This window comes from Lissotriton helveticus, chromosome 7 (genome assembly GCF_964261635.1).
Source record: "Lissotriton helveticus chromosome 7, aLisHel1.1, whole genome shotgun sequence".
Taxonomy (NCBI): Eukaryota; Metazoa; Chordata; class Amphibia; order Caudata; family Salamandridae; genus Lissotriton; species Lissotriton helveticus.
The window spans coordinates 183,075,689-183,364,046 of NC_136068.1; the positions used below are offsets into that span (position 1 = coordinate 183,075,689).

At 46.4% G+C, this 288,358-nt stretch overlaps 2 protein-coding genes across 2 annotated transcripts; both read left to right on the plus strand.

The window, feature by feature from the left end:
* Positions 1-23,064: 23,064 nt before the first annotated feature.
* PCIF1 (phosphorylated CTD interacting factor 1) lies at positions 23,065-148,226 on the plus strand. The gene is made up of 16 exons (XM_078651906.1): positions 23,065-23,270; positions 54,915-55,053; positions 56,229-56,353; positions 59,888-60,025; positions 60,346-60,509; positions 66,337-66,491; positions 67,079-67,226; positions 67,735-67,818; positions 77,670-77,769; positions 96,605-96,767; positions 97,219-97,391; positions 131,742-131,828; positions 132,720-132,904; positions 133,909-134,002; positions 136,420-136,595; positions 146,559-148,226. The coding sequence occupies exons 1-16, from the start codon at positions 23,088-23,090 to the stop codon at positions 146,812-146,814; spliced, it is 2,370 nt and encodes a 789-aa protein (XP_078508032.1). The 5' UTR covers positions 23,065-23,087; the 3' UTR covers positions 146,815-148,226.
* Positions 148,227-234,162: 85,936 nt separating this feature from the next.
* LOC144766693 (E3 ubiquitin-protein ligase RNF182-like) lies at positions 234,163-275,284 on the plus strand. The gene is made up of 2 exons (XM_078650461.1): positions 234,163-234,246; positions 273,464-275,284. The coding sequence occupies exon 2, from the start codon at positions 273,530-273,532 to the stop codon at positions 274,271-274,273; it is 744 nt and encodes a 247-aa protein (XP_078506587.1). The 5' UTR covers positions 234,163-234,246; positions 273,464-273,529; the 3' UTR covers positions 274,274-275,284.
* Positions 275,285-288,358: the final 13,074 nt, after the last annotated feature.

Sequence of the window (288,358 nt, forward strand, 5' to 3'; positions counted from 1 at the left end):
CGCTTCACGGGCGCAATGTTTTTAGGGCTCGGGCCTACGTCACCACGAAGTGGGGCGGGGCTTCCGAGCTCTTATGTTAGGAGAAAAAAAAAATTCAGAAAGGGGTCCGGGCTGCCACATTCCAGAAAGCGCGCGTTTTTTGCGTGTGGTATTTTGCCATGTGCATGGTAATTGGTCCAGGCAAGGCTGTGTTTAAGTAAGGCAGCAAACCATAGGGCTTTGGAATTTTTTCAATGTCCACTTCCTGCATAAAGTGTTCGGACACGCGCAGAAAAATACATAAATCCTCAATTACCAGCTGTCCGAGGTGCCGGTAATTGAAGGCAGATGGTGCTGGGAGCGTGTGCACTGCTGTGTTTTTTTTCCCTTGAGCTCTGTGTGCGCGCCGGCCAGCAATGTAGAGAATGACATGCATCAGATCTTGTTTTTTTAAACAATTGCGATCGCGAAAGTGATCTCTTTCTGTGCTGCTTGTTTAAACAATTGCGATCGCAAAAGTGATGCTTTCTGTGCTGCTTGTTTAAACAATTGCGATTGCGAAAGTGATGCTTTCTGTGCTGCTTGTTTTTCGTATGTAATCTTGTTCTTCTAGGAACTCGATGGTAGCGGAGTATCCCATCCTCACCCTCTAGGTCACTTCATTAATTTTCCACGAGTCCGCCGTGTCTGGTGGCGAGTGAAGAGTGGTAGTGCAGAGTGCAGAGTGGTAGTGCAGAGCGGTAGTGCAGAGTGGTAGTGCAGAGTGGTAGTGCGGTAGTGCAGAGTGGTAGTGCGGTAGTTTGGTAGTGCGGTAGTGCAGTTTGGTAGTGCAAAGTGCAGTTTGAGAGTGGTAGTGCAGAGTGGTAGTGCAGAGTGCAGAGTGGTAGTGCAGAGTGCAGAGTGGTAGTGCAGAGTGCAGAGTGGTAGTGCAGAGTGGTAGTGCGGTAGTGCAGAGTGGTAGTGCGGTAGTGCAGAGTGGTAGTGCGGTAGTGCAGAGTGGTAGTGAGGTAGTGCAGAGTGGTAGTGCAGAGTGCAGAGTGGTAGTGCAGAGTGCGAGTGGTAGTGCAGAGTGCGAGTGGTAGTGCAGAGTGCAGAGTGGTAGTGCAGAGTGCGAGTGGTAGTGCAGAGTGCAGTTTGGTAGTGCAGAGTGGTAGTGCAGAGTGCAGAGAGGTAGTGCAGAGTAAAAGTTCAGTTTGAGAGTGCGAGTGGTAGTGCAGAGTAAAAGTGCAGTTTGAGAGTGCGAGTGGTAGTGCAGAGTGGTAGTGCAGAGTGGTAGTGCAGAGTGCAGAGTGGTAGTGCAGAGTGCAGAGTGGTGGTGCAGAGTGCAGAGTAAAAGTGCAGTTTGAGAGTGCGAGTGGTAGTGCAGAGTGCAGAGTAAAAGTACAGTTTGAGAGTGCGAGTGGTAGTGCAGAGTGCAGAGTAAAAGTGCAGTTTGAGAGTGCGAGTGGTAGTGCAGAGTGCAGAGTGGTAGTGCGGTAGTGCAGAGTGGTAGTGCAGAGTGCAGAGTAAAAGTGCAGTTTGAGAGTGCGAGTGGTAGTGCAGAGTAAAAGTGCAGTTTGAGAGTGCGAGTGGTAGTGCAGAGTAAAAGTGCAGTTTGAGAGTGCGAGTGGTAGTGCAGAGTGGTAGTGCAGAGTGGTAGGGCAGAGTGGTAGGGCAGAGTGGCAGGGCAGAGTGGCAGGGCAGAGTGGCAGGGCAGAGTGGCAGGGCAGAGTGGTAGTGGAGAGTGGTAGTGCAGAGTGGTAGTGCAGAGTGCAGAGTGGTAGTGCAGAGTGCAGAGTGGTAGTGCAGAGTAAAAGTGCAGTTTGAGAGTGGTAGTGCAGAGTGCAGAGTAAAAGTACAGTTTGAGAGTGCGAGTGGTAGTGCAGAGTGCAGAGTAAAAGTGCAGTTTGAGAGTGCGAGTGGTAGTGCAGAGTGGTAGTGCGGTAGTGCAGAGTGGTAGTGCAGAGTGGTAGTGCAGAGTGGAAGTGCAGAGTGGAAGTGCAGAGTGGAAGTGCAGAGTGCCGAGTGGTAGTGCAGAGTAAAAGTGCAGTTTGAGAGTGAGAGTGGTAGTGCAGAGTAAAAGTGCAGTTTGAGAGTGCGAGTGGTAGTGCAGAGTAAAAGTGCAGTTTGAGAGTGCGAGTGGTAGTGCAGAGTGGTAGTGCGGTAGTGCAGAGTGGTAGTGCAGAGTGGTAGTGCAGAGTGGTAGGGCAGAGTGGCAGTGCCGAGTGGCAGTGCAGAGTGGCAGTGCAGAGTGGTAGTGCAGAGTGCAGAGTGGTAGTGCAGAGTGGTAGTGCAGAGTGGTAGTGCAGAGCGGTAGTGCAGAGTGGTAGTGCAGAGTGCAGATTGGTAGTGCAGAGTGCAGAGTGGTAGTGCAGAGTGCAGAGTGGTAGTGCAGAGTGCAGAGTGCAGATTGGTAGTGCAGAGTGCAGAGTGGTAGTGCAGAGTGCAGAGTGGTAGTGCAGGGTGCAGAGTGGTAGTGCAGAGTGGTAGTGCAGATTGAGAGTGCAGAGTGGTAGTGCAGAGTGCAGATTGGTAGTGCAGAGTGCAGATTGGTAGTGCAGAGTGCAGATTGGTAGTGCAGAGTGCAGAGTGGTAGTGCAGAGTGCAGATTGGTAGTGCAGAGTGCAGAGTGGTAGTGCAGAGTGCCTAAAACACATTGCCATTTACAATGCCATTATCTCTAACTTAAAACAAACCCGAGCCCTAATGCATTCCTAGTGCTTGTTATAATTTATGCACCCACTTTGCGCAATATATATATTTTTTCACTTAATCTTTTTGGTGATGCTTAGTGCAGTGCCTGCTTCAAGCAGCTGCTCGTGTTAACTTTAAAGGCTTACCTTATTTGTCATAGCCTCATAAACTCTTCGCCGCAAGGCTATTGGTGTATTCGACGTGCACGCTGTGTGCTACATTTTACTGTTTCATTTCTCTCATCAGGGGCGGTTTCTTCACTTTGGCGAGGGGTCGCCCTCCCCCGCCAGCGGCGCAGAAAATAAAATGGCAATGAAAAAATGTAATTGCCTTTTTATTTTTTACCAAGGTGCATGCTGTAGCAGTCAGCCTGCCTTGAGCCCAGAGACATATAAGGGAGTCCTAGGCTGCTAATTGGCAGCAGAGGACAGTGGCAGCCTGAATGCTCCACAGTGCATGTATCATTTTGGACGGATGTCTTGTGCTGTCCAAAGTGATATGCGCATTTTGAAGCTCTCCGTCTAGCTGGGTGGAGACCAAGCACAGGCCTGAAAGAGCGTCCAGCCAGGACGCTCCATCCAATCCTGGTGCTGCAGAGCAGCGCCAAGATTGGTTAAGCAAGTCAGCTGGTCAAGTGCTGCAGGAAAGAGAATAATCAGGCCTAGAGTGAGGAGCGGGGACCCTGGGCGCGTTTCAGGGACGAGTCATGCACAACGCAGCTAGTTTAATTACAGGCAACAGCATATTGAAGAAATGCTTTACTGCGGACAGCCACCTTTAACTATGGAAACAGTTAAGGGAAAAACATTCGAGGAATGCGAGTAACCCGCCCATGTGGGAAATTTCGCTTACAAAGTTAATTTGTTCATTTTCCACAAATGTATTGAGCTGGGTAGTTTTGAGGAATTTTGCAGTGTTCACAGTTTTGAGGGTTCCTCAAACGCCTCTCCCCCGTGCAAACCACCTTGGGGAAACAAGCGCTCCGCCTTTCCCTCGCTTTGGGATGTTCCCTCTCTCGCATCTGCCCCTCCTTATCTACCACAGAGACGTGGGATATTTTATTGTATGCTTGCCCCTCTTCCCTCCCTCCTTCTCTTCAGTGTCTCTTTGCCCTCTCAGACCTCATGCATTTCTCTGCCTTTACCTCTCTTTTTCGGCTCACATTCAGTGGTTCTTTCTTTCTCTTCTCTGTTTCATGTCTAGCGGTATACTGAAAACGCAAATAAAATGAATCCAGGTCCCATCGGGTATAAACACTGTGTTCACTTCTGTATCTTTCTGCTTTCTCCTTCCCTTGCCCTTCAATAATATGTTTTTTGTTTTAGATGCTTTTTTCTTTATAACCAATTTTATTGATTTTAATAAATAAAAGCGTACATACAGAAGACCAGCAGCAAGCAAAGACATCAATACTCGGCAGGTACACAATATCATTACAAAATCGGGTATGCCCTGGATAGTCATAGAGCATGAAGGAGAACCTAGCAACACCCACCACGGGCCTCCAACCGCTCCAGGGGAGTTTCAGTTCTCTATCACCCCAACCCATTTACCCCACATTTTACGATATTTCTTTGGGCATCCCCTGGCCTTGTACAAGGCTTTTTCCTGCGCCACACGCCAATCCACCCCCCTGCGCCATCGTGTCATGGTTGGTATGGTCAAATTCAGCCAGTTTGCCGCAATGTCTCTCTTGGCCAGCATCAGGGCTGTGTTCAGAAAGAGTTTGTCTGTTCTGGAGCCATCCAGCCCATCTGCGACTCCCAGGAGAACATCACTCAGGTTAAGAGTAACCTCCCAGCCTAGGACCTCAGCGAGTTCCCCAACCACCAAGTCCCAAAAGCGTGCAATTACAGAGTAAAGCCATACCTTGTGGAAAAAAAGTCAACCTGCAAGTGGGTACATCGGGGGCAGGACGCATCAGTTCTGGGCCCTGCATGGTGGAGACGCAGCGGTGTAAGGTATGCGTTGTGGAGGTAGTATATTTGGACTAAACAGAGCTGCGCCGAGGCTGTGATTGTTTTGGGTGTCATTAGCGCATCCCGCCAGTCTTCATCTTCCACGGTCCCTAGCCATCCCTCCTATCGGTCTCTGAGTCGGTATAGTGTTTTAAGAGTGTTGTTCGTGAGGGAGCGAAAGATGCAGGAAAGTCCCCCTTCCCCAAGTTTCTGGTCATGGTTTGGGCTTCAGTTGGCTGTATTCAGGTAAGGAAGTGCCCTCTGAAAGATGGGAATGGAGGGCGTGACGCAGCTGCAGGTAGCGGTAAAACTGTGAAGGATGCAGGGAATACCAGGTTTGTAGGTCTTGAAAATTGCGCAGATGATCCCCTACCCATACGTCCCCCAGCTGCAAGACCCCAATGAGATCCCAAGCTTTAAAGCCAGATGCACAAGTTACTTACCTTCAGTAACGATATATCTGTAAGAAACAGCAGTTAGTATTAGATTCCTTACCTTAGAATATCCCCCAGGCATCAGACTGGATCAGGAAACTTTTGCGTAGCAGCACCCTTGCGCGTCGGTAGGCGTCGTCTGCGGCTCCGCGTCCGTCGTCAGCGCCGGGATGACGTCGCCAGAGTACTTATACGCCGCCCTCGCGCGCTGACGTCAGTTCTTATACACAGCTTTTCCGCGCCAGAAAAGCAGAGCCAAGATAAAAACCAACACTGGTGCCATGAAACTAGGGACCTGAAAGGGGATGCCCGTAACCCTAGATATCGGTTCGCAGAACGGGGAGGATGGTTGGGGCGGTAAGGAATCTAATACTAACTACTGTTTCTTACAGATATATCGTTACCGAAGGTAAGTTACTTGTGCATCTGAAAGAAACAGGTTAGTATTAGATTCCTTACCTTAGAATAGATACCCCAGCAATACCAACCACGGTGGTGGGTCTGCGAACTAATGATCACACCAGAAAGTCCTGGAGGACGGACGGCCAAAGAAGCCATCCCTCCGGACTTGGCTGTCTAGGCAGTAGTGTCTTGCAAACGTGTGCGAGGCCTACGTAGCTGACTGACAGATATCCTGCAAGGGGACTCCCCGGCCCAGGGCAGTAGTAGCCGCCGTGGCCCGAGTGGAATGGGCCCTCAGCCCAACAGGAGGCTCCTTCTTAGCCAAAGAGTAGCATGCCTTGATGCACAACACGACCCACCGAGAGATGGTCCGTTTGTGCACCGCCCGCCCTTTCTTAGCGCCCACGTAACCAACAAAGAGTTGGTCATCCACCCGGAACTGCCGTGTGCAATCCAGATAGTAGGAGAGCGCATGTTTTGGGTCCAGACCGTGGAGCCACTCTTCCTCTTTAGAGGGATGCGGTGGCGGAAAGAAGGTGGCAAGGTGATGGACTGCCCTATGTGGAAGGCCATGACTACCTTGGGCAGGAAAGAGGGTCTTGTCCGCAACACAACCTTGTCCGGATGGACAGAAAGGAAAGGAGGTTTAGAGGAAAGGGCCTGGAGCTCACTCACTCTCCTGGCAGAGGTGATGGAAAGCAGTCTTAAGCGTAAGAAAACGGAGAGAACAGTTATGAAGCGGCTCAAAGGGAGCGCACATCAGGTAAGTTAGAATCAGGTTCAAGTCTCACTCGGGCATCACGAAAGGAACAGGGGGGAACATAAGAGTGATGCCCTTCAAGAATCTGTTAACAATCGGGGACTTGAACAATGAAGGCTGATCAGGTAGCCTCAAGAAGGCGGAAAGGGCAGAAAGGTAACCCTTGATAGTGCTCAGAGCAGAGCCCTGCTGGGCAGGAGAAAGAAGGAAGAGGAGAACCTCAGAAAGGGGGCAGAGAGTGGATCCACAGCCTTTACTGTGCACCATGCCACAAATCTGTTCCACCTGCAGGCGTATACCGACTTTGTGGAGGGACGCCTGGCTGCCAGAATCACATTACAAACTTCAGGAGGCAAGTCAAATGGCCTCAACTGTCGCCGCTCAATCTCCAAGCATGGAGTTGGAGACTGGACAGGTTCGGGCGGAGGACCGTCCCCTGCTGTTGAGACAGAAGGTCCTCCTGAAGAGGCAGACGAATCGGGAGATCGACAGACATGCTGAGTAGCTCTGGATACCAATATCTTTGTGCCCAGTCGCGCCTGATCTTCTTCAGCACTCTGGGCAGAAGTGGTATAGGCGGAAAGGCATACAACAGACTGCAGCTCCACTCGCGATCAAAAGCGTCTCCGAGCGAGTGCTGCCTTGGAAATTCCAACGCGCAGAACTGATGACATTGCGCAATCTCCTCTGTGGCGAATAGATTTAACCAAGGCTTTCCCCACTGCTGAAAGAGGGCGTGCGCCAAGTCCGAGTTCAGACGCCATTCGTGATCCATCATGCACCGACGACTGAGTTCTTCCGCCCTGGCGTTCAGGGAACCCGCCAGGTGTTGAACCACCAGGGTCACGCCCTGATGTTCCAGCTACTGCCAGAGGCGCGGAGCCTCCTGGCATAGGGTCCACGACCCCACCCCGCCCTGTTTGTTGCAGTACCACATGGCGGTGGTGTTGTCCGTGAACACCTGCACTACACCCCCCCCACCCCCCGGACAGTGGGGAGGAATGCCTTCAGTGCAAGCCGGATCGCCCGCAGCTCCAGAAGGTTGATATGGAGCTGGGACTCCGCTAGAGACCAGAGGCCTCTGATCTCCGCCTCTCCCATGTGGCCTCCCCAGCCCTGGAGGGACGCGTCCGTCACAACTACGTGCTCCGGTTGGGGTAGGGAGAGGGATCTGCCGCTGACCCAATCGCGGTCAGTGAGCCACCACTGCAACTGTCTTGCAGTGCCCTACGAGATCAAGACATGGTCGGACAAGTTGCCCTGATGCTGGGCCCACTGAAACTTCAGGTCCCACTGCAGAGCCCGCATCCGCCACCGGGCGTGATACACCAGAAGGATGCAGGAGGCCATCTGCCCCAGAAGCCGCAGCGTCAACCTGACCGAGACGGGATAACGGTGAAAGATCGGAATCAGGGCCTGAATATCCCGAACCCGCTGTTTGGGAGGATAAACCCGAAACTGCGCCGAGTCTAGAACCGCTCCGATGAAGAGGAGCTTCTGAGAGGGACACAGGTGTGACTTCGGCACATTGATGGAGAACCCCAGCAGGTGCAGGAGGTTTGCTGTAGTCTGGAGTTGGCTGACGACTGTCTGGGGCGAGCCCGCCTTTAACAACCAGTTGTCGAGGTAGGGGAAGACTGAAACCCCTAACCTGCGCAGATGAGCTGCGACCAACTCCATCACTTTAGTGAACACCCGTAGGGCGCTGGTAAGGCCGAAGGGGAGCAAGGTAAACTTAAAGTGCTCGTGGCCTACCGTGAACCGCAGGGAACGACGGTAGGCCGGCAGGAGGGGGATGTGGAAATCCGCGTCCTGCAAGTCCAACGCTACCATCCAGTCTCCTGGGTCTAGGGCAGCTAAGACCTCAGCCAAAGTCAGCATCTTGAACTTCTCCTTCCGGGGGCGACGTCATCCCGGCGCCAATGACGCAGACGACGGACGCGGAGCCACAGACGACGCCCACCGACGCGCAAGGGTACTGCTACGCAAAAGTTTCTGGATCCAGTCTGCCGCCTGGGGATATTCTAAGGTAAGGAATCTAAAACTAACCTGTTTCTTTCAGATAAGTTGGTGACCTCTCAGAGCCAGGTGCCCTGCCAAAGCTCGGTATGTGGAGTCAGTTTGCCCAACCAGTGGGTGTGGCTCAGAGCGGCCCGCCAGGCCAGAAGGACCAGAGTGACTGCGGACAGGGTTTGGGGGTTGGGGCTCCCGTACAGCATCCCCTGGATACTAGATAGGCCCAGGACATGTAGTTCCACCCTGTATGCAGGATCAGACCAGCCGCCGTTGACCCAATCGTGAATAATGAGGAGTTGGGGTGCTAAATAGTAGAGGTAAAAGTTTGTCATCCCTAGACCATCATCGAGGGGCGGGAATCCGGCACTGGATGAGGGCCAGTCGGGGCCTCCGACCTCCCCAAAGGAACTTGGTGGTTAGACTATCTCTCTGAACCACGTCCGTGAGAGGAGTAAGGGTATATTCTGGAGTACACAGAGGAACCTGGGTAAAATCATCATTTTAAATAAGGCTATTCTGCCCATAGGGTTCAGCAGCAGCGCTTGCCATCTGAGATGGTCCGCTCGGGCCTTCTTCATAAGCAGGGTAACATTGAGCACCAAAGTGAAGTCTGGGAGGAGAGCAACCCAGATCCCAAGGTACTTGAAGGACTGTCTCCGGAGAGGGATTGTGGCCTTCCAGTCGAAGCACTCTCTTGAGAGATGAAGGGGGACCAGGACGGATTTAGCGGAGTTCAGTCGGAGGCCGGATGCCCGCTCAAAGAAACCTAATGCACAAAGACACTGGAGTCCCGACTGTGCTGACGCAGCTATAAAGAGCAGAACGTCGTCTGCATAGAGAGCGATTTTGTATTCTCCCAGCCCGGGCCATTTCCATCTCGTAATTCGCTCATTCGACTTTGAGGTAAGCAAAGGGCTCTATTGCCAAGGCGAAGAGGAGGGGCGAGAGGGGGCATCCCTGCTTCGTGCCTCTCCTGATGGGGGAAGGGCTGCGACAGCACTCCGTTGACCAGCACACAGGCCTGTGGCCTACTGAATAGTCTCTCTCTAAAACCCATTTCCGTCAACACCTCGAGGTACCACCAATCCACAGAATGGAAAGCTTTCTCAAAGTCAACGAGTAGGAGTGACAAGTATGCGGTAAATCGATGGCGATTTGCTAGGGCGAGGAGGAGACATCTGAGGCAGTGTCCTGGTGCCCCTTGAGGGCATGAAGCTGCACTGGTCGGGATGGACCAGCTTGGTCAGATATGGCCGGATATGGTTGGCTAGGACAGAGGCAAATGCCTTGAGCTCCGAATTAATGCGATGGGGCGGTAGTCGGAGCAGCGCTTAGAGGCGGTCTGAGACTTAGGAATCACCACAATAGTGGCAGTATCTGTTTCTGTGCAGAATGAGCCCTAGTCAGCTGCCTCGGCGTACATCTCCAGAAGGTGAGGTACTAGCGGGTCTCAGTAGGCCGCTTAGAACTCCTGCGGGAGTCCATCCGGTCCCGGGATCTTACCAGAGGCCATGTGAGATATGGCTTCATTTACCTCCTCTAGAAAGATCGGGAGGTCCAGCGCCTCAGGCTCGCGGAAGAGAGATCTGCTCCAGACGAAGCAGCTCTCGGAGTAAAAGATTGGGAGGTTGAGCTGAATAGAGGGTGGCAAAGTAGGGGCGATTATCACTGAGCCACCGACCCCGGGGAGGGTGGATCGTGTCATCCGGAGCTATCACCTCCCGAAATATGCGGTTGGACATTGGATACATGAATGAGCTTTTCATTTTTGTCTCCCCAGCCATAGACTCTTGCTATAGGACCTCCACAGCAGTTTAGCAGCCTCCAAGTAAATCTGCTTAATTTCGTCTCTCAGAAATGCCAATCTTCTAAGTTGAAGAATGTATATATGCTATGGGTGACGTACTGCAGGTCAAACAGCTATAGCACCCAGCGCACCCCATATTCTCATGATGGTGGCGAGAACCTTTTTAGGAAAGTGTAGCTCCTGGGTCAAAGCAAGCAGATGACGATCAAGGTAGAATCGAGAGGAATAGAACACACTCATTTTGAACTATATAACTCAAGCCGCATGGAGACTCTGCAAGACCGGCGTAGATTATTGCCTATCCTGCAGATTTATGACAGGCACTTTCTCCATTTCTGATAGTGCACTCCACTTGCAGGGCTGAGACCTCAACATGCACAACAAACCCTCCCAAGTAATGGGAACATAGATGGCGTTGGGCTGTCCAAATGGGCCGTCCTAAAAGTGGACAAGGCGGAAACCCAAAAGCCTGAATGCCAATCAAACGCCAGCTTTTAACATAAACGCGGACGCACGCCAATTAAAAAGAAGGGTGTGGCCTAAAGTCCCCTTCTCAAACCGTATTGATTCCAAAAGCCCTCACATGGCGAGAGCAAACACCAGGCGCGACCTAAAAAGCAGTACAAACAGACTGTAGTGGTCTCTCAGAATGTGTTTAAGGGAGGACATCACTTCAGTTGCCCCTAAACAACAATCCCTGGGTCTAATGCACTGTCAGAAACAGAAGAGTCTCACTTTTCCAATAGTATTTCTTCTGTTGAGATCAGTGCTCAGGGGACTGAGCTGTTGACCTCAGCACCAATCAAATTGACTGCTGCCAGAGTAGTTAAGCTTAAACTGGATAATTTTGAGTAATCTCGGGCTGCAAGAGAAGCACTTCTTGTGCAGCTCAAGGTGGTAATATGAAAGAGGAGTTCAAATGGTCAACACCAGGGATTCCAAGGCCTTGATGGTGATGCAGAGGTGCAAGTTCTGCACACTATGTGGGAAGCAAGAAAATAAATGTCACTTCATCCACACTAAAGGAGTTAAGGAATTAAGGTTCTAGATGAGCGATGATCAAATTATACCAAAAAAAAAAAAATAACCTGCCGGATACAAGTGTCAATTTGTTTAGTGGTTTGCACATAGGTTACAAGGAAGTTATATTGCTTGTTTTGTTATTATATCGGTTATTGTAATGTGAAGGATATATGTTCTGTTCCTGGTAAGATATTCCAAATTAACGAAAATGCTAGTGGTGGGTGTGTTTGTGTATATATATATATAGGTATATTATAGGTAAGTTACCTTTTTGCATGGTTACCACCCCCCACGTTTTGCCTGACACATGATGTATTCTTTGGCTTGGGTCCCTGCCAATCAAGTTCCCAGGGCCTGTGTTCTTTCCCAAAGATGTACCTTTGTACCCCCAACTGGCACATCTCAGGCCATAGGTACGTTTGTTTAAGCTACCATGGTTACCAAGGGCACTGTGACCAGGGAAGAGCTGTCGCCCCTATTGTGCCACCCTTAGAGGTCCTGCTCCCTAACACCCACTAACTGCCATTGCAGGCTGTGTGACCTGGTGCAGAGAAAGTCAACATGGCACACATCCCTATGAGCCATGCCTACAAACCACTGCCTGTGGCCTAGGTAAGCAAGCCCGCTAGCAGGGTACACTAGACTGCAGGTAAGGGTAAAGTTGCATGCACACTGTACCCCTACAGTGCCTAAGTCCATTCTTGGACACTGCAAGTGCAGTGAAGACATAAAAAGTATATGGTCTGGGAGTAGGTCATTACAAACTCCACAGCTTCATAATGGCTTCACTGGAAACTAGGAAATGTTAGCAAACTTATCAGCACATTAAACCCACGCTGATGTCAGTGTGGGATTTATTGTAAAATGCACATTAAACCCACGCTGATGTCCGTGTGGGATTTATTGTAAAATACACATTAAACCCACGCTGATGTCAGTGTGGGATTTATTGTAAAATGCAAAAAGAGGGAATCTTAGAGATGCCCCCTGAAAAATGACTAACCCTGGTGTGGTTCCTGAATGGCTGGCTGGCTGCCTGCCATTTTCCACCGCCAGATGGGTTTCTGGACCCATGGGGAGAGAGATTCTGCTTTCTGGGTCTCGAGACGCAGCCCATCCTGGTCAGAGGTGTATGACCTCCTCCCCCAGGATGGGCTGGGCCCAAGAAGGGGAAGCTTCAATGGGCTGCTGCTCCCAGCAACTGGCTCCCACAGGTTCTGACCCCCACTTTGGGCGGGAGAATCAGAGGTGGGCCCACCTTTGCCAATCCCACCCCTCAGGTGGGCGAGGTGAAGCACACATCTCAGCCCCCACCATCTTGGACATGAGGGGATCCAACCAATTAGGAAGAGGCTAATGCCCCTTCCCATTGGAGAGTTGCATAATAGATAATGTACTCACCCCTAGGAAGTGACCCATTGGTCCTGACCTGCACACTCTTTGAACGCCCCTAAATGTAGCCTCCCTGACCGAGCCTGTAGCATATTTAACAAACCAGAGATCTCCATTGAAATCCACAGGGTCCCTGGTGTCTCCTTGGCACTCTGCATCCAGCCGTCTCTGTATCACTGGGGGTGCAGCTCCTGTGCTGATTGATGGACCCTGCAGTGCAGATCCTTACCCCAGGAGCTTTGCTCCCACAGTGAAGTGGCCTGTTCGCAAGGAGTCCCTGAACAAAGCTTCCCTTATCCCCATTGGCTAACATTGGGTTCCTGCACTCTGCCGCCCCAGTGCCACTGGTGGATTAATTAAGAATGCCTAACTGGAGCGTGGGGAACCTTGGTTTCTAACCCCCAAAAGCCATACTTGTAAGTCTTTTATTTAACTGTAAACTGTTAACACTCTTTTTCCCATAGGAACCAATGTTACGAGTTTTGTTCCAAAAAATGTGTTGGCCTGCCGTTTAGTATGGAAAGTATGTTTTTTTTATTATATATTTTTATTGTTTTCTTTAACTGTCGTACTTACCTGTACGTGACCAACTCTAGCGAATATCTCAGCATATCACCTCAATTGTCATATAAATTGAAAAGTAATCAAAGAGTAAATTAAAAGTAATTGTTCTGTATTTTGAACTGTTTTTTAAAGCAATACAAACCTATACACTATTCCAATACAATCCACAATTGCATTTGTGTATAGCTTTCTATTTGAAAGTATTTCTTGCTTGCCTTGTGCCAAGTCCTGCTTGGTTCTACAAAATAAATTATTCATATACCTTTTTATACTTACCCAATTGGTTAGGATTCTGTCTCCGAGTGTGCACCATCAGCCTTGATTGAGTCAATACAATAAGTGCTTAACACACCCTCTTGTTCGCCCACACTACCACAAAGAGAGCTGTTAGTACCAGTCTAATTTAGCCTTCGAAATACCTTTAGGGACCCCCTGGACTCTGCACACTATACCTTACTTTGGTATAGTAAATATAGAGCCAGCTTCCTATATATATATATATATATATATATATATATATTAATAACCAGTGTGATGAGCTTTTCTATGCCAGTGAAACCAATACCCAGGGTTATGCATGGACTACAGAGGCTGAAGCATGAAGGTGGTTTATTCCAATCCAAGTAAAATTGCTTTACGGGTTAATTTGCCAGCTAGAGAAGCATATAATCTAGAGCTGGTTACATGACCACCACCAAAATAAAATATGTCCTATTATTGTTTCAACAGGTTAATGAGACTACTATATGATGGATTTGTAAACTTCAAGTAATTTTTAACGTGAATTTAACGCACATGCAGGGTGGAAAAAAGATACCAAGTACTGGTCGGAATTGGGAAGGGTTATGGGCCATGGTACTATTTCCGGAGGGGTTCACTTCACTCCCCTCTGCAAAATTGGTGCGGCCACAATGCTCAGGCAGGATGGAAGTAAGATACCAAATACTGCTCGGGATTGGGAACGGTTATGGGCCATGGTACCATATTCAGAGTTTCATGCCCCTCCGCAAAATTGGTGCAATAACAAAGTGTGCTGAGGGACAAATGATGGGGTAGTTGAACAGTGCTTCTAAAGATTTATGGGAAGCATTACCTCGTTTGGCTTGTTTCAAGGCAGTCTTCTTACAGATATCATTCAGTGATGAAAGGAAATGCCATTTCACCAGTACCCATCAAAAGGGTGGATGCTCACAGCACAGACTTCTGTGGGCCTAGGAGTGATGACCGAGGGTGGGTAATGCAGACTCACTGTGACCACAAAGAGCAACCCTGTATACCCAAGAACCTGGGATAATAGCAACGTTTTTTTTCTTATTGCCTAAATAAATATTCGTGAAATTATCATGCAGCCCATCAAGCCAACTTGCTGCGATAGGGAAAAGGCAGGCATGCACCATAATTAACACTAGACTGCACATTCCTGAAATTTCCCACCGCTGGTACACAATGTACTGCCTAGTGGCAATGCAGGCACCCTTGCACCATGGTGCAAAAATACTGGTGTTGTAAGCTGGATAGTTTTTATGCAGGGTATCTTACTTCCATCCTGCTCGAGCTTTGTGGTTGCACCAGTTTTGGGCAGGAAGGGTAATGCAGCACACATAGAAAGAGGAAATAAAAATATTCTTCGCGTTACACTTCAGCTGGGGAAGTATAGCATTTTGGCGCAATCCCAGGTTTACCAACGTTGGTAAATTTGGGAACGCGCCAAAATATATGGAAACACTTCCCCAGGTTAGAGTAACACAAGCAGCGATTTGTGCGGCATTTCTCTGGATTTATCAAGCTATGCAGACCACTGCAAGGTGGCGTAGCATGGCTTGATAAATTTCCATGCCCCTTGTGTGGTGCAAGGGCGACACAAAACTTACATAAATATGCCAGTAGCCTTTCATATTGCAGGCACCTCCTTCTAGAGCTCATGAACCCATTTATCAACAAGCATTTGCAATGCAATAGGTCTCGCATTAGGAAAGTTGAGGTATTGGTATTGTAAATGGCAAAGTTTTTATTTATGTTTCTTTTTTTTTAAATAGCTAAATTAATAGCTTTGTCATTTACAATGCCAATAGTTCTAACTTTCGCAAATGTGATACCTATAGCATTTGTAATGCAATATGTTTTGTATTTACAAACCGCGAGAGGACAAAAAAAAGCTCCGGACCACCGCCTCCTCCCAGGCCTTCAAAAGGGACCTCAAAGTTCTCCTCCAGAGACACCTCCAAAAGTAATTCACGTCCTCTTGCTATTTGTAAGGAAGACTTCCCACTACTGATAATTTCTACTTTCCATGACCATGGAAGTGCCTTCCCAGTGTATGCCTGTGATTGGAGGGTCTGCCTTTTTGCAGTATTTTCCATGTACTGGTGTTCGGTGCCCTTTTGTAACATGCACACACCACTCTGCCCTTGCAACACACGGCTGCTACCTCTCACATGTCTTTGCCTTTGATACTTGCACAAGTGCCACCTTGCCCATGTAACGCTTGTTCCTGAGCCTGAGTGTCTAGCACTTATTGCAGGACTATACCTCTAATCATACTCTGTTTTCTCTTATAACTGCACACTTGTCACTTTCATTTCCTCTTGTGCACTTTTGACTACCTCATGTATTTTGGTTGCTCACAATTTTTACTCAAGTATTTTGTTTGCTCACGATTGTCACTATTACCTTTACTACCTCATGTATTTTTGGTTGCTCATAGTTTTTACTACCTCATGTATTTTGTTTGCCCACAACTGTCACTATTACCTTATGTAAGTAACGTATGTTTTTGCAACCTGTTCTTTTGTAATGTTTCTCATTATGTTTCATTTCTGTTCCTGTTGTGAAGCCTCCGACGCCTTCGGGTAAAGTCCGCGCTATATAAAAATGCATAAATACATGAATAAATAAATACCGCCTTCGGGTAAAGTCCACGCTATATAAAAATGCATAAATACATGAATAAATAAATACCGCCTTCGGGTAAAGTCTGCGCTATATAAAAATGCATAAATAACTAAATAAATAAATACCGCAAATCAAACACCCTCGTCACTCTGCCGGCCTGCGACCAGGAAGTCAGGCAGGCCGGCGCGACAACCGGAAACAGGAAGTAGGAGGGCGGGAGCCTACCCCGCCTCCCACGGAAGAGCCGCGATTGGAGCCGTGTTTGGAGCACCAGAGCAGGCAGGAGCCTACCCTGCGCCCCAGTGCCGAAAGAGGGAAGAAGAGTCCTGCTGCCGGGCCCTGCAGCTGAGGAGAGCCGCCGCACGAAGGAAGCCGGTGAGTGGGTTGCTGAGCTGCGGGGGGGGGGCGAGCATGTGTGTGCGTGCGGGGGGCGCTGGCTATGTGTGTGTGTGTATGTATGTGTCTTGGAGTGCGTGTGTGTGACTGTGGGGGAGGGGGTGTGTGTGTGAGCGAGTGTCTGTCTGCACGCGCATGTGTACGGCGCGGGATGTGACGTGCGCGTTCGCGCACACGAATCCAGGAGAAAAAGCTCGTACACCCTCTTGTCCTCCTTCCCCCCAGACTGATCGCTATTGGTCTCCAGCTGGACAAATGCATCCTTGCGGATGCATTGCCAGCGAGACCCAAAAAGAGAAAGGTTAGAAAAAATTGGAGGTAAGGTGAGAAGGGATTCAAAGAAAGAGCCCGAAGGAATTTGCAGACAGCTGAGGGGCAGAGAGCTGAAGTTCTACCAATTGATGAGTGCACGTAATTCACCTAGTTTTCCTTTGCATTCTGGTATTTGTAGTATTCATTTGTAAACAGAAAATGACAAGTATCCGAATGTAAACAGAATATGAATAGATGAACTGATTGCACCTCACACGTGGCCATTTGAAAGCACTAAAGTGAGAGATCTAATGGAAAAGGGCAGAGGATTGTTGACAAGGGTAAGTAACTGAGTGGAAGAGGTACTAAGTGAAGGGAGAGAAAGATTGAGATGAAGTGGGACAAGGAGGATAAGGGAATACAGAGGATGTACTGAAGGTCAGAAAGAAGGGAGGCAGAGGTAGGGATCAGAAGTTTTGTCAAATCTGGTGCGAGGAATTAAATTGCTACAATTTTTGTCTTTGCATTTTGGCATTTGTGTTTTTGCATTCTAAACTAAAATTCACTGCTGACGTAGGATAACTTGAAATTTTTAAGAAAAAGGATTGGAAAAATTGCAAGTAAAGGCAAGGGAGTGGGTGTGGGAGGAAACATACTGGGCAAGTAAAATGGAGGGATGTGAGAGTCATGTGAATTAAGAGGAAAAGGAATGGAATTAAATAGTAGGGAGATGCATGGGAATATACAGAAAGAGAGGTATAGAGGAAAGGAAGGAACACAGAAGAGGGAGTGTGGCCCTGTCTCCTAAACCCTTTTCAATCACACAAGCATCAATCCCATAAATCCTTTCTCCTTCTATACCATACCCCATGTCCATTTGTACCCGTCTGCTAATACCAGCCACTGAGAAGCATGGCAGAGGAAGGGTCACTGCACTACACACGGGCCACAATATGGGCACTGCACGTATGACCCAGGCATGGCCCCTCAAAAAGAAAGGACATTGCGGGGATTTATGATAAATACATTTCAGACATTATGGTAAAATATGCACTACTTTACTCCATTTTTTTTAAAAAAACTATTCTCAGCCGGAGATTTCCCATGAACGTCCCTTGCGGCAGTCGTGCTCACTTTCTCCACTTCCTCACACAGTATAATTCAGGACTTGGTGAAAGCTGGAGCTGTTCCTGCGAGGGCCTGGAACGTAATGCATCTTAACTTAAAGAGGACCCTTTCTCTGATAGGGAGCCAATGGAGGGATCTTAGGAGGGGAGTAGTGTGGTTTGATTTGGGTAAGCCATAGGCCAGGCGGGCAGCTTGGTTCTGCACCAGTTGGAGCCGCCGGATGGCGTACGCGGGGGCACCATTGTACAGGACATTCCCGTAATCTAAACGGGAAAGAACCATAGCCATCAGGATCAGTTTAAGAGCAGGAAAAAAACTGTGAGATCTTTCGGATAGTGCGCAGAGTAAAGAAACAGGAGGAAACCACCGTGCTGATCTCAGAATGTAAGGTGAGTTGAGGGTGATTCCCAATGTCTTAACAGAGGGAGAAGGGGAGGGACCAAAAGAGGGGGGCCAAAAAATAGGAGACCAAGGGTTGAGTTTACCACCAGTGAGGAGAAGCTCGGTCTTATCAGGGTTGAGCTTGAGATGGTTAAAGCTCATCCAATCCCTGATAAAGACCATCACCGACTGAAAATTATAAATAGAGTTAGAAGAATTAGAGAGGTTAAAGATGAGCTGGAGGTCATCGGCGTAATTAAACACTGACCTCCATCCTCTGCAAGGCAGAAATGAGCGGAAAGATATATAAATTAAAAAGAAGAGGGGAAAGAGAAGATCCCTGAGGGACGCCACATTGCACTTTGCGGGCTTGGGAGGAGAAATTCGCCAGATGGACTGCCTGTGAACGATCGCTCAAAAATGAGCTGAGCCAGGCCAGGGCAGAGCCTCCAATGCCTGCCGCCTCGACACGGGAGAGGAGGATGGTGTGGTCCACCGCGTCATTTGTGGCAAGGAGGGACGGTTCCTGACTTAAGGGTCTCGTTGAGAAAGGTAAGGGCAGGTTAGAAAAATGTCGCGCAAGATGTAGGCCGGGCAGATGTCAGAAGGAGAACCAGACTTGATGCACGGGAGCAAGGAGAGAAAGGTTTCTTTAGACGGGGGGCTATATGATCAAGGTGATAGGTGTTGGGTGGCGAGTAGGGGTTTAAGAAAACTGGGGACGGAGGAGGGATGTTGGCCTTAATATCTGCGATTTTATTGATAAAAAAGTTGTTCAGCGAGTCACACAGGGACTGGGAGGGTACCGGCTTGGAGGTGGTCCTCTCCGAAGAGGCCAATTCAAAGACTGTGGTGAAAATTTCTCTGGGTTGGTTCTCTGCCCGGAGGATTTTATTCGAAAAATAGCAGGTTTTAGCATCTAGGATGGCTTTCTTGTACTCAGCCTGGGTGGAGGAGTACGATGATTTGGAGGCGGTGCAGTAGGTGCGTCTCCAAGCACGTTCTGCACGACGGACAGCTAGTTTTTTCTCCTTAAGCTCAGGACTAAACCATTTGTTGACGTTGTGGGCGCGTCTTACCCTAGTACGTCTCAGGGGGGGCCACCTGATCACAGGCGTTGGACAGCCATTTGTTTAGAGTTTCTGCTTCTAACAGTGTGGCTTGATCCTCTGTGGCTGGACAAGAGGTTAATAATGAGGAGCAGAGTGATGGAATGTCAACTTTGCCCCAATTACGAGCCCAGGTGTTTTTGGGCAATGAGGGTTTGTGGTCAGACTTAGATCCAAGGAAAAGGAAATCCAGTGATGGTCGGACCACAAACAGGGGGTAACAGTAGGAGCAAGGATAGGGATATTGAGGGACCAAACTTGATCCAAAGTATGACCCTGGACGTGGTTTGGGGTGTGAATATGAGATATAAAGCTCAAACTATGAAGTGATTCCGTGAAATCTCTGGAGGGGGCGTCTTCATGAATATACAAATACTATCTTAGTGAAGGAGTTGTCTTCGTCCAGCGATCAATCAGTTGGAAATATGCTCAGGAATGCCACAGTAAGTGAACAGTTTATTTAGTGGTTCTGAAATAACCAACTGTTGCTGATACTATGCTTTTACATGATAGGTAGGAGTACTCCTGCTTGAGGGCTAAGGGCAATTGCCTATGATAGAGGGAGCAAGGAAGGTCTTACTTACACAGCCTTAACGTTATTTGAAAATCCTCCCTCCCTCCCATTTACCTCACCGTAACGTTTTAAAGGGAACACAGGTTAAAAAAAAAATGATTTTGTTTCAGAGGCAGCAGCACTAAAGTTTAAAGACGTCTGGCCTTCAGTAGCCACATCGTGCTCAGTTGCACCAACATGTGCATGAGCTCACCGCCTGTCTAATTGCTGTTATCTAATTAAACCCCCCCCCCCCCGACAGTTACATTTCAGAAAAGGAGCCCAATTAAAATAAATACATCTTTACAGGGACATAACTGCCTAGTTTCATTCACACTAGTACCTAGGGTTGCCACCTTTATCTAATGGAACCGTATGATATAATGTACAGATTCAGTCATGAACTACTACGTCTCAAAGAGCTAGTGCAAGAGGGGGGAGCAGACAGTGGGAGCACTCTGTTCGATTGAGATATCAGGACCCGAATTAAGCGCACCTAGTCCTCTCCATCATCAGACGGTAGCGGAAGACAGCAAAACAAGGTTTTGACTCATGCCGAATCTTAAAATACGAAGAGCCTCAAAAAAATTTTAATCCCTAAATTTCGGCATATTGGGAGTATCCATTTTTTCCCTCTCCTTCACATAGGCTGGGCAGAACAAAGCATGCTCCAGTTTCCTTGCAGGCATCACAGAAGGGGCATACTAGCCTATCCATTCATGGCGCCGAGCCCAACTTAACATGTAGGAGAGCAAGTAAAGGGTGCCATAACAAAACTGGAAGTATAGTGTCCTAGCTGCCGCAGGTTTGATCTGGTCAAGGAACCGCTCTGTCTTAAACTCATCCTTCACCAAGAGAAAAGCATTGGTTAGGGGGCCGAGGTAGGGATGTGAATGCATTAGGTTCATTGTGCACTGGCCAGAATAGGCTTTGATGGCATTCTTGCTAATAGACCACGGTGTTATCATGTCTTCCCACAAAATCCCATCACCGACTTTCTTAGTGTGACTTTGATGTATCTAATCAATGGGATTTTGTCAGAACCTGGGGGGGGGCCCAGATTTCTTCCAAGCCCAGGTGATATGAGCTTGGGAGTGGGCAAGAGCCTCCTCCAATAAAGGATTGGTCTCATCCCTATCCCTTTTAAGATCGACTGAATACCCATATTTAACCTGATTGGAAGCAATTGGGTGCTGATAGGGAGGCCCGTCAGCTGGCGCAGCAGTCCATTTTCCACTAGAATAAGAGCCAATAAATCCTAGTGGTCCCAGAGCTCCACTCTGTGAAGGGAAGCTTCCATTGCCCATCGTTTATGAATTTACAGCACCTGGGAAACTGGTTGGAATTTGGTACTTCTCTGTACTTAAATCAATGCTGACCACGTTTAAGTCTGTACCTATCAATATGACGAAAACAGTCCAGCTGCTCAGCAAGGATCAATCCTAGGTACTGAAAGGTGTGCACACCCTCCAGAGAGGAAGCTTTAAACGTTGGGTTGGGTCTAGTGGCGTTACAAGGACAAAAGTACAGTGGATTTTGTTTTTGTGACGTTAATAATGTGTTGTCCGCGAGCCTTGGAGAATCCCCACCCATTTAGGTTGTCAATTAGGTCATTAACCTAGATTGCAAAAAAGGGAAGTGCTAAAACCCAACCTTTCCTGACCCCTCTTGCGACAGTAAAGTGCTCTGTCAGCTTGTCTAACTGACCACACCTCACCGGTGCAGAACTGTGCTCACGATGTCTTACGATATTGGCCAGGAAGTATTTAAAAATATCCATATCGCCAGCCCCTGTCAGTGTGGGCCTTGGAACCAGGTCAAAGGTAGAACAAAGATCTACAAAGACTACATACATACACACTCTCCCATAACCACCCTCTTCCAGAAAAGCATTTAGAGGCAGTGCAGAACCAGCTTGCTGGTACTATTCCTAAAGCCAGCCTCTAGGGGGTGACCACTTACTTCGCATCTAGCCGTTCTTGTAACCTTCCTAGAATTCTGCTGAATAACTTCTGGGAACAGTCAATATGGCTTATTGGCCTATAATTAGATAATGATGGGCAGCCTTTTTATATAAGGGAATGATTTCTGCCCCCCAGCCAAGTAGGCAGAATGGAAGCCCCCATTCAATTTAACGTTAAAACGAACGGTAAAATAGGGACCCAAAACGTTGAATCTCAATGTAGGAGGTCACCCGGAATTTTATTGAGACCTACAGCTAGAAAAGTGCGGGGCCTTATTAGCTGAAGAGACACTGGTCTCCACAATGTGGAAACCCCGTAGAACCTGTTGACACCAGGTTCCAAAATTACCACGATGTCCCTTTCGCACAGCATATAGAAGTCCTACCCACTTCTCAGCCTCCCACTCCTGCTGGGTGTGGCACACAGTCTTTTTACACCCAACCCTCCTAATGGTAATCTCATTTCGGTTGTCTTGCTTGATGGCTTGTATTAGAGCAAGCCAAATCCGCCTGCAGAAAGAGTTAAAGCATGCTGGAGGAGTTGTCTTCCATGCAGCTTTATTGGATTCAACAAAGATTCTACTCAGCTCTTCAAACATTTGATTGTGTCCTGTGCTACTTTTCTCCTGTGCATCGCAAGTGTGCCAACCCTGGCGAGAACAGTAGGCCTTCCAGATGGTCTATGATTATGTAAACTGCCACCACAAGCTCTTCAGAGTGAATCATCTGACAATTTCACTCGGCGCATGTTGTTAACCACTTGGGTGCTAAGGCTATCTCGCAATTGATAACGGTGGACTACCATGTTAATTAAATAGGGCCACACCTACCAAAAAGTAACCAATCAGACTAGTGCAAGACGGACCATTAAAAGTATGTTAACATTCCCCATCGGATGTGGTTCTGCAATTACAGACTCGTTGCAAAATCAGCCAACTGGTACCTGCCCATTAATTAGCAATACGCTCCTTGCAGACAGAGTGTACAAAAAAAAAAAACACACACCACTCATTTGAACAGCAATAAAATGTTTTGCTATTCACAAATGAATAAAAGGACGCCACCCAATGTTCACAGTAAATTTCTTGATATCGATACTATCCAGCGCCCCCGTCACTGAAGCGAAAAAGCCCCGCCCTGAACTTCAATTCTGATATATTATTTCGACCCCCAGAAAGCAAAACCATAAGTGGACTTAACTTTACACGGTCGAGCATGAAAGGTTCTCTACCCATTCCAATTTTATAAGAGCTGACGGTTTTCAGAATTTGCTAGATCAACTTCCCTTCGATTATTGGCAAATACGCGCTTTATTGTTTAAGCCACTTTTACCGATTCATCCTCTGGGTATCTCGGAACTAGCAGCGATATGGACCAACGTCCGCACCAGGAAACTACTCTTAGCATGCGCCACTCCCAATATGGCGTACATCGCCTGACAGATCGTTGCTCAGGGCTGCGCGTGCGCACTTGGCAGGGCCGGGTCCGGAATACAAGATGGCGGCGGCGGTGGGGAGGGAGAGGCGGAGGCGGGACAGCAGTACGCAGAGTGGAGCCTATTCCCGAGTCCCCGCTAATCCAGCCCCAGGTAAGGCTAGCGGCCACTCCGCGCACTGTCGATATGACCGCCCTATAGCGGAATACCTCAGGCTTCCGAATCTGTTACCGGCAATAAGAACTTCGTCTTATTTAACAGAAAATCCACCAGAAAACGTAACAGTCGCCGGCGCCCGCCATTTTGCTGCTTCCCCTTCTTATTGTGGGCGGGAGACGCGGGCACGCGCATTGCCAAAAGAACAAAGAAATAAAAAGTAAATAAAATTCAATCCGCGGTCAACTGAAGGAAAAAGGATGCGTAGAAGCCGTCTTCAGAGGCTTACGGGCCACCGTCGTCCGGAGGGAAGAATACGACCGGAGACTGCCGAGCTCACGTCCGTCCCCCACGGCTCCCGTTCTCCTTCTGATACTCGTCGCCCTGCTGCCTTTTGTTGGCTCACTCAGTCAGCCCAGCGGGCCGGGCGCGCGCGCGCAGGGGGAGGGATATGGCACGAGCGGCAATGGCGAGCGCGTGCGGGGCGGGGAGTGCGCCTGCGTATACACTCAACCACAAGAAACCTACCTTAGGGCTACACGATGGTGTAGGAGCTGATCAGACTGTCGTTGATGCTATGGCTGCCAGCGGAACGTGGTGCCTTGCTCGCCTTCTGAAGGCACGCGCGGCTGCGGTGACAATGTGAAGCAGACCGGGCGCGAGATCATCATTTTAACTGACAGTTGACAGCTCGTGATTTTTTGGGACATTTAGGCTTTGAAGGTTCCGGAACAAAACGAATGCCGTTCATTAATGGCGGCCACCTCATTTCGAGTGACGAATGTGGTGGACGTGGCCATCGTTCATGGTCGTTTCAATGAACCTTTGGACTAATAACACATGCACTAAACACGTAAAAGAAAATGCAGCTATGAAGCATTTAAACACATTATCTTAGTATTTGGGCAGTTTTTTTTTTGGTATACGACGTGTAAATAAGCCCGTTTTGGTTGGCTTGGTCGACGGGCTCCTCAAAAAAGCTAAAGTAGCATTTGTTCACAGGAGCATGATAAGTGATCCATAACCGATGTATATTTTACTTGTAACACTTTAGATAAATAATAAATTACGTTGGCTTGATATTTTAAAATACAAAAAGGCATCTTAGACTGAGACTTAAAAGAGAACGTCGAATAAGAGTTGCAATTCTACCACATGTTATACAATACTACCAACTGACATGTAAACATACTATTGCTTTTGAAGTAAATTAAAAACATGTATTTTTTTAGCCAGTCTCCTGGTACATTTATTAAAAACAGTTGTTGCACAATAAACAGTATATCTCTCATACACTCTCCGGTACAATAAATCATTCCTTGAGTGTACTCGTTATTTCACAATAAAAGTTATCATAAAAGCATTCTATGACATCAATATTTACAAAACAAATTATTTCTTCCTAGTACATTGATTATGACCTGCATAATCCAAACATTGAGACAACATAAAACAAAAGACCTCAACCGTGTCTAATTATTTGGCACATTGATATGCATAGCCTGTGGTCAAAATATCACATTTATTCTTGTACCCTCCTTTTGGCTAATATTCAATTGTGCTCGCTTTGCGTCGACGCGTTTCGGTGGTTGTCACATCTATTATTGCCGCCTTTTTCAAGACCAGAATTTGTTGTCTCTCAATCTTGTCAGAATTCAAGCCTATAAACAAAGTTTAGATACATCAGTTAGTTCCCCTTGTTACATAGAAGTTCATAGGTTCAAACTACTACCTGTGCTTAAACTTTAGGCATTTCTATGTTTTATGCTTGCTTAGTTCTCACTATCCTATGGACCTTTCTTCTTATACTGCTTGTTAATTCAGTATTCGTTTCTATGCCTCTTTGTTATAATATTTTATCGCCTGTTGGGGGCCTCTCTCCCTATGTTGCCCATTGGTCACATTATCGTGTGGCTTCTCAAGTATACAACCATAGAACTTATTTTCATTTAGCTTCTCTATTTAGAGCCCCTCGCGCTTTTGGGTGGTATCCAGTTTATTAATCTAGTCCTATGCGCTCACCTTTCCTATCTTGACGTATGGACCCTGTGTCTCTCATGGAGTGGATCGCTTTCTGTTCCTTCAGTGAAACGGTTCAATGTCTTTAAAATTCTATAAACTTGTTTTGATCCTATTGGGGCAGGATGTCATCAGTGATGTCACTGACCATGTCATGAATGATGTAATATGCGACATCATCATCAGCAGTGGATTGCGGGCGCGCGAGTTATAGTGAGTCCAACTAACAATAACGTGGGAATTTCAATGGTTTTGTATGAGTAAAATATTCAGCTAACTATAACTGGTGTGAAACCTATGTTTTTTTCTGTGAATTTCAAAGGTTTTTTAAATGCTAATTCCTAACTATAACGAGTGTGAAACCTATGGTTTTTTCAGTGAATATATATATATATATATATATATATATATATATATATATATATATATATATATATCTTTGTACATACACACAAGGGGCACACTGTTGTAGCAAATGGCAATGCAATAGGGCTGGCTTGTGAATTCACTGTCATGCAGGAATACAAATCAAGGTAAGCTAGTGAATTCCCTCTCATTTTGGTCTGCTGCCTGAGATAGACGCCGTATACAACCTAGTTTTATAACACACTTTAATAGTGGGTCACTGGCTAAAGCCCAGGCAGCTGAACTAAACAAAATGATCAGTGCTGTGTGGGGGACAAGCACTGTTTTGTAGAAGCACACAACCGTTTGCCCAATTATAACATGTTCTTGCTCCCAACATGTGGGTGGAGCCAAAGCCCTCTCCTATGATTCTCACATAATTGGCAACCGCTCCACTGTCAAGCCAGACCACAATGAAATTGCTGATATCAATGCAACAGCGGGCACACCCAAAATATAGTAGATTGGCTTAAACATAACATGTATTTGTAAAGTGCACGTATCACCCAAGGGTATCAATGTGCTGAATAACGGTTGTTTTATTGTTGCCCAACTCAGTGGTACTCATTTTGTCAACCTCAGATGGATGAAAGGCTTAGTGGACCTGCGGGGATATGAACCTGTGACCTTAAGGTCAAACACACTTCTACAGTGGCACGCATTAGTCCACTGAGCCACCAGACCAGGCACTTTCAGTGGTCAAGGCATAGAAAAATACTTTTATTTTTTTAGAAAAATATTTTTATTTGATTTGTTAAAATCATAAAAGGGTGGAACTTACCACCATGTGGTAAACAACGTCATATAGGGCAACATTGCACAATGTACATAATGAGTAAAAACAGGAAAAGCAATTAATAAAGGCGAGACATGCCCCGTGTGCTTTGCAACATTACGCAGGTGGACATGCTATATGAAACCAGAAAAACAATTTTAAAAAGGGGAAGGATAGCCCTCACATTAGAAGATTGTAGCCAACAAGTGATTGTTATTACAAGGATGCAGCACATGTTAGAGCTTGCGCTTGATTAAGCGTGTCTGTCCCCCTGTCTCAAATAAAGTGCTTAAAGTGACATAGAATAAAAGGGTAAAGGGAGGAGAGGAAGCTGCAAAGAGCATCAAGTAAGATCTGGGTCTGGCTGCAATATGTCCATATTTCACAGTTCCTGTTTTGCTGCAGCCTTCTTTTCAAGCTCTTGAGCTGCAAATGAAAGGAATTTAATTGTTTTGCAGCAAAGTTGGTTCGAAGAGCCACTGATGCATTTTATCACAGCCGCTGTGCAGGTCCTGTCTTATGTTTCTCTTAGCATTGGCCTCCGAAGGATCTTCCTTAAATTGTGTAGGGCTGGGCAGATACATAATAGATGTCACAGAGGCGACAGTCCAAAGATGGCCAAGTCCGTAACCATTTTGGGGTGAGGTCTTTGATCGGAAACCACCCCAATCTCAGTAAACCTAGTTTCCTCTTATAGTGATCTCTGAAGCATTCTTGTAGATAATGTTGTTGTTTCAAGTGTTTGTACTTTGGCATCATCGTCCAAGCGTGACAACAATATTTGTTTAATAGCTCTGTTAGTAATTTGTTTAAAAGCGAGGTATGACATTGGTGAATTCCAAGCTTCCTCCAGATTTAGCGATATAAGCGTTTGCCTAAGAGTCTTACATGTGGAATTGATCTGCCTAGCCTGTTTTATCACCTCCTCCCAACAGTGTTAGGCTAGCCTGTTGTCTTCTGCTGCCCTCATTCGCCAGTAATATTTGGCCAGGGCACCTTGTCTGGCCTGTATTTTGTTTGTTAGACCGTATTCCAGACGTATTTGCGCTTGGGAAATATGGCCTGGAATTAAGAATAGTTTTTTGAACAATCTGGATTGGGCGACATTTAGCATTTTAGAGTACTTGGTGTCCATTGTTTCCGAGCCATATGTAATAGAGGGCTGAAATGTTGCTGCTACCACCTTTAGTAGGTGATTGGCTGAGCTTCCGCTTATATTTTTCTGTATGGTTTAGAAAGAAAAGTGTAGTTGTTTTGATTTAGTTTTACCGAGATCTAAGTGATGTTTGTAGTTTAATTGGCGATCTAGTAGGACACCCAAGTATTTATATTCATCCACATGTTTTAGGGTACAGGAATTTATCCTCCAAACAAATTTTGATCGTTTTTAGGTCTCGTCCTATTCCATTCCGCAAGGAATGAATAGGACAAGACTATTGGGGCTAAACTAAGAGCTAAACTAAGCTCTGAAAAATGCGGATTTCCAGAAGTGCATGTGGTCTCGTGAATGCGCTTCTATCCGCCTGCCTTGCATCACCACATGAAAGCCATTTGTTGCTTAGCCTGCTCCTGTCTGACACCAACCCCGCCTCCTCACACATCACAGTTTGCCCCCTCCTTGCTATTTGGAACAGCTGCTCTTCGCTCCCTCTCCTGGGCTGCAGATGTCTCCTCCTCCCTACCCCGCCTCACCCCCCCTTAGACGCTTTTATAACAACAAGATGAAGGAGCTGCCACCTATCCCTTTGGCTTGAAATCAAACATAATACAACAGTTTAAAAAAATTTTGGAAGCCCTTACCACCAAGTTGGTATATCTAACCCCCGCATGATCTTTCTATTTAGATGTACCTGTGATTTAGTTTTGCTGTGACTGTTTGCTGGATGCATTTTCTCAGCGTACTCTCTCTAATGCGTGTGTTAATAGGGCTCCTCGAACCTTCCTCCCCCCACATGAGTGTGACTTTAACTCGAACTTGTGCTTAGTTTAAGTGCTCCTACACCTTAGGGTAGAGTCTGTGCAAAATCCAGTCCTTACATTTTTTTTTTAACTCGTACCACCAAGTTCGTATATCTAACCCCCACCAGAAATGTCGATTTTCACGCGCCCGTATTTTAATTGTGTTGTGTCTCTTTAAATGTATGCATTTCCTCGGATACTCTTTCTAGTCCAATCCTTCCTCTCCCCTTCCTCAATCCTTCCTCTTCCCGCAGGAATGTGAGGTTAACTCATGCTTAGTTTATACACACACAACGCAGTAGGCTCTAAGCCTGGTTATCCAAAATAGTCTCCAGCCCGGGCTGCGTCATCAAGAACGGTTCTTCCAAATCGCAATGCGAATATGATGATTGAAAACGGTGGTAGCTGTGTACGCATATGGCCAGAAAACTGTTTTTTATCATCCTCCATATTTGTTAGTTTTAAAATTAGTTTTAATATTAAAAATATGTGATGTGCATTCAATCCTTGTTTTGTTTGTTTTCTATTGTTTCTGTAACTTTTTGCCTTCCGTCTGCTGTTCTATCCCTAGCTGTTCTGCAAATAACATCCTTTGTTTCTAACACCCACGGCTTAAAAACCGAAGCTCCGCCCAGTAAAAAGCAAACCAGCATCCCACCGGAGTTACAAACAATCTTTTCCTCAGCTCCTAAGCACGTAGTTTAACGAAGCTGAAATAGCGTGCTGAACGTCTCCATCTCTGTTTGTGCCACATTAATTTAACTGAAACACAAGACATGTAAGCACTTAAACTATGTACTTTCAGAGATCTAAATTTTTTAGGCGCTATTTACTCAGCTAAATGTTTCACAGCCTCTCTAAGCAGCCACAAAAAGTCAATAAAACCTTCTGATATCGTCATTTTTGAGGAGGAATGTTTGCATTATATTACCAGACGATCGTTTGCAGCTCTCTAGAAGTTATTTCAACTTGCCATAAAAAGTGGGTGATGGGGGCTTATGTGAAAAACAAGTAATGGAAAAAATAAAAAAATATCATAAAACAGGGATTAAGCACAAATGCTTTCAAACAGTGCGAAGTATTCAGAGCTGTAATGAAATCTTATGTGTTGCAAAGTTGTGGAATACTAATGGTCTCTGTTAAAAGCCAGCACCATCCCATAAACTATAATTTTTTGGTAAATGGCTAATAAGTGCCCTCTTCTCTACTACATAATACCTTACTGGTTGGTTTATACCAGTTTATGCGCTACTAAGGGTCATGTTTTTTAACTTGTGGCCTTCGTCCCCTATCGTATTTAGTTTTCATTGTGCCACCCTTACAGTCCCATTAACCAGAAATTCTGTTGCTTCGACCCAACTTTCACATTTTTGGCAAGCCTAGCTTGTTGCAAGACTTTATTTAGCCATTGAAGGTCGCCTTCTGCTTCTGCCTCACTAACGCTGCCAAATAAGCTCCACCACGCCTTCTCCTTAGACCATCTAGAGTATTTACAGTCCTGTGCGTTCTCACTGTGAAATGCTGCTCGTTCACACTCAATCACTGCGTGCTCCTTTGCTGCGAAATAACATGGCTTGCTTGGACACAGTGCCTGTGAGGCTTTGAACAAGTGAGGCGCATAGCTCCTTTTACAACTGTCGCCTTGCTTACCACTGGTTTTCTCCCGTGCTGATCTGCTGTTCCCTTCCACCGCCTACTTCTCTAACTCCCTGTTCTCTTATAATATGCTGATCTGCTGATCTCTTCCACATACATCCTTCTGTAACTGCACACACACATACATACAACCACGCACACACACACATACAACACACATACAACCACACACATCTATCGCCCTCACTCTATCTATCTTTCCCCCTCCCTCTAGCTATCTATCGCCCTCACTCTATCTATCTATCGCACAACAACAGCATCACTCAGGGGCACCACAGCCTCACTCAGGGGCACCGCAACATCACTATGCGCTACCACAGCATCACTGAACGCCACAGCATCACTTGTCGCCACCACAACATCTCTCAGCGCCACCACAGTATCAATCTGTACAAACATTCAACAACAACTGGTTCAAATATGTTCTCTCAATGTTTCAAGCTTTATTACAAATGTCACAAAAAATGTTGATATTTCCCTTCTGTTCTTATATTTTAGTCACAATAAAATACACTGAACATAATCTTCACAAAAGTTAATTACAAAAGTTTAAGCTATTGCCATTATAAATTACAATAACTTTTATTTAAGTATTACTTATTTTTTTTAAAAAACATTATTTGTAAAATCAATACTTCTAAGTCACATAAATACAAAACATGTTGCATTAAAAATGCTATAGGTGTCACATTGTCAAAAAATAAAAGTATTAGCATTGTAAATGACAAAGCTATTAATTTCACAATTTTCAAAAAGAACACACAAATAACAAATTTGTCACGTACAAGACAAATAACTCAAACTTCCCTAATGCGAGACCTATTGCATTGCAAATGCTTGTTTACCAGTGCTGGAAAAGCATAGGACGTGCGTTTTGAGATTCACAGCGCGAGTTGTGAGATCAGCCATTGCAAGCCAAGTGGAGTTTGAGAAAGAAGCACAATATCATCCGCATATTGCAGGCTCGCTACAGATGTTTTTCCCAGTTTTCGGTGGGTCACCCTAGATTATATGATGGTTGCTCTCTAGGTCTGCAGTATAGATGTTAAATAGGCTGGGAGCGAACACGCATCCCTGCTTTAGCCCATTTGTTGTTAGAAATTTCTTTGTTCGGCGCTGCTCAAGGAGAGGGCCTCTTGGAATCACTTCAGACTTCCAAAAGACTCCTCTGTGTGGGTCGGCCTCACATTCCATTTGCCTTTGCGTGTGGCTTTCAATAATGAAAACCCGCAAATGGCCAAAGACAGGTATATGTCCCGCCTTCCCCCTAAACTTTCACTCCTATGGCCTAGGGGTCTCGGGAGCGGCGCGCATTGTGCCAGCTAAATTCCTCCCTTATCTTGTTTACTTTGTTTTTATTAGGGGTTCCGTGCGTGGCACTGTGTTTCCCCATTGACTTAGTGTAAATGCAATTTAGTATGCGTTGGGCGCAGGACGTCAGCCTTTCAAAATTACAAATACCAGTAAGCTGAACAAAAAGTTGCGCACTTTTATCGTCTCTCTTTCAGTGCACGTGCCGTTTTAGCAATCTAGATGCAGTAACCAACGAGAACACGCACACGTTACAAGGGGGCAGCAGTTCAGAAGGGCGTTGCCAACTGAACCTTACCTAAGAGTGGCAGCAGGCGTTTCTGCTATTTGTAGCGCCTCGTGAATGTGAACAATATTTGAGGCGCTGGAGTATCAGTATGTAAACATTTCGGCTTGTTAGAGCTTGTGGCTCTTGTCGAGGCCATTGCCCCCCCCCCCCCCCCACCCCCTGCCCTGCTCTCTTCGGCAGGTTTGCTTTGCCCCACCAGTGCTTTCACAGCAGAGATGGAAAGGGGCCGTGCTGTCTGCTCTAGAGCATCAGCTTTTCGAACCAAGGCCACAGCTCTACTGCTGGCAGCTGGCTTGCATCTGTTGGAATTCACTTTAAACCGTGGTGTAAAGCATTTCAGGCTCAGCAATTAAACGGCAAAGGGGATAAACAAGCAAACTCTGGAGTCAATCAAACCCACATACATGGCAAGCAAACCCCAAGTTCGGAGATTCATTACTTTGCTTCATAAAACCGCGAGCCTTCAGTCAGGCGTTGGCGGGAGGGGCACCAGCACAGCTTGCACCAGGAGAGGTGTTGTGACAAGGCCAGGCAGTTGTGCAGGTATTCATGCTTTTATATTGATTCACATGCTACTCTGGGGTTTGTCTGAATATCAGTGGTTCTTTTTATAGCGCCGCATTCCACATTGAGCTCATCTCAGAGCGCTGCAGAGTGCATGCTTACACTGCAAGGTTACAGTTTTAGGGCTATTGCCATCAGATGAATCACAAGATTACTCAAGGTATAATGGTGTACGCTCAAATGTTCTTTGTATTAACTGTGGTGGGAGGGTCCCTCGCAGAGGGTCACTGCTTTTAAATTATATATAATATGACATACAAATTAATGTTCAGGATCTATTAATGCAAATTCTTTTATTCATATTTTTCGCATTAAATGTGATATTCATATAAATGAATCTGGATGACCTCACGTACCTTTGAATATGTAATATGTTTGGTTATATTCAATATCACATAGTGAAAAGTAATTGAAGTCATATACTTGAATAGAATGTAATTAGGTTGCCAAGCTTTGGAAAAGTAAACATGAATGATGTAAGTAAAACAATTTACTGTTCCTTTCAGATTTATATTGCTAGTGATGGCTCTCCTTGGCCGTGCTTTAACTAGAGGCCCTGGCTGTGTGTGTGCCCTTCTGCACTTGCTCTTCCATTTCAAACCCCTACTCCCACCACCAACCACCCTTGGTGCCCAATTGACATAAACCAGAGAGAAAAAAGATTGACATCTATCTTTACGGAGCAATGTCTAGCCTAAAAATGATTCAGGTTCAGATCATACATTTGTTGGCTCTGGCTAAACACTTATATGGTCAAAAAGGGGAGACTTATTGGCTATGTCAATGCTTGTTTTATTTGGACCCAGGTATGCGAATATAAGTTGATTGCTCCCAATAGGTTAGGGGGGGGGCACCCCGAGCTTTCATTTTGGCCCATAGTTTGGCTCTTGGCACAGTGGTCAAGGCAGTTGCTTCATGGGGGAATGTTTGGAGGGTGACACCCCCAAGTAAATTAATTCTTGGCAGTTGGTTTTGGTGGCCCTGCATTGGGCCTGCCATGTCTGGTTTTTCTCGGTGTTCATCAAGAGTAAAAGTCAAAACTGACCTTTGATGTAAAACAGGAGAGAGAGTGAGATATACACCTAGTGGCTGATTTTCCAAATGTGAAACCAAATATCCTGTAATTAATAAGGACTCCCTTCTAGTTCAAATTAATGATTCTAGGCAAGCATTTTATTCCCCAGAGCCTCCTTTTTTATTATCACATATGATAGTACTTTTAATTACTTGAGCTCCGGATGTAACCTGTACAAGCGCCTCTTAGGTTTGACTTTATAGACTATAACGTTGCTCCATCTATAATAAGATTCGGGGCCACTCTTAGGGTTTACATGACTACTGACTTGCCTCTTAGTTCACTGATGGCATTTTCGTGGGGGATGGCATGCCATCACTTTTTATAAATGTCAGTCTATTAACACTATACATGCCCAACATTTTTCTGGCTTGGAATGTGAATGGGCTCTTAGAGCCAACCCAGGTCCATGGCTCAACTCACAACATCAATTTGCTGGTGCACCCACCTCTATTTGAAACTTGGTTTAGTACATGGGGCCTTCAGTCGTTTGAAAAAACTATTTTTGAAAGTCGAGGATTGGAAACATGGAACCCTGCTTACATGCACCGATTTGGCAACTCTACAACTGAGTCTTTTCATAGAGATGAAGAATTGTGCATGTGGTGAAAACAGTGAAAATAAATGATCGATGCCATTGTGTTGTACATAACCGTAGTCATAAGTTTCCATCAAGAACTGCCAGGCCCAAGTGGGACCATCAGGAATGTAGCTTTGGGGAGGGGGTGTTTGGATGTGACACCTCCAAATGTATTCTTGGCTTGTTAGTTGTGTCTGGGGGGGGGGAGGGTTGCCTTGAATCAGGTTTTCTATGTCTTTTTTTCGTGTTCTCATTTCACTAAGAGCGTTTAACTTTTCCATTTTTTGTAGCAGAATGTTAAATGTATAATGTGAAAGGTTTATGAAAAAAAGACTATTTATACACTTGAAGTACTCTTTGAATGGGGAATTCATAAATATTGGCAGTAGTAGGCTTGGAAAGCTGTGCCATTCTCGAGTTTCCAGGCATACTACTAGCAACTAAACACCCAAAAGGTGATGGGAAGAATGCTTGCAAATAGTCTCCATTAACAATAGCTCTAGATAGCAATGCACCCCGTCATTTATGCCACTCTAGAGAGATGCCTCCAAATCAGTACTGACACCAAACATCATTTAAAAAAAAATAATATATATATATATATATATTTTTTTCAATAATTTAATTTTTGGGGAAAATTGAGATTTACACACAGAATCTCACCGACTATGCTACACCGCTAAGTCAAGAGAGAGATATTCCATAATTATTGGTGAGGCTTGTGTGATAGGTGTAGCTCCATCCCACTCGATAAAAATTCTAAAATTATACTGATCTTAAATTTCTTATTTACGCACCACTTTAAAATTAATATAACTAGCTTACCTTCGTACAGTGTTTTCAAGTCGCTAGCCAAACTTCATAAACTATAACTGGTGTCATTTAAGTTGTCATAAGTATTGGTATGAATGGTATAATCTCACTTAGTATAAGTCATGTAATATTAAAGGGTATATATACAGTGCAACGTAAAGGCACAAGTTTTATGTAGTATGGTTAGCGAGTTGCTAAAGTTGTATAGAGGTGCGCTAGTTATATTAATTTAATGGTGTTGCTCAAATTATACATTTTAGGTATACATATAGTTTAAGGAGTTCTAAAGTTTATGTACTTTAGTTAGAACAGAAGAAATAATTAAAGTTCTAGTAATTTGAAGGTGGTGTGTAAATTATAAATGTAATGCATAAGTATAGTTTTAGAATTTCTAATGTTCGTGAAGTTTATGTTTGGTTTGTATTGAAAGAATATAAACGCTTTAATAATTACAGCTAAGCTTTGACCTTTGTTTTTTTAATAGTTGAGTTCTGATCTCGTTTCTTCATAATGGGCAACTGAGTGCGTCACTAGTCGCTGATTATGAAGAAATTTGAGATATGCATTTTTATAGGGATTACAGAACCTCATGTATTGTGAAGTAAGATGATATGACAATTTTATGTCAGGACTGGAGGCGAGCATTCTACTTTTACTTCCGTTGCTTTTTATTGCAGCAGCCATCTTTTAAAAATCTCCACCTTATAAAAAGCAAAAAAAACCTAGCAGACCCAAGAACCCCAGAGAATGGTTCAAACCCAAAAGCCAATCAAATAACAATAAAGGCCCCAAGGGGTGTCCAATCAGGTTGAATGTATGTTGCATATAGTCCTTCTACGTTGCGACATCCTTTATCTTCGCTGCTCGCAACAAAAGTGCTCCGGCTAGTGGATTAAAAGAAAATCAAGTTCAAATGGGCAATAAGCGAGTCAGTGGCAGAAGAACAGGAATCCTACAAGTGCCTAGGAGTAACTCTCGGACAAGGCCACTCAAAAAAGGAGCACACCTTGGCAATAAAAGCGAAATCACAAACACTAATTTTTGCGTACAGACAATTACAATTCAAAATGGCCTGCCCGAACTACACGCACATCTTAAAGGTAATGGCTGCACAAATTTTACCAACACTGTCATACGGCCTACTAACGTGGCTTGGAAGTGAGGCTAAAATACTTAAACGAATTACAAAACAAGATATATAAAGCAGTGTTTAAACTGCCACAGTCCGCCTCTCCAGCACAAATCCGCCTAGAATTTGGCCTACAAAACCAAAAATTTTGATCAATGACGAGCTTTGTTAAATTATGTCATAAACTCCGCTCAGCCCCAACTGAGTCAATGTATAACATCTGCTGGAAAGAAATAAAGTACCAGGAAAGCCAGCCACCCTCAAACTCATGGGGAAGCTACTTGAGCACTTGTCTGTCCGAATTGGAACTATTAGAAGAATGGAAAAAAAGAAACTGATCAAGCATACTTTAGCAAAGTAGCTAATGTTGCAGCAAAAACGTAATCATTGATAGAGGACAAAAAACATTAACTAAACGTCGACACGCATGGACCGTAATCACCTCTTACCATTAACAGAAGCCACAGGAATATTTAGTTACGCATTTTAGTCAGCATTTAGAAAAGATTTACATCGACTATCGATTGGGGCAGCATTACTCTAAGGCAGTGGTTCCCAAACTTTTTTGACCTGCTGCTCCCTTGACCTATTGGCCGCGGCTCCCCATATGTCACTTTTTTTCGAGTGAGGGATGTGAGCCCGGACTCAGAAGTACTTTAATTTTTTTCTATGAAAATACTTGGGAAGAAGCCGATGAACATATTATAATTATATTTGTAACAAAATAAAAAATGAAAGCAGTTGTTTATAATAAACTTTAAGTGTTAAGTGACTGTAAGTGCATAGAAACATTCCTGTGTTAATCTCACTGGGCCTGTGGCGTGATCTTCTTGACTCTGTTAGTGCTTCTATTCACCTCCTTTTCCCTCCATCTGTTTTGGGGCATCTCTCTGTTTGTACGTATGTGTTGGTATTTTTGGAGCAGAGACCTAGCTGGAGCACAATGGAGCTCTGAAGTGTGGACATACCCTCGTGCCTAAGATTTTTTGATTCAGCTCAATGTCCCTGAACATGCTTAGGGGCCCATCACTCTTGTAAAGCCGCCTAGATGCTCAGTTTTATCCCTAAAGATGCTTAGATGCACACCCATGGCCCATAAGAAAATGGTCAAAGGTACTCACTGTCTTTGATTTGAAATGGCTTGAATGCACAGCTACTCTGTCCCAGAAGGTGCTTTGATGCACATCCTAGTCCTAGTCCCTGAAGGTGCTCAAATGCACCCTTATCCTTGTAGTCAGAGGTACCCTTCCTCTCTGTGTCACTACCAGCTGTGACAACCCCCCCCGTGCACTACTTCTACATTTGGGATATCCCTCTCCTGTATGCTCCTTTCATATGCGAGACCCTCTCTCCAATGGCTACTGGAAATGTGAGCAAAACAACATATATCACACATCAGGGCATAAATATGAAGCAGTTGGGTAATGCATAACACAGAAGAATTACCCAAAGCATAACCATATCTACATAATCATAAGTCCCCTGTATCTCAGAAATCACGAAGCCATGCCATAAACGTACAAGTAGCAGCAACCTGCACTACAAATATATGGTGCTGTGCACAACACGAAGGTGACAGGGACATCTGCACTCCAACCACAGTGAATTTGGTAATTTAGCAACTTTGTTTCTTAATTACACTGGGCCTCCGTCGAGAACTCTCTCTGGCATTGCTATCACTGCCAAGCAAATGCCCCCAACGTAGGAGCTAACATGGGGGGATGGCTGACATGGCACAGAAGAGGGGAGAACTCACTAGGTCCCTCAAGTGAAGTTTCAGAGACGGCAGGGGCTCCCAAACACATGGCTCAGCTGTAGCCGCTCTGACACTTTAATCTGGCCCGCCGCAGCTAGGGGGCCTGGGGAGAACACAGGGGGCCTCAGGCCTGGAAGTGCAGGGGAGGTTTCAGACTGTGGTGCACTTCTCTGGGGCAGAAAGTATACGGCATTCAAGAGCATTGTGGCTCGCATAGGATAATTTGCGAGGCGGGTCCTGGGGGCACTAGTCGGAGCTCCTCATGGTAAAGCACTTCAATAGTGAATGCAGGCCCATCCATGCTTGCCGCTCACCACTGATAACTGCCAATAGTCACTGATGTTTTTAGGTCTAGGTACTATCCGGTTCGTCAGAACCGGAAGTAGCGAGATCTTATGTTTCTTAGAGGGGCTCTTTATCCCGCCTCTAATTTTGGCTCTCTCCCATTGGCTGGCTTCCTAAATGGAGGCCAGCCATTGGAGGAGAGAGCCGTCACTCCAAATAGGCTCCGTCCTTTTCGGATTTGGAGGTGTGTTCGGTGTTCTTCTTTCCACTTTTTAGGCACGCCTACTTTTGAACACCGAACACGCCCCCAATCCGAAAATTCTTCAACGTTGTGTCCGCCATTATTTCGTTTGTCTCCCTATGAGGATGGTTTCGCTTTCTCCGTGATGCAAGGATCGGCAGGTAAGCCATTGCCATTTTATATTTGTTTGCTTATATATTTTTTTGTTTGTCCTGTGTTATCGTCACCATTGCGTCGTCTATGTTCCCCTTTTCCTGGTGTGCCCGTGTCCTGTGCGCTCCGATTGCAGTAGTGACTGTTCCGCTTTTTTTTCCTGCTCGTGTTATTGTCACCATTGCGTCGTCTATGTTCCCCTTTTCCTGGTGTGCCCGTGTCCTGTGCGCTCCGATTGCAGTAGTGACTGTTCAGCTTTTTTTTGCTTTTATTTTAGGTTTGTCCCGTCCCATTTGTTATCGTCACCATCCCGTTGTGTATGTCTCCCTCCGATTGCAGTAGTGGCTGTCCCGCTTTTTTTTGCTTAAATTTTTTGTTTGTCCCGTGTTATCGTCGCCATCCCGTCGTGTATGTTCCCCTTTTCCCGGTGTGTCCGTGTCCTGTGCGCTCTGATTGCAGTAGTGGCTGTCCCGCTTTCTCCCTGATGCAAGGTCCGGCATGTAAGCTATTTTTTTCTTTCTATGTTTCCCTGTGTTCCCGGTGTGCCCGTGTCCTGTGAGCTGTGTTTGCAGTTGTGGCTGTCCGTCTTTCTCCGTGTTATTGTCACCACCCCGTCGTGTATGGCCCCCTTTTTCCGGTGTGCCCGTGTCCTGTGCGCTCCGATTGCAGTAGTGGCTGTCCCTCTATTTTTGTACACAATAGTTCATCTACAATATTTACATTGATATTTGCCCACTATTTCTGTAGCATACCCCTGTCGCACAGAAACAGCTCTGCCAGCATGACTTTTGCATTGTGCCATTGTAGTGTGCAAGATGATTATGTCCAGAATCTACTAAAGATATTCAAGCCGTGTAAGTGGCTTATGTTGTGGGTCACTCTGTGCACATTGTGTACTGAAGCACGTCATCACAGGTTACTCACAGCTGATCTCAAGTGGTACGAACTTGAGACTTGCAAGCGTTTTAAAATCTCAGTTATCTTGAAAATACAAAAAAGTGCTCAAGTGACACAGGTCTGCAAATACTTTCACTGAAGAGTAGAACTTCAAGTTAGTAATTTACAGATCATGAAGCTGAACTCGTAAACGGATTTAACCATGCTTCAATGTACACATTACGGTGCCATTGTAGTGTGCAAGATGATTATGTCCAGAATCTACTAAAGATATTCAAGCCGTGAAAAACGTTTTTTAATGCAGATTTACCGATATGCTGCATTTACACACGACGTGCTATATTTCTGTATGCATAAATATTTACTCATGGAAGTACTCATGGGACTCTTGACAGTCGTAGCACCTTGGAAGAATACATTATTCTTTATGCATTTCAAGAAAGATGAAAGTGTCTGTAAAACATGGGCATAAATTGGCGAATGTCCTACTTTCCTTGTGAAACTAGACAGAAAGAGGGAAGGGCCGAACCACTCTCTTCCCACACACCACTCTCTACTCCCACACACCACTCTCTACTCCCACACACCACTCTCTTCCCCCACACCGCTCTCTTCCCCCACACCGCTCTCTTCCCCCACACCGCTCTCTTCCCCCACACCGCTCTCTTCCCCCACACCGCTCTCTTCCCCCACACCGCTCTCTTCCCCCACACCGCTCTCCGCCCACACACCACTCTCTTCCCCCACACCGCTCTCTTCCCCCACACCGCTCTCTTCCCCCACACCGCTCTCTTCCCCCACACCGCTCTCTTCCCCCACACCGCTCTCTTCCCCCACACCACTCTCCGCCCACACCACTCTCTTCCCCCACACCGCTCTCTTCCCCCACACCGCTCTCTTCCCCCACACCACTCTCACTTTACTACTCGATCACTAACTCTATAACTCACTATTAAACTATCTCTCACAGCAACACAATATAACTACAACAGTAACTATCTCTCACTCTAACACAATACTCAAAATTCAATCTCTATCTCACTATCTCTATCAGTACATCACTATCTATTTCGGTATCACTCCCTCACTATATCACCACACACTCTCAAAAAATAACTACATCACTCTCACTAACTCACAAATTCACTCTCTTTCTAAATTACTAATTTACTCACTCACTACCTCACTCTCAAATACACTAAGTCACTAACACGCTCTCTTTCACTACCTCACTATCTAACTCTGTTTCTATCTTAATACCTCACAACATCACTAACACTCACTACTTCACTCTCTTTCAATACATCAATCTTTCTCTATCTCACTACCTCACAACATCACTCTCCATAACTACCTCACTATCTATCAACATCACTCTCTCACATCAATCACACTCTATTTCAATACCTCACTATCTCAATACATCACTCTCTCTGCTAATGCAATACATATAATTCAATATATCACACATACACAAACACTTAAGCTATTAACAACAAAAAACACAAATCCATTTAATTAAGGGAAAAAAAACCAACAAAAAAACTAATAGCTCTACCTGTAATATTGCCGAGACCATTGCATTGTAAATGCTTGTTCTCTCTGGCCACTCCTCACGGGGGAACAATGCTGCACTCCCTGCGAGTTCGGCCGACGTTTGGAAGTTCAACTCTCCACGTGTTTTCTTTCAACAGTGAGCAGCGCTCACCAAAAGCTGTATATGAGGAAATCAGTAGTGCTTACCCCGGTGGTTCCCAAACTGTGCCAGTGAGACTCTCTCTCCCTGTGTGCTCCTGCCTTCTGTGAGGTCCTTCCCATTTATTTATTTAATGCTATTTTCTTTAGCGCAAACATTACCCGAAGGTGTCAGAGCGCTTTACAAAAGAACCAATTGCGATACATAAAGACTCAGGATTACATGAGTTACACAAAAGATACAAACAGGAAACAAAATTGCCAATGTACAAGTTGTAAAGTCACACAGGGAAGAGATATAAATATATATATATTTTGTAGTGCATATAACTTGCATCCTTGATAATTCAAATGTGTAAAAATACACACTGTCGTCCACACATGACATTTTACTTTCCCTGCCATAGGTGCACTTATTCTATATAAGACAACATGGTAACACCACTAGACCTCAGGGAGAAAAGTGTCCAAATCATGTGACTGACGTGTCATGGTATTGAATTAATTTAGCTTTAAATGCGAGACTCATTCTTTCAGAAATAAAATTAATTTAAAGCCTGGCTTCTGTCTCGTCAGGTCCTACTGATTCAGACTATACTGGACTGCTTTTTCGGCAATTCCCTTTAGATTAATTCCCCTCCTAGTTGGTCCATTTTTTTGTTCCTTTGCACAATTAGACACTCAGCAATTGTCTGCCCCGACCTCAACTGCAATAGTCTGTTTGGGGAAATCCTTTAACCTTCCATCCTAATTAGACTACTTTCCTCCATTACATCAGTGAAAGAATTTAAGCTCTGCTGCTTCCTTAACCTTGTTTCTCATCCTGAAGGTGACCCATGAATAAAGCCTGGTCGAGACATATTTTACATTTTCCTATACATGATTCCGGGGCCACGTTTACTTCGAGCCCCTTATGTTCACCTCTCTGACAACGAGCACTTTCTGACTATAAAAAACTTCTGAAATATTGCTAAATATATGTATTTGGTATACGTAGCGGTTGTTTTTTTGGGACTATTTTGTGGCTGACTTTATGGGAAACACCATGAATGAAACATTGGCCTTAAAGACTGTCACCTCAGTGCGAATGTTGTTGCTTCTTTTATAGGCTGCCACCACTTGTGATAAATACACACTTCAGTGTGAAGCTGCCAACGGTGAGAACGCCTCCCTGTGTGCTTCTGCTGTTCGGCCTCTCTGGTGCTCCAGCTCTTGTCCATGGGCAGCTATGTTATATTATCAGAGGGCTGGGGAGGTTGGGTGGTGCAGTGTAAGCCTGCTGGGCGGCAGCCACCGTGGAGCAGCAGTGATTGTTTGTGAATGGGACACGGTGCTGTGCTTTTCACACTCATTCATGGCTCATTAGTGCCTGCTGGGAGGCGGGCGCACCAGAGCTGTGTGTGCTGCCTTTTACACTTTCCCAAGCTGTGCGTGGGGCGCGGCGCACCAGGGTGCCGCGGCGCACAGTTTGGGAACCACCACACTAAGGACTTAAGACCATCCTGGAAACATCAAAAAGAGAGCCCCGATTGCAGACTGTGCGGATATCATGGAGAAACCTTAACGCACCTGTTATGCGTATGCCCGGCACTTATGGCTTTAAGAAGACAGTACTTAAGAGACATCTTCATTACAGTGAACATACATTCATGTCGGCAAGGAGTAATAAGTTGGCTGGGAGGCACCTCTTCCATCTTGGTCTGTCGGGGGCTCAAACTCATGCCGAGGTAAAAAAAACGGCTACAAGAATCTTAATGGAAAAAAGTAACTGAGGTTGGAAGAACATTGAGGTATATATAACTTTATTAAAGCGTTGACCAAGAATGTGAACATTAATCCGCTTTGCACAGGGGGAAACTAAGAACTGTTTAAAAAAAAAAATAACTGCATAAGGATGTTTAATTGTAGTGTAGTTCCTATATTCCCAATAGGCTCTGCGCATTGGAATAACATAAACAATAGTTTAGACGTAGGACTTAGGTCGACTAGGTCTCTATTGAATATGTTAGACTTAATTATGAATGCCAGCTAGCTCAGAGGTCACTAGAAACGTTCTCGAAATTCACAAGAAGGGATTAGTTTCTGACAACTGCATAAGCATGACAACTTTGCTCCCCCAAGAATAAGTATATCTCCAGAGTCGCGGAAACAATAGATAGCTATTTTACTCAGTCAATCGTGCATGCTTAGTTTCACCAGAAGTGCAGAGAAACAGAGAGACGGGCGTTTTCAATAAAGAGGTTATTTATTGAACAGTCTTCTTTCTCATGCAAGAGAAGTGAATCGCTACAATCGCAATACTTGTCATAAAGTAAAGTGCGTACAGTAAAAGGAGTATTATAAAATAATACTGTAAAAGCATGGTATGGTTTCTAAGCCATACGGTGTTTAAAACAGATAAAATACATACAATGATAAAATAATGACTAAACGTACTCAACTGGTGCTTCTAAGATACGCCTACCCCGGTGTACCTAACCTAAGCCTAGTACATGGGAAGGAGTAAGTGAGATGTAGTTTGAGTTAAGATAGTTTCTGCCAAGAATCTAAATAAATAATTCTCTACGGGTCTAATCAGCTCCGTACCTTGGTTTATAGAATGAAGGAGTTCTTGTATCTCTCTCTCAGGACTCGATCTCCCAGCAACCCGCAAGGGTGACAGGGAAACACTTGAGCTGGATTTCTCGGCAGGAGAAAAGACAGCGTCTCTCTCAGTGCGTCAGCGGGAGGGTCGGCTTCCTTCGGCACTTGCTACAGCAGGGCGTCGGGCAAGTAGATAGTCGATCTGCTCCAAACCGCCGTGTGTTTTGCTAGGGCAGATGCTGGTATATTTATACCTGGAAGGTGCCGAGTTTGGCGTAAGGTTGGACATAAGACGTCACTAAGAACTCGCAGTTCTTTCAGGACTCCAGGAGTTCTAGGACAAATCAATACAGAAGCAGGGGGAATTCCCGGGCTGCTGGAGGCTTGGTTTATCTAAGAACGTGTTGTGCTTTCTAGGAGTCTATGGGAGTAGCCTTGCCGTATTTGGACTGCATTGGCTATGTCTTAATATGGGTATGATTCTTATGCCTATATTAGGATATGGTTTGATATAACCACATAAGGGCATACATCGGGAATATTAAATAGAGTTCTAGATTCGTCTACAACACCCACTCCACGTATAATGTTCATCATTACTAAATACTAAGCAATTCGAAACCTATATATGCATGTGTTTTCCATCCCACCCCAAAATACATAAATTGCATTTGAAATGGTATAAACACGAAAAATGAGTATTATACTGTACTGTTTTCAAGCAGTGGTATCATTCAGATAGTACATTGGAATATTGACTGAATGAAGCACGAAATTTCTATTTATGAAATGTCTCTTAATACAGAAGAGAGGGTCGAGACCATTTCATCACATATTCATACAAGACTGTACATGTGCTAGAGGCTAAGTCAAAATATTGTCTCTAGAGTTTAAAAAAAATAGAAATCTTGTTCTCTAAGAATAGTTCTACTTTAAGCAGATTATCATGTGCCATAAGGTAAATTTTGTGGGAACGTGAAAAAATATAATTTCGCTTTCAGGGAAAAAAATAGTTCCAGAGTTTTTAGAAGTTCTGTTTATCAAAACTGAAGGCCGAATTCAGAGTTCAGGGAACGCTGTGTGCTTGTGTTTTCCAAAGTTATTCTCGTTGTTAGGAGAGAACATTAACTCAGATAGGCTGGCAAAGAATTTGTCTACAACATTAGGTGAAAGTTGGACCATGTCCGAAAAAGTAGAAATAGTGCATATGTGAGATGCATTGCCGTCATCGGTGTCTAGATCAGCAATGGTCACAGAAGGTTGTACCTGTGTGCCGCTTTCATCTCGTACCTCACCGCCACCTAGTCGTAATGGTGAGGTCTCCACGAATGACGTCATCAGAATAGGTAGCCACTGGGGACAACACGTTGCATGAGCGGTTACCGAACCAAGCAAAGTATCGATATCCATAGGTACTGCTGATGGGAGTCTAACACGCATTCTTCTTCACATAGCAGGCATCGTAGAACAGGTAGGATGCAATCTTGCCAGATTGGTCTGAACGAAAGAAACCAGGTAGTATTCAGATCTCTTAGCCAAGCCAAGCCGAGGACTTTAGTAATCCGATCTCGGTATCGCATTGCTAGGTGCGTTTCTTCCATTGTAGCCTGAGTTTTGTCTGTGACTTGGCTTGCCATAACGAAGCAGAAGGAACAAAAATAAGATTCCTGCTACGAGTCCCAGGATGAGAGGCAGGCCGCCGAACACAGAGTGCACGAAATTTGGGAAGATGCTCAGGACTGCTTCAAAGGGTGCTAACAGTCCCGAAAAAATTGTCATGTGTGATGCCACTGGTATCAGACATGTTTAAAATTTGACTTAACATTTCTACGAAATGCACGGGGCAATTTGTTGATAATAATGTACGTATCTCTGCTGCTGTCCATGCGACTTGCAGATCATACGTTTCTCTAGACGAGGTTAAAGGCACAGTTGTTTGTAAAAGAATGGACTTCATTCTGCTTAAAGTATCAATTCAAATAGAAGAGATATTCAATAAAGGCCCTATTGTTGCCTCCTTGTCTGGTTTGCTGTTTGGATACAATACTTGCATACAGCAAGTGACCCTGGATGTAACACTGACGAGATAGGCCGTTCCTGGCAACATGCCACAACAGCTGCGGTCACTTAACATAACGTAACTGCCGTTGGAAAGTTGTCTGAAAACAGGCTCTATTTGTGAGGCAGGGGTGCCGTGCAGGTGGCATGAAAGGTTATTTGATGAACCATCGCAGGCTCCATGCAAGTTAATTCCTTGACACAGAAGTGTACCGCTCAGTGAATTTTTACAGTTGTTACCACTAAGAAATACCTCTTTTTTCCCCCACTCCAACATCTATGTGTGTAAGGTAAATTCCAGGTTGACTTGATGTCCCCTTTACCCAACCTTTCATACAGGCCCGCTGGTATGTGCTTTTGGCTATATTGAAACTGAAAAGTCGTTATCGGAATTGTAATGGTGCCATGTATTATCCATTCAATGACAGGTTTTTCGGAAACTGTCAATGGTAATCTTTCTAGTTTTTCAATGCTCAGCACCGTATAGTCTGCCCCTCTTTGTGCCAAAGAGATTTGTTTATCTGTAAGGTTAAAGACAGAAAACAATGACGTTGTGTTGATTTAGACGCCATGGCACGTAGCCTGAACGGAGATTTTGTAACGTCCAGCCTAACTGTATAATAGAACGTAATTGGGACTGGCCATGTTGTAGCATTAGCATATCCTGTTCTATTATATCAATAGCAGATGACACAATGCTGTCCAGTGAATAAATTCTGGAGGACAGAGTCGTTAACCCATTGTCCACTACAGACAGGGTTTTTTCCTAATTAATACGATCAATTTCTCGTATTTTTTCAGCAGTTTCAATTTGCGTCACTTTCCAAGCTTCGTTGTAAGCATCATATATACCGGCGTATATGAAACATTTTTGACGCTGTTTGCGAGGCCCCAATAAGAAATCTCGCAAGTCAGCACCTTCTTTAAGTAAGGTCAAGTGTTGCTTAATTTCAGGTAGTGTGGATTTCTGTAGCCATTCGAGGCATAGTTTTCCTACACTGTATGTTGTTATTATCCCTGGATGTTGTCTCTGGGAATATCTTGGGTCTGGCCTGTTCTGTTTGAACCCCTGTGTTTTGTTCAGGAATCTATTTTGATAGTTATTAGTGTCTGTGGGCCAGATCAACCATTTTCTCCAATCAGGATTAGTTCTATTTTGGTGTAAAATATGGGATACGTCTATCTCCACATCTGTAGTGCTATTACTATCAGGTATGGGCTTTGGTATAGACGGTTTGTTTAAGGCCTTTATCCTGGCTAGGCCAAGACAGGTTGTTTGTTGAATGGTGTCATTCAGGAACATTATTTGTTCTGGGATCATGCAGGCTCTGAATAATGATTCTAAACCTTGTACCTGCCAGTCTTTTGTACCCCAGACAGTTTTTGTCTCAATGTTGTTTTTCCAAAAATTCAAAACCAAATGTAGACAATTGTTCATAAAATTTTGCAGAATAAATCAGTTTAGTATTTGTCAACATGTTTTTCATTCCTGTCTTATTTATAATCTTAAAATAAAACGTTTCTGGATCAGTGTTATCTGAGAAGTATGGGAATTTCTCATGAAATGTTTTCGAGCTGCCTTTTGGCGGTGTTGGACAATGTTCCCATTGATTATAAGCAAAAACATTTCTAGGATTAGCAGATGTATGCAAATAGTGGTGCCCAAAATGATTAAAGCAATACATTTCTTCATAATCTGATGAGCCTTCTAAATAATCATGTTCTGTAAATTTTGCTGACATTTCTAAATCTGACATCATATTATTAATATTTTCAAAGTCCCAATCATCAGAGAAAGTACCAGGTGATACAAAGTCACTTAAAGAAACCTTGAACTGGTGTGGATATTTCAAGAGTTCAACCGGGCCATATATGTCGTAATCAGTAGCGTCCCAGGTTACACCACCAGGTATAGGAATGGCTGTGATGTTTACTGATGATAGTTCTCTTTTTTCAATGTGAGAAGATCTGTGAGGCTTTAGAACCAAGTTGATGTTCTGACTTGCTGTGTCCATTGTACTGTATTTTCCATCAATCATTCTTCCCAAGTTTAAAACCAAAATGAGCCAGAGTAGGAGGAAAAGTACACCTAACACAATCCACAATTCAATCCATGGTGAAATCAGATATGTTTCTCCAAGTCGATGAAAGAGTTCAGTTCTTTTTTCTTTGAAAGTTTTATTTGCTGGCTTTTCTTCATGTTCACTTGGATCTTCAGAAAAGTCATCGAAATTGATGAAGTAGCCATATGCAGTTCTGTCAATTGTTGGAATTTCTTCCGGATTTTCATTAATCTTTAGATTTGTATGGTCAGAGGCTACATCATTGTAGACAGGTACTTCTTGACGAGCTGTTGCAATTTGGGTTTCAAGAGGCACAAGTTCCATGGCTTTGTTGCATAGTCCTTCTTTATTCACTGCAGGTTTATCAAATGTGATTAGTCTCTCAGTTTGAACCTCTTGAATTGTAGCAAGGTTTGGTCTTCTGCTACATCTTGGGAGTCCACTGGGCCTACTACTTATTATTGGCCACATGATTGTGGTTTTATCAGGTCGATTGATACAACTCTGTTCTCCTTTTTACCAGCAAGGGGCGGTAGTACTACTGATCTTGTTCCGTTGATTGCTAAGACAGGTACTGCTTTCCTGTAAAGAAGGCCCAAATTCCTTCTTCACCGCGATCTTTTCTCTGACCAGATCCCCAATCTTTGGAATCCAGACAGGTCTTGCTGGGACAGGTGGTTTTTCTTTAGTGGGCGTTGGCTTTAGCTTTGTGTTACTTAGACTTCTTCTTGTCTCATTTAAGTCCTGTAAAACAGCCAAACGATCTTTGATATCAAAGGTTTTTTGTTCCACCACTGAAGTCTGACTATCGAGGTCTTCGATTATCATTCTTGTCCCAAACAAAAGTTCATACGGAGTGATTCCACCCAGAGAATTTCTTGGCAGATTATTAAGACTACGTTGGACACTTATTAGATGTTTGACCCCCCATCACCCGAACCTAATACCCTCGCTGTTATAGATTGCTTTATGTCACGGTTTTTTCTCTCCACTACCGCATTTCCCTCAGGATGGAATGGACTAGAGTACCGCAATGCAATGCCCAAGGTGGCCATGGCCTCCTTGTAAGCTCGAGAGCTAAACACAGGACCCTGGTCAGAATGTAGCATGCCAATTGCGTATGTGCCGATAAAGACTCGCAAATCTTTTATTACAGTTCTGGCGTCAGCCGAGCGCTGGGGCCACATCCAAATGAATCTCGTCTTAATATTTATGGGATCGCTTCTTTCCGTGTGGACGTCTGCGTGTAGATAGCCTAATGCTGTCTAATAGAGGTGTCTGGGCTGGTCTTACTGTGCCTGAGTCAGGTATCTGGTCCGGCTCACAACTGCGATCTTTGTTGCAGTCCTGACAATCTAATGCAAAGTTATAAACATGCACGCTCATCCCCGGCCACCAGTATTTTGATTGCAATTCTATTAGAGATTTCAAGATCTCTTGGTGCCTCAGACCCATTCCCATGTGTGCTTCTTGAATCAAGTAACCCCTCCGGTTCGTGTTTGGAATTACTCTGTCCCCCACTCCAGGGATTTGAGCAAAAGGAACGGAGTTCGCATCAATTATGTATGTATTATTGAGTGGATAATTTAGAGGTAATGCCGCATAGTCGCCTTGTAATGAGGCTTTTACTGCCAGCATAGTTTCTCCATCTATTTGTTTTTTTTAACGCTTTTTTGTAGCTACGGAAGCCGGTTGAACAGCTGCCGTTGTGGCTTTGTTAGCCAATGAATTCCCTGCAACGTGAACGCCATCACGTCGAAGACTCTGCCTATGTATCACGTGAGTCTTTTGTAGTTCTTTCTGTAAAAGAACTACTTGTTCCCAAAGTATTTTATGCTTGATTGTGCCACCTTTTGCATCTTTGAAACCGTTTTGAACCCAGTTCTGCAAGTATTCATTGTAAGACTGGACGCAATAATACGAATCGCGCACTATTAGTGTGGGGAATTCGCGATCGGTATTTTCAAGCGCCATCTTAAAAGCCTGTAGTTCAGCTCGCTGAGCTGTACAGTCTCCGAGTGATTGAGTTTTAGTGACATGGGGTCTAAATTTTCCTTCGTGCCAACGACCTTTAACAATCGCCCACGCAGCACTATATGCTTGTTTACCCCCAACTGCGGATTGTGCTGAACGGTCTGTATATATTATACAGCCGTAATGTTCCAGATGCAGGATCTTAGTCGGCAGAGGACATTCATATTCGTATTGGAGAAATTCTTGCGTTTTTAAGTTAGGATCAAATTCGTATACTACGTCTGATGCAGCAAGAGAATTAACCCATTGTATCTATCTTGGATGTAAAGCTTTAGCATGTGGAATGCTGGCTCTTGTTACTGCCTCTAGGGCAGGTACCGGTGTAACGATTATTATACGTTTACCTTCGTGGGACAGCTCAAATCCAGCTCCTGGTCGTCATCCACACCTCCTGGTCCTCGTGGCTGCAGAGACAAGCTTCACCTCTTCACCTGAGATCATTGCGACATCGCCTGGTTCCTTCCTGGTTCCTTCCTGGTCACTGGCTAGTGACCCAAATTCTGTCCCCTCTGCTTTCAGGTTCTTCACTTCTTCGATCCACCCTTGGATCCAGCCGGACACTCTTCCTTTGGCCGCCTGCAGCACTTCTTTTGCAGATCTCCATTGAAAGCATCGACGAAACCCGACACGAAAAGACACCTATGCACCCGGCTTCCCTGGGTGAGGTAACTCGAGTACTCCGGTGCTCCCGTGGGTATTGACTCTCCAAGTGTCCAAGTTTAATGGGGTTTTCTCGTAGTCCATCCGGAAGTGCCCTAAAACAGTAACTTTGTAACTTCTTCGTTCTCCATTATAAGTCAATGGTAACTTGCAACTGTGTTTAGACACTGCACGCGTCTCCCGTGGGTCTCCTACTTCCTAACCTTTGGTTGTCTAGTGTAGCCCCAGCGGTGCCCTAGGCCTATTCCCTATTCCTGAGTGGTTCTTATACCACTTACTTACTAAGTATATGGTTTGTGAGGCCCCCAGGGCATAACTGTATTTGTGCAACTTATCGTATGCTAATTGAGTAACTTGTGATGTACTTCGATCTCTGACCTCATAAAGAGTGCAGAGGGGTTGTGTTAGAAATAAATAAATATATATTTTATATTTACCTTGTGTGGTGTCCTTTCATTTGGTATTCAAGGGATTATAATTGGTAAAAAAGCTTGCTTTACATGGTCTCTGAAGTCTTAGCCTATGACTGCTGGTCCATGCTACCACTAGGATAGCTTGTCTATAAGGTTGACTTTACAACCACCATCAATAAGGGTCGTTTAGAATGATGCAAGGTGCCCACTAGAATAGTGGACATCATATGCCAGGCTAACTTCTCACAGACACTATTGAGGACCCTCAGCAAACCAGTGCCCGGCATCCGGCACTTGCTCCCAGATATTTCATCACAGTAGTCCGCCTGTTGAAATGTTGAGCAAGCAAGTAATGAGTGGGTTGTCTCAAAGGTTTGTGGCCGAATCTTTTCCAAAAACTCCTTCGCCATGACTGAAAAGTCAAAATGTGAAAACCTTCCTTTCAAATATATATATGGAAAACTACAGGGGAATGTATTTCGTTTGATGAATCAGTACAAGACATTTGACGCTTTTCCACTGATTTCCCCTTTCCTAAAAGTGATCATAAAATACAAACAGACCAGTACAAGAATGATCTTAATTGTTCCAGAGTGGTTTCACTGGTTGTGCTTGACCGATCTGCTTCACTTCTTAGAACACCACATTGGAGATTGATGTACAATCATAATGTGTTGTCCAGGGTTCAAGGCTGTGTCTTCCACCACAACATGCAGTCTCGCAACTTGGTAGCCTGGCTCTTGAATTTCTCTAATACAACCATTTAAACCTTCCACCTCATTGTATGAATATCTTAAAAGACGGCAGGAGGTCTTTCATGAGATCATTATATTTTTTCAATTGGTATAGATGAAAAGATTCTGGAACTCCATGACAATACACAGTATTACAATTTCTTCAACATTCATTAAAGCTTGATCTTCAGTTCTCTGCCATAAAGGTTCACTTGGCAGTCACCGTGTGCATGTAAACAAATAACCATACTCAATCTTCCTCTGTTTCTGTTTCAATGAATAAGGACTTCCTCAAAGGGCTTGGCTAGTTCCTGCACTCTCCTGTAAGAATCCCTTTTCCTGTTTGGTAGTTGATCATTGTACTATTTTTAGGTCGAGCGACCTATCTCAATGCGCATGCGCATTGAGCGGGAGCTCGATATAAAGGGGCTTAAACAGAGCTTACCGAGATCCGGCGATTCCATGCAGTGCCTGTGAAAGCTCGCTCAATGCGCATGCGCATTGCCATAAAAGGCGCGTGCAAAGACACCAGCCCCCCTCCCACAGTCATCCCCCAGCGTGCGCTGTGCCAACAAGCCTTTGAAGTGAAGCTTAGCTTCACTTCAAAGGTATCCGCTACCCCCGCCCCCTGCTTCACACGTTTTTTAGTCAGTTTCATTCTGTCTCCTCTGCTCCTCGCATTCCCCCCTCCCTTCTCGCCCAGCCCTTCTTGTCACCTCTGCTCGCATCTCCCTCCTCCCTTCTCCCCCTCTGTTTTTGTCTGTTTTATTTTTTCTGTACTTCTCACTAGACATTGTACATTTTTTTGGGGCTCTGCTCGCATCTCCTTCCTCCTCCCCCCTCTGTTTTCATCAGTTTCATTAGCCTGTACTTCTCAGTAGTCTTTTTTTTTGGGCTCTGCTCACATCTCCCCCTCCCTTCTCCCCCTTCCTTTTCGTTAGTTTCATTTGCCTGTACTTCTCACTAGACACTTATTCCGAATCGCTATGACTCATGCTGCTCTGCTTATTTTCTGGTAGTAGCCTGACACGGGCATTAACATACAATACAATTCTGAATTCAGCCGGCGCACACGTATAATTTGAGACCAGACACGCAATGAGCCGCTATGCTGCAGTCAGCCCTTGTAAATCATAAAACTCGTCAACCACAGATCACTCCCAACCTGCAAAGTGGCCAGCCACCCTCATAACCGTATTACTCAGAACATTGTCATTGAAAAAACGCTTCAGTGCATGATATCTGGTGAAATGCTACTTTCTTTTGTGACCAAAAGAGGGTTCCCAGGAAAAAATTATAAACATTCATTTTGATGTGAAAAGGCCTCTGCAATTGAATATTTCTTAGTTATTTATACGAAGGGAATGACTTTTTGAAGCAGTTTTTTTTGTACATTCGTCACATATTTTAAACATTACACAGTCTACTAGCTAAATGTCTCTCTCCTTCTCGGTCTTTTTCCTCTTTAATTCTCGCAGTAAACAGACAACAGGCGCCACTGGGCCTGTGGGCAGACAGAGCCATCCTGCTTGATTAATGGCTTTGCATTTCCATGTGTTCGCAGTAAACATGCCCGAGGCGCCAGCCGAGCACAAGGCACACTGTGACATCCTCCTTAATTGTTGTTTCCCCTCTGAGCTGAGTCACTTTATGCTCAACTGCATAAAACAAGCATTGGCATAGCCAATAGGTCTCGCCTTTGGGACCTTATTAGTATTTAGTTATGCAGCAGGTCACAAAGGCGAGACCTATTGGCTATGCCAATGCTTGTTATGTATATATGTATTGAACATTTGTAACATGTTGAGGCAAAATAAATACATTGAATCAGAGTAAAGAAAAATGAATGGGCCCTCCGTATGAGCCCTAGATGCTGGAAAGGTGCTCCGCTAATGGCAGTTGCGTTTAGAGCATGGGCTTAGTGAGATTCAAAGAACCTTAAACAATATTTCGTAGGAGCAAAGTGTTTTACCAATCCATTCATTTTCTGTTCCCAAAAAAATCAGATTTCCTTATAAAAAGGATTGTATATATCTTCATTCTTCCCAAACCTCTCTCTTTTGCAATAATAATACTATTCAGACCTAAGTATGAAAAATGCTCAACAGTATTGCTTAGACAAAACAAGTGATGGGCAACTCCATGAGGACATTGTCAGCCAATGAGTACAGGAATGGTGACTCCAAAGAGTCTGCTGCCTGTTTGTCTGTACCCTATGTAGCACAGTGATGCTGAAAGGCTAGCTTTTTCCTTCCAATAAGACCAAGGGCTCATTATGCCATCCAAAATTGAGTAATATAGCTATTCTTATTATTCTCCCTACTACGGAGTGTGTTCTCCACATGCATTAGGCCTGCCTAAATTCTGACTCCGGAATAGTTGTTTGTCTGTTAAGCCTACTTTGTTAGCTGAAATTGATCTAATGACTGTCTTCTGTCCACTCACTGGATTGTTCCTGCTTCTTGTGATGAGAATGATCTTGGTTGTCGACTGCGTTTTAATTAATTATGTGATGGTTCCAATTATTAAAAAATATGAATGTGAATTATAGCTTTTCCTCTGATGTGCTTAGCATGTGTGGTGCTCCCATAATAAACAGTGGGATTAGCCTATGTTCTAAATATTTCTAAAGAAGTCAGGAATGGGGGTCACATGGTTCCCACTCCTGAGTGTTTTTGTGCCCAGAGGTTTAAATCTTTGGTTCCCATCCAAATATTGTGTTATGGAGCCAGAGGTCACAAAATCGTTAGAGGTTGAGATAAGGGGCGTTTAAAAACTGAAAGACTTGCAGGAAGCATTGTTCTCTCTGGGCACTGGAAGTGTATCTTCAGTGATACCCGTGGATTAGAGAGGAGAATTTTCATATTTCAGTTGTTGCCATTCGTGCAAAAAAAGAGAGATGATTTTCACCCATACTGTGCCTTAGAGTCTGGAAAGGTTGTGGAAATCAGACTGCACTCTAGCCCAGACATAGTGGTTGATGGCAGGGCAGTGAGTATATGCACTCTATCTGCTCAGCACCCCCAGGAACAAAGTTCTTTACAAATGCGTAATAGACACCACTTCCATCGCCCGCACTGCAGAGAATCCGTGAATGGGAGATTGTGTTGTAAATTGGAAAGAGGAAATGTTCTGCAAGATGCCAGACCAATGTTTTACTTACTTGCAGTTCCATCTGTTGGGGAGGAAAAGTGCAATTAGTTATATGTTCTCTACAATGCAAGGTATGGGCATCTACACGTACAACAAACCAACTTAAATGTTACTTTTGCAGAGTGCAGGGCAGAGACCTTGCATTGCTGTCTGCAGTTTGTCAAATGTGTTCTCGCTGTGTACCCCTTTCTCTAATTATACAAGCTTGGTAATCCTTCACTGCCTTTTACAATGTTATGCAAGTATAATACTCCCTCGCTACCTTGCATTGGTCAGTGGCTTAACAGAAGGCTGAGATGAGTGCTGTGATATTAATCTTCCTTGGTTTGTATTGCATACAGGTTGAATGCAGAGACATGGCTAATGAAAATCACGGAAGCCCAATAGATGAGACCTCTCTAATGATTCACTCTCCTGGCACCTCAAACCAGAACCAGCCAACCTCACCCAAGCCCAATAGACTGGTGCAGGACCTACCAGGTAATGCATGCTAAAACTGATCTCCGAATGAGTTGATGGTTAGGAGTGCTTTTGTCAGGGAACAAAGATCTCGAAAGAAATTGACCTGAGAGTAGGTTCTCAAAATATAAAGAAGAGCTGGCATGTCTCTGATGTTGGAGAGTGTGAAGCAGGCATAATGTCCTAGCTACTACTCTATTTCAACTACAGTAAGTGGTAGTAACAGTCTTGCTCAGAGATGTGACCCGTGCCTGTCCCCACTCTCTAAACTAGTGAGTTAGGTAAAAGCTGGTGGTGTAGGTTTCTGATCGAACTGACAAAGGGTAGCTTACTTTTTTGTCCATGTTGCCAGTCTGCTGATTTCTTTTTTTTAAATTTATTTTATTAGTATTTTTTTTTTATATACTGTATACAATCCCAAATACTGTTGCGGGGTTAGCCACAGCTGGCATATAGCGATTAGTACATTGTCGTATAAGTGGTTACCCTCTTGCTGGTTAGATTTTGATAGTGAAGGAGATGTAAGGAGGAAAGGACAGAAAAGTTAGAAATTCAAGGATAGTATTTGGAGATTTTGTTTAAGTGGTATTCTGCTCCTGTGATGCACTTACCCATGCCCATGTGTGCAGTGGTATGTATTGGTTGATGTGTTGCCTTTCTCTTTACAGCGGTGTCATTTGAGTCTAAGGCATACTAGCCCAAATTGTATCCCTACCAATGTGGTCAGTGTGGGGTTGTTGATGCGTTACGTATTTGCAGATATATTTCCCTGGTGATCAGGTTTCTTCACATGGTTGCCTGAGGAGTGTTGATCAATGCCCCAATTAGATATGCATATGTATGGGAAGTGTTGTGGATTACTTGGGGTACTGAAGTGTGCATAGAGGGATTCTTGTGGTTGGTTGTTCAAACCAAAGAAACAAATCTACAGTAACAAAGGTAACCAACTTCTTATGTTCCACCATATTTTCCTAGGCAGGTGTGATTATTTCAGTGTTTCAAATTTAGAAAGAGATGGCTTTAGGTGCTAATGGTCCCCTAAGATGCATTTTTCCGACTTTTCATGTCGCAAGTTCACAGGAACATTCTTGATTGTTTTGTTTTTTTTAGCTATTTCTTATAGTTGTTAATTGGTTACATCGTGAATGTGTGTCATACATTCCTGCCCTGATATGTGTTTTTTTCATGCATTTCAGATGAGCTGGTCCAGGCAGGCTGGGAGAAATGCTGGAGCAAGCGAGAGAATCGACCCTATTATTTCAATCGATTTACGAATCAGTCCCTATGGGAGATGCCAGTCCTTGGGCAGCATGATGTCATTGTGAGTAACATACTCTTTTGTACCACCAAGTCCCAGGCTCTCTCGACCGCAAATGGTTTTGATGCATTAATGCATTGAAAGTGGGTGGGAAGAAACAATGCTCAAAAATCTTACAGCATTGATTGGAGGCTCCACAGCAGAAGCTCATATGTGGTTGACAACAGATTCCACAGAGAATGTCAGTTTTAAAGCACCTGATCCCAGAATTGAGGCTCCCATAATAGAGGTTCATGATCCTATTAGAGGTTCAACCATGATGTTCATGAAACAAGAGCCCTTTTGTAATGTAGTCCCACAGCCCGCAATGAGACTTTGGTCCTCTACAGGGCCCATAGTAATTTTCCATTACAAGAGCAGCAATCGAGAAGCAGAATCCTCAGTATAAGCACCTGTTATGACATTCTCATATATTAGCTCTCTTGCTCCCACAACAACTTTGTAATACTTGAGCTGCGTGACCTTTACAATGTGACCTGTGTACATAACCTTCTTGGTGGCTGATGTGCGCCCTTTGATTATACAGTTTAGGAATGACTATGAGGGCCCAGTACTGGAGCTCAAAGCCCGCTTGCAAGACAGAGACACATGAGGTACAGTGTTCACAGTGACACCACAGCACCAATGGTACAGGGCTCTAAATGCCATCCACCACTGGAGCCAAAGAGCCTTACAGTGCACACCCTTATTCAAGCTGCAGTGCCTCATAGTGGCACCCAATACTCCTGCTACAGGATCTAATGACTTTCTATAGAAAAGCTCTGGATTTTGTTTGCCGCAGTGCATCAATATTAGAGTCACAGCTTGCAGTAAACAACAACTAAAAGGGAAAGTCTTTGACCAAGGTTGTTGGTCCTAAATGTGAGACCCACAAAAGCTTGCAGTGACCCCCTCGGTACTATAGCTCCAGTGCATAGCAGTGGGGCCGTAATCCTCTATTATGTTCATTGGGGTAATCTGCGATATCTCTTGTTATAGATGAAATCAAATTTCTTGGGTTTTGAGACCTGTTAGAAATTGAGTTACGGGTTGACTTGGATTGTGAGCCCTGGTCCACCAGTAATCATAATCCTTGTCAGGGTAAGGCATAAGCAAATCCAAAATTAATGTGCTCACCCCCCTTGGTACCCTGGCACAGAGCAGTCCGGTTTAACTTGGAGGCAATGTGTAAAGTATGTGTGCAACACTTCATACAGTAAAACTGTGAAAATACCACCACACAAATATCCCACACTGGGTTAGAAAAATAGGTCTTAATTTAATAAATAAAACAAGACCAGAACGACTAACTTCCAATCAGTACTTATGAACGTTTGTTTAAGGGATTGAGTCAAAGATGTCACATAAAAGCAGAAAGCGCCAGCCCGGTGCTTGGGGCGGCTCGTACTGAATTTTGGTGCGAGCGGTGTGGTGTCAGTGCGAACGGGCCCCCTGGCAGAGTATCAATAGGTCCAGAAGTCTACTGAAGAGTTGGTGCATGAGGTACTTCTTGTATACACTGGTACGCTGGTTTTGGAAGATGGGAGAAGCTTCTATACAGTGGCTTTGAAGTGCATGGAATTGCCTCTGTCCCTTGCCCTGGCTTCAAGCTGGCTTAAGTGACAATGCAGGGTCGTTAGGCCCTTTGTGTGAAGTCAGAGCTAGGCCGTTGCAGTGTTGTTCAAAATTAGAAAGTTGTCTTGTTAATACCATTAGTGTTTGTTTTCCTCTTATGCTTCCATAGTAAAACTGTAGTCAACTGAGGCATAGGATTTGGGAAAGATAGGACTTGGTCCTTGTTTGATTGTAGTCTAGTATAGGAGAGTGGTAATTCTTGTCTTTTGATGACAAATAAATGCATATTTTTAAACTAGGTTAATAAAGATGTATAAAGAACGGGCCCATTGAAAGACATCGCCTCTAATTGGATCTCCTTAAAGATTAACCAGATAGTTTTTTTTTTTAAACATCTGAGTTTTGATAAGTTTATTCTTTACATCTAGACTTAAAATCTTTTCATTTTGTGGTCCCTTACGGTTAAATATTGTTCTGAGTTGTGTTGCATTTTGTGTCTTTAATTGAATCAGTCTCTTTTTACACTAGTACTGATTGCTGTGAAATCGCGTGCCTTCACAGTTAGATCTTATCTTGCTGTATCATATTTTAGTGCACACACATTTTTTCTCAGACTATTTCCTCTGTTAGGCTGACATTTTTCTCAACTTGTGCCACTTACCAAGCCTCTTAATTTGAGAAATGGTTGTTTTGGAAAAAAATGTTTCATAGTGCCGGGATTAGTTAGTCAAGCTTGTTCTATTGTCATGGTGTTGCCTTTAGGATGAACCAAGGTGGTTGTGTCATTTTGATACTTCTCAGCCAGAGTTTGGTTGTTATTAGGGATGGGCTGTACACTCCGCTCCTCCGGCAGAGTTTGCTGAGTTTTGTCCACTCCGTGCTCGGCAAAAAAGCTGTAAACCGCTGCGTGGCTGAGTTTTTCTTTTGCACAGCTCGCCATCATTAAGTTGGCAAGTGCAAGCGAGAAAAAAGGAGTGCTAGACTGCCTCCCGGTGAGATTTCTCAACGATGATAGTCACGGCAGGTCTCTACCACTCACCTCGAGAGTTGCCATTCGTGTTGCAAAAGCTGCTGCTTGAGTAGAAGATCTACTGGAGCCGTAGAAAGAAGCAGCACCCTCTGCTGTGTCGCGTGGTGCTGTTAGTGCAGATTTTATAGCGCGGGACAAGCTCCTGGTGCTAAAAATCAGCTCAAACAGCTTGACGAATCGGAATTCTGCCCCTCTTGGAACTTTGCAAAATCTTGCTGAGTTTTTAGGTAACTCTGCTGAAATCCGCACAGTAAAACTCCGACTTCCACCCTCCCACCCTCCCCTAGTTATGTTAGTTTCACTGTACCTAGAATAAGACTGTTGCTATATTCTTGCATCCCACTTAGACCTCTTATTTCCACATAAGGGATTCCGACTGTCAGACTGACTTTGAAGTCTTTTAAAGGCTAAAGTTGTCATTGATACCAGGAACCATCACTAACCATTCAACATTCTGATTTCCTTATGAAACTCAGTGCTGCTCCTTTGCGTTTTTGTAGTATGACCAAGATTATTCCACAATATTTTTTTACCCAGTTAAGGAAATGCAGTTATGAATTTGTTTTCTTTCTCTGCGCAATGTTCAATCGTTTTCTCTTAGCATTTGATCTTTACACTGTTTTCTCTCAGCTGAGTTACTGTCACATATGTATTTCCTTAGTCATAAATCTGACTGTCCCTCGTTCCACTAAGCAAACCACTTTCTGTTTGCTCACATTCAGGCTCGATCTGGATTTTCTAAATATTTCCACTCATTTGAACTCATGTAATGCTTCATTTCTTCTTTGTCAAAGTTAGAATTTCATGACATATTGCTTCCTGTCGGTCATATTCTGATGTAACATTGCCTTTCCTCCAATCAGCCTTGGGGATTACTTCCATGTTGCATTTGCTCTGTTTTTTTGTTCATGCTTGTGGGACGTTGATTTATTGCACATAATATCTCATTACAGTCGGATCCCTTGGGGTTGAATGCTGCTCCAATGCCCACCGAGGGAGCTGTTGTTGAGAGTCCTGTGGACCCGAAACAACGGAAGAGGAAGCTGTCTGAGGAGCTCCCACCAAGTGGGAATAGTGTGAAGAAGATTAAGGTAAGTTTAGACTTGCTCCATACTAGAACTTCTTACATTGCCCATGCTTCCAATCCTTCCAAACTGCTGCCAGTCTTATCCTCCCACCCACAAATTTAAGCAATTGATTCTTGAGGCTCACTTTTATCTATGCCTTCTTCTGAATAGCCTTCTATGTCTAGCTCCACCTTTTAACACTTTAAGTTAAGACAAATTCCCTCCAGCTTGGACTAACCTTTTTATGTACTTCACACTTTTATTCTTCTTCATGCCACCTCTACTCTCTACTCACCACACCAAACCTTTGCCTCTGTGGTGATCGCTATTCTGTTTCTCATCAGGTTGATGTGACTCCAACAACGCCTACCGTCTCCTCTCCGACTCCTACAACGCCAACATCTCAGACTGTCCCCAGCTCTCCAAGTGTCCCTGGGGCTCCAGTCTTTAAGGTTTGGGGAGCTTCCCAAGAAGATAAGCAACAAGCGGCCCTCTTGCGACCTTCAGAGTAAGTATTTGTACTCCTGCAGTGAAGCACCATGTTGTGAGTCCTTTAAGCCTCTCATAAGAGGGGTCTGAGTTAACCTCTTCTTGTACCTGCCTGTTAAAAAATGTTTCAATGTCTGTTAGAAAGGAAGGAGGTCTTGGGTAGCTCTGGCTACTGATTGTGCACCTGTTTTCACCCAAGGTTCTTGATCACAATGCTAGTAACAACGGAGAGAGGGAGAGCCACAGTGTTGCCTCTTTTAGTTGCTATTAAGATTTTTGCTCTGTGAGTCGTGAGGCAGTCAGTGGCTGTTACACTGATTTAATGTAGACTATGGCCTACTGTTTCTTCCTCCCTGACAATTATGTCCCAACAATCTAGTTATTGTTTCTGACCCTAATGATGACTCCCAAAATAATCATACTTCTGCCAATAATACTTCTCATTTAAACCTTGTGAATCTGATTGTTTTCTGATACCTATATCACAAATCATAGTTAACCACACACCATACACTATTATCTGTAGCCTGCAAACTTGCAATTGAAGCACTTAGTGTATCTTTATTTTTATTGTAATTGTCTTATCTTTAGTGTCCGTTCCTCTTTCTTTGGAGGGAGTATGCTGTGTTTTATAAACTTATTTAAACACTTGGCAGACAGTAGCAGGAACGAATGTTTGCTGGTATACATTTGTCAGTAGTTACTTGGAAGGGTCTTATGGAAAGCGGGGCACCACTGTTTAGCGCTATAATAGGTAGTAGTTACTGGCTGATATCTTAAATGAGTACTGTTGTTTACCATTTGATTTGTGAACTACTAATAATGTTCTCCTCCAACTGGATAACTAGTTAGCCCATTTTGGAATCAGACTACAGGAGTAACGAAGTTGAGAATATATCTTTTATTCTATGAGGTGGTAGGGGATAGAGACTCGGATACCACATGATACAGGAAATAATACACACTAAACTGAAGTTCTGTTACTGCTGTAACATCTAAAAATGACCTTATTAATATATAATTAAATATGGCCAGTGTAAAGGTACCTTAAAAACTAGATGGTGCCAGCAACGTATAGGGTTGAGATACAACCGCAAATGATTTACATGCCAGATACTAGAACATAAATTACGTAGGAGCCTTTGGCAACATTGGTCTGTTGGTGAACTCTTAAATTGTTGTATGGCTTGATTTCCAGGCATTTTAGGTACCGTGCTTGTAAACCAATGTAAAGTGTCCGGCTCGTTATGAACGATCTTCCCTCTGATCAGGTATCTCTAGCTATGGATAGTAGATGAAATGTCTGGTAAAATAATAAAAACAGTCCAAAAAGTCCCTTTTCCTAAAACCCACTCCACTAAACAGGAATGCATGTCCCACCCAGGTTACGAAGATCGTAGTCCAGTGTTCCAAGGCCTGTTCTCCAGATTTACGTCCTTAATAGGGCTTCATGAGGGGGGCAGTCAATGTTTCTAGCAGGGCTGAGATAAGTGAACAGCCAGCTAAGGTCCCATTTGGTATCTCAGTCTTCTGAGCTTCAGTGGGAGACAAAATGTGGAGCAGATTAACATCCAGGAAGATGTCTGCCAGGTGTACCAAGTTTTAGGGGCCTTACTCTGATATGGGTACTGTCTGTGCCTTCCTTTTCTCTCTGCGCCCCACTTGATTTTATCTGTGGTCTTCCAGCGCTGCACTGACTACCTCAGTGATCGCCCAGCGAAAGCAGCTTGGAATTCCTTTAAGACATAGCAACGATGGGTTACAGCTTTTGTTAACCACTGTTGCTACATCATAGCAATGAGTTACCAGATTTGGAATCTGGCATTCACACGAGTAGGGCTCGGTGAGAACTATGAATAACAATTAAAATTATAGATGGGTAACAGTGAGTAACAGGCTTGTTTTTTTATTGACGGGTGCCAAGCGACATAAATAGACATGGAGAGTGAAGCGCAAGTTGATTATTTCACTCGGAACCATATGGTGAAAAACCTACTTAATTTGATCAATCTATAATTTTATGTGGCGTACTGCCCCCTAAAATGATATGCTCTTGCTTTCAACTGCTAAGCTAACATGATCTTTCTTTCCTGTCCCAAATGTAAAAAATAAAAACCTTGCCTCCTGCCACACACCTCCACCCCGCTTTGTCCCTTCCCTATTCTTCCTCAACGCTTTGCTCTGTTCTCCATCTGAGCAGAGAGCCAGCGCTGGACTAACATGCTCTCAGATAAATGCCTTTATGACATAAATCAGAAACAACTGTTGCTACGTTGAGCAGTGAGTAATCAGATTTACAATTGGGTATTCATGATGGTGGCGGTTAGCGAGAGCCGTACATAAGAAGATCTTTGATTCTAGTCAGGCTTGATCCTTCCCATATATGGAACACACTGGTGCTTGTGGCAGCATGAATTATCTGCACATGGTGTTGGACAAGGGTGGCTTACCCCCTCCTACCATTCATGGTTTGTTACTACCTTTCTATAGCATCTCACTCCGCTCTTTTACATAGGCTCATTTGTATTTGGTTGAAAGGCAGTGCTCATGCTTTGTAATAATCCTCACAAAACCGTGCATTTTTTGTTACTCACACAATACCCTGCTTCTCATTATTTTGATTGATGAAACACTTACTAGCCAGGGACATTTTATGAAACGTTGTGCCTCTGAGCTGACAGCATGGGTGTAAATCACTGAAGCTTTACTGGCACCTGGCTGAGATCTTGGCTATTGATTGTTTAATTCTTGTTGTTCATATAGTTGATAGCCATCAGAGATTGGGGGTGGGTGGTGCAATGCTCCTTCCTTTATTTGCAAAGTCTAGATGGCTGGTATTGTTTTCCACCACCATGTCTCTTTAGGGCCCTATATCACTAAAGCTAAAAATCTGACTTCATTTTGATCACTCTGCTTGAGATTCTACTAAAGGTCCTTACTGTACTCCCCGTGCTTTGTTGGAGAACAGTTGTCTAAGCAGATGTTGCATCCTCTCTGGATGACGCTATTTCCCTTTATCTTAGTTTGTCCATGGTGCTGATGGTAAAACTTAAAATTATTTAAAGCATGGCTGCCTACCTCATTTTGGGAATTCTGCCTTAGGGAAGTGTATCTTGAGGGCCTTCATTGGCATCCTTCACCAAAACATCTATTGTTAAGTGTCTTCGCGTTTGCCATGAGGCGATCTACAAGCCTGCACCTGTATTCTTGCAGGTCCACTTTCATTGTTATAAACCACTCTAGGCTCTATAATCATATTCCCTGTTTCTGTTAATCACAGTTTGTATTTGCAAAGCTAAACGGAGAGGCAGGTTTTGTTCTTACCCGTTCCCCCAAGGTTTGAAGCAAGCTGCCTGTAGCTCTTCATAGCCAACCTATTTTGCAACTGTTGCGCAACCGCATACATACCTTTTTACACCTAATACTATTTAACCAATTGAAGGTTTTCAGGTCTGTCAGGAAGCGTTTCAGGATCGCCAAACGCCATATAACTTTCATTACTACTCAATGATCATGAGATAGTTACTCCCAAAGTTAGGCACCAGCCCAGCAATGCCTGATGAACAGAAAGTGTTGCTGAAGTGGCTGGTTCATACGTGGATCCACTGCCATTGATCAGAGAGGCTTTTTGAGCAAAAGTAAGTGACTGGTTGTGCTAGATCTGCCACACATAGATTTCGGCCCAGGTAATAAAAGAAACTACTTGTTGCATGATTTCTCATTTGCATCTAGTACATGGGTTCTACTGAGTTCACAGCTGTGCCAGAGCATTTTATATTGTAGATTGGTTTTGGGCTCTTCTCTGAGGTACCAGAATTGTTCAGGTGAAAAATCTAGCTCAAATAAGATTTTGTGTTTGGAGTTGAGCATCCATGGCCCACCTCTTGAAGCATTTCCTCTGAAATGTAAATTAGGGATTAACGTTTTCTTCAAAAACCCGTAGAAAATGATCCTGGTACAGATGTCTTTTACTTACCACCTCACCCAGTGCACGTGCTCGAAAACTGCTGTGTAAGACAGTCTTTCTGTATAGAAAGCTCTTTGGGGTGGAATAGGCACTCGATCTTTGCTATGAAAGAGCTTGATATTACAATCACAGATATACACTTGTTCAGGTGTCTAATCAAGAAGATAGAAAGCTGAAATTCAATGGACGGATCCCTGCTTCCTCGTGGATACAATGCCCTCCTGAACAGGCATCATCAAAGACTCCTTAGCTTCACACAAAAAGCTTTTGAGCCCCTCATTTAGAACTAGGCCACCAAGATAGGCGCAGACAACCTGCTCTTTATTTACAGCATAAAGAAGAAATGGAGCAATAATATAATTCCTTCATAGGGCTTAATGGGACTGTGATCTCTAGATAAAATGTGGAAACTGGTTTTCTGCGCGAGTTCGTCCACTGACTGACTGCAAGCGTGTACTGTGCATTCTCAGCTCCAAAAGGAGGTTTCAGGCATGTGATCTATTACAGGTCCCTGTGGCAAACAACTCTATTTCAAGGTAAGTAATTTCTTTTCCTGATCCCTATCTAGAAGAACATAAAACTGAGCAGAGCTTCGAGTAATCCCAATCCTCTCCAGAGCACTGAAAGGTTGTGCTTTATTTAAAGAAATCTCAGGATGAGATGACATCCAATATCTTCACAATATAAAGGCAATATGAGGACCTGGTACCTTCTTGTTGTTGAGCTATTTCCGAGCTGCCATCATGGCCACATAGGGTTTCCAAAATGCCTTTGTGCCTCTGTGTGAGCTCTGAGAGAGAATAACTACTGTAGAAAATTGTGAGTTCTTCACTGGTTCGTTTCGTTTGAAAAGCTTTATTCGGTTTTGTAAACATAACCATATAAGCAAACATAAAAATACAATAATTCATTGAATTCGCTGGTTCAAATGGCAGAAGGAATAACTCTGCCTTTCATCCTTTTGAGGTTAATTGAATTAAAGCCATAGAGTTTGGTAATAATAATTGATTTTTAAACACCAAGTGACTATCCAGTTTATAATATGGGCTATTCTTTGTTTACATATAACATTTACTCGGTGGAATACCTGTATTGCTTTAATGATCCAACATTCTGAAGCTCCCATGTGCCTCCATTTTGGAGTTTATTACAAATGTAAAAACAAAAGTGTTTAGGTAGCACTTATACTGATGTATAACTTGTTTCTAAGAGCCTACATTTGTACAGATCTGGTATCTTAATCAAAGCGACACCCAGAGATATAATAAGAACACACAATGTAGTCCCGTGGCAACCTGAAGTAGAGGACAGTCAGCCTCCAGATCACACCTTAGAGTGGTGAGAATAATATATTTCATAGCCACTTTACTATCTCTGTTATGAGAAAATTCAGAGCCCCTCAGTGCTATTGGATTATAAGCCGAAACTACCTCAGCGCCTCAATATCAAGATATTTCAAAACCAGCCACTGTGCTTTAGTGCTGAGATTCAAAAGCTGCCTCGTTACATCAGTGTGAATATGTGACCATAGCTGGAGGGTGCAATACTCTGCAGCGGAGGCAGCTTCTGAATATTAAGACACCTGTGCTGGCTCAGCAGTGAGAGATTTCATTGTGACCCAGTGCTTTGTCTTCGGATATTCTAAAACTGAGCAGGTCCTCAGTTTTAGGAAGTCCTACAGGTTGTCATGTGCTTTGAATACAGGAAAAATTCAACCCTGCCTCTGCGGTGTTAGAGGGATTTCTCACAATCGTATATGTGCTTTGCGTTCTGAATAGGCAGCATTTCCTCATATTCCTGGAGTACGATATACAACATATTAGAGTTGTACATGTTGCCGCATCATCTTATGTATGTGTCCTGGATGCTTTTCCTGCAGAGTGTACTGGGACCTGGATATTCAGACAAACGCAGTTATAAAACAAAAGGGACCATCTGAAGTACTGACTGCACACCCAGAAGTAGAGCTTCTCCGATCCCAGCTCATCCTGAAACTGAGGCAGCATTACCGGGAGCTGTGCCAGCAGAGAGAGGGTGAGCCAAGCCCTACACTGTCCTCCTCACTTTCTTGCCACCAGGATGACTCCCCATTTTTCCTACCTTTTTTTTTCCCCTTCTTATTCCATTTGTCTCTGCAATGCCTTTCTCTTCACTCTCCATTCTCTCATCGTTTTCCACTTCTCTTCCTTCACCGCTCTTCTCACCTAGATGAAACCACTTCCTTTACATGTCATTCTTCAGTCTCTAACCACTGGGGCAGAGTTCTTCTAAAAAGGCTACTCAAAATTTTAGAAATGGTGCACTCTCTCCCTTCTGGTGGTAATAGTCTTTCCTAGAGTGATTCATTTTTAATCCTATGTTTTTCCACTGCTCCCCACTTACTGGGCAGACAAATTAGCAAACTCTTGCGTCCCAATTCCTGCCCCATGGTGAAGTGTTCCTGTATGTTTGGAGGGCTCTCCTGTCCTATCACAAGATGATGAGTATTGTGAATGGTTTCTCACTGCTGTATTTGGATTTCTCCTTTCCTCTCTCGCATCTCTATGGATAGCTCATTGAAAACTTTTCATGTTCCGCATTTCATCCCTTTTAATATCCTTTCATTTTGTTTGTTTCTCTAGGAATTGAGCCACCGCGGGAATCTTTTAACCGTTGGTTATTGGAGCGTAAAGTGGAGGATAAAGGCCCAGACCCTCTTCTACCTAGTGAATGTGACCCTGTAGTTTCTCCATCTATGTTTCGTGAGATCATGAATGACATTCCAATAAGGTACTGATGACATAGTTGTGGGTATTGGGCCTTCACTATCTCCCCTGTTGGACATCACAACCATAGAGCCTTCAAAGGCAACGCGTTTCATTACCACAATTATATGCAGGTGTTTTTGATGCTTAAGCTGGCACTGAGGCTATGTTCAAGAACTAAATATGCACAAGTGGGTCCCTTAAATATGTAGGCTGTATCTCCCACTTAACATTGCCAGACTTTACAGCGCTCATAAATGCATGATCACTATGCACAAGGTGGTCTAGTAAGTGATTTCAAGAGGGACTTCTATTGGTCTTTCTTCGAATGTGGGTGTTAATATCTTAAGGAAAACTTGTGTTAATGCTTGTTTGGCTTTGTAACTCTGCTTCTCCCCTTTCTTGTCACTTTACTCTTCTCTCTTCCTATTCCTTCCCATATGCCCAGGTTTGTCACCTGGTCTTTTAAGCATAGGGATAACGTACAATTTCCATTTCTCTTTGCAGAGTCTAACTATTAACATCTCTTGTAGGTTGTCTCGTATTAAATACAGGGAGGAGGCGAAGCGACTACTTTTCAAGTACGCAGAAGCGGCAAAAAGGCTGATTGAATCCAGGTAGGAACTAGTTCTTTTTCAGTTGTAATGTGTATCAAGATTTAAATCAGAAAAGTCAAGTTGCTTGATATCTGTAGGAAGCTGGCTTTCTTTATGGTGTATCAAAAAAAAGGTACACTGTGCAGAGAGTCCAGGTGACCCTTACTGGTTTACAGGGGTTAAAATAGTAATCCCAATTGCTCTCTTTTGTGGTAGTGTGGGCGAGCAGTTTAGGCTTATCAGAGAGTGAGAAATCCGATACCAATTTATAAAAGTAACACAGATTTTTTCATGAATTTAGACACCAAGATCATCGTAATCGGGTAAGTACTTTTCGAGATAGTGATGCACTATATTTGTATCTTTAAAGCGGAAATGTTATCCCATGGAGAAAAACATATACTGCATACGATCACTTGTCAACGACTTACAGGACTGTTCTTCTGGACTTAAGGTAAGAATAAAGCAAGGTCCAAGGCAGCACCAACAGGCCATCTCGATCAGCTCTGGGGCATCCGGGTGCAGAGGTGCTTTTCTGCGTTGGGTGCCCTGTTTAAGTCAATGTGTAACTGTACCTGTCAAAAGAGGCTGCAAGCGTGGATTGGGTGGCCAGTCCACTAGAACCCACAGGGGGGTCTCGGGGGTCCTCGGCACACAGGGACACTTTCGGTCCACTCAGGCTGGGGGAACTTGTGTGCAGTGGTGCTTTGTCCGGCGGGATCACGCTGCTGAAGACTCTCGCGGTTCTCGTTTCCTTCAGAAAGAGACTTCAGGCGCCAACTGGGTTACCAGTCTGGCCAAATCCATGGGTGGGCTCAGCTCCTGAGGGTCTCAGGACTATGTTGGGACCATTGCCTCCCCCGGACTTGGGCTGTGGAGCATGGGTGCTGGGTGCTTTGAGGCGTAGGGTAGCGGTCAGTCGAAGGCTCACTCTGTGTCTTGGTGACCTGGTGAGGAGGGAAAATGGGCAGCAGGTCCAATGTCCGTGCTGGCCTGGTGGATCCGGACGCCCTTCGACAGTAGGTCTTGCTTTGTTCTGTTGGGAGTTAGGACTTGACCGCCAACAAGCCTTATGTGCTGCAACTGTTATAACACCCAGAGTATTGGTGTTCTGGGTGGCTCCTGGGGGTCCTGGAGCCTCCAAACTTGGCAAGGATCTGAACTCCTGGAGCCCGAAGATCTTTCTCCTGTTGCGGTGCTCCTTCGGTGAGTCCGATGGATAGCAACACAGTGTACCCCCAGATGCCTTGTGATGCCTGCAGATGCAGGGGAGCACCACCCCTACTCCAAGGAAGATCATTCCCTGTTGTTGAGGTGCTGGGCAGTCCTCCAAGGGTTTTGAGGAGGATGACAAGTTCTTGGTGAAGTCGGTCCCAGCGATAGTCTTAAGTGCAGGCAGCTGGCAGGGTTTTGCGTAAGTCTTTGGTGCAGGTCATCATTTCTCACTCTCTTCAGTCCTTCTTCCTCTTTTGCCAGTAGTCGAATCTAAGTTCCTGGTGTCAATGGGCCACCTAAATACTCAATTTAGGTTTGTTAAGGTGCGTGAGGGGTAGTAACCAATGAGCTACTGACCCCTGGAGTCACTACACTCCGTAGATGACCACTTCCTGTTGGAAGTGGGTATCGCCCTGTCCCAGAGTTCCTAAATCCACCACACACAAAATAGGGAAATCTTGTTTTTCTAAAAGTCGTGGAAGTTTGACTCACAACTTCATCTTGCCAGTAACATCTCCCTTTGAGCAGGGGAGCTGCTTCCCTGCATGTTTGCGGGTACACAAAGGACTGGCGCGAAAGCCTCTACCAGCACGACCCTGCCGAACAAAGCTTCACTACACACGAGCCCCCAAGCCAGAGTTGCTGTGAACCGGCGGTGCCCTTGAGGCACAGATAGCTCCAAAAGTAGAGACCCCCCTTGAGCTTCACCAGCCTGGGCCCCCAGTCCCCGCCTGCAGCCTCTTTCTGCAGGCATGCAAAAAGAACAATTGATGGACAGAATGCAGACCAATGTCATACATTCACCCCAGTACAGAGATCTGGGCCTAAATCCATCGTTTTTTTGCTCACCATGCCATTCCAGTTTGGACCCAGCCATATGCAAATCAGTGTTGACCCTGCGCCCAATGGGAACAGTTCAGCCCGAACTGCCAGGCCAGGTCCTCCCTGGACTGGAAACAAGCATTCTAGGACCGGTTTCGGGCTTTCAGGCCACATCAGCCAGGATACTTTGACTCCAGTGGCATGGAGGGCACGGGACCCACGTCTGGGCATTCCCGTTTTCCTCTTGGGGTGACATATGCGAAACGTTGGCAGGGTATGCCTAGACGTGGGTCCCTTGTTCACTTAGCCACTGGATTCAAGCTAGCCTGGCGGATGAAGGGTGTTACCCGGAAACCGGTCCCAGGATGCTTGTTTCCGGTTCAGGCAGTCCGGGCTGGACTGTTCCCATGAGGCACAGGGTCAAGACTGATTTGCGTATAGCTGGGTCTGAACTGAGGTGGCGAAGTGAGCTTGTGAATGATGATTGATTCAACCCAGATCTTTGACTGAGGGTGAGTGTCTCAAAAGTGTCAGCGCTCCGTCCATCTCCTTGTGTTTGCTTCTTTCTGCAGGAAAGCAGGCACCGCAAGAGCCTCTGGGCTGCCACGACCCAATGACTGAAAACACCACTGTACCCAAGCCCCTCAGCATGAAGTGAAGTGGACCAACAGTGCCCACGGGGTCCTGAGACCCTCCACAGCTGAACCCACCTTTAGGTTTGGCCGGGTTGGTCCCCCAGTCCCTACCTGTAGCCTGGTTTTGCAGGCAACCAAAAACTGCAAGTGCCTCCCTCAGTGCGACTCCGCTGGAGAAAGCACCACTGAACACAAGCCCCCTCCCCCCACACCACCCAGCCCAAGTTCCAGTGGACCAACGGTGTCTCTGCGTGCCGGAGACACTGCTATGTACCTGGGTCCAGTATGTTTCTTTACCATAGGAACATTACTGCTTTACCGATGCAAGTGCCAGTGTATTTCTGTATGCTGAAAAAAAGTGATAACTCACCAGATGGAAGTGTATTCCTGTATACTTTCAACACAGTGACATCTCAAAACAAAGTACTTACCCAATTACAAAGTTCTTGGTGTTAAAAATATATATCAAAAGAAGTGTATTTTTCTAAATTCGTGTGGATCTCTTATTTGCGTGTGTGCATAATTTATTGACTGTGTGTGTGTGTGTGTGTAACAAATGTCTAACACTCCTCTCTGATAAGCCTAAGGCTGCTCGACCGCACTACCCTAGATGGAGCCCCTTGGGATTGCTAGAGCAAACCCCTTCCCACTCATACCTGGGCTCTTTACACAGCATACCTCTTTTGGTATGCTATAAAAATAGCCAGCTTCCAGCAGTCACAAAAGTTTTATTTTAAAAGGGAATAAGAACAATCCATCATGTTATTGATTAGTTTCCCTGATCTTTAAAAAGTTTTTCGAAGCTTGTTTTAAACAGATCGAGGTCCTGGTTAGAGAATTTGAAATGAATTCCTGTAGAGTAAGCTGACGTTGAGACCTACAGCTCTTTGATGGACCAATGCTCTATTTTATGGAAAGTCGCTATAAGTTTTTTATGTAAAACTCGCTCTTTTCAACAACAAAAAAATATATATATATTTTAACGTTTTTAGAAAGTGAAGTCGCCTTCCTTTGGCTTCACTGATCACATCCTTTTATGGGATATTTTAAGAGCTTTAAAGGTACCCATGAGGTTATTGGGTGCAATCCATAGGTTACATGATGAGACTTGGATGAGGTTGTTAGACTACTGTCTAAATGGACAGTTAATATATTTTGGCATTGATCAGTGCTGTCTCCTACCGCCTTTTTAGGTCTCGTGACCTACAATGCGCGCAAGCGCATTGAGGGAGCGAGAATTCAAGTGCTCGAAATCCTCGTCAAACCAAGGGCTTCTTGCGCTGCGGTTTTCTTAGAGTTCACGTGAATCACGTGAGCAAACAAGCACGCGCATTCCCGGCCGCACAGCACATCAAAGGGCTTCTCCTCCCCTAATTATTCATGGCCGGCCGCAGGCCGGCCGTACTTTCAGTTTCCCGGGCGCTCTGCATTCCCCCTTGTTTCAGATAGTGTGTATTTGGTAACCGAGCTAGTAAAAGATGAAGATGCGTTCATTTCTTAGTTTGATTGACGTGCTTGTTTATTTTCTCTCCCGGCCTTGTTTTTTTCAGCTTGCCCGAGCCTTCTGCCTGCCTCCTGCCTTGAAGGCAATCTACTTCTCCGCCCCCCTGGCAGCCAAACGCTCTTTAAAGGGTTTGCTCCACGCTCCCCCCCCCCCCCCCCCCGCACCACTCTCCATACTTCTCCTCCCACCTCCCACGGCCGTCCTTTCTGCCCGCCTCATTTTTTTTTTGTTCTCATTCCCGCCACCCTTTTAAATTCAACTGCTTTCAATCCAACAGAAAGCTTTTACCAAGGCAGCACTGTAATCGCGTTCAGAGGCCTTACATGTCATCACGTGATTGAGTAATCTCATTCAATGCATTGAAAGGAATTCTGAGGACATTGTAAACCTCAGCTCGGTTTTATTTTATTTCAACTTCAAGAATGCTTTCTGCCGTAGCTGTTTGTTTATAGGACACTTTCGGTGAATCTTATAAACATCCTCTGCCTCTGCCTTTCCTTTGTTGTCGCGCCTCTCACAACAGCCCCTGACCCTCCCACTCCCCCACTACAGAGCGTGTCTCAAGTCCGCACTTTCACGGCCGTGTCTCTTTCACGGCCAATGCTTGTCTTGACATTTTTCGTAGAACATTGAAATATTGCTGTTGGACATTTTTTATTAAAGCATGTGTAAAAATGATAGCAAGACATCTGCATTCATGTAATTTAACCTTAAAAAGCATGGGTCGGCAGGGCCTTGGAAAACGTGCATTATGTGCTCGCTGCATAATATACCGAAAATACAAAAATATATATGGACACATCTACAGATAAATAGACATAAACATACAAGGAGCGTGTCTCTCGGCCGCACTTTCACTTTCACGGCCGTGTCTCTTTCACGGCCAATGCTTGTCTTGACATTTTTCGTAGAACATTGAAATATTGCTGCGACACATTTTCAGCAGAAATGATGGTACACTGCAAGGATCTTATTTCAAAAGACAGCCAGGAGCATGTGATGTGGAGAGAATATCAATTCATATATTTTTAATGTTTGCATCGAAGCGTCATTTAACTGGCATTTTAAGTTTCCTCTTTGTTTATGACAAGAACGGGTTGGAAGTCTGTCTTTGGGAAATCCTCGCTAATGGCAAATTCAGAAATTCAGTTCCTGCAAATATGCAGCCAGCTTCTGTTCACTATCCCACTTCTCATTTTAACACATAATTTTATTTTCTGCAAAAACATATGACAGTATACATTTAATTTCTTCAAAAACGTTTTTAATAACTTTCATTTTTTTATTACAAGTGCACTCGCTCTACACCGCGCCCGTGTGATCTCTCCAGCTGGTGCACAGCAGTGCATTCAAGCCGCTTTCAAGTCATGCAAACATGGGTGGGCCCTGGCAGAAGACAGTGTGAAGGACGAAATATAACCCTAGCCCTTTCTGCTGAGTCACAACACACTGCTGGAACAGTTGGCAGCATTACCTATCTCTGCAAACACACTCTGTATGTGACTAGCGTTCGTGGCCAAATAATCCTAATTTTTTTTACTTTCATGCAAGAAGGGTGTCCAACGAGGGTTGGGATCCATGACATCTTTTAAGGATAACCACTATGTAAATCATTAGCATTTATATCAATTAAATGCATATTTCTCATATGTGTATGGCTTGTTTAATTAGCGAGGCCGCGCTGGACTCCCACGCAGTTTCTCTCCCCCCCCCCCCCCCTGCAGCATCTCCCTCATTGACTCGAACCGCTTCGTCTTTCCCCTCATTAACAGCCTTGTTCTTTGACCGGCTGTAATGAATGGTTTGTCACACGTGCACAGTGTCTATGGTGTCGCTGCCCCTTCTTGCCGGGGCTCACACTCTTATAAAACGGTCCATGCCGCCCCCCGTAAACTTCAGTGCTCATTGCTTTTCACCGTAGAATGGCAGCTTTAATTTTGTGAGTGTTTTTGTGCGTGTCGTGTTTACTGCAGGCGATTTCCAAGAGTTAGGCCATTTTTAAACCCCTCGGGGACTCGTATGCAAAATGTAGGTTGTCAGAGCTGCTCCTCCACCCTCTCGCTCCACCCTGAGCAAACCGCGTCAACCATCTGCGAGATGGAGTGTTGCACCCTGCTAGTATGAAAGCTCCCGAATGCCCTGGTAGTTGGTGACTGTTGCTGCTCCTGCACGGTCGCCGTGTACACTGTCACAACAGACGATAACAGTTTATTTCAGGAAGTGCTCACGCATTCACCAACTTTGAACAGCTCAACCCACGACAGACTCACTTTAGATGATGATTGTGATAAAACATGGTAGAGTTCTATGCCAGGCTTCACCTCAGGGACAGTTTGTGTGCTCCTCTGCAATTCTGGTTTTGGTCTTTCCTCGCCATCTGCTGCTTGCCCATTCACATCCCTGCCCCCCCCTTCTCTATGTTACTCTTCCAACCAAATGCTTTTTTCCACCATTTGCTTACATCCCCAACACCCACCTCCTCCATCGCTGCTTCCTCTGAGCCTCTTCCCACTGCAAACAAAACAAGCATTGGCATAGCCCACCAGGTCTCGCTTTTGGGACCTTCTAAGTATTTTCTGATGGAGAGAGAGTCATTTTTTAGACCCCCCCTCTATTCTTTCTCACCCTCTCTCTCTCTTGCTCCTTCTCCCACTCCCATTCCCGCCCCTCCTTCCCTCACTCTCTCACTCTCTTCCTTCTCTCTCTTTCTTTCTCCCCCTCTCTCCTCCCTCCCATCTCTCTCTCTTTCTCTCCCTCCTTCTTACCTCCCCTCTCTCCACCCTCTCTTGCCCCTTCCTTCTCTCTCTCTTGCTCCCTCTCCCCTTCCCTCTTCCCTCCCTCCATCTCTCGGCCCTTCTTTCTCTCTCTCCCTCTTCCCTCCCTCTCCTCTCTTTCTCTCTCCCCTTCCTTCTCTCTCTCACCCTCTTGCCTCCCATCCCTACCTCACTTTCCCTCCCCCTTCCTTCTCTTTCTCTCTCCCTCACCCTTCTCCCTTTCCTTCTCTCTGTCTCTCGTATATTCAGTGCTTTTCAGGTACATTTGCAAAATATACTTTTGTGACCTCTGTCACATGAAACTAGGGTTAATTTTTCTCTTGTAGTTGCATTCTTGATCTAACACGGTTGTTTTCTGTAGTGAGAAGATAAGAGCGCACGTTCCCCGAATGTCTGAGCTGGGTTCCGGGTCTTCCCGGCTGTGATTGGTTGTAAGGTGGAACACAAACAAAGGCAGAAGTTACACAGTGATGTTTCCCATATGCCGTTAAATGAGAAGGGGATGTTGATGAATAAACACGTTACAAATCTGCCCCACTCCACGCAAATATTCGACAAACACATCGTTTAAATACATAGGGTGAACTTGGGGAGATACTAAAAAAATACACTATTAGGTAGAATTGCGAGAGTTATAACTATTGACATTGTAAATGACAAAGCTATTAATTTCGCTATTTTCAAAAACAAAACCTAAATAAAAAATGTGTCATTTACAATACCAATAGCTCTAACTTTCCTAATACGAGACCTATTGCATTGCAAATGCTTGATTACTTTATTTCTTATCTCACAAGTGCAATTTAATATCCAGTGTTTTTATCCAGAAGTTAATGTTTTATATGTGCATTGCCTTCTATATGTGAATAACTGTATTCTGTTAGACTTGAAACTCTTAGCCGTCCATAGAAAAATGATGGCACTCCAGAATTACTGCACTACTAATAAGCTTATAATTAGTCTATCCAAAGCCAAATGAAGGTACATACTTTGAGTGTTTTTTTAAAGGAAATATACAGGAATTCACATTGTATTACAGTGCCAATGGCTTCTGCCTCTACAAATAAATTATGTGCGCCTTATTTTTTTTAAATGAGGTGTAGAAATTGTACAGATGCCTTGCTTTTCATATGTCAGTCAGTCAAAACTCTTTATTTCGATTACTTAAAATCATAAAAGAAACAGCAATACTAACATACAATTTGTCATAAAAATAAGAGTAGGTACAGATAAAATGCATACAATTGCAAAATTTCATATATATACAATCGTAATCAATCATGAGTTTAAAAAATAATTAAACAACTAGTTTCACCCTCTGGCATTAAAACCCCTGTGTATGATACAAATATAAAAAAGTAGGATCATTTTTCAAATTTCCATAATTAAAAAGGACAAAGATACCACCCTCTCACCCTGCCGTACTTAAGTCATGCATATACTTCTCTTATTCTTCACTCTAGCTGCGGCCACTAAAAAGCTTGCTACACTGTAGGTGACCCGTACACTGTTCAACAATTGCAGATATAAGAGTGCGGGCCTAACCTGCACAAATCCTGCTTCTCGTAATATAGGGTGTAGAAATTGTTTGCGTGCTTCAGAGAAATGTTCGCAAAACATAATCAGATGGAGGGTGTCTTGTGTTGAGAAGTTGTCACATGAGCATGCTGTGGAATCAGCAGGTTTACCCCATTGCTGCAAATCACCTAAAATGAAGTGGATTGAGTTGAATCTAAATCTTATCAGCAGAAAGCGATGGAACGGCTTAGTGACAAACTTCAGATAAGGCTCAATAGATGGCGAAGTTTGTAAGGCATAAATGCCTCTTACTCCGGATTTTTTTAGCTCCACCTCCTCCCTTTCTGCCTCAAGCATGGCCCTAAAGTTATATTTGATCCATGCCACGTCCTCTTTTTTAATTCTATGTGGGGCTACATACAATTCAGGACGATCCAATCTGGCACACGCCGCTCTAACGTATGCCAGCCATGGAATTCTGTCTGCCTTGTCGAGGCCCAGCCAGTCTTTTAGAATAAGGTGGTTGAGCGTAATATCCTCGTTGAGCCACGTCTTTGCCCAACAAATCAATGGGGCTGCTTTTAGCTGGTCTGTGATGTAACCCATACCCAACTCACAATGTATAGCCAGGGTCGACGTCGACTGGGGTACCCCCAACAGGGCTCTAAGGAACCTGTTTTCTGCTAGTTGTATTTTGCCCACAGGTCCGTAGCCCCATATTGATGCCCCATAAGAAGCGATCGCGCAACACTTGGACTTGTAGATTTTAAGCATAGCTTCCAAGGGTTTAGCTCCCAACCTTTTTGCAAAACTGAGGAGGGCTGTGGTGGATCTAGCAACAGCATTGCTTTTATGTTTCTGCTGAGGGCCCCAGTTGCCCTTCTCGTCGAATAATACGCCCAGATAAGTAAATACTGGGACCCTGGAGACTTCCGCACCCAGGCATTTGAAAGTTTTGACCTTATTGATCTTCCTACGTGCCCCCACGACCATTATATGGGATTTATTGCTGTTTACTTTTAAATCAAGGGATTCCATAAATGCACCAAAATTGTCCAACAGCCTCTGTAATCCGAGGCCTGTTCGCGCAATAAGTACAGCATCATCCGCGTACAGGAGGACCGGGATAACCTTACCTCCTGCACGCGGAATATCCGCACTGGCCCCGTCCAAAGATTTTTCCAGGCCATTAATTTCATATGTCAATTACTCTTGCTTGGCGTCGCAGGAGAATTTTTATTTAATATTGAATGTGAGTTTGTATTCATTTAATGCCCATTCTAAATCTGGTATGTAAAACATTTGAATTATGTGTGACTGTATAAAATGTTAATAACCATTCTATTTTGCTTTTTCTAATGCCACCACCTAGATACTAATCGTTTTGTAATCTGTTCCCTGTAGGAGTGCCACTCCAGATAGTAGAAAAGTGGTGAAATGGAATGTGGAAGACACTTTCAGCTGGCTAAGGCGAGACCACCTGGCCACGAAGGAGGACTACATGGTCTGTGCTATTCTGTCCCCCCTAACACCAGCCAATGTGTGACTCCTCTCTATTACTCTCTCCCACTCACCATTCTTCTTGTTCTACATGCCAAATAGCGAATCTATTTGATTCCTTGGCTTACAACGTCACATGCTTTTACTCTCTTCCGCAACTATACTTCTAACCTTTGTATCTCCGTCAGTACAGTATATCACCCATGTACCTTTTTAGTTGTCTCTACCAGTCCCTTTGTCTGTATTTCTTGTCTTTATCTTATATTTACTTCTGTATTGACTCGCTATTCTCAATCTGTCCGTTCATCTTCAAATTTTTTCATTTTCATTCTCCGATTTATTTTCCTATTTAACCTCCTGAATATCCTCTTTGAGTGTCTTATTTCAATTGGTGGAGTAATATGGGCTGTATCAAGTGTGCCAAGTTTTCACTGTATTAATTTTGTTTACATTTGTTTCTGTGTTTATCTGTAGGTATTTTTTGCTCATCTTTTATGCTTCCAAGCTTATATGGTGTTCTTTAAAAATTAAGTTGATATTAGTATATTTCTATTTTTTTAAAAAACATTTTATTTATTGTTTTCCACTTGCAAATACAAGAGGTCGAGGTGAACCCTGCCTTTTACAACAAATTAACAGTCCTGGAGAATTTGTACATTTACTCAACAGACAATTATACACTCATGCTTGGGTTCCTCTGGGGTTCTTGTACTTTTAGTGTGTTTGTATGTTTGTGTGTGTGTATATGTATGTATATATATATATATCCACGCTCCAAAACACCAAGTGCATGAGTCACTCTCAGGGCGGGTGCCGAGTAACGCGGTGGTGTCCGCGTAAAATATAAAGGCTCCAATTTCCAAAAATACCCAGCCGGGTTTACAGGAAAGCACAGCACTCACACGGGCAGCAGCAGTAAATTAGCAGATCGGTTTATTCAGAAAAATGAAGCAGACGCGTTTTGGGAGTAAAATCCCTTCGTCAGTGTTATTGTCAGAACGCCAACAATTACACCCTTATCTATGTTCATGCCAAATACCGACATCAACAAAGGACTAATGCATTTAGGAAAAGGTAGCGCGCCATCTTTGAACGCCTTTGATATTTACATTTCGTCAGCATGGGATATTGCAACACAAAATATTTACATTGTATTCAAAAACATCAATAAAGACATTGGTGTGTAATTATTTCAAAATCTCGCCGTGTATCGGCAACAGTTATAATGGACACTGAAGTCCCAACAAGGCACGAACCTGAGAAACAAAGCATTACATGTAATGCATATTTCAAGCGAAAAAACGCTACCATTAAAAATGAACGCTATACTTTAGCATGATCTTGCCGTGGATCGGCAGTTGCAACCCAGTATCAGGTTGCTAAATTCTCAGGTCGGTGAAGAAAAAAACCACACCACAAATAAATCCCATTATGACCAAAAAACAAAAAATACATTCACTATATACATCTTCAGAATAATATCCAGTCAAATCATCACCGATATTGCAAACAGTTTCATAAGATTACTCATATGTTGTACAACAAATTCTTAGCCAAGGTGAGTGGCAAGTTCTTCCCCCATATTCAATCCCTTGGGAGCCTTGGTCTCGAGATCTATAATAAATCTAGATTCTAGTCTTCTCAGGACCTGTAATCGATTGCCTCCTCTAGGGTTTTCGTCCACTTGATCTAAACAGAAGTAGCGCAGCAGAGTTCTATCACTCTTATGTTTAATGGCAAAATGCCGTGCCACAGGATAGCTGAAATCTTTATTGGCAATTGCCCGCATATGCTCCAGTATTCGGAGTTTAACTGGGTTGATGGTACTACCCACATACCTCAACGAGCATGGACAGACTAAGCAGTAAACTGCATGGTCAGTGTGACAAGACATAAATTTGGTAATTTTCTTGCCACCGAGGCAGCCTGGCACCTCGTATGTCAGAGTTCTTTTACTTGCCGAGCAGGCTTTACATTTCCCGCACGGGAAGAAGCCTTTTGCATCTTTCAGCGTCCCTAGACGTTTTTTCTCCACTGGAAGATAACTGTGAACCAATTCATCTCGTAACGATCTTGCCCTCCTAAAGGTGATCGAAGGCACAGCTGGAATATCTGGACCGATGATTGGGTCCGCTTTAAGAATGTGCCAATGTTTGGACAAGATTGATCTTAATCTAAATGAATTTGCAGCAAACGGTGTGATCATGCGGAATTGAACCGCTTGTGATTGAATACTCTCTTTCTTTTCAAACAGTTTGCTGCGAGGTATCTTTCTGACTTGTTTCAACTTTTCTTGAAGCTGGTTACCATTATAGCCTCTATTCTGGAATCTCTCTATGCTATCAGTAGCAGCTAGTTCGAAGTCTTCATTGTCTGTGCAGTTACGCTTTAATCGTAATAATTCACCATAGGGAATATTAGAAATAAGCTTGCGGGAATGGCTACTCGAGGCGTGTAAAACGCTGTTCCCCGCCGTCGGTTTACGATAAAGTTGGGTACTGATTTTACCATCCCGCACACTCACTTGTAAGTCAAGGTAATTAACCTTTTCTTTACTGATTTCCCCTGTGAATTTGAGGTTGCACTCGTTGTTATTAAGCACAGAGATATACTCATTCGCCTCTTCTATAGACCCATTCCACACAAGGAACAGGTCATCGATGTACCTGCTCCAAGCCACTACTTTGTTGCTCCAGGCAACATTCCCAGGGGCCCAGGCTACCTGCTCCTCCCACCAGCCCACGAATAAATTCGCGTAGCTGGGGGCGAAGCAGGAACCCATCGCCGTCCCAGAACACTGTTGGTATATAGTATCCTGAAAGAGAAAAATGTTGTTATAGAGACAAAATCTGATAAGTTCTAACAACATCTTGTTATGTAGTGCAAATCTCATATCTCTCTGATTCAGGAAAAATTCCACAGCGATAAGTCCTTGTTCGTGGTCTATACAAGTATAAAGACTTGTTATGTCCAGGGTGATGAGTACGAATGAGGATTGCCAAGTAATAGACTCTATTTTTTCAATGAAATCTGTGGAGTCTCTTATGTATGATTTCAAAGACAGTACAAAGCCAAAAAGAAAATGATCTAAGAATTTAGATAGGTTCTCAGTAAGTCCTCCTATGGAGGAAATAATAGGTCTTCCAGGGGGGTTGCAAATACTCTTATGAACCTTGGGCAGGTGGTAGAAACAGGGTAAAATGGGGTTCACAGTTTTCAGGAAGAGATATTCCTCAAGCTCAATCATCTGTCGATCATGCCACTTTTTAAGCAATTGGTACAATTCCTCAATGCTGGTCAGATAATCCTTCTTTGTGATGACTCTGTAGCATGTTCGATCGTCAAGCTGTCGTTTTGCCTCTGTGACATATTGTAGTCTGGACATGATGACTATGTTGCCTCCTTTGTCGGGGGGTTTGCAAACAATCTTTTCATCCTCCATCAGGCACTGCACAGCATGCTGTTGTTCCTTAGTAATGTTGTGATGCTTCTTCCGAGGTTTAGATTCCATCCTCATGGCAGCCAGATCCCTGGTTACCACTTCTGCAAAGACGTCGATTGCATCCATTGCAGTCTGAGGGACAAATCTTGAGGCAAGTTTGAAAGTACTTTTCGGTGCTTCTTGCTCTACGTTAACATTATCCAGTCTTTGTGTTAACGTATTGGTTGCTGCACTAATCTCCATGTCACCATCTCGTCTCAGATTTTGCAAAACTTCACAGGCCGTGAGATCATTTACCGTTAGAAGATCGGTGTCTTTACTCTTTCTCAGATACTTTGATTCAAGCTTGGTTGGTTTGACCTTAAAAAACTTATGCAGCTTAATTTTCCGAGTAAATTTGTAAAGGTCTATGCGTGTCTGTGTGTATTCCATGTTCTTATTCGGGCAAAAGGTGAGTCCTAATTTCAACACGGACTCTTCCATTGATGTTAGAGGTCTGTCTGATAGATTCACGATGGTGAGTTGGTCTGAGTCATTCACCATCTGCCTCTTCTTTGACTCCTGGTTACACGTGTTGTTGATTTTGCTTGTCCTCTGCCTTTTGCCTTTCCAACCTCCTCGCCTTGTTTGCCTGCGTCTTCTGGGGGCTTGTTCTTGCCGCCCCGCAGCCAACTCTCCTGTATGACTTTGAACTCGTGTTGAAAAGGAGTTTTGGTGGTTATTGTCGCAGGCATTGTGGTTTGGTTAGACGTTTCATCTCCCGAGGTCTCACTTAGATTGACATCAGAGTCTGAAGTTTCAACTCTTGTTTCCGGTGATGTCCTCGGCATCAGATTTTTTCTGGCCACTTCCTTGCGTGGTTGGTCATATTTTTTATGGAAGGTCAACACCCTTCCCATTGCATAGTCCCGTTCGTCCCGGTCAAATTTCTCTTGTTTCCTGAGTTTGATTTTCATTTCCTATTTCTGAAGTCGCTTCTTCATATTCGCCCTAAGTTGTTCCTGTTCCTCTTTGTTCGCATTTTTCATAATCAGTTCTTCCAACTCTTCAATTTCTTTAACGACCTTATCACGGTCGCTCCACGCAAATTGAATCAAAATCTCCAGCATACCTTTGCAGGAGTTGGCTATGTGTGACGCCCATGTTTCCAATAGTTGGGGGTCCGGGTTCTCGTATGCGGGTACTGTAAAGATCCGAAGACCTCGAGGCACTCTCTGTACCTCTACGTATCCCTGCAGTGATGTACCCTCCCACCATTTGCGTAACTCTCGCTCGTATAATTTCTCGAGTTTTTGGAACTGCGTTGATAAAGTGTTGGAAACAGTCACATTTGTAACTTGTAACGGTTTTGAAATGTCTGGGTTCTTATTCTTGAACATGTCTCCTGCTGCATCACAGCGCTCTGACATGTTAAACATTATTCTTTATTGCCAAAATCTTTGGTCTCCCGGTCCCGGGGACCAAAACCTGAAACCGTCTGCTTCCTGCTGCCTGCCCCTTCGCCCAACCGTCAACAAATGCAAAATAACACGAAAAAAGTGCTTCAACGAGCAGGCTTACCGTGTACCAGGTCCGCCTGCTCATGCACTTTCCGTTAAGCTCCGGACCTTCGTTGCTTCACACGAAAAAGGCAGTGAAAGTTCTCCTGTTTTCCAAGGGTCCGTTGACGGTGGTGCACTCACTTCAATAAACCCACGCTCCAAAACACCAAGTGCATGAGTCACTCTCAGGGCGGGTGCCGAGTAACGCGGTGGTGTCCGCGTAAAATATAAAGGCTCCAATTTCCAAAAATACCCAGCCGGGTTTACAGGAAAGCACAGCACTCACACGGGCAGCAGCAGTAAATTAGCAGATCGGTTTATTCAGAAAAATGAAGCAGACGCGTTTCGGGAGTAAAATCCCTTCGTCAGTGTTATCGTCAGAACGCCAACAATTACACCCTTATCTATGTTCATGCCAAATACCGACATCAACAAAGGACTAATGCATTTAGGAAAAGGTAGCGCGCCATCTTTGAACGCCTTTGATATTTACATTTCGTCAGCATGGGATATTGCAACACAAAATATTTACATTGTATTCAAAAACATCAATAAAGACATTGGTGTGTAATTATTTCAAAATCTCGCCGTGTATCGGCAACAGTTATAATGGACACTGAAGTCCCAACAAGGCACGAACCTGAGAAACAAAGCATTACATGTAATGCATATTTCAAGCGAAAAAACGCTACCATTAAAAATGAACGCTATACTTTATCATGATCATCGGTCCAGATATTCCAGCTGTGCCTTCGATCACCTTTAGGAGGGCAAGATCGTTACGAGATGAATTGGTTCACAGTTATCTTCCAGTGGAGAAAAAACGTCTAGGGACGCTGAAAGATGCAAAAGGCTTCTTCCCGTGCGGGAAATGTAAAGCCTGCTCGGCAAGTAAAAGAACTCTGACATACGAGGTGCCAGGCTGCCTCGTGGCAAGAAAATTACCAAATTTATGTCTTGTCACACTGACCATGCAGTTTACTGCTTAGTCTGTCCATGCTCGTTGAGGTATGTGGGTAGTACCATCAACCCAGTTAAACTCCGAATACTGGAGCATATGCGGGCAATTGCCAATAAAGATTTCAGCTATCCTGTGGCACGGCATTTTGCCATTAAACATAAGAGTGATAGAACTCTGCTGCGCTACTTCTGTTTAGATCAAGTGGACGAAAACCCTAGAGGAGGCAATCGATTACAGGTCCTGAGAAGACTAGAATCTAGATTTATTATAGATCTCGAGACCAAGGCTCCCAAGGGATTGAATATGGGGGAAGAACTTGCCACTCACCTTGGCTAAGAATTTGTTGTACAACATATGAGTAATCTTATGAAACTGTTTGCAATATCGGTGATGATTTGACTGGATATTATTCTGAAGATGTATATAGTGAATGTATTTTTTGTTTTTTGGTCATAATGGGATTTATTTGTGGTGTGGTTTTTTTCTTCACCGACCTGAGAATTTAGCAACCTGATACTGGGTTGCAACTGCCGATCCACGGCAAGATCATGCTAAAGTATAGCGTTCATTTTTAATGGTAGCGTTTTTTCGCTTGAAATATGCATTACATGTAATGCTTTGTTTCTCAGGTTCGTGCCTTGTTGGGACTTCAGTGTCCATTATAACTGTTGCCGATACACGGCGAGATTTTGAAATAATTACACACCAATGTCTTTATTGATGTTTTTGAATACAATGTAAATATTTTGTGTTGCAATATCCCATGCTGACGAACTGTAAATATCAAAGGCGTTCAAAGATGGCGCGCTACCTTTTCCTAAATGCATTAGTCCTTTGTTGATGTCGGTATTTGGCATGAACATAGATAAGGGTGTAATTGTTGGCGTTCTGACGATAACACTGACGAAGGGATTTTACTCCCGAAACGCGTCTGCTTCATTTTTCTGAATAAACCGATCTGCTAATTTACTGCTGCTGCCCGTGTGAGTGCTGTGCTTTCCTGTAAACCCGGCTGGGTATTTTTGGAAATTGGAGCCTTTATATATATATATATATATATATAATATATTTGTGTGTATATATATATATGTGTGTGTGTGTATATATATATATACACGTATATGTGTGTGTGTGTGTGTATGTATGTGCACAAAATTCTCTCACATGGAACAAAAAACTCAGGCGCTCCTGTGTGCTAAATTCTCAATGTAATGACTTTTCAACGCATTTCGGCATGACGCCTTGCTCACGGTCATTGGTTTTAATACATATAATTCCCGTTCAGCATTGTAGTATAAGGATATGTTTACATCCATAGCTATTTCAATAGGACATATATATATATATATATTTTTTTTTTGCAACTATTTTTATATTTTCCAAAGCACAAGGTCAAATCTTACAAATAGAAAAATCTATTACATAGTGAATAAAGAACATGCAGGAAGATGGTGGAATGGAATATAGCATTCATCCTTCTGACATTCTTAATTTGGCACCTGTTAGTTTATTCTAGATATTCGTTTAGTGTAGAATGGCAATCAAATGGATCCCACAATATAAACATTTAAGACCGACCGCAACTGCGCCTGTGCATGGCACACCATCTTCTTATAAATATGTAGAGTGTACTGTGCATACATTTGCAATAAGTAGTCTTGCTGGCCGAATTATAGGCCCACTACTCGTGACCATTTAACAACTCCTGTGTTTTTTATTTTCATTTCTGTCTCGATCTGAGGCCATGAGCACCATTGCGCACACGTTGCAGGCTTTAGCCCACCGCCATGATATGGTAGGGGGATCTGAAGCTTTCTAATTTGGTGCTGTTGTGATGTGGAATGTTCGAAGTAGTCATGTAATCGACCTACTCACAGTGATGGAATAAACACTATTGTTGTCTATGCTCCTGAGCATAATTGTAGGAAAGTGGATTATTATATGATGGGGTTTAAAGATCTCACCATGCAATAATGACACAATCTTCATCAGGCACAGTTAGGTTTCTTTAATAAAACCATTTGCTTAGTCGTAGGTAGCTGTGGCACAGTTAAGTTAGTCTTAATAGTAGGAAAAAGTGTAAAGCATTGAGGTAAGTAAGAAACTTAACACCATACAAATCTAACACCAATTTATAAAAATAGTGTTTTTTAATTTTAAACAGACACAAAATTAGCAAAAATCTATCAAGAGGAACCAGAGATGATTTTTCAATGGTAAGTAAAAATGACTTGTTCTTAGACATAATAAATTGTTGCAAGTGGTCAGTAGTCAACGGCTAAAGTGGCTGTTAGAAATTTCTTGAACTAGCCTAAGTGGTTTGGGAGCCAGTCACAGGGCCACTCGAGTTCAGGGAGGCAGTTAACTGGTGCTTTCTACGGTATTAGGGTCCTCTGTTCATGTTTATCCTTTAATGCTGTCCAGCCAAGAAGTGGTCCTGATGCTGAGAATGAAAGATGCTGAAGAGTCCACAAACCTCAGGGGTCGTCTTAGGCCTCAGAACTCAATGTTCCATCATGCAGCAGGGGATTCCACTGCAGGTCCAGTCACCACTGGTCAGCTAGTCTCCTAATTGCGTAGTCTCAGTGGTTCTTTACAAGTGAGTAAATCTTCTACCCTGGGAGACCAATTTCCACTCTTATTTCGGTCACTGGCCCAGTTGATGTGGGGGCACCTCGTGAGGGCGAAGACTCTTTCTCCCAGCGGGAAGTTCATCATCCAGTGGCTAGCAGGCGTTCCTGGGTACATGGGCTCTCGAAGGATGCAGGTTTCTTTAGACATTGCTGGTCCTGAAGCGTAACGGGGGGTAGCCACCGAGCCCTTGGAATCATTTCTTCTGTCCTGGCACAAGGGGAGCTCTTCCACGAGTGGGCAGACCAGGCAAAGTCCTAAGTCCTCTTTCCAGGTTCCTCGGGTGCAGCAGGTGCAGTTCAATCTTTGGTACAGCCTCTTTTTGCTGTGTCAGATGAGAAGCAGGGCAGTCCTTCTGTCTTCTTTCCAGTCATGCAGTGATATGACTATTGAGTGCCAGGAGTGTCCCTTTTGTATCATCTTTAGGTTTGTGGTAGTGGAGGATTCACTAGTCAGTGGGTCAACAGTTCACATGGGGTTAGCCCTCCCACTTTACATCACTTCCTTGAGGGTTGGCTAAAACAAATCCCAGGGTACATTTCTCTGCGTGAATCCAAGATGACTTAAGAGGTCTTCCTCTGTGAGGAGATCTTGGCACACCACTGAGGTGTACCCAGCAAGGGCGAGATGCCAGTCTGTCTGCTTAGACAAAGGAGCGGGCAGGCTTTGGTGTAGTTGACATTTGCTTTACTGCTGCAGTATCCTGTTCGAAGTTGGGCCATCTGTGTCCACCTCCCGGTTGTCTTCCAGCTGGAGGAGTTCCCACTGTTGCCTGTTCCTTGGCGCGCTTCACACTTCCTAGCATTTGGGCAGCCTATTGTCTTGGATGACAATAGCTGCAGTCATTCAGGAAAGGCTACCAGGGATTGGACAACAAAGTGGTGACTTTCTAGAGTCACTTTCTTATTACAAGTTACTTTAAAGCCAACTTCAGCAATGAATTTGGTTCAGTGTAATTATTAATTAGATAACTTGGAGGACTGTCTTTGGTAGTCACAAATGGAAGTTAGTATCTATCTTGGTATCTAGTGTAACACCAGGTTAGGCAATGGGGTTACCAACCTTTGATAAAAAGAAAACTGTCATTTTGGGGTTTCACTGTCGGGGCTTGTCAAACACAAAATGAAAGAAAATGCTTCTTATTAATATTTAGCAGCCATGGCTACCAGCACCCTTTTCCTCAGGGGCATTTTAGTAATATTAAAAAGGAAGGTTCTGACTTTGCAAATGGGTTTATTTTGCCATGTCGAGTTGGCAGTTTGAACGCTGCCCGACTAGGCTGCATTGGCAGGCCTAGAGTCCTGTTTTACTTTGTCACTGTAAGGTGGCACGATTGAGCGCTGCAGTCCACAAGTGACATTTAACTTACTAGCCCTGGTTACCTTTGGTGAAACACACTAGGGACTTATCAGTCCAGTTAGGCATTAGCCAATTGTATACATACTCTGGGGGTCAGAAACATGCACTGGGGCCTGGAGAGCTGGGCCCAGTGCACTACAGAGATGCATAAAAAGCAGCATCAGTCCAAACGTTTGGAGGGTGATCATACAAAAAGAACTACTTGCTCACAAATACCATGTGGTATATAAATACTGGTAATTTCTTGAATATATATGAGAACTTCTTTCCAGAAGATTTGTATTGGCAGACAGGTCAGATGCATGTGATACGTTATGCCACTTGCACCACAAACCTTCCAACAGATGACTCAGTCCCCAAACCAAGTTGGGTGCCACAGGAAATCTAGATCATATGCATTCTCTAAATATTGGCTGCATAAGAATACTGTTGCTGATATTTTCCAGATGACATCACACGCTACTCAAGAGGTGAGAACACTCATATAAGCTATTGCAAGGCTTTACGTGGACTTAAAAAAAAATTGGGATCTCTAAAAGGGGTTTGTCCAAAGAGTTGTTTCTAAAAGTCCTTTACAATGGGCGAGGCCTGTGTAAATAAGGACATGACTTCAAGTAAATAAGTCTAGAATACTGATAATTCATGAAGTCAATCAACAAACGATAACTGAAATGAGCAAGCAACAACATATTTATTTATCATAATTTGGGCCATACTCCCAGCTCATAGGCTAGTGTTTCCACAAAATGATGGTAATTTATACACCATAGTTTAAGTCATTTTTGGCATCAGGATCCGTTCCTTCCAATCACTGCACACACAGACGTCCGTTAAACAACAATTAAATCAAGATTACCACAAATCCGATTTTAGGGCCATTTCAGGGGTGTTAAGTGCTATGGAAATACAATGTAATCCACTTTCGGAGCTGGACTTGAATTTCACCAGAGCTGAAACGCTCAACAAAAAGTGGCATCGAGGTTAAAATAATATACGGCCAGGGGGGCAGAGGAGAAAGCTAGCTTTTCCTCATTTCAGAAAAAAAGGCAGGTTTACATGTTGCTCTTTCTACTCGATCCAAGTCCTGCTGCAGATCATGATAATTCACGAAATCATGCAAACAAAAAAATACACACTCCACTTCAATTTCTGCATTTCCCTATTGCCATTCTGATGAGCAGACCCCCCCCACCCCCCCTGCAGCTGTATACAAAAATTTATAAACAAGTCCAACAGCTGATTGTTGGTGTAGTAGCCATGCCACTGCGCAACAGCAAAAGTAGACCTAATCCATTGTGAAATGCTAAGAACCCAAGAGGTGAGTCCTCCGGTAGTGTTGTGCTGTGTGAAGAGTAACAGAATAGAAAGCATGGTAGGCCTGGAATAGCTACCATGCTTTTCTGCCCCCCCCTTCCAGTGGTTGTTAAGGCTCCTGGTGAAGGCTGAGTGTTAATGCCAGGAATTGCTGTGAAGCACCAGGTTGCTGCCTACCTCTGTCATTAAAACTTTTTGTTTGTCCGACCTGCTGCTAGTGTGTTTTTTTAGTCCAGTAATTAAGAGGATCAATACAGAGCTCAAAGCTGACCCGTCTCAATCTTTCTTTTTAAAAACGAGTGGTGCTCAGAGCTGACAAAAATTGGCCCACTTAAAGCCCGAGCTATTGTATCACGGTTTGGGAGAATCGTTGGCAGAGAAGTGAGTTCCTGAGTTATTCAGTTTGTGCATCAGAATAACAACCCTGTGCTAAATACAGGCACAAGTTGTAATCCCACAAACCTTACCATAGAATACCCGTTTGGTCTCTTCTTTCGTGGAGACAATTACTGTGCATGTCATTCTTTTGTGTACGTTAGGAATTTGTCTGCAATTTCCCCTGTCATAGTAGAGCTGTTTTTTCTGAACGATATATGTGCTGCAGCTGTTAAGCAGAGCCTCCAATTGCCCCTTACCCTTCTTAATTTCCAATTCGTTTCCCATATCAGGATGGACTCCCAACTGTTCAATCAGCATCTGTAGGTCTACCACTTCCACTTTACAAGCTTAACAAATGGTATTGGGTGGGCTATTCATTCTCTTGTTATATCTTTAGTGGCTTCATTTCTTGTACTCTAAGCCATACCATTCTTAACATTCATAACATAGTAGTGAGTAAATGATTCCCGAATATTTCTCTTAACACTGAATTGCTACGAGACATCATGCTCTTACCCTAGCTCTACTGGTACAGTAATGGTGGCATGGTCCGAAAGGATCTGTGTAAGAAAGTTCCCCTTTTTGACATAGGCACCCCCACTTTTTGCCTTGTATTTAATGCCATTTCGTCTGGAAGTACACTGGGTTTCTGCCAACTGGATCCCCAGTGCCAGATCTCTTTCCATAAAACTATGCAGTTGTTCCCCAATTGGCAATACCGTTAGCACCTACTGTAAGTGCCTAGTAAATGGTACCCCGGTTACCTAGGGCATGGGGTACTAAAGAGGGTCCCTAAGGGCTGGAGAATGAATTGTGCCACCGTAAGGGACCCCACCCTAAACACATACGGATACCTCTGTAGACTGCGTGTCTTGGTGCAGATCAAAGTGAAAATATGACATTGCATACAACCTGTGTGCCATGCCTGGAGACACTGCATGCAGTATAGGGAAGTCACTCCTACAGCAGGCCTGACAGTCCTAAGGCAAGATGCACTATACTACATGTGTGGACCAATCTGCTTGAGAAGATATGCCCCTGTGCTGGTCAGTTCAGTTGCTGCGAGTGCTGGTGATCAGGCAAGCCATTTAAAAGTGCATGTGCTGGACAAACGAGTTCCCCAGATAAATGATGGCTTCACTGAACCCAAAGATGTTCGAATCAAACATCTTGTATTAATAAAGAGGGCTTCTTAGATGTGCCTCCTGCCAACTACTACGGTGCTGACTGACTGGTCCTAGCCAGCCCGCCACCACAGCGAGTTTCTGACCCCAGTGGTGAGGGCCTTTGCTCTCAGGAGGTCAGGAACAAATCCCCTCCCACAAAAAGACTCGTGAATTAGCATTCCAAGGCTGGGAGCTTCTCTTGGGAAGGGAATCCGGCTTCCCTCACAGGAGAGGATGCTGACTCACCAGGTCCAGGACCCATTTGGCACCTGGAAAGGCAGGAACATAAGTAGTCAGAGAGGCATTTTCACCTTCAGGCTAGTTCCACCCCTAAGGTGGACTACCTGAAGTGAATACGAAAATCAAGTCTACTGTCTTTGTGCTAGCAAACCTAGGAACTCTGCGACAGGGTTATGCCCACTTCTGGATGGCCAGCAAGCACTACCCGGTTTTAATAAGTGAGAATTCTAAAATTCCTTTTTTGAGTTTTCACTGGGGTTCTGAGAGCACAACAATGGCTAGTGTAGTGGACACACTTGATGATGTTCTTTCTTGTCTTCACTATATGAGTTGTGTTTAAAAGGGAGCACGTTGATTTCCTTTTTAGTATATAATTACATTCTTGCACAAAAAGAGAGAGTGGCCAATGATCAGAAGTGGGTAGACTGGCAATTATTGGTCAGTAACCCCCTCGGGTGTTGCTACCGTGAGGTACTCTCTCTTCACACACACATTTTTTCTCATATATATAATTTTTCACGAGCTAGTACAAGATTTGTGATGACATTTTGTTGAATTTTAAAAGGGCACCATGATATTGCATAGTAGTGGAAATTAACACACTAAGAGGATAAGGCGGAAATATTAGTGTCAGATCCTACGTAAGAATTCAGATAGGTGCAATTCAGGTGAGGCCTTCTATTGTTGGAATTATGCCCACTTCTCACAGGAAGTGGTCATATAGGGGGCGTAGTGGCCCCAGGGTTAAGTAGCCCATTGGCTACTACCTTACACTCCCCTAACGCCCCTAAATCTATTATTTAGGGGAGGCCATGGCACCAGAATATCAGATCCTGCTAACCTAAAAGCATATCGAAGAGCCACGAAAAGTAAGAACTGTGGAAGAAGCACCTGACTTGGTGCCAACATTGGTTGCCAGTTCCTTATTCCTTTCAATTGCGCTTAAGTCGATTCATACTGCAAGCTGCTGTACCTCCAAAAGCCTGGGAGGATTGACAGCACTTCTGCCAAGACACAGGAACTCAGTGGAGCAGCACAGCTGCCCCCCCTGCACCTTACAGGTACCATAAAAAGAACTAAGGACTGCAGACCACGTAAACTTGACATTGGCTAGCACTAGTGCACCCGTCGCTCCAAGCCCGTGCTGACATGGACCAACAATGCTAGCTTGGTCCCCCAGCCCTCCAGAGATGAAGCCCACCTTTGGTTTGCCAGGAGGGGACTCTTCTACGCCACCCATAGTCTGTCTGCAGCCCCCCCCCTGACCGCAGGTGACTCTGCCATGAGAAACCGGATGCCTCAAGACCTCTCTGCACCCTTTGCTCCTGGCCAGAGTGGAAGTGGACTGCAGGTGTCCCCACGTCCCCGAGCATCTTGAGTCCTGAGCCCCTCTGGTGGTTCCGCCCGACTGGCCTCCCAGTGCAAACCTGCAGCCTCTTTGTGACCGGACCGATCCCCATTGACTAACATTGGGAACCTGACACTATTGCACCACTGCATCCATCTCCCGTATTGCCCCTGGAGGTGATCTGCTGGAGCTGCCTTGGACCTTGCCCTGTATTTACCTCAAGACCTTCGGATTGGTCTTGTAAGTCGCTGTAAAGAACCTGTATGCAGTATTTGTTTTTCCTCCATGGGGTAACATTGCCGCCTATGAAAATGTCACTGTCGACTCTTGAAACAAAAATGTATTTCTTTCTCGAAACCTACTTAACTGATTGTATTGATCTGATGTGTGTGTGTGTGTGTGTGTGTGTGTGTGTATATATATATATATATATATATATAGAGAGAGAGAGATAGGTAGATAGATACATGTTATTTTTATAAATTGGTGTGGATCTCCTTATTGAGTTGTGTGTACCGTATATTGTGTAGTTGAAGATGTCTAACACTCCTCTCTGATGAACCTAAGGTTGCTCGACCACACTACCCCCTAAAAGAGCACCTTCAGATTGCTAGAGCAAGCCTTTGTCCACTAATAAGGGAATTACCTAGACTCTTTGCACAGTATACCTCCTTTTAGTATATTATATAAAGAGCCAGCTTCCTACAATATGTGGTTGTTGGAAAGAGGAGCACGCAGCTTGGCTTACAATTGTGCCAAGAAAAGGTAATCTGTGCTGGTATGCTTGCAGTGAACATTGGAATCAAATTTGTAATCACTTTCTTGTGGACAATGGGATATTCAGATATCAGTAAAGTTAATTCTGCTATCTCAGTGCTTCCTTAGGTTTTATCATTCTATTTGTGTTTTATCTCCTTCATACACATTCTGTCTTCCTTTTGTCTCACTATTTCTTCCCTTCTTTCTCTCCTCTCTTTTCTGTTGCTGTCATCACTGCATGTTCACATATTTGGCTTTCCTTGTTCTCTCTCTTTATTTCCCTCCTTTTATTTCACTGAAGGATATCCTCTCTATCCTACTTGCTTCCTCAAGCACCCTATCTTTGTACTGCCTGATCACTTGTGCTCTCTTACTTTCCTTCCCTCATTTCTTTCTCTGTTGGCCATTCAGTGTCACTCTGGCTTAGTCGCTCTCTGTATCCCCTCTCCTCTGATGTCTTCCTGCTCTCCCATCCATCTTCTAATTCTTACACTGCTTGTTACTTTCAAGCAAGCTCTTCCTGCTATTTGTTTCCTTATCTGCTTATCTCATTCTTCTGTATTCATGTTTACCTTCACCATGTTCCTCCTGATCTTTTCCTTTTTTTAACTCTCCTGTTTACCTCTACCTGTTTGTCACTTTTGCTAGTATCGTGCATACTGCAAATTTCAATTTCTTTTAGTCTCTGACGCATGAAATGCAAGCAAAAAAAGGTTACATTCGAATCTTGCTGCACCGTTCAGAATTTCAGCTTTCCCTGGCCTCCTTATAAGTGTTGGTCATAGTTTTGTTTGCATCTGGTTAGCGGTATGACCTGGAGACCTTTTCTGCTGGATGTTAGTTGCATGTAGAAGTTACTGCACATTTTATTTCTTGTACCTATTTTGCCACTCTTCAGTTTACTTGCATGGGTTGTAGAGACTCTTCATAGTGACTCTGGGCCAGATGTACGACTGTTTTGTGCTGTCGCAAACGGGAAATCGGCTGGTCTGCGACTGCAAAAAAGGGTGGTGGTATGTACAAATGCTATTTTGCGAGTCGCTGACTTGTTAAATAGTGTTTGCAAGTCACTACTAGGAAGGGGCATGCCAAGGGTGTCACTTCCTAATAGCAAGTCAGAATGGTATATATCATTGTTTTGCAACCGCATTTGCAAAACACTAGCAGTTTACCACCTGCTTCAAGTAGGTGGTAATCCATTCGCCAACGGGAAGAAGTCCCCAGGGGACCCCTTCCCCTTTGTGAATGGGTGTGAAAATATTTTTTAAGGGCAGGCAGTGGTCTCTCGGGCTGCATTTAAGGGAAAAATGTTGCTTTATTGAAAAATCAAACAGACATGGGGGTCTGCTATCCCCCAGCAGGCCTGTCTGCAGGCTAGTCCCAATTGCAAATTGCGACCTGCCTTATGAATATTAATGAGGCAGGTTCCTTGCGACCCATTTGAGTTTCGCAAACAGACTCTCATACACTGTTGTACATCCCGTTTCACGAGTCGCAAAACACCGCAATTTGCGACTCACAAAATGGAATGGTCGTGCATTTGGCCCTCTATTTTTTATTAGCATCCTGGGTAGCTTTATCAGGAAGAGTAGAATGTTGTAGGCTTATGGGTTCTAAGCCAAAGTTCGGCTGTTGTTTAGCACCTTTTAATTTCTCTTAATATGGTAGGCGGTTAGTCCAATGTAGAAGGCGTTAAAATAATCTAGTCTCGAGTTAAAGAGGATTCCCACCACCATGGGATGAGTAGTTTGGTATAGTAGGGACAGGAAAGAGAGGGTTTTACCCAGGAGTTTGCTTTGGTGGGTAAAACCTTTAAGTGCTGCTCATACGTTTGAATTGCGTTGTTCCTTCTCACTGAAGACAGTAGGCGGTAGGTTTAGAAGGCCTGTTTGTTAGCAAGTATGATGTGCTTAGGATGCATTTCTGTTTTGAACGGTTTATATTGAAGCTGTTTCATCCCATGTTTACCACAATGCATTTGATTCCTTTTCGTGTGGCTTCAAATTGGTTTAGAGGGACTGTGGCCTTGGGGTACAATTGACTGTTGTCCGCATAGGAGTGGAAGTGAAACTAATGGGTGCAGAGCTGGTCTGTTTGGGTATTTAAGGTAGATGTTGAAGAGCAGCGGAGACAGAGGTGGGTTATTGGAACTCCACCGGCGACTTCATGAGTAGCAGAGATGAGTTCTCCGATTCTCACACTTTGTGTGCATTCTTCAATGAATGACTTAGATCATCTGGTTGTGTGACGTATTGGCCACTGTTTGGAGTGAGTGGCCTATGATATTTTAGACCGTGTTGACTGCGACAGAGATGTTTAGTAGTGTCAGTATACTGCTAACTCGACTAGACCATCAAACCCTTTTACCGGTGCTTTTATTGTGGGTTTCTTAGCTTTGAACGGGTGTGTTTCAAGAATGTCATGCAACTTGCTGCATTTTTCAAGTTTGCTAGTGACTTTATTTTTACTTGTAGTAGTTTTGCCTACCATGGCAACATATGCATAAGTTTCTCATCTCCCTCTTAACCACCACCCATTATGCCCCATCTTCCACTCTTGTTGTCTCTCTTTGGGCCTCTCTCGGGTTCTCTTAGTCCTCTCTAGTATGGTCTATGCATCCTTTCTCCTCCTATCCTACTTGACTCCTTTCTACCTCTTTCTGTTTGCCGCATGCTCTCTTCCTGTTCTACATCTTGCTAACCTTCTATAACGCTTCTGTTTCTCTGGGAGGCTTTTCTCTTCTCATCTTGTACACATGTTCAACCTCCAGAATTCCACCTCATTGGGTTTGTCATCTGCCGCTCTCTTTTTCCCCATCTGTTATCTCATGTTCTCGTGCTTGCTGTGTCTCCCACTACTCAATTTCCCCCATTTTATTTTTCTTCATTGTTTTCTTACTTTCCCTTATTGGTCCCTACTTGTTTATTATATTTATCGTTAAGACTGTTCCGTGATTTTCTTCCTTTTTTTGTGTGCACTTTCTTACTTCTAAATGCTTTCCTGCATGTTTTACTCTTCATTATATTTTTTGTTGTTTCCCTGTCTAATTCCTTCCCGCTTTATACCATCTACTTGTTTTAGTTCTCATTCTGTCTTTTTCAACACCTTGTTTCTTTTTTCTCTTATTATCATTGTATTTTATTGTCTTCTCCGTGGTAATCTCCACAATTCTGAGTCCTTGTTGCTGTGTGCCTTTCTTTGTATTTTAATTTGAGCATATATGGCAGCAATCATTCTTTGGAATTGTCTCACACTTGATTAACTGCCAATCTGTATTTCGATTTTTACATAAAGTTTTGATAAAAGAATAATATGGGTGTGCAAATACATGCCCGACTGGAATAGGGACCCGTCTGTAAAGCAACAAAGTGCAGTAAGTAATAGCAATTCAGGGAATAAATCAGAATCAGGTTAATAAAAATAGAAGTGGAGAAATTGTGGGAGTAGCTATCACAACAGTTCAGCTTCAAGGGGATGAGGTGTCAGAAAAATTATGTGTGTGTAATGGGGTAAACACTGAAGTTCTACATAAATAGAGAAAAAAATAAAAATGTCTTGAAACCACTCGCCATAACTCATAAATCTGGATTACCAGGCTGAACCATCACCAAGATGATTCCTGTATATCTGTCTGTCCTGTTCGTTCAAGTGTACCAGACTCTACCTAAAGACTTCTTCTGACTCCCTTACCCCTTTGCAGGATCGGCTGGAACATCTACGCAAACAGTGTGGGCCTCACATGACCGCTGTTGCCAAGGATTCAGTGGAAGGAATTTGCAGCAAGATCTTCCACATATCTTGCGAATATGTGAAGCGGATCCGTGAGAAACATCTAGCTTTGTTGAAGGAACACAATATATCAGGTATAGGCTGAATGAAACTGACAGCACTAAGTCCAACTTAAGACAGAGTAGGAGGAGTCAATTGGGAGAGGTATAGAAGGTGATGCATGGATAGAACCTTGAGATATTTGCAAGGAGTTTGTCTTGAAGGGGAAAGTGTACTGGAAGAAGGGACTAGGTTTGAGGAAACTAAGATAATCAGAAAGTGGAATGATAGAGATTTGAGAGGCAAGTTTGGGTAGTGAACAGGAAAGCTGCAGGAATAGAAGAGTGAAGTTATGGGTAGGTGTGTAGGATTATAAAGTACTGGGGAGAGTTGCCTTGGTTAGTAAGATGGTAAGGTGTGAGAGGTGAGTTGATTACCGAGGGATTGCTCCATGTATGTGGGTTAAGAGGCAGACTTTGATTTTGGCTCTCTGTTGAGGTCAACAGAAGGGACTTGGTTGTGACTGCTCAATATTGTTTCTCACAGACGAAGTGGAAGCTCCTGAGGTTCAAGGTCGCCTTGTGTATTGTTATCCAATAAGGCTGGCTGTACCCTCTCCGCCGATGCCATGTGTGGAAATGCACGTGGACACCAATGTCGTCTGTGTGCGATACAAAGGCGAGGTGGTGAAAGTGAGCCGCAGCTACTTCAGCAAGCTGGTAAGTGTGATGTCATAAAGAAAAAGCTTAAATCTAAGGAACTAGAGTGGTGGGTCAAAAGAATTGAAGAGCCTAATGATACATGCAGATGCTCCCCCGCCAAGTCTTATTTTGCAGAAAGTACATCTCAGAAACAGTTAGCAAGGTTTGCCTCTTTCTGTTTTTTTAGCTTTTCTGCCTGAAAATGCATTAACTCAGAGAAATATTGTGATTAATAGTGTCACTTTACCTTCTCAAGGCACATAAAACAGGCATCCTTCTCTGTCATGCGCCACAAAAGTTAATTCATGATTGGGTCCCTGAGTTTTATTTGTGCTTAATGTTTTTCATTAGTGTCAGTTCTGTTTTTAACCGGTTTTAGGTCTGGGTTTGGACAGCATAGCTGTAAGAGTTGAGTGAGCTTTGGGTCCGCCACTTTCAACCCCTGGCTTTGTTCCCCAGTCTCTTTCAGTCATTTACTTGAGACTTTGTTGATAATATTTTTTATTCAGACCGGAGGCGTGTTCATCTCTCACCTAACTGTTGGCTGTTTGAATTTATCTTTCTGCAACCACCTAGTTTCTTGCTTTGAACTGCATTAGGGACTACTTTCCAAGTAATGCCCTCTCTGCCTTCTTCTGGCTTCCTCCTGTGTGACTCATTTTGTTCCTCTTTGGTTCCCTCCGAACCCTCCCTCCATAACATGTGTACTCCTCTACTCCCATGACTTACTGCATCATTTTCCCACATCTTCCTCCTTCATTTGTGTGTTCCTGTCCACTCACCTGACAACCTCTTGTATATCCCTCCCGCCTTCCTTATTTCTCCTGTGCACTTCTTTCCCCCACCACACATCTTTATATCACTTCTGTGCCTTCCTCCCCTGTGCACACCATGTTCCCAGTGCCCGGCTTTCCCTCCAAGTGGCTTTTCTTAAGTGTCACTGAGACCCAGTATTTTTATTTTGTTTCCTATACTGATAACTCCCATGCCTTCAGTACCCTCCTTGTTTCTTTCCTATGTCAGAACGAGATTTGGTTGCAAGGAAGCCACTTCTAGTCCTTTTTTTCCTACGCTATAGAAACTAAATAAGTACTATAGTGAATGCTCCCTTGTTATGCAACGTTTATCTGAAAGAAACAGATTAGTATTAGATTCCTTACCTTAGAATATCCCCAGGCGTCAGTCTGGATCCGGAAACTTTTGCGTAGCAGTACCCCTGCGCGTCGGTAGGTGTCGTCTGCAGGCGTCACCTGCGGCTCCGCGTCCGTCGTTGGCGTCGTGCGCCGTGATGACGTCGCTGGAGTATATAGACGCCGCCTCCGCGCGCTGACGTCAGTTCTTCTTTTTTCCGCGCCAGTTAGCGCAGATCTGAGAAGTGCAGTACTTCGGTCTTTTGACCAAAGTTTTTTGTGAATCCTTGATTCTTCTTACGGTGCCGGTAGGATGCCCGGTTTTAAGAACTGTGACGACTGTGACCGCACGATGTCGGTCACGGATCATCACCGACTCTGCCTCCGGTGCCTGGGCCCCGACCACGCCGTGGACGACTGTGTCGACTGCCGGGCCCTGACGAGTAAAGCTAGGCGGGAGCGTTCCCGCAAGCTACTCGAGCTGCGGGTGTCGGCCCCGCGTCGAGAGCGGTCCCGGTCCGGCCGGAGGTCGAGGGAGCGGTCGCGGAGCCGCCACGAGCGCTCCGGAAGTCGTCACCATTCCTCTGGTTCCTCAGGTAGGAAACACAAGAAGTCGCGGCGTCGTCATCGTACCCCCGACTCCCCCCGACGCGGCCGGGGGTTCGGGTGGCCCCGCGTGAGTCGCCAGCGCGGCCTGCTCCATACCCTAAGGTCCCTGGGCAAGGCGCGACGCCCGGGGAGATAGAGGAGTTCCTCATGGCCATGAGGGCACTGTCTCCTCCGACGGGGCCTACGGCGCCTTCGGGCCCTGTGCTTCCGTCCGGGGGCCCTAGCGGTTCGGGTGCTCCTGCCTCGACGCCGTCGGGTGCTCCGGCCCCGGTGCCGCCGACGGCTCCGACCCCGGCGCCGCAGGGACCCTCAGGGTCGACGCCGGCTGGTCTACCAGCCTCTCCGGCACCGATTCCATCGGGGTTGCCCCCGACGCCGCCCCCGGAGCACCGGCTCCGGGCGGCGCCGCCCCCATACCCTCTCCGACTCCGGACGCGGAGTCGGACCGGCGTCGCCCGAAACCGAGTCCGACGCCGATGGGGCCTGTGGACCCAGGGGAGCCGGTCTACATTGTTGATTCCGAATATGGTGAATATGTAGATTACGGAGAGGGTTGGGAGGGGTCTGAGGACCCTCTGTCACGCGAGTGTCAGTACAATGTGGACTGGACAGGTGATTTGGGTGACGCCAGTGGTCTGGACGACTCTCCTAACCCTGGCTTTGTCTCGCCTCCTACCGTGGCTTCGGAGGAGGGGGCTGCTTATTCAGTGGTGCTGATGAGGGCTGCCAAGGCCTTACACCTTGAGCTCCCCGTCGCGGCCGTGAGGCCTAACATCCTCACTGAGGTCTTCAAACCGCAGGAGCCACTGCTGCCGTTCAACGAAGCCTTGTCTGACGTTCTTTTGGGCACGTGGTACAGGCCCGCTTCAGGTTCGCCTGTTGATAGGAACGTGGCCAGACGCCACCGTCCGTGTAAGGATGACCCCAAGTTCCTGTCCACCCATCCCACCCCTGAGAGTCTGGTGATCCAGGCCTCGACTTCCCAGACCGCATTCCCGTCGGCCCCGCCCGACCGGGAATCCAAGAGGTACGACCAGTATGGAAAAAAGGTCTTCTCGTCCCTGAGTTTGGGACTGCGGTCTTGCAACACCGCATGCCTCTTGGGCCGCTACTCACACTCTCTGTGGGATACGGTCGCGGACCTGCTGCCAGAATGCCCGCAGGAGGTACGGGCAAAGCTCGGCAAGGCTATGATTGAAGGCCGAGACGCAGCAAAATACTCCATCAGGTGTGGTCTTGATACGACCGACTCGCTGGGCAGAGCGATGTCCACGACGGTGGCGATTCGTCGCCACGCCTGGCTGAGGTCCGCCAACTTTTCGGCAGATGTCCAGAATGCCTTGATGGTCATGCCGTTCGATGGCAGTCGCCTGTTTGGCGACAAAGCGGACCACGCGCTGCAGCGCTTCAAGGACTCCAGGGTCACGGCCAAGTCCTTGGGTCTCTCGACCCAGCGCCAGCAAACGGGTTCGTTTCGCTCCTTTCGTGGCCAAGGAAGGGGCGGTCCCACACGTGCTGCCAGCCACGCGCCGCAACACATTTCTCAACGCAGTGGCGGCCGTGGAGTCCGCCGTGGAGGCGGTCGGGGACAACGGCGAGGTCAGACCACACCTCCCCCCGCAGCATCGGCCTCCAAATCCTCCTAGTCCGTGCTTTCAGGCCCATGTGACGCCAGTGGGTGGCAGGGTTCGCCATCACCACTCCCGCTGGCGCGCAATCACATCGGACAGGTGGGTGCTGCAGCTCGTCCGAAGGGGCTACTCCCTCCCCTTCGAGACCACTCCTCCAGCCATGCCACCGCAGAACCACCGTGTGTCGGGGGACCACTTGACACTTCTGCAGGAGGAAGTTACGGCCCTCTTGGCCAAGGGGGCCGTCGAGCACGTTCCTGGGCCAGAAGTAGGGCGTGGTTGCTACTCCCACTACTTTCTGGTACCCAAGAAGGACAAAGGGGGCCTACGTCCCATCTTGGATCTACGGAACGTCAACGGCTTCCTCCGGAAGGAGAAGTTCAAGATGTTGACTTTGGCTCAGGTCTTGGCTGCTCTAGACCCGCTAGACTGGATGGTAGCGTTGGACTTGCAGGATGCGTATTTTCACATCCCCGTCCTGCCGGCCCACCGGCGTTACCTGCGGTTCACGGTAGGCCACGAGCACTTTCAGTTTATCGTGCTCCCATTCGGCCTTGCCAGCGCCCCACGGGTGTTCACAAAGGTGATGGCGGTGGTCGCAGCCCATCTGCGCCGGTTGGGGGTTTCAGTCTTCCCCCTACCTGGACGACTGGTTGTTGAAGGCGGGCTCGCCCCAGACAATCGTCCACCACCTTCAGATGACGGCAGACCTCCTGCACGAGCTGGGGTTTTCCATCAATGTGCCGAAATCACACCTGTGTCCCTCTCAAAAGCTCCTTTTCATCGGAGCGGTTCTCGACTCGGCGCAGTTTCGGGTTTATCCTCCGGAACGGCGAGTCCGGGATATACAGGCTTTGATTCCCATCTTTCAGCCGTTATCCCGGGTTTCGGTCAGGTTGACGCTGCGGCTGCTGGGGCTGATGGCTTCCTGCATCCTTCTGGTGCATCACGCCCGGTGGCGGATGCAGGCTTTGCAGTGGGACCTGAAGTTTCAGTGGGCCCAGCATCAGGGCAACTTGTCCGACCATGTCTTGATCTCGGAGGGCACTGCGAGACAACTGCAGTGGTGGCTTACGGACCGCGATTGGGTCAGAGGCAGATCCCTCTCCCTTCCCCAACCGGAGCACGTGGTTGTGACGGACGCGTCCCTCCAGGGCTGGGGAGGCCACTTGGGAGAGGCGGAGATCAGAGGCATCTGGTCTCCGGCGGAGTCCCGGCTCCATATAAACCTGTTGGAGCTGCAGGCGATCCGTCTAGCACTGAAGGCATTCCTCCCCTTTGTCAACGGGAGTGTGGTGCAGGTGTTCACGGACAACACCACCGCCATGTGGTACTGCAACAAGCAGGGCGGAGTGGGGTCGTGGACCCTTTGCCAGGAGGCTCTGCGTCTCTGGCAATGGCTGGAACGTCAGAGCGTGACTCTGACGGTTCAACACCTGGCAGGTTCTCTGAACGCCAGGGCGGACGAACTCAGCCGTCGGTGCTCGTGGATCACGAATGGCGTCTGAACTCGGACGTGGCGAAAGGCCTCTTTCTGCAATGGGGAGAGCCTTGGTTAGATCTATTCGCCACAGAAGAGAACGCGCAATGTCATCAGTTCTGCGCGTTGGAGTTTCCAAGACGGCACTCGCACGGCGACGCCTTTCGGCGCGCGTGGAGTTGCGGTCTATTGTACGCCTTTCCGCCTATACCACTTCTGCCCAGAGTGCTGAAGAAGATCAGGCGCTACCGGGCCCAAGTTATCCTTGTGGCTCCGGACTGGGCTCGAAGGTACTGGTATCCCGAGCTACTCAGCATGTCAGTCGGTCCCTCGATCCGCCTGCCCCTTCGGGAGGACCTTCTGTCGCAGCAGCAGGGGACGGTCCTCCACCCGAACCTGTCCAGTCTCCACCTCCATGCGTGGAGATTGAGCGGCGACAGTTGAGGCCATTTGACTTGCCTCCTGAAGTTTGTGATGTGGTTCTGGCAGCCAGGCGTCCCTCCACAAAGTCGGTATACGCCTGCCGGTGGAACAGATTTGTGGCATGGTGCACAGCAAAGGCTGTGGACCCTCTTTCTGCCCCTCTCTCCGAGGTTCTCCTCTTTCTTCTCTCTCTTGCCCAGCAGGGCTCTGCTCTGGGCACTATCAAGGGCTACCTTTCTGCCCTTTCGGCCTTTCTAAGGCTGCCTGAACAACCTTCTTTGTTCAAGTCCCCTATTGTAACGAGATTCTTGAAAGGCATCACGCACATGTATCCACCTGTTCCATTTGTGATGCCTCAGTGGGACTTGAACCTGGTTCTGACCTTCTTGATGTGTGCTCCCTTTGAGCCACTTCATTCCTGTCCTCTCCGTCTCCTGACTTTAAAGACGGCCTTCCTGGTTGCCATCACCTCTGCCAGGAGAGTGAGTGAGCTCCAGGCTCTTTCTGTCAAACCTCCTTTCATGTCCATTCATCCAGACAAGGTGGTTCTGAGAACTAGACCTTCTTTCCTGCCCAAAGTAGTCTCTGCTTTTCACATCGGGCAGTCCATCACCTTACCCTCCTTCTTCCCGCCTCCGCATCCTTCAAAGGATGAAGAGCGGCTCCATCGTCTGGACCCAAAACGTGCGCTTTCATTTTATATGGATCGCACTCGCCAGTTCCGGGTGGATGACCAACTGTTTGTTGGCTACGTGGGTGCGAAGAAGGGACGGGCGGTGCATAAACGGACCATCTCTCGGTGGGTCGTCCTGTGCATCAAAGCGTGCTACTCTTTGGCTCGGAAGGAGCCTCCTGTTGGGCTGAGGGCCCATTCCACTCGGGCCACGGCGGCTACTACTGCCCTGGGCCGGGGAGTCCCCTTGCAGGACATTTGTCAGGCGGCTACGTGGGCCTCGCTGCACACGTTTGCAAGGCACTACTGCCTGGACAGTCAAGTCCGGAGGGATGGCTTCTGTGGCCGTTCTGTCCTCCAGGACTTTCTGGTGTAAGCTGTATTGGTTCGCAGACCCACCACCGGGGTTGGTATTGCTGGGGTATCTATTCTAAGGTAAGGAATCTAATACTAACCTGTTTCTTTCAGATGAACAAGTTACTTACCTTCGGTAACGATATATCTGTAAGAAACAGTAGTTAGTATTAGATTCCTTACCGCCCCACCCATCCTCCCCGTTCTGCGAACTGATACATAGGGTTAAGGTCATCCCCTTCAGGGCCCTAGTTTCGCATGGCACCAGTGTTGGTTCTTACATGGCTCTGCGTGTTCTGGCGCGGAAAAGCTGTGTGCAAAGAACTGACGTCAGCGCGCGGAGGCGGCGTCTATATACTCCAGCGACGTCATCACGGCGCACGACGCCAACGACGGACGCGGAGCCGCAGGGGACGCCTGCAGACGACGCCTACCGACGCGCAGGGGTACTGCTACGCAAAAGTTTCCGGATCCAGACTGACGCCTGGGGATATTCTAAGGTAAGGAATCTAATACTAACTACTGTTTCTTACAGATATATCATTACCGAAGGTAAGTAACTTGTTCATTTGGAATAGAAAAAAAGGATATCATTGAGGGCAAGGGAGGCTTGAATTCAGCATGACTTTCGTTTCTTGTATGACTTACGCTGCCAACGTTGGTATATAAAACACAGACCCTTAGGCTTTGCCAAGGCTTGTTTCTATTTATATTGATTTGATCTTCTTTGTGATTTTCCATGACACCAATTATTTGATATTTTTATACTAGCTTTAGTATGATCTGTGCATCATTGACGTAGTTGTAGCACCCTAGGTTGAAGGACTTCATACTGTCCTGAAGTGGGCTGAGGTACGTTAAGTAGGACATAAGAAATGATCTAGCCTTCAAGCGCATCAAAGTTCTGACAGTAGCAGGAGTGAACAAGCATGTGCAATGCATAGGTCTCGTATTTACACTAGTTTGAGCTATTGACATTGTAAATGGGAGAGCTTACCTGACGAGTACCCGTGAGGCTTGTGTGCTGTACAGAGACATGGGCTGCCCTTTATCCCTCACTCCCGAGGGATGCCGCTACTCCCGCTACTCCTCGCCGCACCCGCATCGCGGGCAGAAGCGAGGGGCTTTGGTGTTGCTCCTGCGGCGAACCAGGGAGGAGGAACACTCGGCGACTAAGAGAAGGGCGGTGCGAGGCAGGGACTCGCTTGACCAGGAGTCCCTGCAAAGCCTCGGAGATCTTGGCCGCGCCCCCTCGCAACCACGCCCCCCGCCCGGCTGAGAACGAAAGGCGCATGAAGTCAGGACACAGGTGGGAGAGCTTACCTGACGAGGACCCGTGAGGCTTGTGTGCTGTACAGAGACCTGGGCTGCTCTTTATCCCTCACTCCCGAGGGATACCGCTACTCCCGCTACTCCTCGCCGCACCCGCTTCGCGGGTGCCGCATCGCGGGCAGAAGTGAGGGGCTTTGGTGTTGCTCCTGCGGCGAACCAGGGAGGAGGAACACTCGGCGACTACGAGAAGGGCGGTGCGAGGCAGGGACTCGCTTGACCAGGAGTCCCTGCAAAGCCTCGGAGATCTTGGCCGCGCCCCCTCGAAACCACGCCCCCCGCCAGCAATGCTTTCTACTTAACAGCACGACCGGCGCGTAGCGGAACGCGAGCGAAGCCCGGGCAAAGGGCGGGCAGTCTGTGGCAGTCAGGGGCTGTCTGAGGCTGGGCTGGGCCACCCCTCTGATATCGCAATTCGTTACACCAGACCCGGTTGACATTCTTACGCTAATAAGGGTATCTGCTCTTTCCTAACAGTCTGTACTAATGTCTACCCGTTCGGGGAAGAGCTTGTGGGGAGGGGGGGGGCGGGACCCAGTAGCGTTATAGGTACTATGGACAAATTCATTCCACGGGTTGCAGCCGTCATAGAGAAGGAGATTGTAATGACGGAGCGGCGTCTTTCGCAAGATTTTCACCCGTCTAAAAGATCATCCCTGGGCCTTTTAGCTCAGGCAGTGTCACATGTATGTAACCCTGTTCCCCTTTTAGCCACACCTCATGTATTTGATGAATCGAGGGTTGCATCTCTGAGGGCTAGCATCGATAGATTGGAGAGGCTGGCTGAATCATCCATACCTCCTTCTGAGGACGGTGGCAATCCAGCCTTGTCTCTTATTGCATCCCCTCTTCCCATAGCAGGCCCTGCCTGTTCTCCCCCCACAGTGGAAAACCCAAAGTCACTAGGCACCCCGCCGTTGGCTCGAAAGATCCCTGTAACCACCAAAAGGAAAAGGATTGCTAGCCCGCGCAAAAGAAGCTCTTTGAAATTGTGCAAGAAACCAAGGAAACATGGGACTAAGGGCATAGGTACTAAAACGGGTGAGGATTTGGGCCCGATCAATCCTTCTTCCACCAAGGGGAGTGGTCCCAACCTAGAAAAAGCAGGGGCAGCTCCCTTTTTTAGTTACCAGCCACCAGCTCCCTGTGTCCCTGTTTCTATTGCACAAATCGAGGAATTGCTGAAAACATTGTTGTCCCCGATTGTCGACAGAGTAACAGGGCTGGGCGACAGGATAGACAGGTTTGAACAGTCAATCCTAGATAGCTTTTTTTCATTGAAAGCACTCATTAAACTACATTCTAGGATAAGGGAAGAGGGACAAGGAGGGCCCACTGGAAACAGGAAAGCCGCAGAGCCCCAGCAGGCTTTGCCTGTTGTACCCTCTGCGGCTAGCTTGGTAACTTCCCAGTTGACTGACAATATTCCCTCAGTGCCGCTTGTGGCTACCTCTGGGAGTATTGGCCAAAAAACGCAAGTCCACCCAAGTAGTACCAAGCCCTCTAAAGTCCCAGGCACGAAGCCGGGCCGGGTTGAGTTGCCGGGTGGGAGTGGTCCTGCTAAATCGAAGGGAACTCCAAAGGGGACGGGTAAAGGTAAAGTTAATAGTCAGGCTTGTCCAGCCAAAACTATGAATAATAATCCTGCTCCTATCCACCCACAAACACTATCAACAAAAGCTGTCCCAAAAGTTCCACTACCCAAAGTTGCCCCAATATCCCCTCCTATGGACCTACCCCCAGACTGTCACCCTTATGTTGTTGTCCTTATAAATGTACCCACCCTGAAGGCTGATCAAATTGAATCCCCTCAAGCCTTAACAAATAAAACGTTGCACTGGCTAGAGTCCAACAGACCCTTTCCTAGGGGCCTTGATGGATCAATTATAGGAGGCAGAAGGGTGGGTTGGGTGGGTCATGGCCACAAGCATTTGGAAGGAGACTGCGTGGTGGTGAATTTCAGGGATAGTAGAGTAGCACAAACTATTTGCAAATACAAACCTAACTCCGGGGGGCCGGGAATTGGCATAGTGGACCTAACCTTTTTTTACCCAAGATCAGTCAATCCCCCGATTGGCCGAGAGTTTGGCATGGGTTGGAGCAATAGCTCCGCCTATCCTGAATTTCCCGCTAATCCTCAATTTTATCCTCAGGCAGACTGGCCATCGCCAGGGTGGAGACCACCGGGTTATTGAACCGACGGCATCGCTGGGGAGGTCCCCGGAGTTGGTGGTTCAGGTGATGTCACTGAGCTGAGAGGGCTGACCATTGACCATGGTATACTCCCTCTGAGTATGGCAGTCCCCACTCCCATACAAGAGAGTAATCAGCTTCCCGGGAGGCAAGGTGGTGTTGGCAGCCAAACGACCCCGTTGAAGGTGGGAGGAGGCCTCGACTCCGGCGGTGATCCAGCTGTGGCGGATCCAGTTCTTAGGATTTTCAGCTGGAACATCACGGGAATCGATAGGAAGTTGGGGTTGCCTGATTGGAACGCTCTTGTGGAGGGATATTCCATCTGTATATTCCAGGAGACGTGGGGCAAGGAGCCCTGTCATAAGGTGGGATATTCATCCCACTTTGTTCCAGCTGTCTCCCCTTTGTCAGGGAGGGGTCGCCCTTCGGGTGGTCTCCTCATTTGGGTTGCTGTCTCCCTAGATTGCAGGGTGGAGGAGCACCCTACAAACTCACCAGACATCCTAAACATCACGTTAAAGGATTCACGGGGTTGTCTGCTCCTAGATATTTTCAACATCTATGCTAGAGGCACTAGGGGAGGCGTACAATCACCCACCATTGCTCTTTTGGAAGATCTCCTTAGGCAGCGGCCAAGAAAATCGTGCACTTTGGTGGCGGGTGATCTAAATTGTACGTTCGAGCCCCTGGGCCCTGATGACGTGCTAGGCATAGAAGAGGAGGATTCGAGAAAGGGGATTCCACCCTGGCTCTGCCCCCTATCAAAAGGTGGTCACAAGTGGCGTTGCAGATCTACGCCCTCAATTTGGAATTTGATCTGAGGGCGGTCAATGGGAGGTCCAAATCTGATTTGAGTGGTGCACACACCTACAATAGGCCCAATCATACGTCTAGAATAGACTACATTCTTCTCGACGTATGCTTATGGAGCACCCTGAGTGATATGGAGATTATTCAGACCATTGAGAGCGATCATAATCTTCTCTCTCTTGTATTATCTCCTGAGTGGCTCAGGGTCAAGGCTGGATTACACCCTCTGTCGGGATCCAACTTCCAGATGGCCAGTGTATCTACCTGTGGGAGGAGATTGAAGTGGGCCAAGCTTGTCTTGTCTGTTGAGAAAGTCTCAGCCATAGGGGCACTGTTGGCTGCAGCCCAGAGTAATCTGGGCTCATTGCCCCATGTGCCCGAGGAGGCCACGCAGATTTTTTGTGATCTAACCAGGGCCCTAAGTAAGCTTTTCATCTTGCCCACAAGCTCTTCAGGTGCTACTAATAGGACTAAACTAAACTGTTCCCCAGTCTCTTTCAGTCATTTACTTGAGACTTTGTTGATAATATTTTTTATTCAGCCCGGAGACGTGTTCATCTCTCACCTAACTGTTGGCTGTTTGAATTTATCTTTCTGCAACCACCTAGTTTCTTGCTTTGAACTGCATTAGGGACTACTTTCCAAGTAATGCCCTCTCTGCCTTCTTCTGGCTTCCTCCTGTGTGACTCATTTTGTTCCTCTTTGGTTCCCTCCGAACCCTCCCTCCATAACATGTGTACTCCTCTACTCCCATGACTTGCTGCATCATTTTCCCACATCTTCCTCCTTCATTTGTGTGTTCCTGTCCACTCACCTGACAACCTCTTGTATATCCCTCCCGCCTTCCTTATTTCTCCTGTGCACTTCTTTCCCCCACCACACATCTTTATATCACTCCTGTGCCTTCCTCCCCTGTGCACACCATGTTCCCAGTGCCCGGCTTTCCCTCCAAGTGGCTTCTCTTAAGTGTCACTGAGACCCAGTATTTTTATTTTGTTTCCTATACTGATAACTCCCATGCCTTCAGTACCCTCCTTGTTTCTTTCCTATGTCAGAACGAGATTTGGTTACAAGGAAGCCACTTCTAGTCCTTTTTTTCCTACGCTATAGAAACTAAATAAGTACTATAGTGAATGCTCCCTTGGTATGCAACGTTTATTTGGAATAGAAAAAAAGGATATCATTGAGGGCAAGGGAGGCTTCAATTCAGCATGACTTTCGTTTCTTGTATGACTTACGCTGCCAACGTTGGTATATAAAACACAGACCCTTAGGCTTTGCCAATGCTTGTTTCTATTTATATTGATTTGATCTTCTTTGTGATTTTCCATTACACCAATTATTTGATATTTTTATACTAGCTTTAGTATGATCTGTGCATCATTGACGTAGTTGTAGCACCCTAGGTTGAAAGACTTCATACTGTCCTGAAGTGGGCTGAGGTACGTTAAGTAGGACATAAGAAATGATCTAACCTTCAAGCGCATCAAAGTTCTGACAGTAGCAGGAGTGAACAAGCATGTGCAATGCATAGGTCTCGTATTTATACTAGTTTGAGCTATTGACATTGTAAATGGGAGAGCTTACCTGATGAGGACCCGTGAGGCTTGTGTGCTGTACAGAGACCTGGGCTGCCCTTTATCCCTCACTCCCGAGGGATACCGCTACTCCCGCTACTCCTCGCCGCACCTGTTTCGCGGGTGCCGCATCGCGGGTGCCGCATCGCGGGCAGAAGCGAGGGGCTTTGGTGTTGCTCCTGTGGCGAACCAGGGAGGAGGAACACTCGGCGACTAAGAGAAGGGCGGTGCGAGGCAGGGACTCGCTTGACCAGGAGTCCCTGCAAAGCCTCGGAGATCTTGGCCGCGCCCCCTCGCAACCACGCCCCCCGCCCGGCTGAGAACTAAAGGCGCATGAAGTCAGGACACAGGTGGGAGAGCTTACCTGACGAGGACCCGTGAGGCTTGTGTGCTGTACAGAGACCTGGGCTGCTCTTTATCCCTCACTCCCGAGGGATACCGCTACTCCCGCTACTCCTCGCCGCACCCGCTTCGCGGGTGCCGCATCGCGGGCAGAAGTGAGGGGCTTTGGTGTTGCTCCTGCGGCGAACCAGGGAGGAGGAACACTCTGCGACTACGAGAAGGGCGGTGCGAGGCAGGGACTCGCTTGACCAGGAGTCCCTGCAAAGCCTCGGAGATCTTGGCCGCGCCCCCTCGAAACCACGCCCCCCGCCAGCAACGCTTTCTACTTAACAGCACGACCGGCGCGTAGCGGAACGCGAGCGAAGCCCGGGCAAAGGGCGGGCAGTCTGTGGCAGTCAGGGGCTGTCTGAGGCTGGGCTGGACCACCCCTCTGATATCGCAATTCGTTACACCAGACCCGGTTGACATTCTTACGCTAATAAGGGTATCTGCTCTTTCCTAACAGTCTGTACTAATGTCTACCCGTTCGGGGAAGAGCTTGAGGGGAGGGGGGGACGCGGGACCCAGTAGCGTTATAGGTACTATGGACAAATTCACTACACGGGTTGCAGCCGTCATAGAGAAGGAGATTGTAATGACGGAGCGGCGTCTTTCGCAAGATTTTCACCCGTCTAAAAGATCATCCCTGGGCCTTTTAGCTCAGGCAGTGTCACCTGTATGTAACCCTGTTCCCCTTTTAGCCACACCTCATGTATTTGATGAATCGAGGGTTGCATCTCTGAGGGCTAGCATCGATAGATTGGAGAGGCTGGCTGAATCATCCATACCTCCTTCTGAGGACGGTGGCAATCCAGCCTTGTCTCTTATTGCATCCCCTCTTCCCATAGCAGGCCCTGCCTGTTCTCCCCCCACAGTGGAAAACCCAAAGTCACTAGGCACCCCGCCGTTGGCTCGAAAGATCCCTGTAACCACCAAAAGGAAAAGGATTGCTAGCCCGCGCAAAAGAAGCTCTTTGAAATTGTGCAAGAAACCAAGGAAACATGGGACTAAGGGCATAGGTACTAAAACGGGTGAGGATTTGGGCCCGATCAATCCTTCTTCCACCAAGGGGAGTGGTCCCAACCTAGAAAAAGCAGGTGCAGCTCCCTTTTTTAGTTACCAGCCACCAGCTCCCTGTGTCCCTGTTTCTATTGCACAAATCGAGGAATTGCTGAAAACATTGTTGTCCCCGATTTTCGACAGAGTAACAGGGCTGGGCGACAGGATAGACAGGTTTGAACAGTCAACCCTAGATAGCTTTTTTTCGTTGAAAGCACTCATTAAACTACATTCTAGGATAAGGGAAGAGGGACAAGGAGGGCCCACTGGAAACAGGAAAGCCGCAGAGCCCCAGCAGGCTTTGCCTGTTGTACCCTCTGCGGCTAGCTTGGTAACTTCCCAGTTGACTGACAATATTCCCTCAGTGCCGCTTGTGGCTACCTCTGGGAGTATTGGCCAATAAACGCAAGTCCACCCAAGTAGTCCCAAGCCCTCTAAAGTCCCAGGCACGAAGCCGGGCCGGGTTGAGTTGCCGGGTGGGAGTGGTCCTGCGAAATCGAAGGGAACTCCAAAGGGGACGGGTAAAGGTAAAGTTAATAGTCAGGCTTGTCCAGCCAAAACTATGAATAATAATCCTGCTCCTATCCACCCACAAACACTATCAACAAAAGCTGTCCCAAAAGTTCCACTACCCAAAGTTGCCCCAATATCCCCTCCTATGGACCTACCCCCAGACTGTCACCCTTACGTTGTTGTCCTTAAAAATGTACCCACCCTGAAGGCTGATCAAATTGAATCCCCTCAAGCCTTAACAAATAAAACGTTGCACTGGCTAGAGTCCAACAGACCCTTTCCTAGGGGCCTTGATGGATCAATTATAGGAGCCAGAAGGGTGAGTTGGGTGGGTCATGGCCACAAGCATTTGGAAGGAGACTGCGTGGTGGTGAATTTCAGGGATAGTAGAGTAGCACAAACTATTTGCAAATACAAACCTATCTCCGGGGGGCCAGGAATTGGCATAGTGGACCTAACCTTTTTTTACCCAAGATCAGTCAACCCCCCGATTGGCCGAGAGTTTGGCATGGGTTGGAGCAATAGCTCCGCCTATCCTGAATTTCCCGCTAATCCTCAATTTTATCCTCAGGCAGTCTGGCCATCGCCAGGGTGGAGACCACCGGGTTATTGAACCGACGGCATCGCTGGGGAGGTCCCCGGAGTTGGTGGTTCAGGTGATGTCACTGAGCTGAGAGGGCTGACCATTGACCATGGTATACTCCCTCTGAGTATGGGAGTCCCCACTCCCATACAAGAGAGTAATCAGCTTCCCGGGAGGCAAGGTGGTGTTGGCAGCCAAACGACCCAGTTGAAGGTGGGAGTAGGCCTCGACTCCGGCGGTGATCCAGCTGTGGCGGATCCAGTTCTGAGGATTTTCATCACGGGAATCGATAGGAAGTTGGGGTTGCCTGATTGGAACCCTCTTGTGGAGGGATATTCCATCTGTATATTCCAGGAGACGTGGGGCAAGGAGCCCTGTCATAAGGTGGGATATTCATCCCACTTTGTTCCAGCTGTCTCCCCTTTGTCAGGGAGGGGTCGCCCTTCGGGTGGTCTCCTCATTTGGGTTGCTGTCTCCCTAGATTGCAGGGTGGAGGAGCACCCTACAAACTCACCAGACATCCTAAACATCACGTTAGAAGATTCACGGGGTTGTCTGCTCCTAGATATTTTCAACATCTATGCTAGAGGCACTAGGGGAGGCGTACAATCACCCACCATTGCTTTTTTGGAAGATCTCCTTAGGCAGCGGCCAAGAAAATCGTGCACTTTGGTGGCGGGTGATCTAAATTGTACGTTCGAGCCCCTGGGCCCTGATGACGTGCTAGGCATAGAAGAGGAGGATTCGAGAAAGGGGATTCCACCCTGGCTCTGCCCCCTATCAAAAGGTGGTCACAAGTGGCGTTGCAGATCAACGCCCTCAATTTGGAATTTGATCTGAGGGCGGTCAATGGGAGGTCCAAATCTGATTTGAGTGGTGCACACACCTACAATAGGCCCAATCATACGTCTAGAATAGACTACATTCTTCTCGACGTATGCTTATGGAGCACCCTGAGTGATATGGAGATTATTCAGACCATTGAGAGCGATCATAATCTTCTCTCTCTTGTATTATCTCCTGAGTGGCTCAGGGTCAAGGCTGGATTACACCCTCTGTCGGGATCCAACTTCCAGATGGCCAGTGTATCTACCTGTGGGAGGAGATTGAAGTGGGCCAAGCTTGTCTTGTCTGTTGAGAAAGTCTCAGCCATAGGGGCACTGTTGGCTGCAGCCCAGAGTAATCTGGGCTCATTGCCCCATGTGCCCGAGGAGGCCACGCAGATTTTTTGTGATCTAACCAGGGCCCTAAGTAAGCTTTTCATCTTGCCCACAAGCTCTTCTGGTGCTACTAATAGGACTAAACCCACGAATAGACAGGGATGGTGCACAACAAAATGCAGGACCCTGAAAAAAGCCTTGATAGGGGCAGTTAAATCTAAGTCCCAACTAGCAATCAGGGTAGCAAGGAAGGACTACTCCCACACCTTAAGGGCAGCGAAAAAGGAGTGGGAGGAGAAGTTCTGGGAAGACCTGTTGGTAGCAAGTAAGGGAAAGGATGCAAGGTGCTTTTGGAGTTTGGTTAGAACTAGGAATAGGCCAGACGCATCGCTGGTTACGTGTACCATCCCCGCCCAGATCTGGTACAACCACTTCGAGGCCCTGTATTCCCAACCTGAAGGGGTCCTTAGTGAGTCTTTCTCCCCGGAGGATGATGTTCTTGCTAGGGGCAGTGATGACTTTACCGCGAGGGAGGTGGAGGCCGTAATTAAGTCCCTGGTCCCATTAAAAGCAGCTGGGCCGGATGGGATACCAGGTGACTTGTTACGAGCCAATCCGAAGGAATGGGGTCAATTGGTCGCTACGCTACTAAACGCAATCATGAGGGGCGCACTAGTGCCTGACTCCTGGAAGGGGGCGGAGGTTGTCCCGATATTCAAAAAGGGGTGCCGGGACAGCCCCGCCAATTACAGGCCCATTAGCCTCATCGACTCTTCCCAAAAGGTGGCTGGGAAGGTGATTTTGGGGAGGGTCCTCCAATGGGCTGATGACCACAAGATACTGTCTGACTTCCAGGCGGGATTCCGATCAGGCACTGGGACGATCAAACAGGCCTTTAGGTTGATGCTCCTTTATTGGAAGGTGGTGGTGCTGGGGAAAGGCAGTCTTTACTTGGCCTTCATTGACCTGAAGACTGCCTTTGACCTAGTACCTAGGGAAGAATTATGGAGGGTTCTGCAGGGGCTGGGGCTGCCCCCCTACATCCTGTCGCTCTTGATTAAACTTCATATAGATAATTATGCACAGATGCGGTGGGGCACGAATGGGGAGAAAACCAACAGGATCCCGGTGTGTAGGGGTGTCCGCCAGGGATGCGTGTTAGCTCCCACACTATTCTCATTTTATGTGAATGGTGTGGTAGAGCACCTGCTTAAAGAACCAGCAGATGCCCCGTCCCTGGCGGGCACTCGGATCCCCACCCTGCTCTTCGCTGACGACACCCTTCTTATCGCAAAGACACCTCGGGGTCTCCAAAAGCTCCTCAATCGCTTCCAGGAGTTCTGCTCTTTCAGGGGCCTGAGGATTAATGTAGACAAGACCAAATTTTTGACCATGAACCCTCCTAAAAAGTTAGGACCCCCCCGGTTTTAAACTCTGTTCCCCTGGAGAGGGTCTGTGAGTTCGATTACTTGGGGATCCGTCTTAGTAATTCCATGAGCTGGTACCCACACATTCAAAAGATACTGCTTAGCCACAAAAGGGTTACTGGTGTCCTACTAAGGGAACATCGCTCATCTGCTAAACATTGCATTTCCCCGGTTATAGACATTTATAAAGCCAGAGGGGTTACTGCTGCCCTGTATGGAGCGGAGTTGTGGGGCACCTCAAACCTTGAGGTATTAGCTAAAGCGGAAAGTAAATTCCTGAAAGAACTTATGGTGCTACCACTGAGCACACCCACAGTCCCGGTGCTTCTTGACTTGGGCTGCAGATCAATTGCGGACCAGGCGCGGCTCCGGCCTTTGCTCCTGTGGGCTCGCTTGTGGAGGGTCCCTGAGCTAGCCTCATATGCAGCAGGCTTGTCTGAGGTGATCGCAATGGAGGGATGGCATCGAATTAAATGGCTAAGGGATGTTAAGAGCCTATTGGGGGAGCTGGGGTTGGATGACTCTTGGGCTACCCGTTCTGCTCCTCCCAAAGCCACCCTGAAGAAACTATACTGGGAGTGGGTATCGTCCAAACTCATTGGCAATCCTCGTCACTGCAACTCGACCGCAGCATTCCTAAGAATCAAAGACGTGGTTGGATATGAGCCTTATCTGGACCTCATTCCTATTCCATTGGACAGGGCTCTCTACTTTAAGCTTAGAGTGGGTACTTTACCTTTAGGCAACCTGGTGTCCAGGTGGAAATCATCTTCCCAGTCGTCACCCTTCTGTGCTCTGTGTTCGACACGGGTGGAGACGGTGGCACACATTCTTTTTGAATGCCCGGACTATTGTGCTCCAAGGAGGCGCTGGCTTACACCAGTGTGCAGACTTTTAGGTACACGACAGCATTTGGTGGCCCTCCGTATCTTACTGACCGATACATCATCCCCCATTGTTTGTGGTGTTACTAAATTCTGAAAATGGGTATGGGTGATCCGTTCTAAAAGGCTTTCCATTTCAATTTAATTCTTTTTTAATTATTTATTACAACAGTGTTGATTGTTTTATCCTTTTTAAATTAATAATGTATTTCATCTTTGCCTTAAGAATGTAATTTCTAATGTATGTACTGCTTTTAAGATATCTATGTATCGAAATAAAGCATATATTACTCACTCACTCATTGTAAATGACAATGCCTTTTATTTTTGTTTTTATTTTTCAAACATAATAAATGGCATTGTCAATCATAATTAGGGCCCCCGGTTTTATGATATTTAATTTTTTTAACATTTCCATCTGTATTTATCCAGATACATTTTTTTGTCATTTTATCTGTATATATCTGTATTTATTTTTGTCGCAAGCAAAAAATACTTTGCAGCTAGTATTTTTCCACATTTATTTAAATAGACAGTGCACATGGTTGTTATGGGTTTAGCTAAATGTATATATGCACCAAATTAAGTAAACACAATATAGTCATCTGAAAACTTTGCCACAGAGATTACTTGCAGTATTAGTGAGCTGCTGGTGTTACAATATTGAAAACACTGTCATTAGCCATGATTATTAAATGTAAACACATTTAGAATTTAGACAAGTGCACCTGTGCACTTTCAGTGACTTGAAATTAGCCCCTCCCCCCCGCCCCCTGAAATCTGGCTCAAGTTCTGCCTCTGCCAACTACGGTTGCCTGCAGAGGACATGACATGGCATGACTGCAGTTTCGCCTCCGAATTCCTTTGCTACTTGCACACGAGTGTGGAAAGCACCTGCCCTCTGGGGCACAGAGCACTCACACAACATGTGTTCCCACTTTGGCCCGGATTAGATGTGCTGAAAGGCGCTTTCAATTCATCGCCTTCACGTTTGGCACCGTTGGTTGTCTGCATTCAGAAAACATAGGCTGAACATTCACAAAGCGAGGGGGCTGTCACTAGTTCAAGGGCCCCTTGAGCCAAGCAGAAGGGGCCCCTCATATTAGCAGCTTCGACCTCTGCACCCTTGGTAACTTCAATGTCATTTAAACCCTGAATTAGGAGAGAACACGTAATTGTGTGCATCACTGCTCACTACTGGCATCAGTGAAAATGTGCAATGCTGGCAGCAAACACGCGTGCCTGTCAGCACTGCGCTTCCAGAGCAATGCTGCTGTAAGGCACTACGAGGCAGCTGCCCGGGGAGTTACTAGGTGGGTAGTAGCAGATTGCCCCTGGAGCCACCAGTAACGATCGTAGGGCGCACAGGCTTTGCCTCCAGGTGCGCAAATTAATGCCTTGGTGAAGTAGGCGTTCCTCTTCAAGGCTGCTGGGCACAGACCTGGGCACCTCATTTTTGGGTGAGGTGCTGCAAGACTTGCACCTGCCCGTCCGGGCACATTTGAGTACTCTTAATAAAATACACGGCAGCAACGCTGTGTGTACAAGATCAGGTGTGAATCACTCGTTCTTGCAGTGTGTACACACATGGCTGCCTCTCTTTTGGGTGAAGTGCTAGAGACTGGCGTGCAACACCCATTGTGCTCAAAGGGCTTCAGCCCCCCCTCCCCAGCCCCCTTTGTGTGTCAGCCCGGGCTGAGACAGCTTCCAGGGCACACACAAACATGAGCTTATCGCAGCTGCACCCGAGTACTTCGAAGGTCTTTAAAAGTCCATTTAAGTGTTAACTAGGCCCCTGCCAGAGATTAATGGCCCAGCAGGTGTTAATGTGGGCAGGCATACCCCGCTGTCAGGAAAAGGGGCATGTCAGCCAACCCTGGGCTCAGGGCTGGAGTGCGGATTGCAGAACAATTCTCGGAATCCGATTTGGTTGTATTTTTCCGCTTCTATTCATAAATACAGACGGAAGGAAAATATTTTTCCTTCAGTATTTATATGTAAAAATGTGTTTAAACGGAAAACCGGGAGCCTTAATCATAATGCCAATAACTTAAACTCTCGTAAATACGAGAGTAAATCTGTTCGTCTTCCAACTGCAGTGGTGTAAACCCTTTATGGTAGACATGGACTTTGGGACCCCTCTGGAACCACCACACCTTTTCCAAGGGCCTCATGGGGAGCCCACCGTGTAGTAGCTGCAAAGGGGAAAGGAGGCGCTATTTTCAGATCAGGTGGGGCGCCTCCGGTTTACCTGTAAACTCACTCATTAAACTTCTCGTGGGACCCTCGCAATGTTTCTCTGTGGAGTCGTCCGCCGCCCCCTGCTGCCTTCCTACACGAGCGGCCACAATTAACATTACACCTACAACATGCCAGGACTATTGGCTTTGCCAATGGTTGTTAGTTGCCATTTATCCACCATTGTTTTTAACACTGACCGAGACTTCCACTATTAAAAACTGACGAATTGTGATAGTAAAAGGTAATGTTCAAATTGGCTCAAGATTTCCTAACACAAAGTAAAAGATCACCAAAAAACCCTGCTCTGCTGTAATCAGGCGTCATAGCACACCCTGGAAGCATTCGGCAACCAGAGTGGGAACCCAATGATGAAGTATGTCACCAACTAGGCTGGTGAGTGAGGGTTCTTTTAAAACTCCCTGTGGGTTCCAAGGTACCTCAGCATTGAAGATTATGAGAAACTGGTCTTTGGAACATTAGTAAAATAGATAGCAAACTAGTTTTTCTGTGGTTATAGTATTGATTGGTTGAGAAAGCGAACAGGTCTTTCCCCATGCTTTTCTCTCTCTCACTTTTGTTTGCATAGGTAAACTCAAACAACAGATAATCATGTTTCAGACTAGGAGAGGCACAGAAACTAATAATCAATATTCGAAAGAAAAAAAACTCTGGATATCTTGACTTGACAATGTTCAAACTAAAATCCTAATGGGGATATATATAACCTGATAATATCCAGAAGGTGGAAAACAAATGTTTAAGATCTCTGCTTTCTGTTCCCCAGTCTACTCCCACCTTTACCACACACTCAGAGTTAGGTATTGGGTTTGTCACAGATCAAATTAAATCCGCCCCTGTTATCTGCTGGTTAAAAACTTGGCTTAACCAGGAAATTTCCTTAAATCATCTGATCCTTAAAGACTGTCTAGCCCTGGACAGAGCTCATAGTATCCCATGGTTGGTTTATGTTAAATCGATGCTTTCAATTGTGGGGCGTATTGAGCTTTTTTACTTTCCTGATCGCATAAATAAAGAGGATGTTATAGTGATAAAATCCACACTGTTAAACCTGTTCGCGGCAGAGCGGGAGGAGATAGAGATGAGAAAACCGCTCGTTAGAATAAATTATGTACTTACTACCAGCCCAGGCCTAGAACCCTACCTAGCTTTTGTAACTAGACCATTTCATCGTTTTCTTTTAACTAGATTTCGCTTAAACTTGATACACTTGCTGCTTGGTTCTTTTGCAACGTGGGATACACCTGTTAACGCAAACCCTTGTGATTGCGACTACTTTTCTATACAGGACACATTACATTTCATCATGTTTTGCGAACACTATGCACAAATTAGAAAAAAATATCTGTTTCCAATTTTGCGGGAGGCGGGCTTCTTACAGGTCAGGCTTGCGCTCGTGTTTTTACAACTTTTGTCCAGTGCACGTGTAACTTTCCATGTAGCAAGTTTTTTAGTGGCAGCTGTTCGCATAAACAAGAAGCGCCCTAAAATACGGCACCAACATATTATAACTGAATCATCCTAGTTGTGCTGGCGCTTTCTTATAAATTAGTCACTTAAATGTTTTATGGAATTTTTTTTAAGAAAGAAATAATTTTAAATGTATTATTAAATTTATGAAATATGTTAAATTTTTTTAACCTGACATGTTATTTATATTTCTTATATTTTTTATTATTAATCAGAAATGTATGTTATGTTATGTTAACTGCTTTTGTACCGCGCACAGCTGCCCCAGCCAAGGGGCGTCCTGGCGCCCAGAGAAGGTAAACACAACATTGCAACAAGCCGCAGAATCAAAGATTTTTATTAAAAAGAACGGTTTTAATAGCACGTCTGAACTGGAATAGATCTTCCAATGCTCGAATTTCAGCAGGAAGAGAGTTCCACAGTTTTGCGGCTACCACTCGAAAAGAGCGGCCGCCAGTCCTACTCAACAAAAAACGTGGGACAACAGACAGATTCTGACCCATCGATCTCAGTGATCGCGAAGGGACATAAGGGGTCAGTAAATTCATCAATATGGGGGGGGCCGTGCCTTTTAAAATTTTAAAAGCCAAGCAGAGCACCTTAAACTCGATCCTCCGAGCAACTGGCAGCCAATGGAGCGCCTGCAGTGTTCTTGAAACCGAACACCTAGGCAGTCCTACCACCGCTCTTGCTGCGGCGTTCTGTACTCGCTGCAGCCGCTTGAGTTCCGCCTGGTTTGTTCCTGCTAGCAGAGCACTGGCGTACTCTAACCTAGATAGTACTGAGGCCTGGACCACAAGCTGTCTAGTGGGGGCATCGAAGAATTTCAGTACCGGCCTGATGCCCCTAATGATACCAAAACAGGAGGCGGCCACCCTCTCAGTATGGCAGGTGAAACTAAGGGTAGGGTCCAGCCAGACTCCAAGATTTTTTATCTCCATGGCAGGAGAAGGGGTCATTCCTAGCTCAGGGGGCCACCAGTGATCATTCCACCACCCAGGTTGCTTACCAAACACCATGACCTCTGTCTTCTTGGTGTTCAATTGGAGACAGTTCTGATTCATCCAATTGGCCACCGCACGAAGCCCCTCGCAAAACTTGAGGGCCTCCACAGCTGAGTCCCCACTTAATGTGACCGCCAGCTGTGTGTCGTCCGCATAGGAAACCATTGTCAGGCCCCAGCGTTTGACTACATCAGCCAGCGGTCTGACATATATATTAAATAAAGTGGGGCTCAACGATGATCCCTGTGGGACCCCCAATGTAAGCGGGTGAGAGGTAGATTTACCGGGTGGGATTGCAACCTGGAACGATCTATCAGACAGGAAGGAACGGAACCAACATAAAGCAGACCCCCTAACGCCTACTTCCTCTAACCGCCGCACCAGGATCTCGTGGGACACCGTATCGAATGCGGCACTCAGATCTAATAACAGGAGTGCCGCTGTTCGTCCGGTGTCCAGCACGGAGCGCAGATGTTCAGTCCTAAACAACAAGGCAGTCTCCGTGCTATGGCCTGCACGAAATCCATTTTGAGTAGGGTCCAAGATGTTAGCTTTGGCGAGATGGTCAGCCAGGATCCCATTCACGTGGGCCTCGGTGACTTTGGCGGCCCACGGCAGCAGTGAGATAGGGCGATAATTCTCAGGTTTTGCCGGATCTAGGTAAGGCTTTTTTAAAATAGGTGTTACTACCGCTTGCTTCCACCTGTTGGGCACAGTCCCTGAAGCCAGTGACAGGTTGATAAGAGCTAGCGTAGGTATGCGACATGTTGCCTGTATGTTCTTAAACTGGGCCGGTTTAAGCGGGTCCGCTGGGGAGCCAGATTTAATTTTTTGGCTCAATAAATCAAACCCCTCCTCAGAGAGGGGGGCCAGCCGGTCCAGAGTCACAACCTCACCCCTCGGACAGCCATCTAAGACCGAGTATTGCATACCAGTTGGAAAGGTGCGGTAAATTGCTTGCACCTTTTGAATGAAAAAAGAAGCCAGACTTTCACAGTGGGAGTCTGTACAGATTTCCGCTGCTGTAGCCCTCTTCGCCATGAGGTCCTTTAGGACCTTAAAAATCAGTTTAGAGGGGTTAGGGCTGTTCCGAAACTCCTGCGCATAATATGCAGCACAGGCTCGACAGATCGCTCTATGGTATGCCTTAGTTAAAGTAAGGTAGCAGATTTTAAGCGCGGGATCATAAGTTTTTCTCCATCGCCTTTCTGCTTTCCTACAGTCTCTCTTAAAAGACGCTAGGGTCTCATCATACCAAGGACTATGAGTTTTAGTCCGACAGTTGGATCGAACCAAAGGAATTAGAGAGTCCAGGGCCATGGCAATCCAATTACAGAAAGATTCGTAGCCAGAATTAACATCCGAGAAGGGAGGCAAAGGTGTCTTCTCTAATAAGAGATAGAAGTCTTCTAATTTTAATTTGTTCCACTGGCGTAAAAAAGTAATTTTGTTCTGCGTCACGAAGAGAGAGTCCGACAGGGAGATAGATGCCTTCACCAACATATGGTCCGTCCATATCAGCTGGGTAGGTGGGCATATAGTTATGTTCTCTAGATTAGTAAAAAACGGGTCCAGTATGTGCCCACCCTGATGAGTGGGGAAGGATACTCTCTGTGAGAGCTGCAAGGCTTCCAAGTCTATATTGTTGTATTGTATTGTTTGTGATGATCTATATCTTGTGTCTTTTTGTGATTTTTATTAATCGAATAAAAGTATTTGACTGACTGACTGACTAAAATCCTAATTGTTATTGAATTGTTGGCGGCATGCTATTGTAAATCATAAAATGTTAATAGAATGCTCAGAAAATTGGATGTGTTCACTCACTTGAACCAGTCTTTTGTATATACCCTTAGCCAGAAAATTAGAATGGATTGTGCCTATTCAAAAATTGAAAGCTCATTTGTGGGGCGTCCTACTAACATGTCTGAACAATGCACACATCTAGAGGAAGGGTAGTTATATTAGTCTGAATGTTTTAGAGATGTAAATTGTAAAACTAAGAATCATTTGATGACAGTGCACTGTTCAACTGGCTGGAAGAAAGGAGCCAGTGAACCCAGCTGAATTAGTTAAGAATTTTAGAGCGTGGGTTGGTGCTATCTCTTGTTGAGCCATCAAATCACTACTCTAGTTCTAAAAAACAGTTATTACATTATTACATTATGTTGGTGAGAACAGTCCTTTGTTGTTGCTATTATCACATTGTCTCAAGTGGACCGAGGCCTTGGTGGTGTTGAGAATGCATTACTGCAACATTGTCTATGCAGAAGATCAAAAGAAAGAGATTATGAAATTACAAACCAGGCAGCCAAGCTTTGCCTCAACCCAAAGGTGTTGACGCACATCACCCAGCTCTCGTAGGCCTTCACTGCCTCACCCAGGCACAAAGAAAATAGTCCAAACTTCTCTAAACCATTTTTACGTATGGGAAGCCTATTGCCCAAAATGCTTAATTATATGCACCCAACCATATCCTGAGGTCCAGCAATGCAAATCCGATAATGTACATCATGTTCTGCCTAACGTAGTACAGAGGCAGGCAAACCAAGTGATAGGGGTCCGAATGGAGGACCTTAGGTCCCAACCAAATCTGACTGACTTCAAGAAGATTTGAAAATGCACTGTTTCAAAGTGTGGAATAGTTTGCCCAAACTCCTCTTTCAAGTTCTCTTCTAATAATAAAAAAAAACATGGAGTTTGAATCCTGCCAGTCGCTAGAGTTAAGTGAATAATTCATAGCCCCACAGCCCAGTTATCATGAACTTAGCTTTAACCCAACCTGCAATCATTCACTACATCACCAGTGCTACAAAGCGACAACTGTCTCAGGCTTGAGCCTAACAAAACAATTGACTAAAGAAGTGGATGAAAGAAATGCTACGTGGTTATGTTGTATGTGTACAATCATTGACTGGCGACGGATGAGTTCTATCTAAAAATAACTAGAGGAAACACTTCTTGAATTTATATTAACAGTCTCAGTGCAACTACCAGATGGCTTAATGTTGATGTAACAGTTTTATTCCAGATGCTGTCTTTGCATTCTCTTGCAGATTGGCACTGAACATTATCTGTGCCAGCCTACAGGGGAGTGCAAACACTGTTTATCTGGGAACTGGGATAAAACCTTTGGATAAGCATTAACGCTATACTTTAAGTGTGCAAAATCACAACACGTTGCTGGTTTCATATAAAGTTCTGCATGTAAGTTCATGTGTAAATCTGCATCACGCTGTTGAATATACTTTAGGTTTCCGTTGTGTGTTGTTTTTATGGTATTTTCCCGTTCTTTTCCTTCTCATTGCTCTTAGTTTTGTGTTATTACACTCTACATTCGGCAAAACCAAGGGAGAGAAAGACGACAAGAACAGGACATGGGTAAAATAATACCATTACAAAAACACACACAATGGAAACAAAGTATACATAACACACCATATAGAATGTAATTTTATTGGGATAGTGGGCATTTAAGATCCAACAGGTTTATTTTATCTGTTATCTATGCTGCGAAACTGTCCACATTGCATTACAGCGCTCTACAGAGCAACAAAAAAAAATAACCAAATATTAATGAACAAAAACTAGTAGCATATCCAACACAGATGTGTTGCTGCCTGGTGTTAAGCGCTTCAACGTCTCGTCAGGGGTAGTAAACGCTAGATATATACATTTACTGGTACAGCGCTTTACAGATGAGCAGAAAATAAGTACCACATACTGATGAACAAAAACAAGTAGCATACCAAACATAGATGTGGTGTCTACCGTTCTCTCACCTTTCCTCTGGGGAGAATTTTGAGGGACAGGTGCACTGTATGGGAGTTGTTGTGAAGACATTGGTGGGTAACAGCAGGGTAAAAATCAGCCCCAATCTGTGGACGGATGAAGAGCGGGTAACAACAAGATAGTAACAATAGCAGGAAAAATAGGGAAATGAAGAAAAGCAAATGCTTTAATGTCGCATAAAGGGTAGGAAGCGCTACTTAAATGGAACTAGAATACAAGACAATGGGAGCAACCGTGAGGAGTCTAAAGGTAAAACTATACTGGCTAGATGGAAGGTTTTCCTCGAACACTTGAAAAGAGCAGATCGGGTAGCCCTCAAAATGGCACCCTTGCGTTCTGATATTATTTTCCAATTTCCGCATTTGGAATTTCACCTTTGCTAGCCGGGTGTGCCTTCTGTTCCTAACGCGACTACTGCTAGGAGAGGATCCATCTGCTTCCGTGTCCGTCATTGAGCGGCAAAACATCCCTCACTAACGACATTTCACAGCTAGTGGCTGCTTGCAACCAATTACTGCAGTACTGAGCCAAAGGACACTATTTGGAAAATGTGCATGCAATCTTTACTACCCTACCAATAAGGATGTAGTTTGCTTGTTTTTCGTTTGCAATGAGGTATCGCTTTGATTGGCACTAAATATTTTTTGTCAAAGGCCATGTCCAATAGAACAGCCAAAAATGCGTCCACTGGTTTTTATCTGACCTATAAATGTGCAGTGTGGGCAGGGTGTATACAAACGGCGAGAGGGATAGAGTAGTTGGTTCTTCGCGGGAGTTTTGACAGCGAAGCAGGCAGCGGTGGCGACCTTATCTAGGGTAGCGTGCACCGATCGTGGCGGCAGTGATCGCAAGTTGATGATGAATGGGCCAAACGGGGAGATTCGCTGTGTGTACCGAGGTGCATGTAAGAAAGGCGTGCACATGTGCCGTAGTCAGAGCCTTTGACTGAAAGAGCGCCATTAGTCTGCAAAAAAATTTTTCACGCATGCGCGGTTAACGCAGTGTTTTGACGGGGCAACAGCTGATAGAAACAAGCTAGGAGCATACCCTCCTACGTCACAGGAAACAAAGATGGCGTCGGCCTATCCAAATGGGCCGTCCTAAAACTGGGCAGGTCGGTAACAAAAAAGTCCGATTTCCCATCACGTGCCATCGTTTAACATAAACAATGACGCAAGCCAATTGAAAACAAGGGCAGGGCTTCAAGTCCCCTTCTGAAACTGTATCAATTCCAAGATGCCCTCGCAGAGCGAGCAGCGCATGCGGACTGCAACGCCAGGCGAGACCTAAAAAGACTGAGAAGATGGTAGATCTATAAGCAAGGTACAAAAGATCCAGTTCACTGAGGTGCCATGCTGCTCTGTCCACAGTAGGAGGGTGTGGTGGTGAACTGTCAAAGGAGGCGTACAGGCCTAGATGAGGTATGAATAGCGTGCCTCAACAAGCGCTATATAAATACAAACCTTTGCTATCATTCCAAATCCAAATAAGTGACTAACCTATCCAGCACTTAAAACGTACTTGCATGTTTCACTATACTTATTCAACACTAATCCTCTATAGGTCCTGGAGTAGCGTGCTACTCGTCGAAAAAGCACATCGAGGCCTCGTCAGGGGTAGTAAGCGCTATATAAATGCAATTACGATACAATACTATATGCGCGGTAGGGCTTGCATATTTCAGCCTTCGTTGTAAAAGTTGATCGTTGTTCAGCCTTCGTGGAACAGACTGGTACCCACTGAAAATGTCTCCCTGATGGATGATGGTGAGCGATTCCTCAAGCCGCGACGGTCCCGATCCTGGTCGAGAGGAAGGTCCCGGGATCGGTCATGTAGTCATCGATCTTCGTCGCGGTCAAAGCCGTCCGGGCATTCAGGCTAAGTCACACAAGAAGAAAGAGTACTACGGAGCGAGGCTGATTGAGTTTCCGGGAGCCGGAGCGACCCCCTCCCCACTTCGGCACTTATATGAGGCCATGCACCTCATATTTGGGCGGCCTTGTCCTCGTGGCTCACCTTTGGGCCCGCGGGTTCGGGAGGACACTCCCCTGGCGCGTCCACCCCGGCACCAGTCAGGCCCCTTTAATCTACAGATGGATCTGGACCAGCGCCAGTCGTACCACCTCAACGCCGGTCCTGATGTTGACACTCCCAGTACTGCAAATGGGACTGCCCACTGGACCCTTAGGAATACTAGCCCCTAGACCCTAACACGGACAGGTGTGAGGACTTGCCAGACACCAGTGGACTTATCACCTCCCAGATACTGGCATGGTCTCTCCTCCTACAGTGACTACAGGGGAGGGAGCTTCTTTTGCTGAGGTGTGAGAAGGGGGCCGAGGTCCTGGACCTGAGTGGCAGAGGTGCTTCAGCCAGAGTGACCCCCCGCCCCCACCAGAACTGCTTATCCCATTTAATAAAACCTTCGATGTCCTGCTTGGTACCTGGTCCAAACCCTGCAGAGGGGCTCCTGTGACCCGGACAAATGCCTCCTGCCATTGCCTTGCCCCTGGGGACTCCAGTTTCCTCATGCAATGCCCTACACTGGTGATCAAAGCATCCACTTCCTGTGTAAACTCTGGTGCATTCACTACCACCCAACTGGATAGGGAATCCAAGAGGCTGGACACCTTGGGGGTTTCATCCACCAGGCTGGCACTGTGGTCAGTGAACACTGCATGCCTTTTGGGCTGTTACCTCCATGCACTGTAGGATTCAGTTGCGCAGGTGCTGCACATGGTCTCAGAGGAGGCCCGGGCCATACTCTTCCAGGCTATGGCAGATGGGGGAGATTCAACCAATTCAGACATTTATTATATGCCTGTTGGATAGAGCCTTATTAAACGAAAGTTCTAATTAGGGAGCTTGCGTTAGGGGGAGGTATCGTTGTCAATGGCGGCATCGGAGTAATTTAGGGAGGTTCGCTCTCTTTGTCCACCGTTGGACACAGACCCCAGCTATTCAGCCCTGCACATCTTAATACTGGCTATTGCGCCAACTGAGCACGAACACACGGCTCTCCGGACTCCTCGACTGAGAGTGAACCTCCTTAAATTACTCCGATGCCGCCATTGATGCCGATACCTCTCCCTAACCCAAGCTCCCTAATTGGACCTTTCGTTTAATAAGGCTCTATCCAACAGGCATATAATAAATGTCCTGATGATGATCCGCACATTTAACCCAAAGGATCGAAACGCCGTTGACACGATAAAAACACCTTATACGCTTGAAATTGTTCATTTGAAAAACTGAAAAGGTGTTCTTCGCGATTTGTTCTCTGACACTGTGAAATGTTCATGTGTAGCAAACCATAAGCTTTGCCTGTGCCTCCTGTTGTTGTTTTGTTTTGTACTGTATGGATTTAGTAGGACACAGGCCTGTGTCCCTCTTTATGTAAGGCAGTCAAGACTTGGCTTTCTAACCAAGATTGATTCTGTAGGGGGATTTGATTCTTGATTCTGTCCTTGTCCTTTTATTGTGCTGTTGCTTTAATTTAGCGCCAGGACACCACCTTCGGGCGGTAACTGTTTTGCACTTTATAAATAGTTGTATTATTATTATTATTACTTTGCAAATTACTGTTGAAATTTGTTTATCAGTAAATATTAGACCTCTGTCTGGCTGGACATGTCCATTTAATATAGCACTGACCGGGTCTATATTAATTTTTTGGTTTACTAATTCCAATTTTTCTAAGGACCACTGTTGCTTAAAATATGAGTTTCCAAGGCGGCTCTTGCTTGAATACTCTAGTCTCCTGTATGCCTTTCCTGCCCAGAGTCCCTTCAAAGATCAGGAATGAGTGGGCTCAAGTTATCCTTGTGGCTCTGGACTGGGCTCGGAGAGTTTGGTTTTCAAAGCTGTTAAGCATGGTCATTGGTCCTCTGATCAGATTGCCTATTCGGTAGGGTCCTCTGTCGCAGCAGCAGGAGAGGGTTCTCCACCCGAACCTGTCAACTCTCTGCCTTCATGCGTGAAGATTGAGCAGCAACAGTTTACAGCTTTCGACCTTCCGCCTAAACTTTTCAATGTTATCTTGGCAGCCAGGCATCCCTCCACCATCAAGACAGTATATGCCTGACCCGGGGCAAGTTTGCGGCATGGTGTGCAGAAGTTGACCTTCTTTCTGTTCCATTTTCTCAGGTCCTTCTGTTTATTCTTTCTCTTGCCCAGCAGGGCTCTGCTTTGAGCATCTGAAGGAGCTACCTTTCTGCCATCTCAGGCTTTCTGCAGTTGTCAGATCAGCCATCCGTGTTGAAATCCCCCGTTGTAAATAGGTTATTGAAAGGTCTTCAACCTATGTTTGCCCCTTCATTCATTATCATGCCTAAGTGGGACCTCAATCTCCTGCTTACATTTCTGATGTGCACTCCCTTGAGCCACTACATAACTGTCCTCTTAGGCTCCTTACCATCAACACAGCCTTCCTAGTGGCGATAACAATTGCCTGAAGGGTCAGTCAGCTTCAGGCTTTGTCATCTATGTCTCGATACCTAACAATCTTCTCAGACAAGCTGTTTCTTTGCACTAGAGCTTCCTTTCTGCCGGAATTTGTCACTCGCTTTCATCTAGGTCAGTCCATCACCCTGCCTACCTATTATGCTCCACTGCATCCATCTAAGGAAGAGGAGTGACTTCATCGACTGGACCCAAAAAGAGCGTTGTTATTCTACCTTAACTGCACAAAAGATTTCCAGGTGGATGACCAACTTTTTGTGGGGTATGTCGGAACCAAGAAGGGGAAGGCTGTGTCTCTAGATGAATCGTCCTCTGGATTAAAATCTGCTATGCACTGGCCAAGAGGCAACCCCCTGAGAGTTTGTGCATCCATTCCATCAGTGCTAAGGCTGCAACTACTGCATTAGCACACTGAGTTCCGGTCCCAGACATCTGCCAGGCAGCAACATTGATTTCTCTGGATACGTCCATCAAGCACTGCTGCCTGGACAATCTGGTCCGTCAGATGGGCACTTTGCCCGTTCGGTCCTGCAGGACTTTCTACTGTGAATTCTTTCTGCAGACCCACCTCTTGGAAGGTATTGCTTGGGTATCTATGTGGCTAGAAGTCTCTGTCAGATGAACAAGTTACTTACCTTTGGTAGCGCCTTACCTGGCAGAGACTGTCTAGCCGCAGATTCCTTATCCAACAGATTTCTAGGGTTAAGTAAGGCTGTTCCCACTCTGGGTTTTAGTCTTCCACACCAGTGTTAGATGTTCTTTGTCGCTCCGTGCTCTTGGCATTGAAAATCGTGAAAAGAAACTGACGTCAGCACGCCAGGGTGGCTCCTATAAAGGCACTGCGTACATCACTTCTGGCACAGACACCAGGTGGTGCTGAACGCCGCCACCTATGGGCGCATAGGAGTAAAGCTCACGAAACAATTTCTGGATCTAGTAGAAAGCCTGGGGATTATTCTACGGTAAGGGATCTGCGGCTAGATAGTCTCGGATGTATGACATTACAACGCATGCTTTTACATCGCATGCTTTTACATCGCAGTTTTTACAACGCATACCATTACAACGCATAGCGCTTTGGGGTGCAGGATAGTGAATAGTTTAATTTACTATTCCAACTCCAGTCCCCTTGGACACTAGGGAAGGTGTTGGATAGTAAATTAAATCTATTCCCTATCCTAGAGCGCCCCCCAGCGCAATGCGTTGTAATGGTTTGCGTTGTAAAAGTTGCGATGTAAAAGCACTGTGTGGTAAAAGTTGCGTTGTAAAGGATGTTTCCCGATAGTCTCTACCAGATAAGGATTTCCCAAAGATTAGTAACTTGTTCATTGCACTTGTAGTTTGTGAATACAAAAACAGTAGTACATTTACACTTTGTAATAAGTTTACCTTTGGGAATCTTCACATGGCCTGATTTACTAAGGTAAGTTTGCCCTTTTGTGTAAGTTTACACTTGCTGTAATACCTTTACTACTGTTCTGCAGCCTGATTCGTGAAGGTAACCATATACACCTTTGTGAAAGTTTACAATTGTTTGCTATTCACTATGGGATTTTTCAAGTAGTATGTTTTTGACAGCGGAGTCTCTGCACATAAAAAGATAGTACTGTCCTATATTTTTCTATGTGTGGAGACTCCACAGTCGTAAAGATAGTACTTGTAAAATACCTTTGTGAATAGCAAACAATTGTAAACACACAAAAGTGTAAGTTTGCCTTTGTGAATCAGCACCCACGTGTGGACTGCACGCCCTGTTGTGCTACCCAGTACAGTGGAAGTGAAAACATTGCTTCAGGCCTAACAGCAGTAGTTTGAACTCTGCTGCCCAGACGTGTCAAAAATACCTTTTGAACAGGTAGGAAAATCTAAACCTGATTTTAAGCATTCAATAATTCACTTGTAATCACACTTCACTGCCCACAAGGCCGATTGCATCATACTTAAGAGCAGGACATGTGTGACATTGGAAATGGTTTATTCCCCCAGTGACTCAGCCCAAAGCGACACTGTCACTGTCCAGGCAATAACCTGTACATGGGAAAAGTCAAAGTGCAGATTATACACTTTAATCTATAACTTTTGACCAGAACAAGCTCAGACTACAGTCAACAACGTATTTTTATATTTAATGAACAGCCAGTCTAATGGTGAGGTCGGCTTCTATTAAATATATTCGAATTGTAAGTTTTAGAACATTATCTTTACCCTGGCTGAAGTGCTGGAGGCTAGTTCGCATTCGATCTACAGCAACTTTCCAGGCCTGTACTTGGCCTGAATTAGCTGTGAAAGAGCTTCATCCCTGTCAAGGTTCACCTCAGAAAAAGTAACTATGTCCTTTCTGGGGACTAACCTGCTTCAAGTATCCAGTTTTCACTTACACTGTGGCAGCTACAATTTCAGTTGTGGTCGGCTCCAGGAGATTTATTCTCAAGAATTGACAAAGCCCCTTTCTGCGTTAGAGTGTAGAAATGTTTTCAAACTTTTTGACTTCCAATACTTTTACCAGGACAATCCACTTGTTGTGTCCGACCAGGATTCCATCACGTTCAGCCTGAAATCACACCTCGGTCCTGGTCTACCACTTCCATGAACTGTAATTGACACTGGTGCTTTCTTGTACTATTTTCACTTAAATCTTTAAATATTCATATATCCGGTTCCCCTTATTGGACTTTTGTCATTTTGGGGTTACTGTATTCATTAACATGTTCTCTTCATTTTAAAATTGGTTTTGGAATTTGTGTTTTATGTGACTTTCTGTACTGTGTATGCACTGCTGCAATACTTTAGACATTGCCTTAAATAAGCACGACTGCTTCATGTCACGTTAGCAGGAATGGAGCACAGGTTTAGTTCATTTAATTTGCGTGTCTTCTAGTGGATGGTAGCCTTATCCTTTGAGGTAGTCTATTGTCCACTCCAAATAATATTTCATTTCTCTACACAAATTCAAAATTATGCCCTGGTAATTCCTGTGTGTGTGGTTAGTTTGAAACCCTTAGTAATGTTGTGGAGTGGCCTTCTCTTACAATGTTTCTACAATGGAAGCTGCTGCTGAGGAAGCCACAGGTTTGAGTGTTGTCACTTGGTAACACCACAGTCTTCTCTTGCAGTGGTTCCTGTAGTTGGTGTTATCTGCTGGTAACTCAGTAGTCTTGTCTTGCAGTGGTACCTCTATCGATACAGCTGCATAGATGACTCAACTTTTGAGAAATTTCTGCCTCGTGTCTGGTGTCTACTTCGTCGATATCAGGTAAGTTGTTTACTTGTTATTGTCCTTAACTATTTGGGCTGGTAGTTTTCGACTTGCCTACTGGTATAGAACTGTGACTGTTGAGGTATATTAAGACTATAGTAGTCTAATAAATTCTCAGTGTCTTGCAGCGTAACCCATTAGTTTGATACCTTAAGCTGCGATTAGTTACAGTATGGCACTGCCTTTAATTATCGGGTACTCTTCTTAGCAACACTACAGATTCTTTGATAGTTTTCAAAATAGCAAAGCACTTAAAAGGATAAGGAAATGTAGTGCTACCACATTTTTCTAAATCCCTCCTACTTTAATTGACTTTCAAATTGGTCCACACATCTTTTAAAACGCACACACAGTGATTGCTAAGTCACACATCGGCGCCTACTCTAATCATGGGTCCCACGCTGCAACTCTGGGCAATAGCTTGCGTAATCTCCACAACGGCCCCTACAACACTGGGATGCCTGGCTTCAGCTTGGGGGTGCCCAAGAGAGGCATCTCACAGGGAGAGCCAGCAAGGGTTCCACAGCGTTATACAGCGCCGGGACGCCCCGTTGGGGCAGCTGTGCGCTTTACAAAAAACAAAAAAAAACACTACATAATCCAGTTTATAAAATTGAGACAATTGAGGTGGAATTTGTAATAGTACCATGTAAAGTACAAGACTAAAAGCGGGGGGGGGGTTGTCAACGTAAACTAGAATCTCGAGATTGCAATATCGGACAACCTATGAGGCGGAAAGTGTTGTAGCTTTCAAATTCATGGAGAAATTGTTTCCTTCTTTCTCAGAAATGTATCATACAATTTTGATTATCAAAGTGTGTTGGGAGTGAGGGAGATAGTGGTATTTTCTGGGGTCGGGGTTCAATTAAAGCTCTCTTTCTTTCTCAGGTGATGTTTGGAGTTGGGCTATATGAAGGCACAGGCCTGCAGGGTGCTCTACCTGTTCATGTATTTGAAGCCCTAAATAAGCATTTTGGTGTGACGTTCGAATGCTTTGCCTCGCCGCTCAACTGTTACTTCAAGCAGTTTTGCTCCGCGTTTGCAGATACTGATGGCTACTTTGGATCAAGAGGGTGAGTTGTGTGTGAGGTTCTGGTTTGGGCGTAGAGGTTGTAGCATTTAGTCAAACATGCAGTCATGAAACCTGGAACTATGTGCTGTCACACATCTTTCCGTTCTGCACCCTGTTAATTTACACTGTGGTAATTACAACATGTTAGGAGTCCTATTTGGGATTCCTTTTGAAAGGCTTTCATTTCCATATTCTTAATCCTTCACTGCTTTACTTGCCATGTCACGTAGTATTTTATCACATCTATGGTGTTTTTAAGCACTCTAAAGGCAGCTCTTTTCTGCTTTTCCCTCTCCTGTCCAAGCCTACCTCCAAACAATGGTCCTCTCTACTCTCTCGAACTTACGGACTTTTCCTACTTATTTCTTCTATGCCACACCAGCATATTTTTGCTTCCTTCACTCCGGCATAAAATCCTGGATTTCCACTTCAAGTATATGCTTTGTAGTCCTCGAATTAACAACTATTTCAAGTGTCCCACTCTCCAGATCAAATGACAGCCTTATCTATTCTACCAGCAACAGAGTTTAAACCCTAATGCAGCACCCAACTAGTTCCATACACGATGCCTTTCCTCAGTCTCCCGTGATGCCTCCGTAATGCAAGATACACAAACATACTTTTGCTTTCCCACTGGGCTCAGGCTCAATATCCTCTCCTAAGCAGTCTCTGTAGTTTCTTATTATATGCATTTCTCTGCTGCTCTCATAGTCTGAGCCCTCTCCTTATGCCTCATAATTTTAGTCCATTAATGTGCACCAATTTCATGTTCAGAGAACTCATGTGCTCCCTTTTTCTCGTGCTTTCGGTCCATTGGACCCCCAGCCCTAGAACTAGTCAACAACTTTGTCCCTTTCCTTTGCCATTTCCCACTCACCTACTATTAGCCTTTTCCTGAGCCTTCTCTCTTTAACAAGATACATATCCTTTGTATTTGCTTTCCAAATGGACACACCCACACACTACCCAGATTGCTCTCTTGATATTGCCATTTGGTTCTTTCAGGCCATGTCTGGATTTCTTCCCCGTCAGTGGATCCTTTGAGGCAAACCCTCCATTCTGCGAGGAGTTGATGGATGTCATGGTTACTCATTTTGAGGTAAGAAATACTTGCAAAAATATGCTTCCTCTTTCTTTGTTCTTTTGGTTTGACACCCAATGGACTGCTTCATGATTTTTCTTATAACTTCAAATAAAAAGTCTAATAACTCTAAATAATTCTTGAATCCTCGCCAAAGCAGGGAAAACTTTCAAAGCACCAACCATCTGTGGCAGGTACCCAAACTAGAGAAATATTCTCTTGGTGGTTTTGTAGCAGGGTCCAAAATAATTATTTGTGCTGCAGGAGCTGAACTCAGCTCTTGTATTTCAAGAGTGTTCCTTTTACCCCAAGCCACCATGGACTGACTGGGAACTACATTGTTTTTTGTAAAAGGAAGTCTCACCTGCCGCCCATAGATAACTGCAATAATAGATTATGTGCACCCAATTCCCCACAGCAATGGCTTGGAAATGAGCACACAATTATGGGCATTGTACCATTAATTTTAACAAGGCATGTCTGAAGTGGCACCTTCAGCAACGAGACAACGGGTGTTTTATGTTTGAACACATTCAAAATTAGCTACATTATATTATATAAAATGTTTATTTTGAAAATGTATATTTTTGCTGCATTATAGGGACACAGAAAACATGTTGTAGAAGCACAGAGGAATTAGGAAGAAACTTTAGCACTCCTCAGAAAAGTCATTCACATTTTAAGTCTAGTTAGGAAAAGAGTCTACTATGCCTTACCTTACTTTGTCTATGGTACAGTGAATCTATTATCATGAGGACCAGTGGTTCCGGAAGACAAAAAATTGGGATAACAAAGTGACTCTTCCATAATTCACCATACAGTCCTTTAGTGGTGTCAGTGAAACATCAACCTATTAGGGTTACCGATTCACAAGTCTTTCCCTAATCAATTCATCATCTGACTCATTTGTGCAAGGTTAGTGATCCCACAGGTGCACCTGCCTATCCAAGGAAAGTAGTCTCCCACAATGCAGTTATAATACTTAAGCATGCTGAAAGTCGGGGCAGTATTTTATCCAAACAATGGTTCACAGCATACACAAAAGTATCATAACACAAACATAATTTAGACACAAGTACTTAAATCAAAGAACACTGCACACCACATAGTAAAAAAGGAGGGGGGGGGCAATAATAGAAAGTATGGCCATATACAGGAAACAAGATTTCTTAGAGAAACATATAAAGAGTAATTTATTTAATAAAAAAGTAATAACTGGTGCTATGTAAAGCGCTCTGATAACTGATTCGGTTCGGTTCTAGTTCGCGCTATATAAAACTCTGCAAAAAAAAAAAATAAATAAATAAATATCGTGAGGCTCAGACATATACACTGGTACATATAACAATTGATAAACATACACGACCAGACAAGTGGCATACAAAACGAGGTTACATAAAAGTCGGAGTTCCAAAACACTACTGGAACTACAACGCACAAAACAATGTGTCCTCCATAAATTGCGGCCACAATTGCGTTGACGACGTTTCGACCTTTGTCATACGTACATGGTCATCCTCAGGACAGATAATTGACTGAGCATCCCACGAGACAATTTCGTAAGCAGGAAGGAGAGCAAGCACAATATTACTTAGTGCTTGTGTAAAAAGAGATAATGTTTATGTAAGAAATGGGTAGGGTGTATTCTACAGCTCAACTCTTTCGCTGTCGTGTCTCAGCGACATTAGTAGATTACTACGCAACTCAATTGCCGTGTAGTCGAGCCTGCTCGTCGGCGGCCGTAAATGCTTCCACCCACCCAGTCAGGGCAGGCCATTCATTTCTGGAACTGTTTCTACCATGAATCAGATCAGCCAGTACAGGCAGGCATTGCTAGTAGGCATTATCTAACCAGTCAGTTAGGAACAAGTATCCTGTTTGTTCATCTAATAAATCTGCCAAATATACATTTGGATGAGCTGAGCAAATTCCGCTAGCAGACGCAAGAATGGTACTTAAATGAGTGCTCGGGGAAGCATCTGAATAGATAAATCAACTTGGTTGTAACAGCAAAGAATGCAAAATCCCAGCACTTTGTCTTCAGCTTTTCAGGAACAAAATCGAAGGAGAATGGTGCGTTAATATTTATGACTTTCATCCAGTACCTCAATCTGATTGTTTTGGACCGGTCTTTAAATAGGATAGAAAAATGTACTTCTTATGTGCATGTTTTATTTGTAAAATTTCAGTTTTTAGAAATATATTGTAATTTAATATGTATTTTAATGCTAGTGCTTGTGAGTAATTTTTTGCTTATTTCAGCTGTGTTTTTAAGATCACTTTTTGGAATAACATGTTACATTGAGGAAGAGGGGAAGGCCCTTTTTCAAAGATTCCCTATCCTCAAAGGACCTCTTCCTTTCCTCTGCATCAACAAAATTATGTTTTTTTATATTCATTGTAATACAATCTTTTACTCTGATCTTTCCTTTCAGAAACTTCTGGAGAGTTCAAAAGAACCACTGTCCTTTATCATCTTCATTCCGGAGTGGCGAGACCCACCAACACCAGCTCTGGTCCGTATGGAGCAGAGCAAGTTCAAACGACATCAGCTTGCACTGCCGGCCTTTGATCATGAGTATCGCAGTGGATCTCAACATGTCTGCAAAAAGTACTCAACTTTAAGCTACTTTTCTTTCTTCTCTGTAGAGCTGTTACCTACCCAGTCTTGCGTTGTCTCCCACTGATCAATTTACATGAGCCTCAATTACTGTATGGAGGAATCTGAGCACAGAAAGAAGATGTATGTTGGGACCTTATGCTGTACCTAGATATTTCACAGTGGAACAAGGTGATTCTCAGGCCTGTTAAAAAATAGCAAGGGCCATGTTGTTCTCTGTGATTTTCAGAGATAAGACGCAGAGGTTCAAGCCATCAGCATGAGGAGGCAACACTAGTGGAGGGAAGAGTAGTCAGAAGAGGGCTAGCTATGGACATAAAGTGGAGCCAGCTGTGTGATGTATAAAAAGAGGCGAAGGAGGTAGGAGATGGGGAATTGGAGTAGGAGACGTCCAGGGATAAACAAGAGGACAAAGGCTAGGAAGGAGCTAGAAGTTAAAATGTTGCTTATTGATAAATAGGAAGAATACGAGCCCTACGTCTGGACAAGAGGAGGGAGCACAGGGGTGTAGAGATGGGGTAGGAATGAATGAATCAGAGGTGGGGGTGTCCCGGGGATGTGCACAGGGAGGCTATTGATGTACAGGTGGCAGAGAAAGCCTAGAGAAGAGGAGGTAATAGTGCAGTGATGAATACTTGAAGGATCAAGTGAAAGAGGCCATGGGGTGAACAGGTGGAGAAAGTAGCCCAAGGCTGAGTAGGAGGTTCCCATGGACAAACCAGAAGAAAAGGCTGTGGGAAGAACAAGATGAGGATGAGGCTGCAGCCCAGGAATGACTAGAAGGGGAGGCTATGGTTGAGGGATAAATAGTAGGAAGCAGTGGCCTAGTGGTTAGGAGAAAGCCTATAAATGAACAGGAGGTGCAAAAGACCCAGGGAGAAAAAGAACCTGGCTCCAAACTACTCTCGCAGAGGACGGCCATCAACTTGAATGGCCTTGGGAGGAAGGAGGAGGAGGAGGATGCAGTGCAACAATATAAGGACGTTTTGGTCTAGGGATCATCATGGTTTATACAACACACTTGGAGGAATAAATAGCATGGAGATGAACAGGTGCAGGTGACCCACAGTTGAACAGCGCTTAACCAACTGGCAGAGAAAGAGGATGAATCTCATTGCATCCCAAGGACACACTGCATGGATGTACATGAGAAGTGATAGGCCAATCATGAAAATGTGGAGGGCCTCTGTGGTAGCCGGGAGGTGCTGGGCAGCAGTGTGTAAAATTCCAAACTAAATCGATATAAACAAGTATGGGACCCAGTGAATAAGAAGTGAAGGTGAGAAAAGACCATATTGAGGCAGCCTCCGAATTTAACAACAACACAGGGATAAATTGGTTGAGATTCAGTGATAGCAAGATGTTGACCCAGGAATTGGTAAATTGAGGCAATGTAAATGAGCTGATGTAGGTATCCAACTATAAGTAGAGGATAGTCATTAAGGGATGAGTATTAGTGGCAGAATAAACATGATGATGGCTAAAAGATCAGACATTTATTGGAGGAGGAAGTAGGCTACAGGTTTTAAAGAAAGAAGTTTCCTTCTCTTTACAGCCCTAAGTCAGGAATTACTCAAGGTTGGCACTATCATTTATCACTAGTGTTCCAGGGCTTGGATAACCATGTTACTCCTTTTCCTCACTGGTCTTCCAAGAACACGTGATCAAGGCTTATGGCTGAAGATGTTAGAGGTTTTAGAACTCCATTGCTGCCTGACAAAGGGAATTACACTAAAGAAACACAATGTCCAGGAAATTAGGATGAATAAAATATGGTAACGAAGTGCATAAAAAAATAGATGGCCTGAGCACATTCTAAGGTGGAGACACATACAAAAACTTCTGTCATTGAAATAACAACAAGCCCTCTGGCTGGTGGTGTCCACTGGGGATGAGTTTGGGTTTACTTGGGAGGCTTTGTGCTAAGTACTCTGGTGCCAAATAGAATGTTACAGTGTATCAGTGTTTATCACCTTAGTTGCAGGAACATTGCTATCATAATACTCTACTTTTTCCTGTGTCATGGAGTGTGCTAAACTCCTGCTGTTGACCATTCGATGAAACGGACGTCACTGTGCTGGTGGTGTCTTTATGGATCTGCTTCGCCATATTTGGTAATTACTATATGGATCCACAATACCACCAGCACTAGTGAACTGATATTTCTGACAATTTCCAGAATCGGTCAACTCCCTTGGAAGCAGGATCATGGTGAAGAATCTGCAGGAAGACTACATATTCACTGGGTGGTTACAAAAGATAAGTTGCATATTTAACTGGGCACATAGTGATCAATGGGATGTGCCCTTCTTGCACCCTCAAAAAATTGCACCTTTTGTGTTTCTACATTCACATTACATCCAAAGTGTTCTTCCAGCTCCTGATTTGCTTTATTGTATGCACTGTAACCCCCAACACCCTCTATTTGTTCTTGTTCTGTAATCCTCGTTTTTTTAAAGAGTTTTTGTTAGATCAGAAACAAACTGGGCACGAAAAGTGAGCGGCAAATGCTATGTTGTCTCATGTAAAAACACACATCAAGCTAAGAAATTAATTTTAATTCTAAATTTACTCAAATTTGAAGACAAACAGAATTTTCTAGAGAAAATATAGAAATATTATGAGAAAGGAGAAGAACAACAACATCGAGGAGTGAAAGAAAAGGAGCTACATTGGCTTAAAATAATGCAGATGTGAAGTCAATCATAGATATTCAGACAGTAGCCTTCTACTAAAAAAGCCTCACTCTACTATGCTCGGTAAATGCAGGGTCGTGGGGTTTCCTTTCATCAGATTATTGTTCAACACCCTGAGCCAAGAAATGAGACTTAAAACCTGTCTTTACATTATCTCATGGTACAAAAAGGAAGTGTCATTATTTGCAACATTTTCTATAACATAAAAGCACTTGCAAAACGCAAAAGAAGATTGACCTCAAATCAATGCTAAATGCAATAATGAGTGAAGTACAGAGTTGTCACTGCTGTCTGTGCTGCTACCTGAATCTGAAAGAGACACGTTAGTGATAGATTCCTTACCTTAGAATATCCCCAGGCGTTAGACTTGATCCGGAATTTTTTTGCATAGCAGTACCCAAGTGCGTCGGTAGGCGTCGTCCGCGGCTCCACGTCCGTCGTCCGTGCCGTGATGACGTCGTCGGAGTACTTAGACGCCGCCTCCGCGTGCTGACGTCAGTTCTTTTTTCCGCGCCAGCAAGCGCCGATCCGGAAAAAGTGGTACCCGTAGTCAATTTTTGACTAAACTTTTTCGATCATTTTTGATCTACTTCGAAGTCTATACTACTCCGACGGTGCTGGTAGGGATGCCTGGGTTCAAACCCTGCGCTGACTGCGACCGACTGATGTCAGTTACTGACCCCCATCGCCGGTGTCTTCGTTGCCTAGGCCTCGACCACGACGACAAGGCCTGTTCTGACTGTCGAGCCCTGACGTCTACGGCTAGGTGGGAGCGGTCCCGCAAGCGGCTCGAGCTCCGGCAATCGGCCCGCTCCGCTCGAGGTCCTGGTCCGCGAGGAGGTAGAGGGACCGGTCGCGGGGTCGGAGCCACCATGGCTCCGGGAGTCGTCCATGGTCTTCAGGCTCCTCAGGTAAGCACAAGAAGTCGAAGAGACGTCATCGCTCTTCCGACTCCCCCCGGCGCTCCCGCGACGCAGCCGGGGGTTCGGGCGACACCGCCCACGCGACTCCAGCGGAGCCGCGGGCGTCGCGGCCTGCTCCATACCCGACGTTCCCTGGGCAGCACGCGACGCCGGAGGAGATCGAGGCCTTCCTCTCGGCCATGAGGTCGCTCACTCCTCCGTCGTGCTCCGCGTCGCCTTCGGGCTCTGCTGCCCCGACTGGGAGTACCAGCGGGTCGGGTGCTTCGGCCCCAACGCCGTCGGGTACATCGGTCCCGACGCCGCTGGTGACTTCGGTCCCGGCGCCGCAGGCTCCGGCTCCGGTTCCGCGTCCGGGTCGCCGCCGGTTGACCTCACGACCTCGCCGGCACCGCCCCCTAGAGTGTCGCCCTGGCGCCGCCTTCGGGCGGCGCCGTCCCCGATTCCCTCCCTCGATTCGGGTCCGGCGCCGCTCGGCACCGTATCCGACGCCGATGGGAGATTTCTACTTTTATGACCTGGCCCCATCCTTTGGTCCTGAGTATCAGGAGATGGGTGGTGAGGGGGATTGGGAGGGGTCTGAAGACCCTCTGGCACGGGAGTGTCAGTCTTACCAGGACTGGTCAGGAGAGCTAGGGGACGCCAGTGGTCTGGATACCTCGCCAGACACTGGTTTTGTCTCCCCTCCTACCGTGGCTACGGAGGAGGAGGCTGCTTATAGTGTGGTGTTGACGCGGGCAGCCAAGGCCTTACACCTTGAACTCCCCGTCGCGTCCGTGAGGACTAACCTCCTCACTGAGGTCCTTAAACCGCAGGCAAGCTCGGCCGAACCTCTGCTGCCGTTTAATGAGGCCTTGTCTGACGTTCTTCTGGGCACCTGGTCCAGGCCCGCTACAGGTCAGCCTGTAGATAGGAACGTGGCCAGACGCCACCGCCCGGCTCTGGGCGACCCTGCTTTCCTGTCCATCCACCCCACCCCCGAGAGCCTGGTCATCCAGGCCTCTAACTCCCAGACCGCATTTACTACAGCTCCCCCCGATCGGGAATCCAAGAGGTATGAGCAGTACGGAAAGAAAGTATTCTCATCCTTGAGTTTGGGATTGCGGTCAGTCAACACCACATGCCTCTTGGGCAGCTACACCCACTCTCTGTGGGACACGGTTGCGGACGTGCTGCCACAATGTCTGGAGGAGGTCCGGACTAAACTCACCCAAGCCCTTGCGGAGGGTCGAGATGCGGCACGGTACTCCATCCGGTGTGGGCTGGATACCACGGACTCACTGGGCAGAGCAATGGCAACGACGGTGACGATTCGTCGCCACGCCTGGTTGAGGTCCGCCAACTTCTCGGCTGATGTCCAGAACACTCTTATGGACATGCCGTTTGATGGCCGTCGCCTCTTTGGCGACAAGGCAGACCAAGCGCTTGAGCGCTTTAAGGACTCCAGGGCTACGGCCAAGTCCTTGGGCCTCTCGGCCCCGCGCCAGCAAACGGGTGCCTTTCGCTCCTTTCGTGGCCAAGGGAGCAGCGCCCCCACATGTGCTGCCAGCCACGCACCGCAGAATGTTCAACAGCACGGTGGCGGCTGTGGAAACCGCTGTGGCGGCGGTCGTGGACAACGGCGAGGCCAGTCCACACCTCCCTCCGCAGCTCTTGCCTCAAAACCTTCCTAGTCCGAGCTTTCAGGCCCATGTGACGCCAGTGGGAGGCAGGGTTCGCCATCACCACCTCCACTGGCGCACTGTTACATCGGACAGGTGGGTGCTGCAAATCGTTCGAAGGGGCTACTCCCTCCCCTTCGAGGCGACCCCTCCAGCCATGCCACCGCAGTACCACCGCGTGTCGGGGGATCACTTGACACTTCTCAGAGAGGAAGTTACGGCCCTCTTGGCCAAGGGGGCCATCGAGTGCGTTCCTGGGCCAGAAGTAGGGTGTGGTTGTTACTCCCACTACTTTCTGGTACCCAAGAAGGGCAAAGGGGGCCTACGCCCTATCTTGGACCTGCGGAACGTCAACGGCTTCCTCCGGCAGGCGAAGTTCAAGATGTTGACACTAGCTCAGGTCCTAGCTGCCCTGGACCCGGGAGACTGGATGGTAGCGTTGGACTTGCAGGACGCTTATTTTCATATCCCCGTCCTGCCGGCCCACCGGCGTTACCTGCGGTTCACGGTAGGCCACAAGCACTTTCAGTTTATCGTGCTCCCCTTCGACCTTACCAGCGCCCCCCGGGTGTTCACGAAAGTGATGCCGGTGGTCGCAGCTCATCTGCGCAGGTTAGGGGTTTCAGTCTTCCCCTACCTCGACGACTGGTTGTTACCCCAGACAGTCGTCAGCCACCTTCAGACTACAGCCGACCTCCTGCACCTGCTGGGGTTCTCCATCAATGTGCCGAAGTCACACCTGTGTCCCTCTCAGAAGCTCCTCTTCATAGGAGCGGTTCTGGACTCAGCACAGTTTCGGGTTTATCCTCCCGAACAGCGGGTTCGGGATATTCAGGCTATGATTCCGATCTTTCAGCCGTTATCCCGAGTCTCGGTCAGGTTGACGCTGCGGCTTCTGGTGCTGATGGCCTCCTGCATCCTTCTAGTGCATCACGCCAGGTGGCGGATGCGGGCTCTGCAGTGGGACCTGAAGTTTCAGTGGGCCCAGCATCAGGGCAACTTGTCCGACCATGTCTTGATCTCGGAGGGCACTGCAAAACAGTTGCAGTGGTGGCTCACGGACCGCGATTGGGTCAGCAGCAGATCCCTCTCCCTGCCCCAACCGGGGCACGTAGTTGTGACGGACGCGTCTCTCCAGGGCTGGGGGGGCCACATGGGAGAGGCGGAGATCGGAGGCCTCTGGTCTCCGGCAGAGTCCCAGCTCCACATCAACCTTCTGGAGCTGCGGGCGATCCGGCTTACACTGAAGTCATTCCTCCCCTCTGTCCGGGGGAGTGTAGTGCAAGTGTTCATGAACAACACCACCACCGTGTGGTACTGCAACAAACAGGGCGGGGTGGGGTCGTGGACCCTATGCCAGGAGGCCCTGCGCCTCTTGCAGTGGCTGGAACATCAGGGAGTGACCCTGGTGGTTCAACACCTGGTAGGTTCTCTGAACGCCAGGGCGGACGAACTCAGCCGTCGGTGCATCATGGATCACGAATGGCGTCTGAACTTGGACGTGGCGCAAGGCCTCTTTCAGCAGTGGGGAGAGCCTTGGTTAGATCTATTCGCCAGCGAAGAGAACGCGCAATGTCATCTGTTGTGCGCGTTGGAATTTCCAAGGCGGCACTCGCTCGGAGACACTTTTCGTCGTGAGTGGAGTTGCGGTCTATTGTAGGCCTTTCCGCCTATACCACTTCTGCCCAGATTGCTGAAGAAGATCAGGCGCGACCGGGCCCAGGTTATCCTTGTGGCTCCGGACTGGGCACAAAGGTATTGGTATCCAGAGCTACTCAGTATGTCAGTCGATCCCCTGATTCGTCTGCCTCTTCAGGAGGACCTTCTGTCGCAGCAGCAGGGGACGGTCCCCCACCCGAACCTGTCCAGTCTCCACCTCCATGCTTGGAGATTGAGCGGCGACAGTTGAGGCCATTTGACTTGCCTCCTGAAGTTTGTAATTTAATTCCGGCAGCCAGGCGTCCCTCCACAAAGTCGGTATACGCCTGCAGGTGAAACAGATTTGTGGCATGGTGCACAGCAAAGGCTGTGGATCCACTCTGCACCCTTTTCTGAGGTTCTCCTCTTCCTTCTTTCTCTTGCCCAGCAGGGCTCTGCTCTGGGCACTATCAAGGGCTACCTTTCTGCCCTTTCCGCCTTCTTAAGGCTACCTGATCAGCCTTCTTTGTTCAAGTCCCTGATTGTTAACAGATTCTTAAAGGGCATCCCTCATATGTTCCCTCCTGTGCCTTTCGTGATGCCCCAGTGGGACTAGAACCTGGTTCTAACCTACCTGATGTGCGCTCCTTTCGAGCCGCTTCATAACTGTCCTCTCCGTCTTCTTACACTCAAGACTGCTTTCCTGGTTGCCATCACCTCTGCCAGGAGAGTGAGCGAGCTCCAGGCTCTTTCCTCTAAACCTCCTTTCCTTTCTGTCCATCCGGACAAGGTTGTGTTGCGGACAAGACCCTCTTTCCTGCCCAAGGTAGTCACAGCCTTCCACATCGGGCAGTCCATCACCTTGCCCACCTTCTTTCCGCCTCCGCATCCCTCGAAAGAGGAAGAGAGGCTCCACCGTCTGGACCCAAAACATGCGCTCTCATACTATCTGAATCGCACACGCCAGTTCCGGATGGATGACCAACGCTTTGTTGGTTACGTGGGCGCTAAGAAGGGACGGGCGGTGCACAAGCGGACAATCTCTCGGTGGATCGTGTTGTGCGTCCAGGCGTGCTACTCCTTGGCTAAGGCTGAGGGCCCATTCCACTCGGGCCACGGCGACTACCACTGCCCTGGGCCGGGGAGTCCCCTTGCAGGACATATGTCAGGCAGCTACGTGGGCCTCGCTGCACACGTTTGCAAGACACTACTGCCTGGACAGCCAAGTCCAGGGGGGATGGCTTCTTTGGCCGTTCCGTCCTCCAGGACTTTCTGGTGTGATTATTGGTTCGCAGACCCACCACCGGGGTTGGTATTGCTGGGGTATCTATTCTAAGGTAAGAAATCTATCACTAACGTGTCTCTTTCAGATGCACAAGTTACTACTTGTGTAACGATATATCTGTAGGAGACATTAGTTAGTGATAAATTCCTTACCGACCCACCCATCCTCCCCGTTCTGCGAACCGATTTCTAGGGTTAAGGTCATCCCCTTTCAGGGCCCTAGTTTCATGGCACCAGTGTTGGTTTTTATCATGGCTCTGCGTTTCTGGCGCGGAAAAGCTGTGTATAAGATCTGACGCCAGCACGCGGAGGCGGCGTCTAAGTACTCTGCGACGTCATCACAGCGCCCACGACGACGGACGCGGAGCCGCGGACGACGCCTACCGACGCGCATGGGTACTGCTACCCAAAAAATTGCCGGATCCAGTCTGACGCCTGGGGATATTCTAAGGTAAGGAATCTATCACTAACTAATGTCTCTCACAGATATATTGTTACACAAGTAGTAACTTGTGCAACACAACGCTAACATTATAAAGGTGGTTGGAGATGTCTGAAGCTTCACATTCACAATGCTTTTGAATGTTTGTTCCTGATTTGATTTCAAGGCAAGATAGATCTCAGCAGAAGTAGCTGCAGTGGAATTGAATTTGGGCATCTTCAACTCCCACCCCATTTGTAAAGTTTTTAATGGTCTTCCCGAATTTAAATCCAGGCTCCAGGGATAGTACTACACAAAGTTTTACTCCTCTTTTTACACAGGTCCCTGAGGAGAACATGAACATTTGCACCAATTTACAAGCACCAGAATATGCAGTCCAGTAGCTACCTCGCTGGATAATAATATAATAGCACAGGTCTTGTGCAAGACCCACGCTGCCTGAACATGTGGGCACTTGGACCACACGACCTGACAACACTGGCCGCCAAAGATTATATTGAATGGTGTACCATCTAAGGACCCAGGCTTAGGGCAGCACAGCCATGTGTGCATTGCTGGCCCAAGTCCCAGTTGATAATCTTACTTTGGCTTCAGTGGGTTCAATAACACTCATGTTTCGAATCTTCAGCAATTGGGAAATGGGTCATAGTGTCCTTGCATAAAAATAAGAGAATGTGGTATAACAAATAAGGATGGTGTTAGACACCCTGGTGAGCAGGACAGCAGGCAGTGGGACAATTAGAAGGTTGGAGTGACCAGAAGAGTGGATACCCTAGAATAAGCAGGCATTACTTGCCCATGGGAAACAATTATATATTGGTACAGTTCATGAGTGAAGTAGTGACCTTCGAGTTGAACAAAAGATGGATGTCTAGGTGGGAGCTGTATCTTTATGCCCCAGGTTTATGCATTAGGTGGAGTCCCAAAATAAACTTTGGGTGGAGCCCCTTGAAGGTGCAGCAACTGAAGGCTATAGGATGTACAGGCTAATACCTTCATGCAATAGTGCAAACTTTAGGTGGCGTATTATGGATAAACTGTTATGTTGGATGCCACAGGGAGATCAGTAAGTGATGAGCTTGTGACTGGAATGAGGAATAGAATTATAAGATTAACCTTGATGCAATCAGTTGGTCCTAGCTTTGGGGACTGAGTATGCAGAGGTTCCTGGGTGGAGTCAAGTGGAGCTACCTTGTCTGATAAACAGGATAGGGACCTTAGGTTGAGGAAGACACGGGATAAAGATGTGCAGAAAATGTTGTGATGTTTAAGTGACAGTGAGTAAAGATGTTGAATTTCTGTTCTTCTTTCAGAGAGGAAATGTACTACAAAGCTGTACACAACACAGCTGTCATCTTTCTGCAGAATGAGCCTGGTTTTGCTAAGTGGCCACCCACCCCGGAGAAGTTGCAGGAGCTTACTTCAGCATACAAGCACTCCGGACGTACGCTTGGCACGCCGGGGTCATCCTCCTCATCGTCCTCATCCACTTCAGGAACTGCTGAGAAGGAGAAAGAGAAGGAGAATGCTCCAGAGGAGGGGTCTGCCCAAGATGGACCTCCTAATTAGTCATCATTTGGGTGTAGTTCTGAGGTTGTGCCGCTGGCGGCATTCAGGATTGCTCTAAAGTGGCGAGATGTACAGACTGTACAGTGAGATGAGGCCTCCTAACTGAGGGCATTCCAGGATACTCCTTCCTTCATGTTCATTTGCATTGCTCACCTTGTACAGCATCTAGAGCAAAGGTGTAACATGGCTGACGGAGCGGAGCACCACCAACTTCTCCATCTGAGTTGTTGGGAGATTGGAATATGTCCATATGATGGTGAAAGGGGAATAATGTTGTAACCCCATTCTCTGTGAGACCATTGTCTTCAGAAGGAACTGGAAGCTCTGCTTTGCAACGTAGGCGAAGATGGGAGAGTGTGCTAATCCACAGACAGCCAGAGGTGGAACAGGAGTCTGCCCCGAAGATGCCGCCCGAGTTCAGCATTAACCCAGACAAGCAGAGAGTCAGCCACACCTTCTCTTCAGTTTCCGTTGTACATAGTTAGTCTATGTCAGAAGCTGGTCTCTGTGTCCAAAATATGAGTGGTTTTGTCAGTCCATAATTGTTGATTCTTAGTAACCAGAAGATCAGGGTCCCCTTTTTTCTGTGTGTGAGTCAATGGGTGTGTCTCATAGCTGGGGAGGTGCTTGCCGCCCTATCTACAGGGCTCCATAGTGGACATGTTTTGTAGAGGTCGGGTAGTTTTGCACAGTTGCCAGAACACCATCAGGGATGTGTCTTAGCTGCGAAGAGGCTACTGCAATCGGCTGCAATGATCCGTCTTGTGCATGTGTCGTGGCTGCCGAGAGGTTTGATATTTGCCCAAAAGAGCTTTATCATCTGATCTGTTTCAGAGCAGCTGTGGTTGGGTTTGGTGACCACCTTTCAGCACATAGTCATAGTAGATGGTCCGTAGTTGCAAAAGGGGTTTCCTGGTCAGTTGTTGGATCACAGTCACTGGACATGTTAGTAACTGCAGTTGACTTAGGACCTGCTTTCAGAGCGCAGCTATCTGCCTGCTCTGTGACTGGAGAAGATTGCAAACCAGCTTTCATGGAACACCAACTGATGCGTCTCTTCAATGGGTAAAATAATTCTGACCCACTTTCAAAGCTAAATCACCAGATATGTTTACTTGCTTTTCAGTGGTTTGTCGGTCCTGTTTCAGAGCAAGGCCATCAGATGTGTATTGTGAATGTGGCGTGGTATGCTGACCCTTTTTCAGTGCTCTGGCCCTGGACGGGTTCTGTTGTCACTGATCGGTTTGCTGCTTAGCCTGAAAAGATTAGTCCTTGCTTTGGAGGAAAGTTTTTCACAGCCTCCAGGGCTCTTTATTTAACCTTTTTCTGTTGTTGTTATGTTTTTTAATTAATTTAAAATCAGTAAACCATTTTATTACTTGTATCAAAGGAAAGTAAAAGTATATTTTTGATTTCAGTTTCCTGGTTATTAGAAACATTAAAAAGAATGGAAATGTTTTTACTGATAACATTTTGTTTTTCAAAAGATGACGTAAAAGGATTTTGGCCCATATCGGAGAGCTATAGCATTGCTTGAGAATCCTCCCAATGGGTAGTGCCATTGTACACATGGGCAGAGGTGTATTCACTGGCATTTAAGAGAAAAGAAAACTGCAGTGATCACCGGTATAAATAACATTTGCAGTTGCGGATAGAAGAACGTATCCTCACCTGGGCATGTGCTGCTTAGGAGACTGAAAAGGGCATTTGGAAAAAAGAAGACCACACTTTGCACCTGAGACTGCACTAGTCCCTTGAGAGACTGCTGAGTCTGCTCTGGCCTCCTGGCAGTAGGGGAAAATGCATCGAGCACCATCGCGAGGAAAGGCTGGCAGGGAAAGTGGACAGTGCACGTTGCACCTGCCAGACTTCACTGTGCCCCTGAGAGACTGCACTTCTCTCCTGTGAGAAGTGGAAGTGAACTGGGCACCAATGAGAGTGAAGGCGGACTTGAGAAAGGAGAAACTGCACTGTGTATGTTGGATATTGCAAAGATCTCCTGGGAGACTAAAAGTTGTCTTGGGAGACTACCTTGGTATCCTGCAAGAGGGGAGATGACTTGGCTGAGGAGAGATAACATTTGCCTCTTGAGAGGTAGTTCTAGGGTCCCAAGTGAAAGGAGATCGCTCTTGCCAACTGGGAGAACAGAGACTTCACAACATATAAGTCCAAGTGTATTATTACAGGGCTAGCTCTTTAAACCATGAAAGAAATGGAAATATCTATTGGAGAAGGAGAAGGCTCAGGGAAGAACTACACGAAGAGGGAGGCAACATCGTTTGTTGCTAAGATAAAAAAGATGTACAGCTCTATGCTTTTAAAGATGAAGGGACACGACTCCAATCTGGTGAACTGTGGTTAAGATTCATGTGCACATGCATCAATAGAAGTCTGTGAGATGCTAAGGGCAAAAGCCTTAAGGACACTACCTGACCTCCACAGCTTATTCTTTAGATCACTGGAACTGCCTAAATAGATTTGATTACGTGACATGAGTACCAGATGGAGGCTGTGTCAGTAGTACCTAACGGATGGCACAGCACAAACACAGAAGTCTAAGTTCCACCACAACACAATCAGGGACATGAAGTTCCATAGATTTGTTATTCTATCCCCATTCGTTACAGTCACCTTGGGTATCATAAAGAGACTCTTACCTTGAGCGCAATCTTTCCTGTCTCAGGGGTATTCAGTACTTGGGAAGACATCAAGGTGCTGATGCCTTACGCCCCAAGAACCGAAAAATGTATTCATTGCTTTATATTGGCATCTACCCCAAAGAGGACTCCAGGCCTAATTTCTTAAAATCGTAATTGTGCCAGCTCCATCCTATTGAGTAAGTGCAGTGTATACCAGTACCACTCCTGGAGTAAGATTGCGACAAGAGGTTACGGGTGCTGAGAAGGAACTGCACAGATTGCCACAACTGCTACGATAAGGGCGTCTAGTTACTCAAGCCAAATTCTACACTACTTACTGCCAAATGTCTGGTGTGTTTATTAGAAGCTTCAAGTAACATCTTGCAGTACTTTTTGAGATTGCCAGAGCTGAAAACCGCGTATCCTAATCTAGGATTCCCATTTTTAGGCTCCATGATTTCTGGAGTTTGGGCCATTCCGCTCCTCCACCTTCACTGTATTTATGCAGCGGGTGATGGTGGCGGTAAAAGTAGAAGCACTCCTGCACTGACCAGCTTATAGGACCGGAGTGGAAAAGCAAGACCCCGTCCATCATGACATCACTTCAAAAATCCAAAATAACTTTTTTCAAGCATCATTTCACCCATAAAAGGAATAAAAACATTTTTAAAATGTCAAATAGTTAAAAAGTTCATACAGAGATATCCGCATAATTTAAAACAACATAGTGCCTCGTGCCCTTGCAGCATGTCTCAGAAAAGAACCTACATCTAAATGAACTTCAACGTCATTCTGCAACAAAATGAATGTAAAAGCAATTCTAACTGCCTGATATTATTGCCCTTCTTTTTAAATAATGGGATTGAAAACAGCCTAGTATAATTTTTTTAGAATTTACAAAAAAACATAAAGTGCATCATTGTTAGGCCTGTTCTTCCATCAAATGGACATGAATAGGACCCAGGTTTGACCGGTAACCAAGAGGAAAACACAGCAAATATTTAGAAGTATCAGCTTTAAAACGAAATAACAAAGAGCGTCCCCGTGGTTGCCAAAGGTATGTAGGTGGCTGTAAGGAGCTCTCATAGATAGATAAGACATAACCTTAGTTTTCCCTTCCATTTTATATAAGCGATGTTCTATTTCAGAGTTATAGGAAGTGGATACTAACTCTCTCTTATTGAGGCAAAGATGTGAGTCTGACTCGGCAAAAGTCTTCTGCATGCCAATATTGTTCAGTACTTTTTTTTTTTATATATGCCAGCCATGGGATTTGAAGGCTATTATCGCAAGAGAGGAAGTCATGCATAATGTGTCTAGTTAGCGTCGCCTTCTCATTCTTCCAGTTCGACAACCGGTCTAGCTCTAATATAATCAATTATGTGGTGCAGATTGAGTTCACTATGGCAAATGAAATGAGAGGTAGAAACTGGATCTGCCGTCTACAAAACCTATTTCTTCAAGTTGGAGGGCCTCGCAATTTGCGATCCCCCATAGTTCGGCTCCATATGTTGCAATGGGAACACATTGGGATTTATATATCTGTAGCAGAGGAATCAGTTGACCCCTATCTCAAGGTTGGGGAAAGCTAAAAGGAGAGCCGATTGCCTTAGATAATTTCATTAGCCTGTGTGCAATTCCAGGAGACCATGCACCAGAAGTCGCAAAGGTAACCCCCAAGTATGGGAACCTGTTAACGCTCGTCAGCTGGTTTAGACCCATTGACATGGTGGAAAGCTGGATACATCGTGGCCCGCATGCCATCATATGTGATTTTGATTAATTAGTACACAGATCATGGGTGGCCCAAAAAACAAATATAATAATAAAATATATAAAATATATAACAAAAGCAATTATAAACAAGTGCACTACTTTTGGTGTGCGTGCCATAAGCACAGTGTCATCTGCATATAAACATGCGGATAAGAGTTCATCCTTTATTTTCAGGACGTCACTGGTGATACCAGTTAAAAAGAGATGCTAGTCATTGATGTATTGACTAAAGAAAACAGGGGCCAACACACACCCTTGTCTAACACCCCTAAAAATGTCTATGTCGTTGGTCACTTCTCCATTATCATTCATTCCAACCCGTGCTTTCATATTTGTGTGCAGATATGCAAAAAAAAGTGCTCAAGAACAGCATCCAGGCCTCTTAATAATATCTGCCATAATGTTGAACGGCTAACACAATCAAAGGCGGCAGATAAATCCATGACCGCCAGGTACAGGGGTGTTTGCTTTGCCACAGTATATTTACCTAGCACCAAGTTTAAATTCACACATTGCTCAATTGTCCCAATCTTGTTTCGGAATCCATATTGTGAAGGTTGCAAGATGGACTCCATTTGGACCCACTCATGCATTCTATTATAGATATGTTACTTTAGGATTTTGACAGCAGTGTTGATAAGTGAAATAGGCCTAAATCAACTGGGGTCAGCCCTATTGCCCTTCTTATATATGGGAACAATAATTGATATATGGCATGAGGTAGCCACATTGGAGTTTGCAAGATTATTAAACACATTAGTCAAGATGGGGGCCCAAAGATCAGTTCTGTGTTTAAATAAGTCAATTGGGCACCATCGGCCCTGGGGCCTTTCCCCTAGCGCTCTGAGTAATAGCCTCTTCCACCTCGGCTGGGTTTATCTTGACTTCTATCAGCCTCCTACTGTCAATTTCAAAAGTATCCTCTGCCGGCGGTGCAGTGTAAACTTTCCTAAAATGATTTTCCCATGACTCGCTTGTAATATGACAAGAGACTGAAGACGTTAACTAGTTTTTATGTCTCATGTCCGAAACGGTAGTCCAAAAATGCCTAATATCTTTCAGGAGGGCAGCCTGCGCTAATAAATCCCACTGATCCGATATTACATCCTGCGATCACTTAGAGGTAACAACCTTGTATTAGTTCCTCAGGGTGGCAATGTTCTCTGGGCTTCTTCCCAAGAGCTATCCTCAGATCCTGATTAGTCCGGGTACAATCGTGATTAAACCATCGATGTACTTTATTATGGGGCCTCACAGGTTTAAGAAGAGCTTTCTGGATGCTTAAACATAACTCATTAAAAGCATCAACAATCTGATACTCAGGTTCCTCCTCAGCCAAGCAAACCTCCACCACTCCCATATTATTCTTAATTACTGATTGTAATACTTGGGTAGGATCTTGCGTTTGCCATATCAACCTTAGATTATCCATTGTAGGTTGGAGGTCGCTGGCCTCAATCTCTCTATTATGCTTATTCCTAGTAACTATTTAAAAGACAACCTCTAGTCTAGGGGGTTATGGTCAATAAAAGTAGGACCCGTGTGAAAGTACCTCCTCCAGACTTCTTGTGACAAATATATAATCTGTAAATGACGATGCTCCTCTACATCGATATGTAGGTGGATTTTTAGTGTCCCTTCCCACTAGCTACATTACATCAAGACGGGCTAATAAGGATGACAAGTCTTGGCTTCCTGGATCAGCTCCAGATGTAGAGCTGGCTACGGTATTATGGGCAGATGGAAGATGAGCATGAAATCGCCTGCTAGGCATAGATACATTACATGCCCTTCAGTAACAACTTTGTCAGACAATTCAGTAAGATAACTAGATAATTCTAGGAATGTTGTATTCGGTATATTGTTAAAATCATTATTATAAAAATTAACCAGGTAAAGATTGAAGTGATTCTTCCATAAAACAGCTTGGAAGCTAACACTTGGTGTTTCCAAAATATCTGTGTGGCCACCTAGTGCTATATTTAGCCACACTGCTCGCCCACTCACTGCTCGGCTGCTGCACGATTTAGCTGCTGTGATACTATGGCATTGGCACCCGTCGATTGTAGTGGGAGCTACCTCCCATGTCTCCTGTGGCATAACAATATAAGTTTTCATGAATGACAGCCACTCAGGCAGGTATAGTTTATTACGAAGCCCGGCCGCGTTCCAACTCAGAATACTTAGTGGGGTAATTGCAGAGGTTGGGGTGGGCAGCGATCTGATTAACAGCCCGTAAGATTGGTGATTTGGGTGGAAACTGCCCACGTAGCCATTTGACATCTTCAAACCTATTAAGAACTTCAAACCTATTGTTGCAGCTAAGTGGATATGCCTGCTAAGGAAGAACAGCTGTACGAGGTGGTGATACTACCTGCTTTTAGAAATAACCAAGAGGAAGTGACACGATTTGGGGGTTAGTATTATGTGGCAGTTCTTTAACTCTCAGGATATTATGCACTTCCGAAAATGTACCACTATAGAGTCCCCAGTAATGTCCTTACCACCCTGCCCCCCACCATGATGATTTCACTCATGTTCCTGGCGTCAAAATACCTGTGCTTATTTAACCAGTGAACAGTTTTGTTCTTTGGTTGGACCCACCTTTCTTCATGGCCTGGCTTCAATGGAGGGACGCCAGCGAGTATCAGCACATATGGACAGGCTCTGGGTGGTAAGTTCAGTATGTCTTCACAGACAGTATGTTTAGGCACCTGGGCACCCCTATGAAGTACATTAAAACTGTTTCTTTGCCTGCCTGTATCCTCAGGAGGGTAATGGCATTCATGGCGGGAGCCATATGGACAGCCTCTGAGACAACAGGTGTGCAGGATGAAGTTCTAGTGGCTTGCACAGAAGTTCCCTGTGGGTTATTTGTTGTCTCTAATACATTCACCCTTCCTTGGCTGGTGATGAGCAAATTGACCTGTAAAAGTAGGACAGGGAGTATTGCCTTTATTAGTAGCCTCATATTGATCTATCAATTCGGTCAGAAACCCCTTATGCTTATTGCATCTCTCTTGAAGGATTGCAGGAAGAACCTTTACCTACTCCTCGTTAGATCTTCATTAATACTCCTAAACAAAGAGTCTATCCATCTGTGTGCCGAGTCTGGGACTGCTTTTTCCAAAGAGAAACTGTTTGCAGTAGCAAGAAAATGTCCGTGTACGGCAAACATATTGTTTATATGTTGTTTATTTTAAGATGAATAATTGTGAGTTTTTGCAGATTAACACATAATTATCTACATTCCATTGCAAAATTAAGTCTAAAAGTACATAAAGCAGCATTCCTGACCAAGCCCTCTTCTTTAAACACTTCTAAAGTAGAAATAATGAGAAAAAAAAGTGTGTGGCATGTGTAGCTGTTGATACACATACTGTTCATACTCCTGCAATCTAGTGTTGGGCTCAGACATATGGAAGTTGTTTCTCTTTGAAGAAGATCTCTACCTATTACTCGCTATGCGCATGGGCATTGTCTCCGTTGTTACATTGTTTTTTCTTTTCAGTCGGGTTCATGCTTGTCCATCAAGCTCTGTTTTGACACTCTGTGATGTTCTCGCTGGGCCCGCTCTGATCCATTCTTTGTCAAAAGAGTTTACGGTTGTGCTTTTGGTTTCATCTACTGCATTTCCCCTCCAACTCAGACATTTTCAATGCCCTGTTCGGGTCATGGTCCCTTAGGGCCTACATTACCATCCTCGATGCACAAGAATATCCTATTGATGGAAACAACTCCATTTTGGTTTTGCCCCAAGTGTCCCTCTAAAGGTCCGAGGACAGAGCTCCATCAAGTCTGTAACCTCTGCTTGTCCCGTGACCACCAAGAGGATTCCTAAGCAGTGTGGCTTGCCTTTTTCAACAAAAAAAACCTCCGAAACAGTGGAGCCGTTGCTTCAGTTTCAGTGGCGCATCGTCAACACAACGATATTCCAGACCTCTTTAGGACTGAAACTGAGTACGCCTAGTAGCTGGAGGCCTCCGTCCCTGAACTTGAGTAGCTGTCGTTGGCTAAGAGTTCGGGTTCTGATACCAAAGAGGACAAGCTTCCACCGACGCAACACCCAGCACAAATGGTCGTAGTGGGTTCTACCCTCCTACAGATGGCTCCCTGAGATCACGCATAGTCCGGGGAAGTTAGAGCTCCCAGGCTGCTCATGAGGCCTCTGTTCTGGCACTACCGCAAGGTACTTGTCAGCACCAAGTAGAGGGATCAGACACAAAGCTCGCCCACATTTTAGCTTCAAAGTCCTCATCCAAGCCTCGCCTGTCCACCGTGAACAGTGTATTGCCTTTTGCCTCGAAGACATCCTTGAGACCTGCCTTGGATCGAAACACAGCTTGACACCGCAAGGGCATCGAAAACCTCTGGCTCCGAAAAGACCTGCATCCATGCCAGCCTACTTTGCTGCTTCCGAGGACTTCAGCAGTCGATCCACCAGCGCATCCACAAGGAACTCGAAACCAGGCAGCAGCGTATCCAAATCCAGCCTGGCACTAGTCAGATCCTAGCCAAGCCTGCAGGCAAACGTAAGGACCCTGTTCCTCCCAAGAGGAAGTTAACTTTTGAAGAGTCCTTAAACTTCCCTTCGGAGACGACACCCAAGAAGCATTGGCCCATGATAAAGGCATCTGTGCACCTCCTCCATTGCCTTCCCCACCTACTCCTCCTCCTCTACCTCCTATACCGCTCCCCATTAAGCCCACCTCACCACTACTGCCTATGAACCGTATGCCACTTTGACCTCAGGGTTTTTTCCTTCTCGGTGGGGTTGGAAAAAGATGGTGTGGGCAAACTTGTTACTTCCCAGTCTGCCACACAGTGGCGGATTACCAGGTTAGTGGTCCTGCTCTCTTTCTAAGACAGCGCCCACTGGGATGAGATGGAAGACATGATCCTGTACCTTTCGGATCAATGTAAAAAAACGAGGTCAGGAGTTGGTGGCAGAAGGGAAAATCCTTTCTTTGATTGATTGATTGATTGATTGCTTTATTTCGATATGCACATATCATAAAAGCAGTACAAAAAGATAAAAACAGCATGTCGAAATAGATAAGACTGTACAAGTAGTATGAAAATTAAAAACACGTTAGGTCAGCATAAATTAGGTAAAAAAGAATTAAATTGATGTGGACAGTCTTCTAAGTCTAATCAACCAAGCCCATTTTAAAAACTTAGCAACAGCACAAACAATAGGAGGGGCTGTATTAGTTAAAAGAATCCGAAGGGCAACGGAGTGCTGGCGAGTCCCCAGTTCTCTGCAGATGGGACCTAGCCAACGTGATCTGGGGCGGCCATAGTCCGGGCATTCGAAAAGGAAATGTGGCACCGTCTCTGGCTTGTCCTGGCAAAGAGCACAGAATCGTGATGTGGGCTGGGCTTTATTCCACCTCGAGCAGAGGTCGGCCAAGGGCAAAGTTCCTAGCCGAAATTTAATATACAAGGACCTATCCATAGCAACTGTTATAATATCCATGTATGGCTCGTACAAGACAGCGTCTTTGAACAGCAGGAAAGCTGCGGTGGTTTTGCAGTGCTGCTGACTTCTGGAGCGCATCACACAGACCCACTCCCAGAAAAGTTTTTTTAAAATCTTCTTTGGAGGAGCGGAGTGACTATGCCAGCAAGGGTCCAAACCTAGTTCCCCTAAGAGATGTTTTATGTCCTTCAGCCATTTGATGCTACTCCAACCATCTGCGTGCATCACTTCTGCCAAGCCATTGGCATAAGATTGTAGCTCCGGGACCCTCCACAAGCGTGCCCAGAGCAGAAGGGGACGAAGCCGAGCCTGGTCCCTTATAGCTTTACAGCCAGTGTCCATGAGCACTGGGATGGTCGGGCTGCTCGATGGAATGGCAAGGAGATCCTTGATAAATTTATTTTCGGCCTTGCTCAATGAGTCAACTTTGCCCAAGCCCCACAGTTCCGATCCATAGAGTGACGCTGGGACCGCACGTGCTTTGTAGATCTCAAGTATAGGAGCAACACAATGTTTTGTGGAGTTATTGTACTCCTTAAGAAGGGCGCCCCCCACCCTTTTGTGGGCCAAAGTCATTTTATCAATGTGGGCAGTCCAGCTCATCACATCATTCAGACGGATTCCCAGATAGTCAAATTCTGCCACTCTTTCTAGGGGTATAGAGTTCAGAATTGGAGGGCGGCCAAGTTTGCGAGGTGGATGCATGACTAGGTACTTGGTCTTGTCTATGTTGATGACGAGGCCCTTGGTGGTACAGAAATCCTGGAAGCGGTTCAGCAGTGTCTGTAAACCCTGGGGGGTTTTAGAGATGAGGAGGGTGTCGTCGGCGAACAACAGAGTTGGAATTTTTACTCCTCCCAAAATAGGAGCATCTGATGGTTCGCCCAGTAGATGATCTACCACCCCGTTAATATAGAGGGAGAATAAGGTAGGGGCCAAAACACAGCCCTGTCTTACTCCCCTCTCGACCCTGATCTTATCGGTCTTTTCCCCATTCAGCCCCCATCTAACCTGGGCATAGGTGTTGGTGTGCAGGTTAATAAGGAGGTTTATTAAGTACGGGGGCATCCCTAAACCATAAAGTACCCTCCAGAGTTCCTCCCTTGGTACCAGGTCAAAGGCAGTCTTAAGGTCAATAAAGGCCAAGTAAAGACTGCCTTTGCCCAGTACCACCACCTTCCAGTGTAACAACAAAAGCCTAAAGACCTGTTCAATAGTTCCTGTACCCGAACGGAACCCAGCCTGCATGTCGGACAGAATGTGATTGTCGTCCACCCATTGAGTGATTCTCCCCAAGATGGTTTTCCCAGCCAATTTCTGGCTGGAGTCTATTAGGCTTATAGGCCTATAGTTCCCGGGTAAGTCCCGACTGCCCTTTTTGAAAATGGGGACCACTTCCGCACCTCTCCAGGAGTCAGGCACAGGGCCTCCCCCCATAATTGCGTTGAGGAGTGCAGAGATTAGTACCCCCCATTCTTCCGGGTAAGCACGGAGGATATCCCCCGGAAGGCCATCCGGACCAGCTGCTTTCAAAGGGACCAAAGTTTTGATCTGCTTTGTAACATCCAAGGGAGAAAACAGTTCCAGGTCACGAACTAGAGTAAAGGGTGGGAGTTTAAAGGAATCATTAAGTGGGCCTTCGGCAGCAGAATAAAGATTTTGGAAGTGGGAGAACCAAGTCTGGGCGTTGATGGCACAAGTCCTCCGGGAATCGTCGGGACGATTCCTTTTGCCCACCATATCCCAAAAACCTTTAGCATCTTTCCCACGACTGGCAGCCAGGAGGTCCTGCCAGAAATTAACCTCCCACTCCATCCTTGCATTTTTCTGGCAGAGTGCATAGTATTTCCTAGCCTCCCTAGTCCTAGACGGTGATTTGGACTTGACTGCCTCGATAAGAAGTGACTTAGCCTCCCTACACTTCTGGTTGTACCAGCCCTGACCCGATCGTAAGCTTGATTTCCTTCCGCTCGAGTGAGCTGGAACTACAAAGAGGTCACCAATGGCCTGAATTATGACACAGAACCTGGGTGCCACCTCCATCAGCCCTTCCTCTTGGCAATCAAGATTAGCTAGGGCTGAGACCAGAAGCTGCCTAATCGCAGAGGTTTTCTCCTCCGAAAGGGCTAGCTTCGCCCACTTCAGCCTTCGACCACAGTTTGTAACCACTGACAGGTCCGGGGCGGGGTTACAAGGAGATCTACTCACGGTGCTATTGAAACACCTGTGGGACAGGGTGAGGGACAGGAGATTGTGGTCACTCTCCACAGAAGGTACAATCACCATGTCCTCCACCATGCTCCACAGGTGTATGTCAAGGAGAAAATAATCAATCCGTGACATGTGTCCTGGCCTATTGTAGGTGTGCGCCCCTATTTTGTCGGACCTAGTCCTGCCGTTGGCAGCTCTAAGACCAAACTCCATGACTAGTGAGTTGATCTGGAGGGCCACTTCCGTCCACTTTTTAATAGGACTAAGTTCGAGGGGCGGAATCCCCCACTCATTATCAAGTTCCTCTTGGTCTGCTAGGATGTCCAGGTCCAGGGGCTCGAAAGTACAGTTCAGGTCACCTGCCAGCAAGGTGCAGGACCTGTGGGGAGATAAGCGGAGTTGGGCTTCCAGACAAGCTATTACTGGGGATTCTCTTCCACCCTTAGTGCCACGGGCGTAGATGTTAAAAATGTTTAAAATAACTCTGCCCTGGGAATTTCTGAGCAAAATATTTAGGAGATCAGGGCAATTAGTGTCCCTCTCCTCCACCCTACAGTTGAGTTCAGTGGCTACCCAGATTAACAGGCCACCGGAAGGGCGGCCCCTGCCAGTTGCACTTTCTACTGCCGGCACAAAGTGGGTGGAGTAGCCCGCCTTGTGTAGGGGCACCCGACTCCAGGTTTCCTGGAACAGGCATATGGAGTATTGCTCCACACGCTCGCTCCAGTCCGGCAGCGCCAGCTTCCTCTCGAGGCCCGCCACATTCCAGCTGAAAACCCTGATCTGGGGGTCCGTTACAGCCGCAATGCTACAATCCTCGACAGGGGGTGGTATGACCACAGGCCCCACACCAGGGGGACTGGCCAAAAGGTTATACGATGCCCCAGTCTCCCCCTTCTCCTCTACAAGCTCGGCCGTAGCCTGAATTTGCGATGAGGAGGAGGAGCCATTGGATTTGAGGTAAGGTGTTGACTCAGCAACAAAGCTTAGAGCCACAGCGACCTCCCCGGGAACAGGACTGAGTCAACAGCTCCAGGGTCCCCAGTTTGGTATTACTGGAGCTAGGCATAGCTGCTGGGGAAAAACTCGCGGGGTTGGAAGGCCATAGGCAGTGTTCTCCACAGAGAATTGGCCCCCGGGACTGCTAATATAGGTGGGTTGTCCAAGGTGGATGGTGGGAGTGGTCATACTAGACCGTGGGTAAAAGAATGTCAAGTCGACTATGTCGATACCCGTTCCAACCGTGGGTTGACCTTGAGAGCATATTAGATGGGCGACCCTAGCATCTTGGAAGTTTACCACCACACAATCCCCTTCAAGCGATTTTTTCCCGTTTCCAATCCATCCCACCCTGCGTACACCAAGAATAATACCATCCACTCCCACAGGCAAGGGCCTGTTGGCTTTTAGCCAGTGGATGACCTTATTCTTGAGTGCCTGATGGTTTTCCCGCTGGGTACTCCCAATAGGGGGGACTTTGGTAAGGATAACCACATACGGGTGACACTCAGGGGGGAGGTTGACTGGGGGGCACTTTCGTCTACTATTCTGAGGAGGACCTAAAGGGGGACGGTTTATAGGTGGGACGGGGATAGATGCAACCTTAGGAGTTGGTGCAACACCGCCAGTTGTAGCAGATATAACGGCCCCAGGTTGCGAAGTAGGGCCCATCCCTCCCTTCTGATGTTGCCTTGGGCCTTGGGTGGACACCGGGGTTGTTACTACTGGGGAAGGGGTAGCATGCACTTGAGCAACATGAGTGGATGCATTCGGCTTTATCTGCCTAGGACCAACCTTAGGAGCAGCCAAGATAGTCTTCCCAGGGGCTGGTTGCTTGAGCGGCTGCGTCAGCTGATCTCCCGAGGAGGGTCTCACTGGGACCTCTATCCTATTGGTCTTATCTAACCTATCTGTCCTGTCCTCACTCAGCTTCTTCTGGTGTTTGAGCAAGGTTTTTAGGGCAAAAAAATTGTCCCTAGTAACCTGTTCAAAGCAGTCAAGCCTGTCCCCCAACCTCTTGACCTGGTCTATAAGTGGCAACACAAGAGACTTGACCAGCTTCTCAAACGACTCCAAGGAGGGACCCACGTTGGCCTGGTCAGGCGTTGGTGGGGCCACCAGGGAAGGTGGTACTATATCAATAGCGGCTGGAGCGCAGATAGGTGTCCCTAAAGATACAGGTCCTGTAGCACCCAGGGGGGAAGGACCCCTCTGGGGCGGGTACCTGGGATGGTTAGTAATCTTGGATGGGCAGCCCTTTCGAGTGTAAGTTGCCCTTTTCCCCTTCCTTTTGATAGGCTCCTGATGAAGTAGATTTTTAGGCGGAGCTTGTGGGACGAGAGCAAGAACCTCAGGGCAGTGTTGGGACTGAATGCCAGGTGAACCAGCTAAGGAAAACTCAGTGCATGGATCTATAAGCACGGCACAAGAGTTAATACCGTGGTTACCGGTCGATGAGTTCTCTACCCCTTCTATACCACCCTCTAATGGTGCAATAAAAGAATCCCCAGGTAGATCCCCAAGCAAGGGTGCAGGGGAAATAGAAATTTCAGGGGACAACACTAATGCTGGAGATGAACTTTTAGAAGGAGGAAAGTCAAAAGAGAGGCGCCGTTCAGATATGGCAAGTTCATTGTCGATGACAGCCGCCACCCTAGTCAGGAATTTGTCCATGGAGCCGAACATAGTACCCCCTGGGGCACTTTCCCCGCCACCCCTCAAGGCCTTACCGGAGCGAGTTGACATGTTGAATTGCGACACCACAGTGGGGCACCACAAGTTGAAACCGGTACGGTGGATGTATGTGGGGTGGCCCTGCCCTGCCCCCTCCTGCCCCGGACGGCCACAGACGGCCCGCCCTCTGCCCGGGCTCCGCCCGGCGTCGCCCGCGCGCGTCCGCGACGCGGAGGTCGAGGCTCCGCTTTGTAGCGCCTCCGGGCGCGGGAACAGCGGTGGCAGGAAGTCCGCGCTAAGCCCACTGGGAGCTGTAGTCTCTAGCCGCTCCTGGATGTTGATGGCGGCGAGACTCACAGCGTAGGCAACCCAGGGACTGAGGCAGAATGCTGGCGTGCTGGCGTGTCCACAGGTAAGCAGTGAGCGCTGTGTGCGCTGCTCGTGACCCCCTTTCTAGGGCCAACATCAGATACGCTTTGGACACAGCAGCTACTGCTGCTTGAACAATTTGCACCAGTGTCCTTCGCAGGCACACCTGGCTGCGCTTCTCTGATTTCAAACCAGAGGTGCAATAGTAGCTTTTAAACTTTCCTTTTGACGGTGAGCATCTATTTGGGATGCAAGTTGATGAGATGTTGGAAAAAATTCAGAATGACAGAGACAGCCAAGTACATGGGTGCCCTTCAGACGCCATCTGCTCGTGGCTCCTTTCGCTGCACGCAGTATCGTGGGGGGCTCAAAACAACCACCCATGAAACATCCTCATAATTTCTCAAATAGCTGCAGCAAAAACACCCTCTCACGGGAGGACAGAAGGGAAACAAAGGTGGGGTATGGGTAAAGGCGCAACCCCCAAAGTGGCTGCACCTGCCAAGCAGTAACATCTGTACCCTACCCCCGACCATCTAACACCTGTCGTGAGACGGTTGCAGGGGTTTGAGATCAACTCAGTCTAGTAAGTCCTAGATATTTTAGCAAAGGGGTACTGCCTAGAGCTCACTTAAACACCACCAAACATCCCCGCAGACACAGGCTGTACCCATAACATCGGTGCTTTTTGCAAGAAGACATACATGCAGCATTCAGCAAGGGAGGGTATAGGACCCATAACAACTCAACACCACGGCAAGGGGTTATACACCTTATGCTTCTTAATTCCCCAAAAAGGTCCCGTCCCTGAGGGCCCATCCTTGAACACAGACCCCTCAACAAGTACATTCTGTCAGAGCTCTTCTACATGGTGACATTCCAGGATGCCATTCCTCTACTACAGCAAGTCGATTTTATGACTCCCCCCTCCCCCTCGAACTCCCTTCCACCTGAAGAACACCTTCTTTCACATAACTATTCACCCTGCGCATCAAAGGTTCTTCTGCTTTGTGGTAAGCTATCCTGGCTGAAGACGGCTGATAGCCAGAAACCAGTCCTAGTATGCTTAATTCCGATCCGGGAAGACATGGCTGGCAGTTCGGGCTGGACTGTTCCCATGAGGCACAGGGTCAAGACTGATTTGCATATGGCCATGTCTGAACTGGGGTGGCTTTGTGAGCAAAATAACGATGGATTAAACCCTGATCTGTGACAGGGGGTGAATGTTTTGCCATTGTGCAACATTTCGTCCATCATCTTGTGTGTTTTGTGGTAAGTGGTCAGCATTACCAGTTCAAAGTGCTGCCCTTTGTAAACACCCTGAAAGTTGAGCTTACTCCAAAGTAACTTGCAGTGGTAGCAACTCACCTAAGAAGGAGCGGCGTCCACATCTTTCCTTAGCTTGATGATTGGCTGATCAAAAGCGACATTCAGCAGTAATGCTTAGTGCACTACCAAGCTGCAATACATCTGATGCACAGCCTAGGCTTCACAATCAGTGCAACCAAATCCCATCTTCAACCCCTACAAGTACAGCCATTTCTCAGAGCCATACTCTACTTTCGAATAAGAAAAGCATACTCCGGCCCAGCAGGGGTATAAGCATTCCAAACTCTGCTACCTCTTTTTCAGCCAGAATACAAGGAGACAGTCAGAAACGTCACATGCCTCCTTGGTGTGATTGCCTCTTGTATTGCCCTAATCCCTCATGCCAGGTTACACGTGTCCATTGCAGGAGTGCCAGCAAACACCATGGTCACAGGTGGAGGGTCAATGGGAGGATCTAGTACTGATCTGGGGCTGTAATCTGCTACTCTGCGCTGCAATACCAGCAACCTGTTCAAGGGACAGTCTTTCCTAGACTCCGTTCCCCAAGCGACCATCACCACAGATGCCTCACTCACCAGTTGGGGGCGCACACTTGCGAGAACTGACTGTACAAAGTCTATGGACATCCAACCAACGCAATCTCCATATCAACCATCTGGAGTTGTTAGTAATCCAGCTAGCCCTCAAAAAATTCCTTCCTCCTATTCGGCATGGCAGTTCTAGTCAGGATTAACAACACAACAGCCATGTTTTACAGAATTTGAGAGCTGCATACTCTACAGTTGTGTGTGCTAGCTCAGAGCATTTGCATGTGAACGATCCGTCATGGAGTTAATTTCCTCATCCCATACATCCCCGGGGTGGACAACGACTTTCCATATGCTGGCTGGTCAGATGCATACTGTCCTGTAATGATGAATTCAAATGATCTTTGCCTGGCCCTCCCAAACCCTACTCTACCCACAAAAAAAGGAGTCTCCGTGGCTTTCTTGGATTATATTCCTATAGTAGACTGTCGTACCGTCGGCAAGCAGTCTAGGCTTATCAGAGGGTAGTGCTAACCAATTGTTGTACTCATAGAGGCAATAATTGAGACACGCACTCAAAGAATAAATTTGCGACCAATTTACTCATATTTTTATATACATTTTAATACCAAGAATTTTGTAAGCAGGTAAGTACTTTTTAAATATTGATTTTCACTGGCAAGTAAAATATTCACTTAAATGAGTCTTTACGCTTAATGCTTTCCTCTGGGAGAAAAAGGTGCATATGATATACAGGTACTTGCAGCAGGTTTCTGAGGGGGTCCCCTTCAGGACTTAAGGTGGTAGAGGGGTAAGGTCCAATGTACCACCAGCAGTTAGAGTTTTTCTGCCATGGAGCGTCTGGGTGCAGAGGTGCTGGTCGAGTTGGTAGCCTTATGTGCTATACCAAAGGAGAGAGGGAGGGCCTCCTCCAAACAGGCTGCCGAAGGGGACTTGGGGACAAGTCTGGGAGTTCCCTATAGGGGCTCGGATCACTAGGTTCCTGGGAGCAAGGGAGCACAGTCCGTCCGTTCTCAAGAACCCAGGCCAGGTGCTTGGGTGAAGAGAGGTTAGGTTGGCTGGGCTGGTGCGTCGTAGGATGTTGCGGTTGTCGGTCTTACCAGATGAGGGTGCAAAAAACAGGACAGCTGAGCCACTCTGGAAGTGGGTCTCAGCGTTGGTGACATCCCTCAATGGCTGTTGTTGGAGTCCAGATGGTACCCAAACAGGCTTTGGTTGCTGCAAGGGGTCCGAAACCCCAGGTATTGGTGCAGTGCTGCTCTGTTTGGTTCTGGAGTCTTCTCACTTGGTGGGGAGAAAGAGTAGACCTTTTGGAGCACTGTGACCTCTTCCTGGGCGGCCGCTGAGTTGGTTCAACTGAAGAGTGGCAGCATGGTAAACAGGATTCTGCAGTTTTAGTGCCTACGGACTGCAGAAGAGTAGCTCCTCTACTCCAAGAGAGATTGCAGGTAGTTTGTGAAGGGATGGGAGTCTTGATAGAGGTTCAGCTGTACGACAAGCTGGTTTCTTTACAATACTAAGACAAGTGCAGGCAGAGTTTCTGTGCCAAAAAATCCCCAGCAAGTCTTCAGTTCTCGGTTTCGTTGCTCCTTTTCCTCTTCTTCTGGGCCCGTCGAATCAGAGTTCCTGACACCAGGGATGCCACCTAAATACTCAATTTAGGGGTGTTAAGAGAAGTGACAGGTGGTAGCCAATCGGCTACTCACCTTTAGGGTGACTACACCCCCTACATGATCACTTCCTGTGGAAAGTGAGCATAACCCTGCCCCAGTGAACCTAATTCCACCAAAAATCAAGATTGTGGAATTCTAGTGTTTGTGTTCACATCAGGTAGCCCACCTTAGGTTTGGAACTGGCCTGATACTGAACACGCCTTCTGACTTGCTAATTTTCCCATCTATCCTGGTGCCAAATGGGCCTGGGGCAGGGATTGGCATTTCCCCAGTCTGGGGGAGCATTAGTTGCATAGCAAAGGCAGCAGAGGTCTTTGACGCCTCCTGCCTTGATTTGCTGATTATTAGCCATCCTGCTTGGAGCAGGAGACGACACCTCCGGCCATAGCAGGCATTGTTTCTGAGAGCATTAGCTCTCACCTGCATGGGCCCAGTAACTTCCCTGTGTTTGCAGGCTGGTCTGAACCAGTCGGCCAGTACACTAGAGGTTCGTAGCTTTTCAGAATATACCTCTGGGTGCATTTATTAATTAATCCACCACTGGAATCCGTGTGGGTTTATTAATAAGAGATGTTTGATACCAAATATCTTTGGTTTCAGTGAAGCAACCATGTAGCTGGGGAATTCGTAATCAACAGTGCCAATTTGTATACTCAAGATGGCCTCCCTGTTCACTGGCAATATCCAAGAATCGACATGTCTATCTTCTCATGCAGATACGCCCTCTCCTGTAATTTAATGCTCCCTGCCCTAGGGCTGTAAGGCCTGCTTTAGGGGTGACTTACATACATTGCATGCAGTGTCTTCAGGCATGGCAGTGTGCCATGTCATGTTTTCACTTTTTTTGCACCATGCCACGCAGCCTGCAATGGCAGTTTGCATGAGTGTGGTGAGGGCTCCCTTGGGCTGGCACAATACATGCTGCAGTACTTAGAGACCCTGTTTAGCATCAATGCGCTAGGTACTAGGGTTGACATTTACTAGGGGCTTACAGGGGGGGCTTTAGATATTATCTTTGGGGGCACAATCGTACAGTTTTAGGTAAAGAGATCTCGCCCTGGGGACCTGGACAGCTGGAACCGAGTGTACTTCTGTCAAAATTGCATAAAATAAAAAGTGGGGGTGAATATGTCAAAAGGGGCACTTTCCTACATAAACATGTGCAAGGCATCTACATGGTCTGCACCCCATACATTTATGAAGCAGTGTGTGGATGTTTTTAACTTGCCATCGACTTAACATTGGGCAGGCTGTACTTCACACACTTTTCCAATCTACTGCGACATCCTCAGGCTAGCCACCACTTCTGGGAGGACTGTTTTGCAGTCTATGCACAGTATATGTATCTACAGCTACACGTGCCGCGAATGGAAAATGTTGCATAACCTGTAAGCACCTCTTCGTGGCATGTTGTATTGATGGCCCACATGCACCCACCCTCCTCACTAGATACCTGTAGGTGTTGCAGACCCTTCTTAGTTTCATCTTCAATCTTTCTTTTGCATTGTCATCTTTCTGTTTGTCTATGATCTATCTACAGCCTCACCCTTCTTGTGAAAAAAAATCTAACAATGGAGCTGATACCCATGTGCGTTACCAGCTATAGATAGTCACTATACCTTGTGAATCAAAAAGATTTATTTGAAGAAAAACATCTTGCCCATGTCTGAGCCCAAAACTAGATTGCAGGCATGAGCACATCATGTGAATTTACAGCACTACATGCCACAGACAGATGTTTACAGGGCAAGAAATATTTCCGCTTTTTAGGAGTCACAGCACCTGTTGAGTCACTTCTTTATATGACCTTTTGTTGGCTGTAGACTCCACGACTGAGAACCAAGAAAGTCATTGACTGCTTTCGTCTGGAATTTCATGTCCTCACACATCAGAAAATGGTGATTCAAAAATCTCTCACTAGGGTCTGGTAGTAGTTACTGGAAGTGTGTGCTAGTAGAAGCAACTGCCCTCACCCACATGAAGGTGGCATGCTTCATCATTGGGCTTGCACCTTGTTGGGCTGGCAATGCCCAGTGAGTCCCGCGAGAGAGCATGTTACCGGAGATCTTTTTATGATCACCAATGTAGGACTGAAGAAGTCTGTGTGTTCCAGTTGGTGGGTGAGAAGATTAGAAAAAATGTAAGTTAAAATCAATTGTAGATCTGGTGGAACTATCGATTTAATAGGGATCCAGGTATATGATGAATTAAAAACAGTGTGAGAAACCTACTGGATACAATGATCCAAGTCTTCCAGATACTAAGGTATACTAGTCCTCCATTGGTGATTATATAAAGATCTCTGGTAAAGTGCCATCTTGGCGGGCCCATTGGGCATTGCAGTGCTAGCCCAACGAGGAGCAAGCCCAATGATGAAGCATGCCAACTTTGGGTGGATGAGGGCACTTGCTTCTACGAGCAAATGCTTTCAGTGACTACTACTAGACGCTTATCGAGAGTCTGACTTGTCAGTGTGGTACAGTATACCCTTACTTACACTGTACGATTTCAGAGGAGATTGTATACTGGAACGGAATTCTCCTCGTTCTCCCAAATCTGCACAGTGTAGCTTGATCCCAGCCATAACATTTTCACTCCCACTCGGATACAGTTATTTCCTCAATTTGATTAGGAATATCAAATTCAGCTATTTTTTTTAACGATAATTGTATTCGTAAACAAATTCTTAAGTACCTTTTTTCCAGAAATTAAGTGACGTAAATAATTATTTTTATTTGATCCCCAGACACTTATTTCAAATGTTAGGTTCCCACTTGGCAGTGCCCATTGAACAAAAGGGACAAGCATCCCAAGGTAGAGTTAGAGGAAAAAAGGCACATGTATCATTTTGTTAAAGCACTCCACTCCATCAAGTGATTACATATTAGAGGGTTTAAGCCAGAAAGGAAAGGAGAGGCATCCTCTTCGAAGAATATGATTTGCACAATTGAGCTTTACATGTTTTGACATAGAAAATCCATTGGTATTCAGTCTGATACTGTAGACCTGATACAGATCTGTCTAAAACACAGTCTGTCTGTGTACTGATTTAACCTGCTGGTGCTCAGATCTCTAGTTGGTGATGGGTCTCATGCTTAGACCAGTTGTGTTTGGCCACTGTGAGTGTGGGAAGTACAAAACACCAGCATACCTAGACAAATATGCAAACTATATCAACACTCCAAGGGTGAACGCTTAGCAGACAGCTCAGAATTTTAATTAACCAGGTGAATGTGGACACTAAAGCTGTTAGATGCGCATTTCTTCAGATATGAATTGTATAGTGGACCAGGTCTTGTATAGTAAACTGTAATTTAATGTTTAGCCTATCAAATGTGGTCAAGTGCATAATTCAGTATATTTCACGGTGCCCAGTCCACCAAGTGTAGACAGATAAGGCTCATGTCCAGACTTAATGCTCTGGCTGGATAGACAAAGTTCTAGACCCAACCTGTCTTCAGAATAGCCTCTATTTTTTCTTAGCACTGCGCTAATGAAACCCGGCATGCTGACCACTATGTCCCATTCTACAATTTCAACAAAACGATCAAAGTCTCCATCTTACTTTCATTCTAACATGGTAAAAGCAGATGATTAGTTTTTGGCAGAGTGTGCATGCTCTTTCCGTCACTGTCTACAGTAAAACTTTTCGGGTCTTTAAGAATTGGATGACTCTTTCTCCTCTACGGATGCTGCAGAAACGAAATTCTCTGCCGCTGTTCAAAATTCAAGACTACCTAGGTAGTGGCTACAGTATAAATCCCCATGAGACTGAGTTAAAGTTTTGTGATTGGCTACTTTTTGTTGTGCAGCAGGGATACAAACTTAGGGGCTGATTTAAAGTTTGGCGGACGGGCACTCCTTACAAACACAGATATCTCGCCTGTCTTATTACAAATGCATTATATACTAATTAACTTTAATAACGCAGATGGGATACCTGTCACATTTGAATAAATGAGAGGAATATGAGGCAAGCCAAGGACTGATCAAACTTTTCAATAAATTACAGAAATTTGAGAAGAGCTCCTAGTATTAAGAGTGCCTCCATCCAACCAAAATGTAGCAGACTGGACCACACTTAGGGGCCTATTCCGATGTCGGCCAGGAGCTGTAACCGACCGACCTGCTGTCGTCGGTTACAGCCCTGCTAGTATGATGCGACCGAACAGGGTTCGGTCGCATTCGTATACTTTACAATGCAAGCATGCATTGCGAGCGGAATGCATGCCTGCATTGTAGTAATCAGGGGTGCAGTTCATCCTGCACCCTGTGGCCGGCACCCCAAGGTGCCTGCCACCGGGTGCAGGGATCAATGGAGGGGCACCACAGGTGGCCCCAGGCCACCCTGCTGGGGGCTCCCAGAGACAGCTTCCGACTGCCTGTTTGTGCCAGACAGACCGGCACGAAAAGGCAGTGAAAAGCTGCCATTGTACTTCCTCGGTCGTAAAGAGGCGACCGCGGGGAGTACTGAGGGATTTCCGGACTGCGGACAGAGCCTGTCATCCGCAATCCAGAAATCCGATTCCTTTCCGACCGAGCCCATCGGAATGGCTCTGTCGGAAAGGAATCTGGCCGGCAGTGACCGATTCGGTCTTCCAGCCGAAATCGGAATTGGACCCTCAGAAGCAACTAAGATCCAGAGGCAAAGGTGGTACTTCAGTGCTCTAGTCTAGACTGAGTTAGTACTAATCCACAGGCAGCAGCATCCTGATGAATGCTGCTGAGATCAAAACTATACCATGATATGCTCGTTTCCAGCATAACTAAGTTTAAGCGAAATTACCAAAAAAGCAGAGTTCAGGAAATCTTCAGGGATGTAAACACTTTTACGCATGGTGGACCAGAATCTTGCTGCACTTTGTCTTTTAATGTTAGGATTTATTATTGTAATGTTTCATTATATAAATACGTTTCAAAATGTGCAAACAGCAGTAGGATGTACGGAATCTTTATACAGTTGGCATACAAAATAATTCTAAAAATCTTCATAAAAGGCAGATTTTATAATCTTTTATGGAATGCAGTAAAAAAAAAAGTAGCACTGGCAGCGTGAAAGGAATTTTATTTCAAAGAATACATTTTATTGAATGTAATTCTGCAAAGGAGAAAACATTTTTAAAAAGCGGTCTTGACTCGACCAGCTGAATGAGCAAGCATAGCTGAGTTTTTTTTTTTTAAAACAAGTATTTGCCCACCACCTGATGGATCCCAGTCAAATGTTATGTGTAGGATGTCTCCAAAATTAATGCAATGATGGTTTGTCAGTGTGCTGGCCAATAGAATGCCAAAACCACGTAATCAGATCACCGAACTGGTCCATATCTTTTGTGAGACACCTGGCAAATTCAGAGACATGAACTGAACCATCCTCAGCCGACTCCTAGATCGCATATGGCCAGAAATCAGGTCAAACAGTCATCAGCCTACCTGCCAAACTCATGCACTCCCTAAAAATGGCCCACCCCATCCCATGGTGTATTGTATTGAAAGCTAACAAGAGGCAAGAGAACCAGCAGGTGACTGTCTCCCTGCTACGGCCAGAGTAAAAAGTGGGCTGGTAAGATACCAACCACTAGTGCTTAGCACAACAATACTGTACAATACTGTTCCACATCCAGTCATGGTGATGACGATGACCATCCTTTTTTATTAGATAATCTTTTGAATGCAGGAGCCCTGTCGAAGGGCACAGACGCATGTACACACCAGCTGTGTAGGCCACCAACAGACTGATCTACATTCATCGTAGTCCATCCCTGAGGTAACAAGCATTGGAAATGCAATAGGTCTCGCAGCATTAGAGTTAGTGCATTTAGAATTGTTTATGGGTTTTTTGTTGTAAATCTTTTGCATTTTTATTTTTTGTAGCCAATGCTAAAGAATTACAAATCAAAAAAGCAATAAACATTTGTAAAAGCTTTAACTATCCCTTCCACTCTCACCATTTGTGGGATGTAGCCAGGTCAATTTTTTCCATTGTGCAGTCACACTATTATTTTTGTAGGGTTTTTACAAATTAGTTTACAATTAATATGTGAATGACATAACAAACCAATGTATAAAGAGGGGTGGCTAAAGCCCTTATACGTAAGCACATTACACATATATTTTAAGTAGATTCAAAAGGTCTTGGCTAACGCCACACCTACAAATGACCTTTTTGAAATATATATTTTCGTCAAAAAAAGTTTCTAATGATGTTTCAATTATTAAAACATGGTCAAAGCACAAGAAAAGGAAACATTCCTGAGGCAGCAATAAAACCTCACTTTATCACATTAAATTCCATGGCTGTAGGAGTGGGTACATTTACTTAGTGTCGGCTAGACACTTTAACAGCGCAGCTCGGTTCTACTAAGGTTTCAAATAGGTTGAATTCTCCAAAGGAGAAGGCACCATCATGTCCCCCCACCTCCAACTAAAGAAAGAAATTTTGATATTTACATGCGATTGGCAAACGAGGTAATCTTAAACATCACAAACATATTGTGCAAACATTGCAATAGTTTTTTAGTTTTCCCAATATATTTTTTTGAGGACATGGCTTGCAAGAAAATTATTGGAAAAGTACAAGACACAGTGTGCACAGTGTCTGTGTGTGAGAAGTGCGTGTGTGTGTGTGTGAGCAGTGTGTATGTGTGCAATTGGTGCCGGTGTGTATGAACAGCCTGTGTGTGTGTATGTACTGTCTATGTGTGTAAACAGTGCTTTTGTATGAGAACAGTGTCTGTATGTGTGACCATTGTCTATGTATGTGAGCGGTGTCTGCTGCGGCAGCCTTAGGCATTTGTTTTTGGTGGGCGGACTTGAAGACACTGTTTTTTGAGCTTGTATGTAAGCAGATACCGAATTTACAGAGTTTTTACTTTGTGAAATATATTTCTTTAAACACTGCGAGATTTTGCGCAGTTCAGCATAAGTGCAGAAGCAGTACGTAGCGTTTGTTGTTTTTGTAATTACAAGTTTTTCAATTTTCTGGCTTTTCAAAATTTGCATTTCAAACTTCAAACAATTTAACTCGCCCTGAGCTTTGCCGCCACATTGGAGACATTCACATGATTACCATTATTTATGTACTGTTAATGGCGGTACTGCCCTGAGCTTCGGCCACAGATTGAAGACATTTACAAAATTAGCATTTTTATGTACTGTTAATGCCGGTACTGCATTGCTTGCGGCAGCAGCCTTAAGCACTTGCTGTTGGTGAGCAGACTGGAAGACGCTGTTTTTGGGCTGGTTTTTGGTAGTGTAGAAGTAGGCTGTGCGAGAACGTGCGCACATTATTTTTTTCCATTGCGGCCACGCCCCAGCATAACTGCCATAGCAGGCAGCTCACTACCAAAGTAAAATCGCAGCAAGTCAGCCTGCCTACCTGATTCGACTCAACGACAATTTAGAATGGTGTTGAGGTAGGCATTGATCAGCCACATCAGTCTATTAGATTAAATTTGTGTGCGGAACCAGTGTCTGTCTGATAGTAATTAATATTGTTAAGCACAAGGTAGACTTTCAGTTAGTAAAAAAAAGACCGTACATGCACATGCAACCAGTATGAATGTGCTCCTCGCTTCATGTATTGCGCTTCTCTTGCATTCTGCTGTTCCAAATGAGTCTCTGTTGTCCGGCTCGCTACAGGTAAGTTAAGTAGTAACTTACTCTGATAGTACTACTGTACTAATAACTGTTACTAGCGTTGACAATATGTTAAGATTGTTTAATTGCTTTGTCCTAGTGGTGACGGCTTTGAAAATGTATACGTGCTCGACCGCTTTAAGGACAGAAGACTGGGCTTACTTTTTGCATGCTTTACTAACATTACTGCGATCTTATTGCCGTTTACCAAAATGTTTATTTGTAGGTAGATATCGGATGCGCTTAAAAGTTAGAGTGACTTATGTTTTGGGGTTGAAGCAAGACTGCTGTTCAGCAGTTCAACTGAGAACAAAAGTAATGGCATGAATGCTTCTAATGGAGAGTCTAAGGGGTATATTTACAAGCTCTTTGCGCTACGTTCGCATAACTTTTAACATGAGTAAAAGTGACACAAAGGGCTTGTAAATTTGCCCCTAGGTGTTTTGTCGTGCTGTTTGCAGTCAGTTTAGTTAGCCACTTGTTAGATGTTTAAGAGTTTTTCTAAGTGAAAGGTGCCTACGCACACTGTATCTAGGATTGCTTTTATCTGTATGGCGAGTTAATATGCGAACAATAACAGAATCAATACGCGGAAGACTTGTCTTGCAGAACAGCTATGTTTGTAGTTGTGGCGCATTTTTGTACGTTACTAAGAAATGTGCCTAATGCGTACGCGAACGCTAATACATTACAATTACAACTATTTCTAAAGCGGCGAACATTTAAAACACGTAAACAAGCTCTCGGCATTGCGTGGCGGGAGGGGGCGGGGGGAACGTCGAGGGCAGGCAGGATGACTCAGGGGAGGGGGCGGAGCGGGGCAGAGCGGCATGTGGGTGTGAAAAGCCGGGCCTTTGAAGTGAAGCTAAGCTTCACTTCAAAGGTGTCGGAGGAATGCGGGCGGCTGTGCACGCGCTTTTAAGCTCAATGCACATGCGCATTGAGCTTAAAAGTCACGGGCACTGCAAGGAATCGCCACGATTCCTTGCAAGTTAGATAAAGTGTGGATGAGCCCCTATAGTCTCGCTTGCTCGATGCGCATGCGCATCGACAGGCGAGACCTAAAAACATTTCACATGAAATCAATACTATCGCAGGTCACTATCTTTTTTTGAACTTTTGTATACAAACATCCAAAAAACACACAAAAAATACTGAAGTCAATATTTTCCCCCTATAGATCCCAGTGCCATGCTCATAATTCTCCCAGCCTTCTCCTCCTCACTGACATTATCCTAGCATTTCATTTTGGTCACATTCTCAAACTCTCTATTGACTACTCTGCGGACACACCTAGTGAACAGTTTCCAACCTCTATCCATTCTGTCAGTCTTTTCGATCCTTTTACATAGTAAATACCACTTTTTCATTTCCTTACTGAAACTTTATTCTTACCAAGTCTTTGTTTTCCCACACTTGTCACTGGCAGGCTTCTTTGGTTTATTTTCTTAATTCTCTGAAGAAAAAGCTTTGTAGCTAATAACTCTGAAGAAAAAGAGAAACGCCTAAAATAAAGCGCTCAAAAGCAAACTTCTTCAGCCTCCAGCTCGACCAAGCAAAAAACCGCCCAAGAAAACTGTTTGAGTTAATCAGAACACAATCCAAGGAACAACCCCAACCTCTCAGTACCTTGCAAGAACCACCCGCCTGTGAAGACTTCGCCGCTTTCTTTACCCAAAAAACTGACAACATAAAGAATGATCTCCGCACTGACGCAAGGCTCCACACCACACTCAACTGCATAACACCCACCGAACCTAAAAACAATGCAACATGGTCAACCTTTGAAACCTACTCCGAAGAAGAAATAGGCAAACTGCTCAGTACCTTGAAACCCGCCAATCACCTCGCGGATCCCCTCCCTGCTAACGCTGTCAAAGATTTCACCCCAATGCTCCTTCCACTCTGGACTAAAATTATCAACAGCTCGCTCCAAGAAGGAACCATCCCTGACTCCCTCAAAGTTGGACAAGTCACACCTTTGCTAAAGAAACCTACTGCCGACCCATCCGACCTAAACAACTACCGACCCATTACCAATATTCCCACTCTCGCCAAATTATTGGAAAAATGCGCACAACTACAACTGACTAAACACATTGATCTGTTTGATCTCCTCAACCCTCATAATCAGGCTTCCGAGCAGGACACAGCACTGAAACTGCTATGACTCACATAATTGACGACGCCCTTCAAATCCTAGATCAAGGTGATACCTGCCTCCTCATCCTTCTTGATCTCTCTTCAGCATTCGACACTGTTAAACATGAGAAGTTACTCGATCTTTTGAACACAAGAATGGGGCTTTCTGGGACTGTTCTCAAGTGGTTCACCTCCTTTTTACACAACAGGTCGCAGAAATTCAAGAGTAACAACCTGATGTCCTCTCCAATACCTGTTTCGTTAGGCGTCCCCCAAGGATCCTCCCTATCACCAACTTTGTTCAACCTAGTTATGGAACCTCTCACCACCTTGCTACAAGCATCCAATGTACTTTTTCACATGTACGCAGATGACACCCAACTATATCTCAAATTACAATCCCCCAATGACATCTTACTCCTGAACTCAACGATCAGAAGCACCCAATCCTGGCTTGCTGATAATCATCTCAAACTCAATGCTCTGAAAACAGAATTCCTGCTGATCTCACCTCCCGCGAAGATCTCTACCACTCAAACCTGGCTTAAACAGTTAACTGCACTCAATGTCCAACCCACCATAGTGGATTCCGCGAAATCCCTAGGCATAACTCTCGACTCCAATCTCAACATGCAGCATCATATCAGCAAGGCTACTAAGGGAGCGAACTTCCAAATCAATACCCTGAGGAAACTTAAACCCTTCCTACCAGCCAAAGACTTCCAAACTGCAGTACAAGCACTAGTAATCCCGCGAATTGAATACGGCAGCACCGCCCTCTGCGGTCTCCCGTTAACCACTACTGCACCCCTAAGAGCTTCTCTAAACGCTGCAGCGAGACTCATCACTGGATCAAAAAAATACTCGCATATCTCCCCTGACTTGAAATCACTGGACTGGCTGCCTTTTGAAGCCAGAATACATCTGAAAATCGCCTGCATGACACACAAGGCTCTCCACCTGAGCTCTCCCCGATACCTCACTCAGAAGCTGTCAATCTCTGGCGGCTCTAGAAACACTAGAGGCACAAACAATCTTCTGCTAAAACCTCGAAGATTCCGGAAGGAAAAAACGTATAAACGCTCTTTCTCAGGAATGGCACCCAGAATCTGGAACTCACTCCCTCCTGAAACCAGGCTCATCTCCTCCATCACACTTTTTAAGAAAGAAGTAAAAGCTATTTTTATGGCCAAATATACTTGACCTATTAGCGTGGATCTGTAAAGACTCTACACCGATCTGTTTTATTCTGTTCGAACTCTACGACTATGTATTTCACCTGTATTATTGACGTTACTGACTATCTATGCACACATTTATCTGTAATATTTATATTATTGATGTACCTGTATTACTTTGCTCCCTCACGTACCTACCCTTCCCACTTATTATGTTTAATTTCACTCTCTTGTTGGTATTCCCGGCTTTGTAAAGCGCTCTGATATCTGCAAAGATCTTGTTCGCGCTATATAAAACTTTCAAAATAAATAAAAATAAATAATTCTATCTCTCCACATGCACATACATGCTTCCTGCCTTCCACTCCAAACGCAACATGGGTGTAGGCTTTTGGATCGTAACACATTGAAGGAGGAATGTGGAGGGGCCAATACAGCTGGTAATGTTTCCACCTCTGACTTCCTTTCCGTCGCTCTTCGTTTTGGCACTTTTGTAGACTTTAATAATCATCCAGGGCGGGTTCACCACCATACCGTTTGTATTCATGATACACCGCCATCTTTCATGTTGCCTACTATTCCTCTTCAAGTGTAACACTAGTTTTGCTAAGTGAAGCAAACCCCAAATAATGTCTATTAATATTTTTCTTGCAAAATGACTTTTTGAAATACTCCATAAATAAACGACATCCCCATTCACATCTCGGGTCATTTCTAACAAAAATGTAGCAGTACTATCACCTTTCATTATATTGTTCCCATTTCTCATACTTGAACGGTCCCAAAACTCCAAACTGTCTGTGATGGTTGTCAGACCCCATGCGGGAGCCATACGGCAGGCAGGGGCTACTGTGCCGAAGCTGTGGGACTGGGGTAGTTTGCCTCTTCTTTCCTGGCGTCCTTCCTACTGTGGCTCTGCAAACTGGGCCAAGCACAACCCTTTCAGCACTCAACTCTCAGTGGTAGTGATGGTGAGCAGTGACAGGCTTCTGAATGATGTTAGTGTTGGGTATGTGGGCTCAGCACTCAACAGCAAAAAAATGTTTTGTCCAGCCAGCCTTCTCTTTTGGAAAAGACAAGTACTTTATTTTACATAAAGGCACAATACTACACACTACAATAATGTGTTAGATACCCAATAGTCAGGTGTGAGGCTCAGGTGCTTCAAAGAGGGACCCCTGCTGGGCACTCTGCAACCCCCACCATCTCTTTCTATGAGTTGGAGGTTTTATTGGCATATTTCTGAAGATCCAGTGCAGGGCTCCCTCCCCTCTCTACATACAGTCACTTCCTGGGGATAAACCGCCTGTATATTCTCTCACCCATACTTTCTTCCTGGCTGAGTAGAGTCACGAAGTGCATCCTGTGGGTGGGTGGGTTCAACAATGATGCCTAGGACCTGAATCTCTCAGAGCATTATGCAGTAGTCCTCTGGGTGCTGGGGTCTTCATCACCTTGGTTGTCAGGTGCTAGTTCAACATGGAGTTCATTGAGGCAATGGGCTCAATCTCAGAGTAGCCTGGTCCACTTAGCACTTAGTGGTGTCTACTATAGATGAAGTGTAATGTTTGAGTAAGAGTTGCAGTTCGAGACATTTTGTGAAGTTTGAGTCATAATGTGTTCGAAAGGGAAGATGTCAGGGAGCAACCTAAGGCAGTTTCCCGAGAGAGTTCAGTACGGATTTTGGGTCCAGAGGATGGTACAGCAATTAGGGATTTATAAATAAGTTAAGGTTTTGAAAGAGTTGATAAAATCTGAAGTAATGGAGAATTTGTCAACACTGTAGTAGGTTCATCGGGTAAGGTGCTGAAAATATCCAGCAACATTTTGATGAGAAGGGAAAATGTGATATGTAAGCAGGAGGGACAATGGAATGATGACATTGAGGAAATTAAATGGGATTATCCTAAAGATATACATCCCCAACCCAAATATTACCCTTTCTCCTCCATGTTCTCCAAAAGATAGGACAATTGCTAATACTGATAAATGTATTGCACCAGATACCCATTTGAAGGAAACCTTTGCAGGTGAGTGGAGGTAGGGTTAAAGGAGGAGGAATCCAAAGAGAAAGATGCTGAAAACTGTAGTGAACAAATATGCAGGGGTAGAAGAGTGAGCAAGGAAATGTGGAAACGAGAATGGAAAAATGATCGATTGTTCAAGCGTTAGCCACAGGCATAGAGAAGAGAGTGGTGTCTTTAATTTCCAAAAGGCAGCTTGTCGAAGGCTGAAAGCTTTACTATATTGTTGAAAATTAGGAATATCAACATCCCTTTCAGTTTTAAAGTGTTTCAAATGAGATAAAGAGATACCAGGTTTCTTCTTGTTCCATAAAACTTTTGACAATAAAGAGTCAATTTCTTAAAATAGAACAGGAGAATGCGAACAGGAATTATGGATAGGGTGTAAAAAACAATGGGTGAAATCATCATCCTGATTGAATCAAGTCAACTCCACCAAGAAAGAAAGAAAGGTGACCAAGAAGAGAGCAAAGATTCAATATGGCGCAGGAGGTCTTTAAGGTTTAAAGAAACAGAGGCCAAAACGGAATTAGAGATCCATATACCTGGATGTTTAATTTTAGTTGATGTCCACGTAAAACCAGAGGAGGAGAATGAGTGTTTGGTACAGAATTTATTTAAAGGAAGGATTTCGGTCTCTGAAGTGTAATATTGAACTTCTTAATACCAGGGAGTAAGGTAGTATGTTGAGCAAGAAATGTTTTCTTTCTTTTTTTTGTCAACATAATCAATATTAAAACTCTGTGTGTGGCCTTGAATGATTCTCAAAGGAGTTGAGGATGTACAGAGGAATCCTGATGTCTGGAGAAAAATGAATCGGTAAAGGTTGTAAATGCAGAAGAAAAATGTTAATCCCAGAGTAAAGAGATATGGTCTAATCTGGTGAGGGAATTGTGTGCGGGGAAGAAAAAGGTATATTCTCGTTCTGAGGGATGAGCTCATCTACAAGTATCAACCAAGGCTCTGTCAGACATGAAGGAGCAAACCGTTTATGCATTCTATATGGAATACATTTAACAATGGTTTGTCAATCTAGAAATGGGTCACAAATTTGGCTACAGTCTCCACTTAGAAAGTATTCATCAGCGAACTGAAGGCATGGTTTTTCGGTATCACCAGGAACAAGAAGTCATTTTGGGTTGGTACATAAACATGAAAAACAGCACTAGGATTTTTGTTAACAGATAGTTTTATAATAATCAATCTACCCTGTAAGTTTGTGTCCTATGAAAGGATAGCAATATCAAGATAGTTCACCAAAGGATAACAATGCCATTCTTTTTATTTTGTGTGGGAGAAACAAAAACCTTACCAACACAGGATCGTTGTAGTTTCTGTGCCTCTGAGTCTGTAAGGTACGTTTCTTGTAGGAGTACAAAATCTAGCTTTTATTTGCCAAATGCGAAAGAACTCTAAGGGGCATATTTCTAGAAACTGGCGGAGAGCAGTGGTACGCCAAAATTGGTAAAGCCACGCTCCGTCAGTTTCAAATGCAGGGATGCGCCATATTTACAAGATAGCGGTGCACTTCTGCGTTTCAATATTGTTTTGAAAACATTCACTAATCCCTTGTTAATCCTTTTCTAAACAAAATACTCATGCACAGCTGGCTGTTGGTCATAGATGGAAGAAATGGTGACCCTTGTACAGAATAAATCTGCTGTGCTGAAGGACATTCATGTAGGATGGGTACAGGGATTAAGAAAGGCTGCCAAGAGCCCATTGTCAAAAAGACAGGAGGAAGCTACTGGGTAAAAGGTCAACTATATAAAACCGTTATGTCGTGTGGATGGGACAAACTGTATGTAGCTTGCATGTACATTGTCGGTCTATCCTAAAAGACATGACACCCACTCCTCATCAAAAGGTCAACAAGGTCAGCTAGGTAATGCTAAAATAAATGCTATAAAAAAGGCATAAATTGGAAATCTTTTAAAACATACTAAAAGCATTTAAAGAGTCTTAAAAAATATTGTTCATAAAAGCAGAAAACATTGTTCCCTAAAAGTGTTTCTAAGAAAGATCCTTTATATGTCCTTTATGATTACATAGTTTCTCTGAGCACCCTGAAAGTCATTCCGCTCAGTCAGAGCAGAAAAAGGAATGAGGAAACCAGAGTCCTTTTCAACCTTTAATTTGGGAGGTATTTAAAAACTTGCCAAATGTTCCCAGGAAAGGAGAGGCCAGATTGTTTAAGAATCGTGTGCTGGAGAATCAACATCACTGACCATGTCATTCACAGGAGGCAGGCTTTCCAGCACCTCCAGTATGAAAGCAAGTGAACAGAGATTATCATCTCTGATTCCCATGGCAGCCATTGGGGAAGACTTAGATGCCTGTGTGCCTGAGCCTGATGCGTATGTGTGATGTTGGCATCCATTGCGGAGCAATAGGATTAAAATCAGGATGCCCACTACTGAAAGCAGGACCAAAGGACGCCCTCCAAAAATGCTTCCAAGTATGGAATGTATGAATGATGGTTGAGAGGTGGTTAACAGGCCTGATCCTATGGTCTTAAATAAGTGTACGGTCCTACTCATATCAGACATGTTGAAGATACGATGCACCACAATGGAGGGGGAAATGAGTCCAGACCAGCTCCTGTATCTCTGCCGAAGACCTTGCAACCTAGAGATCAAAGATCTCTCGGGCTGAAGTTAAGGTCACATTTCTGCTCAGAGACACAAACCATATGTTGGAAAAATTCAGTGAAGGCCACAGTGGTGCCTCCTTAACTGGGCGAGCCGGGATAAACAATACTTGCTTACAACAAACAATCCTGGAGTTGCCGGTCACTAGATAAGCAATGCCAGGAGTCATACCACAGCAGCATTGGTCATTTAGCATTTAACTCCCATTTGAAAGTAACTAAAAAAACATATGAATTACAGCAGCTGGGGAACCCTGCAGGAGGCAGGACAAGTTTGCCATGGATGCATTACACGCTACATGCAATGATATTTCCTTACACACTAAAGACCCACTTAAGGACTTAGTGCAGTTTGTATCACTCAAGAAAACCACCTTGTCCTTATTCCTGGACCTATAAGTATACAGTAACTCCCAGGTTTCTCATATATACCCTTTGCCCGATGCGTCATACCTGTCTACTGCATAATGTTTTAGACAGTACTAAAATTGGAAAGTCGTGATTGGTAGTGTGATATAGCCATGGATTAACCATTCTGTAGACGGTGATGCAGCTACAGTAAAAGGTAATTTCTCCAGTTTTTCAATGAGCAGCATGGTGTACTCCGCATCTCTGCGTGGCACGGTCAATTGTCTGTCTGTCAGGTTGTAAGCTGAAAACAGATTTGTGTCTGTAATGTATCACCATGGAACGTGGCCAGAACACAAGGATTGAAGCGTCTAACTTAGAAGCATAATAGCACGTAGCTGTGATTGCCCATGTTGCAATGTGGACAAATCCTGTTCCATTATGTCGAAAGCTGAGGACAGAATGTTGCCCAGTGGATAAATACGAGAGGATAGTGTGGTCATGCCATTATCTACCACGGCTAAAGCCTTTTCTAGGCTAAGTCTATCTATTTTCACGAAGTCTATCAGCAGTTTCCTGTTGGGAGACCTTCCTAACCTCATTATAAATGGTGTATAGAAAGCTTTTAGTACGTGGTTTCTTGGGACCTAACAAGAAATCCCAAAAATCCATGTTGTCGGATGGAAGGGTCAAGTGTTGTTTCACCTGTGATAGAGTCGAGGTCTGTAGCCAACCTAGGCACAACTTCCCGACACTATACAAAGTCACTACCCCTGGGTCGTCAAAATGTACATAGCACAGGTCTGGCCTATGGATACTAAACCCATCAGTGGTACCCTTAAATCTTGAGGTACTCATATTCGTGTCTGTAGGCCAAAGCAACAAACACTTCCAATTGGGAGATGAAGAATTGTATGTACCATGTATCTCTCCTCCTAGTGTGTCATTTGAGATACCTTTAACAGGTGTGGGTGAAGGGATGTTCGGCGTTAATAGGTCTTTGATTTTTGCAAACCTGTAACAGGTAGTCTGTTGCAAAGTTCCATTCAGGAAAATCATTTATAGAGGTATGAGGCAAGCTCTAAATAAAGCCTCAGTTCCCTGAACCTGTCACTCTCTTGTCCCACAGATGGATTTCGTCTCTATAGTGTCCCTCAAATAGTTGAAACCCTGTACAGACAGTTGGGAGAAAAAGGTTGCTGAATATATCAGTTTAGTATTTGTCAGCATAATTTTCTTCGATGTCATACTGTTTTGTGCGATTTTGTAATAGAACGATTCTGGGTCTGATGTGTTGAACCCTGAAAAGTATGCAAATTTCTGTGCAAATGTGGCAGGACTACCCTTTGGTGGTGTTGGGCAATTTCCCCACTGATGGTAAGTGTTAACAGTGTGTGGTACACTTACTCTACGCAAAAACTGATGACCATAATGCTGATAACAAAACTTACAATTCCCTGTAAGAAAATGCAGCAGACTGTTCTAAATCTGTGAGCATAGTATTTACAGTTTCAATGCCCCAATCATCAGAGTGTACTGGGGGTAATGAAATCATTCAAATAAATTTTAAACCAATGTGGAATTTTTAAATATGTAGTGGGGCCCTATACATCATAAGAAACCTTATCCCAAACTATACCATCCGGTATTGGAATTTCTGTATTGTTCACCAGGAACAAGTCTCTTTGTTCACGATGTGATGACGTATCTGGTTTCAGGACCAAGTTCACAGATTGTACTGCAGAGTGTTCAGGGAGATAAACTCCATTCGGAAGCAGAAAAAAAAACAGTCACTGTGCCTATCCAAATTAATAGATATACTGCCCCTATAGCAAACCAAATGTTCAACCAAGGTGGCACTAAATAAGTCTTTTTCAGAAAAACATAGCATTGGCAAAGTTTTTCTTTCTTTGAAATGGGTGGCGTTTGATGAGGTTCTCTTGAATCAAAAGAGCAGTCATCAAAGTTGATGAAGTAGCCAGACGTAGTTCGATCTATCCTTGGTAGTTCCGCAGGTTTTGTAGAACTAGCAGATGTGTTATTTGAAGGCACATTAAAGTAAACCTCATTTTTGGGCCAAATTGCAACTTGCATTTCTTCTTGATGCTGTTCAGTGTCAATTGGAATGATTTGTGCTCCATTGTTCGGTACTTCTTCACCCTGAGTATTTGAGCCCTGAAAGGTTATTAGTCTTTCCATCTGAACTTCCTGTATAGTAGCTAGAGGAGGTATGCGGCTACTCAGGACACCACACGGCCTACTGTTGAGAAGCACCCTCATAATGCGGTTTGATCAGATCAATGGAGGCAAATCTTTTTTCTTTTTTGCTGGCAAGAGTTGGCAGTAGTACTATTCTTGTTCCCACTACCGCTAGGACAGGTACAGTTGGTCTGTATGATGACCCAAACTCTCTTCTGTCACAATCTGTTCCCTGACCAGGTCCGCCAATCTTCGGGACCCAGGCAGGTCTTGCTGGAACTGGTTTCACTTCCCCATTGGTGGTGCGTTTGAATTGGACGTTGCTTTGAAGCTCTTGGAATTCATTCAGTTCCTGTAAGACAGCCAAGCGGTCAGTCAGTTCAAATGGTTTGTATCCGCCACTGTGCTGGCACAATTGAGATCAGGTACCAACATTCTTATTCCAAACAGTATTTCATAAAGTGTACGACCTCCCAAGGACTTTCTTGGTATATTATTAAGTGCCTTCTGGACCCCATAAAGGTGATTGACCCAAACACCACCCACGCCTAATACTCTAGCTGTTAAGGATTGCTTTAGGTCACGTTGTTTCCTCACCTCTACCAGGATGGGGAGTACCGCAAGGCCACGCCCATACTTTCCATGGCTTCCTTGTAAGCTCGAGAGCTAAACGCAGGACTGTAAGGTGCCAATTGCGTATGTCCCGATGAAGACTCGCAAATCCTTTATAACAGTTCAAGAGTCAGCCGAGTGCTGGGGCCACACTCATAGGATTCCAGAGCATGAATCCACTGCAACCAAGATATACAGGTATGCCCCTTCAGAATTTAAGGGGCCCCAGTGGTCCAAAAATAGACACATGCGAGGGGTTTGTCCAAAATCAGTAATGGTGTTTGTGATGGTCTGTGAACGATGGAACCCTTCAACTGATGGCATATATCACACTGCAGGACGTAGTTGTTTGTTTGTTTTGTCAACTCCGACCACCAGTAATGCAACTGTAATAATAAAATTGTTGCAGTAACTCCTGCATGAGCAGAGCCTAGACCCTCGTGTGCAGCTAGAATTAAACCTAATCTGCAATCTTTGTTCAGTATTACTCTACCCCCCACTCCTGGAATTTGAGCATAGGGTTTGTTGTGTGGATCTAACTTGTAGGAGTACTTGAGTGGAAACCTTTTGGCAGGATGGCCGGGCGTTCTTTGTGGCATTGATAGCTACCATTATATCTCTGTCTATTCTCATGTGTGAATGAGTGATTGTGGCAACGGCAGCAGTTCGCACTGTCACCTTGGCTGCTTCATCAGCTAGTGAATTCCCTTCAACGTGTATGCCAATTCGCTGATGACTCAAGGTGTGAATAACTTGAGCCCATGGCAGGCCAGCTTTCAGCTTTGCCACTTGTTCCCCTAACAATTTGTGTTTTATTGTGACACCCTTTGCGTCTCTGAACCTGTTCAGGTCCTAGTAGTGAAGATACGACGGCGACAGGATCAAAAACTGCCTGAGTGCGGTCTTTGCGTGGTTCCAGCGGCACAGTCTGAAATGCAACTCGGATAAATCTGAGTTGCTTTTCTTTGGCTGTGTCCAGGACCCTGGCTGGAAGTTGTGGTGGCCCCAGGACATGTTCCCGCCGGAGAAGGTGTCTTCCCAAGTTAAAAATCTCGGGGTAGTGTTAAATGACGACCTTTCTTTTCGACCCCATGTTATGGGGCTATCAGGGAAATGCTTCGGCATCCTTAAGATGCTTAGAAAATTTCTTCCGCTGCTTTCCCTGAAGTATCGAAAGACAGTCGTTCAGGCGCTGGTAGGGTCGCGATTAGACTATGCTAATGCGCTCTATGCAGGACTGCCCAAGTACCTACTGGCTAGACTGCAAATTGTCCAAAACTCGGCGGCCAGAGCCATATTCGGCCTGCCAAGGAGAGCCAGTGCCTCTCTGCTCCTAAATAGGTTGCATTGGCTACCTATTGCTAGAAGGATTATGTTCAAAATTCTTACGCTGGCATTCAAAGCCCTTCATGCGACTAGTCCTAACTACATTAGAAAGCGTATCGCTTTCTATGTGCCGCGGAGGATGCTGCGGTCAGCCGATCTGGCAAAAATGGAGGTGCCGTCTATTAGACGTGTTCGGATGGGGGGACGGTCTCTCCAATATGTGGCGGCCCGACATTGGAATGAGCTCCCTCTCTCCCTTCGTAAAGCCAACAGCCTCCTAGCCTTCAGGAAAGAGCTTAAGACCACGCTCTTTTCGGTGTAATCTTGAGATCGTAGCGTTGGGCAGCTTTTGTGTTTCTGGGTTTTTCAGGCTTCTTTGTCAAAGCGCCGGGACACCCCCTGGGGTAGCCGTGCGCTCTAAAAGACTGGCGTAACAAGATATTCAGTGTAAGATTGCACACAGTAGAACAAATTGCACACTATCAGTGTGGGGAATTCTAGATCTGTGTACTGTAGTGCTAGTATCAGGGCTTTTAGTTCTGCCAGCTGCGCAGTACAAGCTCCCAGAGATTGCATTGTCGTATTGCTGGGATGGAAATTGCCATCTCGCATGCGACCTTTCACAATAGCACACGCAGCGCTATACTGCTGTTTACTCCCTATGGCGGGCTGAGCAGATCCTTCAGTGTAAATTATGTATTCATACTGATCTAGAGGCAAGATTCATTCGGGAGAGGGTATTCTTGTTTGTATTGCAGGAAAGCTTGTATTCTAAGCCTTGTATCGTATCAAACGATATGTATTGTCGGGCTTCATTACAGGATACAAAGGGTTGTTCATAGGTGAAGTGCAAGTTTCAATTACACCTTGGTACTCAAGTTGGTGTAAGATTTCTTCGGCCTGGTACTTTGCCTCATGTTTAAAAGAATAATGTCTGTGTGGTGTTTCAGTAGGTGTTAATGTTATTTCATGGTGTTTAGAATCCACGTCCCACCCTATGTGTTTGCGGTATAATGGCGGAGCTAGGGCTTGCATCTACTCCCATGCGTATGAGTGTTTTAAGGATACAGGAACGAGGTTGGAAAAAGCAGGCAAAATTACGCTTTCGCCTTTTGGGCAATCCATTATAAATTCAGGTGGGCAATCTTTTCCAGCTAACAGGATATCATATCCAAATGTCAAAGTTTCACAAAGAGTCCTTCAATTTTTCTTGAGATGTCCCACTCTAATTTATTTCAAGTAGACAATGTGGGACACTCACTTTTGTATCAGGTGTTTCCACCGTGATATACTCTTTCAACACTGCTGTCACCAGAAATTCCTTCAGGTTCTGACGAGCTATTGTTACATCTACTGCGGTGTCTAGCATCGTCAGAGCCCATTCCCTGTTCAGAAGCTGAGTCCTCAAAAACCTGGGCATTTCTAATTTTTAAGCCAGCTACCTTCTTTTTTAATTGAGTCTTTGCTATAGGTTGCTCGTCCTGTTTGATCATGAAATCTGAAGTGCGTTGTGTCTCCCTTTTTCCCTTTTGTCAATCTTCAGTCTTTTGTTCTGACCGTCCTTGCCTCTCCGAGCTTTTTGATGAACCCTGAAAGGAACGAAAGGAACGTGTCACAGTATCCTGATACCTGTCAGGTTTCCGAATGTGATCACCATTCCTAAGGTTGTACCTCTTTTCAGAGGACTCCCCTTGGGGAGACCCACCCCTTTATCGTGAAGTGTTTCTGTTACTATTATTTTTAGATGCTTTATTATCCCATTTATTTTTAGAAGCAATGGGTGCTTGCTGTGAGTTATCTTTGTCAGAATCACTCACCATTTGTCGTTTTAATGGTTTGGCTCCCAAACTATCTCTACCTAGTGAATCATAGGTGTCTTCCACAATTTTTGGTAATGCATGCTCCTGATTTGCAGAAGGTGTTTCCCTCAGGCATTGGTGTATCACCACTGCTGCTGCCTCCCCCTTTATGTTGCTCAGCTTAATTGCCAATACTTGGTCAAAAGAGTTTCATTCCCAAGTCCAGGGCAGGTCCTTCCCCATACTCATTTTGTATCCTTTTCAATACTTCAGAAATAACTGATATGGTTGGGGTACCGTGAATTCTAATGAATACTGCAGCAAAGATTGTTCCCCATGTGGTACAATCTTCCAGAGAGGGAACCATTCCCATTGGCAAGCAAATTGTTAAACTTCTGTGTTTTTCCTGCGGACCCGTATGGGGAAATAGTGCTTCCAACTGTGCTATTTGTTGAGCAATCCAAAATGGTACTTGATCCCTCTTAGATGAGAATGCGTTCATGACTGCTTTTAGTGTCTGTGGACCAATTACCAGTGTAGGTTAGTATGTAGTATTCCAGGTGGAGCAGCTCTCACAGGTTGTAATGTGAGTGTTAGCATGATGAACTGGAAAATGTGTCTGTATAGCGTTACTATCTCTTTATATAGTGTATGCACTTCCCCTACTGGGAGTCTGTCTATCTCAGGATGTGGAGTGTAAGCCGCTAAGACCAGCCATGTTGATCCTCCTATGCTGAGTGGATCAAGTATTACGACAGAAGTTGTGCGATTTAGGGTGCCTTAAAACCAGTTTCTATGTTGCTGGTAAGTTAACGGGACCTCAAAGTCCTCGTATGGAATGTATTCTGCTGATGGATCCACTCTAATGTATTCATGGAATAAAAGTGTATGTGGATCTGCAGGTGGAAGTTTCACCCAGGAATAGAATACCTCTGACCCGAACAGCTTGTGCGCCTCGATCACGAAGGCAACATGGCCACCTGTTGCAGGTAACCCATGTTCTAATAATTTCAAAGTCACTGCCTGTCGGCAGTTTTCTGTAATGTTAAGAGCATTAGAAAATGAGTCTCCTTCCTCAACTACAATGCCATTTAGGCTTCAGTCATTTTGAAAGGAGAAAAAATTAAGTTTTTTGAAAGTTAGGGTTTTAGCATGATATGGAAACCTTTAATCCTCACAACCTTGTCTAAAAAACCTTCAGCCAATACACAGGATGTGCCTGCTCAGCTAAGGCAGATTATCCTTCCCACTTCAGACATCTCTGAAAAAATGTGAGTAGGGTTGTCTGAGAAAGCAAGACTGAACTACTCAGATTTTACTGTTAATATAAGAAACAAAACAACTTAGGTGGCGCCATGTCATGTAGTTCCTAGGACCTCCCAGGACCTGTGCATTTTGGATGACCTAAACTCAGTGATTGGTGAGCAGGCAGACTCTGGACACCCACACAGGATAAGTCAGCCATTAGACCAGCTAGCTCTACGTGCCACTACCATCCCCCTGTGGTGTGTCTAGTTTATGGAAGTGGTGGTTTCTGTCCAGGGGCGTTGGGGCTCCGCCCCTTTACATACAAAGCAAAAATAGCAATACTCATATCAATATGTTGTTTTTTAATAAAAAAAATACCCCCTTGAAGTAAGTTTCTAGAACACAGAACATGTGATTCACTGCGTCAACTTCTTACTCCCCGGCCAAAGTCTAAGCGTTTGCCAGCCTGACAATATCATAGCCCTGATGCCTGTGAGGTCATCAGCTTGGCAAAAACCTAGCTTCAAAACATAGTCTCCACCCCCTGATGGCGTGGAAGTAAAATTAGCCACAGGCATTTTTAATTCAAGCCAGGTATTGCTAAGCCTCCACGTCAATCGGAGAGTGGAGAGCATTGCCACCCCACCCTTTCCCAACTCGTTACAGAGTGTGGGTGGGACGGGATCCCACCCTGTGATGAGTTGGGAAAGGCTTTGGCAGGTGGGAAACCAAGGAATCGAGTCTGCGCTGACTCGACTTGTGAGTCTGACCTGACCTGACTGGTCGTGGTCTGGATACTATTTTTTGAAAGCTGTGTTAAGGCAGTCTGACACATGATTTAACTGCAGGTTGCTGTTGGTATAGGGACTTGTGGATGTCACATGTGGTGTTAACCAGGTAAGGCTAAAAATACATTGACAGCTGCCGGACCCAGGCACTCACATTTTTAAAGTTATAATTAGGTCCGTTTAGGGTCTTCTCACATGGATGGATGTCGGGGAGGATGGCCATTGGGCATGTATTAATTTAAATGTTTTAAGTGGCCCACGAACAGCATGACGTGTGCATCACTTTGCACCTAAGGCTAGTAGAGACACATATCACTAATTAGGCAAATGGCCTGCTGAGAATGATTTTGAGACTTTCTCATAGGTGTGTTTCAAATGTGGCTGGCAACACAGACTCCATTTTGCTGGGAACACTCTTTATGTGGTTAGGTTCAGTGTTTATTTTGTTTAAGAATAGGTTTCAGTGCCCAAAGCTCCACTCTGAAGCCCGAGGCCGGCACTAGCACGTGAATTCCAAGGCTTCGTAGTCTGGAATTAACCTCCTGCTGCTTTAATCCACTGGCCTGGGGTCATATCGCCATACCTGCAGACGCCAAGAGTTGCTCCTGGGTGGGGAACGCTGTGTGTCTCGCCGCCGCTGTGCCATCCTCGCGGCTGGAGACTACAGCTCCCAGTGAGCTTAGCGGCCACTTCCGGCCTCCCGCCCTGATTGCGCCCGGAGGCGCTACAAGCACGGACGCTCCCTCGGTGGAGCGGGGGGACATATCGCCATACCTGCAGACGCCGAGTGTTGCTCCTGGGTGGGGAACGCTATGTGTCTCGCCGCCGCTGTGCCATCCTCGCGGCTGGAGACTACAGCTCCCAGTGAGCTTAGCGGCCACTTCCGGCCTCCCGCCCTGATCGCGCCCGGAGGCGCTACAAAGCACGGACGCTCCCTCGGTGGAGCGGGGGGACATATCGCTATACCTGCAGACGCCGAGAGTTGCTCCTGAGTGGGGAACGCTGTGTGTCTCGCCGCCGCTGTGCCATCCTCACGGCTGGAGACTACAGCTCCCAGTGAGCTTAGCGGCCACTTCCGGCCTCCCGCCCTGATCGTGCTACAAAGCACGGACGCTCCCTCCACATCGCGGACGCGCGCGGGCGGCGCCGGGCTGAGCCCGGGCAGAGGGCGGGCCGTCTGTGGCCATCCGAGGGCCGGAGGAGGCCGGCCTGGGCCACATCCTTAACATCTTCTGCTGAAAATGGGTAAGCGCAAGAAAGCGTCAAACATGGAGGAGGGTGGGAAAAATGCCAAGGTCCCAAGACATTCTAAATCGATCATGACCTATCTTTCCTCGGCAGTGGGAGCATTGACAAAGGAGATTGCCAATGCTGAGTACGTACTGGGCCTGTCAACCACTCCTTTATCAGTTAGTATTCCATCTACCCCCACGGATCTGGGTGATATCATGCCTAATGTCAATCCCCTGCTACCCCTGGACCCTGTGGTGACATTTGTTAATCCTCCACCCCTATGCCCTACAGCCAAGGCATTAATCCCCATTTCACCAGCCAGACAGTCCAAGCAGAGTCAGCAGCTAACCACCCAACCAGCAAGGAGAACGTTGGATATTAACGTCAATAGGGTGAGCGCATCCAACTTACCATCTGACCCCCTGGGAGACAAACTGGAGGCACTCTTTGTCGCAAGGGTTGAACCTTTACTCGTTGGGATTGCGAAAGACATTGTGGACACACTAACTACTTGTCTAGAAGGGCTTTTAAAGAAATGCGCTTTAATCGATAGACTTGTCAACACCCATTCCCCTTGTTTGGTCACACTTGATAGAGGGTCATGCCCCGAGGGTGAGGGGAGCAGGAAGGTGTCTGGTAAGGGGGTAATGGCACAGGCACCATGTGTGGTGCCGCAGCCTGAGAGCAGCGCAGGGGTTACTAAAGCACCACTTCTAGTCAAGGAGGCACCCCCCTCAAATTTGGAGGGGCAGCTACGCTCGCAGTCTCAGCTATGTATTCCTGATCCCAGGAAGGTATCCTACAGCAAATATAAACTTAATTTACCACCTGAAGCATCCCCATTAGTAGCTGTTTTCATTGGGGTTCCCCCACTCAGGGATGGTGAGGTGGAATCTACTACGGACCTCATGGCTAAGGCCAACAAGTGGTGTTCGGACTCATGTTGCGGGGAGAACATCTCGGACATGATCATCTACGCAAGGAGGGTGGGCTGGATTGGTAAACAGCAGAATTCTACTCAAGGGGATTGTGTGGTCATTAATTTTAGCAGGGCTAACCTGGCGGACAGACTCTTCTGGGATGGCTCTGCTATTTCCCTAAAGGACCCATTGAAACCTGTCCCTCTGGGTTTCTTCTACCCACCCCCCGTTCGTACCATGCAAACCGGACGCCCTCTGGGCAGTAGGCTGGGTGGGCGGTTACCCCAAGGAGAGGGTAGGCCCCATGGACACACTTCCTTACAACCCCTAAGGTGCCCAACTTTCTCGTCAACTTGCCATCCCCGTGACCACCAGAGTGCCTTCGAGGGTAGTGGGTTGGCCACGAATAATCGTTTTGCCCCCCTGCCGGGTCTGGAGGACATAGACTGAGTATCAGTCAATCCTACACGCTCGACAGAGGAGGGAGGCCACATAAACAATGATGGGGTAGGGACATGTAAGATACTCAGCTGGAATGTGGCAGGAATTAGCTCCAAATGAAATGACAGGGAGTGGATTAGATTTGTCTCTGGGCACAAGGTCATCGCCCTAAAAGAAACATGGGATACTAACGCTAATTTCTGGCTGGACGGGTTTACCAGCTTTGTTGAAGCCGCCACCCCTAGCAGTGCTGGTAGAGCTAGGGGGAGGCCTTTTAATTCTATTTTCCCTAGAACTCAAAGGATCCCTAAAACAGATCAAAAATGTCTCCCCCAATATCCTTATTGTCGAAAGGGAAATTAGCCCTTCCAGGAGGACATTATATATCAATTTCTATAATTCCTGGAACAGGGACAATGGTGACAATAATATTGCCAGATTAGACTCTGTTTTAACGTCAGTCAGTCACAATATGCATATCGACTCGGAGTGCATACTACTGGGCGATTTTAATATCCACCCCTGCAAGCTAATGTGTGGCTCAAGTGATAAGGAGGGGGGAGAAGGACCCGAAGGCCCCCATTTTGAGCATACTACACCAGGTGAGGAGCTGGAAGATCTTCTGGCCAATTTTAATCTCTTTGAACCGGAGGGGGGGCCAAGAACAGCTACTTTCACGGGAACTGACCCTGGAACAATTATTGATTATATTTTTGTAACACTAGGTATTCTAAACAGGGTCAGCTCCTATCGTACAGTTCCCTCCCACCACAGTGACCACAACCCTGTTACACTTGATGTCGCTTGGGGAGATTTCACGGGGCCGATCCCATGGGCCATTAAACCCAGGACATACCTTACGTACATCCGACCAGGGTAGAAGACTTAAATGGGCGAAGGTGATTCCGGGAAGCTTTTATGCGGAAGTTTTCCGGAAAATCGAGGCCCATGTGGCGATGTGCCAAAACCCAAACGCCCTAGACTGCGAATCATAGGGGCCTTTGAAACAATTTATGGGCAGGTCTCAAAGGACTTATTGGTAAAAACCAGGAAAGGAGCGTGTAATAAGCAGCGCTGGTTTGACGCCACTTGCTCAAAAGCACATAAATCCTTAATGGCAGCCTTGAAGACAAAACCTAGGTCAAGGGCTGACATTACTTTCTTGAGGAAGGAATACAAGCTAGCAGTCAAGACAAGACAAGACAATATTAAGCACTAAGCCTGGGAGAACCTTCTTTCCACTGTCATCCTAAGGGACAGTAGGCAATTTTGGGATATAATCAACCAGCCCTTCTTCTCTGATTCAGCCAATGTTGCCATGGATTGTGTTATCCCCGACGACAAATGGCTGGCCCATTTTAGAACGTGTACGGAGACAATGATACGGCTAGTCAAGTGTGTTCTCTGGTGGTCCCGGATGCTTCCCCCATTTATTTTAAAAGGGCAGAGGTGGAGAAAGCAATTTTGGCCACTACTAAGAACAAGGCCTCTGGCCCTGATGGGGTGCCGGCCGACTTCTATATATACTCACCCAAGCTATGGGCGGGAGTTTTAGCGAATGTCTTCACCGCCGCCAATGGAAACTTTCTACCATCCACCTGGGTAACCTCTACCATCGTCCCCATTTTTAAGAAGGGCCAGCGGGATGATCCCGGGTGTTACAGGCCCATATCCCTCCTGGACTCTGCAGTTAAGATCTTAGGCAGAGTGCTTTTGGTTAAACTGAGGGATAGCGTCGAGAGATGCGGGGGGCTGGCCGACATTCAATATGGGTTCAGAGAGAGGAGAGGAACGGTTGAGCAATGCTCCAACTTACACCTGTTGATCTCGAAATATACGGTGGCCAAGGAGGGGTCCCTATTCCTAGCGTTTATGGACCTCTCCTCGGCCTTCGACTTGGTGAACAGGTCTAAGTTATGGACCACTCTCCTGGGGATGGGGATAGACGAGGCGTTGGTCAAGTACATGGCCTCCCTTCACCAAGAGCTATTTGCTGTGGTGCGGGTTACAAATGAGGGAAGGTGCACGCCCCGTTTTAATTCTATGCGTGGGGTCAGACAGGGCTGTATATTGGCCCCGCTGCTCTTTACTCTTTACATTAATGGCTTGGGTGCCTACCTGGAGGACGTTGAGGGTGATGTTCCGCGTGCAGGAGCAGCTAAGATTCCTGCGCTCCTGTACGCGGATGACGCGGTGCTGATAGCTCGCACTGGTGTCTGCCTGCAACGTCTTCTGGATGCCTTTGGCACATTTATGGACCACCTGGACTTAAAAATAAACACGAATTAATCACATACAATGGTTGTGGGGCGCCAAAGTAGTAAGGGGAAATCCAAAACCTTTGAATGTAAAGGCGAGGTTGTTACCAGTCTCCACTTTCCCCTATTTGGGGGTCCTTTTTGATCAGAGGGGATCTTAGGGACCCCAGGTTAGAGCTAAGAGGCTGGCGGTGACTAGATCATCAGCAGCCCTCATGAGATTTGCAAGCAGGTTGGGTGCCAGGCCAATGGAAGCCCTTTTGAAGATCTATAATAGTAAATCAGTTGCACTGGCCTTATATGGTTCACCCCTTTGGGGCTATGTAAATCTTGAACCAATTCAAAAGGCGGAAAACAGATTTCTACGGACCCTCTTGTCTGTCCCACAGTCCACACCGACTTTTTCCATACATATGGAGGTGGGACTAGACTATGTCACTGATAGGCTGAACATGGCACCCTTGATCTTCTGGCTAAAGACTTGGCTCAATGAAGAACTGTCCCTTAATCACAAGATCATGGCTGACGTCATGTCTTTGGACCACTTTAAAAGGGTGCCATGGTTGGCCTACTTGATGAAGTCCTTTTAAGACCTGGGACGACCGGAACTCTTCACATCCCCACGGGACATTAAGAAACAGGATATAGACTCAATAAAGAAGCAATTCATGAGTAGGGCAAGAGTGGGTCGTGAGGAAAGGGAACTGCAGAAACCGGCAGTAAGGAGACACTATCTGCTTGTAAACCCCATTGCTCTAGCACCTTACCTTGGTTTTGTCACGAAGCCATTCCATAGGTTCCTCCTGACCAAGTTTAGGTTTAATTTGTTACATTTTTATCTGGGTAACTGTAAAACTTGGGAAAAACCAGAATTAGCCCCCCCCCCTGTTGTTGTGATTACTTTTCTGTTCAAGATACCATGCATTTTGTTATGTTTTGTGGGTTTTTTTTAGAGCCTAGGAAAAAATATCTGTTACCTGTTTTAAAGGAGGCTGGCTTCACACAGGTGAGACCAGCCCTGCTCTATCTTCAATCACTGAACGACATCCTCATCACATTCTGCATGGCAAATTTCTTGGTGGCGGCAGCTAGAATCAAAAAAACACATTAGAGTAACGGGCCCCCCTAAATGAGTTTTATTATTATTTTTAAACTTTGTACAAAATGAATTTAATTCGCCTTTTTTATATATAGCCTGGTAATGAACTTCATTGTATGCACTGATTTGTATGATATTGTAAATAGTTTTTATTTGTCTGCAATGTTTATCTCTTTGTATGATTTTTAACTAAATCGAATAAAGATATTTTGACTGACTGACTGACACTAGCCTTTTACATCAATCATGTATGTCTTTGCTTTAACCTTCTCATTCTCCTTTTATCCCCTTTGTGTGCTCTTCCCTCTCTTGATTTCCGGAAATGTTGACAATGACAAATAGGTGGAGGTGGGGATGTGGCTTGGCAAGCCAAGATGGTGGACGTGAGCTAAGCGCACTCCGTCAAGCCTCATCACTTATCCTTCATTATCCTGTTTTCTGGTCCTAATTTCTCCGTGCTGATCGTGTCCCGAGTGGGGCGCGTGTGGGGGCTGCAATCAGTGCCTCCAGTTGCCCTGCATCCTGGCGAGAAGCGCCGTGGTGACTGGTACCTGGGATGAGGCCGGGTGACGCAGGACGGAGCCGCGTCCTGGAGTGGAGGCCGGTAACCGGTGTGCGGTGCGCCTGTGGACCCGGAGGAACTGCTGCACTTGTGGCTGTGTCCCTGCAGTGGCGGCTTGTGAGGAACGGAGGTAGGCAGCAGCAGCTCTAGGGACTCGCCAGCGTAGCTGGCCGTGTGCTCGTCCCTTCCCTCACCCACGCTCCTGCTGGATGTGAGCGGGTAGGCCGCGGGGAGCCGGTGCTCTGGACTCTCGGCGGTCAGGTTGGACGGCCGGGGGAGCTGAGTAGAGGGGACGCCGAGAATTGTATCTGGTGGCTGCTGTGCTACAATAAGCTTGGATTGCGCCCCCCCCGGGCAGCGGAACGACTGGCGAGCCCTCCTCTGCCCTGGGCCTTGGTGACTGTGCCACGCCTTCGCCCCGGCAGCCATTTTGGGTTGCACGAGATGGCAGCGGCAGAGGCAGAGGCAGATTGCGGGCCAGTTGAAGCTGGTGGAGATCCTTGGCTGACTATCCTGGAGGTAGGAGGTAGGAGGTAGGAGGTTGGCATCTGTGTTGTCCCTGAGGCAAGTGGGGATGCCCCCCTGGATCTTTGTTACTGAACCCTGAGAGCTGCAGCTACTACTTTGGGTGTAGTGCCTCATCGCTGTGAGTGGGGGCCTTGACGCTGGTCCACTGTAACCTGGTTGGTTCTGCATCGGGGCTTGCTGGTGGTCCTGTGTTCGTCAGCCGTTCGGGTCACGTGAGACCTACTTTTACAGTCCCGGGGACCTTCTTCGCCCTATCTCTTCCTGCGCCTGGGGGGCGCTTTGGACTGGCCAGGGACGGTCACTGGAGTGTGATGCTTTTTTGCCCCCCGAGGGCGGGCCTGTGGCCACCAGTCGGGGTGGCTTGAGTAGTTGTGGCCGAGTGGCCGGATAGTTGGTTGGGTCCCGCGTGCGCAATGACGAGGATCAAGACAAGTGGGGGCTCGGCCAAACAGAGCATGCTGGATAAATACACGTGGTGCCCGGTGGATCTCAGGGGGCTGCACCAGATATTCCGGACAATACCGAGCTCATGGCCGCTATTACGCAGTCCAGAGATGTCCTTGATGCAAAAATTGGGGCGGTTGGCTCGGATGTCATGCTCCTTCGGCAGGACCTGCGGAAGGCTGTGGCCTGTATCACCGAAACTGAAACGTGTGTCTCGGGAGTGGAGGACAAGGTAGTCGGCTTGCGGAAGCGGGTGGCTGCCATTGAGACATCCCAGCTGGGCTTGGCAACACGCTTAGAGGATGGGGAGGGCCGGGCCTGGCGCAACAATCTCCGCTTTGTGGTCTTTCTGGAGTGGTGTGAAGTGGGGGACATGGAACAGTTCCTCACCCAGTGAATGGAGAGCTGGCTTCCTCCAGAGACCCCGTCCCGTTGCTTTATCATTGAGCGTGCCCACAGGGCCCTCGTGCAGAAGCCTCTGCCTGGCACCCACCCAAGGCCAGTTATTGCAAAGTTGCTGAACCACCATGACCGGGATGTGATACTCAAACAGGCCAAGGCCAAAGAACCTTTGCTGTCCGACAATGCGTGCATAATGATCTTCCCTGACTATACGAAGTTAGTTCAGCAGCAGCGGCAGTCTTTTTTGGGAGCCAAAGCTCGACTTCGTGATCTTAAGCTTCCCTATGCGTTGCTGTACCCTGCTCGGCTGCGGGTGGTGTATCGATCCCGCACGCATTGCTTTGATTCGCCGGAAGAGGTGTTTCAGTGGACAGATTAGACGGTGCAACTGCGAGCCCATACGCCTCCTCGGAGGGAGTCCGATTCCTTTTCCAGCGAGGCGGTTCGTGGGCAGCCCCACAAGAAGCTCAAGGATGGCAGGTGCTCAAGGTCCAAACGTCGATCACGCTCCTGCAGTACGTCCTCCCTGCCGGCTCGCACTCCTAGCAGACTCCATCGACTTCTTAATTGGTGGGGAAGATTAAAGTCCTCTGAAAATGTTGACATTACTACTTGGATCGAAGGACTCCATGTGTGGGCCGGCTCCTCTGTTGGTCCTTCCAATGGAGTAGGGGCCTTCTGATTGTGGGTTGAAACTTGGGGATCCATTGGTCGAGGTGGGCCGGGACTCCCTGTTGGGGTCTGCGGGCCGCAATCACCACGACAGATGCTTCATTGTTCTTGAAGTATTGGGTGGGGGGATAGCTGGGTTGTTTTTGTTTACGTTGCTATCAACAGGTCGCACTTTCCCACAGAATACTTAAGTCTCCATGTATGCACCTCTTGCTTTCTCGCGCACCAGTGTTTCCCATAGGGATCTGTCAAGGCCCACTCCGGTGATGGCTCTAGGGCGTCCCCCGGGACTCTTAGAATAGTGAGCTGGAATGTCAAGGGGGTCCTGGATAAATTAAGCGTGGGCTGTCCTCCAACAGGCTAAGAGGACTCATGCAGATGTACTCGAGCACCAAGAAACACATCTTTTGGGTTCGAAAGTGCTCTGCCTCCAAAGGTATGGCTATGTCCACTTGTTCCATTCAGGGTTTGCAAGGGGGTGGCGATTATGATTCACCGCAGGGTCCTTTACACGCATGTGAAGACATGGGCTGACACCCAAGGGCGTTACTTATTCCTACAGGCAGGCAGGAACCGGTGATTCTGGGTTGTGTATATGCCCCCCTCTGCTTTCGTGGGGCTTGGTGGAGCGGCTCATGTCCCTATGGGCGGATATGTCAGATGTCCTGTCTATAGTTGGGGAGATTGGAATAACGTGCTTGATATGACCCAGGATCACTGGAGGCCGGGGGAGGGTGTGTCCGCTAGCCAGGTCACAAAGCTTTCCTCTTTGGTATCTGAGTTTGATAGGGTGGACCCCTGGCACCGGCTGCACCAGAATATTCAGGGCTATACATATTGCTCTGCGGTTCACAATTCCTTCTCTCGCCTTGATTATTTGTTTGTCCCTCGGGTGGCAGCAAATAGGGTAGTGGGGGCAGATATCCTTCTGAGGGGTCTCTCATATCACTCGCCCATTACTTTGACAGTCTGGATGGGCTGGACACAGCAGCCCTTCTGCTGGTGCCTCTCGACGTGCAATCTCCAGCAGGCTGATTACAGGGAGCACACAGCAGAGAAAGGTTATGTTTCAAATTTTTGTATTAAGATCAATCACAGAGAAAATTTCATGGGGACAAAATATGGAACAAAACTTTCAAATAAAAGTCATGAAAAGCAGTATATCTAAATCAGCTGGTCATTTCATAACAATCCATCAACTTCATTAATACATGAGGAAAAACCAAAATCATAAATGCATAATGGTGTCCTTCAGTGCAAATAATGCTGAGAAGTTGATGTCTTTGGTCAACGTTTCGGTCTTGTATGTTGTCATCTATAAGACCATCATCAGGACTTAATTTTTCATCAAAATAAAACCCCTTTAATGCATCAAAGGTATCAGACTGATTTTCAGGAAAGGAAACTGGTTCCGATTTGATACTAGTTGTCCAACCAATCTTTTAATGCTCTTCTTTATGTTCAGAGCTTTATATATAGATGTGGATTGGATGATATCCAGAATATTCAGAAACAATCGTGCTATTCGATATGAAGTGGAAAGTCGATCAAGCGTCAGGGATCACTGTCACGGGGATTCCTCACAGTCTCAAGTTGAATTGTGATTATTTGTGTAAAAATCGGTGATTATATTTGAGTAATCCTGTGGATACATCTGGTTCAATTTAGTGAAAGAACCTATGAATAATTACTATATATACCCTTACTGATTTACAAACTAAATCCCTTGTAGCCACCCCTTACTTGAACCAGTTACTGCCCAAGCCTACAAGGGTATATTGGGTCTCCCACGTCCTTTGATGTGATTACAGGGAGGGCGCCATTGACCAATACTTGACACTGAATGTTGGGTCGGTATCTGGGGCTGAGCCTCTATGGGAGGCACTGAAGCCCACTGTACGGGGCGTTGATACCTCCTTTTGTGTAGTGGCCAGCAGGGCTCAGAGGGAGGCTCTGCTATTGGCAGAGACTAATATTGCAGAGCTTGAACATCGTAGTAGGGGCGAAGGGGGTGGGCACATACGGCAGCCGCTGCTGCTGGCGCTACAGAACTATGCAGCTCTTCTTCGGGATGAGTCCCGTCTTATTTGGTTGGCGACGCGTAGTATGGTATACCAGTGGGATGACAAGTCCAGCAAGATGCTTCGTCGGCTGTGGACGGGATGTTTCATGCCCAGCCCCTTCCTGGTATTGTTGACCCGACTGGGGAGCCCCTCATGAATGCCATTGACATTGCTGAGAGTTTCTCCTCCTATTTTGCGAAATTGTATGCCCCCAGAGAATGCCTGCCCGAGGATGTGATAGGCCGGGTTTCGGATGTCCTCCCGCCGCGGGGTCTGTCTGAAGAGGCGAGGGCCGATCACGATCTCCGGCTCACAGAGGAGATTGGTGCCGCCTTAGGAGAACTTAGTTCGGGTAAGGCCCCTCGGCCAAACGGGTTTCCTTGTGAATTTTTTAAGAGATACTTTTTGCAGCTTGGTCCCCACTACCTGCTGGTGGTGAAGAAGTCCCGCGACCAGGGCTGTCTCCCTCGGGATTTGGAGACGCGCAGAGGTGGTGGTGTTTCATAATCCCGGTAGACCCCCAGAACAACACGCCTCCTACCGTCCCAATTCGCTTCTAAATATGGAGGCCAAAATACTGGCCAAGGCTTTGGCCAATTGCTTGTGGTCCCACATTACCACCTTAGTGCACCCAGATCAGGCCGGGTTTATGCCTCAGAGGGCAACTAGACATAATATCCGCCACGTACAAGTGGTATTGGCCGCTATCTGGGGGCTCGGCACGCAGGCGGTGCTCCTCTTGGCAGATATGGACAGGGCGTTCAACTCCCTCAGCTAGGTTTACCTCTTTGCGCTGTTATTCCGGTTAAATATTGGCCCTCACTTTCTGTCCTATTTGTCCCTACTCTACACTGATCTTACTGCGGTGGTACGTGTTGCTGGCTCCACCTCCTCAACTTTTTCGCTTGGGAGGGGTACCCAGCAGGGATGCCTGTTGTCTCCTTACTTGTTTGCACTTGCCTTCGAGCCTTTGGCCGCCTGGGTGCGCATGGATGCGCAGGTGACCGGCTCCGAATGAGCGCATGGCTTGTCGGATCGTATTGCCTTATACACCGATGATGTTTTATTTTTCCTTATGGATGTGGATAGAACGCGCCGCGGCTGCTTCTTATAATGCAGATCTTCGGGGAGTCATCTGGCCTCTACTTGAATCCCAGCAAGTCTATCCTGTGGTCCTTGGGGGATGCGTCAGGCTTGGATGCCTGGGCCTTTTCGGTTCGGGTTGTTACCGGCGGGATGAAGTATCTCGGGGTCTTTCTACTGGATTCATCTGCGGTGGCATGGGACCGGAACTTAGCTCAGTTCTGGGAGCGCGTACGGAACAACCACAAGACATGGTCACATATGCCTTTGTCGATCTATGGCCGATCCGCCATTTTTAAGATGGTCTCGCTCCCCCGTCTGCTGTATCAATTGCAGAATTAACCCTACCCGATTCCTCCTAGATGGTTTAGGCAGGTTAAGGCGGCCTTGGGCCAGTTTCTATGTGCTGGAGGTGTGGCTAGAATTGCCATATGGACATGTTTCCTCTCTATGTACTGCAGTGGGCTGGTGACCTCCGACATATTATCGTATTACATGGCCTCTCAACTGCTTGTCTTGAATGAGTGGTGGTATGGGAATAGAGATGACCCTGCATATGCGGAGGAGTGGTGCCTTATGGGGGATCCTTCCCTCTATACGATTCTGTATTCGGCGCCGGTGCGTAGATCCCTGCCATCAGCAACACATGTGGTTTTTCACCTCTGGCGACAAGCCTTGCCGAGGATGAGGTGGTGGAATACACTGACACGGGAGGCCCCCCTATGGAACAATGGTCACCTGCCGCAATTAGCTATGCTGTCAGGGTTCCGTGGATGGGATAACATTGGTATCTCTCCCCTGGGGATGTCATGCGGGGGGGGGGTAACTGAGATCCTTTCAAGACCTACAGAGGGATTTTCAGATGCCAAAAACCCAATTCTATAATTATTTACAGTTTTGGCACGCCCTTTCCCCAGCTTAGAGGGCTTGGAGTCTTTGGCAGAGTTGAGCCTGATAGAAGCGAAGGTGTTTATGGGGGATCTCCAAGATCATAACATTCCCAAGATCTACCAAACCCTGGTGACTCAGCTTCCCCACACTACTGAATCTCAGAGGGACCAGGGAGGAAGATGTAGGTCCACTTGATGGAGAGCACTGGACCGAGGCCCTGGCTTCCTCCGGGGTGCAGCTATAGTGGTGCGGCTGCGCCTGGTTCAGCTTAAATATTTGCACTGGGTCTATTATATGCAGGTCCGGCTGTGGAGGGCGGGATTGGTTGCCTCCCCTCTATGTCTCAGATATGAGCGGGAGGAGGGGACCCTGATGTACATGGTTTGGCACTGTCTCTCTTTGTCATGGTTCTGGAGAAGGGTGGTGTCTTGTCTTTCTGAAGTGTTATGCTGGGACTTGCCCCCTTCGCTGGCACTGGTGCTTTTACATGTTATGGATGGAATTGGGGGCAATGAATATAAACGTTATCTTATGCTGTTGTGGTTTACCTTAGCTAAACGGGATATTCCTAGGGCATGGAAGGCACCTACGCCACTCTTGGTGTCAACATGGAAGAAGGGACTGAACTTCTGCATGGGCCTGGAACTTCGCATTTTCATTGCAGGAGGGTGCCTGCAGAAGCACTTTGAAAGTGTGGAAACCCTGGGCAGACTATCGGGCCTGCTACTTGAGCCGGTTGCTGCACCGGGGCACCTCCACCCGGATCACTGATTCCTCGCTGGTGCAGGATGTTGTTCGTTAATATCTCAGTTCTTGGGGCGAGTGGTAATGGAGCATAATGTACAGCTAGACTGTTCTCTATGGGGCTGTTAGTGCGACGGGGAGGTGGGAGTTGGGGGGGTCATTTGACATATTTCATCTGTATAGCTCTCATTTTCGCCTTGCATTCCTTTATGAAAAGTCAGTCATAATGCTGAATCTTGATTAGAAATGTATAGCTCTTCTGGATGACTCCTAGGTTTCATACTGGTTTCCACCACAAATTGGAAGTGATTTGAAAACTGAAAATATGACACGAGAGGGATTAGTAACAAATTGTAAAACTGCAAACTCATGAAAGAATTTCAATGTTTCTTTACATTTAACAAATAGTTATAAAGATATATAATTACTGAAAAAAACAATAGGTTTCAGGGGCGTTATAGTTAGTTGGACATTTCACTCGTACAAAACCATAGAAATTTCCCCGTTATAGTTAGTGCAGCTAACTATAACTCGCGCGCCCCGCAATGAACTGCTGATGATGTCCCATATTACATCACTCATGACATGGTCAGTGACATCACTCATGACATCACTGATGACATCTCAAATGATATCACTGATGACATCATCCAGTGAATGTGTGTTTTTTCTTCAAATTAAGTATGTTTCATATATGTATATCTCAAGGTCGATGGAAGAATAAATGGGTATATAAGTGTCTAAATGGATGATTTTTTTGTAAAATTGATTGTGTAACTGACTGATTAAGTGTATTTTAGTGAATACATGGGTTAGTGAGTAATGTTTAAATATTTAAATATCTGTATCAGTCTCTTTGTGTATAAGTAGCTGCATGGGTTGGTGAGTAGCTACATCAATGTCTATATGGGTTATTAGTTGGTGTTTTGAGTATCAGGATAAGTGTCTGAGTGTCTGTATGGTTCGGTGTGGGGTATTACTTAGTGCATAGATGTATGAATGAGTGACTCACTGTATGTGTTGAAGACATCATGTGTTCAGCACTGTATGGGTGGATGAGTGTGTGTATGGTGTGTTAGTGAGTGAATGGTGTGTTAGTAAGTGAATGACTGCCTCAAAGTGTCTTTATGAGTAACTACATATTTTTAAAAATAGTATATATGAATATTGGTGTATATAAGTGATTATATGTGAGAGTGAGAGATTGGAAGAGTTCCTGTATAAATAAGTATGTGTTTCTATAAGCGATTGTTTGAGAGAGTTTAAGTATGTGTATGTTTATGTTTATGTAAAAGTAAGTGTGGTGGTGTGTGCATAACTGTATATGCAAATAAATGGATGTTTGATACTTTCTTTGCATGTGTGACTATGTGTGTGAGTAACTCTATGGATGAGTGGCGGTGGGTAACAGGATGTATAGCTGTATGAGTACAAATGATGAGTGAGTACATGTATGAGTGACTGTATAGGACTGTTGGTGAATGGGTGGATGTGGGTGCAGATCTTGGAATTACTGAATAGGTGTGTTGTAACTGGTATTGGCATGTCCATTGTTTTGAAAATGTTAATTTGTATTTTTGAGTGTGTGTTCCAAAGGTTATATTAGGGTGACAGGAGGTCTGCCACTCTATCACAAGGATGATGTCATCAGTGATGTCATTTGAGATGGTCAGTGACATCAGAGATGTCACTGACCATGTCATGAGTGATATAATATGTGACGTCATCAGCAGTAGTGCATTGCGGGCGCACGAGTTATAGTTAGCTGAACTAACTATAACGGGGGAATTTCTATGTATTTGTACGAGTGAAATGTCCAACTAACTATAACACCCCTGAAACCTAGATTTTTTCTGTGAATTTCTAAGGTTTTTTCAATGCTAATTTCTAACTATAACGTGCCTGAAACCTGTGGTTTTTTTTTCAGTGAATTTCAAAGGTTTTTTAAATGCTAATTTAAAACTATAACATGCCTGAAACCTATGTTTTTTTCAGTGCATTTCAAATGTTTTTTAAATGCTAATTTCGAACTATAACGTTCCTGAAACCTATGGTTTTTTAAGTGAATTTCTAAGGTTTCCTAAATGGTAGTTTCAAACTATGCCTACAGAAGTAGGACATGTGAAGAAAGAAGAAAAAACGCACAGAAAGAAGCAAAAGAAATGCAGAAAGAAGCAACAGAAGTCCACAAAGACGAAGAAAAGTGCAGGAAGAAGCAAGACGTGCAGAAAGAACAAACAGAGGAGCGAAAGATGCCTTGTTGCAAAATCATCCTGTGCCCACAGCTTTTTCAGACGAGTACTGGTGGTAACTGATTTTGACTAACCAGGTCTAGAACCAGTGTTATGCTAAAAGGCACTTAGAATACAGTGAAAACACCTACATACACTAGGGAACACTATGCGTTGGGGTACCCCTGTGATTAGCATGACCTCCTCTGTAAGGCCGTAGTACATAATAGGGCGGGGGGATTAAAGCTAAGAGGTGCAGAAATATGCTACTTTAACTAGTAGTCGCATTTTCAGAGTGGTGGAGAAAGGGTGCTGGGCGTCCAACCAACGCTCAGGATTTCTACTGCGTAGGACTTACCAGGAGGTACCAGGAAGGATTCTTAACCCCCAGACTCTCTCAGGACTAAATTGGACTTCATCCCCATACCGTAGTGTGCTACGAGACACGTTTGCAGAGTGATAGAGAAAGGGGGCCATGGCCACCGAAGACGTCTTAGCAATACCACTGTGTGGGACTTACTGGAGGTAACAAGAGCGGTAGTTGGCCCCCGAGGACATGCTTGGGGGCCAACTTCCCAAACTATTACCTCCAGTCAGTCCCTCACAGCAGCATTGGTAAGTACTCGTACCAGGCCATGCCCACTTTGCCCACCACTCTACAAATGCACTCCCTGGGACGCTCTTTGATGGGAATTGAAGTCCCCTTCACTGCCGGTGGTCCTTTAGGGGCCAACTAGCCTACCTTTTACCTCCAGTAAGCCCAACGCCATGCCCCCTTTTTCCACCCCCTGGCGCATTGTAATTTGGAGATTAAGTCCCCTTGAATCCTGAGGGTCCTTGGGGTCCAACTAGCCCACCAGGTACCTCCAGTAAGCCCCACAGATTGAAGGGGAATTAATTTCCCAACTTAAGACACGCCACAGGGTGTCTTTGCACACGCCATGTCAGGCCCGGCCCCTCCCACTTACCACTGTGCAAACTCGCCCCGTGGCGCGTTTTAAGTTAGAGGATTAAGTCCCTTTGAGTCCTGAGGGTCCCTGGGGTCTAAATGGCCCACCAGGAACCTCCAGTAAGCGCCACAGAGCTGCGTTGCAGAGAGATGTAAAAAGGGGCTCGGCTTGGACGATCTCTCTGCAACGCAGGCCTCTGGCGCTTTTTAAGGGTACCTGATGGTCCCCAGGGGGACCGAGAGTTCGGTATCCCTAGAAGACCCTCTACTCGGTACCCCTGGGGGACCCTCAACTCGATACCCCTGGGTGACCCTCTAAAGGGTACCCCTGGGGGACCCACTAAAGGGTTCCCCTGGGGGACCGAGGGTTCGGTACCCCAGGGGGACAAGGGTGCGGTACCCCTGGGGGACCCTCTAAAGGGTACCCCAGGGGGACCGAGGGTTCGGTACCCCTGGGGGACCGAGGGTTCGGTACCCCAGGGGACCCTCTAAAGGGTACCCCTGGGGGACTAAGGGTTCGGTACCCCTGGGGGACCTAGGGCTCAGTACCCCAGGGGGACCGAGGGTTCGGTACCCCAGGGGGACTGAGGGTTCGGTACCCCAGGGGGACTGAGGGTTCGGTACCCCTGGGGGACCGAGGGTTTGGTACCCCTGGGGGACCGAGGGTTCAGAACCCCAGGGGGACCGAGGGTTTGGTACCCCTGGGGGACCCTCTAAAGGGTACCCCTGGGGGACCCTCTAAAGGGTACCCCTGGGGGACCTAGGGCTCGGTACCCCAGGGGGTCCGGGGGCTCGGTACCCCTGGGGGACCGGGGGTTCGGTACCCCTGGGGGACCCTCTAAAGGGTACCCCTGGGGGACCTAGGGCTCGGTACCCCAGGGGGACCGAGGGTTCGGTACCCCTGGGAGACCCTCTAAAGGGTACCCCTGGGGGACCTAGGGCTCGGTACCCCAGGGGGACTGAGGGTTCGGTACCCCTGGGGGACCCTCTAAAGGGTACCCCTGGGGGACCGAGGGTTCGGTACCCCTGGGAGACCCTCTAAAGGGTACCCCTGGGGGACTGAGGGTTCGGTACCCCTGGGGGAACGAGGGTTCGGTACCCCAGGGGGACCCAGGGTTCGGTACCCCAGGGGGACCGAGGGTTCGGTACCCCTGGGGGACCGAGGGTTCGGTACCCCTGGGGGACCGAGGGTTCAGAACCCCAGGGGGACCGAGGGTTCGGTACCCCAGGGGGACCCTCTAAAGGATACCCCTGGGGGACCGAGGGTTCGGTACCCCAGGGGGACTGAGGGTTCGGTACCCCAGGGGGACCGAGGGTTCGGTACCCCTGGGGGACCGAGGGTTCGGTACCCCAGGGGGACCGGGTGTTCGGTACCCCAGGGGGACCCTCTAAAGGATACCCCTGGGGGACCGAGGGTTCGGTACCCCAGGGGGACTGAGGGTTCGGTACCCCAGGGGGACCGAGGGTTCGGTACCCCAGGGGGACTGAGGGTTCGGTACCCCTGGGGGACCGAGGGTTCGGTACCCCAGGGGGACCGGGGGTTCGGTACCCCAGGGGGACCCTCTAAAGGATACCCCTGGGGGACCGAGGGTTCGGTACCCCAGGGGGACTGAGGGTTCGGTACCCCAGGGGGACTGAGGGTTCGGTACCCCAGGGGGACCGAGGGTTCGGTACCCCAGGGGGACTGAGGGTTCGGTACCCCTGGGGGACCGAGGGTTCGGTACCCCTGGGGGACCGAGGGTTCAGAACCCCAGGGGGACCGAGGGTTTGGTACCCCTGGGGGACCCTCTAAAGGGTACCCCTGGGGGACCCTCTAAAGGGTACCCCTGGGGGACCTAGGGCTCGGTACCCCAGGGGGTCCGGGGGTTCGGTACCCCTGGGGGACCCTCTAAAGGATACCCCTGGGGGACCGAGGGTTCGGTACCCCAGGGGGACCGAGAGTTCGGTTCCCCTGGGGGACCGAGGGTTCCGTACCCCTGGGGGACCTAGGGTTTGGTACCCCTGGGGGACCCTCTAAAGGGTACCCCTGGGGGACCTAGGGTTCAGTACCCCTGGGGGACTGAGGGTTCGGTACCCCAGGGGGACCGAGTGTTCGGTACCCCAGGGGGACTGAGGGTTCGGTACCCCAGGGGGACTGGGGGTTCGGTACCCCAGGGGGACCGAGGGTTCGGTACCCCTGGGGGACCCTCTAAAGGGTACCCCTGGGGGACCGAGGGTTCGGTACCCCAGGGGGACTGAGGGTTCGGTACCCCAGGGGGACTGAGGGTTCAGTACCCCAGGGGGACCGAGGATTCGGTACCCCTGGGGGACCCTCTTAAGGGTACCCCTGGGGGACCGAGGTTTCGATACCCCAGGGGGACCTAGGGTTCGGTACCCCAGGGGGACCGAGGGTTCGATACCCCTGGGGGACACTCTAAAGGGTACCCCTGGGGGATCGAGGGTTCGGTACCCCAGGGGGACCCTCTAAAGGATACCCCTGGGGGACCGAGGGTTCGGTACCCCAGGGGGACCGAGGGTTCGGTACCCCAGGGGGACCGAGGGTTCGGTACCCCTGGGGGACCCTCTAAAGGGTACCCCTGGGGGACCGAGGGTTCGGTACCCCAGGGGGACCGAGGGTTCGGTACCCCAGGGGGACTGAGGGTTCGGTACCCCAGGGGGACCGGGGGTTCGGTACCCCAGGGGGACCGGGGGTTCGGTACCCCAGGGGGACCCTCTAAAGGATACCCCTGGGGGACCGAGGGTTCGGTACCCCAGGGGGACTGAGGGTTCGGTACCCCAGAGGGACCGAGGGCTCGGTACCCCTGGGGCACCGAGGGTTCTGTACCCCTGGGGGACTGAGGGTTCGGTACCCCAGGGGGACCGAGGGTTCGGTACCCCAGGGGGGACCGAGGGTTCGGTACCCCAGGGGGACCGAGGGTTCGGTACCCCAGGGGGGACCGAGGGTTCGGTACCCCAGGGGGGACCGAGGGTTCGGTACCCCAGGGGGGACCGAGGGTTCGGTACCCCAGGGGGACCGAGGGTTCGGTACCCCAGGGGGACTGAGGGTTCGGTACCCCAGGGGGACTGAGGGTTCGGTACCCCTGGGGGACCTAGGGTTTGGTACCCCTGGGGGACCTAGGGCTCGGTACCCCTGGGGGACCTAGGGCTCGGTACCCCTGGGGAACCATCTACTAAATACCCCTGGAAGACTCTCTACTCAGTACCCTTGGAGGACCAAGGGTTCGGTACCCCTGGGGGACCTAGGTTTTGGGACCCCTGGGGGACCCTCTACTTGGTACATGTAGGAAGGTGGCTACCTGACTATGGTTACCCCAGATTTTTTGCCTGTGTTTAGCTGGTTTTTTGACTTAGTTGACCTGGTTCCCTGCTAATCAGGGCCCCAGGCCATCTGCTCTCTCTGTAAAATGGATTCCATGTACCCTAGGTACATACCACAATTGGAAATGGACTCCTTGTCAGCCCCTGTATAATGCACTATAGGTGCCCAGGGCATAGGAGCCACTAAGGCCTACCAGGGGCTGCAGCATATCTTTTGCCACCCCTGGCTGGTTCTTAAATTGACACAACTGGCTGATCACTCAGCTGGGGTAAGGTGGTGTACACACCCCTTGCTTAGATATAGTATACCTATGTCTAAACCTATATCTGGACACATGTAAACCTATGAGCCACTCCTATAGACAGGCCTCACCAATCCTGGAGGCTGGGTGCATGGTTTTTATGTGAGATGGAGCTCTAGCATGAGCTGAGCCTGTCTGCAGCCGTCGGGAACAAATCCCTAAGCTGTTTCAGGATAATGCCATACCATATACTATTAAGTGCCTTATAATCCTCGCGGTTATTTAGCAACTCTGGTTTGGCTTTATCAAAACATGTCGTGTAAGGTGTCATACGCTTTGGAATACCATCCCCTCGCCAGTTCTGGCGACGGGGATGGCATTCCACCCCTCTAGAGGGGTAAGACATGTTACTTCACTTTAATGCGGTTGATTTCTCCAAAGGCCTTAAGATCCACAAAATGGATGCCTCTGCCACAGACAAATGTCTGGACCCCTGGAGCTGACCGAAACCCAGTCAAGGGGGTCCTGGACAAAGGGTTTCCTGTCACAGGAGGGTGTCACCGCCCTCCAGACAGGAGATAGTGTATTGTAGCAGGGAGGTTTGAAAGAAACCAGACACTGCCTGGGGCGCACAAGGCTGCCCCTTGCATAATCCGGCCAAACCGGTTCTGGGGCACTCCAGCCCTCGTGCCAGGGCGGCCTGGATCAAAGGAAGGGGGTGTATCCACCCACTTCCTGGGTCCCACCCATAGGAGGGGACCTAGCAGGTAATCACGCCCACCAGATTCGAATAAGAGTGGGAGCAGTGCCAATGCACATCAGATTTTCCTGGAAGAAACATTTGAAACGATATTCTGGACCCTTCGCCCTCCATCTCAACGTGGAAGCCCGAAGAATCTCCCTTGTGGTCAAGGAGTGACCACCCTGCAGCAGCAGGCACCATCCAGCCCTCGACGTCTACTTAGTTGCAGTTCCCGCCGGAACTCGAGCGACTGAGATCGACGAGATCAAGCCTGCCCAGCTTCTAACAGCCCGATCCACAGTCCCTGCAAAGCTGAGACCCGTGGAGGCGACCGGAAGCGTGGGGCACGCCATCTTGAAGTGACCACGAGACGCTGACCGTGCAGCCCACGAGTGACCCTCGAAGCTGTACACCGGGGTTTGAGAAGCCCCCACCCTGAGCTACTCCTGAGCCGAAGTTCAGCCCTCCACACTCGACGAGTGCTGCGTGGGGCCCTTTGGCACGATTTGGCTCAACGCGTTGGCCCGGTCACTTGCCAGCTGGCTTGTGGTCCCTGTGCCGACGAACTACAAAAGAAGACTCGTGATTCTGGTTGCTCCAGATCCACACCAGCTCCCCTGAAAGGGAGCCCCGACTCTGACCTTCCTGGTCCGAGTAAGACGCCATCTTCCAATCCCGCGTGGATTGCTCTTACCAAGGCTTGTTTGCTCCAAACCGGAAGCCGACTGCACCGACGGTGAGAGCCTGCGTGGGACAGATCTTGACCTGCTCCTGGACGTCGCAGATGCCCCCGAGCCCACGTGACAGCGAAGAGAAGCGCCTCGACGACCACCTGATTGCGCCCGACATTGCCTGGTTCCGTCCTGGTTCCACCCTGGTCACTGCTGAGTGACCCAGACTCTGTCCCCTCTGCTTTCAGGTACTCTACAACTTGAGTCCACCCTTGGACTCCACCGGACACTTCGTCTTCACCCTGCCTGCAGCCCTTTCAGCTTCAAGCACCAAGAGCCTGCGTGTCAAAACCCGACGCCACTTCGACCCTGTGCACCCACTTCCTGTGGGTGAGGTAACTTTGCTCCGCCGGTGTTCCCACACTGGTGCACACCTCTAGGGTCTGTGTGTTAAGTTTTGTTCCTCTAGGTTCAGCGGAAGTGTCCTTAAACTTTAACTCTTTGACTTTTACGCACCATTGGTTAACATTGGTGCATGCGTGCGCTTTCCGCACATCTCCCGAATCCCGAGGGCCATTCCCGACTTCAGCATTGCTTGTCCTGACTGCTCCCAGCGATTCCCTAGGCCCTAGGCCTAACCACTGTTCGAGTGGCCTCTCTTATACCACTTGTTTAGTATATGGTTTGAGTGGCCCCCCGCCCTCATCCATAATTGTGCAACTTGTATGTTTAAACAGTGCTTTTGATTTAACGCTTGTGCCCCTTTATTCAGAAAGAATACTGGGGATTGTTTTTAGTAATAAACACATATATTTTTATAATATATACTTGTGTGGTGTCCTTTCATTTGGTATTACAGGATTGTATGTGGTAAAACAGCTCGCTTAACACGACCTCTTAAGTTAAGCCTTTAGGCTGCTTAGTCCATGCTACCACTAGGATAGCTTGTCTAATAAGGTTGACTTACAACCAGACACCATAAGGGGATTGTTTGGTCAGGTAGTAGGTGGTTCCAGAATTGGAAACATCCCCTACCAGGCCAACTTCTCACATTGGTGAGCAGCGGTGCGGATTTGAGCTTGCTGTTGTTTTACCATTACAATCTTTATATCAAATTGAAAGATCACATCAAGTACCTCTAGGTACATATAAAATCAAAAGCTTAGCATATTAAGTTCTACTGAACTTAGTAGTTGTAGGTTGAAGGGAGTAGCACACCCCTGACTACAACTCACTAGCAAGGTCCAGTAGGAAAACACTTAGTGTAGGTAAGTGCACCACTTACACCTCACTAGTAACCATGTCTGACACAGGAAAGGCCTCAGGGTCTAGTCCTGTGACAGTTGACCCTACCCAGGCAACTTCTGGATATGACAAACTAACCCGCAGAGACTTGATTGTCTTGTGCAAAGCAAGAGGGTTAAAAAGGGGCAGAAGCCCCACCTGCCTAATCCTGGTAGAACTCCTAGAACAGGATGACTTAGAGAAGGCAAAAGCAGCTTCCCTAGATACAGGAACTGGAGGGAACCCCCCTGCAGTTGATCCCCCTGAAGAGGAGGATGATGATGACTTGGATGAGGACTCAGATGTTGGGGACTTAGAAGTACAGGATCAGGGTAGCCAGGTTCCAGTTGGTAGGCTTAGCCAGGCCAACTTGGACCTACTGGGGAATGGGGAGGGCCAGCACCCCCCCAGAACCCAACATGTGATTCTCCCAGGCAACAGAAGAGTGAGATCTCCCTCAGGGGACTCTCATCTTTCTAGTGCCTCCAGAGAATCAGAGAGAGGCATGAGTGCTTCTCAGAAAGCTGAGCATAGGGCCAGAATGAGGGCTGTCCAACTCCAAATAGAGAGGGAGGAGGTAGCCTTGGCTCAAGCTAAACTTAGCATGGCCCAAGCTAAACTTGCCTTGGCAAGAGAGCAGAAATTGTGTGGCTTAGATGCCACTGGTGGCAGCAATATTCCTAAAGAGAAACCCAGGTCCTATGATAGTAGAAACCTGACAAAGATTGTGCCCCCCTTCAAAGAAGGGGATGACATCCACAAATGGATGACTGCTCTTGAGAGAGCCTGCATGGTACAGCAGGTTCCTGAGGAACAGTGGGCAGCAATCTTATGGTACTCCTTTTCAGAGAAAGGGAGAGACAAGCTCCTCACTGTTAGACATGAGGATGCAAACAATTACAAAGTCCTGAAGAGTGTTCTGATAGATGGGTTTGGCTTAACCACTGAACAGTACAGGTTGAAGTTCAGAGACACCCAGAAGACACAGACTCAGGACTGGACTGATTTTGTAGATTGTGCTACTAAGGCTCTGGAGGGTTGGCTACATGGCAGCAAAGTACATGACTTTACAGGATTGTATAATTTGATTATGAGGGAGCAGATCCTAAGTAATTGTCAGAACCAGCTCTTACACCAGCACCTGGTAGACTCTGATCTGACCTCTCCCCAAGAATTGGGAAAGAAGGCAGACAAATGGGTCAGAACCAGGATTAGGCCTAAGAATCAGGACAGTAACCAGAAGAAGGAGTCTACCAAGCCTCAAGATAAGGGTGGGGATAAAAGTAAAGAAAAGACTTCCCCAGGGCCCCAAAACTCCAAGGATGGGGGTGGGTCCCAAGACACTTCTTCAACTGAGAAAAAACCCTATTGTTATCCCTGTAAACAGGTGGGGCATTACAAAACAGACAGCTGTTGTCCCAAGAATAACAATAAAGAAAATATACCTCCAAAGCCAGCTTCAACACCTCCTGTTACTGTCAGCAGTAATCCCCCAGGAAGTGGAAGCACACCCAGGAATCTGGGTGGGTTTACTTTTGGAAATCAGGTGGACCCTGGCCTATCCAGGTCCCCATCACCCAATGATCTTGTTTATGAGGCTGGCATGGGGTTTGCCAACTTCTCTGCTTGCCCAAATACTTTGAGCAAGTATAGACAAGAACCCATCATCAATGGTTTAAGAGTTGAAGCTTTTAGAGACACAGGGGCTAGCATCACCATGGTGGCTGATGGCATAGTCCCCTCTAAGCAACTTTTACCTGGTGCCACATACCAGGTAATAAACATTGATGGCATCCAAACAAATCATCCCATGGCAGTAGTAAGTCTCAGCTGGGGAGGTGTCACTGGCCCAAAGAGAGTGGCAGTGTCCCCAAACTTGCCTGTAGACTGTCTACTGGGTAATGATTTAGAAATCTCAGCCTGGGCTGGGGTTGAACAGGAAATCCATTCTAGAATGGTAAATTCCAATGGAAAGGTTAGTGGGGCTGTAATGGCTACAGCCCCAATTCAAGATGTCCTCCCTGAAAAGGTTGGTAGGGCGGAGATACTCCCTGCCCCATCTTTAGCAAAAGCTCTTCCTGAACAGAATAGCAAAGCTGTTATGATAACAGCAGAAACCCAAACTGAGTCTCCTCCTGAAAAGGTTGGTGGGGCTGTGATGGCCACAGCCCAAACTCAAACTGACATGTGTGTTGTGAAACCTGAAATGATGGACAACTCCACACAAACTGAGAGCATGGAGGAGGAAGAGAAATCTCCCCCTCACCAGACTTTAGGACAGGATCAGCCTCCTCAGGGAACTGATCTTACCCCTGATGAAGGAGCTGCCCCAGAGGTGGTTGGGCCTAGCCTGACAGAACCTCTGATGTCAGTGGACCCTTCTCAGGTGGGACCCAGTCTGGAGCAGGTAACCTGCCCCTCTCTCCCTTGCCTTAGCCAGCCCAGGGCTGCAGAGGACAAGAAGGACAGTGAGACCCAGAGGGCCCCCTGTCAAATAAAGCACCCCCATCAAAAGATTAGGTGCACCAAAACTAGTAGCCCTAGTAAGGTGAAAACTTTAAAAACTCCTGAGGGAGCCCCCTTAAAAACAGTTAGGGACCTCCCCCAGATGGATTCTGTTGGGCACAGCCAAACCTGGGACCCAAAGGGCCCAAACCTGAACTGTCCCTCCAGCAAGCCAAACAGAGGGACCCAGCCTCCAGCTTTAGGTAGCCAGAGGTTGACCCTGAGAGCACAGTGCAACTCAGTTAAAGAAAGAAAGGCACACATGGTGGAAGATAATTGGAGGAAGCTAAGCCCTAAATTAGTAGAGCCTCACTTCAATACTCCATATCCAAACCAGCCTTTAACTTTGCATAAACACACCCAAGGTAGTGATTCCCTATGGTGGAGACCCTCTAATACCCAAAGGGTGAGGGACTGCTTAGTGGACCATGAGACAGGGGGTACCCATGCTAGTGCAGGTACTTCCTTATATGGCCACTCAGGCAATATAGGCTTACCTGGCCAAGGATAGCCTTATCTCCTTTCGTTTGGGGGGGGGTTATGTAGGAAGGTGGCTACCTGACTATGGTTACCCCAGATTTTTTGCCTGTGTTTAGCTGGTTTTTTGACTTAGTTGACCTGGTTCCCTGCTAATCAGGGCCCCAGGCCATCTGCTCTCTCTGTAAAATGGATTCCATGTACCCTAGGTACATACCACAATTGGAAATGGACTCCTTGTCAGCCCCTGTATAATGCACTATAGGTGCCCAGGGCATAGGAGCCACTAAGGCCTACCAGGGGCTGCAGCATATCTTTTGCCACCCCTGGCTGGTTCTTAAATTGACACAACTGGCTGATCACTCAGCTGGGGTAAGGTGGTGTACACACCCCTTGCTTAGATATAGTATACCTATGTCTAAACCTATATCTGGACACATGTAAACCTATGAGCCACTCCTATAGACAGGCCTCACCAATCCTGGAGGCTGGGTGCATGGTTTTTATGTGAGATGGAGCTCTAGCATGAGCTGAGCCTGTCTGCAGCCGTCGGGAACAAATCCCTAAGCTGTTTCAGGATAATGCCATACCATATACTATTAAGTGCCTTATAATCCTCGCGGTTATTTAGCAACTCTGGTTTGGCTTTATCAAAACATGTCGTGTAAGGTGTCATACGCTTTGGAATACCATCCCCTCGCCAGTTCTGGCGACGGGGATGGCATTCCACCCCTCTAGAGGGGTAAGACATGTTACTTCACTTTAATGCGGTTGATTTCTCCAAAGGCCTTAAGATCCACAAAATGGATGCCTCTGCCACAGACAAATGTCTGGACCCCTGGAGCTGACCGAAACCCAGTCAAGGGGGTCCTGGACAAAGGGTTTCCTGTCACAGGAGGGTGTCACCGCCCTCCAGACAGGAGATAGTGTATTGTAGCAGGGAGGTTTGAAAGAAACCAGACACTGCCTGGGGCGCACAAGGCTGCCCCTTGCATAATCCGGCCAAACCGGTTCTGGGGCACTCCAGCCCTCGTGCCAGGGCGGCCTGGATCAAAGGAAGGGGGTGTATCCACCCACTTCCTGGGTCCCACCCATAGGAGGGGACCTAGCAGGTAATCACGCCCACCAGATTCGAATAAGAGTGGGAGCAGTGCCAATGCACATCAGATTTTCCTGGAAGAAACATTTGAAACGATATTCTGGACCCTTCGCCCTCCATCTCAACGTGGAAGCCCGAAGAATCTCCCTTGTGGTCAAGGAGTGACCACCCTGCAGCAGCAGGCACCATCCAGCCCTCGACGTCTACTTAGTTGCAGTTCCCGCCGGAACTCGAGCGACTGAGATCGACGAGATCAAGCCTGCCCAGCTTCTAACAGCCCGATCCACAGTCCCTGCAAAGCTGAGACCCGTGGAGGCGACCGGAAGCGTGGGGCACGCCATCTTGAAGTGACCACGAGACGCTGACCGTGCAGCCCACGAGTGACCCTCGAAGCTGTACACCGGGGTTTGAGAAGCCCCCACCCTGAGCTACTCCTGAGCCGAAGTTCAGCCCTCCACACTCGACGAGTGCTGCGTGGGGCCCTTTGGCACGATTTGGCTCAACGCGTTGGCCCGGTCACTTGCCAGCTGGCTTGTGGTCCCTGTGCCGACGAACTACAAAAGAAGACTCGTGATTCTGGTTGCTCCAGATCCACACCAGCTCCCCTGAAAGGGAGCCCCGACTCTGACCTTCCTGGTCCGAGTAAGACGCCATCTTCCAATCCCGCGTGGATTGCTCTTACCAAGGCTTGTTTGCTCCAAACCGGAAGCCGACTGCACCGACGGTGAGAGCCTGCGTGGGACAGATCGTGACCTGCTCCTGGACGTCGCAGATGCCCCCGAGCCCACGTGACAGCGAAGAGAAGCGCCTCGACGACCACCTGATTGCGCCCGACATTGCCTGGTTCCGTCCTGGTTCCACCCTGGTCACTGCTGAGTGACCCAGACTCTGTCCCCTCTGCTTTCAGGTACTCTACAACTTGAGTCCACCCTTGGACTCCACCGGACACTTCGTCTTCACCCTGCCTGCAGCCCTTTCAGCTTCAAGCACCAAGAGCCTGCGTGTCAAAACCCGACGCCACTTCGACCCTGTGCACCCACTTCCTGTGGGTGAGGTAACTTTGCTCCGCCGGTGTTCCCACACTGGTGCACACCTCTAGGGTCTGTGTGTTAAGTTTTGTTCCTCTAGGTTCAGCGGAAGTGTCCTTAAACTTTAACTCTTTGACTTTTACGCACCATTGGTTAACATTGGTGCATGCGTGCGCTTTCCGCACATCTCCCGAATCCCGAGGGCCATTCCCGACTTCAGCATTGCTTGTCCTGACTGCTCCCAGCGATTCCCTAGGCCCTAGGCCTAACCACTGTTCGAGTGGCCTCTCTTATACCACTTGTTTAGTATATGGTTTGAGTGGCCCCCCGCCCTCATCCATAATTGTGCAACTTGTATGTTTAAACAGTGCTTTTGATTTAACGCTTGTGCCCCTTTATTCAGAAAGAATACTGGGGATTGTTTTTAGTAATAAACACATATATTTTTATAATATATACTTGTGTGGTGTCCTTTCATTTGGTATTACAGGATTGTATGTGGTAAAACAGCTCGCTTAACACGACCTCTTAAGTTAAGCCTTTAGGCTGCTTAGTCCATGCTACCACTAGGATAGCTTGTCTAATAAGGTTGACTTACAACCAGACACCATAAGGGGATTGTTTGGTCAGGTAGTAGGTGGTTCCAGAATTGGAAACATCCCCTACCAGGCCAACTTCTCACAGTACACCTGGGGGACCCTCTACTTGGTACACCTGGGGGACCGAGGGTTCAGTTCCCCTGGGGTACCTAGGGTTTGTTACCCCAGGGGGACCCTCTATTCGATAAGTTAGTATAAGCATACAGGCCTATTTACAAGCCCCTTGCGCCAATTTTGCGTCACTTTTCCCATGTTAAAAGAGATTCAAAAGTGGCGCAAGGGACTTGTAAATCTGCCCCATAGTATTTTGTGCCAAAAGTGTATCCTACCAGGACCAAACCTATGCAAGAGTTACGAAGACACCTTTGTACTATGGCCAAAACTGTGTCAGTGGTGCTTGGTAGCCTAATTGTGCACCAGCGCTAGGAAGAAAGGATAATGGCATATATTAATAGATAAGGCACTTTCCAGCTCTTTCATTGTCTTGCAACGTAGGACAACAGCTTTGGGTTCTACGCTGCGTTGTGGGACAGTTTTGAAAATCTGTACCTTGGTATTTCGCCAGACTCGTATATAAACAGCAAGTAAGTATCTCTTGAAACAAAGGAATAGTTTTCTCTCTAATGTTGTGAAAACCAAGAAAGCTGTCCATAGATTTCCATTACTGAATGAGTAGCACTTAAATACTGAAAGAATTGAAATGTGGATAAAAGGAACTGAAAATGTAAATGAATTTTGAATAAACTGAACAGAATATTTCATAATGCATTGCAGGAGGACTGGGGCAACATGTAAGAGGGTGAGCAACACTTTCTAGAAGGATGTGCCGGCAATGGAGCCAGTAGTTGATAAGAGTAGCCAGCTGGTGGCACTACTGGCTTACTAACATTTCTATATATAGTGGAGAATTCTGAGAAAAATTCCATAAATAACTTAGAGCCTCATTTATGGGGTACTGGCGTAGGGCAGTACCTCAAGTTTTCTTGCTGTGCTGCCCTATGCCAATGTAAAAGGGCAGGAAAGCACAGTATTTATGAAATGCAATGCATTTCTGTCCTTTGCCTGTGTGCTGGCGCACAATAGGCTGCCTAGCGCCAATTCAGGCACCCTTGCATCGTGGTGCAAGGATATCTATGTTGCATGCAGGATTGTTTTTGTGCAGGAAGGGGCACTTTCCTGCCTAAAAACATGCCTGAAAGGCATTTTCCTCTTTCTATGTGTGCTGGAGAATAGCACACACGGAAAGACGAAATAAAAATATTTCTCCTTGTTACGCCTACCCTGGGGAGGCTAAAGTTGTTGGCGCTGCCCCAGGTTTTTGTGATTAAGTCAATTTGGGGCAACGCCAAAGTCCATGGGTGTACGTGGAAAAACCCACTGCAACTCCCATGGAATGCCTCCCTGGACAAAGTGGTGTTGAGTGGTGTCATAGATATGGTTGAGAGATTTGAGCTGCTGGACACTCCAGCGGGGTAAACCTCTCCTAAATAAGCCCCTAAATGTGTATTGTCAGTGGACTGCTAAAGACTTCAGAGTCTCGTTCTTCAACAATGAAGTAAATTATCAGGATCCGAGTGGTTTAGGGGTGCTTCTCAAACTTAGTATTATGTCGGGACAGCCTGTTGACTTGGAACCTTTATTTCATGGTTCAAGATCAGCCAGTCCCAGATGTGCAGAATTATCAAGCTCCAACCAACTGTGTCAAGTACTGACAGCCAGGGAGACTAACTGTTGTATTGAATGAAGATATCACTTTACAAACCGTAATATGGCGCATCCATTTGGCGCCAGGATTTCGCATGCAGGCGCAGGGAAACTGACGCATCTCTGCTCCAACGCAGAGATGCATCAGTTTCTTGTAAATCTGCCCCTAAATATCTAAACCGCAATATCAATGGCACAGGATGTCAAAGACAAAGTATCAAAACTGAAATATCAACAGGTAAGCATAGATTTTCTATACCTAACTCCACATATATAAACCGAGGATTCGGTACCCCTGGGGGACCCTCTTAAGGGTACCCCTGGGGGACCGAGGTTTCGGTACCCCAGGGGGACCTAGGGTTCGGTACCCCAGGGGGACCGAGGGTTCGGTACCCCAGGGGGACCGAGGGTTCGGTACCCCAGGGGGACTGAGGGTTCGGTACCCCAGGGGGACCGAGGGTTCGATACCCCTGGGGGACCGAGGGTTCGATACCCCTGGGGGACACTCTAAAGGGTACCCCTGGGGGATCGAGGGTTCGGTACCCCAGGGGGACCCTCTAAAGGATACCCCTGGGGGACCGAGGGTTCGGTACCCCAGGGGGACCTAGGGTTCGGTACCCCAGGGGGACCGAGGGTTCGGTACCCCAGGGGGACCGAGGGTTCGGTACCCCTGGGGGACCGAGGGTTCGGTACCCCTGAGGGACCGAGGGTTCGGTACCCCTGGGGGACCAAACCCCTGGGGGACCCTCTAAAGGGTACCCCTGGGGGACCGAGGGTTCGGTACCCCTGGGGGACCGAGGGTTCGGTACCCCAGGGGGACCGAGGGTTCGGTACCCCAGGGGGACCGAGGGTTCGGTACCCCAGGGGGACCCTCTAAAGGATACCCCTGGGGGACCGAGGGTTCGGTACCCCAGGGGGATCGAGGGTTCGGTACCCCAGGGGGACCGAGGGTTCGGTACCCCTGGGGGACCGAGGGTTCGGTACCCCTGGGGGACCTAGGGTTTGGTGCCCCTGGGGGGCCCTCTAAAGGGTACCCCTGGGGGACCTAGGGTTCAGTTCCCCTGGGGGACTGAGGGTTCGGTACCCCAGGGGGACCGAGGGTTCGGTACCCCAGGGGGGACCGAGGGTTCGGTACCCCAGGGGGACCGAGGGTTCGGTACCCCAGGGGGGACCGAGGGTTCGGTACCCCAGGGGGACTGAGGGTTCGGTACCCCAGGGGGACTGAGGGTTCGGTACCCCTGGGGGACCTAGGGCTCGGTACCCCTGGGGGACCTAGGGCTCGGTACCCCAGGGGGACCGAGGGTTCGGTACCCCTGGGGGACTGAGGGTTCGGTACCCCAGGGGGACCGAGGGTTCGGTACCCCAGGGGGACTGAGGGTTCGGTACCCCTGGGGGACCGAGGGTTCGGTACCCCAGGGGGACCGGGGGTTCGGTACCCCAGGGGGACCCTCTAAAGGATACCCCTGGGGGACCGAGGGTTCGGTACCCCAGGGGGACTGAGGGTTCGGTACCCCAGGGGGACTGAGGGTTCGGTACCCCAGGGGGACCGAGGGTTCGGTACCCCAGGGGGACTGAGGGTTCGGTACCCCTGGGGGACCGAGGGTTCGGTACCCCTGGGGGACCGAGGGTTCAGAACCCCAGGGGGACCGAGGGTTTGGTACCCCTGGGGGACCCTCTAAAGGGTACCCCTGGGGGACCCTCTAAAGGGTACCCCTGGGGGACCTAGGGCTCGGTACCCCAGGGGGTCCGGGGGTTCGGTACCCCTGGGGGACCCTCTAAAGGATACCCCTGGGGGACCGAGGGTTCGGTACCCCAGGGGGACCGAGAGTTCGGTTCCCCTGGGGGACCGAGGGTTCCGTACCCCTGGGGGACCTAGGGTTTGGTACCCCTGGGGGACCCTCTAAAGGGTACCCCTGGGGGACCTAGGGTTCAGTACCCCTGGGGGACTGAGGGTTCGGTACCCCAGGGGGACCGAGTGTTCGGTACCCCAGGGGGACTGAGGGTTCGGTACCCCAGGGGGACTGGGGGTTCGGTACCCCAGGGGGACCGAGGGTTCGGTACCCCTGGGGGACCCTCTAAAGGGTACCCCTGGGGGACCGAGGGTTCGGTACCCCAGGGGGACTGAGGGTTCGGTACCCCAGGGGGACTGAGGGTTCAGTACCCCAGGGGGACCGAGGATTCGGTACCCCTGGGGGACCCTCTTAAGGGTACCCCTGGGGGACCGAGGTTTCGGTACCCCAGGGGGACCTAGGGTTCGGTACCCCAGGGGGACCGAGGGTTCGATACCCCTGGGGGACACTCTAAAGGGTACCCCTGGGGGATCGAGGGTTCGGTACCCCAGGGGGACCCTCTAAAGGATACCCCTGGGGGACCGAGGGTTCGGTACCCCAGGGGGACCGAGGGTTCGGTACCCCAGGGGGACCGAGGGTTCGGTACCCCTGGGGGACCCTCTAAAGGGTACCCCTGGGGGACCGAGGGTTCGGTACCCCAGGGGGACTGAGGGTTCGGTACCCCAGGGGGACCGGGGGTTCGGTACCCCAGGGGGACCGGGGGTTCGGTACCCCAGGGGGACCCTCTAAAGGATACCCCTGGGGGACCGAGGGTTCGGTACCCCAGGGGGACTGAGGGTTCGGTACCCCAGAGGGACCGAGGGCTCGGTACCCCTGGGGCACCGAGGGTTCTGTACCCCTGGGGGACTGAGGGTTCGGTACCCCAGGGGGACCGAGGGTTCGGTACCCCAGGGGGGACCGAGGGTTCGGTACCCCAGGGGGACCGAGGGTTCGGTACCCCAGGGGGGACCGAGGGTTCGGTACCCCAGGGGGGACCGAGGGTTCGGTACCCCAGGGGGACCGAGGGTTCGGTACCCCAGGGGGACTGAGGGTTCGGTACCCCAGGGGGACTGAGGGTTCGGTACCCCTGGGGGACCTAGGGTTTGGTACCCCTGGGGGACCTAGGGCTCGGTACCCCTGGGGGACCTAGGGCTCGGTACCCCTGGGGAACCATCTACTAAATACCCCTGGAAGACTCTCTACTCAGTACCCTTGGAGGACCAAGGGTTCGGTACCCCTGGGGGACCTAGGTTTTGGGACCCCTGGGGGACCCTCTACTTGGTACACCTGGGGGACCCTCTACTTGGTACACCTGGGGGACCGAGGGTTCAGTTCCCCTGGGGTACCTAGGGTTTGTTACCCCAGGGGGACCCTCTATTCGATAAGTTAGTATAAGCATACAGGCCTATTTACAAGCCCCTTGCGCCAATTTTGCGTCACTTTTCCCATGTTAAAAGAGATTCAAAAGTGGCGCAAGGGACTTGTAAATCTGCCCCATAGTATTTTGTGCCAAAAGTGTATCCTACCAGGACCAAACCTATGCAAGAGTTACGAAGACACCTTTGTACTATGGCCAAAACTGTGTCAGTGGTGCTTGGTAGCCTAATTGTGCACCAGCGCTAGGAAGAAAGGATAATGGCATATATTAATAGATAAGGCACTTTCCAGCTCTTTCATTGTCTTGCAACGTAGGACAACAGCTTTGGGTTCTAGGCTGCGTTGTGGGACAGTTTTGAAAATCTGTACCTTGGTATTTCGCCAGACTCGTATATAAACAGCAAGTAAGTATCTCTTGAAACAAAGGAATAGTTTTCTCTCTAATGTTGTGAAAACCAAGAAAGCTGTCCATAGATTTCCATTACTGAATGAGTAGCACTTAAATACTGAAAGAATTGAAATGTGGATAAAAGGAACTGAAAATGTAAATGAATTTTGAATAAACTGAACAGAATATTTCATAATGCATTGCAGGAGGACTGGGGCAACATGTAAGAGGGTGAGCAACACTTTCTAGAAGGATGTGCCGGCAATGGAGCCAGTAGTTGATAAGAGTAGCCAGCTGGTGGCACTACTGGCTTACTAACATTTCTATATATAGTGGAGAATTCTGAGAAAAATTCCATAAATAACTTAGAGCCTCATTTATGGGGTACTGGCGTAGGGCAGTACCTCAAGTTTTCTTGCTGTGCTGCCCTATGCCAATGTAAAAGGGCAGGAAAGCACAGTATTTATGAAATGCAATGCATTTCTGTCCTTTGCCTGTGTGCTGGCGCACAATAGGCTGCCTAGCGCCAATTCAGGCACCCTTGCATCGTGGTGCAAGGATATCTATGTTGCATGCAGGATTGTTTTTGTGCAGGAAGGGGCACTTTCCTGCCTAAAAACATGCCTGAAAGGCATTTTCCTCTTTCTATGTGTGCTGGAGAATAGCACACACGGAAAGACGAAATAAAAATATTTCTCCTTGTTACGCCTACCCTGGGGAGGCTAAAGTTGTTGGCGCTGCCCCAGGTTTTTGTGATTAAGTCAATTTGGGGCAACGCCAAAGTCCATGGGTGTACGTGGAAAAACCCACTGCAACTCCCATGGAATGCCTCCCTGGACAAAGTGGTGTTGAGTGGTGTCATAGATATGGTTGAGAGATTTGAGCTGCTGGACACTCCAGCGGGGTAAACCTCTCCTAAATAAGCCCCTAAATGTGTATTGTCAGTGGACTGCTAAAGACTTCAGAGTCTCGTTCTTCAACAATGAAGTAAATTATCAGGATCCGAGTGGTTTAGGGGTGCTTCTCAAACTTAGTATTATGTCGGGACAGCCTGTTGACTTGGAACCTTTATTTCATGGTTCAAGATCAGCCAGTCCCAGATGTGCAGAATTATCAAGCTCCAACCAACTGTGTCAAGTACTGACAGCCAGGGAGACTAACTGTTGTATTGAATGAAGATATCACTTTACAAACCGTAATATGGCGCATCCATTTGGCGCCAGGATTTCGCATGCAGGCGCAGGGAAACTGACGCATCTCTGCTCCAACGCAGAGATGCATCAGTTTCTTGTAAATCTGCCCCTAAATATCTAAACCGCAATATCAATGGCACAGGATGTCAAAGACAAAGTATCAAAACTGAAATATCAACAGGTAAGCATAGATTTTCTATACCTAACTCCACATATATAAACCGAGGATTCGGTACCCCTGGGGGACCCTCTTAAGGGTACCCCTGGGGGACCGAGGTTTCGGTACCCCAGGGGGACCTAGGGTTCGGTACCCCAGGGGGACCGAGGGTTCGGTACCCCAGGGGGACCGAGGGTTCGGTACCCCAGGGGGACTGAGGGTTCGGTACCCCAGGGGGACCGAGGGTTCGATACCCCTGGGGGACCGAGGGTTCGATACCCCTGGGGGACACTCTAAAGGGTACCCCTGGGGGATCGAGGGTTCGGTACCCCAGGGGGACCCTCTAAAGGATACCCCTGGGGGACCGAGGGTTCGGTACCCCAGGGGGACCTAGGGTTCGGTACCCCAGGGGGACCGAGGGTTCGGTACCCCAGGGGGACCGAGGGTTCGGTACCCCTGAGGGACCGAGGGTTCGGTACCCCTGGGGGACCAAACCCCTGGGGGACCCTCTAAAGGGTACCCCTGGGGGACCGAGGGTTCGGTACCCCTGGGGGACCGAGGGTTCGGTACCCCAGGGGGACCGAGGGTTCGGTACCCCAGGGGGACCGAGGGTTCGGTACCCCAGGGGGACCCTCTAAAGGATACCCCTGGGGGACCGAGGGTTCGGTACCCCAGGGGGATCGAGGGTTCGGTACCCCAGGGGGACCGAGGGTTCGGTACCCCTGGGGGACCGAGGGTTCGGTACCCCTGGGGGACCTAGGGTTTGGTGCCCCTGGGGGGCCCTCTAAAGGGTACCCCTGGGGGACCTAGGGTTCAGTTCCCCTGGGGGACTGAGGGTTCGGTACCCCAGGGGGACCGAGGGTTCGGTACCCCAGGGGGGACCGAGGGTTCGGTACCCCAGGGGGACCGAGGGTTCGGTACCCCAGGGGGGACCGAGGGTTCGGTACCCCAGGGGGACTGAGGGTTCGGTACCCCAGGGGGACTGAGGGTTCGGTACCCCTGGGGGACCTAGGGCTCGGTACCCCTGGGGGACCTAGGGCTCGGTACCCCAGGGGGACCGAGGGTTCGGTACCCCTGGGGGACCTAGGACTCAGTACCCCAGGGGGACCGAGGGTTTGTACCCCTGGGAGACCTAGGGTTTGGTACCCCTGGGGGACCTAGGGCTCGGTACCCCTGGGGGACCTAGGGTTCGGTACCCCTGGGGAACCATCTACTAAATACCCCTGGAAGACTCTCTACTCAGTACCCTTGGAGGACCAAGGGTTCGGTACCCCTGGGGGACCTAGGTTTTGGGACCCCTGGGGGACCCTCTACTTGGTACACCTGGGGGACCCTCTACTTGGTACACCTGGGGGACCTAGGGTTCAGTTCCCCTGGGGTACCTAGGGTTTGTTACCCCAGGGGGACCCTCTATTCGATAAGTTAGTATAAGCATACAGGCCTATTTACAAGCCCCTTGCGCCAATTTTGCGTCACTTTTCCCATGTTAAAAGAGATTCAAAAGTGGCGCAAGGGACTTGTAAATCTGCCCCATAGTATTTTGTGCCAAAAGTGTATCCTACCAGGACCAAACCTATGCAAGAGTTACGAAGACACCTTTGTACTATGGCCAAAACTGTGTCAGTGGTGCTTGGTAGCCTAATTGTGCACCAGCGCTAGGAAGAAAGGATAATGGCATATATTAATAGATAAGGCACTTTCCAGCTCTTTCATTGTCTTGCAACGTAGGACAACAGCTTTGGGTTCTACGCTGCGTTGTGGGACAGTTTTGAAAAGCTGTACCTTGGTATTTCGCCAGACTCGTATATAAACAGCAAGTAAGTATCTCTTGAAACAAAGGAATAGTTTTCTCTCTAATGTTGTGAAAACCAAGAAAGCTGTCCATAGATTTCCATTACTGAATGAGTAGCACTTAAATACTGAAAGAATTGAAATGTGGATAAAAGGAACTGAAAATGTAAATGAATTTTGAATAAACTGAACAGAATATTTCATAATGCATTGCAGGAGGACTGGGGCAACATGTAAGAGGGTGAGCAACACGTTCTAGAAGGATGTGCCGGCAATGGAGCCAGTAGTTGATAAGAGTAGCCAGCTGGTGGCACTACTGGCTTACTAACATTTCTATATATAGTGGAGAATTCTGAGAAAAATTCCATAAATAACTTAGAGCCTCATTTATGGGGTACTGGCGTAGGGCAGTACCTCAAGTTTTCTTGCTGTGCTGCCCTATGCCAATGTAAAAGGGCAGGAATGCACAGTATTTATGAAATGCAATGCATTTCTGTCCTTTGCCTGTGTGCTGGCGCACAATAGGCTGCCTAGCGCCAATTCAGGCACCCTTGCATCGTGGTGCAAGGATATCTATGTTGCATGCAGGATTGTTTTTGTGCAGGAAGGGGCACTTTCCTGCCTAAAAACATGCCTGAAAGGCATTTTCCTCTTTCTATGTGTGCTGGAGAATAGCACACACGGAAAGACGAAATAAAAATATTTCTCCTTGTTACGCCTACCCTGGGGAGGCTAAAGTTGTTGGCGCTGCCCCAGGTTTTTGTGATTAAGTCAATTTGGGGCAACGCCAAAGTCCATGGGTGTACGTGGAAAAACCCACTGCAACTCCCATGGAATGCCTCCCTGGACAAAGTGGTGTTGAGTGGTGTCATAGATATGGTTGAGAGATTTGAGCTGCTGGACACTCCAGCGGGGTAAACCTCTCCTAAATAAGCCCCTAAATGTGTATTGTCAGTGGACTGCTAAAGACTTCAGAGTCTCGTTCTTCAACAATGAAGTAAATTATCAGGATCCGAGTGGTTTAGGGGTGCTTCTCAAACTTAGTATTATGTCGGGACAGCCTGTTGACTTGGAACCTTTATTTCATGGTTCAAGATCAGCCAGTCCCAGATGTGCAGAATTATCAAGCTCCAACCAACTGTGTCAAGTACTGACAGCCAGGGAGACTAACTGTTGTATTGAATGAAGATATCACTTTACAAACCGTAATATGGCGCATCCATTTGGCGCCAGGATTTCGCATGCAGGCGCAGGGAAACTGACGCATCTCTGCTCCAACGCAGAGATGCATCAGTTTCTTGTAAATCTGCCCCTAAATATCTAAACCGCAATATCAATGGCACAGGATGTCAAAGACAAAGTATCAAAACTGAAATATCAACAGGTAAGCATAGATTTTCTATACCTAACTCCACATATATAAACCTTGCAGATATATATATATTTACGGTACATAGATTCGGAGTTAGGAATAGCAATTCTATACTTCCCTATATGGAGTTATCTTTAGAGATTTGTCCCTCGATAATCATCCACAATATTATTGTAAATCGCTAATCTGGGGGTCAATAATTAGTAGTACAACCAAATGAGAATCCCTTGTAGGTTGTAAAGTACAGCACTTCAACTGTGGTCTGATGGGCACTCTTTGGCGGCCAATGTCTATGCAAGAAGGGGGTAGTCTAAGATGAATATTCCACATACCAAGGGCTTGTGTATTCTGGGCTATCCACTTATGCCACACTTCTAGGTGTATTTTTAAGTGTGTTCCCTGAAGGAATAGAGACCTGGGTGATAAACGAAGTGGTCACTGGATCTGAGTATACAAAAGTATAGGATTGTGTGAAATTGCAATATTACGTGTCGGTATATAGCAGTTCTATATTGAAGCCCCAGGTACAAAAATGTTTTTTTATATATTAAATGTTTTAATATCATTTAGTCACAGGACACATTAGGAGTGATACAATCTTTACTATTTATAGTCTACAAATATGTTAATCTTCAGAAAAAAAATCTAATTTAGTTCAATGCATATGAAGTTTATAAACAATAGTTTAAAGTTATCATTGAGTCGATTTGAGACAGGATAACACAGCGCACAAGAGTAAGCCAATTTGGACCGAGCTCGGAGGCAGCAGACCATTCTAGCATCTTATAACTACTCTCATAGAGCTTCATAGCCTCTTAGGACAACTCTCATAGACTGTTCTTCTAGCCTCTATGGACTATACTCATAGGCTGTTCCATCCTCCTAGGACAAATCTCAGCCCATTCTCACCTCTTAAAACAACTCTAATAGGCTATTCTAGCGTCTTAGGGGTACTCTGACAGAGACCGTTTTAGGCTCTTGGGACAACTCTGATAGACCATTCTAGCCTCTTAGCACTACTCTAATTGGTCCTTCTAATCTCTTAGGACAACTCTCATAGACGGTTCTAGCCTCTTAGTACTACTCTTATAGACCGTTCTAGCCTCTTAGGACAACTCTCATAGGCAGTTCTACAGTCTTAGGACAATTCTCGTCGACCATTCTAGCCTCTTAGGTCAACTTTCATAGACCGTTCTAAACTCTTAGGACAACTCTCATAAGTCGTTCTAGCCTCTTAGGACAACTCTCATAGGCCGTTCTACATTCTTAGGACAATTCTCATAGACCATAGCCTCTTAGGGCAACTTTCATAGACCGTTCTAAACTCTTAGGTTAACTCTCATAAGTCGTTCTAGCGTTTTAGGACTACTCTCATAGACCGTTCTAGCCTCTTAGGACAATTTTCGTTGATCGTTCTAGCGTCTTCAGACTTCTCTCAAAGACGTTCTAGGCTCTTAGGACATAGCTGTTCTAGTCTTGTAGGACTACTCTCATAGGCCGTTCTAGGCTCTTAGGACAACTCTCATAGGCAGTTCTTGCGTTTTAGGACTACTCTTATAGGCCATTCTAGCGTCTTAGGACTACTTTCATAGGCCATTCTAACCTCTAAGGACAACTCCCATAGACCGTTCTAGCCTCTTAGGACAACTCTCATAGAACATGTTAGCGTCTTAGCACCACTCTCATAGACCGTTCTAGGCTCTTTGGACAACTCTCATAGACCGTTATAGCATCTTAGCACCCTCTCATACACCGTACTAGGCTCTTAGGACAACTCTCATAGGCCGTTCTACATTCTTAGGACAATTCTCATAGACCATAGCCTCTTAGGGCAACTTTCATAGACCGTTCTAAACTCTTAGGTTAACTCTCATAAGTCGTTCTAGCGTTTTAGGACTACTCTCATAGACCGTTCTAGCCTCTTAGGACAATTTTCGTTGATCGTTCTAGCGTCTTCAGACTTCTCTCAAAGACGTTCTAGGCTCTTAGGACATAGCTGTTCTAGTCTTGTAGGACTACTCTCATAGGCCGTTCTAGGCTCTTAGGACAACTCTCATAGGCAGTTCTTGCGTTTTAGGACTACTCTTATAGGCCATTCTAGCGTCTTAGGACTACTTTCATAGGCCATTCTAACCTCTAAGGACAACTCCCATAGACCGTTCTAGCCTCTTAGGACAACTCTCATAGAACATGTTAGCGTCTTAGCACCACTCTCATAGACCGTTCTAGCCTCTTAGGACAACTCTCATAGAACATGTTAGCGTCTTAGCACCACTCCCATAGACCGTTCTAGCCTCTTAGGACAACTCTCATAGAACATGTTAGCGTCTTAGCACCACTCTCATAGACCGTTCTAGGCTCTTTGGACAACTCTCATAGACCGTTATAGCATCTTAGCACCCTCTCATACACCGTACTAGGCTCTTAGGACAACTCTGATAGGCTATTCTAGCATCTTAGCAGCACTCTCATAGACCGTTCTAATATTTTTGGACTACTCTCATAGACTGTTCTAGCCTCTTAGGACAATTCTCATGGACCGTTCTAGCCTCTTAGTACACTTTCATAGATCATTCTAGCCTCTTAGGACAACTCTCATAGGCCGTTCTAGCGTCATAGCACCACTCTCATAGACCGTTCTAGGCTCTTAGGAAAATTCTCATAGACCGTTCTAGTGTCTTAGAACTGCTCTGATAGACCGTTCTAGTCTCTTAGGACAACCCTCATAGACTGTCTAGGCTCTTAGGCCTACCCTCATCGACAATTCTCATAGACCGTTCTCGCCTCTTTGGACTACCCTCAAGACACACCCTTCACAGTGCTATCCGCCAATAATGGATTAACTTCAGGCTAAAAGCGAAACCAATCAGACGCAAACCTTAGGGCAGTCCGGGCCAGCAGCCAAAGAAGACGAAACAAGTGACATCTGTAACTCGCCTACCAAATATTGTTTCCAAAGATCTGCTGTCATGAGCAGCAGTACTATGTTTTCTGAGAATTAATACATTGGCAGACTTTGAATACTCAGGACTGGATCACTCATACTGTGTTAGTGACCAAATGATATTACATATACATTTTGATTTATTAAAACCAGAATTTTTCCATGTAGAGCTTCTATTTAGAACTATTAAAAATGAAACAAGCAAAGGAAATTGCAACATTCTGACAATCCTATATTTATATATACTAAGCGGCAGGACCCCCTCCTGTGCCAGTTGACCATCTGGCACGATGGGAAAGCTCCTTTGAACAGTCCTGTTCTTAGGGTTTTTTCTTGAATACTGCCAGGCTAGCAAGGTTTCTGATCAGGGCAAAGCTAGTCGGTTCTTTTTCTCAAGCTAGCATGCTTTGGGAAGGAGCTTTCGAGCAGTGCTGGTGAGTTGGGCTGGTGGGGCCTCTACCCTGCTACACATCTGTGGTGGTAGGGGACAGGCATCATCACTTTACAGAACATCAGATAATGAGTGAGGCCCCTTTCTTGCAGAAGGACCGGCTCCTGGACAGGCTGGGGGACAATGTTCTAGATCTGGCGTTGCCATCAGCAGGTAGATTCCTCAATGTTTTCCCAGTAAGCACCATGTCCAAATGAGTTGCGCAGAGGATCTATCGGAGATGGTACACATGGACCTGCGGATTCCTTCGATAGGCCGTAAGACAGTGAGACGCAATGAATCGCCATTAAGGACTGCCAAACCCAGGTGGTTGAGTCCACCGCATTTTTAAAGATCCTCGGTCATTGCATATGGCGGTACGGCTTTGCCATAGACGTTCCCTCATCGGAGTGTGTAGCAGTATTTGCTTCCATCCTTGTGGTGCGAATTTTCATTTTTTTTCTCCGTTTCACTCTAGGAGTAGCTGGCCTTCAGGTGGCTTTGTGGTTACAGATAGTTGTGATTTCATCCTGTTGTAATAGATTTTAAAAAACCTTTAAAAATATGGCATGCAGCCTTCTGTAAACTTGTGTTGTCTTCGCAGACTTAGACTCACATGTAGGGCTTCCAGGACCAGCTACCAAGATGGAAGCATTGTAAGTGCAGAATTTGTACCAGTGGTTGCTTCTGGTGGGCCCCAGAACTATTTTTTAGGGACCATGGCGTGGTTTTAATAATCACAAACCTTGACCTAGAGCAAGAGAGAAAAAAAAGGAGATATAGGAAAGAGAAGAAGGAAGAGAAAGATGGGAGAACAATGATTAAGGGATGAGACTAAACTGAGGGATCAGAGATGGGACTAAAACCCATCAAGAATGAGACAGGAAGTGTAGGGTGGTGAAATAAAGCACCATGAAGTGGAATCAAGACTAGGAAACCTTGGTATTCCGCAACCTTGAGATCAACAGTGCCAGCAGGAACTCCTAAGAACAGCTCTGGGCCCATGCATTTAAGATTTTCCAAATTAATGTATTGCCCTTTTGTGTATTTCTTCTATGATGGACAACTGCATTTCCATACACTGAAGCAGGATTTGGGCCTGTACAAGGAGCTCAACCTCACCCCAGAAAGAGGTAATAGAGGAGGGGGTCATGGGAATACAGGGATAAACTGGCACGGATGTGTTTAGGCACTTTGGGGCAGATTTACAAGCCCCGTACGCCACATTTGCGCAGCCGTTGCCTCACTTTTGTGACACAGCGACAGCACAAAGCCAGCGCCATGCTGCAGAGTATTTACAACATGACGCATCTAGGGAGATGCTTCACATTTGTAAAGCCCTGAGCCACATGTGGGCGTTTCGGCACAGGGGGCCGGTGCTCCGGCGCAGGAACGATTCCTACAAGTGGCTGAGTGAAAGCTACAAGATTTCACTCAGTCACTTTTACGGCCATGCTGCGTCAAAACCCTGCGCCTGCTTGAAGCAAGCGTAAGGATTGACGCAGCACGTTAGGCATAGGGGCACCCCGAGCCTTGCTGGAGCTGCGTCGCGCTTGCGACGCAACTCCAGCAATGCGTCACCTTTACGGCAGCAGATGCGTCATGCATCTGTCTTCTCTTGCCCCATGGTGCGCCGCATTGTAAATGCAGCACATCCATAGTGGCGCAAGAGGTGTCTGCCGTGACGCAAAATAACTGGCGCATCCCTGCTGGTATGCAGGGATGCGCCAGTTATTGTAAATCTGCCCCTAAGGAAGCAAACCACGGCTCCAGAAAGGCCCAGGAGCATACTCCAGCTGCAACACAATGATCCCACACCGCTACATGGGGCATTAAAAAGGACCCACACCTGAGGGAGAGCGGCTGACTGTCCTCGCGCCATCGTGCGCGCGAGCAGCGGCTGCAGAGCACATGACAGCGATCCATCACTCCAACCACAGCCGGAGCCCGGGCAGAGGCAGGGGGCTGGCTCGGCCCCAGACAGCTCATCTCCCGAGCAAGGACGCGCTTTCAATTAAATCTCTCCTTTAATGAAATGCGCCGAGGGCTGCCAGCCCTGGACGCGGCCGCAGGCCCCGGGCTGTTTGGGAAGAGGCAGACAGAGCTGCTCAAAGCACACCAGGGAGAGGGAGAGGGAGACGGCCATTTAATCAGTGCTGCACCAGCCCATGCCCTGCGGTGGCCACCCCGAACTCACACTACATACTCCTACAGCCACTGACTACTTATACAGGAGGAGTCACGCGGCTCCTGTGACTTTCAAAGCTGCTTCCTCAGTCAGTGCTACAACACAATTCCCTACAAATAACTTGCTTGTTTATTTATTTATTTATTTATTTATTTATTCATTTATTTATTTATGCGTTTTTATATAGCGCGGACTTTACCCGAAGGTGTCAGAGCGCTTCACAATAGGAACGTTAAGGATACGTGAGGAGAAAATGACAAGTGAACAAACTACAAAAGCAAACATTAAAGTTACATGAGGTAAACGTGACAATTGTGAGCAAACAAAATACAAGTGGTAGCAAACGGTACATTACAGGAGGAGAAAAAAGTGACATGTAACCGCACCCACAGCCAGCACTTCTACGACATGTCTCCTACACAACTGCCTACGTCTCCTGTCTGCAGACGACACAGTTCCTTCACTGTTCCACAGATGGCTTAGCCCCCCCCCCCCCACCCACCCCCCTCGCAGCAGCTACCCTCTGCCATCATCCCCCAAAACGGGTGATGGCACAGGGGAGGACCAGCAAGAACCAGTGGCCCCCTGCCGGCTCTCCTGTTCCTGGAGGCTTCTTTGGTGCAGTGTGGAGCCGGAGTGACGGCATCGAGAGGAGGGTGAGGGGGCCGAGGACCAGCACGGCTCGCTGCGTTCATGTCCCCTCCGCTCTCCATCTCTCCCTGTTGCCATGGTAACGCCGAGGCGGATGCCTGTTTGCTCCTGTCTCCCCCCTCCCTGGTCTATCTGCTGGGGTTGGTCCTCGGCTTCCTGCTGCACCAGGCGGATAAGCTGTCCTGGAGCAGCCTTCATGGGTCTCACTGGAGGGACAAGCGACAGCGCCCACGGCTCGCCCAGCGGCCCAGCTCCAGGGCACCGCCGGAGGCAGGTTAGTACCATTCGTGGCACCACTCGGAGGGGGGGTCTGCGGCAGTGATTGGACGCCTCTCGCCACGGCGGTGGCTGCATGGTATTAAGTCAGTCACCCCCCCCCCCCCCATGCCCCACCACCCTTCAGCAGGGATGCACAAACCTCGTCCTGTCCATCAGCAGCGAAAACAGGGCCTGCACGAGCCCCCTCCTGTCCCTCAGCAGGGGTGCATGAACCCCTCATCTCTTAGCACTGAGTGCACGAAGGCCCACCTTACCCCCCATCATGCACTACAGGGTCCTGCGCCAGCCCCGATAGGTGCCTCATGAGTTAATGCAACAGGCCTTTTGGTCTGCACCTTACTGTTCCCGCGCATGAAGGTCACCGCCAGGGTCAACCCCCTGACATCCCTCGCAGTGAAGCAACAGGGCCTAGGGCAGCACCCTCCTGTGGCTGACACGTGTCCAGGTCCCCGGGTCGCAGCACAGTACAGGACCTGTACACCCCTAACTCTCCCTGTATGAATGATTCTGAGCCTGCCGGCAAAGCAGCGAGCCAATGCCCTTGGACATTGTATTCTATTGTAATTGCATTTATATAGCGCTTACTACCCCTGACGAGGCGTCCTGGCGCTTTTTCGGCGAGTAGCACGCTACTCTGGGACCCATCGAGGATTAGTGTTGAATTAGTATAGTGAAACATGCAAGTACATTTTAAGTGGTGGATAGGTTAGTCAGTTATTTGGAATGATAGCAGAAGGATAGAGGAGGAAAAAGGTTTGTATTTATATAGCACTTGTTGACGCACGTTATTCAGGAAGCCCATAAAGGATTAGTGGTGAATTAATGTGGTGAAATATGATGTAATTTCAGTGGTGGATATTTAGTCAGTTGTTTGGAGTGAGAAGGATAGCGGAGGGATAAAAGGGGAAGAAAGTTTTGCATTCATATAGCACTTGTTACCCCGATGGGTGTTAAAGCGCTTTTCTGGGGAGTAGCACGCCACTCCGGAACCCATACAGGATTAGTGTTGAAAATTAATATAGTAAAATATGAAGTAATTTGAGTAGTGGATATGTTATTCAGTTATTTGGGTAGAGAAGGGTAGGTGGCAGGCCCCAGGGGGGCCACTGAGCAGTTCGGCCAGGGCCATGAATGAGAGCCCTCGGGTCCCTGAAGGTGAACTGCCCCGCACCTGTTGATTGGTAAGGCGCCCTTCCCTGCACTTTGATCCCCCTTGGTAGCGCTTAGTGGTATTTGATTCACGGTGTGAGCTGTATAAGACCTCAAGGACCATCAGGGAAGGTGGGTGTCACTCTGAGGGGAGGATGACAAAGGTTGGTGAGTGGAAGAAGGAGATGGAAGGACATGATACTGGGTTGGAGGTCGCAAGTAGCATTTACCGCTGAAGAACTAAAAATACATATCACAAGCGCTCGTGAAAATTCAATACATAGCACTATTATAAGGCTAGGTGCTCATGTCATGTTACAGGTTATCATTTGTACAGACCTCCCTAAAGCCACTTTAAAGCACAGCAAAAAAAATCGTTTTTACATCTAACACAGCAGAAGGATAAGAATCATTTTACCTAATCTTGGGGCATATTACCAAGGGCAAGTATCGCCACTTTCTCGGCGAATTGTGCCGAGAAAGCGGCGATACTGCCAGAGCCCTATTCACAAGGGCATTTTAAAGCCTGCCCCAAGCCCACTTTGCATGTCGGCGATAAACATCGCTAATGACATGCAAAGTGGGCTTTCCCATGTCCAACCACATGATAAATGTTGTTGGAGGTGGGAACACCCTATTACCAAGGAAGGCGATGGGAGGAAAAGACCTGCGATAAACTCATTTATCTCAGGTCTCCCAACACCTGCTCTGACCAGGCGTTAGGCAATGATAACATGGGGGTGTGTATCATAAAGCTGAATCCACCCCCCCATATTATCAAGGCCCACATTAGCGCATGACAACAACGTTTGTTTTCATGCACTAATGTGCCATATCGCCGTCTATCGCCGGATTTCTATTCGCCTGCCTGATGCGCATTGATAATTGCGCGCTGAAAAGGCGATGAAATCCGGCGATAGCCGGCGATACGGGAATGTGCGTTGTGCGTTTTCCAACGCACTCCTCGGTAATATGCCCCCTTGAGTTATACTTTTTGTGCAAAATAAGTTAAGATACATTATGGTATACATTTAAATCAACAGCATGGCTTAGGTGGTTTACCAATCAGGAGGGAAACAGTGCAGGCAGCCTTCCCTGGTGGGGATGCACACTTGTTACTACTGTTGGTATTGGTCGCCCCCCAAGGGCTTGCCTATCAAACCTTCAACATGGGCACTGGGTTCATGGATGCGAGTGGCCCACTACACTCCAATTAGGGCTGTTTTTTATTATCAAATGAGGAGAGGGACAATTTTACCTTCCCGCACGAGGACACGACATCCTCACTTCGCTGCTACTTCCTCTCTATAAAATTGACCTATTCTGCCCACCCCCTGCCACCCACGCTCTCGCTGCCAGCCCGCCCCTGCCACCCACTCTCTCGCTGCCAGCCATGTAATTCCGACAGGCTCTGTCGGGCGGATAAACAGCGCCAGGGCCGGAGCCCGCCTGCTCCATCAGGCCTCTCTGCTCGGCTGTAATCGGAGCTCACTCGGAAGAGACCGCTGTGGTCTGGGCCACAAATAGCCGCATTGATTGATTCATACACACTTGCAGCCCCCCGGGGCCTGCTATTGTTAACCCCGCAGCTCTCACCCAGGGGTCTCTATCGTGTGTGCTTTGACTGGCGGTGAGAAGATGGCCGCTCTCTGGAGCATCCTCTGCGCGCGCCAAACAGACTATTTCCTCAGTTTATAGAAACATGTCAGCAAACGGTTCTCATTTCACGTTTGTAGGGGCCTCATTTATGAGGCTGTGCGTCACTTTTGCGCCACTGGTGCGTCACTTTTTGTGACGCACCAGTGGCGTAAAAAATGCGCCTTGTTGCGCCATATTTACAAAGTGACGCATCTAGGTAGATGTGTCACTTTGTAAACCCCTGCGCAACATTATACCTGCGCCAGGTATAATGTATGCAAGGGGGGCGTATTGATGCAAGAAAGGGTCCTGGAAGTGACGCAGTGAAATCTATGAGATTTCACTGCGCCACTTCTAGGACGCAAATGCGTCAATATCTAGCGCCTGCCTCATGGCAGGCTTAAGACTGATGCAGGCCCTTTCACATGCAGGCCCTTTCCCATGTGAAAGGGCGCATTGCTGGAGTTGCGTCACTTTTGTGACACACTCCAGCAATGTGTCACTTTTGCGCTTACAGATACGTCAGAAATACTGGCGTATCTGTAACTCCTTGCGACATGATGAGTCATATTATAAATATGACGCATCAATCATGTCGCAAGGAGTGCGCACTGAGAAGTTACGCATCACTGCTTTCACGCAGCGATGCGTCATTTCTCATAAATGAGGCCCTTAGTGTTTATGGGGCATATTTACAAGCCCCTTGTGCCACTTTTGCGTCACTTTCCCCATGTTAAGAATGGCGCAAAAGTGGCGCAAGGGACTTGTAAATCTGTCTCTAAAAGTGCCTACAGCTCTCTACTCTCAGCACTGCAGTGCATGCAAAATTTTAACATTTTAGTGGAAGTCTTTTAACACCGGGCTCTTTGATAGGCTTCAACTAGAATCTAGGATCTAGAAGGTTCGTTTGTGTGATGTCACCTTGGATTTTGATACTTATTGTGACATCTTTTCACCGGAAGCTGAAAGCTTGAAGACACTGACAAGTTTTATGGAAATATAGGGGAACAACGCTGAAGACCAACTTACTTTATAATTAGGAGGCAAACCGGAGGTGATTAAAAAAAACACATATTTAATGGCAACAAACAGAGGGGCATATTCTCAAGAATGTGTAATAACCATCGCAAAAGTAACAACGCAACAGGCAACACCTCGGGAAAATTACGCCCTGTTAACTAAGTATTCTCAACACGGCGGTACCATGTGATAGTCTCCAGATAATGCGTCAAATGACCGCGTTAAAATCAACGCCACGCCGCAAAAGTGCGAAACACAAACGCAAAAAATCTTGCGAAGAGGCCAATTGCAGTACAAAAAGCAGCGAAAACCAGTGACAGGCCTGCAAATTCCACGCGTCTGGCGGGAAAATGCTCTATAAAAGCTACAAAACGACACACCAGAAACAATCCAAAGTGAGTAGCAACATGGATGCACCCTGACCAAGCGCATAGGCCAACGTGAACCCCACAACCCCCACAGACCATCAGCAAGGAACAACAGGGTCGGGGAAGGCCAAAGAGAAGAGGGAGAGGAAGACGGGGTGCAGTCCGCAGTAAAACCAGATCAGCGTCACAGAGGTGACAGAACACTACCATCAACTGACCCACAATTAGACCACCAGGAATGCAGTAGGAGTGTCGAGGAGGCCAAGAGGAGCTGGCATGATGTGAAAATCTAAACCAGGCACAAAGCTGCTGCTAACAGGAAGGCAGCAACAGCGACAGGAGGTGGGAGTCCTGCGCCACAGGAGGAGCTGGAGGAAACGGAGGCTACAGTCATCAGTGTGGAGACGGTGCAAGGAGGTGGGAGTACGGACACAGCTCAATAGGACCTGACACAACATCAACAGGGTGAGGAACAACCAGGGACTGGGGCAACGGTGGGAGATGGGCACAATGGCACACATGCACAACGATGTGTAGCACACTGCACACCCACATTGACCCTGGATCATGTCCCTGATTCCCATGGCACACTCCAGCACACACACATAGCAATAACAGCACATCCCACGACAATGCTGTACAAAGTGCAACACCGACACTGGCGCCGGGAAACCCTTTGTCGTCAGCTACTCATTACGTAAGGGGAGTGTACTGGGCCCAGTACACTCCCCTTACGTAATGAGTAGCTGACGACAAAGCTACATGTCCAAGCACTAACACGCTGCCTGCGAGGACATGGCTGCATCCGCTGTACACAGCATAATGTAATGTTGTAGGGCCCGGGGCCCTCATGCACACATCATGAGCACACAGACGCACGCAGATAGTTTGTGGAACTGGCTACGGGCACGTGCGCCCGGTCCCTTTATTGGCAGGGTCACATGTACAGCGACGCCTGTGCTGGATGTGTGTGGTGAGTGTAAGCCAGCCCTCACGGAGTGGTTGGTGCTGGCAACACATTCAATAGTGAACACTATGAAGATGGAAACAGTAAACACCAGCATTTCAGAGACAACTGCAGAGCATCATGGAGGTATCTGGAGCAAGTCCAGAGGTCACACAATGAGCAAACAGAAGTGTCCGTGAGTTGCAGTGCACTGAGGTTGGGGAACTAGAGCTGAGCGCGCTCATGTGAACAAGATGTCTAGGATTGGGTCCCTTCAGGATATTCCTGATGCAGATGCAGTGGGATGTGTCAGACCTGCATCATCTTCCTCATCAACGTCCCAGGTCTCCCACACTGCCTGAGGTGACATTGCTGCACAAACTCGCCACAGCACAAAACTCAATCAGTAATGGTCCATGGGTTGTGGTGCACTGAGCCAGTGGCACCTGGAGTGCTGAGCAGGGTATCAGGCAAATGATGTCATCCACGACAGGTGTGAGCAACTCCGTTAGTCTGCCAGTACCACTGTTTGGACTCTGGCAGATGGCGGTTGGAGATGGTCCTGGGGACGGTGGCGTGTGCCTCCTGTGATGATGCCATGTCAGGGCCGGTCAGGACTCGATTTGATGTGTGAGCCCTGGTGGTATGCAGTTGAGGCCGGAGGCAGCGGACAGCGCAGGGCCACATACACATGGCGTCGATGAACCCAAGACCACCGTCTCAGAGGTCATCCAATATTCATCCAGACAGGGTCCCTGACTTGAGCTGCACAGTTAGTGGCCCCGGATGCACAGCGGCCGGCACAGGCCCCTGGCCACGGGACGGTGCCTTGCGGTGCACTGAGGCAGGGCCACATTGACTCAGCGGGTCCTCATCGATGTCCGAGGTGATTGTGGCGTGCGGTTGCGGGGGACAGTGGAAGGTGTCCCACAGGGCTTGATGCAGAGGGCATAAGCCGTCCAGAAGCAGCAAATTATGTAGTGGAGTTCTACAGCCATGTTTCCACCAACATTTCTGTATCAGCTACATGAGGATGATGACAACCCTGTAGAAAGCAGTCCACGCATGGAATTGCACCAAGTAGATTTATTGCAGAAGTAAAACAACTTAGACATCCACAGGAGGCAGGAGAAGTGCGACCAGATCACATCCAACTGACATCCACTTTTCCCTCACGCATTCTACATGACATGCCACGCATTCTACATGACATGCCATAATTCTAGAAGTGACATAATGTAGGAATACAACACACCTCCCCCCTAAAAAACCAAAAAAAACAACTAAAAAAAACGATAGATCCTACAAGAAAAAAAACATTTAAGAACATACAAAATCTCTAAATTTTCCAGCGAAATATTTCACACGAGAACTGCTGCGTACACAAACAGGTTCTAAATTACAATCTTGAGTATATTCGTTGGAAACAACTTCATCCACATTAGAAGAAGCAACCTGTAAAGAAGAATCATTAGTACAAGTTTGGGGAACAAACACATGAGATGATTGCAAATTGTCAAAAACCTCATGCGAACCGGGAAAACTCGAATCAATATCAGGCAGTGACGTACTTTCATGAGATTTCACATCCAAGTAAACATTCCTATTTCCTAAAACATTGGATCTGCAAATCGATATGCGTCTAAAATTCCAGATTTTGCCGCCCTCCACTCTAACAGCCTTACTGAAAACCTCAGTGACTTTAACTGGAGAAGACCACCTGGAAACACCGTTAGGAATAATACCACCAAACTTCACCCTCACAAAGTCACCCACAGATATTTTGGAGGAGACAGATTTCTGAGGAGAACTCTGTAACATTTTTTCTTGGTATTTACCGACACGATCTCTAACATCCTTCATATCTAGCTCCGAGTACTCAGAATCCCTCGCCTTCAACCACCAAGGAAAAATTTTAGTGCCTGGCTTCCTACATCGCAATATCTCAAAAGGAGACAACCCGGTAACAGAGTTGGGAGACATGCGATAAGTGAACAAAGTAGCCTGTAAGGCTTTTTTCCATTTCAAACCACTCCGCAAGGCTAATTGGCAAGACTCCTTAATTACCCTATTGAAGCGTTCCACCTGGCCATTGGATTGTGGAGAATAATTCGAGACTCTTTTATGTTGGATACCACAAATTTTCAAAAATGAAACAAAAACTTCACTCACAAACTGTGGTCCATTATCGGAAACGATTTCTTCTGGCAAACCCTCTCTACAGAAAACTTCATTTAAGAATTCAACAACAATCTCGGAACTGACCTTTTCGACAATTTTCAGTTCGGGCCACTTCGAAAAATAATCTACAAGAACTACAGCAAACATATCCTTCCCCGACTGATAATTGAAAGGACCAATGATGTCGATCCCCAACTTCCTCCAAGGTCCAAGAGCAAATTCAACAGGAGAAATCCCAGTAGAAATTGGTTTCACAGACTTGTCACTTAAAGAACAGGGAGAACAGTTTCTAACCCACCTGTCAACCATGGCGTCCATACTGGGCCACCAGTAAAATTCTCTAATCCTTCTCTTAGTTGTAGACATCCCCATATGGCCCTCATGGGCCAAGCCACAAATGGAGTCTCTAACACCACATGGAGGAACAATTTTATCTTCTCGATAGATCATACCATCAATTTCCATTAACTCATCTTTAACCTTAAAAAAGGGAGCCAAATCACCACTCATTTTCCTTTCTTCAGGCCAACCATTTCTCAAGAAAACCTTTACCTTCTCAAGCACATCATCTTGAAGCATAGCTGTAGACCAAATACTTTCAGTAATAGGGTTTTCTTGATCTTTCCCAGCAATTAAATTAACATCACACAAGGTAAAAGCTACATCACACTCGTCAGAATGATCCCTGTTTGAACAATCACTAATAGGAAAACGTGACATGCAATCCGCATGCACATTAGAGCGTCCAGGAACATAAACAACCTCACAGCGATATTCCTGCAACTTAGCAGCAAGACGGGCAAGACGAGCAGTGAGAGTTCTCCCACCACCAGCTGACAACATATTGACAAGGGGTTTGTGATCTGTCCTCAGCGTAAACTTCGTCCCCCAAAGAAATTGACGAAAATGTTGGGTCGCCCACGTACAAGCGAGAAGCTCCTTCTCTATTGTGGAATAATTAAATTCAGCATCTCGCAATGTCCTGGACGCATAAGATACTACACATTCTCCCAAATTGTCCTTTTGCATCAAAACGGCACCTAGGCCCACATTACTCGCATCAACACAAACTACACATTCTTTATGGACAGAAAAAGGTTTAAGGAAAGGAGCATTGATAATTTTACCCTTTAAGGTGTCAAAAGAAATCTGTTGTTCTTTACACCACACAAATTTTGCTTGTTTTTTTAACAAAGATCGTAAAGGGTGCACAATAGTAGAGTAATCTTTAACAAATTTACCATAAAACTCAGTGAGTCCTAAAAAAGACAGCAACTGCTCTTTAGAGGAAGGAACAGGAGCATCAGTAATGCTCTTGACATGATTGAATTTCGGTTTAATGCCATCTTTAGAAATTTCGTGTCCTAGATACTCCACTTTCGGTTGTCTAAACTTGCACTTATTGAATTTTAAAGTAAGCCCTTTCCTCTGAACATTAGACAATACACAATGTAAATTGTGATCATGATCTTTAAGATCTTTCCCAAAAATTAGAATATCATCTTGGAACGCGATGGCTCCTTTACAGTCAGAGAGAACTTCCTTCATTAAACGCTGAAAAACAGATGCAGCACTGGCAAGTCCAAAAGGCATTCTCAAGTATTGGAACATGCCCTCTGGAGTTACAAAAGCTGTTAATTTCTTTGACTCTTCATGTAGCTCGACCTGATGGTAAGCACTAGCTAAATGAATTGTGGAAAACACAGTGGCACCAGTAAGTGAGGAGATTAATTCATGAATGTTAGGGAGGGGATGTTTATCAATCCAAATTTCTTTGTTTAAGCTGCGGAGGTCCACACATAGGCGGAGCTCACCGGAACTTTTGAGAGATAAAACAATGGGAGAAACCCAAGGGGAAGACTCAATTGGCCCTATGATCTGTTTAGACACCAGATCCCCAAGAATTTCTTTAAGTTTCTCACGATAGGCCAACGGAACATTCCTGACTCTGTGTCTAACAGAGACAGCATTGTCATTAAGAATGATCCTGTGTTTAAAATCTGTAAATTTCCCTAAAGTGTCCTTAAAAACTTCGGGAAAATTTCTTCTAGTGTTCTCCACAAAAAGAGTATTATCTCCTAGATCGCTTACACTCAATATGCATGGATCACCCAAATACACTGGAGGATCAGCATTGGGGTCGAGTTTAATTCCCAATAATCCTTGATTTGGCCATCCTAGAATAGCCACACCTTTAGTAGCCACGTATACTTTCCCTTTGGTGTATCTATCTTCCACTTGAATGTCAGCCCAAAAGAAACCTTCAATGTTTATTTTCTGCCCAGAATATCCACCAGGAGAAATATCAGGATATAACAATTTTCTGTCGCCCCAAAGACTTTTAAAAAGATTTAGACCAATAATGGAATACCATGAGCATGAATCCATCATTAAAAGAATAGGTTGATTATCAATTAAAATCGTGTAGGAAGGAAATTCTTTTTGTTCCGATTCATCTACAGATAAAATGCAGTTGAAACTCTGTAAAACTTCTTCTTCTTCTTGAGAAATATAGTTAACCCTTTGGGAAGAACGACAAACATTAGCAAAATGACCTTTTCTCTTACATTTGACACACACTCTGTCCCAAGCCGGACACCCCCTGTAGTTCCCTAAATGGTTAGAACTACCGCATCTATAACAAGACACATTTTTCCTGTAAGAAAACTTATTATCAACAACATTCTTATTTTCTGGAAATTTTTTGTCATTGTCTTTTTTGGGAGGAAATCTATTGGAACTAAATGAAGTAGTTTGACCCTTTACTAATGAGACTTCAGTTTCAGGAACCTGTGACTTCGGTATTTGACCTCTAATCTCAGAAACAAATAATTCTGATTGTTCAATCCCTTTCGCAATGTTAATGACAGCACTCAAAGAGGATTCTGTGCCCAACCAAAGTCTTTCTTGAATTTTCTTACTCTTTGTACGCATCATTATTTGATCTCTCAGGACTTGTTCGTAAGAAATAGTTTCAAATGCACATGAACAAGCTAACGAGCGTAAGGCAGAAACATAATCTTCAATCGATTCATCTTGTTTCTGGGTACGGGAATAAAACTTAAAACGTTCCATAACAGTATTTATTTTTCTGCCAAAACGAATTTTCATTTGTCTAGAAGCCTTTTCAAAAACATCAATGTCTCCAGCGCCTTCAATAGGCGGAAGATTATCAAATTCCTTAATCCCTGCTCCACCAAGGCAATGTCTAAGAAGAGCTAACTTGCGTTTGGCTGAGCACCCATCCTTTTCCAGAACGTCAACGTAGGCTAAAAACATTGGGTACCATAGATCCCACTCAATGCTTGGTTCACCGGCAGTTTGAAGAAAGTGAGGTGGAGCAGCAATATTAGACATTGTTTTTAACAAATTTCCCCCCCAAAAAAAACAAATAAATAAATATTACTACCTTACTGATTGTTGATAATTGTGGTAGATCGCTAAATTAAAAAAAATTGAATCGGAATAACAATATTACAATGGGGAAGAAAACGCTTCGTGAAGGTATTTTTTGTGAAAATCACGAAGAAAAACAAACAAAATGGCGGCACGTTGCTGACGTCAGACGTCAGGAAGGTGAAAGGGTAGTACCCAGAATGCACTCTGCTTATCCGCAGGAGAATTCGTCACAGTCGCGGGACCAAGAACTGCGAAATGGAGTCTCTTCGGCGTTGCTAAGGCACAGGAGATGCACAGGAGCAGCGAGCGCAGGATTCCGCCACAATTTAAATAATGCGCCGTCCAACGGTGGGAGAAAGAAAACGCAAGTAAGAAGAGTTTTCTTTCTAAATTTAACACAGCAAACTCACGGTTGCGACTTCCACCGGTTGCGGCTTCCACGATGCGGTCACACTGAAAAGGGAACGCAGAAAACGTGGTACCTTAGGTTGGAAAGCGCTGCTAGACGTTTTTCCTTGTTCCAAACGATTTCGGGGAGTACCCAAGAAAAAAAAAAAAAAAAACGCTTCAATGCCGGGAATGTTATCCCGTAAGCAAGAGTCCTTGTCCCAGAATAATGTCACGCAAATAAAAACTCGTGAACAACGAAATCGAAACGTGAACGTTGTTTTAACTTCTTCTTCCGGCTTGTAGTACTTGGTTTCCCGATCGTCGCCAGTAATTATGTAGAAAGCAGTCCACGCATGGAATTGCACCAAGTAGATTTATTGCAGAAGTAAAACAACTTAGACATCCACAGGAGGCAGGAGAAGTGCGACCAGATCACATCCAACTGACATCCACTTTTCCCTCACGCATTCTACATGACATGCCACGCATTCTACATGACATGCCATAATTCTAGAAGTGACATAATGTAGGAATACAAGAAACCCCCAAGTCCATTGACTCAGATGCACCAAAGTTCAACCAGAAAGTGTTCACGAATGTCGAGTAACAGACTTAGAGGCACCGGGGCTGAGAGGGGATGCAGTCTGCGATGATGTGGGTACAATGGTATGAACTCCGCCATTGCAAAATCAAGACTCAGTCCCAAATGTGTGACCTATTTGACCGCAGTGTGGGTCGAGAGCAGTAGTCCACGTGAGCCCACAGAATCGTGCAGTTGTGATGCACTACTAAGACATGGTGGCACCACATCGAAGGGAGTATTGTGACATCAAATCTGCCATGAAAATTGTTCTCTGCCATAGTGTAATCAAGACACAGTTCCAAAAGTGGGACCTACTAGTCTGCTGTGTATGCCGGTAGAGTATGTCAACGAGAAAGGACTACTGCGGGCCTTGCTCGCGGAGTCCGTGATGGTCGTAGCAGGTTGCCAGGTTCGCGCGCCTCAGTCTTGGAGCTTGCACCAGCACGTGGTGGGCCCTCTTCGACACACGCCAGTGTCGGAATGTGAGCAGTGAGCCTGGGTGCGCAGGGGCGGGCAAGTCGGGTTTGGGAACCAGCACCAGGGGTGCTGCTGGCGAACAGGATCGCAGGCCACACCGCTCAAGTCGACAGCGTCGGCCTTGTGGAGGGCTGAGAGGCGCCACCTTGGCAGGGACATTGGGCATTCCGGTAGAGGACCAGGCCCAGAGCTACATGCTTTTTATTCACACCCCTACGCTGGCCTGGCATACACCAGGCCAGCCCACTCCGCTCACGCTTACGGGGGGAGTAGGGCATAACAAGCTACATTTCCGTGAGCTTCCGCATGTGCCTGGGGTAACATGGTTGCATCCACTGTCCACAACACTCCATACACCAGCGGGGTATATCGACATGGATATGTGTGTGGTCTGCATACTGCAGTCTGGCCATCACATCCACGCCACACTTGGCAATGGGTACCTTCTCATTCATGGGTCACTTGCCTCCTTCGCACATGCCTGGTTCCCACCTCTCCCCACATTCAGCTATTGTGTGGCTGAGGTGCCATGACGTTGATGGCTCAGGTACATGGCTGGCCCAGGTTCCCACAGTAATTTGTGCTGTCTTGTCTGGTGGGTGAGTATGTTGTTTGGCATGTTGTATGTGAGTTTGTAACATGTGCATTCCCAATATTGTGAGTTACACGATTGTGGAGTTGAGGTGTGTGTTGTGTTCATTTGGTGCTTGACAATGAGCAGTGGGTTTTTGTGCATGCCATCCTGGTAGCGCTGGTTGCTGATGGACTGTCAGGAGATGTAGGAATCATGCACACTGCCTGGGTGGTTGTCGTCGCCGTTGGTGGTGATTTCCCAGGGGACCGCTATTACCTGCACATTGATGTGATGTGTGTGTTTTCTGTTGTGGTTATTGTGTGCAGTGTTGCCAGGGTGCACCAGTAGGACATGTGTGCAGTCAATTGCGCCCACAACATGCGGGAAGCCAGCTATGGCGTAGACGCCTTGATTGGTCTCCAGCTGTTCCTGCGCAGTGTGGGGGAAGTATAGGTTCTGGGGTGCCAAGCTGATGATGGCATCCAGCACAGGTTTGAGGAGCTTTGATGGGGCTCCTCCGACTCTGGCAGTTGTGGGTAGGTACCAGAGGCCAACTGGTGCAGCACAGCCAACAGCTTTGTCTGCGGTTGGATGTTGGTTTTCCCTTTGAGCCTGTGGTGTGTAATGTCATTCTCGAGTGTTGGGTGTGTGTGGTTGGTGCATTTTCAGGGGGTCACTGCTTTGCCTGCGCTGCCTCAGTGTTGGTCCGGGGGGGGTCGGGTGGTCCGGGGGGTTGGGGGTGGTTCTGGGTATGGTGGCAGTGGATGTTGTGGCGCTCTTGGGTGTCCAGCCTGCATGATCAGTGGCTCCATGGCGTCTGTTGCCCTTCAGGTGTTGCTCTGGGCCGGGCTCCCTTTTGTGGTGCAGGCTGTCGTCTGACTTTACACCAGGTCGGAGCAGGAGTAAATTTCCTGCTGTTAATGCGCCTTATCGCATGTTTTGTGGTCTTTTCACTGATCTGGCTGGTCGTTGAGAATGTTAAGGGAGTGGTGTTGTCACGCCTTTTGGCACGGGATCGCCTACTCTGCATCTCATTAGCGATAGTTGCGGGGGTCATCTGTGGTGATGTTTTTTGCGGCTGCTATCGCAGGTGAACTGGTGCTATGGGCTGTTAGCACCAGGTTGTGAATGGGGTGCTAATTTTATTGAGACTTTGGCTGCGATAAAGTGCCGGTAACTCAGCGATAACTCCTTGAGAATATGCCCCAGAGCATTTCAACACGACATGCTGTTAATAGCAACAGAACACAGTACATAGTCATTTTCAGTTTTGGTGGGTACATATAAATGGCGGATGGATGTGGTGGAAGATGGTTGATGAACAGGACAGTACATAGCCCTATTATCAAGAAAGGGCGATACATTATCGCCGCTTTTATCGGCAGGAAACTGCAGCCAAAGCGGCGATAATGGGCTTGATAATATGCACTTGTGAATTCCCATTATCGCCGCTTTAGCGGCAGTTTCCTGCCGATAAAAGCGCCAATCATGTATCGCCCTTTCTTGATAATATGGCCCAAAATGTTATTATAACATACATGCAAAAGCACAATGACCTAGTATATAGGTAAGGTAGTTAATATGATTCTTGTAAAATGAGGTGTTCATTGAGAGCAGTGTTAATTATATGCAATATATAGGATGCAAGACCTCCGGTGTACAGTATAAAAATATTCCGAGCCGCCATGGAGTTCTCGGATCAATTAAAAGAGCTCGGAGAGTCACATTATGGTTTTCTGATTGGGTATGACTGCTGAACCTGACTACATCACAACCTTTAGGGTGGTATAAAGGAGATTTATATTATCAGCTAGAGACCTCTTTGAGAGAATTGTGATTGGCCGATCCATTTTCTAAGGACATATAACAGGTGTAGGGATAGGTGATTCAGGCCATATTCTTTTCCTTGGCCGCCTATGTTCTTGTCATCCTAAAAGCATTTCTTTGGTGTCTAGTACTGCACTGGTTGCTGTTCCACATAAAGTGATCTAATTTCCTTTTAGGCGGAGGTGGCTATTTTTAGATTCAGCAGGTCCACCGAGGAGTGTGAGACCAAGGGATATGCACTGTAATTGAGGGAGGAAGAGAGAGATGTTAACACCCGTGAAGACAAGCTTTGGCAGGCATAGCCAAAAGGTCTGGTTCACACTTGAGGCCTGACAAGTGTATACTGCAGTGAAAAAAAGAAAAATGGTTGCTCTCTATATGCATCTTTGAGATAAAGAATTTACAGTGTGATGTTTCAGAGTCCTTTTGAGGTGCAAAATAAATCTGCAAGTATTTTACTGTAAGCACTCCATGACATACCATCCATGAAGTAAGAGCAAACTATTCTTCTGGGAGGAAACAAAGACTACTACTTGTGTATTTTAAAGAATTGGTAACAATAAGGCTCCCAGGCAACTGAACTTTCAAGCCAGACCTACAAAATAGTACAGAGTTGTTGCTCTATTTACACTGCTTCCACAAATCAAGATAAATATACCAACCTAATTTTTAGCTTCCAGTTTCAAATTCCATCACCTTTCCATAGCGTTTTAAAGCTTACAATGTCCAACTTTTTCTTTTGTGTGTGTTTGTGCTCTATTAATTTGCCAATGTTATTTCATTTTTAATTTCATAAACAGTCACAGACCACCTGAGTATGCACTGTGGACCCCCAGGGTTGCACCGGCCACAGGTTAGGAATAACTGCTCTGGGGAAAGCTCAGATGCACTCATCAGAAGTCACAAAGCCTGGGCCCTGCTCATCATGCTGTGGTGGGAAACATCCTTTACAACGCAGCGCCTTTACGACGCAACTATTACAACGCATGTCATTACAACGCATAGCGCTGAGGGCTCTCTAGGATAGGGAATAGATTTAATTTACTATCCAACACCTTCCCTACTATCCACGAGGACTGGAGTTGGAATAGTAAATTAAACTATTCACTATCCAGCACCCCTAACCACTATGCGTTGTAAAGGCATGTGTTGTAAAAACTGTGTTGTAAAGGCATGCGTGGTAAAAGCAGGCGTTGTAATGTCATGCATCCTGCTGTGGCTGGTACCCTTCTGTGAGTGCTGTCCTGGGTAAAAGTCTGTCCCTACCAATTGGCAGACCGAGGGTTATGGAAGAGGACAGGTTACAGGGAGAAAGATAAAGAGAGGTGTGTTGCTCTGTCACAATTTTCCACAAATAAGACCTCCACGGCTCACCCCCCCAAAGAGATTCCCTTTCAGTGTAGCCCCCTTCTAACTTCATCCACAGTTTGGTGCCAGCCTGCACAGGTACAAGGGCGTTATGCATCCTAAGCATGGGGGCTGCTGGAGATGTCTGTGCTTTGCATTGAACAAGGGAACCCGCAAGGTAAATAAGGACATTGGGTATCAACTTTTTATTACAAAGGTCCTTAAAGAACAATTTATGATAATAATGAATATAGACTAGGATCAGTGCTAAATTGTAGGATGTCCAGCCGGACAAACAATTTAATGATTCCAGGAATTGTTAAGCATATTTAAGAGCACTCAAAAAATAGAGTGGGACACAGTCCTGCGTCCTACATACAAACAAAGACAATTACAGTTGGACAAATAGCATTTCAGGTGAAAAAGAAAGACGCTTATGGTCAATGGAGATAAATATGACAAGCTTTCAAAAGACACTATTCACACTCGTTTTGACTCAGTGGTTTAACGTGCCTTTTAAACATATTTGCACGTTAAACCACTGAGTTAAAACGAGTGTGAACAGTGTCTTTTGAAAGCTTGTCATATTTATCACCATTGACCATAAGCTTCTTTCTTTTTCGTCTGAAATACTATTTGTCCAACTCTTACCATGCTTAACAATTCTTGGAATCATTACATTGTATGTTCGGCTGGCCATCCTACAATATAGCACTAATCCTAGTCTATATTCATTATTATTATAAATTGTTCTTTAACCCCTTCCATGCTGATGACGGCCCCCGGCCGCACAGGCACAGAATCGCGGCCGCACCCAAGGGTTTAAGGACCTTTGTTTGTAATAAAAAGGAGATGTGTGTGCGGCTTGCAGGGATTTACCCAAAGTTAGTCCCAGTCACTATCCTTAAACAGTTGCAGGGACACAGCGGTTCCATGTTGAATACATGGCCCAAGAGCCAGTGTAATCCTTAAAAAACACAAACACGGTTGGCTAGGTGCCATGCTCAGTGGCTTTATTCATGTTCTCCCCTGATACAGAGGGGGCAATAATAAAAAAACAGTAAAAAAAATACTTGCCTTTAACGGCCGGCTGCAGCCTCTCCTCCGTCCTTGTCCTCTTAATCTTCCTGTCCCGGCTGGCGGCAGCAGGAAGCACCACAGCAGACAGGCTCCCCTGAGCTAATCACAACACTGCAAAGCAGCTTTGTGATTGGTCTATTCACCGTGGATCGTTCCTGACCAGGCTGTGTAATGCAGGCTGGTAGGAACATGCAATGCGTGCACAAACTGTTTGGTCGGCCAAAGAGGGCCGGCCAAACAGTTCATGCGCACTTAGAGAGTGCACACCACTCCTCCCCTGCTCTAGCCAGCCCCGCCCCACCCCACCACTGACTGCAGTAGGTAAAATAAAATGATAATAATGATATGTTATTATCATTTCATTTTCCCGTCCGAGCAGTGGGGCGACACATATGCCCCAGATGCGAACAGAGATTAGCTGGGTGAGTACTGATGCATCAGAGGTAAAGCTTTCCTTCTATAATTGGCTGCTCTGGGTATTAAGTAGCCCATGCCCCAGGCACAATCTGGGGGCACAATCTAGACCTTGTATCCAAATCTAGGTGCCCTAGCAGCGGACTGCCCTTCCTCTTGCTCTGTGTGTTCTGGAAGGATGTCAGTAGGTCCCACTTCTATGTGCGACCCATCATTCCTCTAATGCCAGCATTTTCTGCAGGGACTCGTTTGGGACCTGGAGGTCTTTGGAATCTGCTTTTTTTGGATCAGCAGCAGCCAAGTCCTGACTTGGCCAGCCATTCGGTACCTGAGGTCGAGTCCTGGTAATACTGTGACGGCTCAGCCTAGGTTTGTGAACCTCCATGAAGACCTCACTGATCCCTGCTGTGCCCTTTCTGGGGTGTCCGTGCAAAGGGCACTGCCCCATGACTTCCACACCAACTGCTGAACTGGCATCAATGGTGACTGGGTCACAAATACTAGGGATCTGGTACTGATAATGAAAGGCTGACTAAGGATTGCACTGAAGGTTTCACATGTGCAGGGACTGAGCTACATACAACACACAAGAGGTGATGGGAGGAGTGCTTGCAAACAGTGTAAACCACTGACAATCACTCTAGTTAGATTTCCAACCCATTTTGTCTCCGCACGGTGACACTCAAGGCAAAAGGCCCACGTTATGCAACCCAGTACTAACCCTGCTCCTCATGGGAACAGTTCACCCGAATCGCCAGGCGAGAACCCCTCTAGAAGGGAACACAAGCAACCCTAGATAGGTTTCAGCTTTATTAGGCCTCGTCAGTAAAGTATAGTTTGGATCCAGTGTCAAAGTAAGCAGTGAACCCACTTGTGGGCATACCTGTGGCAACTTTGGCCATTGCATTGGTGTGCACTGGTGGTACTACCATTGATGCTGAACATAGATGCAAACAATTTATTTTGTATTCCTATGTGGTTCAGGGGAAACGATGCTGAATGCATGACAGAGGCATATATTGCGGGACTAGCACCAATTGTAACTGAGATATTGAGGTGTGCTCTGTGTTGGTGATGGTGACTGAGTTACTATCGCTTGCTTTGTTAGTAGTGACATAGTGACTGAGATTCTATGACTTACATTAGTGGCAACTTTGCACTAGCGCTATTTACAGATTCAGAATGTGTTAAGACTATCAATTCTGTGTTTAAGACCAATAAATTATCTTTGTAAATGCCTAATTAATATTTAATTAAGTCTATTTCTCTGGGAGAGTAGGCAGGCTCACTGTTATTGATTATATTTGCAAAGCCTGTTTCCCTCCCGTATCACATTTACTAAGAAGTGCTCATGCCATGTTGTACAGCTTGTACCAAGTGTGGTAAAATTGTGAGTTTGTTGGACAACATAAATGTTGGGATGGTGCAAGTCTGATTCCCCCACCCCCCTTCAAGATAAGTTGGCCTATAATCTTGCTAGCTCACAGTGCACCATCCACATCCCTAACCGTGCAAACTCACAACATGACCACCTTGATTCCATAAGGAAATCTGGGTAACAGATCTAGAACCTTTTTTGTTTGGATTTTCGTGTATACCCAAATATAGAAGAAATACTAAGCAAGACTTTACAGTATTTATTGTAGCGCTATGATTCTTGCATAAAAGACATGTGCTGCGATTATGAGTAGAATTAAACAGATTAGGGTAATTAGCATCACAAGAACAATGAAAATAATAAACATTTCCACCATTGTGCTAAGACAGTGTGTACATGCAGGCATAAAATTACTGTGTATATGTGTACTCCTAACAAGCGCTCCCTAACGTAGTCTTGCCTAGGGTGAGTCATCTGGCAAATCCCTGCCGGGTCGATCAACTCACCGTTGTTTGTGGGTAAGTGTCATCAGGCTGCCCGTCTTGGTGTAGAGCTGAAGATCACTCGGGTTGGTGCGCAAGAATCAGCTGAGCTGGAATCCAGACATGTGGTAACCCTGCAGTGTCAGCTGAGTGCTCCTTTAAAACATTTCCCATAAATAAATGTAGTAATCCTAGCACAAGCTTGGACACTGGTGCCTTCATTATATTACTCTTGGAAATTCCAGGTGTGATGGCATTGCCCCATCACAGCACAGCTCTCATTGTTTTACTCCAGTGCTTTTTAATTTTAAATTTATCTTACTGCTTTTAATTTGACAAATTTGGTAAATACAGTAATTGCTGAAGTAAAATAACAGTGCATCTCAAATCTATAATCCTAATTAAATGCAAGCAGTTGCCACTCATGTTTGCACTGTGCACTACAATCAAAAAGTAAGAAGAAACAGTAAGACATATCTTTTTTATTTATATCGTCAGCAGTGAAATTGATAGTAGATCTTCCTTTTCTCTTCCACCTGCCGTACTTTGAAGGGGTGCAGTTAGCTTAAAACAGGTTAATTGAACTGAGACCACAAGAGAAGAAGGGAAGGAGCCCACCTTGCAGTACCCCTTTGTATGAAGCTTGGTTTCTGTTGCAGTAACGCCCCCACTTTTTGCCAGATTTCTGATGCACGTTGACTTGATGTGCCCTGGGTCCCTGCCAATCAGATTCCCAGGGCCTGTGTTCTTTCCCAAAACTATACATTTGTACCCCCGATTGGCACATCTCTGGCCATATATAATTTCCTTGTAGAAGGTACCATGGGTACCAAGGGCACTGTGACCAGGGAAGGCCTCTAAGGGTTGCAGACATATTGTACCACCCTTAGAGGTCCTGTACCTTAACACACACACACACACACACACACACACACACACACACACACACACACACACACACACACACACAAACTGATTGCAGGCTTCATGTTTGGGTGCATAGAAAAGTGAAGAGTCGACATGGCACACTGTGTGCCATGCCTGCAACCCACGGCCTATGGCATAGGCAGGACACCCCTTTAGCTGGTTCCACTATACCACTGGTGAGGGTACAGTTGCATGAGCACTGTACCCCTACAGTGTCTTAGTCCATTCCAAGACATTGTAAGTGCAGTAAAGCCATAAAGCGTATATGGTCTGGGAGTTTGTGATTACGAACCCCAAAGCACCATAATGGGAAGTTTGGTTGCAAACTTCACTGCAGAATAAACCCCCACTGGTGCCAGTGTGGGATTTATTATACAATACACTCAGAGGGCATCTTAGAGATGCCCCGTGAAAAGCGACCAGCCTCTGGTGGGTTCCCTGACTGCTACACACCAGCCTGCCACCACAAGACATGTTTCTGGACCCCTGGAGGTAGGAGCCATGGCTCCCTGAGCCCAGAAACAAAGCCTTCCCTGGGCGGAGTTGTTCACACCTCCCCCAGGTCAGGAAGAGCCATCTGTGCCAGGGTAGCTTCAAAGGCCTTGCTGCCTTTGTAATCTGACCCCCAGCCTCTCCTGCTATCAGGAGAAGACCCCATTCCTGTCTCCCCTCATTTTCAACAGGAAGACAGGTGGGAAAAATGAGCACAGCCCAGAAGGTGTGCCCACCTCTGCCAACCCCACCCCTCAGGTGGGAGGCGAGGTGAAGTCCACTCTTCAGTGCCCACCATCTTGCAAATGGCAAGCATTCTCCAATCAGGATTAGGGAATGTGACCACTCCCCCACATGGGGTGAGCACACCAAGGGTGTAGTCACCCTAAGGTCAGTAGCCCATTGGCTACTGACCTTGAAATCCCTAAAACACCCCTAAATACAGTATTTAAGGAGCAGCCCTAAACCAAGAAGAGAGATTCCGCCAACCTACAAAGAAGAAGGATGAAATAAGTCACCCAGCATAGGAGACTGCAGAAAACAGTAGCCAGCGACCTCCAGAACCCCTGGGAGGACCAACTGCCTTCCGCAAAGACCGGATCTCCTGTGAACATCTGCTCTGTTCAAAAGAAACATCCAAGAAAGACTCAGAGACTCCTGAGGACAAGAAACCCGATGCCTATGGACTGAATCAGTGTGGCCACTGGTCCCAGCAAGGTCCCCCAGTGCTCCAGAGTTCAAGTCCACCATGGGTTGACTCCTCCAGGGCTCCCAACGTCACCTGCAGCCTCTGCACAGAGACCACCCCCAACCGCGAGTGGCCCGGTAAGGTGAAGTCCGACCTCAAAAGACACCCCTGCATCCAGCCGCCCTGCGCCCTGGAGAAGAGAACCTGAGGTGAACCTACACCCGAGCCCTCCAACCTCCCTGCCTAGCTGTTAGTTCCTCCCGGAAGACTTCCTGGACCGAGCCTGCAGCTAAAATCAATAATCAGCAATCCCCATTGAAAACAACGGCACCCGACACCAAAACAGCACCCTGCTCCTGGCCGCCCCTGTGCCGCTGTAGGTGCACCTTGTTTGCTAACTCAGATCCTCCTTTGCCCTGAGCTTAAGTCCAGGGAGCTCTGCTCCCACAACCTTGTGGCCTGCTCGTGAACAGCCACCAACCGGAGGCCTCCTATCCCCCATTGGATAACATTGGACCTCAGCACTCTACACCTGGCCGCCCTAGTGCCGCTAAGGGTGCTTTGACAATGTTTTCTCCTATAGGACTGCATAGAACTGCTTTCTTGTGAAAGTTGTTCCAAGTGTGGAGTTGGTTTGTATGGAACTCTAAAAAACTGATTTACTTACCTTTCTTTTAAGAAATGTCCCAGTGTGATATCAACTCCTATTATCAAGGGGGCCACCCGTTAGAACATTAAGGCATCCTGGAATATAAACTAAACTTTTACAAAACGATGCCTATGGTAATAATTCTGTCAATCTTTAATAAAACAGATACCATAAATTAACTGTCTTCAGTTTTCTCAATAATACACCATGAATTAATCTAAATATCACCCTATCTTGCTTCATCCATTCGCTATCAATCAATTCAAAAATTCAAATACAGTCAAATTTGGTTTTATAACTTGTTTTAGTAAACCAATTTTTTGTAGAAAAACGAATTTTCTCTTTTTATGCTATTCCTTTCTTTTTGTTTTTTTACATTTGTTTTTTTGTACATGTATACATTTTAGTCAATTTTTCAACATATATACATTTTTATACAATATACACAATATTTACAAACATAAAAAGAAAATACAAAATATATTTTTTTAAAAATTCTGAACCTTATATCTGGTTCCAGTGCCCAATTATTTTAAACAAGGACAGGTATGGCACGTAATTATCAGACCTTATTCCTTTGTCTTGGTCATCACAATGTTTCAAACAAAAAGCCTGGGAAGAAACAACCCTTTATACTACCTTTAAAGTTAAGGCTCTCAGAAAATAATTTCTTTAATTCAGTTCAATGTTTTTAGTGATGCCAATATGAACTACTGTCGACGCGTTTCAGCCTATATGTATTTAGGCCTCCTCAGGACTTGGGCAGCAAACTTATATATTCTATAGCAAATTCATGGTGACTTTAAACGTTGCACTGGAAGGACAGCGTAGCCTGCCCAGCCGGGCTGGCTGCCTGTTAATGATACGACCCCAATTCGAGTCTCTTAATTAATTTGAAATCCAAGCGTCTCGTAAGTCAACGCTGTCAGGACGCTCTACGACCCTGTCTCATGCTCAATATTAGGCTCAAATGTCCTTGTACTCTATATCTTAAACAGAGCTCTCCCTAGTGTGATATCTAGGCATATCACACAGAGTAGAGAAAGTAACTTAAAAAGTGATCTAAAAAGTAACTGAAAAGTAATTTAAACTGCTTTACAACCAAATGACTTACCTGTAACCAATCCTACCGCATTAAACTCCATTCAAATGTATATAACTGCATTATTCCTGCAAAGTGTTATTATATTTACCTGTACCAGGCCAGGCTTTGTTCTAGAAAATAAAATATAAACAAAATCATATTTTTATACAAACAAAGTGGTCTGAGTTCAGTCTTTGAGTGTGTGACATAATTTCTTGCTTGAATGTGTAGAATAAATGCTTAACACTACCCGCTAATAAAGCCTTACTTCTCGCGCACACTACCACAAATAGAGAGTAAGGTATTATCTACTTTTACCTCTGCCTACCTTTGGGGTTCCAGTGGACTCTGTGCACACTATACTTACTTTGATATAGCATATAAAGAGCCAGCTTTCTACACCCTTCATCATGTAGTCTCAGGCATAACACTGTGGCCCAGCTTTCGAACACCGTGCAGCAGCACACAAATTGTTTTGTGTTGAAAAGTGGTCTTAAAGTAACACAAAGTAGTGCTTGTAATGCTTGTTTTGCCCTGGAAAGTAGCCCTAAAGAAATACAAAGTACCTCTGTGTGCTACTTTGCACTACTTTGTATCTAGGGGGCATTCCATGGGTGGTACGTGGGCAGTTCCATGCAACCACCCATGAAGTTTGATACAAAACCCTATTTACTAACATTGGTAGAGAGGGATTTGCAGAAAAAAATTCAACATCCTTGAGGCACGCGTAACTTTGGAGAAAAGTTTTTTCTCGTAACTTTTCCAGCTTTAAATCTGTGCTGCTCTGAACAGAATACATACAAACTTGGAAACATATTAATTTATTACTAAGCTTAGATTTTTACACTGGAAAAGTACCATTCTAGTACAAAACCTTTGATTTATTTCAAGCATACAACATTGCAGGATGGTGCAAAGGTGTGCACGTGGCACAAGGCAGCTAAACGCACACCCGCAAATCATAACATTGTAAGGGACATAGTAACAGCGCCATGCCTTAGTACAGTGATTCCCAAACTTTTGACTCCAGAGGACCCCCCAATGAGTCACAACTGGAAGTCGGGGACCCCTAAGCAATTTGCACTATTTACATTTCAAACATTAAAACAGTAATCCGCAAAAAATACACAAACAAGTGCACACCAAACAAATACTATTACTAAAGATTTTAATATTTTATATTGAACAAAATGTGCAAAAATTGAAAACCGTTAATGGGAAGGTTGGTGCTGCATCTCCCCGGCTAACCTTTCAATGTTTGGCTTTATTTCATGATACAAGGCTACTGCTCCTGCTATGGCCGGACTGGAAACCCAAAGCAGCCCTGGCAAATGTTGTCAGAACAGTCCCCGTACAGTGCACACCAAGTGCAGCGAGTGAGCCTGACCACTATAAAGGGGTCTTTGGGTGGGTTCTCCCCGCAAGAAAATTAGGAAAACATTGTGCATTCTACAACACATTTTTCATTACATATTGAATTGTATTAGCTTTTAAAGCATAATAAATGAAGACATTACTGTGCACCAGGATACAACAATCTTTGTTGGAGCTCTTCAATGATTTCCTCACTATCACCCTCCAAAAGTGCCTCTTATCTCTCTTTAGCCCGCTGTCACGTGTTTTTAATTTGTTTTATATCACCTCACATACCAGTGTAGGGTGTCAGAGCATACATACAGAGACAATTAATATTACATGTGTAAATCAGTGTATGGTAAATGTTACATACGGCAAAGGGGACTACAAGGTGAAGGATTGACATGTCATCCATACTGGTAGGCATTTTCTAAGAGTGCTTGGTCTAGAGAAGCACAAACTCAGGATTCAGAACATAATACAGTGGTTAGGGTTTACTTTGCTAATAATAATCAATTTCTACACAAACAAAACTTTTTTAGCAGCATCAGGATAATGAAAGACTGGGAAAAAAACATAACTTACTAACTAGTACCATGAAGTTTGCGTGAAGCTCTTTGAAGGCAGTTCAGAACTCACTGTGCTAGATTACAATTGCAACTTATGACCTACACAGTAACAACAGAATCTGACAAAAGCAGTAACCCTCTGAGTGACGCACATAAAATAAAAAATGTTGTAATGCATGGTACACGTTCTTTTCAGCAAGCATATGAACCCTCTGCACTACCTTAGATGAGAAAAAGCTGCCACTGGACAAAACTCCCATCTCTCTCCAGCAAGTATATTATTCACTGGAGTTAATTTGATACTTTTATTGTTGGCCAGAAACTGCTTATTATATAAAGAACTTTGTAGTGCTGTTAAAACTGCTGCCTGCGGACCCCCTGGTAATGTGTCATGGACCCCTAGGACCACAGTTTGAGAACCACTGCCTTAGTAGATATGTCGGTGCTGTGCTCGCTCTTTCATGTAACGCAGTGCAGCAACTTTGGTTGCTGCACTGTGTCACATTGCAAAGCCTGTACATTTAACAAATATGTCTTTGAATATGACATAGGCAACTCTGGCAGGAAATAAAAGATTAAAAACCCATTAATGCAAGACTGAATATGTAGTGTATGCTATCAAGTGCCCCTGTGAGAAGCTATACATATGTATCACTACTTTCACAGTGGAAAGGAAGATATTAGAACAGAATAGAGCCATCGCTAATGAAGATATGAATTATAGTACTGCTGAACAGTACAAAGAAAACCACAATAGGGATTTGCTACTAATGAGTCATTTTGGAAATGATAGTATTGCCAAAAAGACAAAGGGGAGGCAGAACTCTGGTACTGAAACGCAGGGATGTCTCCTCCGCTCAGGCTGAGGAGCGTTGCATGACTGCCTTTCAGTACAGCAAAAAATGAGAAATAAAATGAAAACGCAATATAATTTAATTTTTCCGTGGAGGCAGTTTTGCGGGGTGGGGTTGGGCTGGGTAGAGCAGCGGGTAGGAGTGGTGGCACTCTTTAAGTAGGCATGACTCTTTGACCGGCAGTCTTGGGCCGGCCAAACAGTCATGCGCACTTTGCATCTTCTCCACTGGGTGTATTGTACAAACAGGGTGGAGAATACGCCCAGGCTCCCAGTCCCTGTCTGAGCATCGAGCCGTGGCGCTCAGACCAATCACAACGCAGCATTACAGCGTTGTGATTGGCTTAGTGGAGCCTGGGAGCTTCCTGCTTCCAGCTTCCACGGAAGGAAGAGGACAGAGAGAATGGAGGAGAGGCAGCAGCCGGCCAGCCGGCGGGTAAGTGATTTTCTTTTCTAAAACCCTCCCTCTCCCACTACTGCTTCCTAGGAGCAGCTGCCACTGCTGAAACGCTTGAAGTCATGGAACTTAATATAAGGGAACTGCCTTGTACCCTTGGGTATGAATTATGATGAAGAACTTCATGTACATCTGTAATTGACTAGACTGATAATTTCATGCATTGTGATTTAAATGTTTATTTTACTCTTGTTTAATTATTCTTACTATATTTCATGTGGTCATGTACATTTTCTTTAGTTTTTATGGCACTTAGATGGTGTGCGGCAAATTGATAATCTTTGTTCATCACAATATTAAGAAGCTTCATCGTTTGCATGTAGAATTTACTAATCACTTCCTGTTTCGACCCCTCTAAAACCCCTGTGTCAGGACATGGGTAAGCGCTCGATCAAAGACATAGTTTGCCTTCGCCCTTTATTATTCTGGGTACGTTTAAGAAGGACGCCTGAATTGGCAAATTATGCGGCTGCCCTTGATGAACTGATCAAACTGAATGTCTGCAATAAGATCAAGTTGATAAACAAACTTAGACAGCTGGTTTCAAATATAGGATTGAGCGACATATGAGTGAGCCAGCGTCCGCCACCCAAACAGACTATTAAGAAGATGTATTGGGATTGGGCACAGAAGGAGGAGTCACATACCTCAAAATGGGGGACCCTTACTGAGCAGTTCTTGGAGCACAAACCAGTTAGAAAGCTCGAACCATTCCTCAACTTTATTCAAAAGCCCAGAGATAGGTCTCTCTACTTAAAGTTGAGGTTCAGGACCCTTCCGATTAATGAAACCATAGCAGGCTGGAAAAAGTGCGGCTCCCCACCGGCTCCATGCCCAGGGTGCTCGGCCCCTTCGGAGTCGCTAGCCCATTTTCTCTTTGCATGTAAAGCGTACAGGGCAGCCAGGAGAACATGGCTGGAACCAATTTGCAAAGAGTTGGGATTTAGGTGCCACAGAATGGCCTTACGTGTTTTAATTACTGATACATCATCTTTGGTCATTGTGTGTGGGGTAGCAAAGTATCTGGGAAGTGCCTGGCAGACCCGCACAAAGTTGATAAAGAATAGTATGCCTTAGAAGACTGTGGGCCTACCCAGATTGTGGCACTTTAGTACAATATATTGGCATTTTATGGATTTCTTGTTTTTATTGTACATATGGTTTTTATTGTATTTATTATCATGTACATTAGTTGTATGTATAAATGGATTGTCGTTTTTTTATAATGTAGCTGTACAGACTTTTATGATACATTTTTTATCGAATAAAGTACATACAACAACTAATCAGGTATGAATAGATCCATGAAATGATTCCTCCAGTGCTGAGGTACTTTGTTAACTATTTGGGATGAGACAAGAATACTAAAGTCATTTAGAATCTGGACATTTTTAATGCCTTCATTATGTGGTACTCAATGAAGACATAAATATAACCGAGTACGGATTGGGATGTATCAACAAGACTCAATGTATTGAGACAAGATTACTATAGTCTTTTTTTCGCCCACACAAGAATAGTCACATTATCAATATACTATTGTACTAGGCAGAAGAACTCAGATGCATTTCTGTGTCGAACAAAAGTTACAGGGATGTTATAATTAGGAAATAGAATTTTAAAAAACTTAGAAATTCACTTAAAAAAACCGAAGCTTACAGGGACATTGAAGTTAGGATAAAGAAAAAAAAGGCCATATAAATTCACTGAAAAAAACAAAGGTTACAGGGACGGTAAAGTTAGGCTCAGATTTCACTTGTACAAAACCAGTGAAATTCAGCATTTATAGTTACCGGAGGCAACTATAACTTTTATCCCCACAATGCACAGCTTATGACCACACATATTACATCACTGATGACATGGTCAGTGACATCACTAATGACATCACTGATGATATCTCAAAAAACCAACTACAAGTTGGGGCCAGCGGAGGGAGCCCCATGGCCCCCGTGGCCCCAGCTGACTCCACATATTGGGGGAGCCGGCATTGTTCCCTCTTGTAGGGGGAAGCAACCTATGCTTGCTCCCGTAGTAATGTCTACAGAGCCATTTCATTTTTTATGCACCTGAATACCTAAGTTTGGGTGACTTCACAGATCCATGTCCTGCACATTGCAAGTGATTATGCCCATCATCGCTACAAAGGTTATAGAAAATTGGGTCTAGGTATAGCTTGCTGAGCACCTTCCAGTTATAAAAGCATATACCAAACTATCACATTCATTGGATGATGTCAGTAGTGATATCATCAGTGATGCCTTCTATGATATCATTTGAGATGTCATCAATGATGTAATTTTGACATGTTGATCGGAGGACCGCTGTTCGTGTGAGCCGGAGGTTCCTGGCTGAGAGACTCCTGTGTGGCGGCGGCCTTGGATGGTGGCGCTGCCTTTCATTGTAGGGGTTCCTCGTATGTCCGGCTTGCTCCCCCTTTGTTCCCCGGTCCGGCCATTTTGTTTTTACCGCCCGGACTCGGAGAACGGGACCGGTGACATTGGGGGGCCGGCGAATCCCCGTCTTCTGGTGGCCCCCCTTCCTGTCCGGGGTGTTCTACTGCCTGTCGGCGGGACTTCATTTGCTTGACTGCCGCCCCGGCGGAGGCTGTTGGCCGCGCGGCCTGTTTGGGCTCTCAAGATGGCGGCCAACCCCATTTGCCTGGGCCGGGCCTGGACGAGCGCTGGGGGCCCGCCGCAAGGCCCGGGTGTCGGATACTGTAAAGGTTTTCCTGCACTTAAGGGGATCTTAAACATCCTGCTCTCCTGGCGGCTCTCGGTGGCCACGCCTCTCATGGCTTTGGAGATGATTCCTCACTGCGGGCCTCCCGGGCCCCCACGGCCGGATGAGGCATTGATGTCGCGGGGTGTGGCTGGAATTCTCCTGGCGGACTCGGCCCCGGCTGCAACCCCGGAGGTGCGCAACCTGATGGCACCTTCTCCTTCTGTGCTGCCTCCTCTGCCCCTGGCCCGGGAGCTGGATCTTGTCTTGCCGGACCTCCATGATTCTCCTGGTCCCTCTCACTCACCACTGCCCGGTGATGTCTCCTGTGCCGGCCCGGATGGGTTGGTTTCTTTGGATATATCCTCGGAACTGTGCCTGCATCGTTTGCTACATTCTGAGACTTTCCTGGATCTTCCGTGCTTTTCCTCCTGTGAATTTTTTGGACTGCCATTGGACTTTCCTGCTGTCTGCCTTCTGTTCTTTGTGGCGGGGTCCTCGTCGGATCGGACCTTTTCTGCTTTGGATAAAAAGGGACAGGGCTGATAAACACTGACTTTTATATGCGGTAGTTCATGAATGGTTGGATGATCTTTGTGTCCTGATATGGTTCTGTGTAATTGGTTTGTGCTCCTGGGCTTTGGCCTGATACTCTTTGGCTTCCCGAGGACTTGGACCTTTAACCCAGGCGGGTGGATGGGTGCGTTTACTCCTGTCTCCGGCCCTCCCCCGTGTGTATGTATGTATGTCTCTTATCCCTTCCTTCTTCCCTTCCTTCCCCCCTTTTTTGTCTTTTAATTCCGACTTTTCTTGCTCCACTATATTTCGGGTTCTAATTAGGGCGACAGGCACGCTGCGGGGGGGTAGGCCGTAGCCTTCTGCAGGGGTGCAGGGTGGGCTTAGGGGAGGGTGGGGGGGGTCTGTTTGTGTCGGGGGGTCTTTTTCCCCCCTTAATTTCCCTTTTTGTTCTATGGCTCTTGTGTATTCACTTTTTCGGGACTCTGTCACCTCGTATCTCCCCCGGGGGTTTTCTGTTTTTCTTCCGGTGTGTGACTGATTGTGGCTCGCTGCTTCTTTTGGTATCATGTTTCTGTTACATCGCATGCCGGTTTTATTGTCCTGTTTTTCCCCCTGGGGTGCATGATTTGGCGGGAGTCCCTTTTGTCGTTCCTTTCTCCCTCTTCCCCTTCCTCCTTTATGGAGGTCCCTTTCTTCCGTTGGGGTGCATATTGTATTGCTTTTGTGATGGGGCTTTTTGACCTCGTCTTCTCTGTTCGGGTAGGGGCGGTGGTGAGTGGGCGCGGTTGACTGATGCCACTGTCGCTACTTGATGGTCTGATTCTGTTTATGTCCTTTGCTAGATTTGATTATATGGCTTCATTTTCTTACGCTGTGTTTATAAAATGGCGGCTTGCCGCGGTCCCTCCCTTGTGGTCTCATATACGGCCCGTTATTCCTTTGTTCCCCAACCCGTATTAGAAAATTAACCTTTATTATCCTGTTCTTGCTGAACGCTCGATGCCTTTTATTGCTTCACCTGTGCTCCTGATGTCATATCCTGTGCAGATCTTCTTCTCATGTGCTGCGTTTTTTTTTGCCCATTCTGTTGTGGCCAGCCCGTGGGGTTGTAGGCCCGTATTTGTGAGCTTTCATTGTTCAATAAAGGTTTAAAAAAAAAAAAATAAATAAAAAAAAAAAATTTTGACATGTTGTAAGTGATTTAATATGTGAGGTCATACATAGTGCATAGTGGGGAACAGGTTATACTTCGCACACTGAGCTATGACTGGCAAAGTTCATTAGTTTTTTTGTTTTTAAACATTAGATTTTAACTAATTTCACCAGCTAACTATAGTGCTAATTTAAACTTTAGTTTTTTCCTTCCATGTGATGGATCTACATGACAAATTCCCCAAAAAAGTTTCATCCACTTTGGCTCCTTCATGACAAGTTCGCATGGAGCCGTAAAGCAAGGGTCAAGAAAAAGTGGGGGTCACAAAATGGTAATTTCCTATTTTAATTCCCTGAGAAAGATTGATTTCCGATGTAAAAAAAGGGTGGAATGTTATTGCACCAAATTTGTCAGGAAGGTAGAACTTTACTCAGAAAGCATGCTTTTCATAATTTGGTGTAAATCTGTTCAGTAGTTTTCAAGATATTAGTGTTTAAAATCTGCTCATTTTGCAAGAAGGCGTTACCACCAGAACAAATAGTGATATGTGGACCACTAGTGTCAGATATGTTGTGATTGGTCAATTTAAAAGGGATTGATCAATCCTAATTGTCTGACCATGAATTGCCAATAACAACAAGAGAGGGAGGGCATGAGTAGGCACTCCTGTACCCCATTCAAATGTACATTAACAACAAAGGAGTGACTGTGGTTGAAATGATATCAAAATAAGATAGTGGGGTGTGATATTATCCCGCTTTGTGCTGCAAATGTGATCAATACTCACACATGTGCATGTACCCAGCAAAAAACTGTCTGTCTCCCTATGTACGCCCAATGGGTCCTCCTCTGAGGATAAAACCTGGTGGGCTTAATAATCACCCAGTGTTAAAAAAGGGAGGGAAAGAACCTTACTTATTAGAAGGACCCTCACTCACCACTAGTTGGTGACATGCTTCATCATTGGGTCCCCGCTGGGGTGACCGAATGTCCCCCCAGCGTGCTACGACGCCTGATTACAGCGGAGCAGGATGTGGTGAGTGCAACAGTGCCCAAATTAGGAGGTGACTAAACGTGAATGTGTAAGTGTATTAAAAAATGCAAGGTTGTGCCTTTACAAAAATCTTTAATAATGGCCAACCTGCATTGAGTAAAAACAAAGTGGACGGACTCTGCAGGTTCTGAGTTAAGGAACCGGAGTCCTAGTCAGGATCAAAAGGGTCACTTTTGATCCTGACTAGGACTCCGGTTCCCTAACTCAGAACCTGCAGAGTCCGTCCACTTTGTTTTTACTCAATGCAGGTTGGCCATTATTAAAGATTTTTGTAAAGGCACAACATTGCATTTTTTAATACACTTACACATTCATGTTTAGTCACCTCCTAATTTGGGCACTGTTGCACTCACCACATCCTGCTCCGCTGTAATCAGGCGTCGTAGCACGCTGGGGGGACATTCGGTCACCCCAGCGGGGACCCAATGATGAAGCATGTCACCAACTAGTGGTGAGTGAGGGTCCTTCTAATAAGTAAGGTTCTTTCCCTCCCTTTTTTAACACTGGGTAATTATTAAGCCCACCAGGTTTTATCCTCAGAGGAGGACCCATTGGGCGTACATAGGGAGACAGACAGTTTTTTGCTGGGTACATGCACATGTGTTAGTATTGACCATGAATTGCAGCAGACATTACAGGAGTCCAGGACATGGACATGGTCCTGAAAATTAATTAAAATATATATAAGGGGGTAGGGTAAGCTCTCCCTAACCCCCAGGGGCATGTTTAGAGTGATCCCAAAGGGGCACCCCTTGGTTGGCTGCCCACAACATTAACAATATAGGGTGACAGCCATTACAAAACTCCAGGACATAGGGCCCGATGTAGGTAAATCCCATTTACCGATTTTGAAATACCGAATCTTACCGATTCGGTATTTTAAAATCGGTAAATGGGATGTAGGTCCCAACATCTGGATTCGTTACCGAATCCTTAACAATTCTTTAATTACCGATTCGGTAAATACCGAATCGGTAATGCCCATTCTTTCCTATGGGCTTTGAAGCCCATAGGAATGATTAGGCATTACCGATTCGGTATTTACCGAATCGGTAATTAAAGAATTCACAAGGGTGCAGGGGGTGTCACTTTGACACCCTCTAGCACCCCCAAAACGGCCATGTGTGCAATGTGGCACACAGGCATGCCCTAAGGGCACGTCTGTCTGTCACATGGCACATGTGTACATGCACAGATGTGCATGTACACAGGAATCGTTTTTTTACCATGGATTTGTATTCCATGGTAAAATACCGATTCTGTAAGCCATGTGCTGATGGAACATAGGCTACCTACATTGCATTTTCGGTAATTTTACCGAATCGTTATCATTACCGAATCGGTAAATATTACCGACTCGGTAAATTTACCGATTCGGTAATGATAACGAATCGGTAAAATTACCGAAAATGTGCCCCTACATCTCCATAGCCCTTTACCGATCGGAAACGGCCGAAAATCGGTATTTTCGGCCGATTCCGATCGGTAAAGGGCTACCTACATCTGGCCCATAGTTCCCATTGAAATACATTGTAGTGAAAGCCTGTTTTTCGGGGTCACAAACAAGAACCCATATGAAGGGTGTTAACACATTTTAGACACAATGTAAATCATGTTTTGGTTATACCATACCATTTTATAAATCGTGGTGTGTTTTAAGGTTATTTTAACCTGCAAAATGCACCAATCCTGCATTTCATGTTCAGCTGCCAATGATTAAGGGTCACGACGACCCGAAACGCGTCCGGTGATACTACTGATGACTTCCATGTTAGTCTCTGCCTGCACCCTCTGTGATTAAAAGATGATTAATACTTACCTTGTGCGGCTCTTTCCACATCGGGTAACTCTTTTATGTTGGGAGATATATATATATATATATATATATATATATATATATATATATATATATATATATATATATATATATATATATATATATATTCATAGAAGAAAGAAATCAGCCAATGCTGACTTGGTTTTCAATTGTCTGCTTTTAAAAAATACATGTTTGACAAATATATTTTAACATGTATGGTAATATATGATTTTACATAATTTTAACCCCTTCCACGCTCATGACGAGCTGGGCTCGTCATGAAGTAGCCTCCTCGCACGCTCATGTCGAGCCCAGCTCGTCATGATGGGTGGGATTTCCGATTTCTCAGCACAGCAGGGGAATATGCTGAGCATCCATGGGGTTAATTACTGGTGACATTGATTTGTACTGTGGTATGGTTAATTCCTTAACATTCTTCTACTAACGACTTTCCTAACTAAGTTTATCAACTAGTTAGAAGAAAGACAAATGTAAATCAATGTGTGTTTTGAAGGAGGTTGTGAAGTCTGCTTTCACTATTGCACGTCACGCACAGATGCAAAAGAATAATGTGTTGCAAATGGCGCCTCGACTTCGTGATCAAGGCTATGTTCAGCCGCAATGCGTTCAATGCCAGTTAGACATAAATACACTGATACAATCCACACACTCTGTCGTCTTCCTTTGTGTACGAAGGAGTTGGGGTGTGTATATATACATATATATATATCATATTTCACACCTGGGCGTATGTGATGTTTTCTTAAGGCAATAGTGCACAGTAGGAAGTGTTTGGATTGCTTTGACAAAGACCTTGGTGTTTGAAACGCGTCAGCTTGCATTAAATCGTGTTTGAAAAACTACCTGAAGTGGAGGCTCTCTTTGCTGCAAGCGACGGCATTATTGTTATATATATATATATATATATATATATATGTATCTATACATCCAAGCGTTTGCTGTCACCAAATAGTTATACTTAGGACCATGTTGCCAGAGGAAATGGATTTTGTGGATTTTTGATTTGCTATTAACCTTCGTGCAGATTTTTGCATCTTCGCAAATTTCCGTCCAAAAAATACGTCTCATCTACCGCAACTGCTTTCTGGAAATCTTTGAGGCAATCTGCCATGCAGGGGCTGATAAGAAGGGCTGGTCCCAAACCGCATTTTCCCCATGCAATTTAAATTGAACAGCGATTTGGAAAAAAACTAGCTTAAAGGAATTGCACCGCATTTGGCAGAAAGATTGATCTATAACCAGAAAGTGTGCTTTTTGTGATTTGGTGTAAATCCTTTTTGTACTTTTTTAAAATAAAGGATTAAAATGTATGTGTATTTCATGCCGAGGAGGACTAATGGATCCACAAGCTCAAACTATGCGATCTGATTGGCTGGCCACAACCTGAAGGAAAAAAAAGTAGCCACTATTTTAGGACTCGGGGACTCCACCCATAGATCCGAGGATATACCCCAAAAATCATAAGGGGGGCAGAAAGGAGTACCCTGACTAATTGGGCCTTTAGAGTGGGTCCCAGAGGGATCACCCCCAGGCCAAATGACAATTACTTTTTTGTTTCGCAATTCTGTGGATCTGTAGATCCTCTGTGTTGCCCAGTGGGGGCCCCCATGTAAACTTGCTGTGAAAGCGCCGATTCACAGCATTGTGAATAAAAAAGTGATGTTGGTGTTACTCTCCGTTAGGGGTTGGGTCTCCACAGCCAGGCCTTGTGCCCAATCACATGCCATGTACCAGGCGCGCAACACCCATTGGAATCAAAGGAATTCAGCCCCTCCCGTCGTGTGTGGCAGCCCGGGCTCAGACAGCTCCCGGGCACACACCCAGCCGCACCCGAGCACTTCACAGGTCTTTAAAAGACCATGTGCATGTTAAAGAGGCTTTGTTGATGTTTCACCCCTTCTAAGAGCCCATGCTGACCCTAATGATCTTAACAACCTCCGACCTATCTCCAACCTCCCCCTTCTGGCCAAAACCCTAGAGAAATGTGCCCTACTCCAATTGGACAACCATGTAGGCAAGTTTAAATTACTTCATTCCTTCAAATCTGGTTCAGGAAAGGATGTAGGACAGAAACTGCCATGCTGATGATATTCACCGCTCTTTGGACAATGGAGAGACCTGCCTTCTTGTCCTCCTCGACCTCTCTGCAGCTTTCGATACAGTCAATCATTCTTCCTTACTGGAATCACTGAAAGCTTGCTCGGACCTCAGTAGATCGGTTCTGAAAAGTTTCACTTCATACCTCCAACACAGAACACAACAAATAAAAACCAACTCAGGCCTCTCCAAGCCCACCTCTGACCCCTAGGTGTCCACCAGGGCTCAATTATCTCCCCCTCTCTCTTCAACCTCTTTATGGAACCCCTTACTGTCATTCTGAAACAATCCAGTATCAGCTATCACCTCTATTCAGATGACACCCAACTCTACTATAAGATCAAATCCCATACTGATGTACTAGATTTAAACAATACCCTGAGCAAAATACAATCTTGGTTCTACTCTAACCATCTTAAATTAAACCCTAACAAAATGGAAATTATTCTTTTCTCTCCTAAAAGTAACCAGCTACCCATCCAAGGCTGGATCCCTGACCTCAACTGTCTGCTTACCTTATCCAACTCAGCGAAATCCCTAGGATTCACTCTGGACACAAATTTGGCACTGAAGGACCATATTAATAACTCAGCCAAAGGAGCCCTTTTCTCTCTCAGACACCTCAAGAAAATCAAACCTTTCATCCCCCAAGAACACTTCAAATGTATAGTTCAGTCATTAGTACTCTCCAAATTTGACTACAGCAATGCCATCCTCACAGGATCCCCAAAAATCCACCTTGCCCCTCTCAAAGCTGTGCTCAACCTAGAAGCCAGGCTCTTTCCTGTCTGCAAAAGATTAAACCACATCACACCTGCCCTCAAATGCCTAAATTGGCTGCCTATTGAAGGTAGATGCTTTTATAAGACTGCCTGCATCACAATCAATCAATCAATCAGAGTACTTGTAGAGCGCGCTACTTACCAGCGAGGGTCTCAAGGCGCTGAGGGGAGGGGGGTGTGCTGCTACTGTTCGAAGAGCTGGCGGGTGGGGGTGTGGAAGCTGAGTCTGCTGTTCAGGTAGGCTGGTCCGGTGTTATGGAGTGCCTTGTGTGCGTGGGTGAGGAGCTTGAAGGTGATCCTCTTGTTGATGGGGAGCCAGTGTAGGTCTCTCAGGTGGGAGGTGATGTGGCTGCGGCTTGGGACGTTGACGATCAGTCGGGCGGAGGCGTTTTGGATGCGTTGTAGTCATCGTAGGTGTTTGGCAGGAATTCCTGCGTAGAGTGCGTTGCCTTAGTCCAGTCTGCTGCTGACAAGGGCATGTGTCACCGTTCTTCTTGTTTCGGTCGGGATCCACTTGTAGATCCTGCGGAGCATGCGGAGGGTGTTGTAGCAGGAGGAGGAGACGGCGTTGACCTGTTTAGACATGAAGAGGGAGGAGTCAAGGATGAATCTTGGTTGCGTGCATGGTCGGTGGGTGTTGGTGCTGTTCACACACAAAATTCTCCAGTCACAATCCCCATCATACCTAACAGACAAACTCAAAATAGCTGGCTGCTCCAGACTGATGAGAAGCTCCACTGCACTTCTCCTCGTCCCCCCGTTACTAAAAAAGAATTCCACCCAAACTTGCTCCTTCTCTGGAAATGCACCGAGCATCTGGAATGCCCTCAAGAGGGACCTGCTCTGCAACCCCTCCTACCTCAGCTTTAAAAAAGACCTAAAATGTCACCTACTCATCAAGTACTGGAGTCTATAATTTATCCTCCGACCTGGTGAACTGTCTACTGTGTATTGATTGCCTTTCTGCTAACCTGTTCGACCTTTCGCTTTCCCTTTCTGTACTATTCCTTTCCTTGTACCCCTGCCTTGCTCTTCCCTGCCTTGCTCTCCCCTGCCCCGCTCCTATCCTAGCAGCTCCAACTTATGCTCTGCTAGCTGTCTGAAAACATTCTCCACTGTCCATTGCCTCCCTCCCCCTGTCCTGTTCCCCGGCCCTCTCCACCTCCTCAATTTGTGTTTTCCCTGTTGTTTCACTTCCATCTGCCTTGAGTTGTTTACCTCCATTCTGTTTCTATATGCACTTTTACTTGTGAATCAGCCACAATCCTGCTTGACCTTATAAATAGAGAGATGTGCTCTCTCATGACTACCGTTCTCCTTGCTCTGAATTAATGTTTTTGTTGACTGCTCTTGTAAAGCGCTCTGATACCTCCGGGTCTAGCCAGCGCTATATAAATCCTTTCAAATAAATAAATACATGTTCAATGACAGCATTGATTGCAGCCCATATGACATCTGAAATTATATCATTTCTGACTAAACTGTGCATAGTGGGGGTTCATGTTATAGTTACTTGATTGAGTGAGTTTAAATTACTTCAATTAAGTATAAAAGGTGAATTTCAGTGCTTTTTTAGATTAACATATTCAGTTGTATATGGAATTTGTCACCTAACTATAATATCACATTAATATTTGTGTTTTCTTAGTGAAAATTGTTTTTTCCCCCACTGAATCAAAAAGTAATGTTCTTGTTTTTTTAATGTAAGCTAAGGTGTTATTACCATACCTAACCATAAAAAGAGTACTCCAATAGTACTACTCCCTCTACTCATAATTGCTTTGGTTACTCAGCCCTGTTGCGTCTTGGAGTAAAGGGTTTCAGGAGTCGATTTGGGGTGCCATAAGTTCTACATTAGTTTTACTAACATCACAAAATCATGTTTGGGAGGCACTGGATGAACAATTAGTTAAATGTGAATACTCTGGCAGTATTGATGAAGGGAGGCAACTTTCTACTTTTTATGCTGGAGTAAGAGAATCATTATGCAATGATGTCAAATATCTCCTTTATATATAGCAGACTTGACACCAGAATCTCTGTTTTTGACTTGTTCTGTGATGGAAGCCGTAGTGAAGCAATGAATGTGTTCAAGTGTGCTATGTTGTAATAAACAGTTTTTCCTCTCTTTGTCTCCTCCTATCCTGCCCCATGATCACTCTCTATTCTGGATTCCCTAACTCTCTTTTTTCTCTCTCTCTTTCTATCTCTCACATCTCTTTTACTCATTTATTATGGGTTACTTCTCATTTTCCTCTTTTGGTCCTCCATTCTTGTTCCTTCCTTACTGAATCCTCTATATTTTCCTACTTCCATTCAACCGGGCTACCTCTCCTGTTTTCTCTCACTCCTCTGATTCATTCCAACATTCCATTCCTGAACTTGTTCCCATTACTCTCTCTCTTTGTATCCTTTTTTTACACCACACATCTGTTTTTCTCTCGCCTTGTCACTTTCCTTACCTCTCTATTACCTACTCTCACTTGCCTCCTCCCTTCCCATGTCCTACACTTCAATTTCCTTTCGTCCCCTGTTCTTTTCTCTCCTTTCCATTCCTCCGTCTCCTCTAATGTCCTCATGCAATGGTTGCTCTTCATTCTTCATAACCACCTCATCGGCCTATATTTGTTCTTTCGCTCTGGCTACCTCTCTCATTCTTTTTCTCTCTATTTCTCTCTTCGTCTTTTCCCATATCTCCACCTCCCTCATCTCCTTTAGGAAGCTCCTGTTATCTGAGCCTCTTTGCGGGACAATTTTAGACCTCCATTTTGTGAAGGAGAAGCAATGAGCCAAACGCCTGTGGAACCAGAAAGCTCTCAGCTGCTGGTCTACAATCCCCAGGAGCTGGAATGCAAGATTTGCTACCACCGCTACGACACCCGGCAGCGCAAGCCCAAGCTTCTCAACTGCCAGCACCGGGTCTGTGCAAAATGCCTCAAGAAGATGGCCGACATTGGGGATTCATCCCCCAACATCGTCAGCTGTCCCTTCTGCCGCCAGGAGACCTGCGTCCCGGATGAGGATGTCCAGTTTCTACAAGATGACTGCAAAATCCTCACGGTACTCTCTTACCATGACCGTGTGCGGAAGCGAGGAGCGTCGGTGTCTCCAGAGGTGATCCTGAGCCCTGGGGACTTGGAGCCCTTCACTGAGCAGTCACACAGCTCATCCGACTGCCTCGTGATCACCATCATGGAGGTGCCAGAGGGCGGCTCTTCAGCCGAGAGCCTGGGCGTGCTTGACATCATGCGCATGTACCGTGCCCCGAGCCTAGACTCATTGCCCTGCCACTGTCCAGCCCAGAAATGCCGCTCCTGCACCTGGAGGACTTTTCCACGCTTTGTCATTGGCATCCTCTGCCTCATCTACTTCAGCTCACTGCCTCTGGGCATCTACCTACTCATGATCAAGCAGCTCACGATGGGCATTGTGCTGGTCAGCCTGGTGCCATCCACCCTTCTCCTGTGCATATTCTATGGCTTCTGCCAGTGTCTGTGTCATGAGATCATGGAAGCCTTCCCTACATGAATAAAACATTGCTGGCGGTAGAGAAATACAATGACCCAGAGTGAAACTTTCCCAATACAACTCCCACATCCTGCAGGGGAGGGAAAATGTGTAGCTGAGTGAGACTTTCCTTGCCAGACTCACCCTTTCCTGTAGAGCAGGAAGACCATTGGCCAGAGAGAAACCACCTTTATGTGACTCCTCAATTCTGCAGAGGAAAGCCACCAAGGCCAGGGTGAAACTTTCCTTGGTTACTCCCCTCATCCTGCAAGGGAGTAGCACTGTGGTTCAGAGTGATACCCTCACTGTGTTACACAGTCATCCTTCCAAAGGATACTGTCAACCACACTGATACTGTGTCTACTTCACTACCCAACCCAGCAGGAAAAGGACACCTTGTGCAATATTGAAATCTTAATTATGTGACTTACCCAACACTATAGGCACATCATAAACCGACCACAGTGAGGCTTTCCCTGTGTGACCCCCTCACCCTGCATAAGATGGGCACAGTGGGTTAGACTGAAGCCACCTATACATAATTCCCCATACTTTAAAGGAGGGAGCAAATAATTTAGAATTAGACCTTTTCTGTTAGAGATTGTGGTTTGAAAAGGTTAGCATCCAGGCCAAGAAGAGACCTCAGCTATGTGACTTATTTCTATAACTAGTCCTTGACAGTCTAATGCATCCTTGCCTTGAAGGAGCTAGTCAGCAAGGCCAGAGTGAGACCATACTAATGTGGCTCTCCACATCCTGCAGGAGAGAGACATCTTGAGTCATTGCTGGACTTTCTTAGTCAGTCATCTACATATGAACGTAAAAGGTACCAAGGCCACAACACGGCTGCTTCACCTTAGCAATGGCCGTCCTGCAGGAGAGGGACATCATCAGTGGTGGCTGGTGACATTTAAAAATGGTGAGGCAAGTGAAGTCAATATTTTGATCCACTGACAGCCACTGTGAGAAATTAGCAATTCCTTTAGGGTCAGCGCCAGAGCTCTCAAGCGTGGCTCGTTATAAACAGTGTTTATAATGTGCCACAACTGAGATATCTAGAGTTGAGGCTATAGGAATGTGAGTTTCTCACAGTGCGGGTCAGTGGGTCTAATTCAAAAATGTGTCAGAATTAAAATTAAATGTTTACTTCCCCACTGGGTGCTTGTCCTCCGGTTCTCTGTGTTCTTCTCCTGTCCGTGGATTTATGCATCCCAGAGCCAACTCCCCTAACTAATCCAGATGCTGCTCTCATGCTTCTGATAATAATAACCAGAATGACGGAAGCTCCAGGATTCGTTGGCGTGGGCCGGCTCACAGCTCATTCAGACAGTGGGGGCCTGTGCCAGCCCACCATCTGGCTGTCCAACACAACTAGGGTTGGAGAACCAAAACTTGTGCATGTTGGACTGGCTGTCACAAGACAGGTGACCAAACTGACATGCACACTTTGAACTGGAATGTACATCACTGCTATCCTGCTAACAATCCGCAGTGGGGTCCAAGGCTTTGTCAAGACTTGGTTTAGGATTAGTCCGGACTCGGGTAAATCAGGTCAGGGCTCGAGTCTTGGCTTGGAACTGGTACAAGTGTTCATCATCATATTTCTGAGGTTTAAAGAATGATCCACTTGTTGGACAGGTGAAGAAGTAAGGGATGTACAGTGTATATTTCAAACAAACATTCAAGGAAACAATGGCATGGCCATCCATTGGTTGAGGAATGGGCTACGGTAAGGGTAAGACTAGTGCCACGACTTTCACTTTAGAAATTAAAGTAGATCTATATTTTTGTTATTACTATTTTAGGACTTATGCACTTTAAGAATCCACTTTATTGGGAAATCTGTGGGAGACTATGCAGATAGCAACATTTCCATGGAGCCCCACTGATCCGCATGGCCATAGACCTGGAACTTCATTTTCCTTATCTTGAAGCCATGTTTCCATTGTATTTGTGCATTCACCATGCCCCAGCCAGAACCACTGTGAATATTACTTTAGGAGGAGGCTCCCGGAGAAGAACTGAGTTGGCTTGTCTGACACTCTAGCACGAAAAGTGCTGAAAATGTAAAACAGTGTTAACACTAACCAAACCTTTGTGAAAAGGACAAGTATGTGACCTTTCTCACTAGGGTGGGCAACTAGAAGGCACGAGATAGGTGTTGGGATGGAGAAAAGCACCAATTCCTTGTCTGTATATTGTTGTTGAGCCAACTATTAAAATGCTATTAAAGTAAAAACAGAACGGAGTTCATTTTGTGGTGTCATGTCTCGTGCCAAGCTGTCTGAGAGGGCTATTCCTCTTGGGTGGTCGCCTGTATTCATTGTAAATAATAAATCATTGGGTCAATGTGTCAACGTGTCTGTCCAGTTAAGAACATTTAATTCTCTCCATGCCCTACTGCAGTACCATAACTGTGCCACCGAGAGTCCTCCTTGCATTGCTTAATTTGAACCAGTGGTTTCCGGTGCTCAGCACCGGCATTTAATTGACAACAACAGCACTTATGACAGTCTTCCACATGGTGGCACTGTTTGTGCAATTTGGAGATGAGCACAACAAAAGTTATTTTTTAGTTCAATAAACATTAAAATGACTAATATCTGCTATTCAAGCCAATCTTATTGCTTTTGTGGCCTGAAATAGTCTGAATTGTCACACTTGTAGGAGTGTGATGGTTAGTATTTGTGTTGGTACTCTCGCTGGCAGGGGCAATGGGTAGTGCAAACTGCAGTAACCTCCTGTTGAGGGCCCTGGCAATTATGTTTTTTACAAATTAAACACTGCATCCTAGCCACATCAGACTGTCATTATTGATGAGTCTGCCCACCGAGGGCCCAGTCCACTGCAGAAACATCCTTATGACAGTAAACATGGTATAATCTTATCTCTGCTCCCTTCACCTTTTTCCAGCGCTTTGTCCCCACGGACAAACTCTGGTCTTATACTTCATTTATTCCCCTTAGGGTGAAAGTATTTAAATGCCTCGTGCATGTACCGCCACCCATTTTGGCCCTTGGCAGTGCTGTACAGATGTATGTCCAGTCTCTCCCAACAATAAGGCTTCAGAGCTAGCACTGAGTTGGTGAACCTTCTCTCTAGATCAGTACTTCCCAATCTTTTTAGAACCACCGTCCACTTTTTAGAACAATAAACCTTTGCGAACCACCTAACTTTAATGGACATGAGGTGGGCAATTTTTTAATGTAACTAAAGCATTGTGTAGCAGAACACTGTCATTTACAGACAGCTCATTCTCCTTTGATTTAGCCTCTAAATTTGCACAGACATACAGTTTCACCCAGAAAACTATGTTGTACACACATTATAATGTGTGGAAATCAGTTTCAGTGAATATTTATCATTTGTGCATCACCAAATAAAGTGTCTTAATTTGTTTTGATTCTATTACAATCTTTCACTCTTCAGAATCACAGAAAAGGTGCTTCATTTCTGCTTTCTTTGCTGAATGTGCACAGTTCATTTGCAGATATTTACATTTTGTTGTTATGTGTTACAAAAACGACACCCTACAGCCCTTCCTTTTACTCCCTCCCCCAGAAAGAATGTCACATAATTCACTTGACTTTTCTTTCTCTGACTGCAAAATTAGAGGAGTTTCTAAAATCTAAACACTAAGCCCTGTTATGAAAAAATAAGCAGAAATTTGTCAGAAAACATAGCCTGACATTTGACCTCTGTCTTGGAAGTGCAGCAAATGAAACAAGATGCATGCAGACTTTAAAGGCTTCTTTATTTATTGATTGGACTTTCAAGACCCACCAACATCATCTCATGAGACCCACAGTTTGGGCAGCAGTGCTGTAGACCCTACCAGAGATGTGACATCCAGAGCGGACATCTTGGTCTGCCAGAGATCCACACAGTAGCGGCACCTGGTGGGAGTGCTACTGGGCGGTGACATGGGGCGGGGGAGGGCCTGGGTTTGGGATAGTAAACACCAGAATATGGATGAATGCAGGTAAGTTGACAATTAAATCAATAAAACCAATTTCGTTGCGTGTGCTGCATCGCATTTGGCGCTAGGATCCAGGAGCCGCTACTGGATCCACAGACCATAAAACCAACACCAGTGGGCTAAATAAGTCTACTTTTTTTTGTAATCGATATTTTATTACATTAATGTCCTGAAAGATACACAACATTCATCAATTTTATCATGCACTGTTGTATGACATGTTTTGATGGAGGTAGCTTGGAGAAACCTAGTGCACAAGGGGTATGGATTATATTTCTGTCCTCAACTCATCTGGTTATGCTATGCAAACTGTCATGCTTTAAGAATCCCCTACACGGTCCCTTTAAGAAACCCGGTATGTAAGGAACCAGGAAACAGGGAACGACGCTTCACGTTCCTGCGTCAAGCTTCCCTTGTTTCCGGTTCCGTTCCTGTTCCTCTGCCTTCGTTACTCTTGGTTCTGTTTTGCTGTTTGACCGCTATTCTTCGTGTAGCGTTCCCCTGCTCCAGCTAAATTGGGCTCGCATACGCGCTTGGTTACAGCGCCTTTCTGCCTCTGGCGTACACTGCTGTGTGCTCCGCCCGGCGGCCGGGCTTTGCTCCGCCATCCGGCCGGGCATTACTCTGTGCTTACTTACTCTCCACTCCCCTACTCCTGGTGCCTCGCCCGGCGGCCGGGCCTTGCTCCGCCATCCGGCCGGGCACTGCTCCGTTCTCTGCTTCGCTAAGAACGAGTTCACGGCCTTAGACGTGAACTTCTGATTTATTGCGCTGACCCTCATTTTCCACCCGGCGGCCGGGCTTAGCTCCGCCATCCGGTGGAACTCATCTCCCTCTTGCTTCCCAGTATTTTCTTTTTACGCCTGACAGCCGGGTTTTGCTCCGCTGTCCGGTGTGGTGTTTTCCCCCATTATTACTTATCACTTAGTTAGTCAGTTAGGATTCTCCTTTATTATTTTCCTGTCCCCACCTTACCTGCAAGGACCCTGCTTCCAGGAGTTTTCACCATCTCTTTCCATTATTTTCTGGAAACTCTGTCCTTGATATTTTGTGGCACTCTTGCGTGGATCTGGGTGGGTGCATCTATTCCTCACTACAGGGAATCACGGTAAGAGCGTTTATGCGCTACCAATATTTGGCCTTATTATTGTTCCATGTAAATAGATTGTATAGAATTTGTTTGGTTCTCATAGATGGTGATTATTCATAAAGACATCTGCAGAAGAATTAAATGGAAGGTTCTTTGTGTACCAGACGTTATTGAAGGAGTCTTCAATGGCAGTTCCAAGATAGTTGAAGTAAGAGAGGGGTTGTTTAGAGTGCTAACAAACATACAACATCTAGACTATAATACTCCTTTCCATAACTGTGTCATCCTTCTTATAGCTCCAGACGCTGTACCTTACTTCCACCTTCATCTGCTAAATCAGAGTCATATTAAGAATTTGGGTACGTGATATGTTTATGTACATGTATAATCAATGTCCTGTTTGATTGGAGTAGCGCTAGAGTGTTTTTGTTTCCTCTTGTCATTTCAGCCTTCCTGATTTCTTGTTGCCTTCATTGAAGTACCCTATATTCACTACTGGAGTATTCCATTAGCCATCATTGTCTTCCCCCTTCTTTCCTTGTTTTGTTTCCCTGTTTTCCCCTGGCGTGTCTCTCGTACTCTAGTGCTTGATAGAGTCGGAAGACCGTAGGGGAAGGCTGCGGACTACTCTTCGGATTCCTGACGCTCCTGTGGAACCAGCCTGCAATCCTTACAGAACGTGAAGCCCAAGTGGTACGTTCTGCCCGAGCGTCATGGATCTCGAAGCAGTAACCCTAGCAGACCTAGCTGGAATGTTAGGTAATCTACAAGTAGAAACGCAAACCCTAATGGCAAGGATGGACGCCTTCCAGAGACAGCAGCCCTCGGGAGCCTCTGGAGGGGGTACATCAGTAGTACAAGTGACTACCCCCCCTGTCATTCCTCTGGCACCACCTGAGAGGTTTACAGGAGACGCAAAACGATGCGCTGCCTTCCTTAGCCAGTGTCAGTTACACTTTTCTTGCAAAGCAGCTTGTTTTCCCTCTGACCAGGCCAAGGTAGCCTTTGTGATTTCTTATCTTAGCGGGTCAGCTGCAGATTGGGCAATTCCGTTAGTTGACAGGGATGATCCTTTGTTACGCAGTTACACGGCTTTTAGGCGAGAGTTCCGCAAATTATTCGACAGACACATGTACACACATTCTGCTGATACCGAGTTACTAGACCTCAAACAAGGTACTCAAGATTTGGTATCGTACATAACCAAGTTCCGTAGTTTGGTGGTCGAATCTGAATGGCCTGAAGCAAAACAGTGTACCATGTTTTATAGGGGTTTGCGAGAGGAATTAAAAGACGCTCTCTCTCAAATAGTAGACCTTCCCACCTCTTGTCCAGATTTGATAGATTTGGTGGTTAAGATTGATCATCGCTGCCAAGAAAGAAGAAAAGAGAAAGGGAAGCACGAATACCGATATACTAGCACCAAAGAGAAGAAGAGTACCCCTGAGAAGGCCGGAGAAGACTGCGAACCTATGCAGATAGGTGTAGTCAGAGGGCCTTTGACTGTAGAAGAGAGACAGAGGAGAAGAGCTCTTAGACTATGTCTTTATTGTGGCAAAGCAGGGCATTTTTTGCGGGATTGCCCGGTGAAACCCAAAGCCACACAATCCAAGGTACAGGGAAACTAGCAAGCCTGGGTTCTTGTGAGACAAGGAACCCAGGTAGGTCTGGTCTTACAGTCTCTTCTTCTGAGATTAACACCACTCCCACGAACCATCTATATATTGCAGTACATATGACTCAGGGGGCGCTTGGTCTACATGTATTGGTAATGATTGATTCGGGGGCGTCTGGAAATTACATGGATCAAGATTGGGCAAAAGAAAATCTGGTAGCCTATACTACAAGAGAGACACCCAGTATAGTTACCACAATAGACGGTAGTCCGCTTAATTCCGGCCCCGTAACCCAATGTACCAGTCCTATTCGCATGACTATCGATCCCGATCATCAGGAAGAAGTGGTGTTCGATTTAATTTGTTCGCCTCAGTTCCCAGTATTACTAGGTATCCCATGGTTGAGAACCCAAAACCCTGTAATTAATTGGGAAACGTCTACAGTCACCTTTCCTTCTGTAGTATCCTCACCAGTAGCAGGGGCAGTTGTGGAAGGCTTGAGTATGAACCACGACAGTCATGAGCCTAGTACTCCCTTACCACTATGTTACCGAGATCTACAAGCAGTTTTTGATGCTAAGGAAGCTGAGGTTCTTCCCCCACACAGAGTCTATGACTGCCGCATAGATTTAGAGGTAGGAGCTAGGATTCCCTGCAGCAGAGTTTACGCCCTTACGGAAAAGGAGAATGTGTATCTACGAGATTATCTGGATTCTATGCTTCAGAAAGGGTTCATTCGGCAATCACGGTCCCCGGCCTCTTCTTCTTTATTCTTCATTCCGAAACGTGAAGGGGGTCTGCGATGCTGCATAGATTATCGGAAGTTGAATGATGTCACAATCAAGAACCGTTACCCCCTGCCTCTCATCGCCTCCCTCCTTGACAAAATACGCAATGCCCAATATTTCACCAAGTTAGATCTACGTGGGGCTTACCATCTTGTGCGTGTCAAGGAGGGTGACGAATGGAAAACAGCCTTTTGCACCAAGTATGGTCTTTATGAATATCTCGTGATGCCCTTTGGGCTATGCAACGCCCCTGCGGCGTTTCAATTTTTTATCAACGAGGTATTGAAGGACATGCTTGAGATCTATGTAATTGCCTACATAGATGATTTGTTGATCTTTTCCTGTAACCTGACCGAACACAAACAACATGTTCGCAATGTGTTGGAAAGACTGTTTGACAACAGATTGTATTGCAAACTGGAAAAGTGTACCTTTCACACTAAAGAAGTACCCTTTTTGGGATATGTCGTATCCCCTAGAGGCCTTAGCATGGATATCTCCAAGGTAGAGGCAGTATTGGCATGGCCAGCTCCTCGGTCAGTAAAAGAAATTCAAAGCTTTCTGGGCCTAGCGAACTTCTATCGACGGTTTATCCGTGACTTCTCCACCTTGATATCACCTGTCACTGCTCTGTTGAGGAAGGGCGTTCCCTTTGTGTGGTCCGAAGAAGCAGAAAGTTCTTTTCGTCTACTGAAGAAGGCGTTTACAAGCGCTCCTGTCTTGCGTTATCCAGACCCTACATTGCCCTTTGTAGTGGAAGTGGATGCTTCTCAAGTGGCGGTGGGTGGTGTATTGTCGCAAGCGGATGTGGTGACTGGCGAATGCCATCCGGTCGCTTTCTTCTCACATAAGTTCACCCCTGCCGAATACAATTACGCCATAGGAGATAAGGAATTGTTGGCCATTAAGAAAGCGTTTGAGGAGTGGAGACAGTATCTCTTGGGGGCTAGGTATCCTGCTGTAGTATATACCGACCACAGAAACCTCCAGTACCTCAAATCTGCTAAAGCCCTATCCATGAGACAGTTACGCTGGTCCCAATACTTTAGTGAATTCGACTTCACCGTCCAATACAGACCTGGGAGAAAAAACGGCAAGGCGGATGCCCTGTCTCGGTTGGGTTTTGATATTCCTTCAGACCCCATAGAGCATGTCAATATCATACCCCGAGCTAACATCATAGGACTTGTACAAAATGAGGATGCGTTCCTATCACAAGTTAGAGCAAGTCAAGTAGCAGCAGATATGATGCAAGTGGTGGGAGCTCAGGAAATGTCGCTGCGAAAAGGACTGGTACGGGTACAAGGGGGAGTGGTGTTACCGTCAGGAGAACTACAGGAACAAGTCCTGAAGTGGTATCATTCCCATCCAGTAGCAGGTCATCCCGGTATCAAGAGAACGATTGCAGTTGTGCGTGACCGTTTTTGGTGGCCTACAATGTTGAAAGACATCGAACAGTATGTGAAGACATGTTGTGTGTGTGCTCAGACCAAGGTGTCACGTCTCAATCCGGTGGGCCTTCTCATGCCCTTACCCTCACCTGCAGGCCCATGGCATACCGTGTCTCTTGATTTCATAGTGGAACTACCACTCACAAAACTGAAGAACAATACATTGTTAGTGGTAGTAGACCTGTTCACCAAGACGGCTCATTTTGTGCCTTTAAAGGGGCTGCCCACAGCTGTAGAGTTGGCATCCATATTCATGCAGCACATAGTTCGTTTACATGGTTTTCCCTCTGTCCTAGTGTCCGACAGAGGGGCACAATTTGTGTCACGATTCTGGAGAAGTCTGTGTTCCCTTCTCCACATTGATGTCCGTTTGTCGTCCAGTCACCATCCGCAGTCAGACGGACAAACGGAGAGGGTTAACCAGTGCTTCGAGCAGTATATACGGAATCAGACGTTGCAAACCTTGGATGAATGGGATGAGTTGGTCTGGTTGGCTGAAATCTCTTACAATCAAAGCACACACTCCTCCACCAAATTCTCACCTTTCTTTTGTTCTTATGGTTATCACCCCAGGTTATTGCCCGCAGACATCTCTACTGATTGCCCAACCCCGGCTGCCTCAGACAGGGTAGAACACCTACACGAGGTACAGAAGAGAGCACTAGAGAATCTAGAAATGGCAAAGGTGAGATACACAGAAGGGGCAAACTTACACAGGAGACTGGAACCCATTTATACACCAGGAGAAGAAGTCTGGCTCTCCACTAAACATCTCTCTTTGGGGGGTCCACGCAAGTTTAGCCCTAAATACATAGGCCCTTACAAGGTGGAGAAGGTGATCAATCCTGTAGCCATCAAGATCATCCTACCTCCCTCCTTTAAGATCCATCCGGTTTTCCATGTGTCGCTACTCAAACCGGTTGAACCGGGGACTAGGGTGCCTGTAAGACCTGCTCCTGTTATCCTGCAAGATTCGGAGGAGTTTGAGGTTGGGGCTATCATCGATTCCCGGGTGGTTAGGAAAACATTGCAATACCTGGTCCATTGGAAGGGGTATGGCATAGAGGAACGCACATGGGAACCTGCGGCCAATGTTCATGCCCCACGATTATTGAGAGAATTTCACCGAAGATACCCTGACAAGCCCAAACCGGGTGGGGAGCACTGTAGGGGGAGTGTACTGTCATGCTTTAAGAATCCCCTACACGGTCCCTTTAAGAAACCCGGTATGTAAGGAACCAGGAAACAGGGAACGACGCTTCACGTTCCTGCGTCAAGCTTCCCTTGTTTCCGGTTCCGTTCCTGTTCCTCTGCCTTCGTTACTCTTGGTTCTGTTTTGCTGTTTGACCGCTATTCTTCGTGTAGCGTTCCCCTGCTCCAGCTAAATTGGGCTCGCATACGCGCTTGGTTACAGCGCCTTTCTGCCTCTGGCGTACACTGCTGTGTGCTCCGCCCGGCGGCCGGGCTTTGCTCCGCCATCCGGCCGGGCATTACTCTGTGCTTACTTACTCTCCACTCCCCTACTCCTGGTGCCTCGCCCGGCGGCCGGGCCTTGCTCCGCCATCCGGCCGGGCACTGCTCCGTTCTCTGCTTCGCTAAGAACGAGTTCACGGCCTTAGACGTGAACTTCTGATTTATTGCGCTGACCCTCATTTTCCACCCGGCGGCCGGGCTTAGCTCCGCCATCCGGTGGAACTCATCTCCCTCTTGCTTCCCAGTATTTTCTTTTTACGCCTGACAGCCGGGTTTTGCTCCGCTGTCCGGTGTGGTGTTTTCCCCCATTATTACTTATCACTTAGTTAGTCAGTTAGGATTCTCCTTTATTATTTTCCTGTCCCCACCTTACCTGCAAGGACCCTGCTTCCAGGAGTTTTCACCATCTCTTTCCATTATTTTCTGGAAACTCTGTCCTTGATATTTTGTGGCACTCTTGCGTGGATCTGGGTGGGTGCATCTATTCCTCACTACAGGGAATCACGGTAAGAGCGTTTATGCGCTACCAATATTTGGCCTTATTATTGTTCCATGTAAATAGATTGTATAGAATTTGTTTGGTTCTCATAGATGGTGATTATTCATAAAGACATCTGCAGAAGAATTAAATGGAAGGTTCTTTGTGTACCAGACGTTATTGAAGGAGTCTTCAATGGCAGTTCCAAGATAGTTGAAGTAAGAGAGGGGTTGTTTAGAGTGCTAACAAACATACAACATCTAGACTATAATACTCCTTTCCATAACTGTGTCATCCTTCTTATAGCTCCAGACGCTGTACCTTACTTCCACCTTCATCTGCTAAATCAGAGTCATATTAAGAATTTGGGTACGTGATATGTTTATGTACATGTATAATCAATGTCCTGTTTGATTGGAGTAGCGCTAGAGTGTTTTTGTTTCCTCTTGTCATTTCAGCCTTCCTGATTTCTTGTTGCCTTCATTGAAGTACCCTATATTCACTACTGGAGTATTCCATTAGCCATCATTGTCTTCCCCCTTCTTTCCTTGTTTTGTTTCCCTGTTTTCCCCTGGCGTGTCTCTCGTACTCTAGTGCTTGATAGAGTCGGAAGACCGTAGGGGAAGGCTGCGGACTACTCTTCGGATTCCTGACGCTCCTGTGGAACCAGCCTGCAATCCTTACACAAACAAATAAGAGAAATAAAGCGCAAACTAGTTATTCACTCTCAGGACCTAAAGGAATTGCTCAGTGAGGTGGCTCAGTTACTTACCAGTAACCCTGGTCGTCCCCGACCTTACTATTTGAGCTAGTCCCCTCAACTGCGCTGGATTCTTCATTTATGTTACTCCTACCTATATGAAAACAATAAAAACGTATCGAGCCCCTGCTTCTCCCTCACCTCCTCTGGTAGGTTACACACTTCATTGATATACAAAGGAATCAACGACACTCCCTGTAGTTGACAAGTTGCTTCTGAACTATTGTGGTCGCTTAGGTGGGAGGGAGGGACTTATGGTCTGTGCTGAGGAAGACCCAAGCATGGAGTGATGAAGATTACCAGTAAGTAACCAGGCCATTACCTTCTCACCCATCTTCCTCATCCAGTAATTATTTGTGGCAATACCCAAGTCAGAAATAAACAATTGAACATGTAATCACAATGTAATTCATAAAATACATTGGAAAATAAAATGTAGACGAAAACAGAACTTTAATAGATTTAAATGAAAAAATAACCCTCTAATCAGGTAATACAGACTGATTTGGGGGCCTTAACAATGAAAAAACTAAATTTGAAGAAAAATTCCCCCCAACCACAATTTGTAATGGAAAAGGAATAGGGGCATGGCCAAGTAGCAGCCTTACAAACGTATTATGCAAGCACTTTGAATGCTCCGCGAGAAGTTGAAATTCTCCTCATAGACCTACTATGCACCCCAGATAACAAATATACAGCAGAAACAGCAAACATAATCCATAAGCCTAAGAAAGCTGAAGTGGGACAATGATCCTGATCAAATATACCAAAAGTAACAATAAAATCTACCTTCCTAAAAGAGTCTGTCCTTTCCAGGTGTATTGAAGGTGCTCTATGGATATCTAAAATGTGCAAAGACAACTCCAGATCTAAAGAAGGTGAGGGAAAGGAAAAAACACATGCGGCACAATGTCTTGACAAACATAAACATCTGAAGGAATCGTATGTTCAAAAGATGGTCTCATAAGAACAAACCTGCTAGCCCTTCCTAACACACAAGGATTCCAAATTACACCAGTGGCGGCCGTAGACTTTCAAAGACTCTGGTCTTCTGGACTGATAAATAGGTAAAACTCCCTCTTTTGAACATGCCTGCTACTATAGTTTTACTCTCTCAAGCGCCAAACGTCTAACGCCAGCCGAAGAAGGGAAGATGGGAGGAGCAAAGGTCCTTTGAGATGAGAGGGATGAGTCAGGACAAAATCCAGTAGGGGCAGCTGGGTTAGCAGAGGAAACAATGGACCACCAAGATGGCGCAAATAATAGGGCCAGAGTATGATCTTCCTAGATCTTCTGTAGCACCAAAGCAATCAATGGAATTACAGGGAAAGCAAACAGAAGGCCATGTAGCCAAAATAAGGATCTGATTCAAGTTCATGTTTCACCAGGTATCAAAGAACATTTGTCTACCACCAGAAAATGAGTCCCCTTTTCAGTTTGCCCAAATAATCAATATCGAAGAACAATGCTGGTGAATTCTGGGGACTGTCAATCAATGAGAAAATACTGCCTAAGGTGATCCGGCAAAAAGAGCTGAAAATAACTAATGAACGGAATTTCTAACTTTATAAAGACATTTTGTTTGAATCTTCCAGACATGGAAGGGAATTTAAACAAATGATCCATCTTTTCAAGCTATGTTCATTCGACGAGCCAAGCTCAAGGTCTTGGTAGATGGGTCAATTGTAACCTTCATTATAACGACTTGCTTTAGGGAATGCGTTGTTGGACTGGTGTTGGATTTTAAGTCCAACACCTTTCCTACTGTTATACAGACTGGAGTGGAATTGTAAATTATACTATTCCAAAGTCCAGCGCTTCAGTATGGCAAGCTCTTGTAAAGACTAGCAAGCTAAAGGAACACGTGGTAACGACACATTTGTTGTATTGCCCGTGTTGTAAATGCATGTGTGGTTCTATCATACAACCGTGCCATATACATATCCCTAAAGAAATTGGTGCTTAGAGTTGCACCATGAGTAGTCATCATCATCATATATTCTTTATTCGGCATTTCAATAACACCATAAAAGTACAATATTAAAACATATACGAACATTTCTTAAAAATGACATCCACTATGATACATCTCACTTAGTTCATCAATCATAATAAAAGCAACATTTTCTCTCCGCCCTTTTAAATCAAGATGTTACAGTATCATTTCTCCCATTCCAATGGTAGCCCTTAATCTAACTGAGGTTCTTAAAAAATTTGTCACACAAAATAGTGTTAGGGGATCTCTAGACACTTTTAAAAATACAAGGGCATCTTTCACTGATGTAAGGTTGGCCTTTTTAAAAAGATCTATTAAAAAATGATGCCTGGGCATTTGATAAAATGGGCATAATAATACAAAATGAAGGGTATCCTGCCTGAGTACTCAGGGTGGGAGTTTCAGTGAGGATGGGTGGAATTTCTCTGGAGCAGAAGAGGGTGGCACTACCAGAATGGTAGAAAGGGAGGTAGGG

Excerpts from the sequence above, each read along its gene's own strand:
- LOC144766693 (XM_078650461.1), top strand. The coding sequence starts at position 273,530 with ATGAGCCAAACGCCTGTGGAACCAGAAAGCTCTCAGCTGCTGGTCTAC.
- PCIF1 (XM_078651906.1), top strand. The coding sequence starts at position 23,088 with ATGCGCCACTCCCAATATGGCGTACATCGCCTGACAGATCGTTGCTCA. Across the intron at positions 60,510-66,336 it reads GCCCTCTTGCGACCTTCAGA|AGTGTACTGGGACCTGGATA; the intron begins GTAAGTATTTGT and ends CTTTTCCTGCAG. Across the intron at positions 96,768-97,218 it reads GAAGGAACACAATATATCAG|ACGAAGTGGAAGCTCCTGAG; the intron begins GTATAGGCTGAA and ends TGTTTCTCACAG.